The 219,669-nt window shown below is 39.9% G+C and overlaps 1 protein-coding gene across 1 annotated transcript; it reads right to left on the bottom strand.

Moving 5' to 3' along the window:
- Positions 1 to 869: 869 nt before the first annotated feature.
- WDFY2 (WD repeat and FYVE domain containing 2) lies at positions 870 to 183,148 on the bottom strand. The gene is made up of 12 exons (XM_014732071.3): positions 182,239 to 183,148; positions 107,083 to 107,150; positions 94,833 to 94,906; positions 63,449 to 63,503; positions 51,055 to 51,205; positions 43,664 to 43,776; positions 26,233 to 26,359; positions 15,145 to 15,250; positions 11,343 to 11,444; positions 10,349 to 10,479; positions 8,358 to 8,466; positions 870 to 7,278 (listed from the first exon to the last, which is right to left on the bottom strand). Exons 1-12 carry the CDS (start codon positions 182,373 to 182,375, stop codon positions 7,249 to 7,251), a joined length of 1,203 nt encoding a protein of 400 aa, XP_014587557.1. The 5' UTR covers positions 182,376 to 183,148; the 3' UTR covers positions 870 to 7,248.
- Positions 183,149 to 219,669: the final 36,521 nt, after the last annotated feature.

Below are 219,669 nucleotides of genomic sequence, written 5' to 3' on the forward strand. Positions count from 1 at the left end.
TGGCTTCAATAATGCACCTGGCATTCTAGCGCTACGTTTTAAAAAAACTTCTAAATTACACCATTTTACCTCCTAGTGACTCCAGGGAAAGTTGTAATGAAATCAATGAACAGATTTAGAATATATCTTCATGCATTCTTGGTGTTCAAGGTGAAATAGACATAACTCGTCCCCCATAGTGAAGGAAAACCCGGGTGGGCACAGCTCGGCCAGTCACACGTTTGGTTCCTCAGATCCAGGCTCTCAGCCAAGGAGCCCCAAGGAAGGGGTTTTTCTGGGTGTGCCTGCCTGGAAGGTCAGCGAGCACTGGCTCCATCTGATGGCGTCTCTCCTTCCCTGAAGGAGGAAAGCAGGGGCCTCTGGAGTGCTAGGTGTGGGTGAGGCTGGCACACGTGGGCTATGAGGGAGGGGCCCCACCAGAGATAGGGGCCTCGACGTGAAGGGTGACCCACTACGCCACTCACTGGCTGTTCCACATTGTGCAGGCTATTGATTTCTCCCTGCCTGTTTTCTTATCCACAAAATGGGCCTCATGGGTGTTTAGAGAGGCTTTTCCTGGCTGTATTTGCCCTGAAGTCCTCTTTCTCCTCGCTTGGAAAGTTTACTAATCACAGTTAAAGCAGACTTCTGTGAAAGATCAAGAAAATAAAAAGGACCACAGGGCCAGAGCCCACTTGCTGCACTTTGAGTGTGTGATGAACGGTGGCTCACCTTTGTCTCCAGAGTGTAGCTTTCCTTGGGGTCTAGACAGCCAGGTGCAGGAGTGGCCCAGAGACTCCCCTCCCCTCCCAGTTAACCCCAAAGCAGGGCTGTTGGGGTGTATGTGGTTACATGTTACAGCTCAACAACAACAATGATGGGACCACAGGTGCAGGAAGGTTTCCACAGAGATTTATTTTAAACCATGGAGGCAGCTTTGCATTGAGAGTCTTACACTGGTAATGGCTACATACGGTTTCGGTTAGAGGGAAGCTCAGTGGGAAAGTGAGCAGAGTTTAAAAACATTCACAACATTCAGCAGCATTTGAGGGTAGAACTGGATACAGACATTTTAACATTGTAAGAAATTCTTGCTCAATCCCACCTAGTCACATTCAGGAAGTCAATATCCAGACTGCTCGGTCTGGTTGTGGACCGCAGTGGCAGAGAGCATGGCACTGCCGGGAGGATCCAGCTAGAACCACATCTGAGAAGTCTGTTCCAGCTTCGGGCTTATTACATTCTCAGCCTGACCCCTTGGGGAATCTCATTTCAAAAAGAAAGAAAAAGATATTGATAAAGTAACATGCCCGCTGCAGCCAGGCTCCGATGTGGCTGCCGACGGATGGCGTGCAGCATGGAAGAGTCCATGTCCCTGGTTATGGATAAGGTGGTAGGCAGGCACGAACGTGGGGCTAGCACCTTCCCTGTTGTCCAGTTAATAACAGTTTTTGTACTTTTCATATAAGATTTTCTTTTGAAAATGACAGTACATTGAAAAAAAGTTATTTAAAAAGCAAGGCAAATGGCGTAAAACACAAATATACAAGAGTACAATGGTTACCAGTGACACAAGTGTTTTGGTCCCTACTTCAAATGGGCATATGCTACTGATATAAGGCTGACATCCATTTAAATGGGGAAAAAAGTGTATATAAGTGAAATACTTTTTTCAAACCATTTTCCCTTTTTGTGTTATAGTTCACTCTCTCATATTTCTCAGAGAACCAAGGAAAAAAAAAAGGAGGAAAGAATCATAAATATCAAGGTCAGATTCTATATCTAACGTTTAAACCATCCTGCAGTTCTCTGACACTTTCTCTCCCAAGAAAGTCAGATACATGTTTTGACTCACAAAGGTGAACATTTTGAGGTATCTATTTTTAAAGAGATGGTACCATGATTAACTTCCACGTTCACCATCTTTTTCAAACCTACTAGGCTTTAGATGGAAAAATACAGAAAGAAACTTACTAGATATGACAGAAGACAAAGGCATTGCGACATGCTCTCATGTATCCCAGGAAGTCAGCCACATGTGGGTCGCTCGCTGGTAATGGTTTAGGCCAGTCCAATAATAAACAACATTCATGGAATCACAGGATCACAGGATCGGAAGGGATCTTAAGAACAATCATCGAAGTCAACCCTTATTCAAGCTGTCACCTCCTTCCCACATCTCTGACGAGGGGCTTTCTGCTGTGTGTTCAAACACTGCCTGGTATGGGAAACACAGAGGAGGAATCCCACTCCAATTTCGGACAGATCTAATTTTTAGACACTGCTTTCATGTGTTAGGCCTCTTGGTGGAAATGATAACGTTTAAAGGCAAAAATACAAACTAAAAACCCAGAGGGTTGGTATGTATATAGTTCTTGGTTATAAAGTTGAGCTAAAGTTTAAAAATAAACATGGATGTTCCTCAATTAAGTTATGGATATATGATACTTGAATAGTGAAAGACAAAGGCAAATGGATGGAATAGCAAGAACCAGAAAGCCCAAGCCCTGAGGGGGGATGGTGGGATGTCCCTGCCTTGGCAGAGCCAGGTCTCTGAGGCAGTGGCTGCCGGAGCCTTTTTACTGACACCGAATGGAGAAAAATGTTTCCACCTACTAGGCGAGTGCCACTGTGATGAGGATTTATCACATTTACCACTTGGTACTGAAATGACCCATTACTTGAAAGGACGATTTAAGGCCGAGAGAGAAATGGAGGGCAGCAGCTGCCTGCTTATGTACCAAAAGGCTGCTGCTGCTTATTAGTGTAAGGCCACAGTTGTCCAGAACAATCTTCCCCTGCCACAGGTCAAGGCCTTAAGCCTGGCTCACCTGTGTAATTGTGGAATTATTATGTAAGTTCTTCCAGGCCAAGTGTGTGCATGCAGTGATCGCTAGCTCTACCTCATGGCCTCGAGTGAGGGGCTATGCACCCAGAAAGTTTTAAAGTTAGTTACCATGGGTCATTTTAAGATAACAATTCCAGGTACTTCCAAAGAAAAAGAAACTGATACTAGCCTCAGCTGTAGGTAAACATGACTCTCAAACTAATGAGCCTCTGAGTGGACCTGTCACGGCAGACCGTGTGCTGCCGCCCTCTCCGTGGTCATGAGCATCCGAGCGTCACAGTGACAAGAGCTCAGGCTCCAGGACTGCAGCTGAGTGCTTGATATTCTCTGGCAACTCCAGACCACTTGTGGTCCCTGAGCACCAGGCTGATGCTAGATCTTGGGCCTTTATTTATGCTGTTTCTGCAGCCTGGAAAATCACGCCCTTACTTGACTCACTCCAATGCAGCTCAGAAGTCCTTGCCTCTATGAAACCCCTCTGGCCCCACCCATGCGGGACCGCACGCATACCTCCATCACTGAATTTACCACGTGATACTGAAATGATCTCTGCATGCCCTCTGCCCATACCAGGGAAGGGACCTCGTCATCCCAGGGCCTAGTTCAAAGCCTGGTAGATGGTGGGCACTCAACAAATGGTTGAACTGGACTAGAATCTCAAGGATCAACTAGGAAACTCAGTGTTCAAAATGGACTTAATTTCTGTGTTTTTCAGTCAGGTTGCTGGATATCCACTTCCACATCAGGAAAAATTTAAGTTAACATTATTTTAAAGGAGAGAAAAAGAAGAATGTTTTGACAAAATTCTTGCTTGACTTTAAAATATAAATCTTGGTGGACAAGGTCACTTACATACAATTAAACTACTACGACAAAGCAAAACCAAAGGAATCTCATTTGATGAATACTTATGTCCAGTAACTTTGATACATAGTTTAGAGCTTTCCCTTTGCTTAGAAGTCAAAATTCAGGTTTAAAAATTGATTTTTAAGCAAAAATAAATTATACTTTTAAAAAGTGAATCTCAAAACATGAGAAGGTGATGTTCCTAAGAAGGGCAAATGCTGCAGGCGCAGAGACTCACTCCAGGCCAGCCTTCACACAACAGGGTAGGGTGCATTCAGTGCCCCTGGATTTCCACTTAAATGTTGCCACTGGGATGGTCTCTGGGGAAGACCACAAGAACGAGTTAATGCTGAGGAAGACCTGCAATAATTGACTCATTGCATAGTATCCACACACTCCTAACTACAGGGCTGCGGCCAAAAGAAGTGTCAAATTCGCTTATGATAAGAGGAGCAGACCTGGTTCCTGAGAGCTCCCTGTCTCAAGGCAGTGCAAGTCTCTCCTCCCACTCATGCCATTGCCAGCTAATGTTCAAAAACAACTGTTCCTTGAAAATTCTTCTTTTAGATTCTCTTGTTTACACCTCAGCTATATCTAACTGCCTGGCATGACTAAAGTGTTTTGTGCTTGGAACATCCTACATCTCTGAAGATCCCTTCCAGTTTTGTGATTTTATGATTCTTTGAACAATTCAAACAATCAAATGAGAAATACATCATGGTTGATTGACCTCATATAAAAAGACACACGATTCCAAGTATTTTATCTAAAACCACTTTTGCTACTGTGGAGACACATCCAGGCAGTTTAAAGTTGCAGCAATATCATTTCTTTGGAGAAACTGAGAGCATGCGATTGGTCTTATCCTACCAAATAAAGGACAACCACGTGTGCGGTCTGTGCAGTCTTGCCGCTTTCCCAATGTAGCCACGTTAGGCATCACTTGCCAGAGCTGCTGTATGTTGAAGTAATAGAGCAAAATTTATGTAAAGTGCAATTCCAACATCAGCACATATCTCTCTCTGAGTCAGAAAAATGGTGGAGATACTCAATGTAAAACTCAAGAATTCACAGTATTATAAACACACAGTTGGCTTGCTTAGCGCTTCTCTCCAAATTCAAGCACTCCCACAGATGAGGAGAAAGATAAGGGCAGCGTGATGGATACCTTGACACATCTGTGGTTTTTTGATCATGACTCTCATCACCAATGAGGTGTCAAGTGGTTTCAACCTCTAAGTGGCTCTGTGGCCTGGGGAGCTATGGTGGGAGGGAGATGGCTGGAGAGAAGTGCAGGGTCCCAGACCAGAGCAATCACGGTGTAGACAGGTGATCCAGTGGGGACAATCAGTTTCCCCAATGGGGTCTGAGCTCACCTAGACCCAACCCAGACCCACGTCAGGCGGCTGGGCACCTCATCTACTGCCTCCCTGACACTGTGTTTCCCTGTCTGTGTACAGGCTGTGCGCCAAAGTTCAGGAAGGGAAAACAGAGCGATTCATTTCTATTACTCATTTCCAACACATAGCTCTCTACTATGTACAACTCAGTAAGTGGCTCCAGGTTCTAGTAGTAAACTGCAAAATAGATATATGAGTATTTTAATTCCCTTTTTAAAGCTCTCTCACAGAGCAATCATGCAGAACAGACTTAGATTAGTTTTAATAGCTTCGACTGATGGCAAGCAAGGGCAGTGCGGAAGGGGCGGGGAAGGGACACGTGGTAATTGCTTCTGTGTGTGTGTGCATGCACACACGCAACCTTAGAGTACGGTCACAGGGGCTGATCTGGTCTGATCTCTCAGGGGATGGCTGTCATGTACCTTGGCAGCAGGGGGCACACCTGCTGGTCCTGCTTCCCAAAGCTGCAGCAGCAGAAGCATCTCTGGGAAGCCCCATCCCCAGGAGGCAGACTTGGTCGGCGTTAGGGGTGCTAACCAAGTATGGTGGGTAGTACTTCTCCCAGTTAGAAAGAAAAATAATTAATCATCACGAGGGGAAAAAACTGCTTTCCAGGAAAAGAGAAAAAAAATAGGGAGGATTTCAAATACTACCACAAAAAACTGTCAAATAAGACACTGAGGAGGTAGGGCTTGGAGAAAGAAGGGCAAGTAATTGGCCTGTTTATCTGCAAGGCTTTATTTAACCTGGAGATCCCCAAGAGACTCAGTGATCCCCCAGTGCTCCCAACAGGTGAGGGTTGAATGAGCTGGGACATGTAAAGTGCTTAGGATGGGGCAGGCACGCAGCACATGCCTGCTGCTAATTTAAGCTCTATTTTTACAGGTGAAAATAAGATTTTTTTAAAAGGACTTCAATATCCCGAGTTGAGTCATTTACACACAAGAATATTCCGCTTTATCAAGTTTGACTGAATTCCCTTAAAATTCAGGTTCCTCAGGTTCATTTTCTAAAGCCCTTTTTTTACATTCCCAACAGGAACGCAGCATGAGCTGTAGGATTCAGTACCTTTTATGTCTCAGATCACACAGCTTAGTATGAAAGTGTGCAAAGTGTTCTGATAAAATACATTAAGATAAAAATCTTTAAATATCTAGTTTTTAAAGGGGAAGAAAATACAGATGGCGAGGAGTAGAGCAGGATACAATCTCGCAGTAAGGAACATGTTCAAGTTCAGAGGTGACACCACATGGAAAAACACATCCTGAAGACATTTCTTTTGGAAGGACACAGAGTTTTGGTGTTTCGTTTTGTTTTGTTTTAATATTCTGAGCGAGGGAGAGATGTGTCAATAAAATTAAAACATAAAAGACTCAGAAGGCTCCAAGTGAATTAGAAATGATCCAGGCACTGACAGCTGAAGCTCTGAGTTATAATAATCTACTCCTGTGATGACAATGGTTGGCAGCAGCTCTCACGACATTTTTTTAACATGCGAAAAAGAAAACTGAGGCAGAAACACAAGGTCATTTCTGCTCAATGAGAGCATGAATGAGTTAGACATTACGAATGGAGCATTCTTCAGGTGATTCAGGAAGTCAGTTGGTAAATCTATGGTTTTCCACATCTCTCAACTGAAGAGGATTTCTATGAAAGCACTGCGAAAGAAACACTGCGAATAAACAGTGTAAATACATACACTCTGGTTAGCAGCAGAGGAACGTGGGGGTAGACACATAGAGAAGAAAAAGATGCTGACCACATAATATGCGCCGAAGTGAAGAGAACATGGAAACTACTTTATAATGACCCCAAATACCCCGAACATTTCTCCCACACGCAAAGCAACAACTAAAATGAAGTGTTGAAAAATATAAAAATTAAACACCCCACACAGAGCTTTCAGTATACTCAAAACAATGTAGCACAGCCAGACTGTATAAACCATTTGTTAAAAAAATATCTTCTTTGATATTGTATGAACAAGTTGAAAGAGTCCCCTCGCCAGTGTTCACTCACTAGCTCACCACCGTGTGTGCAGGAAATACACCGACTCTGCCCGGTTCTAGTTTCTCTCTTACTTCTCACACGTCTGCTTTACAGCTCCAGTAAGGATTGGGATTAGAACAACCGTTTCTTGAGTAAATACTCTCTTTCTGATGCCTGAGAGCGTCATCAAGACACCACTGGGGTCATATCCCACAACTGTGAACAGAAAAAGAGGATAAATGATGAACTGAAATGAAACTGTGTTGAGGATAAACAATCCTTAGAATTAAATTCAAGTGAACTCTTTAACGTAGCAGGCAACTAAATACTGAGATGATTTCTAAATCTATGAAATAGAATTTTCCCATCAAAACGTTCAAGATAAATGTCAAAAACACGAAACGGCAGCTGGGAATTTAATCCAGCAAATGGAGAATAAAGGCAGATTATATTCCTTTAAGAGGAAGGGAACTAACAAATATTAGGCACGAAATGGGCCCCAGTGATGTGCTGTGTCCTTTCCATATCTCATTTAGTCTTCCAAGCAGTTCCACAAGATGTCTCATTCTCAGAAGCAAAGGAACTGACGTTCCCAGAGTTCACTTTAAACTTGCTCAAAGTCACAGAGGCCTGGTAGCTTCCAAAGGGGGTTATTTTAACCACCTCATCCCGCTGCTGCCTCCCCCAATGGACCAGCACAGGCCTGGGAAGTAGAGCTCAGCGTGCTGGGTGAGCCTGTGCCTCCGTCTTTCTCAGGAATGACGCAGGTGTGGCCCCTTCTGTCCCGGGCCTCTGCTGTGGCACTGAATCCATGTGGCCTACCACAGTCCTAGCAGAGGCCCAGAAGGAACGCTTCTGGATTAATTGATCTCACTGGGAAAAGATCTTGTTTATGACTTGCTGGCTTATTCCAGTTCTGCTTTTCATTCAGTGCTCAGCTCAAATCCCATCTCCTTCATGAAGCCATCTCCAGCAGCACCATCTCCCGCTCCTGAACGCTTAAAGTAATTCTTGTCTGTACTGCTCTTTTGGCTGCTGAATATGTGATGTATTATTAACTGTCTTTTTAAGAGTACATCCCCCCCAGCAGACTAGCCATTCCTTGCAGGCCAAGAGCCATGTCTTATTCTGGCGTGTACAGCCAGTGTCTGGCATGGGGCCTCGCATGTTATGGGTTCTCAAAAATGCTCACTGCTAAGGGTAACCTTTTGAGCAGCCCTCACATTGCCTTGGTGCTCCTGTATATTTACATAGGGCCAAAGATGGAAAGCTTCTACAATAGGATGGCCTCCTACCTTAATAACCTTGTCAGTTCCAGAAGTCAGTAACCATCCTCTGGTTGCATCAAAATGCACATGCACAATGTTATGCTTACTGTCATGGAAGGTAGCTGTGGGCGCACGTCTGGAAGGAATAAAGAAAGATGCCAAGAGTGAAAAGTCGTGACAGATAAATGAAGGAGACCTAGGGTGACATTACGCTCTAAGTTTTACCCAAATGGCTAAAACTGTTCACTGTTAGAAATGCTCCTCAGAGCTACCTTTACGCCCTGGTGACCTGTTCTGATTTTTAAAAAAATGTAAAAGCATTCTTATATTCTCAAAAATGGGAAGGAGATGATGAAATTTCCAAAAGTCCTTCTAGAGAATTTGCTGCTATGATAGACTCTGTGAAAATCTCTACCTCTGCTTTTGACAAATCTTGAAAAAAAAAAAAAAATCCACAGTGCTTTCGCCACGTTTAATCTCAGAAGGACTTGCCAGTAAAATGGTTTCCCTTTCCCTATTTAACTAGAAAAGAAAAATAGCATGCTTGTTAAAATGTCTAAGGCACTACCATTCTAATCGAAGGGCGAGCCCTTCTTTTTCCTCTTCTCACTGGTATAACTGCAGGCTTAGTTTTTCTGTGTATTCTAACACTTTAACAAGCAAAACAACATATAAACAAACATTGTTATTTGTTTTGTATTTTTTAACCTACGCATTTTTTTAGTAAGAAGACTTGTCGACTGCCTAGGTGCTCTAGAGACAATGCAAATACTTCCGCGGAGAAGAGGCAGGGATGTGGGAAGGGGACAGCTGTTCTCTAATCATGTTTCAAGGGTTCCCACTCCTCTGCAGTGCACTCTGAAGCCAGTTGTTTTCCTCTTTTTATCTCTAGTTAAATCTTAAGAGGAGATCTTTGTATACTACAAATGATCACTTTAAAATCTTTAGAATTAAAGATTTGGGTTTAAAGTTTGCAGTCGCTTAAACTCCCTGGGTCTGTGTCTTTATAAAATGACGAATTAAACTAGACTATCCCCAAAGTCTCCTGCAGCTCTCTAATTTAATGAAAAGAACGCTCTTACTAATTTCACCACGTATAATGAGTGGAAAATAATCAATGAACATAAATGCTTCCTTATGAAGGGCATCCTAACTTTTTTTGATATGGATAAATAAAAACGAAAAAACACATAAATTAGGGTTATCTGTAAGAGAATGCTTTGGTTTATTTTCCAAGAATTTCTTTTAAATGCTGACTGCCTCTGGTGCATTTTAAATGTTTCTATTTACATTCAGCTTTTAAGACAACCACCTGGTACTTAAAATGATTTTACTGTATACAAGGTGCGGGGGGTAGGCTGGGGAGGGAGGAACGGGCAGAGAAGTCTCCTGTGAGAGCCTGCTGTAATTCACTGAAAGGGAAACTAGTTGCAGAGCATTCTGTTCACACCTGGGGCAGTTTTCAAAGAGGAGACATTAAACAAACAACACAGATTTGTCCCACCCCTGCAAGCACACTGAGGCGCAGTAACCTAAGGTCCTGGGTTACTGGGCAAGACCGACCAGCAAGACTGAGTAGCTGGGCAACTGGTAGTATTTGCCTCTCAGGTAAAGTGGCTTAGCTCTTCCTGGAAAATGAAACCCGTGGAGCCCATGGGCTTGTTCAGCTTCTACTAAGATACCAGCTTGGGCCAGAAGTGAACCCTGGTTCCTGCACTCTTGGGCAACTCAAGGAAATGAGCAGACAGAAGGGTATGCTCGAAGAACATCCATTTGCAATACACACGCCCCTGGGATTGAGAAGAGCACAGATGAATTCTTTGCGCATCCTTCCTCTTCTCCTGTCTCACAAGAGAACAATCTCTTGGTGGAAAGGAGGGCCTTGCCCACTTGCCATGGTCTGTATTCTAAGCCAGCAGGCACCAGGACACTCTTAGTCATGGCTGCAGTGCTAGGTGCAGCTCTCAGATCACATCCTCTCCTTAACCCTGACAATTCTGCAGACTGCTGGAACTTACTCTTCATCTGTGATGGCCTCGTGGCAGCTGTCGCAGACTCTCACTTCAAACTCAAAGCCCATCAGAGGGATGGAGGAGCGCTTGGAGCTGCACTTGCCGCACACAGCCTTCCCGCACTTGCGGCAATGGTGCTGCAGGGAGAGGAAACAGACACTTGCTGCCGCTTCTGCAACTCTGCCTCTCCAGGTAGGCTCAGCTGTGATCAACAGCATTCAGGCGAGGATGCTAAACAAGCGTGCCCCAGAAAATGAAGGAACACACCAGGTGTGCTCTCTTTTGGGCTCTTTATTCAGAATGAGGGCTGCTGGGAAACACATCTCACTGTACCACCCACCCCCCACTGCCTGCCTTTTCCCCTTCTTGGACCTTTCCAATTATCATCAGTATGAACTCTAGAGGAACCACCCAGGGGTCAGGTTATCTTAAGCCACGTGTACTGAAGAAGTGCCATCTCCAGAGATTATGCTGTTGGATGAACATGGACGAAACCTGATTCAATCCATTGTCTACACTTTGGTCACACTCAAGCTAAGTGACTAACATTTGATTTCCTTGAGGAGGATCAAATCCAACCATGGAATCAGACTGAAAATGCTCTATTATAAGTAGATCTAAATAACTAAAACTAAGATGAAAAGAGGGAAAGTGAAATTACTAAGAAGAAATAAATACCACTTCTATAATTTCATGGTTTGGTATCAGTATGAGCTAAGCATGACCCCTCTAATTTTAAGGTGTATTTCCACAGCTGCCACTGGAATTCTAATATCATATCCCTTAACTTCTTACTGGGAACAAGTCACTACAAAACTGAATCCAGTACAAATGAGCTACAGTAGATAAAGAGAACAAGTTAATGTACAGTCACAAAGTGACTCCATGATAATAATTTATCGCACCACAACTCCCGCCCAGGGGTGCGCCTTCTTCTAAGATCATTAGGAGAAGTTATTTCCACACTGTTTCATTTTGATGAAACAGCCATACCACCTACCTGTCTTAGGCCAATTTTCTTACTGTCCCACATTTGCTTGAAGTTCCAGAAGAACGGCTGATCACACTTTTGGCAGGAATCACTGTCCAACCATTCAGGGGTCTTGTCAAACAAAGCACACAACAGGTCACAGTGAGAAGCAGTGAGGACAATGGAGCCACCGACACGGATGAAACTTACAGAATCAGGATGCGTTTTTTAAAAACGGAGGTGTGATTTCTCAATCATTTAAAAAATATTTACTGAATGCCTGTCATGCGTCAGGCCCTGGGGATGTAGCTGTGAATAAAAAGAACTTCTACCTTTATGGAGCTTACAATTTATTAGGGAAGACTAAACATGAAATATTACGAGTAATGATTATTTCAATAAGTAGAAGTGCAAAGGCCTGAGAAGGATAAGCACACAGCACCATGACAATGGTGTGACCTAGGCTGGGGTCCAGGGGTGTCCGGGGCATCCAGGGACAGCTGGGGCCATATCACACAGTCTTGCCAGCAATGTTGAGGATTCAGGACTTCATCTCGTATTCTCTGATTGTATGGAATTATATTCGCTCTGGTCTTGTACAATTATATATAACTGCAGACCACACATACACACAGCTACCCGTGTCAGAGGGATGCAACCTGACCACAGCGGGCACTCAGGGAAGCACTTGTCCACTGTCCACTCCTGGCAGGCCCAGCAGAGCTTGAGGCTCTGCTCCTTGCCTCATGGGTCACACAATATTCTGGCTTTGTTCATGATTTCCCAGCCCTATCATGAGTATTCTAAACTGGGTCAAACAGGTTTAAAAGATGTGTTAACCATAAAGTACTCTTTAGCAAATCTTCACAGATTATGCATATAGTGGCCCTACATTTGCTTCTAGAGTTCCACGTTCAACTCTGTAAATTCACCATCTGTGCAGAGAACTGATCTCTTTCCACATATCATCGAACCCAAGGAACCTAAAAAAATATACCCAGGGTTTCCCAAAAGTGAATTCCAATCTGACTCATAGGACACATTGTAAAAGAGGCCTGAGATCAAACAAGTCAGAGAAATGCGGTAAATGAGAGCCTGCCCCCTCTCTGAGATTCAGAGCCGACAGCGGCACAGTCAAGGCTCGGGAAGGCCTTTTTCTATTGAGGTAATCCTTTCGGGGAATGCCTGTTACGGAGCGGATCTGGGGATTTAGCCTGTTCTCCCACCTTCGAGGAGAAATGAACCTAAAGCTACACATTGTCTCAAAAAGACCCCCATAACAGTGACATTTTAGAGTTCTGATTCTTGGTCTACTTATTTTATTAAAACTAAAGAAAAGAAATAAGCCTTCATTTGCTTTGTTTTATGCCCTAATCACTTTAAAGACAGATTTAATAAAATAACACAAAGTTTTTAGCTAAGACAACTTTTGTCATTTTTCAGAACATTTATAATGCAGGAAAATCAGCAAGATTTACAAAAAACTTTCACACTCACACACACAGAAACATCACTACATCTTTTACAAGGCAGCATGCAGGTTTAGGACATATATCAAATGTATCATAGTGGGTGCCTATGAAGAGGAAATTGGGAGTAAGGATCAGGAATGGGGAAAAAATACATCAGCATGTGTGGTATGATTCCATTTTTTGTCAAAAAAATCTTACACATGTGTATATGCAGAGAAAATATACGGAGGATCTTTGCCAACATGTTAAGGGTGATATTTCTGGGAGGTGGTATTATGAGTAATTGACATGTTTTCTATTTGTTAACAAGCATTTTGTAACTTTTCTACAAAGAATATGTATTATATATACTTTAAAAACATGATAAGTTTGAAAGAATGGATTTTATTAACTGTACAAACACGTTTAACACGTTTACGGGATGTCAATCCCATCTTCGTTCAGACACTTGAGGTTCTCATCACCTGCCCCGCGCCCTCGGCTGCCAGCCAAGTGCTTCTGTCTGCTGCTGCTGCTCATGAGCACTAACCCTCTGCCTGCGACCTCTCGTGTCCACCTCGTCTTTACTCCTGGTGTTTCTTGTCCTGCTCAGAGCACGTCCAGGCCCCATCAATCTTTGAGCACTATGTCCTTCTACAAAACCTTCGCTGAGAACGTTAGCCGACAATGATAACACTCCTTCCTAAATGCCCAGAACTAATGCTCTTTCCTACACCAACTGTAACAGTTTTCTGAAGTTTTCTGTCACATGTCTTTTCTTCCAGAAAGTCTGCCAGCCTTCATGGCAGGGACTGCTTCATTACACGTCCCAGACCTCCTGAGGTGAGCACTGCATGGCACGTGCCATAACCAGAGTGGAGCTCCACAGATACCTCTCAGGGGTATATGTTTATAAAATATGACTGGCAAAAAATGGATGGAACCTCCTCCACTGCTCACTGAGAGCTCTGATTCACTCAAAAAGAAGATTTAAAATAGTCAATAAGTACCGAAACCCCATATATCTGCACGTCAAAAGGCATAATTTTTAAGCAAGACGGCACAAAGGACTGTCCACCAACCGCCTGGTTTTGTCTTCGGAAACCACATCTTTATCCTTCTTCGGGTCTCTGTCCATCAAGGGTGGAGGGAGCACGCAGTGATGGAAAAGAGCCCAGCAGTTCGCTCTCCCCTGGTCTGGTCAGTTAGGCCTGGGCAAAAGCCAAGACAGACCAGGTGTGGCGTCCCTCATCCAAAGCAGGCTACCATGCAGAATCACCAGTGACCCGGGGAGCCTGGCTAGCAAGGCTAGTACATATTGTACTGATTTCCCTGCCTTCACACTGATGGGGCCAAGTGGTACTTTCAAAAGCAATATTCTACAATTCCCCACTTCCTAACAGTAATGATCGTTTTAATTAGTTACTAATAGAACTCCTGTGGATTTATGGTTTGAGCAAATCAAGCTTTAATCTTCTTAAGCATTTAATTACTGGCATTTGAAAGGCATTACATTGTGGGTAATGCAACTACTCTCTTGAAATGAGATTGGGTGAGGGCATGGAAAGAAGTTGGGAAATTGCTTTTGTCTTTTTAAAGTGTTGCTGTTCTATCTAATTTTTGCATCCTGCAAGGAAATAAATTAGAAGAATATACACTGTCAAAGGGAAAGTTTATCCAGTATAATTCTAGGGAGATGAGAAAATAGTTAACTTCAAAGTACTTGTCAAAGGGGATGATTCAGTAAACGCATCAGTTAAATGCTCAAAGGCGAAAAGGAAAACTCATAAAAAAAGAATATTATGATAAAACTTAAATATATGCCTAAAAATGACAAAGTATATATTTATATCTGGAGAACTGTTAAGGACATGACTGATAAAGAAGCACAATAATAATTATTTCTAATATTTCTATTAATACCAAACTAAAGATTCTTACTTCATCAAATACCATTTCTCGTAGACAAGCCACCATTTCCCTCAATAACATAAAGCACACGAGTTTTCTGTTTTCGTGGGCACTTTATCCCGAAGGCTAATTGCCTGAAAATAGATGGTTCCTTTTTCTCACCTGAACTTTTGCTGTGAATTGTGTAACAGATTTTAAGCCTACATAGCTTAGTCTCAGTTGAAATTCTTATGAAATCTCCATTACATGAATGTTACATGCCAATTTGTGAGGGGTAAAAAAAAAATGAGAGCTCCTTTTATAGTAGAATTTTTTTTCTCCAACAAACATGTCTTATTTCATGGTTTAATCATAAAAGAAATGAGAAATGAGCAGAAGGGATGGCTGAGCGGTTTTTCAGCATAGCCAGAGCTGCAGAGCCCAGCCCAGTGGCCGTGGAGGGCGAGGCACCAGCCTGCTGTGACCCCTACCTCCTGCCTCTCCACGTCCATGTTCCAGACGACAATCCCACCATCACCACCACAGGAGATGAGCTGCCGTGTGTGCTGTGCATAGGAGAGGGCCTGGACTTTGTCACTGCAAAAGGAAGCAAGAGTTAGTGACAGTTCAGGAGAGCAAGCGAAAGCCCTGAGGGCAGGAAGCCCAGCAGTCAGTCAACACACACACTCACCCTTGCGCTCCAAGTGCAGATCTCAGAAAACGGATGGAACTGTCAACATGCTAACCCTTGGGAGAGGACTCAAGATTTAAAATAAGCCAAAATGCTCATCGAAGATGCTGAGGCCACAGGGAGAGGCAGTGTTTGTTCATTACCAACACTTAAGGAAAAAAGCTGAGTGTTGAACTGGTTGTAATATCTTACTGGTTCCTTCCTTAACTGATTAATTAAATGAAGTCTGTGCCACATCTTCATGTTGTAATTGTTCAAGGGTCATGATTCTACCTTTTAAAAAAAGTATCCTTTAGGAGTTTTGGAGGTCATCCATCGAGATGCCCAATGGATTTACCTGACAGAGCCAGGTAAACTGTGCTGCCTGAGGTGTGAACCATATCATGGCGGCTTAGGCACAGGCATGCCATTTCTTGGCTTCCCAGGGTGAATCCAAAGCAACAACAGACTTGAGTTTTACTGACTCTCCATTTCTCTAGTTTTAATAATCTTTCTCTACTGATTGTGTTTTACTTTTCTTTCCAGTTCATGCGTGGCTGCTAAGTTAGTCCCTCTTGGTGGCAGCCATGATGGAGGATTCAGGTTTACAGTCTGACAATTTGGTGATCACTTACAAGATTAGTGAGATCTACTCTCCACTAAGTAAGAGGGAACAGGGAATCTGGTTTCTTGGTCGTTTGTGTTTGAATATTTTTCTAATTTGAGCTCAAATCAATTAAGCATTCTGTGCCCAATGGGAAGGAGAATAGCTCTTTGAAATCTGGACTGGTGGTTTTTGTGTTTACTTTTGACCTGTGGCTGAAGTTGTAAAAGTGAAGCTATGAAGCTCCATGTGCCTGTGTCTACCTCTTAGATATGGAATGCTTTCCTATTTCCAGAAGTATCAATAAAAAGAACTGCTTCTGTTTGACTTGTAAAGATAAAGTGCTTATATAAATTAAATATTCCTAAAATTCACAGAAACTAAGGAAATTGAACCTCTAAAACTTTAAACTTACTAAACTTAAAAATAAAAATTATTTTACACAAAATGCTATCTAACTCAGTAACATCTTAAGAATCCAAGTTCACAAAATTAAGGTAACTCTTTGGCAAATGAGACTAGTATGATATGTTTTAAAACACAGCTGTCTTTCTGATTTGTCAGTGTTATGTGTAATGCAAGCGTATGTTTTATTTTATGTGGGTCGATTTCTCCTAAATTTATATAGGATTACTGGTCAATAAGCTAATATATATATATATATTTTTTTCCTGAGGAAGACTGGCCCTAAGCCAACATCCATGCCCATCTTCCTCTACTCTATATGCGGGATGCCTACCACAGCATGGGGTGCCATTCAGTGCCATGTCCACACCCGGATTCGAACCAGCGAACCCCGGGCCGCTGAAGCAGAACATGCGCACTTAACTGCTGCGCCACGAGGCCAGCCCCAATAAGCTAATATTATGCCTATATAATGTTTAATATTATGAAAAATATAAATTTATGTTCCAATAAATTGAATAATTGTTCTGATAAACTTTATATAAACAGCAATTATGTTTTGTAGCAAATAAACTTAAAGATTATTCCTAAGATCTTTAGGTAACTTAAAACAGACTAATATTAAGTTGTGCTAATCGACAGATAATCATTGGATATCTAGATAATTCCTAAGTTAAAATACTGAAACTTTGATTACAAAGAATAGCATTAAGTGTATATATGTTTGCTTCCTATTTTTATATGCTACAGAGAGGCTATACCTTAGTGTCTTGTCAATGAACGGCTTCATTTTTGCCACTTCAAGGAGATACAGAAGTGATGTATGTTGCAGTACAAATTTGTGTTATATGTGTTCATGAGCTTTGCAGTCTGCTCAAATGTTTGTATGTGACAATTCTGAATTATCCACATCCTCCCTCCCAATTTTCTCTATGAAATATAAGCTAGTTACTTTGGTTAACTATTATAATTAAAATGAGTGGTTGAGACTATGCCAGGTGCAATAATGAAAAAGAAATACAACAAGAAATAAAGCAGTGGTTCTCAAACTTTATGGTCTCAGGACCACTTTACACTCTTAAAACTTATTGGAGGACACCAAAGAGCTTTGGTTTAAATGAGTGATAATCATCAATATTTGTCATATTTGAAATCAAAACTGAGAAATTTTAAAAGTACTGATTCATTTGAAAATAGCAATGATGGATCCATTCCATTTTAACATAAATAACATATTTTGTGAAAAATAACTCTTTCCCAAAATGAAAAATCTTGATGACAAAAATAGCATTGTTTAACATTTTTGCAAGTCTTTCTAATGTCTGGCTTAACAGCAGAGAGCCAGATACTCATCTCTCTCTGCATTTGTTATGTTATCACTCATCATGCAGCCTCTGGAAAACTCCATTGTAGACTTTTGAGAGAAAAGGCAATTCTCCAGTAAAGTACAAATTTGTTCCAAAATATGAGAGAGAAAAATGAAGGCCAAAACTTGGGAAGTGAATTTTATTTGCTTTGGTTTATAATATTCAAATCTGGAAAAAAAATGCATTAAAATTCTGGCATAGTTCCCTCAATTTTGATGGTTTGTTTCCTTGGTTTACTGATTAATGCCTTTGACTACAATGCAAAGGATATTCTTTACCTTCTATGGAATCTGCCTAACTAGCAGAGATTCTGTATCTCACCAGAATTTTCAGAGCTTTATGTTGACTTGATTATTTAAGGAAAAAAATAAAAGGACCAGGGCCCTCACATGTGAAAAGAGCTAAATTCCTGAAAATTGTGTTACTTGCTTTATTTATTTTCAAATGTGTGTTATTCTTACTTTGATTATATAGATAAGCAAGTATTATTTTTGGACCACCTGTACTCTTACCTTAATCAAGTACCTAAAACTACTCTAACAACTCTTTGGTTTTGCCTTCCCAAACTATACCCAGTATTTTGAAGAAATAAAAATGTTAGGGTACTTTTTACACCTAAAACTATCATTGAGATTTCCTAGAGGGGTCCTGGAAAATCATAAAGATTTGTTTCTTTGCCTTACAAAAAGAGAGATGCTAGAAATAAATGCATTTGTTTGATGTGTTACTATGTTGAGTTGCATGTGAAGAGTTGTCAGATCAGAAGAGATGCTCAGTAAAATGTGACTAATCTAAGTATTCTGAAATTGTCTATTTCATGGGAAGACCATGGAGATTTACCAATGCTCTCATTGTCTATAATACGTTTTTCCCTTCAGGGGAAATACTGATCAAAACTCTTAGGAAATAGTTATGTAGGGTAGCCCAATAGAGAACTGTATTGTCTTCCATTCTGATATTGTCAGAATAAAAAATTAACCACTAAGTCTCTATAATCTACACACAACTTTTGTATTATTCTGATGTTTGCCTGAAGGCTCTGCTATAAAAGGTACAGGCCAGAAAGGACGCTCTCAGAGTTTTGTGGAAAAGGACTGTTGTACCAGGTATTTTAAAATATTGATATTTCAAAGAATAGACTCTTAGGCAAAGGCTACTGAGTTGACAGTACTTAGATAATTGTTAAGCTGTTAGTGGATGGAGTCAGAATTTCCTGGGATTTCTTTTTTTGGTCTGGATGTAGACGGCTTCATGAATGCAGACTGCTAAACCAAGAACCAGCAGAACAAGAATTAATTACATAGAACTCAATGAACTGAAGAGGAAAGTTTTATTGTGGCTATTTGCTTGGCTGATGTTGTTCTAATGTTCTACTTTCTGGATAGATGAGGATGCCTTGCCTCTTTACTTTTTTTTTTTTTTTTTTGCTGAGGAAGATTCACCCTGAGCTCACATCCATGCCAATCTTCCTCTATTTTTTAGTATGTGGGCTGCCAGCACAGCATGGCCTCTAATGGTGATGTAGGTCCAAGCCAGGGAATCAAACCTGGACTGCTGAAGCAGAGTACACTGAACTTAACCACTAGGCCACCAGGGCTGGCCCTCTCTGACTTTTTAACCTATCTCTAACCTACAGTTTAGTAAACTCTGCTTTCATAGGCTAAATTGAAACATTTAAAAATTATATCCTATTCTCACTGATGCCCCAGAATTCACAAACTATTACTGAATCCCCTTAATTTTCAGGGCAATATAGTTATTTCACAGGTTCAGTTGGAATCTATCCACGGGATATAATTAGGCAAGCAAGCCCTTACCTGGAGTGTCGTATCAGAGAATGATGCTCACTGAAACAGATATGACTAGCGACTTTAAGAACTTACGGAGCCAATGCCTACAAAGCCCTCCCAGGAAAACTGACCTGGTACCTGGTTTACAGGGTCCTGGCCTTACAGGTGGTAAGGAAGCTACTAGACCAGGAACCTAACAAATGTTGGAAACCTTGAGGAATTCAAAAAGGTTATAAACACTATAGGTGAACTAAGGAGCAGAGTTTCTTAGGCTTGGTTTCCTAGCCTTGGGATAGCAAATAATAGAGGCTTTGAAAAGTCCAATCCAAGATTCCTTACAAAAACCTGCAGGCGGAAGTTAATTTTGTGGGCTTAATAGTTGTTTATACTGTATGGCTCTCTATTTGCAAAGCAAACCAAGAAAGTCTATATGGTTAATCAACACTCTTACCACACCAATGTAAATAATTAGGCCAAATCTTATGAGACCAGCCCTCTTTTGTGATGAAGAATAATCTTTGAGATTATTATAATTACAGGAGAGGAGGGGGAAAGAACTGTCAGGCAGAGTGTGAAAGACTGTGAAATGGCCAAAAAGAAATGACTGGGTGTCTTTTCAATGGAATATCAGGTGTTATTTAGCATACCCTTCTGAGTTATCTGATTCTATAGCAGTCTGTGTTTTTGGTATCTTTAACTGAGCTAGTTTATAACTATGTAAATTATAAACTGATATTATTGCAAATGAATTTTGTCCAGTGAAGATGCAACTAACCCCCATCCACGCCCCTCCCATGGAAGAAGCAAGCTGTGAATCTGCTCAGCATTCTCCATTGCCTATGCATGTCTCCTCTTTGAATTTTCCTTTGAACTGGTTATAACATCTTACTAGTTTCTAGTATTAATTAATCATTAACTAGTATTAATTAATGACTAATATAAAATCTTTGGCATGTATCCATTTATAAAAAGAGTCAATTGTTTGCTATCTCTCCTGGTTGTTATTTCATACATTTTAAAGTATGGCGTGCCGCCATTCTGATATTCAAAAGCAAGAAGGAAAATCATCTAGTTGAACAGACCCTGTGATTTGAACTACATTTCATTTGTTAAGGCATCTTGATACATATCAGTGATCTTGTAAAACCAAAATAAGCTAGAGAAGGAACTGCTTTGCCACTCATAGCTGGCAGCAACATTCAGCAACAAATACGTAATTTATGGGATTCCAGTACTGTTCACATTCCAACGCAGAAGAGTGGGACACAGTGACGAATGCTGGATTCCAAGCTTTGTAATAAAGCTGCTCAGGGACTTCCTGATTTAAAGATTCAAAATATGACCACCTTGCAGTTAAAAGCTGAGTGAGGGAACATCCCCAGGTTCAGAGACTAAGGGTTATAAAGAATAAAAGATACCTTCTCCTTACATTCATGTTTCATCTGACATCACTGTAGCATTTATACTAGAAAGCATTTCAAAACTGGTTATTATTTCATGGATCAGTGCTCCGTGCACTGCACTGCAAATGCTCTTACAAGTGCACAAAAACCTCACTTTTTACAGCCACAAGGATCTGCCATCCACAAAGACTACACTTAGTGGGACGGCCTTATTTCCTCTCTCACCAACCCTAGGGGCAACATGTCTAATCAGGCCCAGCTACATAATTTGGGAGGCTCAACGCAAAACGAAAATACAAGCCCCCTTGTTGAAAATTTATTAGGAATTACACGATGGTGACAGCAGAGAATTAAACCAAGCATGAGGCCCTCCTAAGCATAGGGCCTTGAGCAACTGCACAGGAAACATGCCCAGGAAGCTGGTCCTGGGCCTGAGGCTTCTTAAGGAGAAAGGGTAGAGAAGCCTTTATCCTCTTCATAGAAACAGATTTTCAGATATAGGCTAACATCTTCCCAGATGTCAACGTAGGCCCTCTTCCATCTCCTAAGAGTAGGAGGGACTTAAATGTATAGTATCTTTCATTTCTTTGATGAAAAGTCCTGGGTTACCTGGTATAAATCTGATTAGTTATGCATCTGCTACCAGATATCTCGCTCTCTTATATTCAGAACTCCCATATTCATAAGTTTTCCAAACCTCCAAGGACCAGAGAAGGTTCATAAGCAATCCACACGTGTGAGGTCTCTTGGATAACTGATACCCAGGGTCACCACACACCAAAGGGACCTGAGAGGGATCTGCTTCCCCAGGGATCTGTGGACCGCAGCCAGCCTGAACCCAAACTCAGGGACCTCTGTCCGGGAGCACTGGTGTGAGATCAGCAACATTTTGCTGTTCAGAGACTAGGGTGGAAGTTCAGATTAGCCACCAGCTCTCACTTGCAATTTCCTGAAAACACTATATTTAGTGTTTTCATGTGTTCTGTTTTGAGTAACATCCTGATCCTGACAACCATGAGAATCTCTTTACCTCCTAAGATCCAAATCAAGAGTCACTCCCCCACTGAGCCTCTCACTTTCTAGTAAAACTGGCCAACTGTCCCACCTTTATGTCCTAAGTGCCTAACACAAAGTCTGGTATGTAGCTGGAGCTCACTAAACATTTGTTGGATGTATTATGAATAAAAGGAGGAGGTGTATGTGGCAATATTTCCATAGTAAATGCTACAATCAAGGAGAAACAGTAATCATATCCAAGAGCTTGATTTTTGAATTATTATAATTTTCATTAACAGGAATAATTTTAACAACTGCCACTTACTGGCCCTTACTCTTGTGTTGATTATTTTACATGCATTATATCATTTATGTTTTTTGATAACCTTTGAGGGTTTTTCTTTCCAACATTACCCTTATTTTAGAGATAAGGAAACTGAGATCAGAGAGATGAAGTACCTAGCCTAAGCCTATGTAGCCATTAGCAGAAGGGCTGGCTCAAACACAGCTTGGCCTGACTCAGAGGCCAGCACTTAATGACACACTACACAGGCCCTCTGTCTTTAACAAGATGAGGACTCTAATTTCTTATACTGTGTTCTATTATGTGTTTAGCTAAATTAAAAATAGAAAAGACATCTCTTCTCTATCCTGATAATTCTCCAGTGCTACAGTGAGAAATGCTCCTAACTCTCAGATTCGGAAGGAGAGAAAGCTTTCATACATATTGATCTTTGCCCTCCCTCTTCAAAACCCAGAAGAAGCTGAATGCAAGAATTCTACTTCTTTCATAACTTTACATGCAATTTACTTGATATAAGAGGGAAGAGCACAAATTCTTCCAGTGTATATTTATTTATGAATAGCCTATTTCTTTACCAAAAGGCTTTGAGGATGCTTATAACAAAAATCTTACACATGGAAGAGTAGGGAGAGAGAAACCAAGCCCTGGGATTGTGGAAAGAAGCAGCAAATACACAGGCCACATGTGCCCAGGGCCTGGCTGTGCCACAGCCTCATGCAACATGCGGATCCCAGTCTTGGTGGAGTGTCCCATCACAAGGGACCACACAGCCCTTTACCTGTGCTTTAAATTATGTTACTATTAAATTAAGTTGCTAAAAAGTCTTAGAAGCCTAAGAAAACACTGCTAGAAAGAAAAATTACGGTCAAAAAGTTGGTCGTGGAATGATAGATATTATCAGAGAATAAAAAAGGACCTAAAAAGCCCAAGTACCATTATTAGATTTGCCAAGGTGGGTATGGGACAATAAATATCCAGGTCTACGCTTCTGTAATATCCATCCAACTGGTAACTAATACTTGAAAAAACATAACTGGCCCTGAAACTGGAATCTTTTCTTTGCCTTTCCTTCCACAGAGCTAACATATAATCATGGTTCCACTTGCTGCAGGGAATAAAAACACCAAAATGCTTCCAACGCAGATAATATTGTATAGAAGTATACTTTCTTAGCTTTTTTCCCTTGGACTTGGAAACATTTTGCTGTCATCCATCACTTACTGTAGTGCTAAAGCTCTCTTTGTTTTGATGGGAGTTTTATACACCAAATCAAACTAGTTGCAAAAATGTCGTATTTCTGCTGCTGAAGGATGGTATGAAGCAGCAGAACCTGGGACAGAAGACACATGGAGTTGTCCCTCTACACTATGGTTGGACATTTCCACAAGAGGGGAAGGCAGTCTCCCCATCCTGAGGGGTGGGGATCTCTGTCCAGTCTGCTCTCTCCAGTTCCCAAGCTCACCAATTCGGTCCTTGATTTGGAACTCTGATACCATCAGTCACCCTGGGGGAAGGTGGGAAAACGAGGAATTGTTCAGCGCAAGGGGCAGCCTTGGACCCCAAGTAGAAACTCCTTGGCCTCTAAAGATGAAAAGAGACAGAAAACACCATGGGGCACCTGGGGGGAGGGGGATACCATATGTTACTCAATGTTCATTTTCATATCCCCAGTGCCTGGCACAGCTCTGGACATGAGGAAGGTTCTGAATAGCTTTCCTAGTTCAAACGGACCTAAGGTTTGGGAGACCTAAGCTCCCAGCTGGGGTCTTTGAGGATGGTAGCCTAGTACGCTCATCTAAGAAATGATATCTGGCTTCTCTCTTTAACAGGGTTATCATAAGACTAAACTGAGGTGTCTGCGTGTTTTGAAGGCTCTTTGACAAAGTATTAGGTGCTATTCAAATACAGGGATCACTGAACACCAATCCAGGGTCAATCTTCAGGGCAAAGGAATGGCTGCTTTGACAATGGGCTGATGACTTCTCCTCTCTGGCCGGGTGCCCTTGCCCTTTCCTTCCCACACCTTCTTTGTGAATCCCTTCTCCTACTTTCAGCAGCTCCAGTGGCTTTCCTGTCCTCAACTTAGGCATTCAAACCCGCTCTAACAGACTGACAGCAACTGATGCTGAGGAAGTTTATTTCTCCTAGCTCTGTGACACCCGGGGCAACCCCTCTCACGCTAAGACCTGGGGACAAGGAGCTTTTTAGAGAGTTCATTTTATTACTAAGCTTGAATTAAATAAAATACCTTCTGCCATTATTCCTGTTCACAGCCAGTTCTGACTGGGGGCTCCTGATCTCACCGCCTGCCTGTCCTAAGTTCTAAGGGTGTGATCCCTTCGGGATGGACTCCAAGTCTGGTCTATTCCATTTTCTAAAAGGTCAAGTCTGTATTTCTTAGAAACTGGAAGACCTTTCATTTTTCTGGGACTGAGAGACTGTATCTCAACTTTGTAGCTTTTCCTTTCTTACCAAACTATAGGTGCAAGTTCCCTAGAACAACATTCTGCATGAGAGCACTTAGCACACAGTGATGCTGGTGTTAAGCACTGTTACACTTCACCACCCTGTGGACGGGCCATGCAAGGCTGCTTGCAGCCTTTATTAACCACTGTGTAAGAATAAAGCTAATTATGAGCTAATCTGAATGAGTCCAATAAATATTACTGATCTTCATTCAAAACCTGCGTTTTATTTCTCTGAGAGTCCAAAGCAGCAGGAATTACCTGGCAGATTAGATAATTGAGTGTTATTAAAGAAGACTGTTTTTGGCTTCTCTTTCTCTTCACTTACATAGATGATGTCAACTCCTTCTACAAGATCTCGATGTGTGTCCATGTCATGGAGATAAATATAAGAGAACGACCCCTCTAATGTGCTGATGACAAGGTCCAAGTGACCCACAAGCCAGGTGTAGCCCCAGACAACTGATCTGTTCTCTAACGTGGGAAAGAAGGGCTGACCAGCTACTTCTCTAAAACTAAACTCTAACATTAAAATAATTATTTTTGCATGGGCTGTCTAAAATTGAATTCACTGATATCCAATAATCCCAAACTGTAGATTTAACTGGGGAGGCTATTTTAAAACTAGTGTTTCCACGCAGATTTACAGGCAGAGCTAATGTTGCTTAAAACCAGTCAGTTCATGGGAGCAGGACTGACATTTGTTCATGGCTGTCTAGAGTCATTCTTAATAGCATTTTGAAAACTTTACAAGTTTAAACAATTCAGAACAGCTTGAGTGTTCTAAAGAGATCTAAAATTCCTTCCTACAACATGATTAGGCCTTGCCCCCAGGGACTGTGGGCAGCACATGCGGAACAAGTTGGAGTGTGGTCTGAGGGTCACCAGCAGAGAGCCGCCTGGGAGGCTGGTTACGACACAGACGCCCGAAGCTCCAGACAGCGACCAGATCTCAGAAGACAGGGCCCAGAAAGCTACTTTTTAACAAACTCCTTGGTGATTCTTTGTGTACCGCAAAGTTTGAGAACAGCTCCAAGGAAACACAAAGCTCTCCCTGCTCTTCCTCCCAGGCCCCTGAAACTGTCCCTGAAGGAAGAAGAGCCTGATATGAATCCAGGCGAGAACTCAATAAATATTTGGTGAAGTACAAAATGTACTGTGTAAGGAAGGATATGATTTCTCTCTTTCCTCTAGCTGCCAGGAATCTTAGAGCCACATTGGAACTCAATTAAGAAATTCTGTGGGCCTTCCTATTTTTAAGCTCATTTTTCCCTCATTCTCAAATTTTGACTCTTATATTCTTTCCGGTTCTAATTTTTACCTTTTCTTTATTTGCTGCCATTATTTTATTTTACGGTTTTTTGTAAGCACTCTCAGATCCTCTGTGGAATAAGATGGAGTATAAATAAATAAACAGATGTACAGATGTAAATCAAAGTGGCTATTATTTGCGTTCCTGCCATGTTCCTTCCCACGCTGAGATCCTGCCATGGAGACTGGCCCGCACTCCTTTGTTCTAGCTTTCGGCTGGGAATCTTTTCTCAGTGTTCTTTATAAAAGCACCAGCAGTCTTACTTGTGTCCTTGGAGCTCGATGGCTGTTCCTTTTCTCCCACCGATGTCCCACATGATTACAGAGTGATCTGAGCTGCCCGAGAACAACACTCGCTGGACGGGGTCCCAACAGAGAGCAGTCACCCCACCTGAGAGAACAGAGCCAGCTGGACATTAGTCACAAAGTAATAGTATTATTCACCAATAAAATGTGAAAGCAAAGGAGTTAGGATCTAGCGCAGTTCCTGGCATACAATACATTTTTGTTGAAAGAACAAACAACTAAGTCTCAAAAGAGAAAAAAATTGGCTCCAAGAATGAAGTCCCACCCTTTAAGCATTATTTTCTCCCAAATTTAATGTACTATACAATGAATTACTGTAAAGACCAAAGGGAAATGAAGATGGCAATTAATTGACCTTCAAACAACGGGCATAATTCTAAGAAGAATGGAAAATATTGCACTGTTTGGAAATATTAACCATATTTTCTTAACTGCTGTCTACTTCCCACCCCAACAATAAGAGATAAGAAGTAAATGGGGTTTAAAAATCTCAATTAGCTTTTTTATTCTTGAACACAGATATAAATAGACTATAATATCAGAACTTAAAATTTATTTTCTCTCTTTGGGAATATAAGTTTACAGATTCTGGGCAAATTACCTACATCCTTGAGTGTCAGTTTCCTCAACTATAAAATGGGGAGGATGGTAATACGACTGTGACTACTACAGTGATAACATCAACCCAGCCATTACCTACTTCACAGGATTACGGTGAGAATTAGATCGGATCAATTACGTAGGACCCTCTGTAGACTGTGGTGTGCAGTACAGATGTTGGTTATTAGCATTACTCTAGCGGTGTGGCTATAAAATATGATGACAGATTTTCTTCTCTGGCAGTCCTCTTATAAATCAAACTCCTTGTGCACTGAGAAAAATAACAACTTTTTCCATATAAATTGAATGCAAAGCCTACAAATACTTAAGAATGTGAGAAAGACTAACTTTTTACCTTATTAAAAAATATTGTATTCTGAAAAGAACATAAAATAGCTTATTTCTTGGAATCTGACATTTTTCCTATTCAGATTATCAGTTTGTTCTAATGAAGTACTGCACTTTAAAAGCTTTTAGGAAAGTTTCTCTCATATAATTGTCTCAGAAGACCAAAAGGGAAAAAAAAACCCTCACTATTCTGAATTATGCTTAATGGCTTCTTCTCATACCTGCACAACATTCTGCTTGAATATATTCCTGTCCATGTAAGAATACACATCACCTCCCCCAGGGCACATGCAGTAACCACCCAGTGCAGCTCCCATCTCCTCTTCCCTCACCACTTGCCGCCCCTCAACCCCATCCATAACAGCTTCAAGCACAGAGCCAGCAGCAAACAGGGTCTAGTGTTGTCTGTTGAATGAATGAAGGAGCAGATGAATGAAAACACAAAAGTCTTTGTTTTCATCCACAAATCTTGTTATTCGGAAATGTTCTGCTATGTTTACTTAGCTTTTCAAAGCTGAATATTTTCTCCTTCTGTATAACTCATTTTCTTTCCCTGCTATTAAACTCCATATACCTTTTTTTTTAAAGCTTCTTTCAGAATTTTAGAATGTAATACTTCAGCATATACATTCCATCCTGCAAAATGTTTATTTCCACACAGTACCCAAATGGCTGACTTTGTTCAATATCTGTGGCAGTTAGCTAATTGTTCACCTAAATTCATATGCCCCCTTCCATATATACAGTGCTCCCTGGAAAGCTGCTGTCCTGCAGGGACCACATTTACTGGGCCCTCCTGAATCTAGGGGGCATGGGACCAGTCCTCAGCCATGGAACCCAGAAAGTATGAGGAAGTAACATGCATTGCCTGTAGGCCAGGCAGTTAAGATATCCCTTTTCCACTGTCTCTTTACACTTCCTCCTAGAGGACTCTGAAACCTCATGGCATGAGAAATTCTAGAAGGAGCCCGGGTCCCTGAATCACCAGAAAAGACCTGTAAATCAGGAACACTGGCATTGGATTGTTACATGAGTGAGAAATAAACTTCAGCAGCATTAAGCCACTGAAATACTGAAAATTATTTGTTAAGAGTAGTTAGCATTACCTATTACAATGCCATATGTTTACTGGAATATTATAATAAGCCTGGCCCAAGAGAAAGATGAGAATCGGCAAAAGCTTCATAAATGTCAGAGAAATGAAAAGAAGTTACTGGTTTAGACTGTAAATATTGATGCCTAATATTTAAACAGAATTGGAGAGAACCCTGGTCAGAAAATTGTTGCATTAGCCTCCAAAGCAATCCATTATAAACTCTGAATTGATTTTTTCTCCAAAATATATCTAGAATCTAAGCACTTTTCACCACCTCTACTGCTACCACCCTTGTATGAGCCACTGTCAAAATTCTTGCCTGGAAAATTAAAAAGTCTGACACATGTTTTGTTATAAAGGCTATGGGGGAAGAAGGCATTCTCATACATTGCTGATGAAAATGCAAACTAGTAAAACGTGGAAAGCCATATCCAACAAAACTACATATGCGCTTAGCTTTTAATCCAGCAATCTCACTTCTGGGAATTTGTCTCAAAGATACTGTCTCCACACCCACAGAAATACACATGCACAAGGCTGTTCATTCCAGCATTGTCTGAAATTCCAAAATATTGGGAACAACCTAAATGCTTGTATGAGAGAGTAGGTGAATAAACTATGGTACATTCACTGAGTACTACGCTGCTATGAAGAATGAACAAGAACTCTTGGATAGATATGAAGTGATTTACAGGATATACTGTAAAGTGAAAAAGGCAAAATGCAAAAGAATATCTACATTATGCTACCTCTCAGCTAAGGAAAAAGGGTCGATGAGTAACGAATGAGATTTGTTAACTAAAAGCAGGTGTGTGGGAGCAGCTGGGAAATGGAAATAGAGAGGGATGAAAGAGATTAACACTTTTCTGAGTACATTTTTTTGTTTGATTCTGAGTTTGGGAACCATGTTAATGTTTCACATATTCAAAAACAAGTGAATAATTAAAATCAACCAGGAGTGTGGGGTAGTGATGGACCCCAAATGGAATATAAACAGAAACAAGTGAACCTAGCTGTATTATAAATGAATGATACAACCACACTGAAGGGGAGCAGGAGGAGAACTGACAAAAGTAGCTTTGGAAAATGGTAGTTCAATTGTATAGTTTAAGGCTAAATATAAAAAGACTTGTACACAAATATGGTACTCTAGTTAGTAGGTTTGTACTTCACAGGGATACAGGTTATACAGGTTAGCAAGTCTGACACTATTCTAATGTGTATTTAGGATTGAGCAACTAAGAAATGTACTGAGGATAATAAAGGCTGAGATTCTCACTATTATAATAGGAGTTACAAATAAGGAGGGAAGTTTAGAATAAACTCTCCGGGGTTAGATCTGAATTTGAAATATCAGTATGGAGTCAGGTGTGTGTACAAGCACACACATCCAAGATATAGAAATAGTTATAGATGTGTGAATACACATATATATATTTTCTAGCTCTGTCTAGTGAGAGGGCCAAGAAGCAATGACACCCCATTAATAATAAGCACACATAGCACCCAGATTTTGCCTTCTAATTACTATTCTGTAATAAAAGGAATAAGGGTTATTTGGATAGTTGAATCTAGGGCTGAGGCAAGGAGTATACAAAATAAGCCAGGAACATCATATGGTACCATAAAGTACGACTTGCTCAAAAGATGATGGGGACATGTGAAAAGGAGACAGGAAGCAATGCGAAGGGGTTCCCAACAGCCAAACTGGGGACAATTTGAGCAACAAGATAAATAAATGGTAGTAACAAATTCTCACACAGAAATAAATAAAAACTTTTGGATCCAAATCAATACAATCAACTGAATAAATACATGGGGGAGAAGTGAAAGTTTTTCCTTATGGTACAATTCCAACCAAACAGTGTGGAAGTTATTACGGTAATAAAAAACCCACAAATTTGGCAAACACTATAATCATAACTGTTTCTGGTAAGAATCATGAATAAAATTACTGGGCAGAAATATGATGAAAAACAGAATATTTACACAGTTTCAAAGTATTTCCTCATAAAATACTTATGAATTACAAAGGGTGATTAAGTGGAGAAACCTGGCAGACAGTACCCTAACCAAATGATTAAAGTTAACATCTCCAGGGCAGAACAAATCAACATCATGCATCTGATATGATGCACTGACAAGGACACAACGTCATTTTTGTGGTATTCTTATCAAAAATGCATAACTTGAATTTAACCATGAGGAAACATCAGACAAACTCAAATGGAAGGACATTCTACAAAGGAGGGACATTCTGGCTAGTACTCAAAAATGCCAAGGTCATGAATGACAAAAAAAGACTGAGGAACTATTCTAGGTTAAAGGAAACTAAGGAGATATTATAACCAAATGAATGTGTGGTCCTGGGTTGAATTCTGAATCAGAAAAAGGTTATTAGCAGGATAACTGGAAAAAATGTGAGTAAGGTCTGTAGAATAGTATTGTATCAATGTTAATTTCCTGATTTTGACATTTGTACTGTAGTTTTCAAAGATGTTAACATTTGGGGAATATGGATGAAGGATGTATAGGACTCTGCACTATTTTATAACTTCTTTAATGTCTGAAATTATTTCAACGTGAAAGTGAAAAAAAAGAAAGCCTAAGACTATTATAAGAGCCTTCTACAAGGTTTCCTGGGCTCCACTCCTGTTCTGTTAGCTGTTCTCCGGCTAGCAACCAAAGCAATCATCGAAAAACCCAAAGCAGATTATGACACCCTTTGCTCAAATCACTCCTATGGTTTGCCATCCCATTCAGAGGAAAACCCGAAGTCCTCTCTATGGCCTTTCAAGGCCCTTCCTGATCTCACTCCTGCCCCTATCGTGGGGCTTCCCTTCCTCCCCTTCTCTACCTTACTTGCTCCCCTCATTCCCTCACTTCACACAGGTCCCTGCTCAAATGCAACCTCCTTACAGAGACCTTCCTTGTCTGCTCTTATCACTCTAGTCCTTATTTTGTTTTATTTTTCTTCAGAGCATAACAATCTATCACATACTTATTTACTGTCTGCTGCCCCAACAGAATACAAGCTGTGGCAGGGCCAGGGTTTTGGCTTGTTCACCATAGTCTCCCCAGGACCTAGAATTCTGCCTGGCTTACAGTAGGAACTCTAAGCACAGACAAATGAGCAAATGACTGCAAGGAGTAAGCACACGAATCAATGTCCTGTGCCTTGTTCTTAGCACACAGAACAGGCACGTGACATCTCTTTTCCTGGCTGACCCGTGGGAACAGCCTTCATCTATTTTGCTACTAACACCTTTTAGGTTAGAGAATGCTCATCTCAAGGAGAAGCTCTGGAGATGGTCTTGTTTGACTGGTTAAGCCACTAGGATTAGAGGGATAGAAAAGAGAAAGATGACAAATGGGATTTCCCCTATTTAACATCTGTTTGCGTCCCCCTAAAACTCCTATGTTGAAACCTAATCCCCAATATTTGGAGGTGACGAGGTCACAAGGGCAGAGCCTTCAGGAATGGGATTAGTGCCCTTACGAAAGAGACCCCAGAGAGCTCCCTCACCCCCTTCTGCTATGTGATGTTATAATGAGAAGGTAACCATTTAGAAACGAGGAAGTGGCCCTCACCAGACACTGAGTCTGCCAGCACCTTGATCTTGGACTTCCCAGCCTCCAGAACCATAATAAATAAATATGTGTCATTTATAAGCCACCCAATCTATGATATTCTGTAATGGCAGCCCAAACAGACTATGACAACATATAAAATGGGTAGCTCAGGTTCTTTAAAGCATCTTGTCAGATTTAAATTATGGTGGGCAATGGTAAAAAAAATGGCTAGAAAGGCTTATTTAACTTAATTAAAGACTTAATTGCAAGAGCTGTTCATCCTGTCAGAACAAACATGGAAATACTTAAATAGAGCTTATTACATGCCAAGTGATAAATACCTTTCAATTTCCCTCAATACACACCCACATCTATAAACACTGCACCATGAGAAGGAGGCCCTTTGCCTTCTTTGTTGGTGACTAAGGGATAAGGATAGTTTACGGTAAAGAAACTGGAGGTTTAGATATGGTATTATAAGTGCACTGGCTCTGGAACCAGATTCTAGGCTTAAATTCCAGCTCTATCCTTATTAGGTATGTGGCCTTGGGTAAGTTATTTAACGTCTTTGTGCTTCAGAAGTCTCATCTGTAAAACAGGGATGATAATAGTTTTGTTGGGATTAAATGAGTTAATATATGTGAGCACATAAAATGGTGCCTAGCACCTGGGAAGCTCTCAATAAATGTGAGCTATGATTACACTGCAGGAGACCTCATCTATACCATCTCCGAGACAGCGCTTATTGTTGAGTTAGCTTTAAGGCAGTGATCAGCTTGTTCCCATGTTATCCCACAATCATGAGGTCAATTAAAGTTTTAGAAACAAGACCCATCTCTAGTTTTTCCACATCACATCAGGCTATAAGGGGCCAGAACTGGGAAGGAAAGTTCTTGGTAATATAGAGTTAGGAAGAGAAAACCAGGTTAATGCAAGTCAAGGTATACTCATCAGACCCTCCCAAGGCTCAGAGTGTTAACATGCTCTATTAACAGTGGAAAAGATGGAAGGAAAAGCAGCAAGACAGGAAATAAGATGGACTGGGGAAGGAAACAAATAACTTTGGGGTCTCATCCTAGCTCTATGTAAATATCCTAACAATGGGTCCTATTGGAGGTTGGCTTATAAATTGTAAACTAAAGAATTCATTTCAAGTCAGTTCAACAAGCACGTATTAGGCTCTGTGGATACAATCAAATGAAATTAGACGCTATGCCAACACAAATGTACAATGGTAAGACAATGGGATTAGTTTTGAGAACAAGAAGGGCATGCACATTGTATTTGGTGGAGTCATTCTCTCATGGGACCTGTGGTTACTCTCTCTGCCTAGAGTGCCCATTCTACCTTTTATCACCAAAGTAACTTTTCTCCCTCTTCAAGGTGCAGCTTAGGTGTCTCCTGCAAGAAGCCTTCTCCCAACACCCCCAATCCAGGTGAGGTTCCCACCTCTGTGTACATCTCTGTTGTCACACTCACCATTTTGTCGAACTTTGTTGGATTATAAATCCATCTCTACAGTAGGCTTTGGGTTCAGTATCTCTGTATTCAAGCACAGTGCACAGTGCTTGATACACAGGAGGCACTCAATAAATATTTACTCAACTGGCCTGTTGAATTTGAAGGCAGAGAAGAATGGGCAGACAACAAACAAGAGCAATAAACCATCACTACAGAGGCACTGGGTGAGCCTCGAGGGTGGGGCCGGCAGGAAGGCAGCGCGCTGAGAGACATGGAGGAGCAGAGAGGTGGGGAGAAGAGGTGGAGGTGGAGAGAAGAGCCGCTGACTGAACAGCCTCTTCCTTCCGACGCGACTGTTCCTGAATCTCTCAGCAGACAGCCTCCTGATGAACAGTCCTTTCTACTAGAGGCTTTTGGCAGCAGGAGAAGGCAGCTACCATCAGTGAGCCTGCCTTCCACAGCAGTGTGACACACACCTCACACTCAGTCCACATGCATACCATCCTCCTTGCCCTCCTAACTAGGTCGGACAATGAGAGCCAGGGTCTATGATTGTGGGTTTCCAGGGTTTATGATATCTTAAATGACAAAAATCATTTCTTCTATTTTTTTGACTTCACTTCAGCTTACTGCATCTTTCTGCTCCCCACAATGTTTCATTATATGCTTCTTCCTGTTTTTGACCTCGACAATATGACAGACAGAATAATTTTTAACAAATGAATTCATTCTTAAAAATAAAGGTTTTTATCATTATAGAATTTAACTATACTATTATATACTCTCATAGATGTAATTTTTAATGGCTGTATAATGTCTCAACACATGGAGGTACCTTAACTTATTTCACTTATTATTAGATTTTTCTCAACTTTAACTATTATAAATTTTGCTAAGATGAACATTTTTATATATAAAACTTTGTTCACATTTCTGATTATTTAGTTAGAAGGGATTCCCAAACATGGAACCAGATCAAACAGTATAAACATTTTTAGAAATTTAACATACATTACAAAAGGCTTAGTGAAATAATTTTCTGGAGAGCTTTACAACATTTCTTGCAAAAGCTAAAGACTGTGGACTGTTGCAAAGTCAGGGTTGGAAACTGCTGGGTATGTCTTTACCAGTGTGATTCGGTACCTCAGTACGAGTGTTCCCTTATACCCTGCCAGGTGAAGGTTTATAGGCTAAATGTGGCTAAAGGAGGGCCACCAAAGTAAATCCTCAGATCACGAAGATTCTTGGATAAAATATTTGACCTTTCGTTACTGCATTTTGCTCTAGGTTAAAGTGATGAGTGTTTTTGTAAAGCTAAATGTCCTCCATCTCTAGGCTACACCTTCCTCCTGAGATCCACAAACGGATCTCCAGCTGTCTCCTTGCCACCTCCCCAAGGACGTCTCTTGGTCACGTTCAGTTGAAAGCACCATGATATTCTCTCCCAAACCTGCTCCACCTCCAAGCCAAGTTCCTGGCTTCAGTAAACGGCATCATCATCCACCCAAATGCTCCAGACAGAAACCTGGGAGCCACTCTTACCCCAATGGCCAAATGCTGCTGACTCCTAATCTCCTACAGAGATCCTGAATCTTTCTTCTTCTCTCCATGCCCACTGCTATCTCCTCAGTCCAAACAAGTGTCACCTTTTCTAGGGACTCCAGCAGTAGTCTTCCTTCTATATGGTCTCCTCACATCCATTCTTGTTCCCACTCAATCCACCACCCACAGCTGCCACAGTGATTTGTTAAAATGGAAACCACGTTAGTACACTGCTTAAACTTCATCACTGGTTTCCCAGTGCCTGAGAACAACATCCGAAGTTCTTAACACTGCCTCGAAGGTCAACCTGTATTCCTCACCCCTGGCTCTCCACACGGGCCATTTGACTTCATTCTGTTACTCACACTTTCCTGCTCCAGGCTTCATACCTGCTTCATACATGCAGTGCCTGGAATGTTCTCATCACCTGGGTAACTCCCCTTTCTCCTTAGGGTATATTTACACACCACTTCCTTGGAAGCCTCTCCTTAACTCTCCGGAAAAGGAGAGGCCCACTTGTACCGGCTCCCAATGCAGCCTACGCGTGCTGGGGCTTCACAGCACTCGCTACACTCATAACATTTTGATTAATTATCTGAAATTCCTGGCTTAATGCTAATATTTCATGACTGGAAGATGCAGAGGTCAGGCATTATGCTTGTTTTATTCACCTATGTAACCCAGCACTCATCATATGGAGAGCTAATGACTTGACCGACTCAACGAAAATCCGCATCTACCGGATGTGAAAGCCTCCACTGTAAACAAAAATTGTTTTCAATTTAATGATTTGAACCTTCATATTTGCACTGAACTATGCCTGTCCTTGTTTTAGTTATTTTTATTATCGTTATATTGTTACTTTCAATAATTCTCCTAACGGTTAATGAACAAATCTGTTTTTAATTTTTCATTAAGTAGTATGCTTTGGCAGATTTACATCCAAGCCCTCCTGTTCCCAAGATGTTTATACTAACCAAAAAATTCTTACAAGTAAAAAAAAAACCAAACAAAACAATTTTATTGACACTATGAATTTCCAATGGTCAAAATCTGATTTTTTTTCCTTTTGTTCAGGTCAGTGTATTACTTTTTGGTAGAAATACATTGTAATTTCTGCAGAAATAACCAAGAAATAAAACCAGCAGAGGGAGCAGAAGAACATAAAACTAGTTTCGTAAGTCCCCATGGATTAGTAAACGTTAGGTTTTTGGCCTCTGGGTACGACTATTAGGCCAATCCCAGAACTAACCCACATCTCCTAACACCTTCTGTACCGTAACAGGGAGTGACGGGTGAGCGGCTACAACTTCACACACATACCGAAGACTTGTCAGCTTCCAAGTTTAGATCTGGACTGATGAGATCCCCAAGATCACTCTGTAATGGATCTGGGTTCATCTTAAGTTCTTTGTTTGAGGCATAGCGGAGTGAGGAGATTAAACTAATCCTTAAAAAACCCCCTTCTCTTTTTGAATAGTATTAATGTTAGATAGTCCTTAGCTTTTATCTTACTTACAAGTTAGCAAGCAAACCTGCCATAGTTCCACGGATGCTGGTAGAAGGTATGAGACTCCTTGGTCAGAGACGAATGATAGTTTATCATTTACAGGAGTAACAGCAGCAAGAATGTTAGCATTTTATGCTGGTTCCTCAAGTCTCAATTTCCACAGGAAAACATGAAGAGAGCCAAAAGGAGCCCTGCATGGTGTGCAGAAGAACCCTAAACTTAGGGAACTCGAATCTCTCAAAATAGGCAGTAGGCATGCCTGCCCTTTGCTCCTAAGCAGACACATCCCTTTGAAAAGGGCATTCAGTGCCTCAATATGAAAAAAGTACAGAAATGTGAGAGAAAAGTCTCCCCACACAGAAACCCTTCAATTCTGTACTAACTTGCCTTCTGGCAAGTCTACCTATGAATACGTCACTCCACTGGTCACTCTGATTCACCTGGGTGACGCAGGCTGGGATCAAATCTATTCAATCTGTCTCATATGTCATTTAATTAAGGCTACTACCTACAAGACTGCAAGCACGAGTTTAAGCCGGCCTACAGTACTGACCTTATCCATGACCCCCAAGGTCCTGGACCTAACCAGCTGAACAAATACAGCATCAGGGTCTACTTAGAAATCCAGTGGTTTTCCCCTTACATTTCCCCTCAGCCATTCCATGAGGCAGACAAATGTCACCCAGCTGGTGGCACACACAAATAGGACAGTCCCTCCTAAAACGAGGACTAGACTCAATTATTTGATCTGAACTGGGACTCCTAAGGTTTACCATCCATCTGGGAAGCCACACTGAAGGCACTGTCAACTTGTTGCCCCCCAACTGGTGAACATCTCACTTGAGTGGCCCAACAATTATAAACATTTTCTTTCCAGGGGCACTGTGAGAACCCTTGGTATTATACTTCTTGTACGAAGGCCAGGCATTAACTTGCTTCCCTCCCCAAAACCACAATAACTTGCACCTCAGGAGTGGTCATAAGAGGCTTTTGAGTATTTAAGGAAACACTACCAGTAGATCGTGCAGCCCTCAGATATGTGTGGAGATCTCCACAAAAGGAGCTACCTTGCTAATTCAGTGTAGCTTCCCAGAAAGAAGTGATCAGTGACACCACTTTAACCCTGGAAGATACTCCAGTCAGCCTCAACTCACTGGCCAGCGTGTGTTATGGATGACAGAATTGCCCTAGACTTCCTTCTTTGGCGGAGGAGGAATCTGTGCATTCTTTGTGTATCCATCTGTACCTGGATCAACGCCACAATATACAATAAGGACAAAGAAGGCATCTAGAACAGAATGCTTGAGTCATACATAGGTCAAGTTCTACACTTGATCACCTTCTTTTCTTGCTCTTCATTGCTACTAAATTGGAAAATGCTAACTCACTGCTATGAGTTGGCAGGAATGGCTACAAGAGTTTGAAGGCTCTTGCAGATGGTTTTGGATATTCAGATCATATGTGGAACCAGAAAGACTTCTCATTAAAGTCTGCTTCAGGAATTCATTAGACACTAAGTTGACCAGCCCATTCCATGTAAAAGCAAGAAAATTGAAGATTGCCACTTGTGAGACATAGGCAAAAAGATTTCCAGTCTACTCTGTGGTTGTATTCAGCCACATAAAAGTATTTCTCTAGGGGCTGGCCCCGTGGCCGAGTGGTTAAGTTCGCGCGCTCCGCTGCAGGCAGCCCAGTGTTTCGTTAGTTCGAATCCTGGGCGCGGACATGGCATTGCTCATCGGACCACGCTGAGGCAGCGTCCCACATGCCACAACTAGAAGAACCCGCAACGAAGAATACACAACTATGTACCGGGGGGCTTTGGGGAGAAAAAGGAAAAAAATAAAATCTTTAAAAAAAAAAAAAAAAAAAAGTATTTCTCTAAATTCAGTTGTAACTTGTGGATGTAGTTTTTAACTACAGTCATTTTTTTCCTCTATGAATAAAATAAAAACATTAAGATTTGGAAGAATTTCAAACTTGCAGTGGGGCTGGCCCGATGGTGTAGTGGTTAAGTTCATGCACTCTACTTTGGCAGCCCGTGGCCGGTGGTTTGGATCCTGGGCATGGACCTACACACTGCTTATCAAGCCAGGCTGCGGCAGGCATCCCACATATAAAATAGAGGAAGATGGGCACGGATGTTGGCTCAGGGCCAATCTCCCTCAGGAAAAAGGAGGATTGGTGGCAGATGTTAGCTCAGGGCTAATCTTCCTCAAAAAAAAAAAAAAAAAAAAAAAGTCAAACTTGCAGTGATGTATCCATTTCATCACAATTCAGTCATCCTAAAAAATTATTTCGGTATCTCAAATTTGATGTTGATGTTTGGAACTGGAGATATTTTAATTGATATTTTTAACCTATTCAATCAAGATAATGACTATACTGCTAAGTTGCTTAAAATAATAGAAAGAATCTTTACTGGCATTATCAGTAAAAGTGCTGTGTAATGTATCATATACTGATAAAGCCAGTAATGAACATTTTCTACTATTTAAAGTAAAAATAATGCCAGTAAAGAAATTAAGTTCCTTCCCAAAAGAAAAAAATGGCATGCTTCTGGTTGGAAAGGCAGTCTTACACTCCCCATGCCTTTCCTCACGCAGCACTCACCGCTTGCAACTTGATCATATTCATACTATTTCTTTCAACACTAAGAATATTAGTAGGCTCATTATTGAGTTCCAATTCATTAGTGCTATCTCTTTATCCAGGTAGCAATAACTCTCCCTATTGCACATAACTAGTCGTCTGTCAGTACTGAGTCCAGCAAACTCCGTGTCCAGATTCTGTGCTCCAAAGATAGCAAGCGTATCTCCTCCATATGTGCAGAGTACGTAGGCTGATATGTAATGGGCACCAGAGACATCAGTACACAATCACGCAGGTTAAGTGTACAGACTAAACTTGCCTGCTTAGGTTCAGACCCCAGCTGTGCCACCTAGTAAACTGTATGATCTCGGGCATGTCACTTGACCTCTCTGTCCCTCAGTTTCCTCATCTGTAAATATGAGGACTAAATGAGTTAATATGTAATGCACTTAGAACAGCACTTGGCACATAGTAGGAAGCACTATTTCGGTGTTTGATAAACCAATTAAATGAGTAATTTTGTCCCACTGTTAAGTGAAGCATCTGCTATCCTGTATCATAGCAATTACTCCTCTTCACTGTATGTTTTTGACACCGTGATTTTTAACATTACTTAGTAAAGAAATTTGGCTTTCTCTAAGAACAAAAATAAATAAATAAATAAATAAATTAAAAACCCCCTTCTCCAGAATTGTGTCCGGCTGAGTTTGGGACATCCCAGGGTCCAGAATGGGCCTACCGCATAGGAAGAGCTCAACGGTATGTTCGAATCACTGTGGGATCTCTCAGACATCCCTGCTCTGGCTTTAAGTGACTGAGCTGTGCTGTAGCCACAGCGACCACGGGTAGATACTACTGCCTACGAACAACAAGTTAAATATCTCATCTGCTACATTTACCTTCACGTTAGTTAGCGGCCTTCCTGGGCCACGTCCTGTCTTCCTCAAAGATATTTCATGATGAAATCATATGAAAATGCTTTAACTTCTCTGAGAAAGATAAGATACAATGCCAAGGTGACATTTTATGTTAGAACTAACCCAGAAGATGTGAAACCCTTGGGCCACATCTGGCTCACCACACAGTGGTAAGAAGCAGCTATTTACCCCTGTTCTGACCTGGAGGCAGCAACACAGAACTCAGAGCACTCCCATCAGCCACCATATGGTGCAAGCCTGACCAGGAGAGCCAAAACGTCAGGCTGAAAGCCACATCTGCCTACGCTGAATCTGGGAACTATCCAGGTCGTCACTAGGCCTGTGAGCTCACTGCCTAAATTTTACCTTGGGTCCATCCATTCCTCACTTTCCCATTACCACTGCTGCATTTCGAGGGACAGTTTCCTAGTTACATTCTCTACTCTACTGCCAGAACAATCTTCAAATCCAATCAGGTTAACTTCTTTGCTTAAAAACTCTTTGATGATTTCTCACTAACATCAAGATAATGCTCTCAGGGATTTGAACTAACTCTTTCTTCCTTTCTGGCTGCCCCCCACCTCATACTCAGTGTTGCAGTCAAAGAGAATTACTAAGAGTTCCCAAGAGAGCCCTGTGCTTGCAAATCACCATGCCTTGGACTATGCTGGTTTTCTCTGCCTGGATGGCTCTCTTCACTTCGCTCTCATGAACTCGACACTAACTCATCCCCAAAGATCTTAGGTCATGCCACATCTTCCCCAAGGAAGCCTTCCCTGACTAACTCCCACTCCTGTTCAAGATAGGCGCCCATTCTGTGTTCTTGGAAGTGCCTGGTGTCTGCTTCCCCCGCTGCCTTTGCCACCGTGCACTATAATTACCGTTTAGCTTCTGTTTCTCTCACTGGGCTGTGAGGAATTTGAGGACAATGACTGTGCCTTTTATTTCTGTGACTGGGAGTAGTGGCTGAGATCAAGCAGACTGAGCAAAGAGCGTAAAGAGAAGAGGGTCCAGGAAGAACCCAGAAAGGCCACAAAGGAGAAGAGAAAGAGCAGTCAGAGACACAGAAGAAAACTGGGAGAGAATGTGTCACAGAAGCTAAAGGAGGGCAGTTACAAGCAGGAAGGAATGACCACAATGTAAAATGCTGCTGAAAGGTTAAGTAGGACATGGTTTAAAACATGTCCACTGGATTTAGCAACCAGCAGGCCACTGGCCATCCGGGGAGTGGAGTGACAAGCCAAATTGCAGGAGGCTGGAAAGCAAATGGGAGGTAAAGAATTTGAAGCAGCTGGGGAAATGATATTCCTTTAAGATTTCCTTTATCATATTGTTGTTTGCTACAACATGAAGATTATGCTAAGTGAAATAAGCCAATCACAAGACAAGAAATACTATCTGATTCCACTCATATGAAGTCCCTAGAGTAGTCAAATTCATAGAGACAAAAAGCAGAATGCTGGCTGCCAGGAGCTGGGGAAGGGAGGAGTGGGGTGTTAGAGTTAAATGGGTATAGAGCTTCAGTTTTGCAAGATGAAAAATGTTCTGCAGATGGATGGTGGTGACAGTTGCACAACAATGTGAATGTATTTAACGCCACTGAACTGCACACTTAAAAATGATTAAAATGGTAAATTCTAGATTATGTACATTTTACCACAATTTAAAAAAAAAGAAAAAAGAAACATTGTTGTTAAGGAAATAAGATGGAGGGGCCAGCCCCGTGGCCAAGTGGTTAAGTTCAGAGGCTCCGCTCAGTGGCCGAGGGTTTTGCGAGTTCGGATCCTGGGCGCGGACATGGCACCACTCATCAGGCCACTCTGAGGCGTCATCCCACATGCCACAACTAGAAGGACCCACAACTAAAATATGGTCTTTGGGGGTAAAAAAGGAAAAATAAAATCTTGAAGGAAAAAAAGAGAATAAGATGGAAATTGCTACAACAGGACACGGGAGTGAGAGAGTTTCTGTTTGTTTTTTAACAGAGAGAAAAGAAACTCAGGCATGTTAAAAAATTGAGAAGAGTGAGTTAGTCAAAAGAGAGAAAAAGGGAATAACTTTTGGTGTGGAGACCTTGAGGAGAATTAGCCTGGGGCCAGAGGACAGGAGACTCCTACCTAGGCAGGAGGGCAAGAAATAAGGAGGGGGGTAGAGGAAAAGTCTGTTGGGAAGGGAATATAGGGTGGGCAAGAAATAAAATCTTTTTAAAGGCTTCTATCTGAGGACTCCTGTTTTTCTTTGAAGGAAGAGGCTGGGGAGGGGAGGGCTTGGAGAGGGCAGTGAAGGTCTGAGGAAGCTGACGAGGGGAACGGGAGGAGGAGTGCACCGAGGACTCGCAGAGGAGTCCGCGGAGGTATTTTGAGTCTGGACTGGAATGGGTTTGCAATGGTAATGATAATCTAAGTCTCGGGTGTGGCTTGGGGCAGACCCAGGGGGCGCGTGCACAAGGGTGTGGAGAGTCTGAATCACAGACAAGTCTCACCAAGAGGAAGGACAAGGGAGCCCTGAACTGAGAACGCTGGGCAGCAGGTGGCTGAAGTGACGCACTGCTGGGAAGGAAGGGAAGATAGGGCAGAGACACTGGGGAATGAGGGATCAAGGATCACACTCCTCAACAAGGGCAAGAGCAGGTGGAGTTGGAGTAAGGGTTGAGGGAAGTGAAAGACTAGGAGAGTGAAGTCAGCAGTGTAACACAGAAGTTTAAGATTCCTGGGCAGTTCTGGGTCCCTGCCAGGCCAGGCTTGGCCAGGGTATAGGTGGCTAAAAAGAAAAATTCCATCAGGAAAGACCTGGGTCCTATCCACAGGAGATGCTTCTATGTGCTCTCTCCCAAAGGCACAGATCATTAAGATGATCTTTTATGAACCTTTTCCCCTGGATTCAATTTTCTCTTTACTGCATTCCTTTTTTTCCCTTTAGGAAACCCCTTATGATCTAGGTACTATCCCATTTTACATCCTCATTCACCTACTTTTGTTCTTATATGATGTCTAAACTTAATATTAACTTAGTTCTATACAAAATCATGGGTTGGTAATCTGCAGAAGACACAAAAGCCCATTAAGATCCATATAAATGCAGTGACTTATTTTCCAGGGTCAACATCACATATTAAAAATACCAGCAAAAAATTAGTGATCATCATCTATTCAAATCTTTCAAAAGCTAAGTGTGGATATTTATATTATCTTGCTTAAATGACCCTGAGCAGACCAGTAACATAAAGGGGTCCTCCGGTTTAAACTGAAAAGAGGCCAAAAGGAAGGAAAGTTAAAGAGGAACTTGGGACTTTCATGTAGCCTCGCTACCCATGGTGAACTCAGTTTTCATTTCCTTTGTGTTGAAAGTCGAAGTCTGTCTTGCCCACCATCTTCTTGCTCCAAAGATGGCAAGGACAGACTAGGCAGCTGTCCCTTTGGCCTTCCGGGGTTTGTGCACTTGCCACATAGTCTCAAACAATGTCTCATTGACATGTGCCAACACTGGCTTTCTCCAGTGCCACATGACAAAGAACCAAATCACCAACATTTTCAAATAGATTCGTTCCCCTTTTGCTTGGATTGACGTAGAAAATTTTTGACATTATATCTTACTGAACCGTTCTGAAATCAGTTAAGTGTAACATGCATCTTTGCACAAGCCCAGAGAGTACTTTGCCACTTTCACAACATGTCATCCGAACATCAGAACATGCAGCAGGTGATGTTTCACTGGGAGAGCAGCACATGGAGACTCTGCTTTCAGTCCCACCTGTATGTCCTCTGAATGTTGTGACCAGGCTGCAGTTTTCTTGCTCCAGTTTGAGGATGGTTACTTGGCCTGAGTGGTCACCAATAAACACATGCCGGGTTTCAACATCAAATCTATCATGTAGGCATTAAGGATTGTTTCTCAAAATTGAGTGGATTTACAGAAAAAAAAATAATAAAGAGATAATAAATGTAACAAGAAATGTACGGATCCCATAAGAGGAAAACTTGGATACAATGCTGAAAGATACAAAAGTGGACATAACCAAATGAAAGATACAGTATTAGTGGATAGTAAGACAACATGATAAAGATGTCAATTCTCACAACATGAATTTATAAATTTAACACAATCCCTACAAAAATATCTACATATTTTTTTCCTAGAGCTAGATACATTAATTCTAAAGTTCATAATAGAAAAATAAATAAGCAAGAAGAACCAAGAATACTCTGAAAATAATAATAATATGGTAAGTGATAGGAGGAGGTTAGCTTACCAGATAGTAAAACATGTTATAAAGTCTCTGCAACTAAAAGTGTGATATTGGCAGATAAGTAGACAAATGGAACAATGGAACAGAATAGAAAGTCTAGAAATACACCTAAAAGCATACAGAAATTTAGCACATGTCTGCTAAAGGTGGCTCTTCAAATGAGCAAGGAAAAGATGGATTAAAAAAAAAAGATGTTGGCATAAACTGGATACTCATGTGGAAAAATAAAATAGGATCTGTATTTCATATTATATTCCAGGATAAATTCCAAATGAATTAGGGATCTAAATGTAAAAAAGGAAAAATGTAAGTTTTAGATGGGAAAGTTCCTCTGTAACTTGGAGTAGAAAAATTTATTACTCAAAATCACGAACAACAAATACCATAAACATAGCCAAAAGACAAACTGGAAAAAATATTTGCAACTTAAGTCACAAATGGCCCAAATCCCTGATATAAAAAGAGCAATCAGGAAGAAAAAGACCACAGACCTAACAGAAAAAGGGGTAAAATATATGAACGGATAGTTCAAAAAGAAATGAAAATGGTGCTGTGCAAAAAAGAACTAACCTAGCAGGCCTGACTGCTGTCCTTTGAAAGGCTGCTGACAAGGCTGGTGTGGCATCTGGGAACCTGGATTTCAAGAGAGTTCCCAGGGTTAATAGACAAGAGTGGCTCACTGTCCTTTAACTGTACAAACAATATGGTTTATGCCAAACACGTGTTTTCCTTCTGCGAGTATGGAATTTTGGTACATGCCAGGAAGCGGCTGCCTACGTGACCAGTCTCCAGTAAAAACCCAAGGCCCTGAGTCTCTAGCGAGCTTCCCTGGTTGATAATGACCAGCAATCCTACTCCTAGAGATCAATCTCAGAGATACACTGGCAAAATTACAAAATGACACATGCCTGAGGCTATTCACTCTATTATTTTAATAGCCAAAGTTTGAAAACAACCCAAAGTCCATCAAAAGGGGACTTACTGAATTAAGGATGATACATTCCTGCAACAGAATATTATGCAGCTGGGGAAAAACAATGGAGATCTCAATACCTTAGCAAACTGAGTGGAGTAATTTCCAGGATACATTATTAAGTGAGAAAAAAAGCCACGGTATATAAGAGTTTACATGCTACACTATCTTTGTGTAAGAAAGGGAAGGGGAATATAAATATAAGTGTGTGTGTGCTTATATTTACAAAAGGAAGCACCGGAAGGATAAATCAAGATCTAACCAAGTGGCCGCCTAGGGAGAAGGGAGAAATGAGCCGAGGGCACAGGGACGATCATGAGCCTTCTCTCTTGTTATATAGTTTCCATTTTGGAATCTTGTAACTATTTTACATATTAAAAATATTCATAAAATTAGAAGGAAAAATCTCCCAAATTGACAACCAAGTAAAACGAATGAACCTAACTATCAAATTGGTGATATAACCACACAGTTAATAGAATTATTTCAAGTGACTTTAAAAAACATTATTTTGGCTGTACATCCTTGGTAGAACATATTCTAAGGACAAAGAAAACTATAGAGAAATCTAAAATCTCATTCAACGGTCTTGTTATTAAAATATTGCTATTATTATTTTGAAACAACTTCAATATACCATAGGCTAAAGCAAATAAGGAATTACATCAATGTTTGAAATAAGAACCAAGATTTTCGGTCCAAGATAAAAGAAATCAAACACAAAAATGAAGTTAAAACCCCATAATGTTAAATTTGAATTAGAAATATGTGAACTAATGATTTATTTTCTTTTGAAAAATACACATAGCTATCTCTGAATACTATTCCTCACTAAAGAAATGGCTGATTTCAGCTGCAAGATGAGCTTAAGACATATGACAAAAAGAAAGTAGCACTCAAAGGCTAGTGGATTGTATTAAAAAGATATAGAAGCCAACGTGATGAGGCTCTTAAGGCCAAAGATGGGACAATATGAGCATCAAAAAAAAGTGACAATTTGGGGCCGGCCCCATTGCCGAATGGTTAAGTTTGTGTGCTCCGCTTCGGCGGCCCAGGGTTTCACCGGTTTGAATCCAGGGCGTGGACATGGCACCCCTCATCAAGCCATGCTGAGGCGGCATCCCACATGCCACAACTAGAAGAAACCACAACTAAAAAAATACATTACTACGTACTGGGGGACTTTGGGGAGAAAAAGAAAAATAAAATCTTTAAAAAAAAGAAGTGACAACTATTGAAATATACTGAATATTTTATTAAAAAAACAAACAAACCCTAAGAGTTTATAATAATGCTCAAAAACAAAAAAAGATCCCTATAGGAGGTAACCAGGGCACTAAATCTCTACTCTGAAAATGAACAACTAAAGAGAAATAATTAAGAATTTATGTTGCTTTTCCTATACTAATGGTATTTCAGGGTAACCAAGAGCCCTAGTTAACGATGGGAAGTTTTACTTTATAGAAGAATTCCAACTAATACATGTGGAAAAAACGATAGGATTACAAAATCACCATTTTGCAACCCTAATGAAAGAACTGGTTCAGGCAAAGACCAGTAATGCATGAAACCATTAAATGAAAGGCTGATGGGGAGGGCTGCACTGCAGGGACCTGGCTGTCACCATCTGAACCACCAGTCAACCTCTTGAACCAATAGAAGGGCGCCAACACGCCACTACGAGCTTCCTGCTGTGAGGCACCAGGAACCACACAGCACAGCTACCAAGCGTTCTTACCAAAAATTGAATCTGAACTGAATCAAGATTTTAGAGGCAACTTTCAGTTTACAGAAGAATTTGGGAGAAGGGTAGGGAGAAAAACATTTTAAACAACATCATGAGAAAGCAGAGATCACTTAAGACCGTGGGGCTGTCTACAGGAGAACTGACTCAGTGCCTCCAACCAGCCACAGCGGCATAAAAAACAGTAAAGCGGGTCTTGGCTCTAGATTGAGAGATTTAGGAGATATGACAAGCACATCCGATGTGAGGACTTCGTCTGGACCCCACTTCAAACAAACCTACTGCAAAAAGCCATTTTTGACACAGTAAGTGAACCTGAAAATAGACTGATTATTCAACAATATCAAGGAGTGACGATAAATTTTTAAGAGTAATAATAGCATTGTGATTATTTTTAAAAGGCCCATCATTTTTAGAGTTGCACAATGAACTATGTAAAAATGAAATGACAAGTCTAAAATTTGCTTTAAAATATGTCAGCAAAAAGAGAGAGAAAGCAAAAAGGGATAGAAGAATCGACAGTGGAGCTGAGTAATGGGTATATGAGTGTGCACTACACTCTTTTCTTCAACTGGTGCCGATTTTGAAAATTTTCAGAATAAAACATTAAAAAAAACAAGCGAAGGAGAACAAGGCATAACAAATTTTTCCAGTCTGAAGAACAAGAGAGAAAAGTTATACTCTCCTAACAAGTTATCAGATACATGTAAAACGATATTAAGATTTATACGGAATAAGTTTACCTTAAATTTATCTTGATTAATTATACGAACACAGACCAAAAAACAGACTCAATCTAATACCTACAGTCTTTACAACTGCAGGTAAATAACAGCAGTCAGTAAAAAATATATGAATGTAACAAAGGCTATTTGGAAGACGGCTGAAATAAAATTATAGTACACCCTCAAAGTCAGAGTGATTGGCATTAGGCATATGAGGAAATAGGACAATCAAGATAACCTTAATAGCTTTTCAGTATTCTTTCCCTGAACAGGAATAGATCTAAGAAACTACTTGGTGGAAAGATATTCCACTATATAGGGTGACATCTTGGAAATATCTCCAACATGAATAAAATCTTAATATGAAGACTACCTGAATTATTTTTGTGAAAGCATGAAAAAAGTGATCAAAACATGGTCAAACGAAAAGACTAAAAGGTGAGGCTAGATAAAGTATTCACAAACTTAAAGACTAGCAAGTGAAGTGGGGAAGGAAAATAGTTCTATTTCCTAACATCAACCTGCCACGGGACCTTCGGGAGACACCTCCATTCTGCTGGGTCTAGTTGTGCAGAGCGCTAGCTGAAAGATCAGAACGCCCAAGTTCTAATCCTCATTCTGCCAGGTCAGTCAGGTGACCTCGAGAAAGGCCCTTAAGCTTTCCGAGCCTCTCTGAACCTTGGTTTCTACATTATGCAAATTAAGAATTAGGTCTTTTTGTTTTTACTGCACATTATTATTTGGATACTGAACGAAGTAACATTATGTGGAAGCAGCGTGTAAACTCTCAGGAAGTGCAAATGTCAGAAAATCTCTCTCCTCTCCTCTTCTCTCTCCTCTCTTCCTGATTGTTACTTAGTATTATAGTTCCCCACTTAATATTTGAAGTTTCAGATCTTTAGCCAAAGCAATCAAAGATTTTGAGGTTATTCAGAAACTGATAGTTCAATTTGTGAACTGGTCACAGTCGCTTTGCCCTCCTTTGCTTCTCTACTTAATTTTGGTTATTTTCATTGCGGATTTACTTCTCTGCTAAGAGGCCTGAAAGAAGAGAAAAAAGGCGGAATTCAATCTGGCTTATTCTATCACTTGTTGGCTTGGGTGAATGACTTGGCGGTGGAGACAGGAGAGAATCAGTTCATCTGTAGAAGTCTCTTATCTTTGTACGTCACCAGTGTCCACTATGAAGAGAGATAGGGGTAATGATATTATTCTGGACATTTTATATTTTTCAACAGCTCTTCCTCCTTCCCTTATCACTACAAAAAAAATCCCTATAAGTATGGAAGGTGGCAGAAAGAAGAGAAGGAGAGAGGTGAGGGTGGAGGGTTCCCATGAAAAAACCTGTTTAAAACCTGGATGTTAATGTGAACCCTAACACTGTATGGGTTGCCTGTTAACAATCTGTGCACCAGGCAGCTCTGAGAAAAAAACCTCCAGCCTTGGTAAAGCCATACGGTTCTCGGTTGAGAACCTCTGGCAAAAGCAGTGCTGTCATGCCACCCGTGTGCAGCACTGGAAAAATGCCAGGGATACATATGCTCCCACAAGGGCTGGCACTGTGGCTCCAAAATTGGAGCTAGAGAGGCAGAGCTGGTGGAGGTGAGGGAATCTTCTGGAAGGGCCTGTCCCTGTATTATTGCAGCTATGCTCCACCTTAATAGCAAGGTTGGACTGGATGGTCATTTACACTGGGGAATGAAGCCAAACGCTTCACACACACACAAAATCTTCTGATTTCCAATCACGAGATTTTTTTTTTTGCTTGGTAAGCCACACGGTGTGGCCAAAGGAAACAGGTTAAAAACTAGGATGACTTTCAGAGATGCCTGAGGAGAGGAGTCAAAGACTACCACAGCCAGGAAAAGTTTAACTCTGTGTAGATGTTTTTTGTTTTTCATTTTCAGATAGTTTAAAAAGTAAACTTCTTAAGGGCAAGATCTGCATCTTTTCTATACTCCTAGGCTTGGCTAGGGATATAGAAGCCAGCATAGTCTGCACAACTATTTTGGTCTCATTAGTTCTGTTCTCAAAGGGGTAATGCGATATAATGGGAAAAAACAGCTGTCTAAGGCAGAAGACCTGGATTCTGGTGGTGCTTTTCCTACATACCAGCTGGGTGGCAGCAGTTAAGGGCCACGACCTTTTCTGGGCTTCAGCTGGCTCATCTGTAAAATGAGGAGTTGGACTGGATGATCTCCAAGGGCTTTCTAATCTTAATATTATAAGAAATCATTACTCTATTGACAAGAGAGCTCATGTATTTCAATTCAAGCATTATGCACGTCTGAACTGGCTTTTAGAAAGTAGACTTTGGAGTTTCTTTTATTAACAGGTGGTAGCACCCTCTCCAAGATAAGCTGATCTTGCTTTCCATTTCTTATCGCCCTTGCTTCTGGTCTTCCTGGTAACTTGCCACTTTTACAACCTTCCACGACGGCCATTCTTAGTTTCTTCATCTTGCCCTTCCAGTGAGGAAAATAAGAGTGAATTAGCCTGTACACACACAAAATTACAGTGCCTGCCACACGTCCATAAGGAAAGAGCAAAGCACTTTGTCAAACTGTCGAGAATCACTGAAGAGGATTTTATAAATATGAGACAAAAATTTGAAAGCAAGTCGTAAAACAATTTCTTCCTGCTTTTGCTGACAAGTGATCTGTTTCCACCTATATCCTCATTTGTCAGAAGGTGGAGAGAGATTCTATGATTTTTAAACTAAAATCCCAGGGCCCTTTACTCGTCAGAACAGTAGCACCATCCACACGGGCTTCACACTTGTCAAGCCTGTGCTTGCTGGAGCCCGGTGGGCCAGATGTGAGGCAAACTCAGCATTAGAGGGCATTCACATGGAGCACATGGGCCCTGGAGACTTGGGAGACAAGAACTAATATCAATCTACGTATCCTAGAAGTCTTGTGCCTGGAACAAAGGCTGTAGCATTACCGTGTAGACATCACCCAACCTACTCTGGTTCTGGCATGGTAGCCTTTCAATAAATATGTTTAAAATGAACGGGAATTCTGTGGTTCTTCTGCCAGGCACCAATATTAAGGTTCACAACCTTAATGTCTATGTAGAAATTACTTCTGTACAAAAAGAAAAGATTGTATTTTGGTGATAGGTTTATCTCCATGTTCCATAATTCTTCCTGACAGCTGAGGCTCACAAATCTGGGCTGTGTCCTGTCTAGATGTCAGACTTCGTGTCACAGGAGACCCCTAACCTGCGCAGCAGGGTCTCTTATTTTAGGTAAAATTACCTCACTTTACTCCACCTACACAAGGACTCATGATGACTTGAAGGTTAAGGAAGTCTATGAGCATCTTAATCAGCAGGGTAACTCAGCAAATAAAACGAAAAACTTTCAAGTTGCACATACCCAAAATTTTCATGAAAGAAAGAAGTCAACAGCTAGGTTCCCACCAAGGGATTTTGTCCAGCAAAGGATACTGCAGGCCTGAGGCCACAGCACTGGTGCGATAACCTCCCAGGCGATGCCCACTCTCAGAGCAGTGCCAGGCAAACTGCTTGTCCTGTCCCGTGCTCAGCACCCACTCCAGCTCCAGCACAAACAGGATCATCGTCACTCTGCTCTGATGCGCTAAAAAGTAAGAGACAAGAAGACAACCGATAAAGCATGCTAAAGGAGGAAAAGCACGACCTGCAGAGATGCATTACTCACTTCTCCCCACTCCAGAGTCAGGTGAATGGTAATGACAACCACTACAAACACAGGCTAAAACAGTGGTTCTCATCGGGGGTAGAGGTTTGCCACTGCAGAGTGGCATGTCTGAGTTTCTATGTGATTTTTTGAAAAACCTATCCATTTCCTCCCACTGCTCTCTTTCTTTCCCACCTGCACCAATCCAAAGATTTCTATCACAGAGAGCTCCCATTACTGAAGGGCCTGCCTCTCTCAGACATGTTAGAGCTGCTAGAGAATGCCAGATTTAGTGTGACCACAAAACACATTAGGAACAATGTTCTTCTTCTTTTTTTTTTTTGGTGAGGAAGATTGCCCCTGAGCTAAAATCTGTTGCCAGTCTTCCTCTTTTTGCTTGAGGAAGTTGGTCCCTGAGGTAACATCTGTGCCAATCTTCCTCTATTTTTATATGTGGAATGCAGCCACAGCATGGCTTGATGAGTGGTGTGTAGGTCCACATCCGGGCTCCAAACCCATGAACCTTGGGCCACTGAACTGGAGTGCGTGAACTTAATGACACACCACTGCCAGCCCCAGGAACAATGTACTTATAATAAAGTCACGGGGTCAGATTACGTGAGCTTAAAAAAAAAGTAAACAGCATTCCTGTTCTCTTTTTGATGAAATTTGACTTATAAACCCACAACAAAGTTCTATAAGAAACTGAATGTTAGGAAAGGAGGGCAGAAATATCTCCAAGTGCCATATAAAAGAATGAAACATCCTTTATGTCAAAGTATACACGTATATCATAATGAGAGCAAATTTCCCAGGGTTGCTCATATCCAAAGGCAACACCATAACAGAACTATTGCATCACACAATTTCAGAGTTAGAAGAAACAATTCATGTCATCTATCCCATCTCTCTATTTTACATATAGGCAAGCTGAGGCACAATGAAGTTGAGTAGTTTGGCTAAGGTCTCATGGCTTCTCAATTACCACAAAAAATCAACAAAATATTTGCTTTCTTCTTACGTAATTCTGGGGGGTGAGGTAGAGGGGGTCTGTGGCCACTGAATAGAGCTGACTGGAATAAACGAAGATTGATATCCTGGAACCAGAATATCACCGGGCCCTGTGCCCAGGAGCTGGCAATCTGGTGGGCAAGAGTAGACGTATCACGAGTATCTCGAGGTGATAGAGAAGACATCAGTTTCCCATCTTGATCATGAAAACAGGGTTAGACAGTATGGAGGGATCTTTGCAGCTCTACCGGCAAAAGCAACACTGTCTGCCAATTTCTGAGTGTCTAACAAGTGCCAGGTACTTAAATACATTCTCTCACTCAGTCATTGTAATGACCCTGTAAGGTGGGTGGTTTCCTCATTTTACAGACACAACCCAGCCTTGGCAAGATGGCCCTTTTATTTTTATTTTATTTTTTGCTGAGGAAGACAAGCCCTGAGCTAACATCTGTGCCAATCTTCCTCCACTTTATATGTGGGTTGCCACCACAGCACGGCTGATGAGCGGCAGAGGTCCATGCCTGGAATCTGAACCTGTGAACCCTGAACTTGCAAACCCAACCTGCCAAAGTGGAGTACACTGAACGTAACCACCACACCACCAGCTGGCCCCAGGATGGCCCTTTTAGATTGTCTACCAAACAATACAGTCAGAACCACAGTGAACACCCACATGACAGTCATTTCACCAAATGACTAGGGTTTAAAATCTGGTATTTGAAGCACAGAGAATCTAAAGGGATATAGAAGGGGTATAATACTATGTCTTCTCTACAGTAAATACCTGCCTTTCAGAGTATCAGCCACTATTCAAGATCAAAACATTGTCTTTACAAGGCTATCATTACCCTGATATCAAAGCGAGACAAAGACAGCACAAAAAAAGAAAACTACAGGCCAATATCCCTGATGAACAAAGACCCAAAAATCCTCAAGAAAATATTAGCAAACTCAATTCAACAGTACATTAAAAGGATCATACACCATGACCAAGTGGGATTTATTTCAGGGAAGCAAGGATGGTTCAATATCCACAAATCAATGTGAGACACAACATTAACAAAATGAAGGATAAAAATCATATGAACATCTATATACATACAGAAAAAGCATCTGACAAAATTCAGCATCCATTTATGATAAAAACTCTGTACAAATTGGGTATAGAGGGAATGTACCTCGATGTAATAAAGGCCATAGATGAGAAACTCACAGCTAATATCATACTCAATGATGAAAAGTTGAAAGTTTTTCCTCTAAGATCAGGAAGAAGACAAGGATGCCCACTCTTGTCACTCTTATTCAACATAGTATTGGAAAGTCCTAGCCACAGCAATTAGGCAAGAAAAAGAAATAAAAGGCATTCAAATCAGAAAGAAGTAAAACTGTCACTGTTTGCAGATGATATGATACTATATATAGAAACTCTAAAGACTCCATTAAAAAAACTTTTAGAATAAATGAATTCAGTAAAGTTGCAGAATACAAAATTAATATACAAAAATCTGTTGTGTTTCTATACGCAAATAACAAACTATCAGAAAGAAATTAAGAAAACAATCCGATTTACAATTGCATCAAAAAGAACAAAATACCTAGGAATAAATTTAACCAAGGAGGTGAAGGATCTGTACATTGAAAACTATAAGACACTGGTGAAAGAAATTGAAGAAGACACAAACAAATGAAAAGATATTCTGCGCTCATGGATTGGAAGAATTAATGTTCCTAAAATGTCCATACTACCTAAAGCAATCTACAGATTCAGTGCAATCCCTATCAACATTCCAATGGCAGTTTCCAAAGAACTAGAACAAATAATTGTAAAATCTATGTGGAACCACAAAAGAACCCAAATAGCCAAACAATCTTGAGAAAGAAGAACAAAGCTGGAGGCATCATTCTCCCTGATTTCAAACTATAGTACAAAGCTACAGTAATCAAAACAGTATGGTAGTGGCATAAAAAACAGACACATAGATCAACAGAACAGAAACAGAACAGAAAAGAGAGCCCAGAAATAAACCCATCATATATCGTCAGTTAATTTATGACAAAGGAGCCAAGAATATACAATGAGGAAAGGACAGCCTCTTCAATAAATAGTTTTGGAAAAACTGGACAGCCATATGCAAAAGAATGAAACTAGACCACTATCTTATACTATACACAAAAATTAACTCAAACTAGGTTAAAGATTTCAATGTAACACCTGAAACCATAAAATTCTTAGAATAAAACATAGGCAGTAAACTCCTAGCCATTGGTCTTAGTGATGTTTTTTTTGGATCTGACTCCAAAGGCATGGGAAACAAAAGCAAAAATACACAAACAGAACTACATGAAACTAAAAAGCTGCTGCACAGCAAAGGAAACCATCAACAAAACAAGAAGGCAACCTATGGAATGGGAAAAGATATTTGCAAATCATATATCTGATAAGCAGTTAATATCCAAAATATATAAAGAACTCACACAACTCAACAACAAAAAAATGAACAACCTGATTAAAAAATGGGCAGAGGCCCATCAACTGATGAATGGATAAAGAAGATGTAGTATATATATGCAATAGAATACTACTCAGCCATAAAAAAGACAAAAATCATCCCATTTGCAACAACAGGGAGGGACCTTGAAGGTATCATGTTAAGTGAAATAAGCCCAACAGAGAAAGACAAACACCATATGATTTCACTCATACATGGAATATAAACAAACACATGGACAAAGAGAACACATTAGTGGTTATCAGAGAGGAAGGGGGTTGGGAGGGTGGGCATAAGGGGTAAAAGGGCACATATATATGATGATGGACAAATAATAATGTACAATTGAAATTTCACAATGTTGTAAACCATTATGACCTCAATAAAAAAAAATGGGCAGAGGATACGGACATTTTTCCAAAGACGACATACAGATGGCCAAGAGGCATATGAAAAGATGTGCAACATCACTGATTATCAGGGAAATGCAAACCAAAATCACAACGAGATACCATCTCACACTGGTTAGAATGGCTATTATCAAAAAGACAAGAAAGAACAAGTGTTGGAGAGGATGTAGAGAAAAGGAACCCTTGTACCCTTTTGGTGGGAATGTAAATTGGTGCAGCAACTATGGAAAACAGTATGGAGACTTTTCAAGAAATTAAAAATAGAACTACCATACAATCCAGCTTTTCCACTTCAGTGTGTCTCTCTGAAGAATATGAAAACACTTATTCAAAAAGATATACGCACCCCTACGTTCAGTGCAGTATTATTTACAACAGCCAAGATATAGAAATAACCCGTGTCCATCAATGGATGAATGGATAAAGAAACTGTGGTGTATATATACAATGGAATACTACTCAGCCATAAAAAAGGAAATCTTGCCATTTGCAACAACATGGATAGACCTTGAGTGCATCACACTAAGTGAAATAAGTCAGACAGAGAAAGACAAATACCATATGATTTCACTTATATGTGTAATCTAAAAAGCAAAATGAAGAAACAAGCAAAACAAAACAAAAACAAACTATAAATACAGAGAACAGATTGGTGGTTACCAGATGGAAAGGGATTGCAGGGTGGGCAAAATGGGTGAAGGAGCTCAACTGTATGGTGATGGGTGGTAAGTAGACTCATGGTGATGATCACTTTGTAGTGTATACAAATACCGAATTACAATGTTGTATGCCTGAAACTTACACAATGTTAAATATCAATTTTACTTCAATAAAAAAACAAAAACAAACCAAAAGATGTGACTTCTTGGAGAAATTCCTGAAGATCTTGTTATGTCTGTGTCATTAAATGTTCAATTCAAGTTCTACCAATGATGGAATAAAAACGGACTCTCTAATGGATCCAAGTGTACACAAGTCTATTTCAGGCAGAAAGTGGCTCCCAGCACTTTGCCCCTTTTTCTCATGAGGGGCCTTTGACCTTCTTTCTGTCACTTTCCCAGTTCAAGGAGATGACAGTATTCCAGAAGATAAGGGGGTTTAGCTTTCTGAGCTGCCATCATGTGCCAGAGGAGGAGACAGAGCTCACTTGCTCAAAGCTACATCATTGAGTGACGAAGCTCCAATTAAAACCCTAGCCTCTCTGCTCAGGTTGGTTCTCTTTCTCCCTGAGAAACTGCCTATGATTACTGAGAAAACAGCCAAACAAAACCAATCCTGCAGACGCAAAGCACATACTCTTTCTAAGGTGACAGAATTCTTTTATTCAAAAAGAAACCTTTTAAAGATACATCCATATCACTAAGCTTTAGAAACCTTGGCTTGACGTCTGGCTATACTTCTTGGATAGGAGTGGTGAGAAAGGTCATTCTTGCCTTGATCTTGATCTTAGGGGGAAAGCATCTAGTTTGTCACCATTAAGTGTGATGTTTGCAACAGGTTTTTTGTAGACGTTTCTATATCAACTTGAAGAAGTTCCCCTCTATTCATAGTTTGCTGAGAGTTTTTGTCATGCATGGTTGTCAGATTTTATCAAATGCTTTTTCTGCATCTAGTGATATAATCATACGATTTTTCTTCTTCAGCCTTTTGATATGACGGATTATACAGATTTTCCAATGTTGAACCAGCTTTGCATATCTAGAATAAATCCCACTTGGTCATGGTGCATAATTCTTTTTATACATTGTTGGATTTGCTAGTATTTTTTGAGGATTTTTACATCTAAGTTCACGAGAGATATTGGTCTGTAGTTTTCCTTTTATGTAATGTCTCTGTCCAGTTTTGGAATCACTGATTGATTTTTTAAAAATGTTTTCTGAGATAAAATTCACCATTTAAACCATTTTAGAGTGTATAATTTGGTGGTTTTTAGTATATTCACAACATTGTGCAATTATTATGGAAAATGTTCTATTTCCAGAACATCTCCATCACCCCAAAAAGAAACCCATAGCCCCAATTCCCCCCTTCCCTGTCCCTGGGCAACCACTAATTTACGTTGTCTTTATGGAGTCTCCTATTTTTTTTTTTTTTGAGGAAGATTAGCCCTGAGCTCACATCTGCTGCCAATCCTCCTCTTTTTGCTGAGGAAGACTGGCCCTGAGCTAACATCCATGCCCATCTTCCTCTACTTTATACGTGGGATGCCTACCACAGTATGGCATGCCAAGCGGTGCTATGTCTGCACCCGGGAACCAAACCGGCGAACCCCGGGCTGCAAAAGTGCCCCGGAATGTACGCACTTCACCACTGCACCACCGGGCCAGCCCCTGGAGTCTCCTATTCTTGACAATTCACATAAATGTAAGCACACAATGTGTGGTCTTTTGTGTCTCGTTTCTTTCACTTAGCATGTTTCTGGGTTTATCCATGTTGTAACGCGTATCAGTACTTCATTTCTTTTTTATGGCCAAGTAACATTTTGTTTATCCATTCATCCTTCCAGGGACATTTAGGCTGCTTCCACGTTTTGGTTATTGTGAATAATGCTGCTATGCACATGGGTATACAAATAATCTGTTTGAGTCCCTGCTTTCATTTCTTTTAGGTATAAACCTGGGATAAATCTCACGGGTTGTGATGTATTATCCTTTTTATATATTGCTGAATTTGACTTGCTTAAATTTTGTTTAGGTTTTTGCATCTATTTTCATGGGGGATGTTGGCCTATAGACTTCTTTTCTTGTCCTGTCTTTGTCTAGTTTTAGTATTAGGTAAAGGCTGACTTTGAAAATGAGGGGAAAGTCACCTCTTCAATTTCTGAAAGAGTCTGTGTAGAGTTTGTATTGTTTCTTCCTTAAATGTTTGGTAAAATTAATGAGTAAAGCCATCTGGGACTGGAGTATTCTTTGTGGAAAGGTTTTAATTATAAAGTCAATTTCTTTCACAGATATAGGGCTACTAGGGTTATCTATTTCTTCTTGAGTGGGCTTTCACAGTTTGTATCTTTCAAAGATTTGTTCATTTACACTGTCAAATCTATTAGTATAAAATTGTTCAAAATATTTCTTATTATCCTTAAATAGCCCTAAGAACCTATAATAATATCCCCTCTCTCATTCCCGATATTGGTAATATGTATCTTCTTTTTTTTTCTTTTCTGATAAGTCTGGCTAGAGGTTTATCACTTTTATTATCTTCTCCAAAAAAAAAACCCCCAAAACTCAGATTTTGGTGTCATTCTCTATTTTCTCTTTTCTATTTCATGAACTTCTGCTATGATCTCGCTTCTCTTCTGCTTAGCATAGCTTTCACTTGTTCTTCTCTTTCTGGTTTCTTGACATAGAAGCTAAAATCACTGATTTGAGACCATTCTTCTCTTCTAACATAGGTGTTAAGTGCTATAAATTTCCTGTTAAGTACTGCTTTAGCAGCATCCCATAAATTCTGATACATTGTGTTTTCATTTTCATTCAGTTCAAAATACTAATTTCTCTTTTGATTTCTTCTTTGACCATTGATTATTCAGATGTAGGTTATTTACCTTCCTAACGTTTGGGGATTTTCCAGAGAGCTTTCTATTATTGATTGTTGTACACTGCATGACCTGAATTCTTCCAAATTTACTGAGACTTGTTTTATGGCCCAGAATATGGTCTACCTTGATAATGTTCTCTGTGCATTTGAAAAGAATGTATATTCTGCTTTAGTTGAAAGGAGTGTTCTACAGATGTCAATTAGAGCAAGCTGGCTCTGTACTGTTCAAGTCTTTTATACCTTATTGATTTTCGGTTTACTTATTCTATCCATTATTGATTGATCAATTATTAGAGAGGAGTATTAAAATTTCTGACTATAATTGTGGATGTGTCTATTTTTCCTCCTAAAGTTTCATCAGGTCTTGCTTCATGTATTTCAAAGCTATCTTTATTAAGTGCGTAAACATTTAGGATTTTTATCCCCTCCTGAAGGACTGACCCCTTTATCATTATGAAATGATCTTCTTTATCCCTGGTAATATTCTTTGCTCTGAAATCTACTTTGACTAATATTAACACAGCCACTCCAGCTATCTTTTGACTAGTGTTTGCATGGCCTATCTTCTTTGATCCTTTTATTTTTAACCTATTTATGCCTTTATATTTAAAGAGCACTTCTTACATGTAGTTTATATCTGGGTCTCCCTTTTTCACTCAATCTGATGGTCTCTGCCTTTTTTTTTTTTGAGGAAGATCAGCGCTGAGCTAACATCTGCTGCCAATCCTGCTCTTTTTGCTGAGGAAGACTGGCCCTGAGCTAACATCTGTGCCCATCTTCCTCTACTTTATATGTGGGTCGCCTGCCACAGCGTGGCTTGATGAGCGGTGCCATGTCCACACTCGGGATCCGAACCGGCAGACCCTGGGCTGCCGAAGCAGAATGTGTGAACTTAACCATCAAGCCACCGGGCGGGCCCCTGGTCTCTGCCTTTTAATTGGCTTTAGATCATATACATTTAATGTAATTAGTGATAACTTGTTAGGCTTAAATCTCTCATCTTGCTATTTGTTTTCTATTTTCCTGTGTGTTCTTTTTCCCTTTCCCTCTTACTATTTCAGAGGGGCAGGGTTAATTCAGAACGATTTTATGATTCCATTATATCTCCTTGCTTGGCTTACTAGTTGTAACTTTTTGATTTGTTATTTTAATGAGTGCTTTAGGGCTAGGAGTATACATCTTCAACTTACAGTCTTCCTTCCAGTAAAATTACACCACTCATGTACAGCATGAGAACCTTATAATACTTCCATTTCTCCCCACCTCCTGGCCTTTGTGCTATTGTTGTCATACATTTTACTTTTAAGTATGTTATGGACCTCAAGCTACTTTGTTATTACTTTTAATTAAATAGCCAATTATTTTCTAAAGAGATTTAAATAATAAGAAAAAAAATCTTATACTAACCATGTCTGGTTTTCTTCATTCTTTTGTGTGGATCTCTATTTTCCTTTGGCATCATTTTCCGCCTTCCTGAAAGACTTCCTTTAACATTTCTTTTAGAGCAGGTCTATGGGTGATAAGTTATTTCAGTTTTTATATATCTGAAAAAATTTTTATTTCACCTCCAATTTTGAAAAGTATTTTCTCTGGGTATTGAATTCTATGTTAGCTGTTTTTTCCTTTCAGTACATTAAAGATATTCCACTGACATCAAATCCATCTACCATTTCACCAATTTATTCTGTGTCTAACAATCTACCCAATGATTTTTTATTTCAATGACTATTTTTCATATATAAAAGTTCTGTCTGATTCTTTAAAAAATCTATTTTTTTTAATACACTTTTTATTTCCCCCGGTTTCTACACTTTCTTTGATTTCTTTAACCACTTAAAACATGGTATGGTCTCTTTCAGATTGTTGTTCATTATTTAAGATTTTTGGCCTTCTAACCCTCCAGTTTGTGGTATCTGATAACATTTACTCATAGTGGATTGACTCTTTTTCACTTGTGTAATTTTATTTTTATTATTATGAATTCATCTTAAGCAAGGGTTGTTTTTGCTCTGGCACCTTTGTGCTATTTCTCTTGTGAAAAAGAGCTTTTGCATTTATTTCTAGCTAGTACCCTAGGGATATCATTGGCCAAGGATCAATGTTTATGTTAAATTCTTAAGGTGAAACGACAGACCTGGTGGCCTCGTGGTTAAGTTCAGCACGCCCTGCTTTGGCGGCCTGGGTTTGCTTCCCAGGTGCAGACCTACATGACTTGTCTGTCAGTGGCCATGCTGTGGTAGTGGCTCACATACAAAAAGAGGAAGACTGGCAATAGATGTTAGCTCAAGGTGAATCTTCCTCAGCAAAAGAAAAAAGGAAAGAAAGAAAGAAAAAGAAAATTCTTAAGTTGAAGATTCCACCATCACATTCTTGGTTTAAATTTGTAGTCCAAATCTAAGAGTTTTAGGTTGGGATTTTCATTTATTTGGGAGACTTTCTCCTCTATCCATATTTGAGATCAGGAATAAATTTCCCTGTAGTCTTCTGGGCCAATGAATGGAGAGTTTGGGTCCTTTCTTTTTCATAGGATTATGGATTTTAGTTTTACACAGAAATCTCAGTTGCAATTTCCCATCTCACTCAGCCCTCATCTTCTGTCCCCAGTTGAATGTTCATACAAAAGCTTCTAGCTATTAGTGGTTCTACTTATCTCCCCAGGACAGCAGCAATGTCGGGTTATATGCATGTAACTTACTTTTAGTTTTCGTTTTCTCTTTGCTTCTGGCACGTGGAATTCTTCCTTTGTTTCTCTCATGAGCTTGACATTGCCCCCAAGTACATAGTCATATATTCTAGTTGTGTCTCTGGTTGTGCTGTGTGGGACACTGCCTCGGCATGGAGATACAGCCTCATAACAACTCAAGTGAGAACTGTGGAGCGGTTTGAGCTGACTGCCCCATATAAGCCACCAGTATAAAGTGGTTGCCAGAAAGTTCACCCTTTATAGTAGAAGGATAGTGCCCAGGAGAAGAAGGAAATAGGATTTTGTACTTACCACATTACATGTGTCCATTATTTATCTACTGTGTAACAAATCACCCCAAAACTTAGTGGCTTAAAACAGTAAACATTTATTATCTGAGAATTTCTGCTGGTCAGAGACCTTGGTACAGCTTAGCTTGGTGCCTCTGTTGAAAGGCGTCCCACAGAATGAAATCAAGGTGTGGGACGAGGCTACGGTCCCATCTGAAAGCTTGACGGAGGGAGGATCTGCTTCCCAGCTCCCTCACTTTGCTGCTCACTGGATTCAGTTCCTCACCGGCTGTTTAACTGAGGGCCTCAGTTCCTTACTGGCTGTTAACACTGCCTCCTTCAGTTCCTCACCACGTGGGCTTCTCCACAAGGCAGCTCACAATATTGCAGCTGGCTTCCGGCAGAACAAGCAAGAGAGCAGGAGAGGGCAAGCAAGATGGAAGCCCTAGTCTCTTTGTAACCTAATCTTAGAAGTGATATCCATCACTTGCCATATTTTAGATCCAGTCTACACGCAAGGGACGGGGCGTGAACACCCAGGAGGTGAGGATGATCAGGAGCCATCTTAGAGGCTGCCTACCACAACGTGTCACATTTTTAAATGGCCTCACAGGTACAATATGATATCCCAAGATCTGTGACTAAGACAATTAAAAAAATTTTTTTAAAGAACAAAAACTCAGGTCATGTAAAGAAGGATATCAATGCTTAGGCTAGAAAAGAAAAGGGATAAAAGGAGAAAACGAAGGAACAGCAGTGGGAACTTTAATGGCTGTTTTAAAATCACTGAAAAGCTGTCACGTGTAAGAGAGATTGTACTTAGTTTCTGTAGCTCCAGGATACTAAGCAAGACCAATAGAAAAGCATTCTAGTACTTATCACACAACATTTTAATGGCCTGTTTGTATCCTCCACATGATTATAAACTGCTTATAAGCAGATACTATACACGTCTTGTTCACTATTTTAATCTTCAGTTATTGGAACACATCAGGTACTCAATAAATACTTGATAAGTGATATGTGAAAAAAAATTAAAGAACAAATCCATAAGGAAATGAATTTTGGCTCAAAATCTAGAAATAAAGAACTTAATGCTTAGAATTTTCTAAAATCAGGATGAGCTGCTATGTCTGTGGAGACATCAGAGGAAAGGCTGGATGATCATGCAGGACAAATGAGGTCAAGCGATTTGGATGGAATGACATCTAAGTGTTACAAGGTCCACCTGTAATGTTCTGAGCCCGTGACACTGTTGGTCTAGATAAAGAAATTCTTACGGAAAATTGCTCCTGGTCTACACTATGGGAATAGCCTACGGTACACCGCCCATGTTGAAGACACAATAAAACCATAATTCCTTCCCTTTGACAATTTGAACACTCTGAGCCATTTAAAACATTTAACCAAAAGTGAAACGAGCCCCACAGAAAGCAGCTCGCTCCTAACACTGGCCCCACTATCCGTCCCTGCTGCACTGTTCGGAGGCAGTGTGGTGCAGTAGGAAGACAAAGGACAAAGGCTGTGGGTTCTGGAGTCACACTGGCCTGGTCTGGCTCTGCACTTTACCAGCTACAGGACCACAGGCAAGTCACCCAATCTCCTTGGGCCTCAGCTTCTTAATTCTAAAATTGGGATAATAGTCACCTCACAGGATTGCTCTGTTTTATTCCCCCTGACTATTGTAAAGTCCTCTCTTTGACAGTGGAAGCCATCAAGAAACATTTCAGTCTAGGTAAACGAAACAGTGCTCTCATTCCTACCTTGATAGTTTTTCACAGGAGTCATCTTGTTATAATCTTCTGATAAAATAAACTCCTGCAAAATAATAGAAAAATATTAAGCAAAAAGAAATTCTTTAGGTGAATAATTATGTTTTGGTAAAACCAGACAGTATAAAGCAAACATCACCACAGCATTACATTTGACATGAGTATTTTGCCAATCAACTCAGCATATTTGTACTCCTTTAAAAGTAACAATCATAATTATGATCCCATGCAATTATAATTTTTACCCTATAACTCTGAAGTTGATTTTTTGAGTATGCATAAGAAGAAACCTAGATCAAGTTCAGACCAAGGGTCAATTCCGAAGATAAACCCAATTCAAATTACTTTTCTCTCAATGGTGCCACAGCTGAAAATCTGCAAGGTTTTGACCAGTGAGCAAAGGGATAGCAATCTTCTACTACAGAAATAAATGAGATACTTTAAAGGTTCTGTTTCTAATATCTGTAACTTATTTCCCCTTACGATGAGCTTCTCAAGACTGCATCTTACTCATCCCTGTAATCCTGCGGCACCTGGCACAGTGTCTTGGCATAGTCGGTAATCAATAAATACGATCAAACAGATATGTGAAAGGCATCTTCCAATCTGATGAGATTAGTTTGGATGTCAGATTTACTATAAAGTATCAGTTTCTATACAACACATTGTGTATACTCTTTGTGAGGACATAAAAGGTGAGTGTGTGGGTGTGTGTTGTGCATACTCCACCTAAGCATCTATGTATACAATGACCTTCACGTAGAAGCCAAGCGAGTCTTTATCAGCCTTAGCCAGGTTTTGAGTTTGGTAGCTTCTTTCAAATGGAAAATATCCATACAGTCTTTAAAAGTAAGCTGTCAAACATAACGAAAGCTGCAAAGCATAATAAATTGATGCCATCATCTGAACTAAAAACAGAACAGTGAACCTTTTCAAAACATTTGGAGGCTTCCAGAATTTTTCCTTGATGACTTAAAGAAAGGTAGGTGGGAGGACAGACGTATAAACTCCTTACTTGCTATCCAGGCATTTACTGAGTGAGTTCGCATAGACTGTGTAATTTTTTAGAATATAATTATTTCATTGTTTCTGTGATAGACGCCACAAAGGTAAAAGTATGAGGTGATGTGAGAGAATACGCAAGGCAAGAAAGTTCCTTTGAGTATTCACTTTTCTACCCCATCCCTCCTTAAGAAGCTTGTCTACAAATGGATTTTCTTCACCATGAGTTTCTCAGTAAAAACATTATTTAACTTGCCACTTTTTAAATTCATATCCTCATTCCTTCAAGGAGTGGCACTATATCCACTTCACATTTCTGAAGAGTTAGACTCACTATTGTTGAAAGCAGACAAATTTTTAAAGAAGTAAAGTCATTTTCCCAGAAAGAGCTCACAGTGTGGGTAAGGAGGCCGCGCACGCATCTAAGCAACGATTCACTACCACCCCCAATCCCAGGCAGGAGGAGCTCGGCACTAAGCCCCACAGCTTACCCGAAATTTCCTAACATGCACGCAAAATAAATTTATGAAAGATGATTGTTATTCAGGCAAATGTTCACTGAGTTCATACAGTTCATACGTTACTTTGCATATATTGAAATGGTTCTCTAGCTTGGGCAAAAGGTTCCTGGATTCCTTTTGGAAACAGGCAGGGTATAAAATGAAACAACTTGCTGCGACCTGCACTTAGAATCAACATATACACATACAATAGAACTACCAGTTTACTGCATTGGTAAACTTAATTTTTGTTCATTTGTTTTTCTTATGAGAATAAAAACATAATCATGGAGAAAATTTGGGAGGTTTTGTTAGCATTTTTTTCATTATTATTTTTTTGACCAGAGAAACAATATGCTATTCTAAGAAATGTAAGACAAACATTACAAAGTCCCTTGTGATGCTGCTTCTCAGAAGTAACCATTACGGAAAGTACTATTGGAATCATATATATAATAAAACAATGCTATATAACAATACTTCTTTCCTGTTAACAAATCGTTCATCTCATTCCACATGAGTACATGCTCTGTAATGACTGGATAAGATGTTCTTCTATTGATGGGTGTTCATATTGCTTCCAGTTCTCCTTATTAAAAAATATTTCATCAAACGTATCCTATCTTTTTATATCTCTAAGAATATTTCAAAGAAATAAAGTTCTAGAAGTAGAATTGTTGGACCAGAGGATATAACCATTTAAAACTTGATAGATATTGCTGAATTGACTTTTTAAAAAGTTCTGCCTATTAAAACTCACAAACATACAATGTAAACGTTTGGCTGCAGCTTAGATTATTTCGTTAGGATTGACCAATCAAAGCTCAGAAAAAACTAGATCAAAGATGTACACATTTTAAATTATTTTATCCATCTTTCTATCCTCCCTTCTTTACATTCAAATGTCCACATTATCTGTCATCCTAACTGTTTTTTTTTAATACTTTATTTTTAGAGCATTTTTAAATTCACAGCAAAACTGAGAGGAAAGTACAGAGATTTCTCATATAACCCCCGCCCCTACACACACATAGCCTTCCCTATTATGAACAGCCCACACCAGAGTGTACAACTGTCACAAGTGATGCACAACTGTAACAATGTCGATTACACTGACACATCATTATCACCCAAAGTCCACGGTTCACCCTAAGGTTCACTCTTGCTGGTGTAAGTTCTGTGGATTTTGACAAATGTAGAACATGTACCCACCATCACAGTACCATACAGAGTATTTTCACTGCCCTAAAACTCCTCTGTGCTCTGTCTATTCACCTTTCTCCCCCTGCCTAACCCCCGGCACCACTGACCTTTTCACTGTCTCCAAAGTTTTTCCAGATTGTCCTATAGTTAGCACCATACAGCATGCAGCCTTTTCAAATTGGCTTCTTTTACGTAGTAACATGCATTTAAGTTTCCTCCACGTCTTTTCATAGCTTGATAGCTCATTTCTTTTTTATGCTGAATAATAATATCTCATTGACTGAATGTACCACAGTTTATTTATCCATTCATGTACAAAAGGACATTTTGGTTGCTTCAAAGTTTTGGCAATTATCAATAAAGGCACTATAAACATCCGTGTGCAGATTTTTGTGTGGACATAAGTTTTCATCACTTTTGGGTAAATACCAAGGATTGCTGGGTCGTATGGTAAGAGTATGTTTAGTTTTATAAGAACTGCCAAACTGTTTGCCAAATTGGCTGTACCATTATGCATGCCCACTAGTAACGTAGGAGAGGTCCCCCTGCTCCACAACCTTGCCAGCATTTGGTGTTGTGTTCTGGATTTTGGCCATTCTAATAGGTGTGTAGTGGTATCTCATTGTTTTAATTTGCATTTCCATGATGACTTATGACATGCAGCATCTTTTCATATGCTTATTTGCCATGTGTAGATCTTCTTTGGTGGGGCGCCTGTTAAGGTCTTTGGCCCACTTTTAATCAGACTGGCTTTCTCTTATTGTTGAGTTTTAAGAGCTCATTGTACATTTTGGACAACAGTTCTTTTATCAGGTTTATCTTCTGCAAAAATATTTTCTCCCAGTCCGTGGCTTGTCTTTTTATTCCCTTGACAATATCTTTTGCAAAGCAGAAATTTTTAATTTTAATGAAGCAGAATTTATCAATTCTTGCTGTCTTTTTTGGTATTGTGTCCAAAAAGTCATCACCAAACCCAAGGTAATCTACATTTTCTCCTAAGTTATCTTCTAAGAGTTTTACAGTTTTGTGTTTTACATTTAGGTCTGTGATCCAGTCTGAGTTAATTTTTGTGGAGGGTGTAGGGTCTATGTCTAGATTTATTTTTTACATGTCGATATCCAGTTGTTCCAGCACCATTTGCTGAAAAGCCCATCTTTTTCCATTGTATTGCCTTTGCTCCTCTGTCAAAGATCAGCTGACTATATTTATGGGGGTCTATTTCGGGGCTCTTTATTCTGTTCTATTCTCTATTTGTCTGTTCTTTCACCCGTACCACACTATCTTGATTACTGTAGCTTTTCAGTAAGTCTCGAACTTGGGTAGTGTCAATCCTCTGATTGTTCTTCAATATTGTGTTGGCTATTCTGGGTCTTTTGCCTCTCTATATAAACTTGAGAATCAGTTCGTCAATATCTACAAAATAACTTGCTCAGCTGTTGATTGGGACTGCACTGAATCTAGAGATCAAGTTGGGAAAACTGACATCTTGACAATATTGAGTCTTCCTGTCCATAAACATGAAATATCTCTTCCTTTATTTAGTTCTTTTTTTATTTCATTCAGTGGAGTTTTGCAGTTTTCTCACACAGATCTTATACATATTTTGTTAGATTTATACCGAAGTATTTCATTTTAGGGAGTTTTGATGTAAATGGTAGTGTGTTTTTAATTTTAAATTCCACTTGTTCATTGTTGGTATAAAGGAAATGATTGACTTTTGTATACTAACTTCATATCCTGCAACCTTGATATAACTGCTTATTAGTTTCAGGAGTTTCTTTTGTCAATTCTTACAGATTCTTCTACATAGATGATCATATCATCTACAAACAGTTTTATTTTATCTCCTTTTCTTGATGTATTGCATTAACTAGTACCTCTAGTACAATGTTGAAAAGGAATGATGAGGGAGTTATCCTTGCCCTGGACCTGATTTCAGTGAGAAAACTGCTGGTTTCTCACCACACCAAACTGTTTTTAATGTTCACTGTAACAGATCAAACAATTCAGCATGTATAAGAAAAAAGTTAGTAATTTTCTCTACCCTCTACCTCACTCCTTTGAGGAAACCAGTGTTAATAGTCTGCTATATCCTTCCACAACTGTTTTTCCTCTGCCCTTATATAATAAAACATATATGCATATATAGAGGGTTTTTTTGTGTGTTGTTGCACAAAAATAGGATCACACTATAGACATTACTCTACAACTTGCTGTTTTCATTTATAATATATCAGAACTATCTTTCCACGGTAAAACACGTGGTTCTACTCTATTCTTTCTGATGGTTGTATAATGCTCCAAAACATAGATATCCCATATTTTACCCAAGTACTCCCCCATTAAATGGACATTCTGCCTGTCTCCTATTTTTTACTATTACAACAATATGGCAAGAAACGTCTTTGCATGTATAAAAATATGAACTAAAGCATATACTGAAAAGACTGCTGGCTCAAAGATTATGTACATTTAATATTTTAATAAACTCTGCTGATCACTTTGCAGAAGTATGCAGCCTTTCAATTCCCCACTGTCTGGGCCTCATCCACCAGCATACTTCCCCAAATGTCATCAGCACTGGATATTACTCATCTTTTCAATTTTTGCTAAATTGCTGTGCAAAAAAATTATAACTCACTATAATTTAATATGCATTACCCTGACCGCTTATGAGGTAGAGCACTTTTTATATGTTTATTTGCCATATTCATTTCTTGTTCCATGAACTTCCTCTTTAAATCCTGCTGAAGCTTTGTTTTCTAAAAAGTAGATCCTGAGGCAAAATTTAAGTGCTACTGCTTTCTTTGGAGGTACAGTATCAGCAGTATGAGTGAGGGAAAAGCAGAGAAAGATGCGTAGTGCATCACCAAGCTGATCTATGTTTTATGAAGCCCAGCTAGTTCTCCTACAGGATTTAAACATCAGGCTTTGGAAGAATCCGTTGGAGGAAGGAAAGGAAAGAGAATTCATCTGCCAGCTCTCTCCTCCCTTGCTTTGAATTTTGATCATAACTCCATGGGAACTTAGCTTCCCCCTCCTTTTTTGTTTTGTTTTTTTTTTTGAGGAAGATTAGCCCTGAGCTAACTACTGCCAGTCCTCCTCTTTTTTGCTGAGGAAGCCTGGCCCTCAGCTAACATCGTGCCCATCTTCCTCTACTTCATACATGGGACGCCTACCACAGCATGGTGTGCCAAGCAGTGCCATGTCCGCACCCGGCATCCGAACCGGCGAACCCGGGGCCGCTGAGAAGCAGAACGTGTGAACTTAACCGCTGCGCCACTGGGCCAGCCCCACTCTCCCCCTCCCCACACCCCCCCCCCCCCCCCCGGCCTTGTTTAGCTGCCACTGAGGAAGTCAGATCTTAGAACTGGCAAGTGCTGTACTTCAATACAACTCAGGAAGCTGCTGAGAAACCAGTGAGCTATCTTCATTAGTTTTGGTTTAAAGATAGCAAAGCACAGTGGTTAAGAGTTAAGAGCTCAGGCACTGGAGCCAAATTGTCTGGTTTAAATCCCAGCTAGAACACATACTAGTTAATTGATCGTGAATAAGTTGCTCACGATCTCTGTGCTTCGGTTTCCTTCTCCATGATAGTACAGCCTCATAAGACTGCAGTGAGGATTTGGTTAATATTTGTAAAGCACGTAAAGCAGTGCCTGGCACATACTAAGTACTATCTGAGAGTTAAGTCAAAGAAATGCTACCTTTGTAAAATAAATTAAGGACATTTCCTTTTCTTAAAATAAAATCTTCTGGAATATACTGAACAATTCTCAGTGAAGAATTAGAATTTGGCTATAAAATCGTGACTGCCTGGTCCTTTTTAAATAGGAGCTCTTTAACAACTTTTCTAATTTCTCTGACAGTTATTTATCTACATAAGCTTTCTACCTCTCCTTGAGTGAAATTTATTAATTTATCTCTTGTTACAAAGTCATCCATTTCCTTTAAATTTTCAAATATATTACCATGGAACTGACAGAATATTGTCCTCTGACTCTTCAACTCTCTTTCATATACAGGCAGTTCTGCTATAACACTTATTCTGAAAATGTGAATTTGTTTCAACACGATTGGTATATTAGGGAAGAATTTGAGCATAACTCAAATTTCATGTCTACTTATGCATGATTTTGTCCTCCAGAAACACGAGGCGAACACAGAAAACTGAACCCAGCTGAACCCAGCTGTGTAGGAATACATAAAACACAGACAGATCTCAAACAGCTACCAGCTCCCTCACTGCACAACTCCTTGAGAGCCTATCTACATCAGGTGTTAGAACTTGGCCTTCTGATTTCAGATGCCCTCCTCCAACCACTTCAAAATAACTCACATGCTGCAACCCTTCTGAGGTCCACTTCCACAAGCAAACTTGATGTCTTTTTCAAGGTAAAGTGCCGTATTCATTGTAATGTTTATGTATTTCCTAACCATTTCACATGTGTGAATGGTCCTATCTTTCTTTATTATGTATCACTGACGCAGTTGTTTTTTGGGTTTTTTTTTTTTTACAAAGTTATTGAGTATTGTGTCCCTAACCCCATTAACCCATAAGCCCTACGGCTTTTATTGTGCAATTCTGCATAGTGCAGTGATTTTAAAAAACATGCACGTTGTGTTAAAGCAACTGAGTGGCTATATACATAATGTGGTTTTATGTGTTTTCTTATGCTTAATATTATATGCTTCTTATTTCTATCTTTTTCCCTTAATGCGACAGACATGCCAGGAATATATCTATTTCATCAGTACCTTCTAAAGCCCAGCTTTTGGTTTTATTTACTGTCCTTTTATTTTCTCTATTTCTAATTTCAGGATTTATATTTTTAATTCTCTCTTCTAACCTGCTTTCGGTTTATTTTATCACTTTTTTATAACTTAAGTTGAATGTGTAGGTTCACATGTATAAGTCTATATTTTAAAGTAACAATATTTTAAAGTAAAATTCTCTAAATACAGATTTGACTATTCCATAGGTTTTGATACAAAGTGGTTCTCCTTCAAAACAATTTCTACATTATTTTGTGTTATGGAAATATACTACTTATTACTGACTTCCTCTTTAAATTAGGAATTACTTAGAAAAAAATCTTAATGTACAAGCAGTTATATTTATGGCTATCTATTTTGTTGCTAATTTCTACTTTTAATGGCTTATATTCAGAAAACATAATATTTTTACTTTTTAGAATTTTAGTAAGATTTTCTTCATGGTCAAGATATAAATGATTTTGGAAATATTCTATAGATATGAGAAAAATTGTATTTTATCCAAAGTTCTAGATCTATTTGTATATCTGTTCAATGATAATTGATAACAGTTTTCAAATATTTTATATTTTTACTTATTTTTTTGTATACTTGAATTTTAAATTCAGAAATAAATGTACTAAAGAAATGTGCTTTATTTATTTATTTATTTATCTTAAGGAAGACTGGCCCTGAGTTAACATCCGTGCCCAGCTTCCTCTACTTTATATGTGGGACGCCTGCCACAGCATGGCTTGATAAGTGGTGCGTAGGTCTGCACCCAGCATCCGAACCAGCGAACCCCAAGCCACTGAAGTGGAGTGTACAAACTTAACCACTGCGCTGCCAGGCCAGCTCCCCACTATGCTTTATTTTTAATGTTCATTATTCTGATAATAAAAGTAATATGCTTACTGTAGATTAATAAAACTATGGAACAACACCAAAAAGAAAATTTAAATTGTCTATAAGTCTACCAAATAGTGATAACCACTGACAATATTTTGATTTTGCTTTCAATCTTTTCCCTTGCATACATAAAAACACATTAAATTGGAACAGTAGTACTACTAAAGCTGTTTTGTAGGTCTTCTTTTTAACTTAATATTATCATATGAGCATTTCCTATGTCATTAAATATTCTTTGAAAACATAAGTTTAATGGCTACATAATATTCCATTGGAAGGCTATATAAGATTTTATCTAATTAGTTCCTGACCATTACATTTCTAAAACACTAATGTTTTTATTGTTATAAAAGTAATGAGAATTATTTATCAATAATCTTTGTCTATCTTTATGATTATTTTCTCTGGATGGTTTTCCAGAAATGAAATTATCGATATAAAAGTACAAATACTTCTAAGGTTCTAGTTACATATTACCTACATTTTTTCTAAATAGTTTGTGCCAATTTATTTCCCCTCTATCAGTGCATAAGAAAGCCTGTTTTATTCAATTCTAGCCAACAGATATGTTCTAAAATCAATATTACTTAGGCAAAAATAGAAGGAAAAAATTTTTTTAACACTCTGAAATGTTTATTAGCCCTTAGTATCTCCTCTTCTGTGACTTTTTTGCTATATGAAGGATTTTTGTGTTTTTATCTATCTGCTATGCTTGTCATAGATTGAGGACATTATCCTTTCTCTGTTATATTTTAAAGTAACTATCTGCTGTTTTCATTTAAATTGTATTTAAGTAGCTTCTTTTATACCAAAAGTAGCTTTTTTATACCCAAAACAAGAAGTTTTGAATTTTACGTAGTCATATATTATATTTTCCTTTGTGATTTACATTGACGGTTACACATTCTTCCTGATAGAGACTGTTTATAAACGTCCACTCAATTGACTTGTAGCTTTTTCTTTTCCTCTTTTAAGGCTTTATTTTGTACATTTAAAACTCCTGGAATTTATTTTGGTATAAGACATGAGGTGAGGATTAAAATCGATCTTTTTCTCAAAAGCAAACCGACTGCTTTAGGACCATTTATTTAATGATGTTTCCCATCCACGACTGCTTTGTGATGTCTTCTTTACCGCATTTCATGTCTGACATATAATTGGGTGTGTTTGTGAGTTATCCAATTCTGCTCTATTGATCTGCTATTCTATTCTTCTGTCAAATAAAATGATTTAATTACTGCACATACAAAATATATGTTAACATAGAGGCTATGCATCTCCTAATATCTCTTCTTCAAAAAAATGTGGCTAGATCATTATAATAATCTTTTTGTAACAAGACAATAACATTAAGAATTTTGATTGGAATTGAACTAAACCTCTAAATTCAGGAAGAACTGACATTTAAGTCTTTTTTTATGTATATTAATAAATTTTTATAATTTTCTTTAAGTTTAACATATTTCTTTTTGAAATTATTTTTAGATTTTTGTTTTTGTTAATGTCTGTAAATAGGATGGGTTTTCCATTCCTTGGTAAACTGAGTAAAAAAGACAGATTTATAGGTCTACTTTTGGACTAAAACTGAAAAATAGTGATATCACAGCTCCTGGGACACACTGTGGACCCACTAAAAACCCTGATTTGTGGCAGTTATAGTGAGATGATCAATACTGGATAGGGTACTTGGTTACATGGGATATTTAATACAATCTTAACTCCAAAGTAGAATAAAGCACTATTCTATCCCGAAGCTTTAGAAGGAAAGGAAGAGGGCATGTTTCAGATCAAATTAAGGGAAGAGAAAAAAATCGCAAGACTGGTTAAGCTCCAATGTTAATGGCTATTATAAATAGCTACTGCTTTGGGCTGGGGGTAAAGTAAAGAATAAAAATGGAGTAATGCTATTAAGCTTCTTCATACATTTGTCAGCACTTTTTCTACACTTCCTTGTCTCTTTGAATTCCTGTGAACACCAGGTCCTGCAGAATGAGTCAACCAGATGGTAATATTACTTTATTTGGAGAACACTGTACTGAAAAAAAAAGTTGCCATTATGCTATGTCATTAAAGAATTTAAGACAAGGCCCATGCTTGTGTATACACATGCCATTCTCAAAGCTCTTGTGGCATGTTTCACAAGAACATTAATTATTTCTATTCATTTATAAAAATATGTATGTCAAGTAGATATCATGGCTCTTGTTTAGTAATAGAGGTCCCCTTACCTGGGTCAAGTTGTTTCTCAGCTTTTTTCAGTCTAAGTAAGAGGTCAACAGACAGTACTTTCTGTTTTCACTCATATGAAAGGTATGGCTTTGTTTTCTGGTTACCCTTAGACTCCCACACAACACAAGTTCCCAGGGATGTCCTGGATTCTTCTGTGAAATGCAGGAAGTCATGGAACAGCAGGCTAGGATCCACAGTGCTATGCTGTAGCTTCTGGTTCCATCCAGGGAACCAGGCATGACAGGAGCACAGTAGGCCCTGGTGCTCGAAGAAATAAAAGTATCCACACCCCCGCAAAGTCACCCAAATTTCGTGTGCATGCCAAAGCAGTCCCCACCCGGGGCAAGTACGTTTCCTGAGCAGTCTGCTTTCTTTCTTTTGTCTTTCTCTGTCTCTCTCTCTTTCTTTCTGTCTCTCTCTTTCTTTTTTCAAAGTAACGTTCAATCACTGCAAAATATAAGAACTTTTAAGCAATCAACAATCATTTAATTAGAAAGCAATGAGCTTGGCTCCTTTGCTATTCCCAAGGCCACCCTGACTCTCCACTGAATTTACGGTAAAGGAATGCTACACAGTTCTAAGCATGGCCCACCTGCTCACCTATTAGGGTTCAATAAAATACATCCTCAAGAATTCCAATAATACAACCATGGTACCTTAGTTATAAAAATACATATATATCAATCTTTGGTTTCTTGCTTTATTTGAAAGTTTGCCAACAATCTCTTATTTCTCAAAACATAGCACTACTTTAAGGAATAGAAATATAGTCTAAAATTAGATTATTAGCTACTGATTCTTTGTCATCTTTGTTGCATCATCAGAGCATATAACTTGATTTAATACTTGATAAATCTAATTTTTATGATGAAAACTGAATTACAGTCTCTGTACAGGTTTTCCTCTCCTCTCAGAAAAAATACTCTCCAATCAACCAGCAAAGTCATACAAAAAATAAACAGGAACTCTTAATTCAGCCCAAATGTGATAAAGAATGAAGGAAGGAATGATGTCATCTGCTTAACTACCCAGCAAGTGTCACAAAGTGTACAGCTTTGGGGTACTTTTGTGTGCGTGCCTATGCAAAGCCATTACCGAAGAGAGGAGATATACCCATAAACAGTTCCATGAACACAGAGGTACTACATTTCTGGCTGGGAACCAGAGGTGTCTTCTCTCTGCATCTGCCTCCAGAAAAGAAAAATCCATCTAAAGCCAAAATCTTGCAGGGAGAGCAGATATTGGTAAATTTCTCATTTTACATTTCCCTATAAAATCCATTTCTGCATCTGCTTTAGAAATGTTCTGGATATAGTCAAATATATTACTTAATGTCTCAATTATTAATTTACATGAGGGTGATTTTTTTTGTTGTGATAAAAAATACGTAACATTAAATTTACCATCTTAGTCATTTTTAGTGTAGAGTTCAGTAGTGTTAAATACATTCACAATATTGTACAACACATCTCTTGAAACGTTTTCATCTTGCAAAACTGAAACACTTTATCCATTAAACACTAACTCCCAGCCCCACCTGCCAGGCCTTGGCAACCACTTTTCCACTTTTTGTTTCTAAGGTTTTGCCTGCTTTAGTACTTCATATAAGTGGAATCATACACTATTTTTCCTTTTATAACTAGCTTATTTCACTTAAATATCTTCGAGGTTCATTCATGTAGTATGTGACAGGATTTCTTTCTTTTTTAAGGCTGCATAATATTCCACTGTATGCATACACCACATTTTCTTTATCCAGTCATCAGTCACTAGACATTTGGATTGCTTTCACCTCTTTGCTATGATGAATAATGCTGCAATGATTACATGGGTGTGCAAATGTCTCTTACAGATGCGGCTCTGAATTCTTTTGGGTATATACCCAGAAGAAGGATTGCTGGATCATAAGTTAATTCTATTTTTAATTTTTTGAGGAACCTCCACACATCAGAGGGTGATTGATTTTAAATTCAGAGTTACAACAGTATTACTACCTCTAAAATTGCCTTCTTTTTTATTATAGTTTCAAGATGAACAGTGTCTCCTTTTTGCCTTGGCTATGAGGAAGTTCAGAATCAAATTCACGTCTTAATCATGTGTTAGTCCTTATAATCTGCATACTTGTGTTATTCTAGGTTTTAATCAGGCTCTTTTGGTGGCCAGGAACTCAAGCCACTACAGAAGACAGTATTTACTGTAAAAAGACAGAGGTCATAATGGGAAAGCTACTGGCCAATAATGATGCACTTGCCACCCTCTGTCTCTCTCTTACGGGCTCTTGGCCTCTCTCCTGGTAACTGTTTTTTCCTCCAAGTGCAATTGATCATCCTTTCTCAGCCAACTGGTCTCTTCTGACAACTCAGCTTCTGTGCCTTCATAACTGGAGCTTACATGTGGCCTTCACAGCTCCTCCACCTTTCTCTATAACATGACCTTTCAGCTTCACTTTCCACCCACTGGCTTGTTCTCTTAGTTCTCTTGTTCTCTTTGAACATCCAGGTTCAAATTCAAGGCAGGAATCTGACCAGTGCTACACATCTTTTCTCACTAGGACCCTAGCCAGTCCACACAAGGCCCCTAGAATGGGGTCATGAGATATAAAACATGGCCACCTCCATCTTTTCATCAGGGCCTGCAGAGGACAGTTCTTTCACCACAGAAGGGGTAAAGCATAAGCAGACACCATGTATTATATACCCATGGAATTCTCATCTGGTGTCTTCTACCAATACGTCCTGCTCTCTCTTTGGACTTGCTTTCAATATGTGCTCTTATTTTTCCTTTCTACACAAGGTCAAAAACACTCATATCCCATAAGGATGACAGTAAGAAAGATTCTCAAAGATTCTTGTGTTCTTACTTATGGCTGTCTCCATGCTTTAGCAATCAGTGAGCTGGAATTTGCACCTCTTAGCTCTCTTTCTGTTTAAATGAGCCTTTCTTTTGGTCCAGCCCTGTGGCCTACTGGTGAAGTTTGGTGCACTCTGCTTTGGCAGCCCAGGTTCAGTTCCCAGGTGCAGACCTACACCACTTATCAGCAGTCATGCTGTGGCAGCGACCCACATACAAAATAGAGGAAGACTGGCATGGATGCTAGCTCAGGGCAAATCTTCCTCAAGCATAAAGACGACCGGCAACAGATGTTAGCTCAGGGCAAATCTTCCTCAGCAAAATTAAAAAGCCATCCTCAAACTTTTTGGTCTCTGGTTCCTTTTACTCTTAAAGATTACTGAGGACCCCAAAGAGCTTTTATTTATGTCGGTTGTATCTATTGATATTCAGCATATTAGAAATTAAAACTGAGAAAATTTTTAAATGTTAAGTCATTAAAATAACAATAACGTGTTACACGTTACTATAAACAACATTCTTTGTGGAAAAAATCTATATATTATAAAACAAAAAGTTAAATAGGAAGAGTGGCATTGTTTTCCATTTTGTAAACCTTATTAATGTCTAGCTTAACAGAAGACAGCTGGATCTTCCTATCTGCTCCTGCATCCAGTCTGTACACCTGTTAGCAAACGAGAGTAAAAAGGGCAACTGACATCTTAGTATCATTAGGAAAACAGGTTTGACCTCAAGGACCACAGTTTGAGAACTATGCCCCCATTACCTTTCATGGCAAGTGAAAGAGATTGCATATCTTAAACAACATCAACACACAATAAAAATTCTGCTGTAATATTAAACAGCAAGTTACATGAGAGATCAGTTTACATAAAGACTAGTTGCTAATACTTATTTTTTAAACAGAAGACCTAAAAACTTTTGACAAAATTATTCTGAACAGAAAAGCTGCCTGCTGGAACTGAAAATAGCATTCTTAGAGCTGATGTCACGATGTTGAGACTGATAGTCAAGGCCGGCAACTACTATTCCTACTTATGACAGCAGCTGGTGAAAGAAGTTTGGATCTTTGGTTGTTAAGTTTCAGATTTCCCAGAATTTTAGAGTTTGTAAGAGGTCTTAGAGATTGCCTAGCACAAAGACTCATTCTTTAGAGAGAGAAACTGAAGTCTAGATATACTAAGGGACTTGTCCAAGGTCACAGACTTACTTGGTTGCACAGCCCAGGCCTAAAACTTGGGTCTGTCTCGATTTTTTATCTACTGATCTTTTGATTCACACAAACCTCAAAGAGCCTCTTCAAAAGGATATTGAAACCAGTGAATGTCTCACTGAATTTCTTTGAACAAAGGAAAATATTACAGTGCAAACTCTGAAATCACTCTGCTCTTAGAGAATCCAGATGACAGTACATTACAACCAACATGAAAGAAAGATGAGCACAACAAACCACCACTAATGCCTCTCTTATTATCTCTGTTACCCAAGTCTGACAGCTGGAAGCAGAACCAACAGGTATAGAAACCGATCAATCAGACAGATGCTGGCTGTAGACAGCAGCAACTGATGTATACTAGCTGATCCAACCTTGCCCTGTGAGTTATCTTTGCCAACTACCCTTTGTCTCCACTCAATTTCTTCTACACATTGAGTCATCAGATCCTTACCATCCTTCTTGAACCCACCTCCCTTCCAATGCATTCCCAACTAAACTACATTTGTCCTTGACAGTGGCCTGCACACCCCCACAACCTAGCCTTTATACTAGGCTCTTCTTTCCCAGCAAACTGTTCCCTTTCCCCAATCTTCATCACTTTTCAAACCTATCCTTCAGGCAAGGTTGAATGGTCTGCATTCATATGATCACCCAGGCAGAACGGATCTTCCCTTGGCTGAAATTCAAGAAACTCTATAGCTCTTTTATGCTATTGATCACAATGTGCATTGAATTAGAGCTACCTTTGATGAGATTATTTTATCTTTCCTTATAGATTTTAAATTGAAAGGACTGGGGTTTTTGTTTTCTTAATAGGTATGTCTCCCATATGTCCAGCATTTTCCCCAATATACCATATATGAGAAGTAATCCATAAATATTTATAAACAAAGGAATGATCATATCTTCTTTTTTTTTTTGTAAATATCAAGTGAAGGGGCCAGCCCAGTGGCATAGTGGTTAAGTTCGTGTGCTCTGCTTCAGTGGCCCAGGTTTTGTAGGTTCAGATCCTGGGGCGCGGACCTATCACCACTTGTCAAGCCATGTTATGGCAGTATCCCACATAAAATAGAGGAAGATTGGCACAGATGTTAGCTCTGAACCAATCTTCTTCATACACACAAAAAATATCAAGTTAAGATTTTAATTTTAATTAAACACTCCTGTCTTAGGGCCTTCGAGCCCCGAGATTAAACAGGTCTATCTGTGCCTGTTTTAAACACTCTTTTCCCAGATTATCAGCATGATTCACTACTCCAAGTTTTAAGTCCTTTGCTCAAATGACACCTTCACAATGAGGCCTAACATGTCCCTCCTTTTAAAACCTGCAATCTGAGGGCTGGCCCCATGGCCAAGTGGTTAAGTTCACGCACTCTGCTTCGGCAGCCCAGGATTTCACCGGCTCAGATCGTGAGTGTGGACCCAGCACCGCTCATCAAGCCATGTTGAGGTGGCGTCCCACATGCCACAACTAGAAGGATCCACAACTAAAATATACAACTATGTAACTGGGGGGCTTTGGAGAGAAGAAGTAAAAAAAGAAGATTATTAAAAAAACTGCAATCTGTCTCTTCTACCCCACCCTTACATGCCCAATCCTCCTTACTCTGCTCTGTCCTTCCCATGGCATCCATTACTTTCTAACTTAGATAAGTGGTTATACTTCTTGTTTACCGAATGTGACATACACAAGGAGAGGGCATTTTTGGGAGGAGATGAGGGTTCACTGATGTATCTCAAGCACCTAGAACACTGACTGGCACATAGCGGCTGCTTGACATATTTGTTAAAAGAATTCAATAAAATAATTAAAATCTTATTTTAAGTAATATATTACTTTACATATAGTAGCTCTCTATTAATATACTTTTGACATATGTGAAAAAAATACATAATATGCTATGCAAACATCAAGTACTATATTTTTTCAGGATGGCTGCAGTAAATAAGTATGACATTAGTTTGTGTTTTCATTTAGAGGAAACATCAGAAAAGGATTAAACAAGTTGTTCATCAATAGTAGGCTTGGAAGTAGGAACTAGGTTTCTCAACTTGGGGGTTCAATGCTACCCACAAGTTTGAATGAAAATATGTACAATTATCATAAATTTAAATAATAAAAGAAAACAGGAAGAGAGCCTAATTGCTAAGCTATTACTTTTTGTAATCAATGCCAAAAAACAGCATATACTTTTGACTCAAATTTCAGGACTAATCAATGTTTTACTTCCTGGGTCAATAGGGAAACACAATAACTTGCCGCCTTTTTTCTTTTCTTTTTTGTTTTTTTTTTGAGGAAGATTAGCCCTGAGCTAACATCTGCTGCCAATTCTCCTCTTTTGCTGAGGAAGACTGGCCCTGAGCTAACATCCATGCCCATCTTCCCGTACTTTATATGTGGGATGCCTGCCACAGCATGGCTTGATAAGCAGGGCGTAGGTCTGTACCCGGGATCCAAACCAGTGAACCCTAGACTGCCAAAGTGGAACATGGTCCACTTGCTGCTCACAGGAAACAAACTGGTTTAAAAATTAGGAGTTTTTAAAAATTATCTTTGAACTTGAGGTGGCAAATAATCACATAAAAATAATACTCTTTAATTTCAGATAAAATTAACCTTATCAAAAAGTAAATTTCAGTTCACCTTCTTGAAATGAACAGAATCTCTGCTATAAAAATAATAATTACCATTTATTGAGGCTTTTATATAAATTACCTCATGTAGTCCTCACAACAATCCCACAAGGCACATATTAGCCCCAATCTGCAATGGGGAAACTGAGGTTATGTGAAGTGGACCACCTTGTCCCCGATGCAACCCACCTAAAAGACGGCAGAGCCGGAACTCACACGCATTCCTCTCTGCTCACACCTCACCCAGCAGGACGTCTGCCCCTGCTATAGGAAGGCAAAATGTGTTGACAAGGATTCCGCCACAAACTGAGTAAGCTCTACCCGAGGGAGGGCGGGGAGAGAATAAAACAATGGCTTCCTCCATATCAGAGAGTCGGTGGGGAACAGGGGCTTCTATAAGAACGACTGAAATACAAGAATAATAAGTGAAAGGAGAAAGAACTTCTGGATAGAAACACAGAGGAAACTGGTTTGGTTTTTATTCATCTGAAAACTATTACTGAGGTTCCAATTTGTACACGGCTTTCTACTGGGTACTGGAAATGGCAATGTATATAATGTTTCCTGCCTTCAAGCTGCTCAGGCTAATGGAGGTCAAGAAAACAAGGAAATTAGCACTTACTAGATGTCTCCTATTTACCAGACACTTTCAGGAACTACATATGTGTTATCTTATTTAATGCACAATTATATAAATGAAACATACATATAAACTAATAATAATCACATAAATACTAAGGTAGAAATTTAAACTAAGTGCTGTGGCAACCCTTAAGAAAAGCCTTTTAACCCCGCCCTGGAGTAGGGCAGGCTTCTCCTAAGAACGGGTTTGGGCCTTCAGGCTAATTCTTAAAGGGAGGAGGTGAATTCCTCAGAAGGAAGGAAGCAGAAGGTCACCAAGGGGTAATGTCTCTTTTTAGCAAGAGGACTCCATGTACATGGGCATGGATGTGTAAACCAAACAAGTGTGATATTTGGGTAGCAGAACTATGATAAATGAGAGGCTGACAAGGTGGGTAAGAATTAAGGAATTTGTATTTTATCCTTCTGGAAGTTGTTGAGAGTCTATACACAGAGGAGTGGCCTAATTACACTCCAATTTTGGATGTCTGGTGGCAGAGTAGCTGGAGGAAACTAGCGACAACAAACAGCAGGACCAGTCTGGAGCTTACTGCAAGAGTCCAAGGAAAAGCTGCAAAGGACAGAAATTTTAAAAGTGCTAGTGGGAATAGACAAAAAGAAAGTCTGGAGACAGTTCTGAGGTAAGTAAGAGGCCAGGACACCGACTACTGTGAGGTTTGAGGGAAAACGTGGATCTCCAATAACTCCTATTTCTGGTTGGTGCTACTCAGTGATGCCATATACTGAAGGAATAAGGAGAAAGCACATCTTGGAGAAAAGAGAATTATTTCTATTTAGAATATACTAAATTGGAGATGTCTCGGAGACTCCCAGGTAGGAATGCCAAGTAAGCAGCTGGAGTCTGAGTTCAGGCTCTCAACACCGAATGGGCTAGAATCTTGAGCACTGTGGGTGTAGAACAATTAAGCTGCAGAGCATGTCACCAAGAAAGAGTATGCAGCACATGGCAGAACCTTGGGGAGCTTCGACATCTATGGGTCTGCCAGGGAAGGAAGATCAGTAGGAAAATTTGGAGAGAACTCGGGGTTTACTAAATGCAAAACACCGCATCAAATACCCAACCATGACACCACGCAACCCACTGGAAGCATTTCCAGCTCCTTTTTCTCCTATCCATGACAGAAAAGCTCTGGGCCGAGGAAACTGCCCTATTGCTTGACTTCTCTCCAATTCAGGAAACCAGTTGGACCTGCGTGATTGGTGCTGATGGAAAAGCTGTGCTGTTCTATGTGCCAACACGGTTAGCAGTCTTTTTGCAACGTGTAACCTGCTTCAGTGAGCTTAAGGTCCAATACTGATAGTTTTCTTCCTAAGCTAAATGAGTACATATTTATAAAAATGCAACACTCACTGGTAACTGAGACAAGAGTTATTCCCCCATCTAATGAGGCAAAATGAGATGAGTGGCTTGTGGAGCCTGCATTCAAGTAGTTCTGAGGGAGCAGTAAATAAAGAGGGAGGGGCGCTCACTTTGGCAACAGAAACTCCTTTGGGTTACCACCACCCTGAGTCACTGCGGCATCCAACTGCAGTAAAACAGAGAAACAAAAGCCCAGCACTGAACTCCAGCACTGGACCCCAGGGACCAGGGCACACTTAATGGCACTCCCCTCTGCTAAGATAAGCTTCAAGCCAGCAAGGGGGGCAGCTTGTTTTCAAGACTGTCTCAGATCACAGAGTAGGTGTACTAACACCAGATGATGGCAATCCCGCGACACAGGAGCTATAAAAGAAACACTGCTCCCTTCACACAATTTGACTCTAGTGAGTTCTCAAGCTTTACAACAAAAGAATAAATGTCAGATGGCTCTTTGGGGGGTATGTTTCATGACTTTGCTGTGGTCAAGGTACTCTGGCAGAAATGCCTTCAAAGGCAATTGACATGGAAATGCCAGGTCAGTTTCTTTGGGCTCTGAACCTCACAATCTAAATGACAGTGACATGAGAACTGTAGCTTGCCTCTATAGTTTGTATAAAAGATTAACTCAAAGTAAATCTTAGCAAAATATTTGTGCACACAGAAAAGTATTATTCTCACAAATTTAGATGGATATGGTTAAGAAAAGACTTGTTATACCAGATTGATTCCTAGTGTTGAAAAAAATTTGTGGGACCACAGCCAGCCAATGGACACTGGTCTATAAAATCCAGATTCCTAAGTGAATTGAAAGTGATACAGTCCATGATAGCTGGTAACCTTCCTCCCAAACTCTCAAGTCCACTAGAATAAGAATGTCTTTTGTGATGAGAAATTGGCTACATCTTCTCCAATCATCCACTCAGAGCATCTTCAATAACCTGCACAACTTTCTGAGCTCAACCTTTGCTTGAGGGTGATGAAGATTAAAATGGTAACAACTTGGATAAGAAACTCTTCTGCAGAAAAAATAGTATTTGACTGTCCATGTTTTGCAAATCACTGATGAATTACTGTGATGAGGCAGCAAAGATCAAAGACAAGACCAGAAATAAGCTGAGTCATCCTAAGGAGTAAGCCACCACTAAGATATTTCCTCCTCTCAGAACTGGCCAACTAAATCCACACAACCAAGATTTTAACCAAGGCTTCCTGATTACCACCAAAGGAAGACGCTGCTGCTGCTGTTAATGACCATGAAGTTGACAGGAGCACCTGACACATACAGGTACTGTTTTACATGCAGAGCTTTACATGTATTATGTCAGATAATCCTCACAACAACCCTATAAAATGGATACAATTATCATCCCCATTTTACTGGTAAGGAAACTGAGACACAGAGAGTAAAACAACTTGCCCAGGGTGACACAACTTGGGGTAGAGCTGTGATTTGACTTAGGCAGATTCCAGAGCCTGTGTCTTAACCTCTGTATACTGTCAACTTGATAGACTATATTAATTCATTCACTCACTTATTAATTCATTCTATAAATATTTACAGAGCACTTAAAATTCATGGGCACTATACTGGATGTCAGGGATGTAACATGTAACAGAGTCAGAGAGACAGTCACTGCCTTGTGGAGCATATGCTAAATATATGCATTAATCAAATAATCACACAAATGAGTATAAAACGGCAACTATGACAAATGTACAGAGGAGGGGCACTCAGTGCTAGGAACACATAAACCAGGACATGAACTGTGGGAAGATCAGGGAAGACTTCTCCAAGGAAATGAAAATTAAACTGAGATCTGAAGGATAAGAGTTAAGTAGGTGAAGAGAGGAAGGCAGCACATTTAAGGCAGAGGGCAGAGGCTCTGTGAAGGGAAGAACATGGCGAACATACGGACTGAAAGTGGGCCGCTAAGGCCGAAACACCGAGAGGAAGGGCACTGTGCAAAGCACGACTGTGGAGGGCATGGTCACACAAGCCAAGTGAAGAATTTTGGCCTGCGTCCTAAGAGTAAGGGGAAGCCACTGGAGAGGTCTGGCAGGGGATATGATAAGTCAAAATGTGTATTTGGAAAATATCCTTCTAGCTCCAAAATGGAAAAAAACACTGGAGGAGGCAGAATGGATATGGGAATACCAGTGAGGGGGTCAACTGAGGGGTTCAAGGAGGAGATAATGGAGTAGGGTAATGGGGGGGGTGATGATGATGATGAAGAGGGCTGGAAGCTTAGAGGTATTTAGAAGGTAAAAATCAGCAAGTGATGGACTGGATAGTCGAGGGAAGAGGAGAGAAGATGACTCCTAAGAGCCCTGGCTCGTGCCACAGGGTGGACAGTAGTTACCGTCACTAAAATAGGGAACACTGGGAAAGACCAGGTGTGTGGAGACAAACACGAGTCTGATTTTGAACCTGGTGAATTTGAGGGTCCTCTGAGATATTCAATAGGAAATATTAAGAAGGAAGTTGGAATCTCAGAGGAAAGGTCTGGATAGAGAGAAAACGTTGAGAGTTACCACCGTGTGGGTGAAAATGAAGCCATGACATGGGTGAGACTGCCCAGAGAGAGAAGAAGTGAGGGCTTAGGGGCAAATGTTGAGAAACTCCAATGCTGAACCAAAGCTGGTTAGAGGACATCCTATGATGGAAACAGGCAAAATAGCCAGAGAAGAGGAGAAAAACCAGGGGAGTACTGTGTCGTAGATATACATAAAGAGAATATTTCAGGAAGAAACAGCAGAGCTAAATGCTGCAGGGAGATCAAACATGATGAGGACTTAAGAATGTCAGCTGGACAGATCACATGGAGACCTTCTGTAACCACAGCCAGAGCTGTTTGGATAGACACACGGGACTGGAAGGCAGACTGTGGTGGCTTGAGTAGAGGGGGGAAGTAAGGAAATGTAGAAAGTGATTACAGACGACTCTTTTGATCAGCTTCATTATAAGGCAAAAAAAGAGATAGAACATTAGGTGAACAGGAAAGAGAGTTGTGATGTTTTAGTCTTTGTAATAACAAGAAACTTGAGTATGTTTAAAAGCCAGTGAGAAGAATCCAGCGGGGAAGAAGAGATTGTTAAAGGAAAAGTAACTTGGAACATAACACACTCACCAATTCCTAGCCATTGCTATGCTTTCTGAAGCATAGATACGCGGCTTGATGTGGCCAAGATAAGATGACCACCTTCTGAAATAGTAACACAATGTCCCTATAAGGTCATCTTTTGTGGCAGGTCACTCCTATGGATAGTGCATAAATGACTTCAATCCACCATACACTCTACTGGATCTCCTCAGAACCCAATTTAAAATACAGGGCAGGGGCCAGCCCCATGGCCGAGTGGTTAAGTTCGCACGCTCCACTCTGGCGGCCCAGGGTTTCACCAATTTGGATCCTGAGCACGGCCTGCTCATCAGGCCATGCTGAGGTGGCATCCCACATAGTACAACCAGAGGCACTCACAACTAGAATATACAACTATGTACTGGGGGGTTTTGGGAAGAAGAAGAAGAAACAAAAACAACAAAAATACAGGGCGAACTGGGTGCTCCTATGGGTATTCATGCTACAGAACTGGTCTAAAACTCGGTCTAAAACAGGGCCTTCAAAAATTCCTAATTGCAATGGAAATGACACAAAATAATCTTGGCTCAAAGAATGCTCTTGGCATGTGCATTCACTACTACTTGACCAAGTTTTTAGATAACATGCAGGTACTGAAAAAAAAGAAAACAAGGCTACATGTACAATGACATAACTGAAGGAGACAGGCTTGTCCATGAGAAGTTCTAAGAAGGTCTGTGAGGCACACAAATATTGAAGATACAATAACTCCCACAACAACAAGTGTTTTCCTTGACAAAACCACTTTAGTGAATTATACTATATGAATAAACAGTAAGCAACTGGCATGTCAGCACCCTAGGACTGCATGAATGCATGTATGAATATATATTTCTTATATTTAAGTTCACTGTAACTTACTAGCATAAGCTCAGAAGAGAATGACTACCTAACTAGTCTATAAAAAGAACTCCTCACACTAGAAAGTCCAGTGCCACACAATGATAAAATGACTCAGAAATGGTGGTCTTTTGTGGTAGAAACCATGGTAGAATGAGAGAATCATGAGCTAGAGTAAATAATAGTGAGGTTATGTAACAGTTTAAAAAGAGGCCCTATAGATGCCAGGTCCGCATTTCTCTGAACACAGGACCTCCCAAAACTTTCTTCAAATCCATTCTGTTGACCTCATGATTAGGGTATTATTCACATATGGTATGATTAGGATATTACTCACATATGGCATCACATATGGAAAGCAGGAAAATTCCAGAAGCAACATCAAATTTTCTATAAGAACAAAATTTGGAGTGCTTCCTGATGACTGACAAGTGGGAGTCTGCTGCAGGACTGCTGTCTCTGAGCTGAAAACGGTGAAGGTCTTCAAAAGACTTTCCCTCCAGCAGGAATGGTCTGACCGTACAATCAACTTGGATACAGCTGAGGTGCTTTATTCCTAGGTTATTTGTCATCACTGTAGAATGGGAACTCACCATTTGGGTTCGGTCCCTGTGGGCTCATTATAACTCACGGTAATAAACAACTCATCCAAAACACCTTGTTACATGAAATCTTTTCAGCAATGGCTAGACGCATGGAATAACACAAGCTTCCAATTCATTAGTGACCATCCTAGGGCAATACCTTGCAACTGGGCTGCTCTAGTTGTGTGAAGAAATTGATCTCATATAAGAAGAAAATTTGTCCATGGGCCAGGGAAGACCTAGCTCGGCCACCTCTATCTTGACATGTGAACCACCCAACATATCACTTAATTTAGGGGAGGGTGGCATTAGATGTATAAGAATTAAAGTCCCTTTCAATTCTAATCTTTTCTTATCTCCTCCAAGGGGATTCAATCATCCTCTTTTAATACCTTTGGATAACTCTTCCTGAAGGTACCATATTGCACATTCACAAAATTGTTTCCTAGTCTTAGTCCCAGGTGTATTAAGTTGAATAGTGTCTTCCCAAACTTCATATCCACCTGGAACCTCAAAATGTGATCTTATTTGGAACTAGGGTCTTTGCAGAGGGTAATTAGTTAAAATGAGATTATACTGGATTAGGGTGAGTCCTTAATCCAATGACTGGCGTCTTTATTTAAGAAGGTCATATGAAGATACAGAGACAGAGAGGAAGGTGATGTGAAGATGGAGGCAGGGATTGGAGTGACACATCTACAAGCCAAGGAATGCCAAGGATTTCCAGCCACCATCAGAAGCTAGAAAAAGGCTAAGAAGGATTCTGCCCTAGAGCCTCGAGAAAGAGGAGCCATGCCAAAACCCTGATTTCGGACTTAAACCCCCAAGAACTGTGAGCGAGAGCATGGCCCAGCAGACACCTTGATTTCAGTCTCATAGCTCCCCAAACTGTTAGGACAAATTCTCTTGTTTTAAGGCACCCAGCTCATAGTACTTTGTTATAGCAGCCCTAGGAAAGTAATATACCAGGTATTGATACATTGCAACTGGTAATGAGTCATCTTGCTCTCAAGGCAATATACAAGGACTGTTACAAACACTACAATATCTTGGACCCTCTAAGTATGATAAAACACTTGGAGTTCACAATCTTGTTTATAGTTGATAAAAACAGCTCTGATGATTCTTGGATTTCCTTCTAGTGGATGCTAAGTATTATATTTTCAAAGAGGTAATTTCACCTTTTATTTGAAAAAGTAACATCTTCTCTTAGAGAAACTACATTCCTCTCCCTTGAAACTATAGACCTTCTGGAAGGGGGACATTCTTTCCTTCCCTGTTACAGTAAGAACTCTGCCTGAGTGATTACCATGACCTGTGATACAGATTCCCCATCTGTGAGATTCTGCCAAGACACACACCATTGCGAAATCTACCACATGAAGCAATTTCTGAACATACCATCTAAGGAATACTGCTGGTGAAACAGATGAAAACAGTGATGCTCTTGTAAACTTGTTAGTTTAATTGCAAAATATGAATCTCTAAATAATGATAAATGATGTGAGAAGGCATATTCCTTCAATAATTCCAAAAGTTCCTCAGACTAGAAGTCCTAGCTAAAAAGGGACAATGAAAGGCTTATTAACAACATATTTTAGGGTCCTGAAAACTGTCAGGAATACATTATAGTTCTACTTAAGTTTCTTAGTTGCTTGCTTAATGAATCTCTGTTTATGAATTTCAGGAAGCAGAGCATGGACATCAAATTCTTCTATATGCCCAAACCAGCCATTTAAACAAAGGATTCACTCATGTTGTATCAACTGTGGAGAGCAATTTACCCTGCCAGCTAAGTGCCCAACTTTGGTTTTAGCATCCTGATAATATGAATTGAAATGCCTTCTTTCCTTCATTAAGCAGACATTTTACAAAGTGTCTACAGTGGTCTAGAAACTCTGTTAGGTCACAGACTGAAGCAGACATGATCTCTGTCCTCCAGTATTTCACAGCCTAGTGAAGGAGACAGACCCATAACAAATGAGGCAACATGCTCAGGAGTACTCTAGAAGCACAGGGATAACTGTCTATCAGAAGAGGCAACAGGCAGGGAATGGAAAACCTTTCACAGGAATTCTTTACAGACTCAGGAGTAGCTCCTGGATAGCAGCATGGGGTGAAGAGAAAGCCTGGGCTTCAAGGCACACAGAGTTCCCATCTCCACTGAGAGCTGCTTCTGGCTAAATAAGCTGGAAAAGGCATGTGAACTCTCCAAGCCTTAGTCTTCTTGTCTGAGAAATGTGAGTAATACCACCTACATCATAAGATTACTGTGAAGCTGGAGTGAGGCGATGTATGGAAAGCAGTGCTTGGTACATAGTAGATGCTCAATAAATGTTTAGTTCTCTTTCCTCTTTCAATCCCTTGGATAACTTACGGGAACTAACAGTAATATATGCTGTAAGAATATAATAACCACAGGAACTACCAAAACAACAGCAACAAATCCATACATGATCAATACCATTTATTTTTGTAGAATAATCATGATCCTGACTGCTAACCATTATATACATCAGTCTTTTCCTCTTATCCCAAACTTCCCACAACACATATATGAAAATAATCTTCAGAGAACAGAGATTTTATAATTTTGTGGCCTTGGTCAAAATCTTCAATGACTATGTATTTATCTTCGCAAGATCATCTTGATTATGACTATACTATAGCCATTATTCAGTAGAGTTGGTGAAAATTAGTTTAATGGAAATTCTTTAATTTCTGTGTTGACATTTCCTCACCAGTCAATTACCCTCTTTGAGTATCTTAGAAAGTCTTCCTGTGGTGTGGAGGGGAGATCTTCCCGGTTAGGGATCCAGCTCTTTTACATAATGCTAACTACTCATCCTCCGTCAGGTCCTTCAAAATCAAATCCCACCTTTTATACTTCATACCCCAATAATCCACTTCTCAAACTGGTTCATTTCTCTCCAAACATTTCTAGTCCTTTCTTACTTCTGTATTTCTTTTTTTTTTCCTATGCCATTCATTTTGCCTGAAATAGCTTACCTTCTTATCTTTAGCTAATCAAACCCTAGCCCATCTTCTAAATCCAGCCCATATCCAGTCTCCATGGAGCTGACCAGACCAATCTCTGCCACTTTCCTCTGACCTCACTGCCGTGCCAGTATCACAATCCTTGGTGTCCTGCTCCTTTTGCTGTTATTTTTTTTTTACTTTGTGTTACTTATTTCATAACTTCATTTTTCATTTTTCCCCAAATGAATGATAAGCTCTTTGAAACCAGGAGCCACATGTTAGAACTGAGCATAATCTTTTGCACGTAGTTGATATTTAAATATTTGTTGGTTGTCTAGAATACATGAGGCACCATGATAGAAAATTTTAAATTCCTACTTAAGCATGAATAGCAGTTAGCACAATCTGACTGACTTCTTTAAATATTAAAACCGAACACACTTCTGAAAACTTGAATGAATTAAACTATTGGCACAACTTTTTCCCCTGTAGAAGGCTAACGCCATTGTGAAAAACATTTTGAATAGCAACAGAATTACACAAATAAATTATCTCAGAATTTAAGCAGGTACTTATTACAACCAGCTATATTAAATAATAATAGTTTGTACTTTAGTCAACAACTTATTTAAGAAATTATTCAGTAAGTCTCTAATTTGTACAAGGAACCACACTAAGATCTGCTGGGAGAGGAGATGAAAAAAAAGACTGGCCAAGTCCTAAACACTCAACTCTTTAATGGAGGAGACACACTGAAAAACTTTACAAAACAAAAGTAGTCAATACAATACAGCTAACCTACTGAGTACTGTGTGTGATTTATTTCAATTGGCAGGGCTCAAGAACCATCTGCTTAAAAAAAAGGTGTGTGTGAGGAGACAGAGAACATTGGAAAGAGGCTCGAAAGATATTTGGGACTTTGTAGACCAAGATGGTAGAAGGGGGTTCTGAGGTATAAGACGAGAAAGAACAAAAGGTATAGACATGAAAATATACCTTCATCCCATTTTAGCTCCTCTCAGTAGATGATCTAACTTGCTACTTCATGTGAAAAATAAAACGCCATTCCTCTCTTACATCTTAAAACTCTTGTCTTTCCCTCTATCTCAAAAGTTTCCCCATTCTTGAACCCACATACACTCCTGGTAGGAATGCAAACTGGTGCAGCCACTAGGGAAAACAATATGGAGATTCCTCAAAAGACTAAAATAGAACTACCATATGACCCAACTATCCCACTACTGGGTATCTACCCAAACAACTTGAAATCAACAATCCAAAGTAATATATGCACCCCTAGGTTCATTGTAGCACTATTCACAAGAGCCAAGACATGAAAACAATCCAAGTGCCCATCAACTGATGAATGGATAAAGAAGATGTGGTGTATATATATATACACACACACACACACACACAATGGAATACTACTCAGCCATAAAAAAAGATAAAAATCATCCCATTTGCAACAACATGGATGGACCTGGAGGGAATTATGCTAAGTGAAATAAACCAGACTGAGAAAGACAAACACCAGACGATTTCTCTCATATGTGGAATATAAACAAACACATGGACAAAGAAAACAGTTCAGTGGTTACCCAGGGAAGCGGGCTGAGGGGTGGGCACAGGGGGTGAAGGGGAGCACTTACGTGGTGACAGACAAGAAATAATGTACAACTGAAATTGCACAATGATGTAAACTATTATGAACTCAAATAAAAAAAAAGTTTCCCCATTTTTCCCATAGCTAAATTCTCCAAATTGTTCTCAGCCCTCTTGCCGCTTGTCTACTATTACATCTTGTTTCAGTGCTCACCCTTTCTTTCCTTCCCTTAGGCCAAATTGTTGAAAGAATGGTCTATATTTGTTATCTCTGCTTCATCTCTAATTCACTACTCAGTTACATAAGGGTAACTGCCTCTTAAATCTTTTTTATTCAGTAAAATAAAGTAAAATAAGGATATACTTTCTGATTTCATCCTTTCTTTGTTTTAAATAAGTTAACACGTATTTCTTTTTAAAATTTATTTGCTATATTCAGGGAACAGAGAATGTATAGTCTCTGAATAGGATTTCTCACGTCCAGAAAGTAAACTATTAAACAGCTGAGACTTTAAAGTATTCTCAGTAAAGAGCCTGCTATTGTAGTGATCGATGAGAATTCTGAACCTTAAACATGCTGTTCTCCCAATGCATCTTCCCTAACTCAGAGCTCTTTATAATTCTTCAGATAAGAATAGGTAGGGGACACAATTCGTTTTCTTCAGCAACAAAAAAAGAGGAACTTTTAAGGAAATTATTTCATACAAGCCAGGTCCTTAATCTTTTTTAGAAGATCAAGGTAAGGTAAGGTTTGACATCTCCACACTGTAATGACACACGTAGAGAAGTATCTCAGTCCAGCCCCTGATTTATGTTCTGGTTCTCTGGCAGTTTCATTTACTAGAGAAATAACGGCTAAGATAGTTTCTCCTCTTATATACAATAAATAGCCAAAACTCTTCACAACTTACTTTGCTCACCTTTCTTGTCTTCAAAGTCAAATTTATCAGCATCTATTAACCACCTACGTTGATTTCAGAAATGCAAAGAATCACCCATATTTTATATACATATAAGTCTGTCCATGAACAGGGAGTATTATACATACTTTTCCATGAACTATTGGGTAATATATGGATCTCAGCTCATCTTTTCAGATTTCCTTTGTAACGAAGACTTCAGTTCACTGAACAATCCAATTATTTCCCTTTATTTTTCAAAAATAAATTTATCCCCCCCCACACACCCCTTTCTTAAAACAGCTTTCCTTAAAGTAGACAAAGATCTATATCATAAACCTCTCTTTCGTCCTCCTAAGGAAAAGAGTTTACAGACTTAGCGAATGCATTGGATATTATAGAAACTCCATAAATATTTGTCAACAGGCTGATTTATACCGTCATGCGCCATATAACAATGATTCGGTCAATGACCACATATACAACAGTAGTCCCATAAGATTGGTACCATGTAGCATAGGCGTGTAGTAGGCTATACCATCTAGATTTGTGTAAGTACTCCATGATGTTCACACAATGATGAAATCATCTAACAATGCATTTCTCAGAATGTATCCACATCATTAAGCGATGTATGACTATATTTAACAATACTGTTAAAATTTCCATAAAGGTCACCAAATGTTTTGATTAAAGATCAAATGGAAAATTTCAGGCCCACTTCTAACATTTGCAGGGGTTAGGTGAAGACTACAAATGGAGACCCACATTCCACATGTCTAAATATTTAAAAGTTATATATCAAGTTAAACTATTAAATAAAATAGGGTCTCTTTCTCCAGTCTTGACAAATATACCTTCAACCACCTGGAGGAACAGGTATCAACTTAGAATGCTTAGACTCCTTGAAGTTCCACACCATAGTGTGGTGACATGGGAGGGCCAGCCCATACCCTTCTCATCCTATTCGCCCGTTGATGATTGACACCTTGAGAGGCCTTGTGCACCTCAAACCACTGCACCCTAGCCACCCCTCAGGCCTAAGGGTACACTGACAGGTTTTATCCTCCTCAAGACAGACTCAGGGAAAAGGCCCATGCAGGCCACGGAAGCAGGCTCTAAGCTGTTTGGGGGCAGGAAATTCCAGAGCATGGAAGTGGGCAAAGCGAGGGCTTAGGCGAGGCCCACCCGTTGACCCTCAGATCCTTCATCCTGTGGAGAAGTATGGCCAGAGCAGAGTTCTCTAATTCACAGCTCCCAAAACAGGGTCTCTCTTGCCTGGGACAAAGGCAATACCGGAGAATTTACCAAAATGGAGAATTTGCCAGATCAGTCTTGTTACTAGTTAGTATACCAGTTGAAAATAAATATGTAAAAAGATCATTAAGTAAGTAGTAAAAGCTGAAATTCCAATCTCTAATCACTTCAGTTCCCTCAAGATCTATAATCAAAGGGTCTAATATTTATCTGGATCTACCCTACAGACTAAATCTAGATTCTGTGCTCTCTTTAAAATTCATACACATTTACAGAATTCTATTCATACCAGAGGGAGTTAAGAAGACAACGAGGAGGAGAAGAGAGAGGGGAAGGGGGAGAACACCGAGTATCAAAGACAAGATGAGACATGCAGGTCTAAACGAAGACATTTCCCTTGTGTCTGTCACTTGTGTGGGGAAGCATATGACATCATGATTAGCCATCTGATCAAAGCTGCTAGACTCACAGCTTGCTCTCACTAATGCACAGAATCATGCAGTTCACTCATTGACCTCATAATGCCCCTATTCTAGCCACTGGGTTACCTGGTAAGTCAAGCTGAATCTTGTCAGCATTTAAGTTGAGACTTATGACAGCTCTCCCTACACCTCACCATAATTTGCTGGACTGCAGTTTCCACTTTACTAGCAAGGAAATCAATTTGTTAATTTGAAAAAAACTAATAAATAATTCTTATCACAATACATATACACATACTCCACAGGAAGGGAAGTATTTCAACTGGAAATCTTATTTATGTGTACTTACTGAGATTGTACCATTGTCTAGACCTATGGACAGTCTTCTTGTTTCCGGGTTAAAAGACATGCATGAACATGGAGCTGAAAGAAATGAACATGTTGATGAAATTAACAAAACGATGATTCTCATCGATTCAGGAGTGACTAACTAAAAGTGTGTGACTATTTTTTTCCCACTATTTCCTGCAAAACAGTGCATTTAACTCCCACTCACCAAAAAATAAAAACAGTAATTTTATAACCAACCCCTAGTTCTTCAGTTATCCTTTTAATGAATATAACAAATAAGATATTCTCAAACTGGACAAGTTCCAACAGACTTGGTCTCAGCTGTTCTGTCAATATCAAGCCTAAATTTGCCTGACTAATTAACAATATTTTGTGCTGTGTAATCCCTTCATCACCAATCTCTTCCACTCAAACTCCATCTTTAGTAGAAATGATCTATCCTTTCCGAACTAGGGAAACAAAAGATCTTACTACCCCTCCTCCCTTCCCACATACACATACACACACTAGTATAGAAATCTGTTTTTTGATTCAGAATTGATTTCGGGCATGTAGACTGTGAGAAGTCTTGTATTCTCAGCATTCAAGAGATATGCTGGAGGTTGTTGAATGAAAAAAGACTGAGGATTTGTCTCAATCTGAAGAGAACCAACTTGACACAGGGCCAGGCTCTACTGGAAAGAAATCATCAGGTGAGTCAGTTCACCCAGTCCTGGATGGGGCCTCCCTGTCTGCAAGAACCTGAGCCTGAGTTCACCTGTGACTGAGTAAATTTAGCATGCTTGGAAGCCACCTGTGGCCAAGAAGTGCTTGCTAAACAGTCACCTTCCGGGTCCCTGCCTTCTCTATGATTGCTTGTAAGAATAGGGGCCTTTTGACAATTTACCCTATGCTGAAATAGTCTTTCTACAGAGGCCAACACAATTTTTAAATTTCTGCCCCAGCTTCACAGTAGCCCTGTGGATCATGAACTACCCACCATCATAATCACAATCAGTATCAAGTATTTTTATTCTTACGTTTCAGTTATGATTAGATGTCTTACCCAAGGTCACACAGGAAAAAAAAGTTGGAGAAGGTTCAAAGACATAATTCAAATACAGTCCTATTTTCAAACAACCAACTTAGATTATCTTTAAACTATCAAAGAACTTGAAGTTCTACAAACAGAATCATTGCATAAACACATCATTTAGTAACATTTTTTCATTTTCTATAAAAGGGCCCTGAACAACAACAAAAAAAGACCTTCTGAACTGCATGAAGTATTTCCTTTTTTCTAACATTCAATCATGATATGATCAGAAAATGGACTCATACGAAAAACAATTTTCCCCCAAAACTTCCACCAGTATGCCAGAATATCTTCTCTTGGTTTGGCCACAAAATTAAGCTAGATTGCCATAAGTACACTGATGAAAAAAGCAGTCAAATGACATCTAATGCACTGCCCTAAGAAAGTCAGTCTTACTCACCCTTGGTCTACACTATGTTGACACAATTTCTACACAGATGCTAAGATGCCAGGTCTCATAATCCCTTAACATGTGTGCAGAATTAAAATCTAATGATTTCATGGAAAATTATCATGTGAGCTGAAAAAAGCAAAAGAAAAAATACATTGTGATTACAACCACATAAAGTAGATACACACATAAAAATATATATGGAAAAACTAAACAGTTCTTGTGTTCAACTAACAAGATTATTTCTATAACACTGTCTTTACTCTTATTATTTTGCTATTCTTGTTAAAAAGTTTAAATAGCTAATGATTTAAGATAAAAGTCTGAGCATATGAAAACTCGAGTGCAGCGCAAAAGGCTAGAGACTAGTCAAGAATACCCTTATCACTTAGCTGCCTCCTGACCATATTAAAAGTATTTTCTGTGTGATTCCCTCCAAACTTCATATCTGGTTATGTAATAGTTAGAAAATCCACTGATCTTTGAATGTGATTTAAAAGACGTTTTTTACAATATTGCACAGGTTACCCTTCAATCTACATTGCTATTTCTTTTCTTTTTTTTTCTTTTTAGGAAGATTAGCCTTGAGCTAACATCTGCTGCCAATTCTTTTTTTTTTTTTTTTTTGCTGAGGAAGACTGGCCCTGAGCTAACATCTGTGCCCATCTTCCTCTACTTTATATGTGGGACGCCTGCCACAGCATGGCTTGACAAGTGGTGCCATGTGCATACCCAGGATCCGAACCGGCAAACCCCGGGCTACCAAAGCAGAACGTGCAAACTTAACCACTGCGCCACCAGGCTGGTCCCACATGGCTATTTCTTTATTCCTCACTTTTTCTCGCATTTACTAAATTTCCTATTATTCTTTCAATGAAAACTTAGAATGCTTACTATGTTCCAGGCATGTGATACAATGATATATAAAGTATTACAGCTGCCATTAATGAATTTATAGATTGTGACACCAACTATATATAGGAACTATAACACTTGTCCCCAGTGTCACCTCCTTATTTCATATCACTTTATGTTGATAGTAAGAATCACCACCAGAATTCAAAAGGAAAAGACCTTTCCTACAAAGGACCAGAAATTCTCTTGTTCTAGAACCACTATGGTTGAACCTAAGATGGTTCTAGACAGCGGAATGCCAGAGCTAGAGAGCATAATTAGCTCTTCAAAGAGGCATTATGGTAAAACCCTAAGCAAACCAGGAGGAGGGGGAAGACTTCTAGTAGGTGAGCCTTATGATGTTCCTCAAACCTGTTCCCAACTGTGACTCTCATAGGAATAGGCCCTGGGTTGGTTACCCATAGACCCTGCGGGGCCAAGGAGGCAGGGAGTGAATTGAAAAGAATATTAATGACCATCTTTGTTGTTACAGTAAATGTCTTTCCTTTTGAGGTTCGGGGGAAGTAGACAGATTGACACAGAGATTCTTCTAACCTTAACTCACCAGAAATTAACAAAAAAGCAACCTCTGAAAGCATAGTGCCATGGCCCATACAAAATGGGCTTCTATCCATGCAAGGAAATATCAAAGTGGCAAAACTGTTGGGGAAGGATAATAAGACAGTAAGTTAATAGTAATTCTGGCCAAATGGTAAAAGGAATCCTTTGGCAGGAAGAATAAAGGAGGAAACAAACAAAACATGATTTAAGAGAAATATGTGTAGCTGGGTTGCAAAAACGTGATGTTTCACAAGTAAGAATTCAGCTTTAAATGCTGTAAAACTAATAATTCACAAGTCAATAAAGAAATATTGGTCTCTCTGACAGCTGAAAGTTCAGGTTAGAGATGAAGCGGTTGAGAGACCATTCTATTCTTCCACCTTAAAACTACCTTCTCGAAAGGCTGCGTGAAGTGGCTGACCAGAACTATAAAATTACAACACAGCTCCCCTCGACTGGCTTCCTCTATCAAAACTGCATCCCTGATCTCTAGATGATATAAATACAGCAAGATACAAAACCTAAAGATATATTTATTCCCTTCACCTTTAACTCTTTCCCATGAGAAAGGATAACCACACCAAGTAAGCTTTGTGGGGTGAGCCCCGACTTGCCAAGGCCTCCCACATTATTACATTATACATAGTTTGCTTGAGACGGCTCCTACACAAACCCAATAAATGAAATTCAAGACCTTGTAAATGGTCTTGTTGATGTTATATCCTAGCTTTCTATTTTTTCTTCCCAACATTTTCATTAAAACCTGAAAAAAACCTGACCACAGTTTCTCAATAAAATAGTAAAAAAGTTCATTTTCCATACTATCTGATTAAAATTTTCCATCTCCCTTTTCTGTCTCAGACTCATGACAGTCAAAAGAAGTATATTTGGCAAAATTTTAGGAAGCAAGATAATGAAAGGCACAACTCAGAAAAGAAATTTGTGCTGGTCTATGGGTAATGGGAAATAATATTCTCTTACGTTAGTATCAGGACTTTAGACCTTGATGGCCTGTCAAAATTTTATTTTTAAAATTAAACACTTTCATACCACTGAGGTTTTGGTTTTTGTTTTAAATGAAATCTTTGTAGTTTCAGGCAAGCACTCACCTTAAAGTTTAGGAAAAACTAAAATAAAGAGAAGCCCCAGTCTGAGTGATTATATTAATGGCCATATAATTTGAAGGGGGAAAAGTTCAAGAGAGATGAGCCCCAAACAAAGGAACTCAAGAGACCAACCTCAACAGAGTCAATAATTAAGTGGATTAGAAGGAAACTGGCTACTTGTATTTCTAACACTTTTATCCCATAGGTATTCTTAAAAAAAATATTGCTCTTGCTTTTTAAAAAAATGTAGATGAGAGGAGGCATTCTCAAAATACTTCTATTTTGGGGAAAGTTTCCTTGTTTCTATTATCTACATCTATAACTCTTTCATTTTATGACTAGTTTATTTTCTGTTCTTTGCTGAATGGTTAAACTTTGCTCAAATAAACACCAGTTTCACTGAAGGTTAAGCTGTGGATTTCAATCACACTGACTGCTTTACAATGATAAAGGCATTATTTGGCAGGAGACACTAATCTTCATAAGATGTTCTGGTGGGAACTTTAAAACTAAATAAACAATGGTATTTCCATGAACCAAACTCCAGGTGTTAAAGGCATCCTGGTGAAGTTAAACGTAGGACCCCATGAAGAGGGCCTTGAACAGAGCCTTCAAGGAGCACTCCACCACCACAAGGCAAAGATTTAATTCATTTACTTCATGGACACTATTTTATTCAGCCCTATTTGTCACAAGATAATATTTATTAGGTTTACAATCTTTAACCCATGCTTTACTTTATTAAGAACACTTATATTTAGGACTTTAATTGCCTAACATTAAAAAGCATTTTTCATTTATTTAATGCATTCTACTAATCATTTTTTTTTTACTTCATCAACAAAACTACAATGAATTAGGAGTGGTCATTTTTGCTCCCAGACAACCTTTAAGTTACAACTACAAGTTTAACTAAGTATAATACATTTTAAAATACCCTGTCATATGAAAATCAAACAAGAGTATGCTAAGCAAATGCTGTAATTACTCAGATTAATTAGTATCTGTTATCTTTAGTTTAGATCATCTGTTTTCCTTCATTTCTGTTAAAAATCAGAAGTTTCTTTGGTACCTTTTCTTACTAGTAAATACAGAAGCAAAAGATCAGATTACGTTACTATTTTTGAAAATGTAAAGAATAAAAACAATGAGTTGTTTTTACAATGGTTCCATAGTATAATCAATACCAAAAAGAAGCCAACAAAGGAGCAACACACTTCACAACTAGCAACAAGGAGTTATTTGAAATAAGGTATAAATTAAAACAGTAAGATAAGCATTTCCCACTTATACACATATCCCCCAGGCTGCCAAGAAATTTTCTCAACTGAGTTAAACATGTCTAAAGTCACCAAAACAATCACTGCCTTATGAAAACAGAACTGCCAAATTCATTATTTTTAAACATCTATCTATCACTAATCTATTCACATGAATTTTCCCCTGAACTCCAATAAACCCAGGAGAAGAGGTGAGAGCCACGAACCAGCTCCATACACAGTCCTAAACTACTGAAAGGTCTCCTTTGACCTCAACAATGGGAAAATTAACACTTGCAATCACATACAAAATAACTCATTTCCATCCCACATATAAAGCATATGAACATATCAATCATTTTAATTTTCTAAATCCTCAATATCAAGTTATCTGTTGCGGTAAGATGACAGTCCCCAAAAATGAAAACAAGGAAACCAATCCAGCCACAACCTCAGAAACTAGCCAATCTTTCCTACTCCCTATGAGTTAAGACCAGCAATGACAGCATATATTGCTAAACACCAAGAACCTGAGAGTATTTTACAAATACTTACTTAATGTACCTCATAACAAAAACATTTCTGCAAATTTTTTTTTTTTTAAGAGTGTGGATGCTGAAGTTCTGGTTCTTATTCTGTTTTGTTTTAAAGATTTTATTTTTCCTTTTTCTCTCAAAGCCCTCCGGGTACATAGTTGTGTATTTTTAGCTGTGGGTCCTTCTAGCTGTGACATGTGGGACGCCGCCTCAGCATGGCTTGACGAGGAGTGCCATGTCTGCGCCCAGGATTCGAACCAGCGAAACCCTGGGCCACCGAAGCAGAGCGCGGGAACTTAACCACTCGGCCATGGGGCTGGGCCCCATTTCTGCAAATTTGAGGTCAAAGAAAATGAAGAGTTTATCTGTCAGGCTTCAGAGCAGGGAAAACGTAAAGGACTTGCCCGAAGAGACTCAGCAAATTGGCAGCAAAAATGAAAACTGAATTCCAGTTTCCCACCCAGGCACAGGTTCTAACCTATAATTTTGAGAACTCCAATCTTAAACAATGCATATTTTTGGGTGAATTTAAGGTAAAGAGTACAATTATGTTCAAATTTCATCGCTCTATTTGTCTTAACTAAGAGACTTCATTTAATGCATTCTCTACCTCATTTCACAAAGAATTTGAAATGGCTTAAAAAGCAGATACAATAAAACTGAACAATAGAAATAAGCAAAAAGTCATGACTAAGGAAAATATACATAAGAACAGAAAGAAAATGAGAATAAAGATCTGCTGGGAAATGTCATAGGTACCATATTTCATATTATCCATAAGGACAAAGTCCTAGGTCTTTAGAGCTATTCTCCCAACCTTTTTCACTTCAAGATAAATACAGAAAATTAGATTTGAACAGTCACTAGAGTAAACGGAAGAGATTGCTAGGGCCCAGATGACTGGGTCCCCGACCAGGTAAGGGGATCAGTTCCCAGGGCCTGTAATCCATTTGGATCATGTTAGTATGCTGTAGCACAAAGGTTGGGAAGTTCTGCCTTAGAGAAAGCCAAGGGTTTCTAGCCCTCAGATCTAAAAACTATTCCCCCTTAGTGCTTCTTCCAAGGGGCACTGAGCATTATGGTAGACAATTACTTCAAAGCCAGCCATAAGGCATTTCCTATATGTACACATCAGTATGAGCTGAGAGCACAACGACCGAAGGCATTTCTGCAGAGGGCTAACACAAAGCGGGAAAACTCAGAATACAGATGAATAACTGGACCGCACATCCTTCATGCTGCCCTCCATAAATAGCCTTTCTCTCAACCAGGCTTTTGATAAAAACTGGGAAGCAGACAGTCTAAAATTATGTTTTTCATTGAGAACTAGAGTTGCTATACTTTAAAAGTTAGCAAAGCAAATAGTAAAGTGGCCACACGTGTGAAAACTGAGGCACCCAATCACAACTTCAGACTGGGCAAATGCCATCCCACAAGGCCAAGGCAGAGAGCTGGAAATAGGACAAAACAGGTCATTTTATTACTATGTTAGGTGCACCTTTTACTTGTAATTATCTCTAAAAAACTGTCTCCTGTTTTGCTTTAAGGACAAATTCATAAACACTTAGAGCCAAAGTAAACTCCACCTGCCTGTCTTGGCAACAAGAGAACCCACAGAGGTTTTCCAATTGTCCAACACACCCTCAGTCCTGAGGCTCCGGCCCTCTTAGCCTCGGATTCACTACATCTTTGGCAGCCATGTTGTTTTACCTATTCTCCATACTCACAGAGAAAAGTTGGCAATAAAGGCCTAGACACGATACCCAATACTTTAATAGAGTAAGAAAAATCTCAAACACCTGCCACCCTGGCTCCTGCTTGAGCTCTCTGCTCCATTCCTTTGTCTGATCCCAGGAATGGCAAACCTAGTTGGTAAAGTAAATCTAAAATAACTCAACCATGAAAATAGGAATGCCTGTGCTTTTCATGTTTTTTTTTTTCTCTGTAATGTAATGCAAATGTGGTGGTTGAAATAGTATCAGTTAGAAGCCTGGAACAAATAATCACATTTATGGCTACAACTGAAACCTCAACTCTGTACTCTCAGAAAGGCCCCTCTCTGGTTTCCAAGCTCAGGCAGGTCCCAGTTGCAGAGGTTGTAACTTGATCTTGTCACAGGCAATAAGCAGCCACTACGTGAGATAGGTCAAGAGGGAATTAAGTTTTTAAAAGAATATTTGATAAGAAAATGCTCTTATTTCTCACTCATCCATAAAAACCAGCTTAATAGGGAACTAAAAAACAAGTTACCAGCCACCGCAAATTTTCTATAGACAGCAGGGGTTTTAAATGGACCTTCCTCTGGGAGCCTCTGTGACCATGTTCCCATTACGCCTATTTCTCATGTTCTAACACTCCCCATGCATCATGGGTGGTACTTATTTTAGGTCTGTCTTCCTCACCAGGCTGTACACAACATGAAGACAGAAATCACCTCCCGTATTTAACCAGTATATCCTTAGTACATTGCACAGTGTTTGATACAGAAGAAATATTTAAAATTTGTTGAGTTGTTGAAGGAAATTAAAGAAAACAGGATGAATATTTCTTTCTGCTTTTCCTCTTTACTTGCCCTCACTTTTCCCAGACTATTTTCAGCTCAACACCACAGTGGCACCAATAGGGACGTGGCTCAGTTCTTTCTCTTTAAAGATACAGAGATCCAGGAGAAACTGAACAGAGAGGAATCAGGAGGTGTACACTCCGGGCTAGGCTGAGTTAGACACTTGCAGCCATCAGTAACAGAAACCCACCGGAGTGAACTTCCGCACCGATGGGCATATCCAGTAAGGGGGGTATCTCTTGAACTCAAAGGCAGGAGCAGAGCCAGGCTTCTGGGTGTCAGAAGGAAGAGGAGGAAAATGTTCAGGAATCATTTGCTCAGACTTCTCTCCCTCTGGAGCCAAGTGGTCCTTCCTCCCTGATTCACACTTCTTTTAAGCAGATCTGCTTTCACTGTTGCTTTACGCACTCAAATGCCTTCCAGCTGTAGGGTTTACATGTTCCCAATTCAAGGGACCAGCTGAGCATTTCCTACTCCAAATTCTACATTCCTGGGAAAATCAGATTGGCTCAGAGGCAAACAGCCTTAACCAGGCAAGTCTGGTTTCTCCGGGCTCCCTCCTAGAGGGGAAGTGGGAGCTTTCTCAGAAAAGACAGGGTATAAGGACACCCCCCAAAGCAGCGGCTGTGTTTCTGATCATGATGTGTCAGCTTCTCATCTCTCTCTTGTCTGCCACTCCCCCAAGCTCGCACAGCCTTATCACACTGTTCCTTTCAGGCTCACTCCCAGCCTTCAAACTTAGCCTTCACTATTCATTCTTTCTCATCTAATGCCTCCCACTCACTTAACCTCCACTAAACTTTAAATTCTTTTCAATGTTACAGAAAATTACTATCCTACCCAGAACATGACAATTACTATATTAAAAAGTATTTAATGGACAAAATAAACAAGCCATATATTACATGTATATTTTCTTTGCTTTTTCTAGATTTGGAATACTACTTATTATACACCACTATAAACACACAATACGGTCATATCTGCCTTGTGGTGTCCATATTATAGCCTCCAGATATACTGTACCTTTTCACTTATTTTGTAACTAAAACCACATAACAGTTATTTAAGGATAACACCAAGTAAACTCTTAACAAAACACCTTTCAATAGAAAGTACTGCAAAACAGCTCCTCGGAAACTCAAATCTATTTCAGGTTATCTAACCGACCGAAAATGTAGCTTATTTCCTCATGCAATAAGACTCTGCTGTTCTCAAGTTAAACAAAACTTAAATTCTTGCTCAGAGAGCAGTCGCCATATCATTTGAATGCATGATTCCTAAGACCATAAAAGCCAATTTCTGACCAAATATGAAGAACATAGCCTTTTGTTTTTTACCTCTCCATGGTGGTGGCGCAATCCAACAATGAAAGATTATGGAAATCATCTTGACTTATGCGCCTTGTTCATCTGCAAATTCTGGCACCCAGCTCAACGGCCTATACATAATAGGTGCACAGTAAACGTTTCATTGACCCGAATGTGTACTTATATCCATGTATTTACAAATCAACACTATATATGCATGAGGCTTTACATGTGTTCATACAAGCACGAGTAAATAGATCAGCATGTTGCCTATAATGCCACAAGACAATTTTTTCAAACTTTAAAGTACATTCAAATCACCTAGGGATCTTACTAAAATGCAGATTCTGATTCAGTAGATCTGGGGTAGAACCCAATATTTGCATTTCTACTAAGTTCTTGGGTGTCTCTGATGCTGCTGGTCCACAGAAGACATTTTAATAGCAAAGTAATTTCGTTTTTACTCCTTTTAGTAGAAGGCCATCGGCAAAGTATGCAAATAATTAGAGGGTCCTCCTTCTCAAAGCTGTGTTCAGTCATTAAGAAAATGGATGATAAGGTTCTCAGGGAAGCTCATGTTTATTATTGGATTCAAGTCTTCAGTAAGTATATATTTATTGAGCACCAAAGTCAGGTGCAGGAGCTATGGCAGACTTTAGTCATTCTTGCCTACAGTTTAATAAACAATGAAAATGCAACTAGAGGCTTTTCTGTATTCTCAGTGATATTCAAATAAAAAGAACATTAGAGAAGACACCAAAATGTATATGCGGAAGGAGAGGAGTAAACAATTGCTTAGGACCCTGTGTCTTCATGAGGTTCCCATTAATGTTCATCTCAAGAAGATTCCTTGCCCACTATCCTCAAGCCCTCATCATTCTGCCCAGGTCTGCCTCTCCTCCATCTTCACAGTTATGGGAGTGACAGGTCTCTGGGGTCAACTTTAACTTGCTGGACTACAGACTTTCCCCACATCTTCCAGCTAGATATTGCATCAGGTTTGATGAAAAAGCAAGACCATAGGTAAGACTAGTTATACCACTTAAAAATCAGGAAAAACATCAATCAGAGAATTCCCTTCTCTTTCCATTTACCTAAGCCCTCATCATTGCCACAGCTTAAAAAGAAAGTTCACTGAGGGCCCTTGCTGTATAATGGTGTCTACTGGAGACACAATAAGTAAGGGGAGAGTAAGTACTCAGAATTACAAGAAGTTCCTTCTTCCTTAACATAAGGGAGAATACTTGGTTCAGCTTCGGGGTTATCTATTTACCACAAAATTCTAAAGACATGCAAAACTCAAAGATAATTTGAAAATCACAGAAAACCATTACATCCTTAATAATTCATTTGTTCATAAACAGGCAAAATTGCTGTTTAAGTTATAACAGTATTCTTTTGCCAGAGGCATAAACCTTATCAGAGCCACAATGTGCATGAATTTCTCTGAGCTATTCACTGCGGCAATATTTCTCAAACTGGGAAACTTGTATCAGGGAAGAGGTGCGCGCTGCAGCAAGCCAGGGGACCTGAGCCCAAACAACAAACCTGAGGGATTTTTCTAGGGTGTCAATTTTAATTAAGATTTGAAGGAAGGAGAGTAAGGGAAATGTTTAATAATATAACTTATAATGAATTTAAATAATTATTTTATACTTAAGTAAACATGGAATAGGATGCCCAAACTTCATTAATTTTAAAGATAAAAGAGCAGACTAAAAAGAAATTTCCTATTTTCGGGAGCCAGCTCTTCTCCTCCTGCAGGAGAACTTTTGCCAGTATAAGAGTCTAAAAATCAGTCATAACATTTTTTAAAAACTATATTTCAAAGATTCGCTACTTATCAGTGCAAGGATGTATTTCTCACATAAAATCTTAGGGAAATGAGATTGACTTCTTTTTTTTTTTTTTTTGAGGAAGATTGTCCCTGAGCTAACATCTGTGCTAGTCTTCCTCTATCTTGTATGTGGGACCCTGCTACAGCATGGCTTGATGAGCAGTGTGTAGGTCCATGCCCAGGATCTGAACCTGTGAACTCCAGGCCACTGAAGCAGAGCATGCAAACTTAACCACTACACCACCAGGCTGGCCCCAGGATTGACTTCTAATTAGAAAGTTTCAATCCTAAGCAAATCCTTTTGAGAATTGAATGTTCAATGCTGAATGTCTTGAATTTGAATAAATAACAATAATGCAAGAACAAATTTACTTCACAAATGTAATCAACGGACAAAATTTTGAGTTGTTTAAGGAAGTACTTGACAAAAAAGTTAAAAAAAAACAAGAGAGAGAGAGATGGCTGTAATCAGAGAGCTTATGTCCTTCTTCCATTAATCTTATTCAGAAATTATGAATATATAGTCAATTTCAGACCAATTTTCTTATTTTACATACTGAGAGCTAAAATGATTTAATATGGCACTTTCCATTAGAATGGTAATCCTAACCCTCAGGCATCGCTACTCAAGAAGAAGACACAGAGAAGGCAATCTTGGAAAGAAGGGGAGTTGGAGTCCATGTCTGATTTTTAAAGACAGAGATCCAGATACTTACAAGGCATTGCATGGTATATGCTTGGCCAATATTGTCCACTGTCTCTCTTTAACCATACACGAACTGTCCTGCAACAGAAAGAAAGGTGTGTGTTAAATCATAGTAATTTTAGTCATGGGAAAATGTTAATAGAAAGAAACCAAACCTCCTAATGATATATGTATTTAGTTTATATATAACATATCTTAATCATATACTATATATATCTCAACTATATATATACTATATATATTCATGCATATCACTTATGTTCTCTAAAGATCCTATGTTCCTTAAATTTAAGGTTTGTATACATTTAGAATTACTATGAGTTTTTAAATATTATCCTCATTATGTCTATATACATGGTGGAACAGAGATAATATTTGAAAATTATAATTTTTGTTGTTATTTTGCCTTTCCAAGTACACGACTTTGCCCTAGTCTGCTAGAAGCATTCATCTGCCTGGGGAGTTATTTGGTTTTCCTAGTAAAGGAAGTGTGAAGAGATAAAATGAAGCAATATGCAGCATCTGACATGCACAGAAGGATTACATACTAAGTCCATCGTTTTACAGGCTAGGCCATTGTCTTGAGAGAGCGTTTTCACAAACGTGGTCTGGCAATGGTAAGCTCTGAGACTCAGATTTCCTGAGCTAGAGGGTTGGCCATGGGGCCCACCATGGAACAGGTAACCCTGCAGTAAAGGTTATAAGTGAAGTTCTAGGCCAGACAGAGACATGGCAGATACCCAGGAGAGCTCAGAGAAGAGGAGCCAAAGAGAGAATAAACTAGTCCAGGAGCACCACCAAGTTCTTATCAACCAGAAAGGCCCCACTATGAGTTACACGAGCCATGACATCATCTGCACATGCCAGCAAGGAAAACACAACCAGGAGGTTACAGGACATGGCCCCAGAGACCAGAGAAGTAGTAGACATCAAACCAAGGGGAATGAGCAGTTCTCCACTGCTAAGAGATCACATATGCCACATCTCTCACGCCACATGCCCAAACCATCCCAGGATAAAAAGCAGACAAAGAGTGAGCATTTTTATCTCAAAGAGAGTTCGACACTACCTAAACAGACTATTTAACTCACCATACTAGACTAAGTTTTAAATTGTATTAAATTTTTTCCCTGAGCTACTCAGTGGGTCTCCCACATGGAGTAGTAGGAAAACGACTAAATTAACTACAGACAAAATAAAGAAATGCCATTTTTCTCTGCACAGCCACAAGATAGAATGTACTGATACACAGTGACACCACCACATATACAGGCAAAATTCCATCTTTTTGGTCAACTATCCTAATTTGTGAGATGGACAGGCATAATGGTAAATAATTCGTAAGAAGTAATTTGATACAGGTCCTATTTATACACACATCAGCCTTCACCTAAACAAATTCTTTTACAATATATGCCTAAACAAATTCTTTTACAATAGTATAATACTTTAATATGGAGATTATTATCTCAACAAGAATAAATAAGGAGTGATATCACAGAAAACGGCAGAGTAGAGCAGGAATCAGTCCCTATACCAAATCAATTACTGAGCTGGCAAGAACTGTTAGAACCACTATTTCAGAACTCTAAAGTCTAGCTGGACACTTGCAGCATCCACGGGAATGCTTAGATGAAGAAAGAAGCTGGTATATGTCAGTAAATTTCACACTTTGCTGGCAGCTACCACTATGCATGCCTCATCCTCGTAGCAGGCAGCTATAGGGACAGTGGCCCATGTTCATGGAGTAGCTTGCTGGTACAATGGTGAGAACCTCATCCTCCAAAATTTGGGGATGTGTGTTTTGATTTGCTTGGCAGTTCACTGAGAGACTAGCAAAAAGACTGGCCATTGTTTCAATCCCCTAGGGCTGAAGGGATTCCATGGAAATATCTGTCAAAAGAATTTAAAGAGACAAAAGACCTTTTTTTCCTTTATTAAATTCAGACATTAAAAGAAATCACTGATTGGGGCGAGCCCAGTTGCACAGTAGTTAAGTTCACACGTTCCGCTTTGGGGGCCCGGGGTTTGGCAGTTCGGATCCCAGGTGCAGACCTATGTACTGCTTATCAAGCCATGCTGCGGCAGGTGTCCCATATATAATGTAGAGGAAGATGGGCATGGATGTTAGCTCAGGGCCAATCTTCCTCAGCAAAAAGAGGAAGATCAGTGGCAGATGTTAGCTCAGGGCTCATCTTCCTCAAAAAAAAACCCAAAACAAAACAAAAACAAGTCACTGGTGATCTCAAGAGATAACAGAACAGAGACTTCAGTGATCACATACAACAAGGAATAGAGCCTTTACAAAAATAGTTTGGAAAAGTCACTAAACAGGCAACTGCAGAATTCAACAAGTAACAGCAGCAGCCACTGGAGAGGAGAGAGAATGATTTTCAGGGTGACTGCATTATAATATTTAGAATATCCAGATTTCAACAAAAACTTAGAAAGTATGCAAAGAAACAGGAAATGGCCCATTCATAGGAAAAAAAGAAAATGCCAGAAACTGCCAATGAAGAAGTCCAAATACAATTTGCCTTACTAAACAAAGGCTTTAAATTAACTGTCTAAATATGCTCCAAGAGGGGGCTGGTCCAGTGGCATAGTGGTTAAGTTTGCATGCTCTGCTTCAGTGGCCTGGGGTTTAAAGGTTGGGATGCTGGGAATGGACCTAGCACTGCTTGTCAAGCCATGCTGTGGCAGCATCCCACATAACACAAAGGAAGATTGGCACAGATGTTAGCTCAGTGACAAGCTTCCCTCAGCAAAAAGAGGAAGATTGGCAACATGTGTTAGCTCAGGGCCAACCTTCCTCACAAAAAAGATAAATAAATAAAAGCTAAGTAAATAAATAACTAAATATGTTCTAAGAGCTGAAGGGAAACACAGACAACGAACTAAAGGAAATGAGGACAAGGATGTATGTACAGGTAGGGAATATGAATAAAGAGACAAAAATGATAAAAGGGAATCAAATAGAAATTCTACAGCTGAAAAGTACAACTGCCGAAATAAAAAATTCATTAGAGAGCTTCCATAGCAGATTAGAGAAGACAGAAGAATCAGCAAACTTCAAGACAGGACAACTGAAATTACCCAGTCTGAGGAGAAGAAAGAAAAAAGAATGAAGAAAAATAAACAGAGCCTAAGGAATCTATGGGACACCATTAAATGTACCAACATATATATTATGAGAAAGAGAAGACACAGAGAAAGAGGCAGAAAAATATTCGAAGAAAAATGGCTGAAAACTTTCCAAATTTGATGACAGGTATAAATCTATACATCCAAGAAACTCAATGAACTCCAAGAAGGATGAACTCAAAGAGATCCTCAAGAAACACATAATAATCAAACCATTGAAAGCCAAACAGAAAATCCTGAACGCAGCAAATTTTTCATCAGAAGCCTTGGAGGCTAGAAGGCAGTGAGATGATAATGTGCTAAAAGAAAAACACTGTCAACGAAGAATTCTATATCTGGTTAAACTATTCACCAAAACTTCCATATCTGGCTGAACTATTCTTCAAAAGTGAAGGAGAAATTAAGACATTTCTAGATAAACAAAAGCTAAGGAACTTTATTACTAGCAAATCTTCTCCAAAAGAAATGCTAAAAAGAATTGTTCAGGCAGAAACAAAAGGACAGTACTTGAAGCCATACAAAAAAATTAAGATCATTGTAAAGGAACTACATAGGTAAATATAAAAGCTAGTATTACTGTATATTTTGTCTGTAATGTCTCTTTTGCTTCCTATATGAATTAAAAGACATGCATAAATCAAGAATTTTAAGCCTATGTTAATACGCACACAATGTGTAAGGGTGTGATTTATGACAATAACAACAAAAGGGCCGGGACAGAGGTAAATAGGAACAGAGTTAATGTATGCTATTGAAACTAAGTTGGTATCAAGTCAAACTAGATTGCTACAAATTTAGGATGTTAAAAATCCCCTTGGTAAGCACTAAGAAAATAAAAATTATACAGCAAAGAAAAGAATCAAAATAGTACACAAAAAAATCAAACATAGAAGGAGTTAGTGGGGGAGTTGAGGAACAAAAAGGATATGACATACAAAAAAAAAAAAGCAAAATGGTCCTTCCTTACTTATAAGGAAGTCCTTCCTTATCAGTAATTACTTTAAAGGTAATTCAATTACATTTAATCTATTTACATTTAAAGTAATTTACATTACATTACTTTAAATGTAAATAGATTAAACTCACAAATTAAAAGACAGGTAGTGGCAGAATGGATTAAAAAAACATGTTTCAAATTTATGCTACTTAAAAGAGACGCTCTTTAGACCCTCAAACACACATAGGTTGAAAGTGAAAGGATGGAAAAAAGATATTCCAAGAAATAGTAACCAAAAGAGAGCTGGGGTAGCTATAGCAGTAACAGACAAAATTGATTTTTAAGTCAAAAGTTTTGCAAGAGACAAAGAAGGACATTATGTATTGACAAAAGGGCCAGTTCATCAAGAAGATATAACAATTATAAATATATATGCATCAAATAACAGATCCCCACAAGACATATCAAGTAAACACTGACAGAGTTGAATGGAGAAAAGTTCTACAATAATAGTTGGAGACTTCAATCACTATCTTCAATAATAGATAGAACATCTATACAGAAGATCAAAAAGAAAACAGAGGACTTGAACACTATATACTAGCTAGACCTAAGAGATATCTAGAGAACACTCTAGTCAACAGCAGAATACACTTTCTTCTGAAGTGCACATGGAACATTCTCAAGATAGATCATATGTTAGGCCATAAAACAATTCTCAACATATTTTAATAGATTGAAATCATACAAAGTATCTTCTCCAACCACAATGAAATGAAACTAAAACCAGTAACAGAAGAAAAACTGGAAAAATCACAAGTATGTGGAAATTAAACAACATAACCTTACAACCAATGGGTCAAAGAAGAAATCACTAGGAAAATAAGAAAATACTTTGAGATGAGTGAAAATAAAAATACAACATACCAAAGTTTATGAGGGGCAGTGAAAGCAGTTCTCAGAGGAAAATCTACAGCTGTAAATACTTACATTAAAACAGAATAAAAATCAACATCTTAACTTTACAGTTTATGGAACCGGGAAAAGATGAGCACACTAAACCCAAAGCCAGTGGAAGGAAGGAAATAATAAAGATTTGAAGAGAGAAAAACAAAATAGAGAATAGAAAACCAATAGAATCAGTGAAACCAAAAGTTGGTTCTGTGGAAAAAATCACCAAGATTAACAAACCTTTAGCTAAACTGATTACAAAAAACAAAGAGAAGATGAAATAATTAAAATCAGAAATGAAAGTGGAAACATTATTACCTATCTTAAAGAAACTGAAAGGATTATAAGAGAATACTATGAACAACTGTATGCCAGCAAATTTGATAATCTAGATTAAATGGAACAATCTTCAGAAACATACAATCTATCAAGGCTGACTCAAAAAGAAATAGATAATCTCAACAGACTTACAACAAGTAAAGAGATTGAATCAGTAATCAAAGACCTCCTCAAAAATAATAGTACAGGGCCAGGAGGCTTCACTGAATTCCATTAAACATTTAAAGAAGAAAGAACAGGGGCTGGCCCTGTGGCGCTGTGGTTGAGTTTGGTGCATTCCACTTCAGTGGTCCAGGTTCATAGGTTCAGATCCCAGGCTTGGACCTAAATCACTCATCAGCCACACTGTGGCAGGGACCCACATACAAAGTAAAGGAAGACTAGCACAGATGTTAGCGCAGGGCTAATCTTTCTCAGAAAAAAAAAAAAAAAAGAATGAGCAACAATCTAATTTAACCTTTCAAAAAACAGAAAAGGGACTATTTCCTAACATATTTTTGAGGCTAGCATATCTGACACCAAAGTCAGACAACGATACCACAAGACAATTATAGACCCATACCCCTTATGAATATAGATGAAAAAAATCCTCAAGAAAATTCTAGCAAACCAAATCCAACAGCACACTAAAAGGATTACACACCATGACCAAGTGGAATTTGTCACAGGAATGCAAGGGTGCTTCAACATAAGAAAATCAATCAATGTAATACAACACATCAATAGAATGAAGGGGAAAAAAGACATGATTATCTCAATAAACACAGAAAAACATTTGACAAAATTCAATAACCTTTCATGATAAACAGCACTCAGCAAACTAGGAATAGAGGGAAATTTTCTTAACCAGATAAAAGATATTCTTAAAAAACTCACAGTTAACATTATACTCAATGGTAAAAGACTGAAGCTTTACTCCTAAAATCAAGTACAAGACAGGATGCTCACTTTCACACTGCTACTCAACATTACTGGAAGTCCTCGACAGAGTAATTAGGCAAATAGAAGAAATAAAGGGCATCCAACTTGGAAAAGAAGTAAAATGATCTCTATTTGCAGATAACATGATTCTAAACATAGAAAATCCCAAAGAATCCACAAAAACACTACTACACCTAACATTCAAATCAAGCAAAATCTCAAGGGACAAGACCAACATACAAAAATCAGTTGTGTAGAAACACAACTATGATACACCAGCTATGAACAATGTGAAAAGGAAAGTAAGAAAACAACTCCATATATAATAGTATCCAAAAGAATAAAACATATAGGAATAAATTCAACCAAGGGAAGTGAGAGACTTATACACTGACAACTACAAAATATTGGGAAAGAAATTAAAGAAGACACAAATAAATGGAAAGACATCACACGTTCATCAATTGGAAGACAACATCAAGACGACAACACTCCTGAACGCGAACCACAGATTCAATGTAATCTCTATCAAAATTCCAATGGCCTGTGGGCTGGCCCCGTGGCCGAGTGGTTAAGTTTGCGCGCTCTGCTGCAGGCGGCCCAGTGTTTCGTTGGTTCGGATCCTGGGTGCGGACATGGCACTGCTCATCAAACCACGCTGAGGCAGCGTCCCACATGCCACAACTAGAAGGACCCACAACGAAGAATATACAACTATGTACTGGGGTCTTTGGGGAGAAAAAGAAAAAAGAATAAAAATCTTTAAAAAAAAAAAAATCCAATGGCCTTCGTTGCAGAAATGGAAATATCAATCTTCAAATTCAGATGGAATTGCAAAGGGCCCCAAATAGCCACAAACAATATGGAAAAGAAAAACAAAGCTGGAAGACTCCCACTTTCTTATTTCAAAACGTACTACAAAGCTACAGTAATCCCAACAGTATAGTACCAGCATAATGACAAACATGAGGATCAATAAAGGAGAGTTGGGAGTCCAGGGACAGGTCCAAACATTTATGGCCAATAAATTTTTGACAAGGGTGCCAGGACACTTCAATGGGAAAAGAATAGTATCTTTAATAAATGGTGCTGGGACAACTGGATAATTACATACAGAGGAATAAACCTGGACCCCAACCTCACTTCATATACAAAAATTAACTCAGAATGAATCAATGACCTAATTATTACAGCTAAAATGATAAAACTAGTGGAGGAGAATATAAGGGTAAATCTTCACAACCTCGATTCAGCAATGACTTCTTGGCTTTGACACCGAAGCACAAGCACAAAAGAAAAAATAAACTGGACTCCAAGAAAACTAAAAATTTTTGAGGGGCCAGCCCAGTGGTGCAGCAGTTAAGTTCGCATGTTCTGCTTTGGCAGCCCAGGGTTCGCTGGTTCAGATCCCAGGTGCAGACCTACGCACTGCTTGTCAAGCCATATTGTAGTAGGTGTCCCACATATAAAGTAGAGAAAGATGGGCATGGATGTTAGCTCAGGGCCAGTCTTCCTCAGCAAAAAAGAGGAGGATTGGAGGCAGATGTTTGCTCAGGGCTAATCTTCCTCAAAAAAAAAAAACCTAAAAACTTTTGTGCAACAAGGAACATCATCAAGAGAGTGAGAGGACAAGCTACAGAATGGGAGAAAATGTTTGCAAATTATATCCAATGGGGTTTTAGTGCCCACACCACATAAGGAACTCTTGCAACTCAACACATAAGGACAACCCTCCTAAAGGGTGGGCAGACTTGAGTGGACATTTCTCCAAAGATAAACAAATGGCCAACAAGCACATGAAAAGATGTTCAGCGTCACTGATCCATAAGGAAATGCAAATCAAAACCACAAAGAGATACCATTTCAAACTCACTAGGAAGGATATAATAACAATTTTTTTAAAAAGGAAACTAACATGTTACAGAGGCTGTAGAGAAATAGGACACCTTGTATGTTGCTGGTAGGAATGTAAAAGGTGCAGCCTCTATTGAAAATAGTTTGGTAGTTCCTCAAACAGTTAAACAGAATACTATAGGACCCACCAATTTCACCCCTAGGTATATATCCAAAAGAACTGAAAACCAGTATTCAAACAGATACGTGTTCATGTATGTTCGTAGCAGCACAATTCACAATAGCCAAAAGGTGGAAACAATCCAAATGTCTATCAGCAGACGAATGGATAAACAAATTGTGGTATTATATGCATAATGGAATATTATTCAGCCATCAAAAGGAACAAAGTACTGATGGGTAATAGAATGCTCTTCTGGAATGATGAGAAGGTTTTGAAACTAGAGAGAGGTGGTGGTTGCATAACACTGAGAATGCACTAAATGCCACTGAATTGTACACTTCAAAGTGGCTAATTGTATGTTATGTGAATTTCACCACAATAAAAATAAAAAAAGAAGAATTAATACAAACTTTGCCTGGAGATGAGGCAATCATCTGTGATGATGAGATAACAAGCCTGAGGACAAAAGCTGACATACTTAGGACCGCAGAGATGAAGGTCAGAAAGAGCCTGGAGCCTCAATAAAACAGAACCACCAACCCTTTAGATGAACTTCAGACTTGTTTGTGAGATGTTTACTTCCTTTTTACCTTAAGCTACTGTTAGATGGATTTTGTTACCAGGATCTGAATACATGTTAACTGATAGAGAAGATACAGAAAGGAATGTCTGTGCTTAGGTTTTGGGTTTGTCGAACAGCATGGATGATGTTGTCATCCACTGGCGACAGGAACACTGGAAAAGGACCAGATGTGGGATGAGTATCATGGGATCAGTTCTGAACGTCTGAGTCGGAGGTGTCTTTGACTTAGCAAAGAGTTCCTAATTAGTGAAAAATGAGAATTATAACAGAACCTATTGCACGAAGCTGTTGTGAGGATTAAATGTAAGCTTCTTGACACAGTGCTTAGCACATCAGCAAGCACTCAGTAATTGCCAACAATTATTATTATTGTCACCATCATCACTATTATTTAAAAACACATTTATCAACCGTAGCTTGGGAGGGTTCAAGATCCTAAACCTTACCTGCTTTGCCAAAACACTGAACAATGTAATCCTTGATATAAGGGACTTCACACTCCATCTTACTAAGGTGTCCTGTCAATGACTTATCCATTCCTTTCTGCATTTCTTTAACATGTACTGAACATCTGCCAGGTGCCACGCATTGTGCAGGAGCTCCGTGTGGACAGAACAAGTAAATATACCACTAAAATAGTGAGTGAAACCGGCTGCGAGCTATTTTATATCTATGTAGGGTGTAGGAAAGGTATCTAATCCATGTAGAGAAGGGCGACAGGTTCGGGAAATGCTGATTCTAGAGAGACGGCATTACCAATTACTTTATTTCATTCACAGCATTGGACACAATCTGTTACTTGATCTACCTACTTGTGAGTGTATTTATTATGATTCTACCACTAGAAAATAAGATTCACGAGGATAAAAAAAATTCTTTTCTTGCTCCTTACTGTCTACCCAGAGCCTGGTGGAATGCATGGCACATGGCAAATAGATGATAAAGATCTGTTAGACGAATGAAAGTACGTGTTAGTCCTATGTGGCAGAGACTGCTAGTTGCCTACACTAGATTCATTCTCCTCTTCTTCCTTAGCAGCAGTTATACTGACCTGAGAGGGATGGGCAGAGCACAAAGGCCAATAAATAGAAGACAACAGACCTCGAGGTAGACAAGATGCTTGGCAGAGTTCATTGGCTATGGACTACCACAATAAGGGAACAAAAAGAAGTCTACTGGGCTTTTTGTTGCCGTTGTTTTCGGTGAGGAAGATTGACCTGAGCTAACATTTATGCCAATCTTCCTCTATTTTGTATGTGGGACGCTGCCACAGCCACAGCATGGTTTGATGAGCAATGCGTGTGTCTGTGCCCAGGATCCAAACCTGCAAACCCCAGGGCACTGAAGCAGAGCACACGAATTTAACCACTACACCACTGGGCCAGGCCCTCTACTGGGCTTTTGAGGGGACTATTTTGCCAACAAAATTCCAAACGTGGCCACCCAACAATTCATCAAGGTAGGTATGATCATTAACGTCACGTTACAGATGAGGGCTCTGAGGCACAGACAGGCTCTGCAGCCACAATTTGAACCCAGACTGTCTAACTTCAGAGGTTTCTCTCTCAACCACTACACTGTGCAGAACTGCTTCCCTAATACAGGAGGGAGAGGAAGGTGGGAATACACAGTGGGCTTCATTGTGGACATACTGAGTCTAAAATAACTGTAAATCAACAGAATGGCGATTACATGTGGACTAGCTTCTTATGAGGGTGAGAGCTAAAGCTGGCACCTGAGCTCTGCGCACACAGCTTGTTACACTTCTGAATGTCAGCCAAATCAATGCTTGTGGTCTTCCAGATGCATAAATTATAAAGTGAAATATATTTAAGTGATAGTGTCTCTAAAAATCCCAGAGAAAAAGGCACACACCAATACAGCTAGTATAAGTTTGTTTTAGGACTTTCTATTTTTTTAAGTAGCTACATAGTTAAAAGGGTGGCAGGATAATATTAGTTTTAATTTTAATAGTAACAAACATTTCTACAGAAATAACAGCCCCCGGGACACTCTGCCTATAAATTTAATCCTTACAATAGGCCTACGAAATAGAAATCATCCTCCAGAGATAAAATCTAAGGAAGGCACAGAGAGCTTAAGCGATTTCCCTGAACTAATGTGTGGATGCAGTTATTTTAAATTCTCTTCACTAAACATGCTGCCTTCGTTACACAAACATGTATTAAGAGCAAACGATGAATTTTACAATTTAAAAATAAAATTATATAAGAATAATTGTTCCCTTATCTTCAGAGGTATAACAGCAGTTTAAAAAAGAAAAAAGGTACTGCATCCTAGAGGTCAAAAGTACACTTGGATGGCTAGGATTTCCCTAGATAAACATAAATTCCACTATACAAAGTGTATAAGTAAGTATTAATTGTTGTGCAAATTATATTTAAAAAGTAACCAAAAAAGTTTTTAATAGTAAATGAAAACCTTTTTCCTTGAAAAAAAATCTAAGGAAAAAACCAGCTGTGATTAAGTCATAGTTAAGCCAGCAGAGGTCAGTGTATTGGAGAAGAAAAATGCATGACCCTGCTGAAAGACCGGGCAACTGCATCCCCCCAACAGCCCTGTGAGCGCAGCAAGTCACAGGGCCCTCCCCCTACCCAGTGCAGGGCAACGTCCACCTCTCTGGGTCCTGTTTTCTTCTCTCCCTGCCTCTTCCTCTCCCCCAGGCTCTCAGCCCTACGCAGAAACTGACACTGGGAGAGTTGGGAGAGTTGGGAGAGAGAAGCAATGCTCATCTCAAAAATAGAAAGGCAAGCTACCCCTGGTGGGCCTCAGTCAGTTCAGCTGCTGGGCTATTTTGAAAACAGCATAATGTTATTCTATGTTAGACACACTGACCACATTTCCACAGGTAAAAATTACTTTTAACGACTGGTCTTAAATATTATTATTTAAACCTAAAAAAGTTTTTCCTTTGTTTGTTAAGGTTAAAAGAGATGTTACATAAATGGTAGCATTTATCAAAACTCCACTATGATCAGAGCTGGTGTGCTCCTCAACTGAGCTCTAAATACAACCAGAGAAGGAACCATACTTTACCATACTTGGCATCTACCCCAGGGCCAAGCCCCACCCCAGGTCCAAACGTGGTGCTCATTGTTTGTGATAGACCAAAAGGATCAGTCAAAATCCCCTCTGACAGCCACCACCCCCGACCTGTCCACCGTCATGAAGTTTTCTCCTTCCACCTGCACAGAGGGCCTGCGCAGAATGCAGCAGAGCAGCTGGGCTGACACTGAGAAATCTGTACACTGTGCTGGGTGAGACGACGGGAAGGAACCATAAATCCTTAATTTCATAGTCCAGTGTCTACTAATACTCTAAAGACATAAGAAAAGGAAGGGCATTCCCATCCTGACTCCCATCTCACTTAAACTCCCTCCAAAGAACCAAACCAGCGCCTGGCTCAGCTACAACCTTAATTAGGATGAGTGTGACCTCTTTTCAGGCAGCCCTCAGCCCAGTAGCCAATACCACACACAGGGGTCTGGACTCAAATGTTCAGTCAAGCAAGGGAGTCAAATGCTCCCTTTATGAGATCCCCCAAATGTTAGTTTGATTGACTGTCATGTTTGGAACTGTGCTGATACACATAAGCTGGCAGTAGAGTTTCGTTAAACACAGTTGGTGAACTCTGTGTGTGCGTGCGCAGGCGCGTGTCTGTGTGTGTATGCGTATATACATATATATATGGCCAAGCACCACACCAGGTCCACCCCCCCCCCCCCAGTCCTATCCAGGAAAAATATACTCTCTGTTCTATATTCTAGGAATCTCTAGTCTGCTTATACTGGTGGGGACAATGAACTACAGGGACTAGAACAACTTGGATTTTCCAAGACCATTAAAATCTAGTCCCATTGCCCTACAAGTGCACATGTACATGCAATCATTGACTTATTGATCATTAATTCATTCGACAAACATTTATTAAACACCAATTAGGTACTAGTATGTGAAAAGCACGAAGACAAACAAGTGCCACCTCTGTTCTCAGAAGCTCACCACGCACTGTGGGAGACAGATCAGAGAGCACTGCAAATTAGCAGGTAAGAGCTAAGGTAGAAAGAAAACTATGCTGTTATAGGAGCACATGGGGGCATCTAACTCTGACGATGGAGCCCGGGACAGGTGATGCTAGAGAGAGCTCCCCAGAGACAATGGCGTCTGAAATGCAGGCTGAAGAGGCACTTCCCAGGGGAAATGGAGAGAGGGAACAGAAGAGGGAGAGGGAGTGGGGGCCTGTTCCTGGCAGGGGCAGGAGCACATGAGAACAGGGAGGCAAGAGCAGGCAGGGGAGGTGGCAAGGTGGGAGTAATGAGGAACAAGCCTGGACAAAGAGCAGGCAGGAGGCCACGAGGCACTTTGTACGCCTTGCTAAAGACTCTGGATTCTACTTTGACTACAATCGGGAGCCGGTGGAGGATAAGCAGCCAGTCACAAAATCATAATTTTTTGTTTGTTTGAGGGAAGCCTGGTTTCACTGAAGGAGTAAGTTTGAAGGATATGGGCAATAAAGCAGGCAAAAAAGATGAGGCCCTAGAAGAGAGAAGAGGACAGATTTTAGAGCATTGAGGAAGTAGAAGCATCCAGACTTGGGGGCTGACTGGATGTGGGGTGCTGTGTGAATGGTGGTGCCATTTGTGGATGGCAATGCTGACTCCATCTTGAACTTGCTGAATTTGGGGACGATCCAGTTAGGGCTGTTGAGGAGTGAACTGCCTGCCTACTTGGAGTCCAGAGACAAGACTAGAGCTGAAAATTAAGATTTCAGAGTCACCAGCACATAGGAGTAGCTCAGTTATTGGTGAATAAGAAGAAAAGAGGGCCAAAAACAAACCTTTGAATAACACTAACAGTTAAGGAGTGTAGAACAAAAAAGATCTGTGAAGATCTTAGTGTGGACCGCCAAGAAAGTTTAGAAGAAGCATCATTTATTTCTCAAACACAGCATATGTCCTAATTTTGATCCAGAAAATAAGGTCAGTATAAACATACCTAAGAGCTGAACCAAATTCACAGTGAAAACGTGCCCACAATAAAAAACTATCTATATAGGTCACTTTTCTAAGAGAAGAGGGAAGATTGGGGGTGGTGACAAACAGTATACCACAGGTTGCTAAGCTACTGAATAAAATAAGATGGGGCGTCTACCCATGCTGAAATCCAGGCTTCTAAAATGTGCCCTAGAATGATGCAACCTTCATTAGTTACCATAGCAATGAGCTTCATTTCCCAGGGGACAATTGTTATTTTTGCCACCACTGAAGTAACTTGGGGGGGAGGGTAGTGAATCTTACTGTGTTTTGAAGACCCTGAATTTTCAGAGAATACTCTTCTAATAGATCCCGCATTACAACCTCAATACAAACAGAAGGCAGCCCCTAGCGATCCGCAAACTAATAGAAAAACTTTGAGCAATGGGATGTCAGTCGTCTTCTTGTAGTTTTCACAGTGACTTGTTTAGAGGGGAAAAAATGCCTATAATGCAGAAAATGTTGCAGAAATTCTTGGAAAACATACCTGAAAGATTTTTTTTTAAAAAGGCTTCTTTCTTTATGATTATTTGTAATAAAAACAAACTGTCAGATTCTCATTATATGCACTCAGATCACATGTAGTAAATAAACTAAACCCAATCTTCTACAGAACACTGTGTATCTCTGTATTGAGGGTTTTTCCACAGATAGACAGAGGCTGCTGTGTGGAGTGAATTAAAGCAGCCAGGGGTTTAAGATCCAGGGGGCTCAAGCTGGGCGCTGTCCAGCTTCTAGACCACTCTGCCAAGGAGCTCAGATCCAAGCATTAACCATCCCGCTACATCAGACCTAAACAACTTTGCTGAATCACAGACACTTGAATTTCTCTTCCTCCTAGCTGCAGCAACCTAGCAATCAGCGGCTAGCTGGAGAAGAGGTGTGGCTGTTTTATACTTCAACACCTGAGCTTTTAATGGCATTCCTGCTTCAAAAACAACAAGAACCACTCTGGTCATTTGCAGTCATGTGCTTCAGTGAGGTGTGCTCATTACAGCCCTTGGTAAGCCCCTTGGCATTCTAACCAGCAGGGTCATTTCTCACAAATGAAAGGCTGTGAAAGTCTTTATCATTTAAAATTTTTAAAATCACAATCAAGAGGCAATATCTTCATTCTTTTTTAAATCTATAAAATGAAGTCTCAAAATAAGGTTAAATGGACATGTATGTCAGGTGAGAAATTACAAACACACACAAACATATGGAATTGAGGTCTTTCTCAGTCAGTAGTAAGAGCCTTGAGAGAAAGACGTCCCCACAAGGCCTTAATTCTGAGAAGTTTGATTACTAATAAGCACTATTCCGTGTCTGCAAATAGTTTCCTTGCATTCTAGACTTGTTTTGTATATTTTGTCTTCTTTATGATTTAATTCTTAGAAGCTTTTTAAGCACAGCTTCCTGTCCTGACACAGCTGTGGGTTTTAAAGTTCCCAGACTCCCTCCCTCTCACCAGTGTTTCCCACATATCTGCTCTCCCATATTAGCGTAACTCCCTTAAAAGCCTTCGGGACTCCCCAGGCAAAATTAAGATCCAGGGTCACATTGTATCTTGCACATGTTAGGACAGTCACATTAGCACCAATGCTAGTTAGCAAGTCCATCTCCCCCTCAGATGATGAATTCCTTGAGGACTTTTAAAATTTGTATCTTTGAATATCTTTGTCTTTGATTTAATACCTACAATACTTTTATTTTGAATACATACAGTACGTAGCATAGAGGAGGTGACTGAAAAAGGTCATATAAATACAGGAAACAAAGAAAAATGGGGGCCAGCCTCATGGCCAAGTGGTTAAGTTTACACACTCTGCTTCAGCAGCCCAGGGTTTCATGGGTTCGGATCCTGGGAACAGACCTAGCACTGCTCATCAAGCCATGCTGAGGTGGCGTCCCACACAGCAGAGCGAGAAGGGCCTACAACTAGAATGTACTGGGGGGCTTTGAGGAGAAGAAGAAAAAAAAGAAGAGTGGCAACAGATGTTAGCTCAAGTGCCAAACTTTAAAAAAAAGAAAGAAAGAAAGAAAGAAAAAAGAACAAGAAATGAAAGAGAAAAGAGGAGAAAAATGAACACATTCCTGGTGCAATGGTGAAATGGTAACCCATAGGGAAGCACTGGGAATGCACCAGAAGATCAGAGAGGCTGGATAGGTTCCTGGTTACTAGTATCAGCAATGCCATCGGCTCTTCAGCCAGAGTGCCTCACAGGGAAGAGAAATGTGAGTACAAGGCTTGAACTGTCAGGCTGAGCAATTCAACAATATGAGTGTTCATCAATATCACCCATTAGGAGGACTATGGATGGAACCATTAGAGCAACAGCATAGATTTAAATATAGTTCTCGTCTCTGTCCACAGTGGGAAGGCACGGTCTGTGTCATCCTACTCACCACTATATTCCTACAGCCTGCTACAGTGGCAAACATGATAAATGCTCAACAGGAACTTAATGAAATAGTAAACTGAAAGAGCAGTGATTCAGAGGATGCCCCTGGCTGCCACTGTTTTGAATCTGTAGATAAATGAACTGCTCTCTTCCAGCGTAGCCACATGTAACAAAATGGCCAAGAATTTTAAACCTTAAAAACACAGCAGAGCTGGGAGAAGGAGAGAATGGGGAGTTATTGTTTAGTGGGTATAGAGTTTCCGTTTGGGAAATGGATGGTGGTAATGGTGCAGAACATTGAGAATAGATTTAATGCCACTGAATTGTACACTTAAAATGGTAAAAAAGGGGCCAGGCTGGTGGCATAGCAGTTAAGTTCATGTGCTCCACTTTGGCAGCCCAGGGTTCATTGGTTCGGATCCTGGGCAGGGACCTACGCATGGCTTATCAAGCCATGCTGTGGCAGGCATCCCACTTATTAAATAGAGGAAGATGGGCAAAGATGTTACCTCAGGGTCAATCTTCCTCAGCAAAAAGAGGAGGATTGGCGGCAGATATTAGCTCAGGGCTAATTTTCCTTAAAAAAGGAAAAACGGTAAATTTTCTATTATGCCTATTTTACCAAAATAAAATAAAACTTTAAAAAAAAGAAACAGCAGAATGACTATCTCTCTAAAACTGTAATCTTCATAGAGTTGCCAAAGATGCCACAATTAGAAGATAGCTGTGGACAGACTGGTCCTGGAGCAGGTCAGGAAAGAGCATCCTCGCTGAGAATGTGTACAAGGAATTCATCTGCCCACTCCAGCAGGTAGGGGAGCAGAGTACCCATCCAGCATTCAAATCCAACTTGAACTTAAAGAGTTTGTAGGAATTAGACTTGATATCCTATGAAAACAGGAACAAAAGAGAGTTTCTGAACCATGTGTAAGTGGGTAAGGTTACATAATGAAAGGGGATATTTTCAAAAGACTACTGTGGCAGTAGTAAGCAACTTGGATTACACAGGAGAAAAATGAAAGGCTGCAAGACTAGTTGAGAGCCTACCATAGTGATCAACATGTTAGAATACAGCAGTAGCAGGAGAAAAAGGAGGAAGAATCAAACCCTAGACACATTTCTAAGAAGGAATCAAGTGAAGGAGAAGAAGCCAAAGGTGGCTAGCTTTCCAGTCTGCAGAGCCATACTGATGATGAAGGCAGACTGTGGCAGATGTCACTAGCCCGTATTTTAAAACAAGAAAAGGCTTCACCAAGTCAAATCACTTTTCCAAGAAAAAAGAGAAACTGGAAAATCTCATTGATTTCCAGCAGTGTGACAGAATAGACACTCTGAAAGACTTTCTGGATTAAAACAATCAAAATGCTAAGAAAACTTAGTAGAATTTGCTTTTCTTTTTATTGTTATTTTAAAACAGTGCCAACTTGTTTGAAAGTGAGTAATATGCAGATCCACAAAACTCTAGGCAATAAAGGAGTTTTAAACAGGCTTTTTTTTTTTTGAGGAAGATAGCCCTGAGATAACTACTGCCAATCCTCCTCTTTTTGCTGAGGAAGACTGGCCCTGAACTGACATCCATGCCCATCTTCCTCTACTTTATACATGGGACGCCTATCACAGCATGGCTTTTGTCAAGTGGCGCCGTGTCTGCACCCGGGATCCGAATCGGCGAACCCCGGGCTGCTGAGAAGCAGAATGTGCTTACTTTAACCACTGCACCACCAGGCCGCCCCAACAGTTTTTAACCTTAGGAGTTTATGTTGGACCTTGGAGATAAGTATCTACTTTAATGCCATATGAGGCATGGGATATAGGAGAAAAGGCCTAGGGCCTGACCAACATGGGGAGTCTAATAAGAGACCCTATTTAAGCTGAGATTCCAAAGGCTACACCCTTAGTGCAAGAGTTTATAAGAAATAAATCCCCCCATGCAGAAATGGGACAGCAAGGAAACTTGTCTGGAAAAAAGGAAACAAAAGTAAAAAATCAAGCTGTTCTCCACAAGCTCACCCTCATAAAAGATTCAGTACAAATTTAATCTACTTGTGCCATCTGAAAAACCTCAAGTGGAGAATTTAATTTTAAGTGGTCCTAGATTTACAATGTCCTCAGGCAACCAGTAAAAGCAAAAGCAAACCCCGTCTTACAGAGAAGCTCAACTTCAAGACCTTAAAAAATTCCCCCAGGGGCCGGCCTGGTGGTATAGCAGTTAAGTTCGCACGTTCTCCTTCTCGGCAGCCCGGGCTTCGCCGATTCGGATCCCGGGTGCAGACATGGCACCACTTGACAAAAGCCATGTTGTGGTAGGCGTCCCATGTATAAAGTAGAGGAAGATGGGCATGGATGTCAGCTCAGGGCCAGTCTTCCTCAGCAAAAAGAGGAGGATTGGCAGTAGTTAGCTCATGGCTAATCTTCCTCAAAAAAAAAAAAAAAATTTCCCCAGATGAAGTTCTAAGGAAAATTAGTGGATCACAATAAAAACAAAAAAGACAAGCCTCACAAGGAAACTAGGTATCAGAGAGAGAACCAGCAAAAATAAAAGCACAAAAAGAGACTAACCAAGACTTCAGATACTAAAATCATCAGAAATAGAATATAAAATCACTACATTTAACGTAGTTCAACAATAAAAGAGAAGGTGTAAAAACAAACACAGAGTAGGCAAATTGGAAAAAGAACCAAATAGAACATCCAAAATGAAAAATATGATATTATTGAAATTAAAATTTTAATGGACAAATAGAACAGATTAGACACAACTGAAGAGAGGGTTTATAAACTAGAAGATAAATCAAAAACAATCTATAATACAGTCCTCACAAAGACAAAGATATGGAAAATATTAAAAGTTGGAAAACATGAAAGACAGAGTGAAAAAGATTAGAAGGAGAAGGTCTAAGATATGTGTAATTGTTAAGAATAATAGAGAGAATGGGGAAAAAGGCAATAGTTGACAGACAATGGCTCACTCTTAAGAAATTTTGAAAGATGCCAATTCTAAGATAAAGACAGTAACAGGAAATTAGCCCAGATCAGATCAAAAGTTACCATTTTCTCACCTAGGTGAACTGTTCATACTATGACAGTGACTGTAACTCAGCTACACTCCTATTTTCCTGATATCCTAGAAGCTCACACAAAGAAAATATTCTCTAGGAATGCACGTGGGCCTTGTTAGAGATAATAGGAATCTAGGCATGCATCGTTAGATCATAACCACTTTTCTTTGCTGTTCATGTTCTCATAAGAAATATGCCATATACATTTTTCAATACCACCTCTTATATTTCAATGATTACTAGAAAGGTTCCACGAATAAGATGGACACAAGTTAGGCCAGCCCTAGTTGTCTAGTGGTTAAGATTCAGTGCTCTCACTGCCTCAGCCTGGGTTCATATCCTGGTCAGGGAACCACACCATTCGTCTGTTGGTTTCACACTACGGCAGCTGCATGTTGCTGTGATACTGAAAGCTATGCCATCAATATTCAGACAAGATCAGGCACATTCAGGGTGGTATGGGCATAAACCCATCAATATTTCAAATACCAGCAGGGTCACCCATGGTGGACAGGTTTCAGTAGAGCTTCCAGACTAAGACAGACTAGGAAGAAGGACCTGGCCACCCACTGCTGAAAAAATTGGCCGTGAAAACTCTGTGAATAGCACTGGGGCATCACCTGATATAGTACCAGAAGGTGAGAGGACGGCACAAAAAGACCAGGCAGGGTTCCGCTCTGCCGTACACAAGGTCACTAAGAGTTGGAAACGACTCAACGTCACTAACAACTAAGTTAGGCAGAACATGATTTTGGGAAATAACTCCCACTAATGAAATTAAATAGAGTAGGGCAGAAAATATAAAGTCCATCCATTTTGCCTGCCCTCCTCTAATTCTCTTTATCCTTTACAAAACACCCTAAGGTTAGTAAAGCAAAGATATAATCATTCCCAGTGGATGTGTGACGGTGTGAGATATCCAGAGGAATTAAATGATTTGATGAAAGTTACAGAGGAAGATGGTGGGAAAAGTCACATCAAAACCCTATTGTCTAAAATACAGTGTGTGAACCTTGTTTGGATACTGCTCTGAAGAAATGAACCATAAAAAACTATATGCTCAAATTAGGGAAATTTGAACATGTTAAACAATATTAAGAAATTATTGTTAATATAGTTCTACATCATAATAGCATTATGGAATGTAGAACAAGTTATCATTTATGGGATTAACAGATGAAATGAAATAGTAATCTAAAATTCATTTAAAGTGAATCCCAGCACACCTACCCCACAAAGGATGGAGTGAGGAGATATGTGAAACAAGATTGGCAAAAGGTTGATCACTGAAACCAGGTAATGGGTCCATCATTATTTTCATGTGTTGTATATGCTTGCAATTGTCCATGATAAATTGTTTTTAAAAATCTTGCAGTCTTAACTCACACCAACAACTATATATAACTCTATGTAAAAGAAAGGCATAGCCTCCTTCGGGAGTACAGAGAGATTATGAACAGAGAAATAGTAATGGATATTAATGCAAGTAGTATTAAACACTTTTGTCATCCACTTGGCAATGTGAATTGGTTTAATATCCTTTGTTGGTATTGTGAAAGATGACATGAGTGGAGTCATATTAAAATAGACCCAGAGCAGCCATTTCAGAGGAACTGCCTTGCATGTCTTGTTTTCTTTATCTCCCAAACTAGACCAAACTGCCAACATTACAAGAAGTCAGTAACGACAAGAAAATCCTAGTTGTAAGGACTAATAAAACTGAACTTTGCTCAAGACCAAATTGCTAACCAATCAATGAAGTACAAGTCTACCCTTTTGCCTGATGACCGAATCAAGCCTATCTGTGACGTATAAACCTAGCCTTACCTAGCTTACCATTGGAAGCACCAATGAACTCTTCTTTAATACAACTTACCTCATCTTCCTTTTTCCCATAGAAACCCTGAGAACTTCTCCTGTAACTGGGATACTTTTTGGCTTTCTACCTGAATCTGTGCTCCCTGAATTGCAATTTTTTGATCACAAATAAACACTTTGCTGCTTAAACTGGTTTCTGTTTTTACAGGGAAAAAAATATTAATAAATAGTTCACAGAAGAAGCACCCTTTATTTCTAGAGAATAGATAATTTCTGGGTCTCTAAAATGAATGAACAACCTTTAAAAAATTATGCTTAAAAGGTGTAAAGAGTTGAGCCAAATTATCTAAGATACACACCCAAAAGAAAGTGGTACAAATTACCAGAATAATCCTTCTAGAAAATTTCTTAAAGTTCTCATGTTAAATATTCTCGATACACAAATTACAGTAGCATATGGCAATGAAAAAGACGACAAATAGCGTATGCGCTGACCTGAAGTTAGCAGAGTGGATGAAAATGTCTATTTTCTGCAGTGCTTAAATGTATTTCATTAGGAGACTGAATTCTCCTCACTACTGGGAAACACTACACGGGATAAAAGAATTCAGATTCCACATTAAATAATCTACATTATTTCGAATATCCATCCATCTGCTCTCCTTTATGACAAAGAGACAAGTATTGAGCTTTTAGATGGAATCATAAAAACCCTTATAATCCAGCCTATTTTACAAAGGAACTAAGACTAATCATATTTCTCACAAATTTTAAATGCATCTGACATGCTTTGTAGTAGTACAAAGAGAGATAAAACAGGAAAATCAAAAAGACAATGATACTACATCTTTACTCTGCCAAGTCAAATAAACATAAAACAGCAGCTATTGCCGCTACAATTTTGTTTGATATAAAGTGATGATTTAGCATGAGCAGTTGAAAAATCTCATGTTATCTTGAAAAATCACAGTATACAGATATCCTCTCCTCCTATAATCAACCTTTCTTCCTGCCTGTTTGAGATACATAATGTATATTCATGAATGTTAATAAATCCCATAAATCAAAATCACACTAACTTTCCTTCCATATTGAACCTTCCTAGTAAGCTTCCATAGAATTTCCTTGATATATCAAAGTACATGGTGTAAAAAAGTGCAGATGAACCTACAATAGCAGAATCTCTTTATATGTTGGTTGAAGAAAAGTCTATTACTAGAAATAATTCATTATATCTTGACTTTCCTTGGAAAATGCTTTATTTAAACCATGCCAACAGAAAAACTTACATGTAAACTCAAATGCACGGAGAAGCCAGAGAAACAGAAATTTCTGTCCGTCAATCAATCTTCATTTATGTTTTTATGGGAGAAGTCAGGTAAAAGTAACAGCTGAAACTAAATTATTTTCTAAAATTCTTTTCAAGAATTCATTAACTTGCAAAAAGATTCTGAAATTCATAAGAATCTCGAGCTGAGGCTGACATACGAGATAGCCCCTCCACCAGAAGCCATTCTGTAAAGCAAGTATGATATATCAATTACTGCTCTACATAATATGCAGCAGTATTGAGCTAATCCCTGCAAAAATAAAAGTCCAAGAAGCTTCAGCAGGACCCAATATTTTTACTAGCCAGCATTCTCCCAAGGAGTTATACATGTAATAAAATGAATGAAATCAGCATTTTCTGACTCACACAGCTCTTCATGAATGGGTACTTAAGTGTGAAGATGGATTAACTCTCTGATCTCATTTTAATGAGTTTCTCTTTGTCTTTGAGGGACTACACTGCACAGATGCTCAATCACTCTACAGTCATTTAAATCAATCCATTTAAGAGTTCTGAGAACTGCGCCAACTTGCACTTATTTGGGCAGACTAAATGCACCAAAATTTAAGGTTGGAGAATAATTTAAATAATGTTAAGTTACCTCTTGCATCCAATAGGTTGCTAACCCCTGTCAATCGTATCTCCCTAATGTAACTAAAATCATTCTCTCTGCTGTCTACACTGCTTTAGTCACACTCTCATTGATACCCACAAAGCCTCCTAGCTGGTCTCCTGCCTCCCATTTCACCCTTCTCTGATCCCTTCACCCAGTCACTGAAGTCATCTTTCTCAAATGCAAATCCAATTATGTCACAACCTTTAAAGATATGGGGATCAAGCCCAACCCCACGATCTACCAGGTCCACCAGGATCTGACCCCGTCTGCTTCTCTGGCCCCACCCATCCTAGCTGCCCAATATTCTACCAAACTACTTAGTTCTCTAACTCAGTAATGGCCAAACTTTTGGTTGGATTTCACAGGTGAGGAAAACTCAAAAACAAAACCTAAGTGGGTGAGCGGTTAGTTAAACATAGGGTTGTCAGCTTTTTATTTTACCAAGAAAAAAAATTTTCTAACAAAAACAAAATCTACAATTTGCTAGCACTTTCATTTTACAGAAAGTTAAGGAGGATATGATCTTAGAATTATAAAACAAATAAATTTGATTTTAGATATAAAAAGCTCATTATATTGTCCTTTTTTTTACTTCACTGCACATTGGTGAAAACTCTTGCATGAACTTGTTCAATGAAACCACTGCCCTCACTCATACCTTTATGCATGTGCACGTGCTGACCCTCTGCTGAAGCATCTGTTTCTCTCCCACCTCCCTTTTCACCTGCATAACTAGTACTCATCCTTCAACATTCACCTTGTAGGGTGTGATATTGTGATTTATAATAAGAAATACATATTTGGTTGTCAACCAGGGTCCTGGCACAGAGCTCCCAAAACCCTTGTAATTTGCTAGTGTTGAGTGTGATAAAGATTCTTTTGTTATGTTAATGAGGTGACTTTTGGAAAGGACCTGAGGGTGAGGGCTGGTTTTCAGGAGAACCAGCCATGTGATCAGGGGATTGGAAATTTCAGTCCTACCCCCTGATTTCCAGTGAGGAGAGTGGGGCTTGAGGTTGAATCGATTGCCTACACTTGATGTCTTAGTCAATCGTGACCAAAGAATGAAGCCTCCATAAAAATAAAAAAAGGACAGTTTGTCGGCCCTATTTTTGGAGAGTGCCCACACTGGGGAACCAGAACACTTCCAAGTGCCACCATGCTGCCCCAAGCTCCATGAGGGCAGAAGCTCCTTTTTTTTGGCACCTTGCCCTATGTATCTCTTCATCTGGTTGTTGATTTGTACCCTTTAATATCCTTTGTAATATATTAGTAATTGACTAAGTAAAATGTTTGAGTTCTGTGAGCCATTATAGCAAATCAGTCAGTCAGAAGAAGAGGTAACAACCTGGGCTTGAGGCTGGTGTCTGAAGTGGAAGGCGGTCTTATGGGACTGAGCTCTTTACCTATAGAATCTGATTCTATCTCCAGGTAGACAGTATCAGGACGGAGTTGAATTCTCAGACACCCTGCTGGTGTCTGAGAACTGCCTGTTGGTCTGGGGAAGTCTCCACACACCAACGTTGGAATTGAGTCCAGGAACCCCTTTATATAGGAAGTCGTTTTCAAATTTTAATGTGTGTAAGAATAACCTAGGGATTTTGTAAAATGCAGATTCTGGTCACAAAGATTTTTGTCCTATGTTTCTTCCAGAAGCTTTATCATTTTAGGTTTTACCTTTAAGTCTAGGATGCATTTTGTATTCATTTTTGTATATGTATGAGGCAGAGATTGAAATTCACTTTTTTTATATGTGGATATACAACTGTTCCAGAACCATTTGTTGAAAAGACCATCCTTTCTCCACCGAATTGCCTTTGCTCCTGTGTCAAAATCAACTGACCATGTAGATATGTGCATCTCTTTCTGGATTCTCTATTCTGATGCATTGATCTACTCGTCTAGGCCAAGGTATCTCACACATATCTTGAAGGCTCATGATCCAAAGACAAAAAGCATTCGGTGAACCTGAGAAAGAACCTGGAATGTCCTGGACTTCCTTGATGTTTGTCTGTGTTTTCTTCCTCCTGCTATGTTATATCCACTATCGTTACTAAAGCCTTAGGTAAGTATACTTTGCGAAGTCTTGCAAATCCCTTCAATTCACTGACCCTGGGTAACTGCTGCAATGATTTTGCTTTCTGTGATTAAAAAGACAGAACACAAAGCCAAAGAGCTGGCTGTTTTCCATCCTCCCAAAATAGGCAAGATCAATTCCCTCTCTGCCCTCTGCTAGGATTGGCACTTCCCAGATTATAGTGATCATGGCCTACAGATCTGTTTTGATAATAACCAGTTAACCATGGCCAAGATAACTAAAATAATTGTAAAGTGGGGAATTTTTTAGTCTAAAGCATGTTTACAAATCAGAGTACTGAGTTCAAGTGTGCACGCATGAATGTGAGCTACAGAAGATGGCTGAAGCTAAGTGACACATCGACCTGAAAATGAGTAAAACCCAGCAAAGCCAAAATATTTAAAGAAATATCACCAACTGTCCAACAGACAATTGTCAGGCTTCCTGTATATAAAAGAAGACAAAGGTGGGCATCCAGCACACTGTAAAAAAAGCGAAACTTTTTTACATTGTAAGAAGAGTGAAACTTCTGGTGGGCATATCTGCCATTAAGAGAGTTAAGCCAGATCAAAGTGTACGCAGGCGCTTCCACAATATGAGAAGGGAGTTACATGTTGGCACCGCCCAGCTTTGGGGATACCAGAAGAGACATGGAGAGTGGTGGTATGGTTAGAGTAAAGCTTCCACCTCTCCTTCTATTAGTTGAGAAAGTTAAATAATAGTAGTAGAAGGAATAATAACAACTGTTGAGGACTGAATGTTTGTGTCCCCTCAAAATTCAGACATTGAAATCCTAACCCTCAATGTGATGGTATTAGGAGGTAGGGCCTTTGGGAGGTAATTAGGTCATGGAGGTGGAGCTCTCATGAATGGGATTAGCGCCCTTATAAAAAGAAACACCAGAGAGATGATCTCTCTCTCCACCATGTGGAGATACAACAAGAAGACTGCCATGTGTAAACCAGGAAGAGGGCTCTCACCAAGAACCAGACAATGCTGGCATCTTGATGTCAGACTCCCAGCCTCCAGAACTATGAGAAAACCACCCAGTCTATGGTAATTTGTTACAGCAACCCAAACTAAGACAACAACATACTGAGCATTTGTTACATAAGACATATTGTCTTTTACTTGCTTTCCTTCATTTAATCCTCATAAAAGTTCTAGGCAGGAGATTCTGATTTCATTTCCATTATAGAAATGAGGAAGTACAGTGTACAGACCCTAACCTGCCTGGCCCTGGTCCTCAAGCCAGTGAGAGGAAGAACCAGGAATTAGCCCCCGGCAGTCTGACTCTGGTGGTTTAGAGGTTAAGATTCGGGCTCTCTCTGCTGCCGCCCAGGTTCATTTCCCCTTCAGGGAACCACCCATCTGCCGGTTGTCATATTGTGGCAGCTGCATGTTGCTGTGATGCTGAAAGCTATGCTACCAGGCATTTCAAATACCAGCAGGGTGACCCATGGTGGACAGGCTTCAGCAGAGCTTCCAGACTAAGACAGACTAGGAAGAAGGGCCTAGCCACCCACTTCTGAAAAAATTGGCCATGAAAACCCTATGAATAGCAGCAGAGCATTGTATAGAGCACTAGAAGGTGAGAAGATGGTGCAAAAGGACCAGGCAGGGTTCCACTCTCCTGTACACAGGGTTGCTAGGAGTCATAATTGACTAGACAGCACTAACGACAAGGTCTGACGCTGAAGGCTGTCTTAACTTACCACCATACAATTTCTGAAGTTGCTGACTGCTCAGAGAGAGAAATAAATCAGACCATGGGGACAGAGGGTAAAATGGAGGAAGCCCGGTAAAGTTTTCACTATTTAGATAACAGAAGACAGGAACCAAAGAAAACAGCTTCCAGGCATTTAGAGCACCTTGCCCAATGCATTAGTCAGGTCTGGATTTGATCACTTCTAATATGCCTAGCGGTAAGGAGACAAAAAACATGCTGCTCTGTGAAATTCTCTCAGTTACACAAAGCTGCTGTGCTTCTCAGGCTGGCGTGGAAAATGATCAACTCTTCTTATGCCATTTAAAAGGATTAGGGCTTCCTTAGAGGGCAACTATATGTATTCCTCTACAGTCTCCAACTCTGAGCTTTGTTAGTGTGGATGAAATCCACTTAATCCAACCATAACAGGTCCAAGTGCTTTGATCAGTACACAGATGTTCTAGCAAAAAAGTCCTCCTTGCTCTACTAAGGTTATTTCCTGGTACTGAATATGTGAGAAAAATTAGCCTTTTCCACTCTTAAGGCACTATTAGATATTAGAAATTTATAAAAGTTTAATGGACCTTAGTCTGAATATTCATGGCATTTTAAAAATCTTTGTTTGCTAAAAGGCCGAAGTATTACTTTTCCTTCATTTTGAAAACATGTACTGATTACTTATCACAAACCAGGCCTAGTACTAGAAACACAGAGAGAGTAAAAATGGGGTCCCAGCCCTCACAGAGCCCACAAAGTCAGGTTTTCATCCATTCTTTCTCAAAAACACACCTTCAGGGCTTTGCAAGACTACACTATTAGTTCTGGACATTGTTATTTATAGAATTAAAGCCATGTCTCTGCTTGGAAATAAAGGAGAAAGAAGATCCTGGAGGAGGAGAATCTTACAGTTTTTTGGTCTCCAGTTTCAGAAGCAGGACTCAAAAATTAAAAAGTCTATGTTACATAAGGCAAGAGATTTTAAGACGTAATAATAATAACTAACATTTAGTGAGCACTTACAGTGAGCCAAGTTCAGTTTTAACCACTTTATGAGAATTATTTGATTTAATCTTTACATGGGTCCTACAGACTGGCACTATCACAATGTCCATTTTTAAGATGATGAAACTGAGGTACAGAAATTAAAGGAGCTAGAATTCAAAACCAGGCAGCCTGTCTCCAAACCGCAAGCTCTTAACAACTATTCCTGCCACTGAAGAAAGATTCAAATATCATAGCACTGTACCAGATTAAACAGACTGACCAGTGGAAAGAACTAAAAGCCCAGAAACAGACTCAAGTATATACACTAATTAGCATCCTAAAAAGTTATTACAAATAATGAGTGAAAAATGAATTATACAATAAAAGGTGCTGCCCTAATTATTTAATTATTTTGTTCCAAAAAAGTGAACCCTTATCTCACACCAGTTATTAAAATAAATTTCATTGGTTTACAGAATTATATGTGAGTATCTGGAACCAAAAGGATGCATATGACTCTCTTTCCTCATCACTTCTTGCTAAAATGACCCAACTAATTCGATAGGGAAAATTCTTCACCGCCAACTGGCCACTTAACAAGAGCCCTATCCACAAACCTGAACCCTTAAGGAGAGTCACAAGAGATGGTTTAGGAAAGAGCACAGTGAGTGAAGAGCCTAATTCACAGCCAGTCCCTGGAACATCAACAATAAAACTGCTGCCGTTAATCACTTATTGACAGCAGACACCCTACTAAGTGCCCTAAGCCATTAACAAATTTCAGTATTATTATATAGACAAGTAATCTGGTGCTCAGAGGGTTAAACAAGATGCCCAATGTTAAACAGTAACAAAGCTAGGATTGGAAGAGAATGGCTATCGGACTCAAGCTTGAACTCTCACTCCACTACACAGAGGGGCCAGGTCCACCACGATTCTCTCTTCAGAGCAAGCAGCCAGTTCCTGGACTAGAGCAGAGGCTGGAAGCAAGACAGTGCTGGACAAAGCCATGCTGCAGCTTCTGCCTGCATGCCAGGCCAGGCAGCTATTCACGGGCAAGGGAACCTACTCTAGTAGGCTCAGAGCTGCCAAGGCAACACAAAAGGAAGACTGTTCTGTGACAAAGGGGAACTCTGCCCTGCAGCTGTCTCCCACTGCTACAGCTCCAGCCCTACCCCACACAAACTACTGGAACTCTAAGCTGCTGATGAGAAATTACAATAAATCTAACTTTCCCCCTATTTTTGCCCGTAATACAAAGAACTGAACAACGACCTACACCATCTCTGACAAAGCATATTTCAGCTACCAATATTGAACAAACTAGACCGCACTTGGCAGATGAGCAAACAGAAGAAAAGTCTCAGATATTTTAAGAGAAGTGGAATAATCTAAATAATTGGGGTAACTGCAAGAAACAAGACACGTTTACAAATTTTAAAATTTACATTCCCAGTGAGCTTCAAAAGAACAGGGAATCACTAATAGAAATGGTACTACAATGAAAGGTGAGAAAGCAGCAACAGGAAATAGTATTTTAAGGTGAAAAGTAAAACTGGTGGCCTAAAGAGTAGAGGCAGTGAAATGCAGACCGGCTACTGAAGAAAACCAAGTTGTGCCCAAGAAGATCTGCTCAACAAAATCTCCCAGAGCTCACGGGAAAATAATGAAAAACTGGAAATTATCAGTGAAAAAGATAACACCTGAATAACAGATCCAGAAGATCAAATATGTGTAGTAGGAATTTTGGAGAGAGAAAATGAAACAAGGGAGAAATAATATTAAGTTAAGGAGAAGTAATAATTACGTAAATAATGGGGGAGGGGGGACTTAAAAATGAGTCTTTCAAACTGAAATTATTTACTCAGAGCTTGGCAGAATTAATCATGAAAGATTCACACATCCCAGAACTCCTGAATGTCGGGGGGCAAGGGGGGAGATATCCAACAGACATCTGAACCTCCACTGAGATTTAAAAAAAAGAATATGAATAAGATGATGTCAGGCTTCTCATCTGCCATACTAACTGCTAAAAGACAATGGGAGTAAGATTTATGGGACTCTGAAGGGAAAAGACTGTGGCCTAAGAATCCTAAATTTAGCTAAACTATCAATGCTGTAATTATTATAAGGCAGAAGAAATACGTTAATAAACATAGAAGGACTCAAAAATATACTTTCCACATATCCTTTCTGGAAAAAAATTCTTAAGAAAGGGAGGATAAACAATCAATTGAAAAAACAAATCAGAATAAAGAACTCAAGAAAGTAGAAGATATATAGAAGCATAAAAGAAATAGCAGTGAGCAATAAAGCTAATAAAACTAGAGTGACCTAAATTATGTATGCTAATAGTATTGAAATCATGATACAAATATTCAGCAAAGATGCCTAAAGGAGCTAAATGTAAAAAAAAATAGTATGAACAAACATTCCTAATTATTTCAACAAAATTTAGGTGGTAAGAAGAAGAAAGAAAGAATGTGCTGAAGCACTCATATACTCATATAGGTTAGGGACCTCCACAGACACTGTTTCAATAATAAATAAGTTCCAATTTTAAATGTACCCACCATTAGAACAAAAATTAGACATATACCTCCCAAGTCACAAAGAACTGTTTTCCTTCTTTAAAAGAAAGGAAAACTTGATAAATAAAACAAGACAAAACTCAGAAAAAGGTAAACAATGAAAGCATAATAACTTGAAAACCTAATACAAGATGCCAAGAGTAAGAGCAAAGATTCAGTGAACACGAACGGGTTAAGCAACGTAACAAAGGAGGAACACAAACTGGGTGAAAAGAGCCAGAGGCCACTCACTTCCCGGGTTCTTAAATGAGGCCTTGTGTGCAAAGGGGCCAGGCATAAAGTAGCTGCTCAAAAAAGTGTATGTAAAGAAAGAAATAGTATTTGCAGGCACCATGGTGAACCAAACATTCACAAAGAAGCAAAAACAAGGAGGAAACTTTACCTGCTTAAAACACCGGAAAAAATTCATTGAAATAGAAAAAAATTTTTTAAGTCTCATCATGAACGGGCAAGAAAACAAAAGAAACCCTCGGAGGTCAAAAACTTAATAAAATGTATAATCTCTGACCCAGAAATTCCACTTGTAGAAATTTATTCTACAGTCACATGCAATAAAAGTTGGAAATCATACATGGGAAGAATTAATAAATTCAAGACAGTTTTCTCAGTTTAGGATAATTTGGGCTGCAAATAAAAGAATACCCAACTAAAGTGACTCAAACAAAAAGGGTCTAATTTAAACAAAAGGACTAGAAGGCAGGCACTTCCAAGTTGATTCAGTAACTCAAATACATAGACGGCCAAGGTTCTACATTCCTGCCCTATTACCTTCAGTGTGCTACGGCCATCATATTAGGCAAACACAAGGTTTATAAGATTGTACATATAAAATGATCTTAAATACTAAAATGAGAGAAGAGTTAAAGCAAATCTGTTAACCTTTGGTTGCTCTAAGATGCTGGGATCATGGGTGGTTTCTTACCTTCTGCTTCACGTATTTTTTGTACTTTCCTATCTTTTATAAGAATGTAATACGTGTATAAACTTAAAATAGAAGATGTATATATATATAAAAGACAAGTGCTACTGAAGAAAGGGGCTCAACTACCCCTTGGCCATAATGACACAGGTGCTTTCTTCTTGTTTTCCAATTAGAATTCTTACAAATTGACTTGTTACGTGTGAGTTTTCTAATTCTCCACCACATGCACAGTAGTTTTGTATAAAAAGTAAGCTCACGATGTTAATGATTATCATCTATGTAGAGTATAAAACTTGTATAGAACTAAACAGTTCCCTTTCACATGTCTTTATTTCATTATTACTGACTACTACAACCCTTACAAAAAGAAAAATAGATGAATAGAGCATTTTGCAGTGAGGAACTTGAAGCTTTAATTACTCAAGAGTCTTTCCCAAAATCACATTAAATTGGGAAACTTGAATAGAATTTATCCTGTGGGGGACTGGAATTGGCCACCCCAAGATACATCTCTTTGGCATGAGGATTATTTTGGGCCGGTTACTTTTAAAAACTGCAGACAGGAAAGAAACTCTGAAAAGTAGAATTTACTTACCCTTTGTTAGGACACATTTACATTGTAAAGGAAATCTCAATCTGTAAAGGTGTCTCCCTCTCCATACCAGGAAGGGGGGGATGACCCTATCTCTAGAAACTCTTATCAATGTGGAAGGCAAGGACTCAAGTCTGTGTAATAACCTGACTCTTGTTTACTGTACTTTGTGTGGTAATTGCCCATGATAGACTCCTCCCACCCCCAACATCCTCCTTTGTCTTTAGCTGAAGATGGTATTTAAGGTGGTGGCTTCAGCCATTTTGGCGAGTTGCTCAGCTTGCCTGAGCCTCTCCCATGTATACATGTTATAAAGTTTTGTTTAATTTCCTCCTGTTATTCTGTCTCATGTGAATTTAACTCCTGCTCCAGCCAGAAGAACCCAGAGCAGGTAGAGGAAATGCCTTCCTCCCCTACAATCCCCAAAGCATTCTCTTTTCATGTACCATATTTCATAAAGATAACAGTAAAACAAATTCCTGGTTATATTGCATCAATTTCCAAGGGGCTCAAATTCTTTTAGATACTTAGTACCAGTAACCGTCAGTGCTCCTAAATCTACTGCAAAGTGAATGTTTAGCGACCAAAGCTGGCTAGAAGAAACCTACACTATACATTTGGTGTGCTTTAGTGACTGCCTTCTGTTAATCTTCCCCATGTTATGAGGCAGTCAGAACAGTTTGAGGGGCTTCCCACATGTAGAGTATCACTTATCCACTAATTTCAGAGGCATTTTCCAAAAATGTCTTTCCTATAGCTTAAAACTAAAAATTTGGGTCTCAGAATTTCCATTTTAAAACTGAAGGACACCTGAGAAATAATTTAGTCAAACTCCTCACTTCATATACAAGGAAATGTCAATGCACAGTTTAAAACCATCAAACAGATCACAGTTAGAAATGTTCCACAGAGCACACAAAGATGTCTTGGGAAAAGGTCTGAACCCTGCAAGAATTTATCCTGTTGCTCAATCTTTAGTTTATGATCCTATTTTTAAAATGCTGGTCAATCAGTTTCTAAGGCCCTTTTTAGATATTACAAATCCTCAAGTAAGAAAATTCCATCCAGTTAAACATGACGTGCAGAGTAAACCAGCTGAGTGGCATCTGTGGTACATCAAGTGCCCTATTAGGTCATCCTGTCCCCTCTTCTCCATCCATAAGGACTAAAAATTAAGCTCCGCCTTTTTGGTCATTGTTGTCTTCAATAACGTGACGTGAGACACTGAAGAGAGGAATCTGTCAACACCAAATTGTAAACAAAAAATTCACCAAAATAAAAATTACTGTTAGGTTCGTTTCATTTTGTTTTAGGCTCTGCCAACACTGTTCACAAAAATTATGAAATGTAATAAACTTAATTATACAAAATTAAACAAACTATAAACATCTACGATGTTAATCATCGATCAAAATTAATGGTTCGAGCCATTGGTGGAGAAAGACGAAGGAGCTATTTAAAAAGCCTCGCACGGAAGATGCTTCCTGTATTTTTGTGTATGTTGCCTGGCATGACCCGTACAACACCTCTCACAAGTAGATATTAAAAAACCCTATTGTACAGAGAAGGAAACTGAGGCTTGAAGAGGTTGTCTAACTTGATTGAGCCTCACAGATAATAGGAAGGAAAGCTGGAATCTGAGCCAGACCAGTCTCACTCCAAACCCTGTCTTTCCTCTACGTGCACATGCTGCCCCAAGTACTTACGAAGAATGAGAAAAGATCCAGGTCTCACTGTTGACGAATTTATGTTCTAAAGACAAACTTGGGCCTCACTGCCTCCCTTATTAAAGAGTTGGAGATTCCAAGTGAAATTTTAAAATATTCTTTCCCCTTCAACATCTGTCCTTGCTCAGATCTTCACTGCCAGGCCATGCATGGCTGCCAGGGGCTCTGGACCACCCGACTATGACTGAAGAATTTACTAAAAATTCTTAGCCAGACTTATTCATAAATACATGAATAATGTATGACAATATTTAAAAAAATCAAACAGAAGTAAATCACTGGAGTGCTAAGTATTAAATGTTATACCAGGTGAAAATTCCCTCCGTTGATACCAGTTTCCTTTTCGCAGTCCTGGCTGCATCTCGGCCCTGCCCTGTCAGCATTCTGCCCTCAGTCAGGGCTGGCTGCACTCTGAGCTGGTTACTCTTGGCTGAATTCCACATGATTTCAGTTGGCCTCAGTATTATTTTTTGCTTAGCTCTCAAGTCCAGAGATATTTATTCTATAAATGACTGCCATTTTTGTACTGAACTTCTGAAACCCTCCAAATTGAGGAATATTTTAATTGACTCATTAAGAAAAGGTACCAAATTTTAGTGGTGGTTGCTATGGGATGAAACAATTTTGCTTTGTATATTATAAGTATTTATCTGTTTCTTTAAAGGATTATTACTTTTAAGATAAACAGATACATTTTTCCTCTTTATTACATAACTGGGCCTAAAGGATAGCTACATTCTTTCCAGAAATACAAGTCTTGCACTCCAAATACTTAGACAAACAAATTCTATACACATGCATGCTTAATAGAGGAGAAAACCATCATACCAATACTAGGAAGGTGTGTGGCTAAAGTGCCATTTAGTCATAATGTACTTAACTAGAAACAGCTAAGTTTGAATTATGAAAGTATATACCCAGATCCCTACCACTCAGTACCTCTACCACCATCATCCTGTTCAAAGCCACCAGCACCTCTCCCGCTGCGATGCCCTCCTAACTGGTCCTCCAGCTTCTGTCCTCACTCACTCCTACCCTGCACCTGGTTGACTCTCTCACAAGAGTCACTGATACTATTAAAACAAGTTAAATCTTGTCATTCCTCTAATCAAAATCCTGCCTTGGCTCCCCATTTTACCAGAGTAAAAGGCAACATCATCACAATGGTCTACAATGAAATATTTCATCGTGACAATCCCCCTGACCTCGTCTCCTAGGACTCTCCTCCCAGCCACACTGGCTTCCCTGATGAACACCAGGGCCATTCCTGCCACAGGGGCTTTGTATCAGCTGTTCCCTCCGCCAAGAAGACTTGTGCCCAGATAGCGCCATGGCTAACCCCCTCACCCTTCCAGACTGGATTCAAGTGTTGCCTTCTCAGTGAGGACCATGTTGGCCATTTCCTTTTAAAAATTGGAAACATCCCTTCCCCCATCCCATACTTGCATTCCCAGTCTTTTTACCCTGCTCTGTGTTTTTTCCCCACAGTGCTTATCACCTTCTAACACACTCTTTACTTACCCGCTATAATTATTGTTTATTTCTCCACACAGGAATATAAGCTCCACAATGGCAGAGATCTTTGTTTTGTTTGCTAATATTATCCCCTGCCTAGAATAGTGCCTGATACAGAGTCAGGAACTCAACTAATATTTGTTGAGCACATGCTAAATTAGAGTAAAATAAGCAGAGTTTAGGTGGCCTAATGCAGTCACATCAAGATCCCAACACACAAGATTCTTGCCACTCCCAGCGATGACTGGAACCAGAACAAGCAAATCAGGAGTCACGAAAGTCCAAGAGCGAGGGCTCACACCACAGTTCTTGGGAACAAAACTATAAATAATCAGGCAAGGCCTGAGACATGGGGTTAGAGTATCTGGGATGAAATCAGAACTCCTGCTTTTAGCAAATTCATTGTATCAGACTCGAGCAGTAACCTGTCCATAATCACCCCAAGAAAAGCGTGTGCCTGGAGAAGCCTCTGATTAAATGAATCCATTCTACCATATATCGGTTTCTCCCAACCTGATCTTTTCTCTAATCTTTCATCTTTTAGCACATTGTCTCAAAATAGGGTTCAATCAGTTCAAAGACAGCTCTTGAAAGGAATAGTAGGCAACAGGGGGAGCACATTTAATTACGTCTCTTTATTCTGCCCTTTTATTTTAAAACCTGGGGGGCAGGGGGAGAGGCAGTGAAGAAATTACTTCCAGAGATTAAAAAAGGACCCATACCTTTAAAAAGAGCTGTCTATAGTAACTGCCAGCTGTGGAAAGACAGAAACAACCACAAGACTAGCAGGGCAGGAACCAGAGAATATCCAGAATTTCTAGAGGGAATGAGAAAAAGTTAGAAATAAGGTAGGTTCCAAATGTTCACAGGATGTGCATTCTAACATGTGGTGTGCTGGAAAGATGAGTGGTATTCACTGATGAGAGTATGATGAGGTCTGTAAGGTTAAACCACAAACATCTGTTGAGAGGCTACTGCGTAAAAAACACACGCAAAATAACATCTACAACCAAGGAAATTCACAGGAGACTACTGAAAAATGGGTGAAGAGACTAAAAAAAATACTTAATTCCCAGGCAGTATTCCAAGAGCTTGAATTAGCTCACTGAATCCTCGTAAAAAGCCCTATGAATCAGGTGCTGTAGCGATCCCCATTTTAGAGAGGAGAGTAAGGTGCAGTGTTCTCTCACCCCCCTGTCATTCTCCCCTGCCTCCTCCAGGCTCCCTCTCATCCTTCTGCTATAGCTCTTCCTTAGGTTGTCCATTCATCTGGTTTGCCTAGGACTGCCCTGATTTATATCTGTTCTCTGGGCCTAAATATTAACAGCACCTACCTTCACTTTTCTTTTAATTGTCATAAAAAACACATAACATAAAATTACCACCTTAACCATTTTTAAGTGCACAGTTCAACCTACTTTACTTTTAAAAAGTGTCCCGGTTTGGACTAGAAATTATATGATCACCCTTCTCCACTTAAACTTCCCTACTGTAACTGTTTACTTACCAGCCACCTTGACCCAAGTGTGAGCTTCCGGAGCACAGAACTTGGTGTGCTGTGTTTTCATGCTCACACCCCAGCACAGTGCCAGGCATACTGTTAGTAAATGTTTAATAAGTGAACAAATGAATGAATGTTACCCTAAAGTCCCTACTGGTTAACGTTCATTTTACAGAGGAAGGCTGCCCCCTACCAGGTTCAGAATTTGAAACTTGTAAAACACTCCAGCTGTAGCCGAAACCAGCTAGAGGAAGAGCCAGCGGTCTCGACAACGCTATAAACGCGTGCTGCTGCACAAGTAAGAACAGTCATTTACCCAGCAGTGGGCCGCCAGAGGAGACGGCGGCCGCAAGAAAATGTGCGTGGGCTTATAAATATTTGGACAGATTCACAAGACTGGAATAAAGGACAATAATAAAAACAAAAAAACTACCTAAAGAAGCAGGGACTCAAAACACAGTGAGGAATGTCAAGTGCTCCACTTAAACATTCTTTTAAAATTCGAGTATTATCTTTTGGGATGCAAATACTACAAAGCTCCCCACTGTGGGCCTAGGGCCTCCTGGAGTGAATTACAACACAAATGTGCTTTAGGTTAATCCTGTACATTTGTGAAAAGGGAAATAAGAACGACCTCCAATTTCAGTGTAATTTTAAAAACCTAAAATGCAATGTTTAATATGAAGCTAAACAACCCATCTTTCTCTCCCTCCCTCTCCTCCCCCTCCTCTCTCACACACTTACATACACACCTTTAAGCTTCTCCATCAAGTTAAATTGAGCAAAAAGATAAAACAAAATTAAGAAAAAAAGATCAAAGGAAATGTGGTTTTTAGCTGACTTAGAAAATCTCACTGCATTACTAACTGAAACAGTTTCATCATCATCATATTAATATAGAAGTTCTCTTTTTTTTCTCCTTCCACTCAAGTCTTTGAGTCACTAGTACCACGTGGCCTCCTCAGAGCCAATCTAATCTCTGTATTTTTCCTGATGGCAACAGCCATTTGTGCTTGTGGGAACCCAAAACCACCAATCTGGCCAGCCATCACATTGCGTGCGTACTTTAAAACTTTCACTCAGGGTTGAGGTAGCTGCCACTTTATTATTTGCAACTCTTTAAGATATGAAGTCCATAAGAATCTTCAATTCAAAGTAGTCTTAATTGCTCTAAGGTCTGCTGTTTTCCAGGTAAACAAGGTCCCTTTAATTCTTCCAGATTTAATGAAGAGAGTATTTTTGAAGCATTAACGTACTTGTACTAAACATGACCACCCCCTAGTCTGTCAATGTATCTGTTTGCCTAGGCAAGGCTTCTGTTACTGCAGAAATATGAGAAGAGGGAAGGGATGAGAGGAGAGAGACATGATTTTGCAGCAGGAATCCCAGGCTTTATCTCGAGAAAATGTTTTTTCCTAAATCCCTTTAACATCAGTAAACAGTGAGGCCAACAGGACTTGATCATCGAGTTTTATATGGAAGGGAAGTTTTAATCTGACAGAATGAGGAAAGGGGGAAGCCCAGGAGAAAGCAGGAAAAGAAGAAAAGAGGGGAGCTGGAGTCAGGAGAGAAAGTGGGTGAGGTAAGTGTGTTCCAACCTCCCCTCTTGGAAGGTGTACTCACATGGTGAAAGTAATACCAAGGGTAGGACGGTCTCTGCCATGCTTCCCTTTAGGATTCTGGAAAAGACTGTTTCGTAAGCTACACCACACCAACCCAGGCCCACGCCAGTCATATCAATATAAACTCTGCTACAGCAAAGTCAGACAGAATAATGGCTGGAATTTATCTCTTACCTCTGTGGTCCTGATTTTTGTTTTGTTTCCACAAGACCCAGAAATCCTGCCTGGACAGGGGTAGGATGGAAGCGAGCAGATGCAGATGGGTGGGGCGGGTTGAGAGGCGCAAGAGTGCCTGATAAGGGTTGAAGTGACACCACTACAAAGACTGCAGGGGACCAGACCACTAGGCCAAGAGTTGGATGAAAGATATGACAGAGACCCAGAGGGGAAGCATATCCCCAAGGGCCAAAGTGAAGTGGAGCCCACCAGGAACACCACCAAGCATGACTGAGCATGACAAGCAAAACGAGACTTCTACCAGCAAGAGTTTTCAGCAGCGGACTCCAGGGAGGTATGTCATCCACCAGTGATCTCCAGTCCAGGAAACAGGCCAGAGCAGCTGCTTCCTGGCAGAGCCAAAAGGGGGTCACCAGGTGGCTCTGTGGATCCCATCCACTCCCCTACCCCCACCCCCATCTCACCCAGATGCCATCTTAGTGAGGGAGAGGAAATATAAGAATCAGAGCACTTTACCTGCTTACAAATGAGCATTTACCTAAAAACTGTTTAAATTGTTGCATCAGATTAATTTTACTGGCTTGAACCATATTTTAGCCATGCCTCCTTCCCATTTCCAGCCCGTGAAGGGGCTTGTAAGGAAGATCAACCCAGATTATTAGGAAATAAGGAATCATTCTCTCTGCCTGTGTGTTCCATAAATAACCATTGTTTCTTCTCAGCCTTATTTTGATCACCCACAATATGAGGTAGAATGAAGAAATTAGCCCCCAATCCTATTTGAAGGACCTCCGTTCCATTATTTAATTTTGGAAGGGTCAGGGGGAGAACCTCTACTAAACCCTTCTGGAGTTCTTTATCTGTCTGCCTTTGGAGGTGGAAGAAGTAGGTCTTGTGAAGAATGAGAGAACAGATAAAGTTGAGAGAGAAAGGAAAGTCAAAGGAAGTGGGGCACCATTTGCTTTTTCCTACTTTGAGCTCTGCAACTCACCATTAGGATACAATTTTAGAGAGGCAAAAGGCATCACGTACTTTGTTTCCTTCTCTAGCTTGTCTCTAGGTGGACAAGCTCCAGCAGTCTTGTGACTGCTGCCTGATGAAAGGTATGTGGCACTGCTTACTCCCTCTTCCACCCGCCCTCTTCCAGTATTCACAATGGAGGCAGGCAGGGAGGAGGCACTTTGAGCCTTGATTGTTCTGCTCTGGCAAGCCTCCCATTTTCTAGTACTGTGATGTTCTGTGTTCAGGGAAATTCCAGCAACATTCTATGAGAATATGGGTTAATCAGTCACAGGCTGATGCTATATATACTAACAGCGAGGGTACGGGGTATGTCATGAGTGACAGGAACAGGCAGGTTAACTTTATACAAGGTAGACAGGCTGCATATACTGTATCACGGGAAACCTTTCAAACATCCATTGATCATTTCAAGATCCATTAATTATCTGTAAATCATAAAGTTCTCCAGATTATGGACCAGGTGGTACATCTGACTGAGTCCGCTCATTCATCCACTCATCCATCCACTTACACAGGCATTCACTAACTTTATCAATACACATGATGGGACATCACTGTGGATACATAGTAGAACGAGATGCAGTCCTTGCCCTTAAGAAGCTCAGAAACTAGTAGTAGACACAGACTAGGAAAGCACCATACTGTCAATTCTTAGTTTATTATCAACGTCACTGGTACTAGTGTCCAGAGACAGGCCATCTGTTAGCTTAAGGCAAAGTTCTACTGAGGTAATATGCATAACAACATATTGCTGGCACACAGTGCTCAAAAAAATGTTAATTATCTTTCGTATCCTCTCTTTACTGATACTCTTAAGGAAGTGCTGCCAGAATACAGCAAAAAAAATCCAGGTGGCCTAAGGATAGTAAGACAAAATTCTGTTGAATTTGTAGAGGGCTTGTCGCTTATACTTAAGAGGCATCCCAGATTTTGGCATTAAAGTGTATTTCTACATCAGCTAAGGTATGACTGCTTCTCTTCACAGGAGTTCAGTTCTAAAGTCAGTCCAAGGCTGCTGAATAAAGGCAGTGAAATTAACAATAAATAGAAACACATGGGCAGCTTCATCTTTTATAATCAAGCTTTTTCAAGTATTACAAAGACTTAAAAGCTTTTCCTACTTAACAGCTAGAGATGTAAGAAAAATAAAACCAATAAATCAAACAAGTTAGCATGGAAAATTCAAGGCCTAGAAAGAGCCCATATCTCAAATAAATCAGGCTATGGACACATTTCTTGAAGTTCAACTCATCACTTTATTAAAGTGGCAGGAAAGATTTTTCTCCCTTCTCCCAGATCCTAGGAGAAAGGTTTGTCTGTCTTGTAGATGTTCCATGCCAAAGAATCTAAGAAACTGAAACGTCTGCTCACTTATGAGAAAACAGGATGGAACCTGTGGTCACGAACTAAGTCCTTGAGAGAAGTAAAGATAAAAGGACTGAGCGGATTATAAGGAAAGGGAAGAAAGATTAGAGAGGAGGAAATCCACGATGCTCAGAAGAGAACACTTCGTACTGAATGATGGACATCACAATAGTAGAGAACTCTGCACTTGGACTTCATGTGTCAGGCGGATGGTGTAAAAAGATGTCCTTTCTGTTAATGGAATGTTCCTTCCCACTCAGCCAAACCCAACAAGCATAGCTAAAGAGTCACTGCTATAAAATGCATCTCTGATAGCCACCATAAATAGGAATTTATTATTAAATAGATTAAAACCTCACTAACTTGAAGTTTTGTAAAAATACACCAAAAGCCCCACAGAAATTTCCTTTATAATAACACTTTCTTCACAGAATGAACAATTTTGCAGGGGGAGGAAATTTTCAAAATATTTAAGAAAAGTTTTCACAAAATCTTTTTCAAAAGTACCTATCTACAAACAAATCTTTTTTCATGTATCATATTTTTATTGAAGAATCATTTGTGTTTTTAATACAATAGATAAAACTGGCCTTTCAGAGGTACAGTGTTATTACAAACGAAAAATGGACTTCCAAACATGTCAAACTCACGGCAGAGTAAAATGTTATTTATTCAGTCTGATTCAGCTAGTCCATAAAACACTGTGAAGTGAGACACCAGAGAAGCTCTATTTTGAGTCCCTATTAGGTAATTACATATCAACACGCTAAACAGCACATTTCAAGGTCAAAGCTAAATCTGTGGTTATGTTTAAGAGGGTAAGGCACAGAGAGTCTATCGACTGAAGATGGTCATTACAAGGACAGACTCTGGAGCCACACTGCCTGGGTTCAAATCCTGGTTTGCCACTTATTAGTCATTCCTACGTCTCTTGAGCAATTTAGATAGGATTCCTATGTCTCAGTTTCCACATTAGAATATAGGATTTATAATAATCATACCTACTTTGCAAGGTGGTTATGAAGATTTAAAAAGAATAAATTTCCAGCACCTAGCACATGAAGCTATGGAATGTAGTCAACACACAATAAGTATTAGTTCTATAAATATAAAAAGCTGATGTAATTAGAGTAGTACAATAGCAGAAAGTTAACAATCTGTACTTTTAATGGGAGATGAAGAAGGATAAACATCACGGGCTCTGTTCTAAGAAAGATTTGGATTCAAATCCTAAGACTCACATATACCAGTGTGTACCTTGAGAAAGTTACTTAACCTCTCTGTGTTGCATTTTCCTCTCGAGTAAATGCAGACAATCAAACCTAACTCAGTGTTGCTGAAGAGTCGATGATACAATGATGTTAAAGCCCTATACAAAGCTTGACCCATAAGAACTGTTCAAAGATGTTAAGTTAATATCCCTTCTCCTTTGAAATAAATATAAAAGTAGAAGATATATATTTGTTGACCTGCTTTATGGAAATTTATTGAGGTGGTGACTCATGAGGTAGTTGCTTCCATTATTTAAATGCTCTAAGAGGGACCTGTATGCCATGACACAATCAAAGTCCATCACTCATCTATTGCCGGGGAGACAGCATTTCCACTCACACGCAGATTAACTGTACAAGTCAAAGACAACGCTATTTACATAAAAGTCACCGTAGCTTTTGTATAAGTCATGGAACAGTGGGCATGACATTCACTCTCCCTCAGACAATTTCAGAAAAAGTGCTGAGGACACCATCTCCACTTCTTGAAAGTTCATGACCTCAGACCAGACATTTGACTGATAACATGTTAAGATATCAGGCTGAAATTCTTGTTTTTTTCTGTTTTTTTTTAAATTGAGGTATAATTGACATACATTATATTAGTTTCAGGTGTACAACATAATGATTCAATATTTGTATATTTGCAAAAAAATCACCACAATGAGTCTAGTTAACATCAATCAGTATATATAGTTACAGGATTTTTTTTCTTATGATGAGAACAAGTCTTTTTATCGTTCATAAGTTTGATACAATGACATGGACTCAACAAATGCCCGTTGATCCAATAAATATGCAAATAATTTCTTACATACTTCTTAAGAAATTCATCTAGCTTAGTGTAAATTAATGTATCTATAAAAATGAACACTGGGGCTGGCCCCGCGGCTGAGTGGTTAAGTTCGCGCGCTCCGCTGCAGGCAGCCCAGTGTTTCGTTGGTTAGAATCCTGTGCGTGGACATGGCACTGCTCATCAAACCACGCTGAGGCAGCGTCCCACATGCCACAACTAGAAGGACTCACAACAAAGAATACACAACTATGTACCGGGGGGCTTTGGGGAGAAAAACAAAAAAGTAAAATCTTTAAAAAAAAAAAATGAACACACTTATACTATGTGCCTATCAATGTTCTAGAAGCTCATTTCACAGTACCCTTTTCAAGTGCTTGGATAGCCATTAGGGTGTTCACAAATATTCTGATTCTCTCCCCTCCTGGCAAATGGTAGGATGGAAATTCCCAGCTCCTTAAATTTAGGCATGACCATGGGACTTGCTTTGACTGATGAACTATAACTGGAAGTGATGTGTGTCACTTCTGGGAAGAAGTCTTTAAAAGCTAGTGCAGGATCTGCCAAGCCCCTTCTCCATCATGGTAAGTGGCAACGCTCAAGTCAGTGGAGCCTCTGTTAGGCCACCAGCTCTGTTAGCAGAGTCCATAGACAACTCTCAATAGTCATGAATCATGACAGAGAAATAAAGTTTTGTGGTGTAAGCCCCTGAGATTTGGAGATTGTCTATCATTGCAATATCATGTACCCTGACTCATACAACAGAGTTGAAAGAAAAATAGCATTTCTTTTCCAGTATTCTATTATTTAGATTCTTCATTAATCCAGATTGTTTTCTCCCTACCACATCATTTGCTCCCCCACCACTCCCAGAAAACAAGTCATAAAAATCACTATCAGCATTTTAGCACTTTTATAGAATCAAAAATTGACATATTCCTTTAATTTTAAAGGGTTCTGTTTTTGAAAAAACTCTTACTGGTTAAAAACAAAGACAGGTAATTCATCCTTGCAAAACACACACACACACACAAACACAAGTAATGCAGCCTTGCAAAAAAGCCAAATAATACCTACTCATAAAAAGAAAAATCATCAGATCTCTTACCCGATTCTTTTAGATGCACACACAGATTCTTTTTGTAAGAGAGAGAGGTATCACAAAAACAATATACATGTTACTTTGCAATTTGCCCACTTAATAGTCCATAGACAGCATTCCAGTTAATAACTGCATTGGATGGCCATAATTAATTTATTTAACAATGGCCCCCCGACGGACATTTTGGCTTGTTCCACATTTTTATTTAATTGCATGCTACAGTAAACATCCTTGTAAAATCATGCTAATATTTCTGTAAAATTTATCCCAAGAAGAGGGTCTGCTGAGTCGAAAGGTATGTACATTTTACATTTTGACAAGTACTGTCTGTCAAACTTCCCTCCAAAATGATGGTATCAACCTAACAGGACTGCCAATAGTATACAAAACTGCCTTTTCTCCCTAGATCCTTATAAAACTCGATAGCATCAATTTTTAAAACTGTCAAGCTGGGAATCAAAAAAAGAAAAGGTATTTCAGTGTTTCTTTTAATTTGTATTGCTTTAATTATTTTGTTCCAACTTTTTTTTGACCATTTGTATATTTTTTTCAGAGAAATGCCCGCCTGTCATATTTTCTGTTTTTTAATAGGGTTGGGTTTTTTTATCACTTATTTGTAGAGGCTTTTATCTATTATGAATATTAAGACTTTTTAATCTATGTTGCAAATATTTTCTTCAAGCCTTCATTTATGAATGCTGGTTTCCACACACAGATTTTTTTTAATTAATATGAATAAATTTGCCAAAATTTCCCACTATAACATCTGGGTTTCAAGATATAGTCCTTTAAATTAATTCAAGCTTAACAGACGTACTGTGAGAACATTTCCACAAAGAATACAATTATTGTTGCTTTTTTAGCTCTTTAAACCCACCCTGAATGTCCCTTATTCTTTCATATAAATCTGTATATGATCTATCTCTCTGAGTGCTAAGGCTTAAAATAAGATAATGCCCCACAAGGCAACCAGCACAACATCCAGTACACAGTACGTTTTCAATAAATGTTCACTTATTTTATACCTCCTGAATCCCATTAGTTTAGAAACAACAGACACATAATTCTTTTCAAAATATTTTCCATCAAAATTCCAATTGTGTTCAGGGTGACAACATGTCCCGCCAAAACTACTACATTTCCCAGCCTTGTGTACAGCTAGGGTGGCATTATGACACAGTTCTGGTTAACGAGATATAAGTCGAAGTCGCTGAACTGAGCTTCCAGGAAGCTCTTAGAAACAGAACAGCCGCAGCTGGCATCTGCCTTTTGCCATCTGCCCTCCTCCTTCTTCCTGCCTGGAAGGCAGATGCAATGCTGACTGAAGAGCAGCCATCTTGAGACATCGAAGTGACAAGGTCACTAAGGATGGCTGGATGGAGAGGCAGAAGCAGTTTGGGTCTTCGATGGATTTGACCAGCCCTGGAATGCCCACCTCTTGACTTCTTACTAAAAGAGGAAAACAACCCCTTTATTTGTTAGAGACATTATTAATGAACCAGGCTTTCTGTTAATTGCAGCAGAATGTAATATCTAAACTACATGTCATGGTTCACTCAAGATCTTCACGCAGATTTTAAAACACTTTCCATTTCCATGGCTTCAGATGGTCTCTTAAAGAAAAGCTGCTGGTTTGAAGGGCGAGTTCTTCACTCACAGACAAATTTAATTTAAAAAGGAGAACTCAAATCATTAAGCACTTCAAACAGAAATCCAAAAGTACCCTTAAGGAGAAGTCATTAATCAGCAACATATGGTGTCACCAGCAACATATGGTAATACCTGCGCTAATCCTGGTGTTAAATTATGCTTATCAGGACACGACATGCTCATTTTGTGAAACAGAATTTTAGAGACAAAAGATTTTTCAATGGAAAAAAAAATCACAGTATTGGAGGGATTCTTGGTAATTACACAAGACTGACTTTTTTCCCCCCAGCAGGGAAAGATTCACCCTGAGCTAACATCTGTTGCCAATCTTCCTCTTTTTTTTTTTTCTCTCCAAAGCCCCAGTGCATGGTTGTAAATCCTAGTTGTAAGCCATTCTAGTTCTTCTATGTGAGCTGCCACCACAGCTTGGCAACTGACAGACAAACGGTGTGGTTCCATGACCAGGAAAGAAACCTGGGCCGCCAAAGTGGTGAGAGAGCCAAACTTCAACCACTAGACCATGAGGGCTGGCTCCAAGACTGAATTTTTATTTTTGTCTTTAGTCAGTTTCCAAGAATTTGGACTTACTTGTAGTCTTAAGTGAAATTAAGAATTAAGAAAATACAGTCGGCCCTCTATATCCTCAGGGAATTGGTTCCAGGACCACTCAGGGATACCAAAATCCATTATGCTCAAGTTCCTTATATGAAATGGATATAACCTATGAACATCCTCCCACACTCTTTAAATCATCCCTAGATTACTTATAATACCTAACACAGTGTAAATGCTACATAAATAGCTATTATATTGTATTGTTTAGGCAATAATAACAAGCGCAAAAAGTCTGTACATGTCCAGTACAGATGCAACCATCATAGGCCTTTAGATCAGGGCTGGTTGGATCCGTGAATGTGGAACCTGTGGATACAAAGGGTAAACTATACTCTAGAAGGTGCCCAGTGAAAGCCTCACTACTGTCCAAGATCATAGTCTTCAAAGAATTTCACTAGATTAGGGAGGAAAAGAAGCTGAGGGAGCTAATTAACCACTCTGCTACTAGAACAGTCTCAAAATGTTGGTCCTATTTTAGTCCTCTCACTTCAGTTAGCCAGCCCTCCAACCCTGAAGAAGGAGCAAAAGGGCGGAGGGAAGAACAGATTCTGCCCCACAAAGGTCCTCTCCGACACGGCAGCCACTTCAGTTTGGGAGAACAGGAGGCAGGAGACGCACGCTGTACTTTCCAGAAGACTGGAGACTATCTTAGTCATCTCTGCAGGTTCCTCTTATCAGCCACCACCGCTTCTACCAAAAATAATTTGCTTTTAAAATGCCTAACCCTCCCCCATCAAAGTGTCTTTCACATGGAATTAAATATTTTTTAATTGAATTCTTCAACTATGAATAACTCCTCTACTCAGACTGAACACTGTCCTGATTTGCCTCTGCAATAAGAAGGAATGCACCACATGCTGCTGATCACAGTCTCTTTACCCTCTACCTCCAAGGGGGAAAGGAAGACGAGAGAAGAATGGGACGGAATGCAGAGAAGAAAGTCAACAAAGAATGGCAGTGCAAAGAACATCCCGTACATCGTCAAGCATAAACTTCATATTAACTTTTCAGAAGTCTACTCAGAAGCTTCTGAAGTCAAACATACAGCCCCTACTCCCATTCACTCCAACAGTATGGTCAGTCATTATTTTAATTCCTTTTAAATGAACCATATCACTTTTCAGAATTTAACACAACTTTTGAAACATATATCCACAAACTTAGGTAGAGTTTAACAAACTTTTTGAAATGTCTATTCACAAAATAGCTTTAAAAAATTACTTTAGTTGTAAAAAGAACTTCTTTTCAAGTTGCATTTGTAAAAGTTCTAATTTATGTCAGCCAAGTTAAGAAAAGTAGGTAACAATATCAGTGAGAATTTCAAAGCAGTATCTGTCACAGGTAATCGACCATCAATTAGGAACTGTCCCTAACGCATTTCAAAACACAAATACCTAAATTTGGTAATCCAGTTCCCTCCCAAGCAGGGAGGCAGGGCTGTTTATAGAGAAGTTACACGGTGGAACAGGAAGACCACTAGACAAGGAGCCAGAACATGTTTTAATTTTCCTGGCTTGAATACTGAAGTCACTGCCTACTGATGATCATTCCATTTAAAGCTCTGAGAGTCTCAGTTTCCTTGCCGGTAAAATGGCAATTATGATACCAGTATCCGTGAGGATACTCTCAATTGAAATAAGGAAAATTTACTCTCTGGTAACAAGAAGTCAAGCAGTAGGGCAGTCCCAGGGTTGGTTAATTTGGTAGCTGGTTCTTTCCATCTTTCTCTCCCACTACATGCTGCATGGCGATTCATGTCCAGGCTACCTCTGCTTACAGTCACAAGACTGCCATAGCAGCTCCAGGTGGTCACACCCAGTCATGACAACAGCAGCAGAAAAAGAGAGGTCGTTCCTTCCTTGTGTGTCCCTTTCCAAAAAGGGAGGGGACTTTTCCTGGACCTCTCTCCTCCTCCCTCCCAGCAGACTTCCCCCCTCCTCTCACTGGCCAGAACTGGGTCGCATGTCTATCCCTAAACCAATCCCTGGCAAAGGGAATGAACTGCTGTAACAGGCTTAGAGTCCTAAGTCATGTGGGGTGGGGGGGACACCTGAACAAACCTGGGGACAGCCAGCAATAAAGAATGAAGCAGACAACTGGGCAGATAATCAACAGTGTTGGGAGCCCCTTACTCCACAGTGCCGTGGTGAGGATCAAAGGATGAAACACGAAAAAACTGGAAAATAGAAAATGCTCTATATTTTATATTTTATATATAATATAAAATGCTACATATTTAAGGGGTTATTATTCATTCAAGGAGAATGTTGTGTACTGAGGACACACAGTTCCCCTAAATCTCACTGATGAAACAGACTCATTGAAAAAAAGGATATTCTTTAAAAAAAAAATCACAAAACAGCAAACTATAATGACTACCATTCGATTCATAATAATAAAATGTGAGGTTCTGAACTACAGTGAATATATGCATTTTTCAAATATAAGCAAACTGGCAATAAGAAGCACCAGCAATAGGTTTTTACAGCCAATGTATACTTCCATTCTATATTCAACAATATTTTCTGAGCACACTACTATGTACCAGGCACTCTTCTAAGCACTGGGGATACCACAGTGAACAAGACAAAAATACCTGTCTTGTTGGTGCTTAACTGAGTAACTACACTTAACTGTGTAACTACTCCTGAAGATATATTTTTTTTTAAGGCTGGCACCTGAGCTAACATCTGTCGCCAATCTATTTTTTTCTTCTTCTTCTCCCCAGTACATAGTTATATATTCTAGTTGTGAGTGCTTCTAGCTGTGGCATGTGGGACACCACCTCAGCATGACGTGATGAGCGGCGCTATGTCTGCACCCAGGATCTGAACCCGCAAAACCCCAGGCCACCAGAGTGGAGCACGAACTCAACCACTCGGCCACGGGGTCGGCCCCTGATGAAAAGCATTCTTAATCACCAACATACGTTGAACTCAAATGATTAGAACACGTGTAATTTTAAATTAATTACAATAACTTTGGTTTTTGTTTACTTCTCCTACTTTCCCATACCACCCAAAAATAAAATCAGGAATCTAGAAAAAAAATTTGACAGTCGCTCACCAATGGAACAAAGGAGGAGTTAATCAGATTCCCCTTTGTTGCTTTTCCCCCCCCAATTCTCGATGAATGCCAAAAAGCAGAGCAACATTTCAGCTATCATTTCTGAAAATGATATTTGCAAAGGGCAGAGCTAAAATAGCATCAATATCTACAGTCTAAAAACAATGAAATACACAAAGCCAGAGAATCCTAAGAACCTACAACGGATGTTTTTCACGATTGTTGTCCATTAATAGTAGACTCGATATACTTTTTTCCGGGAATCTTACAAGTAAATGCTACATTCACAGCAATCCTTACCAAACAAGATAAATAACATCATTGGATGCAAAGAGGCCTTGGTTGCCTTACTTTTCATGAATGCAAAAATAGTTACACGATACCAAGGAGCCACAAATTAGAAATGGAAATGAAATTTAAGTACTTACACAAGTATTCATCACCTGGGTTCTAGTTAAAACGATTTTCTCTAGTAATTTCATACAATAAATACATACAACTTACTCACATTTGAGGGAAAAAAAGGCTATTTCCTAAACAAATCAGTGTTCAGCAGGGCTTTTTAAAGATTCACTGTACTTAACTCCCTTACAGAGATTCACTCAAGGCCATACCAACTTCTCTCTTTTCATTCAAAAAGATACATGATTTCCTATATCTTTTTTCTAAGTAGAGGACAGTGTGAAAGCATCACTTTGTGTTAACAAAACCACTCCCCTTGCTCCCATTAGCGTGTGCAACACACAAAGTGACAACCAAATGACAAACTCTTACCACTCTTCCCTTAAACTTTCAGTTTTAACTTTTTTCTTACTTTCAGTTGTTTGAGATGAGTGATATTATTTATCTATACATTTCCACCTCCATGACTTCACCATCCCAACCACAGAGCTGAGCCAAGCCTTTCTTTTGGTAGGAATTCGTATTTGCCAGTTTGAGTCCTACCTTCTGGGCTTGAGCATAAGTCAGAAAAAAAGACAAGAATTGTATGTGCCTACGATTCAATTCCATATGTGAACTAATCAGCACTGATCAGAAAGCACTCCTTTGGGGAGTTCACAAAACAGAACAGACGAAGAACTAACCTGCAGGGCTTGCTCTAAATCAAGTCTCCTAGGAACTTCCCTTAGAATGAACTTAGCTTTTAAAAATGAAGATCAGGTTGCCTAATGCACCATAAAATGGATGCATATATTTGACATCTCAGCAGATTGAAGCAATCTCTCCGAATGAATTCTCAAGGTAACAGCCTGTTGTCTTTTCAAATTCTATTTTTTTCTTTCAATCACTTTTATGGTGTTCTTTCTAAAATATTCTCCTGTGTTCTTAAACGTAGATTAATTTTTTAATGCCTTAAACACAGATGTCCCAGAAGCTACAGTCTTACACAGAGGGTTGCTTGTTCTAACACTAAATGTCCCAAACCTCTCACTTTGTTTTTAGTTCTTACATCCACTTTGTGTAATTTTTCCAAGGTCAACTATCAATTCTTCTTTTTTTTCTTTTTGTGAGGAGGACTGTCCCTCAGCTAACATCTGTTGCCAATCTTCTTTTTTTTTAACTTACGGAATATTGTCCTTAAGCTAACATCTACACCAAATCTTCCTCTATTTCATATGTGGGACACGGCCACAGCATGGCTTGATGAGCGATGTGTAGGTCTGTGCACAGGATCCAAAACTGCAAACCCTGGGCTGCCAAACCAGAGCGTGCGAACCCAACCACTGCGTCACTGGGCCAGCCCCCAACTGTCAATTCTTAATCATACTATTATGAATACTCTACTTAGCTCTTTTCATAATCCTAATATTTCGAGGGCCAGATGACCAAGTTTGTTAGAGATCTACCCAGAGCAAACAGTAGTAAATAAAAGTCAGAGTACTGTTTACTTCCCAGGGGTTGTAATCAGGAAAGGGCACAGGAGGTCCTTCTGAGGGGCCAGAAATGTTCCATTTCTTGTCATAGGTGTTTTCTTTTCAGTAGTGCACTTAACTATACATTTATGGTTTGTGTGCTTTTCATAACTTTTTTAAAAAGTTAAAATAACATATTATAGGCAAAGAGTTAAATGGGAAGATACAATTTTCCTCACTCTCTTACCAGCATGTGCGTGCGCGCACACACACACACACATGCACACACACACAGAACAACATTCATTCACGTAGTAATTCAACTGCTTGCAATTATATTTGTAGATGATAGCCAATAATATTTGTAGAAGAGATTTCATTTGTAATAGAAGAAGAGAAAGAAAAACAGAAGAAAAAAATGGAAACAACCTAAATGTTCCCTAATAGGGGAATGGTAAAATAAATTATGGTACTAAATAAGGGAGATCACTTTATTCTGATATGAAAATATGTCCAGGAATATATTTAATTAAACAAGCAAGTTGCAGAATGAAATATGCATGTTTGATACCTTATTTGTACAAAAATGAGAGTATCAATGTGACTATTTCCGAAGAAATGCATAAGAAACTCTTAACTGTGGTATTCTATAGTACAGGGGAATAGTCAAGGAGGAAAATAGGAAATTTTACTTTCTATCCTTTGACTCTATTTGAATTCCTAGCCAATAACCATCTATTTCTTTAAAAGTAAAAAATTAAATAAACAAATATATTAGTTTCCATTTGTTGTTGTAACAAATTACTACAACCTTAATAGCTTAAAACAACACAAATGTATTCTCTCTCAGCTCTGGAGGTCAGAAGTCTAAAATGAGTCTTAATTAAGGGCTAAGATCAAGATGTCAGCAGAACTGGTTCCTTCTGGAGGCCCCAGGGAAGAATCTGTTCCTTGCCTCTTCCAGTCTCCAGAGGCTGCTGGCGGTCCTTGACTTGGGGCACATCACGCCAATCTCTGCTTTCACCTTCACACTGCCTTCTCCCCGACTCCAGTCCTCCTGCCTCCCTCTTTTAAAGACCCTTGCGATTACCCTGGGCCCATCCCAAAAATCCAGGATAATTTCCCCATCTCAAGATCCTTAACTTAATGACATCTGCAGAGTCCTTTTTACCATGTAAGGTAACATATTCACAGGATTTGGGGATGCAAATGGGGATATCTTTGGGGGGCCACTTTTCAGCCTCCCACAACAAGGATAGGCCAAACTGTTCTTGCAGGATGCCTCTAGGGTCTGAGATGTGGGAGGAGGGGAGTAGGGAAGCACTTTCACTCACTTTTCTATATTAATTTAAATTCGTACATGGAATATGTGTTCTTTAATTAAAAACCCAAAACATACGCCATATTTCATGAACTCTAAGATACCATCAATCATAAGATACATTATTCTATGTATGACTGAGAAAGAAAACACACTGATTAAACTATGATATGCATTTTAATATCATGGTAGATTGTTTGCAAATATCCCTCAGAAAGGGATTTTGCCCACAGAAACCCCTCCCATCCCAGTATGTCCGCCCCTCTGCAATGTGACTTGACTGTTCCTCTCATCAAAAGGCAGAGTCTATTTCTCCACTCCTTGACTCTGGGCTTGGCCTTGTAACTTGCTCTGGCTAATGGTACATTAGCAAAAGGGACTCAAACAGAAGCCAGAAAAGTGCTTGCACACTGGGGCTAGCCCTCTCTCTTGCTGCTCTCTTTCTGCCATGTGAACAAGTCTAGGGAGGTCAGGCAGCTGCTCCAGCCAACTTACTGAATCTTGTGCAAATAACAACTGTTGTTTGAAGCCACTTAATCCTGACGTCAGAAAAATTTAAAGGTGAAAAAAAGTGGATCTTCAAATCAATGAAATGTGGTATTTCATTAAGTACATTTCAGTATAAAGCAGTATACAAGTAGGTGTCTAAAGGGAGCATCCAAGGAGGAAAGTATACAAATTTTAGTGAACAGAGTTTTTATGCCACATTTTGGCTGCTGAATGTTACTTTTGCTCATTTTCTGGTTTTCAGTTATGCTTCATAAAGCTGAAGTCGTTGAATAAGTGATCACTGACAGTGCAGGGATTCTCCTTTCTGCCACAGTATCAGAGCAAGATAAATTATCCTGTCCATTCAACGGGAAAAAACGGACAACCTCTAGAACTAAATGGTGAAAAAATATTACTTTGTCATTCAGCTAGGTACTGTGAATCGTAAATTAGGAGTGACAATGCTGGCAAATATCTCTTAATTTTATTGTACAAAGTCTATGATTTTATTAAAAAATTGAAAATACAGTGGTATAGTGTAAGTTCTAGTATTATTACATTTGCAATTTTTTAACCAAAATTATTCCAAATACAGAAGAAGTTCTAGTTATCTCTTACTACAATACTGCATTTACAGGCACGTTGTTACCTTCTTGTTCAGATCACACTGATATAAATCAGATCTATTTTGTTAACAAAAGGTCAAACAGCTCCATTGTGAAAGGTGAATTTCCTACACTGTTGCTTTAAAATCCAGTTTCTGGATTATTGTAATAGCTACCATTTACAGTGCTTGTTTCCCAAATAACTAGTTATAATAATACCTGATCTGGGTACAGAGATGAAGGTAAATAAGAGCTTTACCCCTTGGCAATTTCTTCTCCACATATACAAACAATTACATAAATTTTTGGATTATTAATTTAACACACGGTTATTAAGTGCTTATAATGTGCCTGACATCATACCTGGGACGAGAGACACAAAGTCCGCACCATAAAACAAAGCTCCTGAACTTCTGAATTGAAGATATCGACTGAATTCATTCCTTTTCTAATGTCTAAAAATCCTATCGTGTGCCAGGAGCTTCACATACAACTCCTGCTATCCTTTAATCCTCACAAACATCACAGCACATTTTAAAAATGACTTTAAGCTCTCCGAGAGAAGTCACACAGCTAGTAAGCAAGAGGAGCTGGGACCGAATCCAGGTAGGTCTGCATCTAGTTTTCTTTACTACCCAACACTGCCTTGTGCTGTCTCTGCTTTGTGTTTTTTGATTTAAAGTGAGAAGACAACTGTTTCAATTTATGCTGGAATAAAATAGAAGAACAAACTCATAGAGAAAGAAGGAAAAAAGTCATCTTCGAAGCAACCCATCATGATAAAATGGTGGGAAGGCCCACTTCCTGGGTCTCTGTAAGGCATGTGACCACTCCAATGAGAACATTTAAAAGCGCTCCTGTATCTTAATATGCTCTCTCTGGTGCACCCAACACCCCCAGCATCCTCCTCAATGGTCCAGTGTGGACTTAGCATCCATGAATTCAACTATTCTAAACTTAATTAAATGTGTTTCTCTATAGGCTCTTTTCTAATGAGTTCCACAAGTAATGACTGTGTACACAAAAGCAAAATTGTTTTCATTTACACCAAAATTTTCTTCTTTACATTCTAAATTTCCGACAGGGTGCCTTTTAGTTTTAATAATATATATTTGGTAAAAATTCTCCATGTTTGTACAATCCACATCCACCATGATCCTCTATTATTTGATATTGAACTTTCACCTTTCAAGGATGGATTCTTTTTTTTTTCTTTCTGCTTTTTCTCCCCAAATCCCCCCAGTACATAGTTGTATATTTTAGTTGTGGGTCCTTCTAGTTATGGCACACGGGATGCCGCCTCAACGTGGCCTGACGAGCAGTGCCATGTCCATGCCCAGGATCCAAACCAGCGAAACCCCAGGCTGCTGAAACGGAGCGCACAAACTTAACCACTCGGCCATGGGGCCGGCCCCCAAGGACGGACTCTTAATAACAACAACTAACACCTACTGAATGTTTACTATATATTAGGCTCCTTACTAAATCTTTGTATGAACTACATCCCTTAATCCTCACAATCTTTTGAGATATATTCTATCACTATGCCTATTTTGCGCATAAGGAAACAAAGGTCCGGGTAATTAAGAGCTTCTGTGCTAACTGCTCGATATTACAGAGCTGTAAGTGGTGATGTTGAACCCAGATCTGACTCCAATGCCCATGCTCTCAATCTAATGTGCTATCCTTATGTAGACATTGGCCAAAGCACTTATATACATTAATCATTAGACGTCCCAGGCCTATATCCATGAACTTGAGAAACCACAGGTCCCCAGATTTAAGGACTTAGATTATAGCATTCAGGCCAAGCTGGAATCTGTTCCAAGCAGCAAAGACAGTCACCAATACTAGCAGAAGGGGTAGAGTTGGGGGCAAAAAAAAAAAAGTTACAATCAGTTTTACAGGGTACAAAATTCAAATGGAACCCACTGGAGACAAAGCTATTCCCAACTTAAACAGTGGTCCAACAAGTATAGTGTAGTTCCCCTAGGCAAAGGCCTTGTGTGAGACCATACGAGTTATTTATCTCCCCAATATCCACATTTGTTAAAGTGCTGAAAACGAATGAATAAATGAATAAATCAATGCCCATCCTCCCTTGTAGCCAGGTGGTCTTGTGACAGATTTTAGGTTTATGACCACAGGTGAAGCTGAAAGTCAAAGAGCCATCTTCAACCATGGGGCAACCACAGGGATGACAGCCACACGCCAGAGATGGCAGAACAGAAAGAGATAAAGACTACCTACCTCCAGAAGTTTTGTTATGCGAGAAAAATAAGCCTACACTTGGTTAGGCCTAACTGATAAGTGCTCCCATGCAGCCTACAAGGCCGTCCTCATTCACAGACCCTGTTGTCCATCAGCAAACGCACAGCCCTTCCTGATATCAAAGAAGTATCTACAATTTTGTTATAGCAACACTTAGAGCAGATAAAAAAGGGCATCACAAGGGTGTAAAAGAGATACTTAATTTGTATCATCATTTGTTGACTTGCTAGCTTTACCTCTGAAAAACCAAGTTCAGCCTGCTGTAATTTCCATGGAGGCTCCATACTGGTCCTTCGACACCTTCCTCAACAGATCTCAAAGAGGTGGTGCGGCGCAGGGAAGCCGCATGGAAGGGCTGTGGAGTCCGATGACACAGGGTGCACAGGCTTCCCGCTCGGCCTCTTCCTGGCTGCATCTGGTCCCTGATCTTTCAAATGAGAGTAAAATACTAGCTTCATAAAATCATCTTGAGGATTAAATAAGAAAAGACACGTAAAGCATAACGCAGTGCCTAGCACATGGTGTGTACTCAGTAAATGTTAGTTATTATTAATTACTATTAATATCCTTGAGGCTTTTCAGCCTCCTCCCTGAAACAGGATACATGCTGTGTCCATGTGTGCTTAATAGCCTAGTTTGTGCCATTTTTTGAATTTCAGTTTGTTAAGTGTATAGTGAAATATATATAAGTTCATCCATCAGGAAAAAATCTTTTATTTCGTGATGTGTTTTGATTTGGAGTTTAGAAAATATGGTTACCATATGGGGTTTATTCATTAGTGCTGAAATTTGTCATATGACACTGGCTTTTGCTCAGCATACACTCATAGTGAAACACCTACCCATTCCTCATCTTATATTCCCTACCAGAAAATAGCAGTCAACAAGTCAAATCAGCAAATGAAGCACGAGGAGAAAATGGCTACCTGAACATGCCAAGTGCTATATGAACAGATTTCAAGGAAAACAGGGCAATGAAAGTCATGAGAAAAGCAGGAGTCAGTGTTCGTTATTCTGCTGCTACCAGAGCAATAACCAACAACACACCAAGCTACAAGGGCATGGGCGCATCTCATGCCCACACCACCCCAGCAGTGGGCACACGCTGGATTCTTGGCCTTACAACTCTTTTCTAAAACTTGCCCCTCCCCTCCCCATCCACAGGCTGCAGCAGTGATTGCCATATTCCTCAACATGACCCCACTTCTGGCCACAATCCCAGAGTGGACACCTGACCCTTGCTGGACTAATAAATCCCTTCCCAAGGAATTCTGGAACTGGGACTGGGAGCCTGACATCCGTCTCTCCCTGCTTATCTAGACTATAACACGTAAAATTCAGGAGCATCTGGCAGCCATGTTCTGCTACATGGACTAAGTAAGAAACACAGGAAGCCAGTGTGAGCAAGAGAAACGAATGAAACAGACACAGAGAAACCCATGAGCAGCAGGGAGAGGGAACCTCCTGGTTCTCCACATGCTCCAGTCTTTAGTTCTATTCCTAAGGCCCAAATGCTTCTCTGTCCTTGGATTCCGCAAAATACTTAAGCCTCCCGCCAGGAAACGCCAGCGCTGGATTCTGTTCACAATACCAAAAGAACCTGAGAGACCCCACCATTATACATTATTAGAAGACAACTGGCTTACAGAGTGACCCCCTCCCTCACTGTGAACTAACACACAACACAAACCTGTATTGCTTCAATTTTGCCTACTATGTTCTACGTCCTGAGCCTTGAGGCCTTGAGAAACACAGTGATGAGGACCCCAGGGCATAAGATAAACAAAACATTTCAGGGGCCAACCCTATGGGCAAGTGGTTAAGTTCATGCACTCTGCTTCATGGGCCCAGGATTTCGCAGGTTCGGATCGTGGGCGCAGACCTAGCACCGCTCATCTGGCCGTGCTCAGGCCACGTCCCTCATAGCACCACCAGAAGGGCCTACAACTAGAATATACAACTATGTACTGGGGGCCTTTGGGAAGAAGAAGAAAAAAAAAAAGAGGATGATTGGCAACAGATGTTAGCTCAGGGCCAATCTTTAAAAAAAGAAATTCAGAGCACGTGAAGAGGTGTTTTAACAAATAAATGAAGAGCGCGCTGAGGGAATGCAGCTGTCAAGATCAGGAAGAGGAGGAGGAGGCCAATTGCACGCCCAGCTAATCCCCAGAGCAGTTTTACAAGTGAAACTGTAAAATGCTGCTGAAGCAGCAATGCCCAGAGATCCATGTCAGGGCACATATGAGAGCACGTGCAAATCCTATCAGCTTACCTTTCACAAAATCTTAAAACCCACAAGTGGCAGGGAGCTTAACTTTTTTGAGTATTGTCTCTCGAATTTTACATATGCAGGTACAATCACCTTAAAAACAAAATTAAGGGGCTGGCCCAGTGGCGCAGCAGTTAAGTGTGCACGTTACGCACACACGTTACGCTTCGGCAGCCGGGGGTTCGCCGGTTCAGATCCTGGGTGCGGACATGGCAGTGCTTGGCAAGCCATGCTGTGGTAGGCATCCCACATATAAAGTAGAGGAAGATGGGCACGGATGTTAGCTCAGGGCCAGTCTTCCTCAGCAAAAAGAGGAGGATTGGCGGCAGATGTTAGCTCAGGGCTAATCTTCCTCAAAAAAAAACAAAAACCTTGTTTCTTTTGTACTATGATTATTTAATTTTCTAATTGTGGTACTCTCCTGGCTAAATTACATTTCCAATAACTAAATGCTTCACCATTTTGATCCATTCTCTCTGCAAATCCATCCACATCACTAGCTTTAACCTCACTTTTCCACATATATAGGCATGTACTACTAAGCAACAACGACACAGGTAGATCAAGTTTTTAAGTAAAAGTTTTGGAAAAGTAGAAGTAAGCACTGAAAATAATGACTACAACAGCATCCCCCAAATAACAAAGGTGATATTTGTGCAGTGTAAAAACTGTCCATTGCTTCAGGTTTTCAAGTTCAAGTTCAGTCCTTTAGGCTCAAGAATAGAATTTCTCAGTAATTATTTAGTGATAAGACATCGAAAAGGGCTTAGTCCAAAACACAAAAAATGTCATTTACAAAGACGCTTACAAAAGGGCGATCCTGGTTCCAATGGACCACTGGAAGCTACTCAGATCAGAGTAATCTCAAGAAATTAACCTTGGGCCAGCCCGGTGGCGCAGCGGTTAAGTTTGCATGTTCCGCTTCTCAGTGGCCAGGGGTTTGCCGGTTCGGATCCTGGGTGCAAACGTGGCACCACTTGGCAAAAGCCATGCTGTGGTAGGTGTCCCACGTATAAAGTAGAGGAAGATGGGCATGGATCTTAGCTCAGGGCCAGTCTTCCTCAGCAAAAAAAAAGAGGAGGATTGGCAGTAGTTAGCTCAGGGCTAATCTTCCTCAACAAAAAAAAGAAAAGAAAAGAAATTAACCTTTTGTTCACTTATCAACAAATTGACAACTTAGAGTGTATAGTTCTTCTGGGTTCAATATTGATACTGATCTATAACCCCCAATGTATACAACTCTTAAAGATTCATGCAATAATTATAAATTATTAAAGAGTAAGGTAGTATAACAAGGTCACAGCAGACAAGATTGACATACAAAAGTCAACTGTTTCCCTATACACCTTCAATGACCAAGTGGAATTTGAGATTAAAAACACAATACCATTTATATCAGCACTCCCAAAAATGAAATACTAAGGTATAAATCTAGCAAAACATGTACTAGATGTACATGAGGAAAACTATAAAATTCTGATGAATGAAATCAAAGAACTATTAAAGAGATAGTCCATGTTCATGGATAAGAAGACTCAATATTATCAAGATGTCAGTTCTGTCCAACTTGATGTACAGAATCAATGCAATCCAAATCAAAATCCTAGCAAGTTATTTTATAAAGACTAAAAAACTTATTGTAAAGTTTATAAGAAGAGGCAAAAGACCCAGAATAGTCAACACAGTATTGAAAGAGAAGAATAAAGTTGGAGAACTGACATTACCTGACTTCAAGCTTCAAGCTTACTACAAAGCTATAATCCCCAAGAGAGTGTGGTATGGGTGAAAGAACAGACAAAGAGATCAACAGAACAGAATAGAGAGCCCAGAAATAGACCCCATAAATATAGTCATGGGGCTATCCCACTGGTGTAGTGGTTAAGTTCACCACTCCACTTCGGCAGCCTGGCGTTCGCAGGTTCAGATCCCAGCTGTGGACCTAGTACTGTTTGTCAGGCCATGCTGCAGGGGCATCCCACACAAAATAGATGAAGACTCACATAGATGTTAGCTCAGCGACAATCTTCCTCACAAAAATAAATAAATAAAGTCACTTGATCTTTGACAAAGGACCAAAGGCCATGCAATGGAACAAAGACAGTCTCTTCAACAAATGGGGCTGGAACAACTGCATATCCACATCCAAAAATATGAATCTAGACACAGACCTTATGCTCTTCTCAAAAATTAACTCAAAATGGATTACAGACCTAAACGTAAAACCCAAAAGTATAAAACTCTGTTCCATCAATCCCAGCCTCTTGACGGTAGTGCTCTGTTAGGAATGCCTGCGGCCATGCTCAGGCACACATCACTTGTAATGAGCTCTGCAGACGTTTCCCCCACCACAGCCCCTATTTATGGTTGGCTCTTGTGGTTCTTATTATGATCTCAGGACGCATTTCAGCAAGAAACAATTGGGGAACTTTGAGGAATAAGAATCACTACTCACTGGTCCTGGAGGGTACACAGCACACCCAGGGGTCTCACAGCAAGGTCACAGGGGAGGCGGTGAGTGCACACATGTGGATCTATGGTCCTGCCTTTATTAGAGTCGAGGGTGAGGTATCTAGGGTTTCATGGATTCAGTCTTCATTAGCTAATTTAAAGCATAAGAGTGCGAATTAGGATGTAGGAAAGGAGAAGTGGGGTCACTCAAAGTTACCCAGGGCTTTCTGAAAGAGGAACTTTCATGGACCAGGTGGCCTAGTTCCTTATCTAGTTGTCTTGCTAGCAGCTATGTCATACAGCTGGCAATCTGTTTATTCAGGACAGATGTCTTTTTAAATGGATGCTTCAACAATTAAAAGCTTAACGGCAGGCACTTACACTACAAATTCCTAGAAGATAACATAGCAAATCTAGATGACCTTGGGTACAGGGATGCCTTTTTAGATACGACACCAAAGACACAATCCATGAAAGAAATAATTGATAAGTTGGACTTCTTTAAAATTAAAACCTTCTGCTCTGTAAAAGACAGTATCAGGAGAATGAGAAGACAAGCCACACACTGGGAGAAAATATTTGCAAAAGACACATCTGATAAAGCACTATTATCCAAAATACTACATCCAAAATCTGATAAAGGACTATATATCCAAAATTCCAAAATAACAAAACAATCCAATTTAAAAACAGGTCAAAAATCTTAACAGACACCTCACCAAAGAAGATCTACAGATGGCAAATAAGCATACGAAAAAATACTGTACTTCATGTCATCAGGGAAACTCAAATAAAAATAACAAGGAGACAGCACCACACGCCTATTAGAATGGCCAAAATCCACAACACTAACAACATAAAATGCTGGGGAGGATGTGGAGCAAGAGGAACTCTCATACATTGCTGGTGGGAGTGCAAAATGGTACAGTCGCTTTGGAAGACAGTTTGGCAGTTTCTTGTAAAAATAAACAGGCTCTTGCCATACAATCCAGCAGTCGTCCTCGTTGGTGTTTACCCAAAGGAACTGAAAACTTATGTCCACACAAAAACTTGAACACGGATGTTTACAGCAGTTTTATTCATAACTGCCAAAACTTGGAAGCAATCAAGATATCTTTCAGTTACTGAATGAATAAACAAACTAGGGTACATTCAGACAAATGAATATTATTCAGCACTAAAAAGAAATGAGCCGTCAAGACGTGAAAAGACATGGAGAAACCTTAAAAGCATGTTACTAAGTGAAAGAAGCCAATCTGAAAAGGCTACATACTAATTTCAACTATGTGACATTCTGGAAAGAGCAAAACTATGGAGACAATAAAAATATCAGTGGTTGTTGGGGAGGGATGCAAGGAATTGGCAGAGCACAGAGGATTTTTAAGGCAGTGAAAAAACTCTGTATGATATCATAATGACGGATATGCCACTATACATTTGTCAAAACCCACAGAATGTACAACATCAAGAGTGAAGGCTAAAGTAAAATATGGACTTGGGGTGATCATGATGTGTCAGTGTAAGTTTATCCTTGGTTAAAAACGTACAACTCTGGTGAGTGATGTTGATAACAGGGGGAGGCAATGCAAGTGTGGGGGCCAGGAGTATGTGGGAAATCCATGCACCTCCCTCTCAATTCCGTTGTAAATCTGAAACTGCTTTAAAAAGAAGTAAAGTCTCAAGGCCAGCCCGGTGACACAGTGGTTAAGTTCGTGTGCTCCACTTTGGCTGCCCAGGGTTCGCAAGTTTGGATCCTGGGCACGGACCTACACACCACTCATCAAGCCATGCTGTAGCAGCATCCCACATGAAAAATAAAGGAAGACTGGCAGAGATGTTAGCTCAGGGACAATCTTCCTCATCGGGGGATAAAAAAAACTGAAGTCTTAAATTTAAAAGAAAAGTGAAGTAGGATATTTTTCAAAAGAAAAACGGTGGGGGGGGGGGGCGATGGGGGAACCACACCTTGAGAAATACGACAACCCACAGCCATATATGTACCTACGAATAACCTAGACATCCCTCAGAAGCCTCAAGACTCCTCGCCTGGGCCCCTTCCTCTTCCTATATACGACCATGAACCTTTTCTACCACTAAGTGAACTTTCCTTTCTCAGCCTTTGCCCTACCCTACACCCAGATAAAGCCCAAAGACCTATATCGTGCATATCTCATACACAGAAAGTTCCCAAATGGAAGCTCAGCAAGAAAAATAAGTCAGAGAAATCACAACACAACCAAATTCCAAACCTATTTAACCCAACCAAAGACCATACTAATTTAGCTAACTATTCAGATTAAGCTCAACTAACCTCTCTAATTTAACTTTACCTTCTGGAGAAAAATTATTCATTCTTCCAAATTGTTTAACAATCTAAGCTTTGAAATGTAAAGGGAATTTTTTAAGCCATTCAAATATGAATTCAAAAATATTCCAAAAATCAGAATATAATGAAATCAGTGAGCCATTCTGAACAGCCCTTCTCCTCCTATAAAATATCAGACAGCTAGTGTTTCCCAAGTCCCAGAAGTGCCAAGGAACACTAAAACAGATGACTGCAATTCTAACAGCACATTAAGCTTCTTTTCTACTGGGAATGATTGACTCCAGAAAAATATTAATCCAGATCTACAGAGTAAAACGCAACAATGTAATTTTAAGTTTTTCTAAAATTAGAATTTAAAGATTACATTCATCTACTTTTAAAATGAAGATAAAGAAACACAACTCTGGGGCTGGCCCTGTGGCTAAGTGGTTGGGTTCGCGAGCTCCACTTCAGCCGCCCAGGGTTTCGGAGGTTCGGATCTTGGACGCGGACAGGCACCGCTCGTTAGGCCACGCTGAGGCAGGGTCCCACAGGCCACAACTAGAAGGATTCACAACTCAAAGTTATGCAACTGTGTACGGGGGGCTTTGGGGAGAAAAAGGAAAAATAAAATCTTTAAAAAAAAAAAAAGAAACACAACTCTCTAAATTCAAAGAAACACATACTCATGCTTTGTATTTATGGCCAGTTAAATGATAACAATTCAACATTTGTATAGGACCTTATGGTATCCTAAGTATTTTCACATATATAATTAAAAACTATGAAAAACCAATTAGAGATGAGGATCGAAGAGGGGTAGTGACTTTCCAAAGGTCAAAGAATTAGTGTCATGATGCTTGAACACTCTTTCCAGAAGCACAGGCATATAAGGAGGGAGTGGGGAGAAAACTAAAGGAGACAGGAAAAGAGATGGATTGATTCAAAGACAAAGAAGAGACAAAGAAGAGTTAGAGAATTGAGATAGGGGCTGGCCCCGTGGCCGAGTGGTTAAGTTCGTGCGCTCCACTGCAGGCGGCCCAGTGTTTCGTTGGTTCGAATCCTGGGCACGGACATGGCACTGCTCATCAAACCACGCTGAGGCAGCGTCCCACATGCCACAGCTAGAAGGACCCACAACAAAGAATATACAACTATGTACCGGGGGGCTTTGGGGAGAAAAAGGAAAAAAATAAAATCTTTAAAAAAATAAAAAAAAAAAAGAATTGAGATAGTTAATGAAGAATTAAAGAATTGGATAAACAGTTTGGAGGAAAGGGGCAAAAACCCTAACATTCCTGAAGTAATGGCAAGGTGCCAACACTTTACAAAATTTCATTATTTAACCGTCAGAATAACCCCATGAGGTAGGCATTCTCCGAACTCCAGTTTTAGACCTGAGAAGGTTTAGAAGTGATTAAGATCACATAGCTGGGAGGTGCAGAGCTAACAGTCAAAACCCAGCCTTCCATGACTTGCGTCCCTGGCCCCAAATGCTGTTACAATGCCTCCAGAAAGAGGGTGTGAAGGGGTAAAGGCCGTGCCTAACTTACCAATACCCAACTTTATTGATACATTTACTGTGTACAATATCAGGATCTCTCATAAAAAGTGTCTTAACTTTTAATGTATGTGCTTCCTCCCTCCACCTCCACCTAATTTTTTAGAAATACAGTCAGTCCTCAGTATCCGCAGGTTCAGCATTCGAGGATTCAACCAACCAGAGATGGAAAGGCCTATGATGGTTGCCTCTGTCCTGAACATGTATACTTTTTTTCTTGTCATTATTCCCTAAACAATACAGTATAATAACTATTTATACAGCATTTACATTGTATTAGGTATTATAAGTAATCTAGAGATGATTTAAAATATAGGGAGGATGTACACAGATTACAAGCAAATACTATGCCATTTTCTATAAGGGACATGAGCATCTGCAGATTTTGGTATCTGCGGGGGTCCTGGAACCAATCCCTCCAGATACGAAGGGATGATTGTGTGGGCTTTCTGGATATCTTTTGATTTCTTCTCCTTCTTCTTCTTCCAAATACCAAAAAAGCTCCAGCTACTGACTCCACAAAAGGGGATGTGCCTTTCAGATTCAGAGGAAGACAGGAAAGCTCTCTGGGTCTCCTGTGCTATTTTCCCACCAGGAGGCAGCAGGGATGGCGTGGGCTTCACCTCTCATGGCCTCACTCAGATGACCTTAGCTCAAAGCGAGCAGAGCAAGGGGCCTGCGGGAGGGGAATTCGAGGCTTGGCAAGGCTACACCTTCCCATTTGTGAAGAGAAGCCAGCAATCTAGACTTTAATGTGAAATCCAGATTTTTAAACCTTGGCTACTAATTCAAGCTTCTTAAAACATTGTGTAAGGACAAAATCTGCCCAAGGGTGGACTTCAGCCCAGGTGTCCAGTTGAGGGCAGCTTAGTTAGAATTTCATCCAAACCTCAATGTATTCCCCATGGAAGACAGAGAATATATAGCCCTTGCCCTCCAGGAGGCCAGTGGGGACAATGGACACACCATTTTAGGACAAGACAGCAAATGGAGAGAAAGAAAAGCCTGCAAAGGAGAAACACAGCACCCACCAGCCACACACCTCTCCTGACCACTGGCTTTCAGAAGCAAGTTTGGGGAGCAGCAGTAAAAAGATGAGAGAGTAAGCCCACCCTTAAATATCTAGAAAAGAGATCAAGGGGCCCAGAACTATATGAAAGCAAACAAACAAAAATTCCATAGTCCCACCTTTGTGTATCCAAAGTGATTCTTAAAATAGTCAAGACTTAATGGAACCATAGCAACATAAAAAGCTAGCTTACTTAAAGGCATGGTGGTATGATAAAACACAAAATAACTTTTACTGAACACCATCTATGCACCATGTACAATGCCAGGTGCCGCAGGAATATTATCTCATGTAAATCTCCCTCTCAACAACCCTAAGAGGAATCATGATTCCCAATTTGCAAATATGGAAACTGATACTCTGAAATCCTAAAGTTTCAGAAAGAGCCAACTACCTAGAGCCAAATGATTCCCTTCCCATTAACTCGCTGACCTGGCCAGAGAGATTCGGGCTATCACTGTAGACACATAATGGCACGCAGTCAAGAAGAACTCATTAGCTACAATAATTAAAAGTGTAGAACTGGTATTAAAAGAAGCTGAGATCCTCAAAATACAACAGAGCTCATAGAAAGGTCCTGTTGATTATGAGAATTTAATTTTGTGATAAAGACAGTTTCACAAATAAATACAAAAGAAAGCATAAGGACCATTCAGTAAATGATGTTAAAATAATCCATAGCAAATTTTAGAAAAATCATTACATTCTTCAATTTACATCATCCCATGAAACATATTCCAAATAAATCAAAGTTATTTTTCCACCAATAACTAGGATAAAAAAAATGAATAGTCAATGAATCTCTGGGGAAAGAATTATTTTAAAAAATTAGGAATGATGGAAGAAATTTCAATTACAAAAAAGGATAGATGGTTAAATTAAAAATTAAATGCGTTCGATGTAAAAAGTAAAAAGGCAAACAATGGCGTATAAGACATATATCTGGATATAGAACAGACAGAGGGTGAATATCTTTACTATATCTATAGAACATACGTGCAAGAAATTGTTCAGAAGAACCAGGAGATTTCAACGGAGAAACGGACAAAGGACAGGAACAGACAATTCACAAAAGGAAAAAAGTAAACAAACAGAAAAATATTCGACATCCCAAATATACAAATTAAACATCAATGAAGTGCCACTATTTATCAAGTAAACTGTGAAGAAGAACTTTAAAATAATAATAACCAAGGCTGGTCAGATATGACAAAACTAATATTCTCATTTGTCACTGTAAATATTATAAAGTGGCACAAATCTTTTGGAAAGCAATAGGGCAATTTCCTTGTTACAATTTTTCCTAAAGAAATAATCAAAAAATCTCGGAGAAAAAAATACCTATATGTACAACGTTTATCATAACATTTATAAAACTGAAAATAACGTAAATAGCCAACAACAAGCAATGGATAAATTACGATGTACCCACTAGATTACCACTACCTTGAGAGCAGGATGTCTTGTTCATGATGGGAGATGCAGGGCCAAGTTCATACAGTACAAGCATTAGATAAACATGAGTGAATACTGAAGGAAAGGAAAAATATACTTAAAATGATAGTTAAAGACTAGGTAGCTGGTGGCACAATTTTAAACAGAGGCAAGAATATAAAAGTGCATGATTACAGTCATATTTTTGAAAGCTGCATTAGAAAAACTGCTAAAAGGAAATATATAAGACACTAACAGTCACTGTACTAAGAGGTTTATGAACAATTATTCTTTATTATGGTTATATTATCTTTATTTAAAATGTAAACATACTCCAGAGGGATTACTATTATGATTACTTAAAATATAAGTTGATCTTGAGAAACTGAAAAGATAAAAAATTTAATAACTAATGGAAAATGCATAAAATCCCCAAATAGTTCCACGGTATAGGTAAATCTGCCCAGCTAAAATGAAAAACACAGTCATACAGAGAGGTTAGCAACTGATATTCATAATTTAGATGAGACACGTCATTTCTGAGTCCTACCTCAGTAATTAATGAACACATCACAGGAAGTCAAAACGCAGCCACTCAAACAGCTGCTCAATTTACTGCACTCCTGTTCTTTTCTGAACTCTCTCTCTGCCTCTGGGCTGAAAGCACTTAGAATTATTATCTTCTGACTTAGAAGCTCCTGGTGAGACAAGGTCAATGCTATGATCACACTGGGAATTCAGAAGGGCAGGGCCACCAAGGATAGGCTGGGGTTGGGCGAAGATCCCTGAGTTGAACTGCATTTCCATCCTCTAAAAAAACAAAACTACAGAGAGAGAAAGAGGGTACAAAATTTCAACAGCTTCTCTAAGGCACTGTAATCTAAACTGTTGTTCTCAACCCATTATGGGTCATGAAATCAACTGAATGAGTCACAGCCAGGATTTTATAAAGGCTACTAATAGAACAGAAAATATATCAGCATGCATATCATATTAAAAGGACATCATTTTATGAAATTTCTGTTTCAGAATGTGTGTATGTGTCAGAGTATTTAAGTCTTGGGTAACAATGCTAAATATATTTCCTACTGATTTGTGGTCAAAAAAGTCTCAAAAGCATTACTCTGGACAACCTAGGCACTGACTTGGGGGCCAGTGAACTACCCAGAACTAAACTGTTCAGTATTTGAAACTAAAGGATTCATCTCAACATAGGAATGTAGTGAATCCAGTTCATCAAAGCATTAGGCACCAATACAAAACAAACACCTCTTCAATATTTCATCCAGGAACAAATAACCGCCGCCATCCAAGAGCTGGGAAGGCATCGTTTTACAGTTCCCTCACAAAGCACAGGCCATTTTTTATCCTCTGCACACTTTTCTCCACTTGAGGTTTTAAGATGCAGGCACATTATGGCGCCAGAGTCACAGCTAGGAAATCCTACACCCTCCTTTGCCAGATGGAGAAACTGAGGCTTAGACTGATGAAATACCCTAGGAAATGCCCAAGGTCAGTGCAGGGTAGAGCTGAGATCACACTCTGAGTCCCAGTTCTTTTCCAAGAACCCTTAAAGGCACATCAGAGCACAAGCAGCTCTCCCTGCCAAGAGACAAGCTGCTGACTTTTTTTCTTTTTTGGTCTCATCTGCTAGCTTCATACACCTCTGAATTAATTTTTACTAATGACTAAACGAAGCGATTGGATGAGGAGGCCCCTGCCCTTCAAAAAGAAGAGAGTTAATGAGACTGCTCACCGAAGTTGCACAACAAAGTTATTTTTTCTGCGTTAGGGAATTTCTAGGCTAATTGTGGCACTCTCCTTGGGAGACCTACTCATATCAAAATAAACGAGTGTTACCTCCTTTTGAATTCCTTCTATTCTGACACTGTAGGTGAAAAGAAAAGCTTGGCTTGGTGGCCATTTTCTTTGCAGATAAGTATATACTGTATATAACTTGGTTTAGTGTTACAGATATCAATAGATCACTATGAAATAGTCTTAAATCACAATTTACCTAGTGATTTCTAAATGCCACTAAGTGTTTGAATTTCCCCAAAACTGTTATTTTTTAATGACATCAAGATGGTTCTCAACAACAACAGAAAATGTGTCCCTCTCAAAGTGAAAACAGAGCCAGAGAAAGATGCTATGCAAGTAAAAAGTAGTTTTTCTGTTTTTAAGGTTTTCATTTTGTTTCCTTGGAAAAGATCAGCTCTCTGAGGTCTCTTCCAGCAACTAACATCCTATGATTTTCACCTATTTTTCTTTTTCAAAGTAAGTTTAGTAATGCTTGAGGTATAAGAAAGCCGGGTCAGGATTTCACAATCTGAGAATCACTCATTTTAGGAATGTCAGAACTGCCACTCTAACCTTTCCCATCGTCTTGCAATATCCAGATGAATGAAGCCTGGTGAAGGTCTTTGAGGTCCTGGACAGAGTCTGGTTTAACTGATAAATTATGTGAGAGACTCAGAACCCTCAGAAGCTTCGGGGTCAGGAAGCTAAGCCTCCTCTAGCGAGCCTCCTTCAACAAGCTTTCCCATAGTGATCTTTTCTTAAAAAGCCAATCTGTATTCTGACCTTTAGAGGCACAGAGGCAGCCTGTTTCCAGACAGATTTGCTGGCATGAAGACAGCCTCATGATCTGAAGTCAGTGTAAAGGTCTAATTTTCAACAACCATATGGGGCAAATTCCCATGTTGGGACCTTGAAACCAGCAATTATGACAGCCAAGTGATGAGTCTCAAGTGCATAGTTGAAAGTTTATTAATTTTATGCCATTAAATAGAGACTTACACTCAAAAACTATTTTAGATGGGTTCTAATTTTGTCGATTTTAGAGATCTCACACCATCACTCTAAGTCCTCAACTTTCAGAACTATGCTTATGGTGGGAAAAACTTTGATTTGCATTTAAAAAAAACTTTTTTTTTTGAAGCAAGTCTTACAAAATGCATGGTACATGAAACTCCACCAGGAGCTCAACTGAACTGAGCTAAGGTCTGAGTATTAGTGAAACTAATGGTTTCAACCAGAGAACTAAGACAGTGCAATTTCACAATGAAAACAATCAATGGTAAATGAATCAATAGTATAGGGATTTATAAAATGAAATGAAATTTTAAGATATCTTTTCAAGAAATAGGCAAGTAGTCATGGCCACTTAGAATGAAAGTTGTTCAGAGCTGGGGAAAAAAGGCCTTCTAGACAAAAAAATCCAACCCCTCTCTTGTCCCAGCCCCTTCCTACCCTCCTCCCTTGTTGTAATGCTACCAAGGCCTAAAGCAAGCCATTAAACTTCTTGCAGGCTCAACTCAAAAATCTTCACTCTTGGAAACTCACGGGCCAGCCCGGTGGCACAGCGGTTAAGTTCACACGTTCCACTTCTCGGTGGCCCGGGGTTCACCAGTTCAGATCCCAGGTGCGGACAGGGCACCACTTGGCATGCTATGCTGTGGTAGGCGTCCACATATAAAGTAGAGGAAGATGGGCATGGATGTTAGCTCAGGGCCAGTCTTCCTCAGCAAAAAGAGGAGGACTGGCAGTAGTTAGCTCAGGGCTAATCTTACCTCCCCGCCCCCCAAAAAAAGGGAAACTTACAACTTCCTTAGGGCCATTCCATCAGCCATTGTTTAATTCATTTAAAGAACATATACTGCATATCTCCTTTGTGCTAGGCCTTGGGGATCAGATCTCCTTATACTGGGATAAAAATATGACTCCCTTTTACCCCTTGCAGGGACTGTCTGCCCTCAAGGCTTAGAGAACACAGCTAACTATGTTGCATAAATTGGTCCAATAAAGTCAGAATATAAGGCGGTGGTTCCCCACAGTCCCCTCCCCATTACCCTCATTCCCTACAGTCCCCTCCACACGGCCTCCTCCCCAACATCCCACCACCACACCCTCAAGTCTTCTTATCCAGAAAAGAATTCAAAATTCTTGTACCCAGAGTTTTGAGAATTTTTGCTATCATAGTTACTCTTCTGGAGAGACTAATTTTGCACATTCCTCAAAGTGTAATAGTCAGAGCCAAGTTCTGAATTCAAGCAAACTGGCTCCTCAGTCTACACTCTTAACCAGTCCATTCTAGTGCTTCTCAATGAATGCGAGTTTTCTCTTCCCCCCTACCTAGAAAGCCCTTTCCCCTACCTTAGCTTTTCCACATGAACTCTTACTCATCCTGAAAACCCATCTGGAGGAGAGCTCCTTGGTCTTTTCTCTAAAGACCACAAGCAGAGGAAATTCTTCGGCAACCCCAGAGGATGCTGTTTGTACCTGCTTTCAGCACATCTCTTTATATTGAGATAAAAATGTGATCCCCTTTTACCCATTGGACAGGTATAGACTCCTGGTGAAAGAATAATTTCCTGTGATTGTCTAATAGTAACTGCCTAGAGTTACTGAAACACTCTGTATGAATGCAGAGATTGTTGACTTGTGTTAAGATACGCATATAAAGAACTTTCAAAGACAAAGGTCTGGATGGGGCGAGGTCCCATATGGACAGAGGTCCCTCCTGGCCATTAACACTTGGAGAAGAGGCTACCACAAGACAAGGGAACTCCTGGTAAGTGGCAGACTAATCATCCGTCTTAACCAAAATAGAGACAAGATGTCTGAGAGGAAGCTTCTACGCAAAGAACGTTAGAATGGTATTCAATCAGAAAAGACAGTCCCAAAGAAGCCAGGAAACAAAGAACCCAAAGCACCAAAGTTGGGCGTGTCCTTTGGAGACAGAAACCAGCTATAACTAAAGCAAAAACAGACTCAGATAAGGCCAGGGAGTTCTGAGAACAAGCTCTGTATTATGACAGCACCTGAAATCTAGACTCATAAGTCAGATTGTTTTCATATGTCTTATATTCCCTTCTATTTCCTCCTTTGGTATCCAGTAAAGTTCCAGCCTGTCTTAACCGAGATAAGATGAACTGAGGGTGAAGGTTTTTATCCACTCTTGGGCCTGAAGATCAGAATATTAGCAGCCCAGTACAGACAGCAGACGTAGGGTGAAAACAGTCCTCCAAGTGAAAGTGTCCTCTGGAGTTAAGGGACACGAGGGCAGAGGAAGCCAGATACACTTCCCCAACTGAAAACTCTCTTTCCTATACAAAATCTTAGAGGTTGTGGTTTTGTTTTATCATCTTCTAAAATTTCCCCCCACTAAAGTGTGAGCATTTTGAAGGACCTTGTCATTTTCACCAATGCTCTGCGCACGTGTGCTTGGAACACAATAGGAACTCAAATGTTGGTTGACGGAATGAAACAATGCATGGACCTTCAGAGTTCTAAGGCTCCATAAAGGCCATCAAGTCCAATCCTTTTCCCACTTGTATACATTTGTCCACATAGGGCTTTCATAGGTTGTCATAAAATTCATTCAACAAATATCAATTAAATGTCTACAATAGTTGAGATCCTGTGCTTTCAGGAATAACAACAAAAACAGATCAGTTGCTGATATAACAAATGTTTATTGAGAGCCTACTGTGTGCCAGGCACTATGTAAGGCCCCAAGGATACTACAATGAATAAGATGCACACAGCACCTTAGGGAACTCATGGAGAAGAAGATAAATGGACAACTATCTATAACACTGTTTAAAATAGAAAATGGTAAGTGTTTTCAAACATGTGGACAAAGGTCATCCAGTGTCAGAGGTCAAAAAGGGAAACCAGGATTACAAAAGAACTTACAGGACAGTGCTATTCAGGAACAGGACATTATTTTGTGGTTTAACCTTATAGTTCAAGAATGAAGACCACTAGTTTCCAGTTAAAGCAGTAATGGAAATGGCTTTGTAGGTTTTGATGAAAATCAGTATTCTATTTTCATATCTTTAGCATTATGTCAAGTGACAATGACACTGGATTTTGAAAAACAAGAATACAGATCAGTTCTCTTTTCATGAAAACCATAATCGAAACTGAGCTCTAAATAAGAGTTTTTTTCACATGTAAGTATATGACCCAAAGAAACACAGACTTGTCGACTTGAGTTATAATAAACTATAAAGAATAATCCTAGAATTATGGCTGGGCCTTATTTATTTAACAGTAACTCCATAATAAAATAATTTCTATTACATACTTACCTTGTGAACTAGGAAAGTTAAAATTAAGCTTAATGTATACATAAATATTGCATTTCTTTTGTCCTATAATCAAATGAAATTTGTCTTTCAGTTTCTTTCATATGTGCTACTTCAGAGTCAGCAAATACTTTGAAATGCACCTCACTAAAGCTGTTTCAAGATAAACACACTGAAATCGGAATCAGAAGACTCAAGAGCTCGAGCTGGCTCCACTACCAGCTACGTGAGTTTGGGCAGGTAAATTCTCTGGCCTAAACTGTCTCATTCGCAAAATGATGCTGTTAGAGCAAATAACCTCTAAGACCCCTTTGAACTCTTAAAAAAAAAACTATGAAAACCTACCCCTACTCCCAAAACATCAACCAAAGCAAAAGTTTCAAAACTAATATTAAAGGAGCTTAGGTTTAACTAATTTCCTCCTTCTCTTACTTGATTCAACAAACTTACAAATTTCCTACAGCAGTTAGGTTGAGCAGCCTCATCTCCAGCAGTTATAGACTGGGAAGGTGATGTCTATCAATCAGTTCCTTTAAACACAATTCTGTGACAAAGAATTTCTAGGTCCAGAGGCAATCTCTTTAAAAGAATTTTGTCTCTATCGAAAAATTAAACACTCATAAGGCTTCTCTGTGAATTTCAAAAGGTATCTACATACATGTATTCCATTCCAGCCATGAATTTCTTCTGTTCGTTGCAGACTGCTTGCCAGGGTGTATGTTTACAATGTTTTCATTTGGATCTGCTTAGGAAATGAATCGAGCACCATTTGGCCATTTGTATGGAGTACGATGTAAACAAGAATATGTGATGAATACACTCAGCCTAGTTATACTGAAGAACCTATGATATTAATAGATGTATCAGGCAAATTTTTTGAGGCCACACTGTATGCAAAGTCCTGAAATGGCTATCAAGATAGTAATGAATATTTTGTTGCTTTACCTCCGCCTGCAATTTTACAAATCACTCAGAAAAAATATTCTCTACCTCAGCATCATTTGAACTTACATTAAGAAAACCTAACTACTGTTTTAAGGTTAACAGTTAAAGCCCTTTGTCATATACGTCTATAGTGCTACATTTTTGAGAATGCTAGTTGATATTACCAAAGCAACAATTCCAGATCTAAACCATAACTACTATATTCAAACAGCACCGCTCTGGAAATTAGCTTCGTCAGCCTAACTTCTGCATATTAAAGGACATTAAGTTCAAGCGACAAGGCTACTGTCTGAAAAACAAGGGAGAATATTAATGGCAGAAGAACTGGCTCCACTTCTGCAAATTAAGCAAAAAGAAAGGAAGCATGCAAAGGGAAGGAACTCAGGAGCTATTTGCAGCAGCGATCCCTTGCAAGTTCTAGGGGCTTGCTTCCCCTTGAGCTCTAAGAGATAAGGAAAAGGAGGGCAAAGGAAGGAAGGCACCTCTCCCGGGCAGAAGACCAAAGTTACTCTTTCCACAACTTGCAATAATTCACTGAATTCACTGTAAGATATCCGAGAAATCTAGACTCTGGGAATGTCTGGGAGAAGGGAGCGGCATTTGCTTTCTCAGTTCGAAGCCCTAACAACTGTACTAGAGTACTCAAAATCCCTTAGTTATTCTCGCAGAGGCAGCTCAGAGCATCCTCCTCACGCACACACCTGCAGGGCCGGGCGGCACCTCCTTCGTCCCCTCCCGCCCTCAGGCCTGGACCAAGGTCCAGTGGCCGGCGTACCGTTAGTCCAAGAGCCACCCTGGCCTCGGCAGGAGTCGCCCGGCCCCGGGCGAGGCCAGAGTGCACGCCGCTGTCCGGGCTCCTCTTCCCAGAGCCACGCAGCGGCCGCGGCACGCAGCTGGACACCGGCACCACTAGGATGCGCATAATAATAAAAACTTGGGGGAGCATTTCTACACTTGCGCCGACGTGGAGGCACAGCCCCTGACACGGGTGCGGGGACCGCCGGCCCGTCCCGCCCCTCCTCGCGGCCGAGGGGCAGCGGTCCGTACCTGTCCTCTGAGACGCTGATGACGCCCTCCTCCTTGGGCACGATCACGGCCATATTCACCACCTCCTGGGACCCTTCGACCCGCTGCAGCAGGATAGGCTTGCGGGTCAGCGGCTTGGGCTGGATCTCCGCCGCCATCGGAGGAGGGGGCGCGCCAGGGGCGCCGCCGCCAATCGCGCCGCGGGGCCGGGCTGAGGAGACCGCTCGGGCACAGGCTCAGGCTGAGACAAGGACTCTGGTTGGCCGGAGCGGCACGCCGGGAACCCGCGATCATAGCCTGGCCGCCGCTCCCGGGAACGACCCCGCGCTCCCGGCTTCGGGTACCGAAACCGCCACAACCGGGGCTGCAACCCGGCGCCACCACCAGAGGAGGGGGCGGAGAGCCGGGGGGCGGGGCCGGCCGAGGGCGGGGCCTGCCGCAGGGGGTGGCCGCTGGTCGGCGCGAGGGCGGCTGCACTTCCGGAAGGGTGGTTGAGGAGGAGGGGAAATCTGAGGCAGGAGGCGGGGCGCTGGCGGCCCAATGCGCGTGCGTTAGCCCCCTAGCCCATTTCCGCCCCGCCCCTCCGCAATTCCCAAAGTCTTGCAGTACCACCCCTGGGACGCATGCGCCTTCCGTTCTCTGCGGTCTCCTATCCTCACCGACTTCCACACCCAGCCTTTAGTCCCCACTCTCTTTAGCTCCCGTGAACGCGCGTGCCCACACCCCTGGGAACGCGCTTGCCAGAGGCCCCGCCCCCTCCAAAATCCCTGAGAAGCTGGCGGAGAGTGGGAGGGGAAAAGCGCAGCAGGGCGAGGCCGGAAAGAGAAGAAACCTGCGTGAAGCAGCAGAACTACTTGGGACGTGACTGGGCATGCGCACGTTTTACCTGTCGCGAGAGGCCTGAACAATGAAGAGCGGCGGGAGGTGGCTTACTGCTCCCAACATGCACCAGGCCCAGGCCACGGAGTGACGCCCCGTGGGCTCCTGGGAGTTGTAGTTTCCGGGAGACTCCTCTGCGTTGTCCTGGAATGACCTATCGCCCACATCTCTGCGCTTCTGGCGTGGCAAACGCCGCGGCTTCCCGGTCCTGGCTGAGTCGCGGCCCGGACTGGCCTCTAAGGCAGGCAGCTGAGCGGCAGCCCCCAGCTTAGCAAGCGGTCGCTACCCCCTTGGTTCAGGCTGCTGCCCATAAGAGTGGAGCGCTGGGGACCGGGAAGGAGGAGGATCTCTCTATACAAGCATCCATGAAATAGATTAGAGATCATCTGTAGTGTCAACCTCCTCGTGTTCTTAGATGGTTTAGTTACTAGGCCAGGTTACTTTAGCTCCAGGTTGCAGCTATAGCCCCCGCAGACTTGAACCCAGACCTCCCTGCTCCTGGTCCTGACTTTTTTCTGTTTCCCAGCAATCCAGGCTTTCTAGCTTGCTCCAGAGACAATGGAGAGAGTTATTGTGACTACTGAACGAATGTTAGGTGCCTAGCACAGGCCTGGCATGTGGGATCCTTCATTGTGTGATAACCCCGCTAAGACCTCCCATAGTTAACAGACTAGCTGAGGAGTGGTCATGATCTATGTGGTGACTGGGCCGCCAAAGGTTCTGGAGATCAGAAAAATAATATGCCAGAGCTGGGCAAAGAATGAGATAGGCCTTGTGGAAATGCGTTTCTTTTTTTTCTTTTTTTAAGATTGGTACCTGAGCTAACAACTGTTGCCATCTTTTTTTTTTCTTCTCCTCACAGTCCCCCAGTACAGAGTTGTATATTCTAGTTATGAGTGTCTTTGGTTGTGCTATGTGGAACACCACCACAGCATGGCCTGACCAGTGGTGCCATGTCTGCGCCCAGGATCCAAACCAGCCAAACCCAGGGCCACCAAAGCAGAGCATGCAAAGTTAACCACTCGGCCAGGAGCAGCCAGGAAATGTATTTCTAAGGCACGTTTTTGGGAGTCAAGGCAGTATGCTGCTAAGGGCCTGCCTCAAAGCACAGGGCAACTCCTTACTGCCTCCCGTCTTTGCAGAAATTCTGTAAGATCCTCGAAAGGGCAGTTGAGGTATTTTCTAGCTTTGGGATCTAGAACAAGGCATTCCCGTTCTCTCAGGTTCCCCAGCTATTAAGCGGAGGATAATAACATCTACCTTGGGTGGTGGTTGTGAGGCTTGCAAAGAACATATTTTAAGTGGCTTCATGCACAATAGGTTCTTTAAGGTTTGGGGGATTAAGATGTGGACATATTTGGAGGCCATTATTCAGCCTACCACAATGGTTTTAAATGCCATCTATATGCTCCTGACCAATACTGTTATCTCTACCCATGGCCTCATTCCTGAACTCCAGACTCATATATCTAATGCTACTCCACTTTGTCACTTTACTGTTTTACAGGTATTCCAAACATTCCCAAACAGTATCTTTAAATCTACTGCATCATTTATCCAATTGTTCAAAATTAAGTTCCTAGGAATCGTCCTTGATTCTTTTCCTCACAACTCATATCCAAATGATTAGTAAATCCTATCAGCTCCATGTCCAAAGTGTATCTTGAATTTTCCCACTTATATCATCTCTACCCCAGTCTCAGTTACCGTGATATCTGACCTCTCCTACCACAGTATCCTTACTGCTTTCCCTGCTTCTTCTCTTGAACCCTTCTCCCCAAAACCCATACAATCCATTTGTATCTCAGTAGCCAGATGATTTTGTTTTAAAATATAAACCAGATATAGCCTCTGCTTAAAACTCATCAGTGGCTTATCATTGCATTTGGCATAAAATGCCTCTCCAACATCACCTCTCCTCCTGCTCAGTACGCCCTGGCTTGGAAATTCTCTAGAAACACCACCCACCTTCCTGCTGGTGGCCTTTGCACCAGCTGTGTTCACTACCTGGCTACTTTCTTCTCACTATTCAGGCTTCAGCACCAATGTTAGCTCCTTAAAAAGTCTTACTCTCCCACCTCTAAAGTACTCCACTTCATAACACTCACTGTCATATCACCCTGTTTTATTTTGTTCACAGTACTTACTTCTGCCCCAAATAATCTTGTATGTTTCTTATTTATTTCTTAGTCTCCCTCTTCTAGAAGAGAAACACTCTGCGAGAAAGGATGTTGTCTCTCTGTTCATCATTGTATTCCTAGCCCCTAGAATAGTACCTGGCACATTAGGAAGCATGCTGTTAGTATTTATTAAATGAATGAATAGGGAAAAAAAAAGGGGGGGCCAGCCTGGTGGCGCAGAGGTTAAGTGCGAACGTTCCGCTTTGGCGGCCTGGGGTTCACTGGTTCGGATCCCAGGTGCGCACATGGCACCGCTTAGCATGCCATGCTGTGGTAGGTGTCCCACATATAAAGTGGAGGAAGATGGACATGGATGTTAGCTCTGGGCCAGTCTTCCTCAGCAAAAAAGAGGAGGATTGGCAGCAGTTAGCTCAGAGCTAATCTTCCTCAAAAAAAAAAAAAAAAAAAAGAGGCAGGTCTGGATTTGTTTAACTCCATTCCATTAGAACATAGTGGAGAGACTGGAATCTGGACCCTACCCTACTTCGTAGAATGAGGTGATCCTTGAGAGAATACACACAACAGGCAGATGATAATGCCAGCATGGTAAAGGCAACAGGTGAGTAATTGGTATCCAAGGGAAAGGCCTAGCATGCAATTTCAGAAGTCGTACAACTGTCAGAAACCCAGGGTGAGAACTCCTGCTACTCTAGGGAAATTTAAGCCTGCTCATCCCCACTCGTCCAGCCACAAGAAAGGTTACTCTGATGGGGATGACGGACAGAAAGGAGGAGACTGCGAGAAAAATGAGTCTCAAACTCCTTTGTTCATATACACCTTAAAAAAATTTGAAGAATTTCAGTATAAGTTTAAATATTTCAGAGTCTGAGTTCTAGCATCTTGTAAATATTTGCATTTATTGTAAATATTTTTATACTTGAGGATCTTTTATTGATGCCCCTATAATACTATCTGAAACAAAAAATATATAAATTAGAATTATTTAATTTGTTTAATATGCTAAGGCCATAAAGCTCTAATTTTGGGGGGGTTTTTTGAGGAAGATTAGCCGTGAGCTAACTACTGCCAATCCTCCTCTTTTTGCTGAGGAAGACTGGCCCTGAGTTAACATCCATGACCATCTTTCTCTGCTTTCTATGTGGGACGCCTACCACAGCATGGCTTTTTGCCAAGCCGTGCCGTGTCCGCACCCGGGATCCGAACTGGTGAACCCCGGGCCACTGAGAAGCAGAATGTGCGCACTTAACCGCTGCGCCACTGGGCCAGCCCTAAAGCTCTAATTTTTAAAAGTTTCTTCTACATTAACTGATCATTATGATTATTAGTACACAATAGGTCAAGACAACATAAATATATTAGAAATTTTTATGAAAATCATTAAACATAAAAAGTAAATTTTTGACTAAAAGTCTTTAATGCAAATTTCTATTTGAGATGAACAAGACTAGGTTTTTATATCCTCCTGTATCTAAGGATAATTAATAACTTATTGCTAGAATTAAGTAGGATTCAGGATCAATTCTATTCACACGTTTTGTAAATATAAGGGCTGAGAAACCTCATTTACATAAATAGATGGAAATGGAAGGAATTTTGTTAAATCAGTGCCACTCAATTCTTTGAACTCTTCCTGAGTTACATGTCAAAAATCACATAATTGGGCAAAAATTTTTGCAAATCATATATCTGATAAGGGACTTGTATCTAGAATACATAAAGAACTCTTACAACTCAGTAATAAAAAGAGAACCCACTTTTTTAAATTGGCAAAGAACCTGAATAGACACTTCTCTGAAGAAGATATGCAAATGGCCAATAAGCACGTGAAAAAATGCTCAACATTGTTTAGCCATCAAGGAAACATAAATCAAAACCGCAATGAGAGACCACCTCACAGCTACTAGAATGGCTATAATAAAAAAGACAGAAAATAGCAAATGTTGGCAAAGATGTGGAGAAGTTGGGATCCCCTCATACACTGCTAGTGGGAATGCAAAATGGCGCAGCCCCCTAGAAAACAGTCTGGCATTTCCTCAAAAGGTTAAACATAGACTTGCCATATGACCCAACAATTCCACTCCTAGGAATATATTCAAGAGAAAGGAAACCTTAGGTCTACACAAAAATTTGTACATAACTATCCATAGCAGTATTTTCATAACAGCTAAAAAGTGAAAATGATCCAAATGTCCATCAATTGATAAATGGATGAAATGTGGTATATCCATACAATGGGATATTCAGCAATAAAAAGAAATGAAATACTGATACGTGCTGCAACACGGATGAACTTTGAAAACATTATGCTAAATGAAAAAGTCAGTCTTGAAGTTTCATATGTTGTAAGATTTCATTTATATGCAATGTCTAGAATAGGCAAACAGAAAGCGGCTTAGTGGTAGCCAGTAGAATGAGGGGAGGGAGGAGTAAGGGGGGCTGAGGGTGCAGCTAAGGAATGCACAGCGTGTCATTTCGAGATGATGAAAATGCTCTAAAATGGATTACCATGGTGGTTGCAAGATTTTGTGAATATAGTAAAAGTCATTGAATCGTACACTTTAAAATGGTGAATTTTATGCTATGTGAATTGTAGTTGTCTATTGCCTAAAATTATTTTTGATGACTCAGTGACAAATTGTGTCTCCATCGAGTCTTCTGAAAGCAAAGTATTGGAAAACACGTGACTTGTGAAAGAATTTTTTACATATTTATTAATTTTTCTCAATTTCTATGAAGTATTCAAAAACATATTATATGACTATTACTTTTATCTGTTACTTTTTCACTGAAAGGCACATTGTTTAATCCCATATACTAAAAAGAAATTGGAAAATTTAGAATGTTTTAAATTCAGTATACCTTTGCCAATTTAATTTTTTGATAAGATGCTTTTATTTTATCACATGCTTACGTATATTTTTCTCCAAATCTTAGAGCTGCAGATTTTTATGGAAAAGGTCCACCCTATAGCCTAATGATCAAAGTCCTATTGTTAAACCTATCAGGCAAATCAGACTTACTTTCTGTTAGAAAAATTCTACTTAATTTTTCCATTAAAATAAACAAATTTTTTGTTTTTGTTTTTAGGAAGATTAGCCCTGAGCTAACTCCTGCCAATCTTCCTCTTTTTGCTGAGGAAGACCGGCCCTGAGCTAACATCCTTGCCTATCTTCCTCTATTTTATATGTGGGATGCCTACCACAGCATGGCTTGCCAAGCGGTGCCATGTCCACACCCGGGATCCGAACCAGCGAACCCAGGGCTGTCGAATCAGAATGCGCGAACTTAGCCGCTGCACCACCAGGCCGGCCCCTAAAATAAACAAATATTAATATGCATTTTTAGGAATATTGTTAAAATATACTGGGATGCATCTTGTAAGAGGATTATTAGGTGTAGTCAAGTTCCATGATGTGGATCTAATATAATTAATTGATCAATTTTTAATAACTTATGAAAACAAATAGTAAACCAATGTGCTTTTCTTATTAGTTAGTGTAATGTAATGTGTGGCTTGAGTTATAAATTTTGTTGAAGGAAGAAAAGTGATAAAAGACATGATATGATTATTCTTTCATTAATTGTGTGTGTGTATGTTGAACTCTGGTGTTGAACTTTTGAGAATAATTAAATAAGAATCAAATATAAAAATCATAAATGACTCCATTAGTTTGGTTAAAATCATAATCAAAGTTTCTTATGTATTTAATGAAAGTGAAAGATGCATACTCCTTAAAAGTAATTGGCCTGGGACTAGTATATAATTTAATTTTTGTTAATAAGTAGTAGAAATATTAATCATTTTATAAAATAAAATAAGATGGTGTTGATCATAAATGAAATAAATACTTCATATGATCTGATAATACATTCTAAACTACTTTATTGAATGACAGCAGTGAATCTGAAAAAATAAGTTTAACAAGGGTTTCTTTTCCAAAGTGATTTGAAAACTTGGTAGTATTGAAAAATACTCCAATTGCATGGAAAATAATCAGCATCACTAATTTTGTATACTTTGGTTTCTCTAAAGTCTTTTTCTTTTTAGTTGATGACTCATGCTAGGGAAGAGTATTGAGAAGAGCTGAAAAGAACTGCTATGTTTCAAATACATGAGAAAAAGGTGTTTGGGGGTTGCTGTTTTTCTTCCTGCAGATCTCTTAGCTTTGTTCTCACAGTCCTTTCCTTTCAGAACGATGCATTCCTGGACAATAGACGAGATGGAAGAGACGAAGTCATTAAACAAAAAAATGCCATTCCTTCCACCACCCTTCTCTACCTTATAGTAGAATTCAGAACCTCTCAAGAGGAGCCAAAATATCCTCGTTTCTTCTCCCTTACCAGAAATACTGATAGGATAAGGAATGCCAGAAAGATCTGTGGGTTGTCACCTTATTAATCATTAAAGTTTTCCCTAAATCAATATATTGTAGTATCTTCTTGTTGTTGTTTTTCCTTTGTCCCAGTAAGATTTGGGGTGGCTAAGGAGAGGAAACGGAAGAACATCTGATAAAAATGAAGGCACATCCCCAGGCAAATGGATTTTAGGGAAAATTACCTACAAGAGTAGAGGACCTGGAAATGGATGTCCTTAAAATGATGCGTGTCCATGGACCACCGGGAAGTTTTCAGAGCGGGGAGCTCAGAGAGCTGCACTTTGGACACCACTGATCCAGAAAACGAAGCAAGCCTGCTGCTCTAGCAGGACGTGGAGCTTTTAGGAAGGGGAGGATTAAAGGAAAGGAATGATGCTTCAAGGCAACTTCTTTTGGATTGACTCCTCACTCGTGGAAGGCTAATTAGGGACTAGGGTGAGACCAGGGAAAAGAAGGCTCAGAGCAAAGTCTAAAGCCCTTACTTGTAGTAAACAGCATGGATTTTTCTGGCTCATGCTCAGCAACCTAGCCCAGCGGTGGCAGGCTGGGCAAGTATGAAATAGTAAGAAATATATATATTGGTCTCTGGCCCTGGTTCCTGGCACAGAGCTCCTAAAAAATTGTAAATTCCTAAGTGATAAGAGCACTGGGAGCATCTTTTATTCTGTTGAGGTGGCTCTGGGGGGCTTCACAGATGAGGGCTGGTTGCCAGAAGGACCAAGTCATGATGAGAAGCTTGGAATTTTCAGCTCTCCTCCCTCACTTCTCTAGAGGGGAGAGGGGCTGTAATGGAGTTAATAATGGATCATGCCTATGTGAGGAAGCCTCTGTAAGACCCCAATAGCAGGGGGTTCAGAGAGCTTCCAGGTTGGCGAGCACATCCACACTGGGAGGGTGATGCACCTCAACTGCACAGGAACAGAAGCTCCTGCCCTTTATCTTTCCAGACCTCACCCTACATCTCTCTTCATCTGGCTGTTCATCTGGCTCTTTTATCACATCCTTTAATAAACTGGCAAACATAAGGAAGTGTTTCCCTAAGTTCTGTGAGCTGCTCTAGCAAATTAATCAAACCCGAGGCGGGGGTCATGGGAACCTCTGATTTGTAGCGAAGTTGTACAGAAGTTGTGGGCCACCTGAGGACCTACTACTTGTGATTGGCATCTGAAGTGGAGTAGGAGCAGTTTCGTGGGACTGAGCCCTTAACAGGTGGGATCTAACACTATCTCCAGATATATAGTGTCAGAATTGGGTTAGATTGTAGGACACCGAGCTGGTGTCAGAGAATTGCTCAGTGCGGGGGAAACCCCCACACATCTGGTGTCAGAAGTGAGTGTGGTGGGGCTGACCCCGTGGCTGAGTGGTTAAGTTCGCTCGCTCCGCTGTAGGCGGCCCAGTGTTTCGTTGGTTCGAATCCTGGGCGCGGACATGGCACTGCTCATCAAACCACGCTGAGGCAGCGTCCCACATGCCACAACTAGAAGGACCCACAATGAAGAAAATACAACCATGTACCAGGGGGCTTTGGGGAGAAAAAGGAAAAAATAAATAAATAAAATCTTTGAAAAAAAAAAAAAAGAAGTGAGTGTGGTGGTAGAGCGAGAGTAAAGGAGAAACACAGGAGGAGGGCTGGGTTTTTCTAATAGAGCAGGGATCCGGGGATCCTGGCTTCATCAGATGAAATGCACACATAGGGAGAAGAATCTAGAACACGAGTCTGAGATCCAGAGACGCAGTCAGTCAGCAACAGGGACATTTGATGGGCAGCTGTGCACCAACCTCCAGGCTCCGGTTCAAGAGCAGGGGCTTCAAATCGGCGGTAGCAACTTAGGAAAGCTATGCAGGGCCCGGGTCTGGAGGACTGGTGTTCTGATCAGAAGGCCTAGACAGTGTCTTAGATGTCAGAACTAGGAAACAGAGTTGGCGTTGAGCCACTTACCAAAGTGTCCTTTAGCAAATCACTTTATCTATTGGCGCCCCCTTTCTCCATCTGTAATGTGGATAATTACAGCACCAATCTTACAGAGTTGTAAAACATGAATAAGATCATTCATTTGAAAGAACAGACCAGTGGCCGGCAAGTAGCTCCCCTCAAGGAAGGGGGGAAAGCCGAGAAGGAGTTGGAAGGGCACTATAGTGAAGACAGAGAGAAGAAAAGGGGTGGAGATTATAACTGGGTCTCAAAACAAAGGAAAATCCAGCTATTAAGAACTTTGTCACAAGTCAGGGCCAGACCATCTTGCAGCAGAAGTCCTAACTTCAAAGGGCACAAACCTGAGAACAGAGAGTTAAAGGTAGCTTTCACCTTCATCTGAAGTCACTTGTTTAGAATTTGTTGTTTTGAACTCTGAATTTTCCTGTTGACTCAGATACGCATTGGTGGGTCCCAGGCACACTCACAAAATGCCTACGGTATAAAACTAATGGTCTCTTGGCATGGGCCTACCATGATGAGCAATGCTTTTCCAGAAGAATATCTTTTACATTACATCCAGGACCATCGGATGAACATCCCTCCATTCGTCTTCGTCCTCCTTTCCCCATTCCCTTCCTGGCAGCAGGCACGAGGACGCCTTCTGCAACAAGGGTTTGTGGTTCTGAAGCCTGGCTGCGCATCTGAATGCCTTGGGAATTTTTTGAAAATATGGATTCCTGGATTCTTTCCCTGAACAACTGAATTTGCTTTCCTGGGAGTTTGGCCTGAGAATCTGAATTTTTATAAAGCATTTTAGGTTTCTAACTCAGGTAGCCCTCGGTGTCTGATCTAATCTGGGAACTGCAGACCTGAGAATCCTAAGAAAGGTGCAGGAAAAGTGATCAGCGATACAGGGGACTGGGCCCCAACCGTGGGCACATCTCTCACTTCCTTTTCTTTCCTGGTGTGAGGGATGAGCCAGCCACCTTGCTCTTCCACTGACAACATCTAGTGTTTCTGATCAGACCGGTGTCTTTTTTTTGTGGCCCATTGAGTAACAGAACACAACCTGTGGCTTTTCCCCTACTCACCTGTGCCTGGAGCATGCACAAGGCTTTTCCTTTAATCTTCCTCTCCAGTCCTTCCCATTCCTTTCTAGCCCCTGCAACCTTGGGCTAACAATAGATTTTCATGTACACAAAGGGCTGAAGTAAGGTTCACCCATATATCTTTATCAATACCTCTATTTTAAATAGATTTTTTTTTTTAGAGCAGTTGTAGTTCACAGCAAAATTGAGTAGAAACTACAGACAGTTCCCATATATCCCGTCCCCAAGCATGCACAGCCTCGCCCACTATCAACACGTCCCACCAGAGTCATATGTTTGTTACAATAAATGAACAAGTATTGACACACCATTATCACCCAGAGTCCATAGTTTACGCTAGTGTTCACTCTTGGTGGGAATGCAAAATGGTACAGTCATTAATGGTGTACATTTTGTGGGTCTGGACAAAGGCACACTACATATCCACCATAAGAATATCATATAGAATGGTTTCACTGCCCTAAAAATCCCCTGTGCTTGCCTGTTTATCCCTCCCTCCCCTCTAGCCCCTGGCAACCACTGATCTTTTTCTTGTCTCCAGAGTTTGGCCTTTTCCAGAATGTCATATAGTTGGAATCATACAGTATGTAGCCTTCTCAGATTGGCTTCTTTCACTTAATATTATGCTTCTAAGATTCCTCCATGTCTTTTCATGGCTTAATAGCTCATTTCTTTTTAGTGCTGAATATTATCCCATTGTCTGGATGTACCATAGTTTGTTTATCCATTCACCTACTGAGAGACATCTTGGTTACTTCCAAGTTTTGACAACTGTAAATAAGGCTGCTGTAAACATCCGTGTTCAGTTTTTTGTGTGGACATAAGTTTTCAGATCATTTGGGTAAATACCAAGGAGCCTGATTGCTGGATTTATGGTAAGACTATGTTTATTTTTGTAAGAAATTGCCAAACTGCCTTCCAAAGTGACTGTACCATTTTGCATTCCCACCAGCAATGCATGGGAGTTAGGTTGATCTACATTTCAGAGGAAAACCAACTCTTCTAGAATTTTCTGCAGAGGAGGAGGGCAAGGTAGGATGAAGTGGGACTAGGAACCAGCCTTAGGAAAATGGCCACAGGGTGAAATAGTGAAAGAAAAGAGAGAAGGCGGAAGAGAGTTTATGTTTCTGTTCCTTCCTTGCTTTCTCTTGCTAATAACTTTCATGTTACCACAGACCCACGCATACACTAGCCCTGAGCTGGGCTGAAGTGAGTGGCAGGAACGTGACTGATGAGGTCTGCTCCTTAGAAGACCAACAGTAGAGGAACCCAAAGTGCAATTGGTCAAGAGGCAGGAGGTCTGCTATTCCTAGAACATGATGGTTCTCAAAAAGCATTTGTTGACTGAAAGCATACATGAAAACATAAACTCCTTCTCAGTTTGTCATTCAAGGGTCTTAAGTCTATTAGAGTCCTTGGTTTAGTTCAAGGAAATTCAGACTAACTCAATTCCGTAGACACTACCTTCATGCATTCCCTTTTCTGGCAAATATTTGTTCAGTGCCTGCCATGTGCTAGGGAGTAAGCTAGATGCTGGGTATGCTTAACTCTCTGGTGAAGTCAAGGGCAGAGCTCGCTTTGGCTCTTATCTTGATTTTATCATTAGAAGGCCTCTGGCTCTAGGGCACAATGAGCAAGTAGAAAAGAGTTGGTGTGACAAGATTCTGGTTTAGAAATAAAGGTCAGGACTATGCTTAGGTTCTGGTGCACAGTTATGTGGTCAGTTCTGCTGTAAATCTCCTGCATCAAATAACATTTAATAGAATGCATGAAGAAATTAAATGAGACCTGTGGGGAATGAATATTGCCCATATGAAATAGTGAAATGTGGTGGGGGGTGTGAAATATATAGCCATTTAGGCAAAATGATTCTTTACTTGGAAGGAATCAGTCTCTAACTCTAATATCTAACTACAGTTCTTTACTAAGGAATGGACATTGTGTGGCAACTTTGAGGGATAACACGTTTTTGTACATGTGCCTGCTTTTGGTTCCACTTTCCACCTAAAATTATACACATGAGGAGGATGAATTATTCTGTTAACGAAGAATGAGATCATTTTATCTCAAGGACCTTGACTGAAGGTCAGTGGTTAATGATCAAAATTTTAGTGTTGTCACTGGAGTCCTGGCAGAATGGCACTTGCAACTCTTCAGATATATCTGATGAGGCTTTCAAAAACTTTTCACAAGCTTCAAGGATCAACACAGCACAGCCATCTTACCTATGAACCAGCTGTAGTAGTATATGCTTAGACTTCATTGACGTGGTTTTAGGAAAAGCACTATCCTCAGAATCTATACTGTAAATCCTTTTCAAGCAGAGACCCAGCTTTCCTTTCCTGTTCTACTGTCCCTAGTATCAATCACAGTGCAAGGCATGAAGAGAGAGCTCACTAATGACAAGTAGAAAGATTAATTGAATCTGCGTATCTTTGGAAAACAGTTTGCAATGAAATGGAGCAGAGAAAAGTCAAACACCCATATTTCTCCTACCAATAGAATTTACTTGGCTGTTAATACTAGAGGCCAAAGAGAGCAGGTCAAATGTTTGTTATCAAAGATTCTTCCTCTTGAGTCAAATTGGTTAAGATCAGGTTAATTTCCCTCAAGAGCAACAGATCCCATGGGAAAGGGCTTTTGTGCCAATTGAGTCAACATTATTCTTTTTCTTCAACTGCCGTTCTAGCTCTAGGGGAATAAAGAGAAAACAAAACAAAACAAAAAACCTCAAGCAATGAGAGAAAAAAAAAAAAGACTGCATTGACAAATGAAAAGAGTTCAGAGGGAGTACAGAACACACTGGAAGTCCTAAAGAAAAACAGAAGGTAGCCAAAATATTGATAACCCAAGGAGCGTAATTCAAATTTTGATCTCTTATATTAAACCCCTGTGGGCTTCTAAAACATACATCTTTACTTCTAGGGTATAAAATCCTAAAGAATTGATATCCTATATCATATGTTCACAGATTAAGTGTATTTTAAAAAATCTGATTCTCTTTTGAGGTGGGTGCAAAAAAGGAGCTGGAACCCACCCCATACCCCCACAACGGAATGATGAACGAAGTAGAAATGTATTGTAGTTTCCTCACTGGTCTTGCTGCCCCCAGCCTTGCTCCCCACAAGCCATCCTTCTCATTCCCGCTAGACTAATCTTTCTAAAACTTATATCAGATCATGTTATTCCCTAATATGGCCTAAACTCTTCAAGAGCTTTCAATGTCTCTAGAACTGAAACATCTACCCCATGCCTACCTCTATGATCCATATCCCACCTTCTACCCCCTCAAACCTCAAATCCAGTGACATTGCATCAGATAGGATGATTCTAGTTGCAAGTAACAAAAAATTCTACTTTATCTTTTAAACAACGAAGAGAATACCAGCATCTGCTTAATCTCTGGTCAGAGTTTGGTCTGGTCATTGGCTCCTTTTCTCTGCAATTCCCTTAGCACTATGTGACATCTTTATCTTCTGGTTGGCTCCCCTTGAGGTAACAAAAAGGAAACCAGCAGTTCTCGGGTTTACACACTTCCTCGTCCATGTGAGTGCATCTCTTCTCCCAACCATCAAACCAAAGTCTTGGGCTTCTTTCTGGTTGGACATCCCCAGCCCTGGACTAATATCCCTCAGGAATGCCATGGCTGATTTGCCTAGGCCTGGAGGACATGCCTTTCTGGAGACCAACCATGTCAAGGGAATGGATTATGCTGACAGGCTAAGGCCAATCAAGACCCATCCCTGGAGCTGGGAGTGAGGTCACTTATGCTCAACACATGGCTGGGAAATTTGCAGGGAAGGAAAGAATGGATGCTGAATAAGCATCTTCAGAATCCAAACTGCTTACAGTTCTCTAAGCCTTTCATCCCATGGTATACCCCTCTGCCCTCTTCCTGGAATGTTCTTCCCCACGTCATCTGTCTGACAAACTCCTACTCTTCCATCAACCCCAGCTCAAGCATTTCATCCTCTGTAAGGCCTTTTGGGATCTTCACCCCAAACAGAGTAGATTACTCTCTTCTGCGTGCCATTCTTATACCCAGTACAGACTTAATTTATTGCCTCATCCCATTACTCATCAATTATTTGTTTAATAGATTTGTCTCCCCAGACAGGTTAACTCCTTGAGGACAGAAATCCTATTTTTCTTTTTTTACCCTTAACACTTGACAACTATGAAATGACCAGAGCATATATGAGGATCCTTTAAATAATTCTGAGTTTTGTTAATTCTTTTGGGGATATTGATCATCAAGTTTTATGCTCTATATATAGGTGTGGCCTCCTCTGATGTCATAAACTCAAGAAAGAGACAGATCCTCAAAAGAAGCAGCTGGAGACTGGAGCACAGGAAGATGGGAGGTGAAATGCCTACGTCGCTTTAGTCCTTGGCCTTTTTGGTCTGGATTTAGAAGGATCTAGAGGTATTTGAGAGTTGGGTCATTATTAATTGCTGATGATGCTTTCTGACATATGAAAGCAATTCAGGAACCAAGCAAGAGGCTTTCCTATAAGAACCTTGACCTACTAACCTAGCCAGCCAGATTACCCAATTGCATGCTATGCTCCATGTTTGTGTTACCTTTATTACCGCAAATTGGAAAGGGAGGAGCATGCTCAAAATACTCTTCCTCTTGCCTCACAGCTCTGAGCAAAAAATACCACTTTTTACTTTTCCTGGACTCACAGTATGTGAGGTGGAGTAAAGAATTAAACATTTCCAAAAAATGAAATAAAATTATCATTATCAGTAACATTTTACACACTTACTCTCATTAGGGCATAGGATGTATGGCAGAGAAACATAGGAAGCAATGGAGAAATTTCAGGGAAGCTAATAATGAATTAATAAGAGAAGTGCTCTGCAAATAGCATAGATGATAGTAATGCAAATATCCTGGAGGGCCCTGGGATTCAAAGAGGAGAAGACGTTCACTGTGTTAGATGCTAGTATCTATCATCAGAGTTACAAAAACAGCAGAAGACAGGCTCTATGACCTTGTGAAGTCACATATAAATGTAATAGCTAGAGACTATTAGCGAGTCTAAGATAGCGTAGTGTGAATTATACATCCGTGATGGACTGTAGCAGCATTATTCAACTGGTTGCAGAGGGAGTGATCAGTACGGAATGATATTAGTCAGGAAAGGCTCTTGAAGGATGAGTCACAGGTTTTTGAACAAGAGGCTGACGTGATGTAGATGGTACTCAAAAAATATGATCTTAGCAACTGTGTAGAGAATAAACTGAGATAGGGGAGTACAAAGCAGGGAGACCAGGTAGGAGGCAGTAACGCAGATGAGGTGATGGGAGCCCGGACTGGTGTGTGGGCTGTGAAATAGAGCTGGGATGGTTTAGAGAAGGCAATGCAGAGGATTGCATAACAGCGTGGGCTTTGCACACAAACTGATTTGGGCTTCAATCCTGGCCCTACCACTTACTAGCTGTGTTACTTGGGTAACTAATCTACCTGCTCTAAGTCTATTCCCTCCTGTACAAAACGCACCAGTGGGCATTTGTCCTTTCTGCTGTCCGATATCTGAACTTCCTTCCTAATTTGAGTGAATCCCAATCTAAGTGGGAAGTCACAAAGGGGAAGCTGTTCCTCCGCCAGCTGCTGGCAGCTAGGGCATAGGCATGTGCTCTGAGCAGGGCCAGTTGATGTTCACCTGCCTCTCTGTACAGGAGGGTATTGATGCAAAGGCACTGTGGTCAGTTTGAGACTCTTGAGGCCTCTTTGGTGAGATTAGAATCCAGAGGCATGGTGGGGCATGTCCTGGGAAATTGGAATTGAGGTAGGATCCCAACTTTGTGGTCTGCTTCTTCTCTTGGCTCTCCCCTGAACCCAGTTCTCCAGCTTCCTATGGATTCTATGAGTTGCCTGATCTTTTCCCATAAATTTTTTTCTGCTTAAGTTACCTGCTGTTTGCTACCAAGAATCCTGACTAGGACATGACCTCACATTCAGTTTTGAGGATTGAAGAAGATGGTGTATATAAAGCCCTTAGCCCAGCACCTGCCACAGGTAAATGCTTACTAAATGGCTGATCTAAGAAAAAACAGAGAAAGCATTTGTGACAGAATAATCACGGACTTTGATAACAAATTAGATGTGGAAGAAGAATAAAAGGAAAGAGTAGGGAAGGTAATGCTAAGTTTACAAACCTGCCTTCCACCTCCTTCTTCTGCACCTAACAAGAATATGGAAGTCAACAGAAGGATGACCTGCTTAAAAGCGGGTGAGATGGTAGCAACAAAGTACTTAATTCTCAGCATGTCAACTGAGAACATGGTATTTACTGACACGACAAAGTCTAAACTCGTTAGCCTGGCACATGAGGCACTTCACAACCCTGTCCGAACCTGCCTTTCCAGCCCCAGTGCTTGCCACTCCCTGAGAAGCACCTGACGCAGTAGTCAGATCAAGCTGCTTGGTGTTCCACGAAGATACCATGGTATTCTGAGCTTCGTTGCCTTTGTATCCCGTATTCTCTTTGCCCGGAATGTCCTCACCCTCCCTCAACTCAGCTCATTTAAGACTTGGGTAACATATTTTCTCCTCAACGAAGCCCTTCTTAACTTCTTCCAGGCAGTTACTAACTCCTTCCTCTGGGCTCCCACAGAATTCTGTTCATGCCTCTCTGATAGAACATATCACTTTTATTCTAATATCCTCTTTATGACTCTCTCCTTCATTGTCCTGTGTGGTCCTAGACCAGAAAATATGGTTTGGTCAACCTCATATCGCCATTGCCTGACATCATCTGGCATGTAGACAGTTCTTCACAGGCTCCTTGTTCAATACCCAGAACATGTTTTCATGTATTTGGTTAGAGATAAAACAATATGACTATAATAAGATAACAAACCTGATTCAACAATCCACACACAAAAGTCAGTCTCGTTCATTGTTTGTTTATGTATTAACTAATGATTAGTGTCTTTTTAGCTTCCTAGCTCCCAAGGGCAGACTTCTGTTTTAACTCACTTTGTGCCAACAGGGTTTTGCACCAGTAGATGCGATAAAGGAATTGGAATCCTTTTTGAGGTGCTGCTTTGTTGTGAACAAAGCAATGTTCCTAGTATGCTGAAGAAGACGTGGTTGGAGACCCTGACTACAAGGGGCCAAGCCAGTGGCCTTGGTTAGGTTTTCCTGTAGACACCTTCTAGCTCCAACCTCCATGATTCAACCAACTCACCTTTTCCAAATAGGAGCTCCTAATGAAAATAAATATTTCCTTTTGCATTTCCCCCAAGTTAGGCTTAAGCACAAGTTTCCAGAGGAACATAGCTACGAGGCCAAAATATAGTTTTATCTTCCATTGCCCTCAGAAATTATTCTTCTTCATTTCATTAGAAAAAATTTTAGGAATTTTACTTTTAATTCATTTTTGAATAGATAATACATTCCTGTGATCCAAAATTCAGAAGTATACAGTGTACCCTAGCCTTGCAGTTTCTCTTCCCATGGGCAACAAGAGCTATTACTTTCCAACACATTCTTCTAGAGATATTTGCATATGAGAAAATATTTTTTTATCTTCTACTGACTTCTACACAAAATTTTAATTAGTACAGTTCTGCATCTCGCTTTTTTTCACTAAATAATATATCTTGTAGATCTTTTCCTATCAATATGTATCAGTACATAGCTTTTTTCCTGCCTGCATGGTTTTCCATTGCATAGGTCAACTGTAATCTATTAAGCCAGTCCGCTATTAATGGACCTTCTGGGTTTTTTCCAATCCTTTTTATTTTATAAACATTTCAGCAGCGCTTTTAAACCTCCCTTCAAACTGCCTACACAGTCTCTGCCTTCTTCAGTCTCAAAAAATGCTGCCTGTCTTAACTCAAAGAGAAAACAGAAGCCACTAGATAGATTCCATCAATTTCCTGCCTCCCATCAACCTTGTACTTCAGACTCCTTCAAAACCAAACAGCAGATAGTTCTCAGGATGTGTGTGTTCTCTCTTGTCTCTGTACCATCCTATATGCTTTTTCCATTCCCAACATCCTTGTTTTGCCTAGGAAACCTCTATTAACCTTTCAAATCCAAGTTTGGATATCGAGCCAGAGGGAGTGAATCAGTTGCTGCTGTGTAGTATGTCTGTACCTTGTTCCTCCCCTACCGTTGTACTTACTATGGCAGTTTGAAATTTTTTTTACAAGTTTATGTTTCTGTAAGTCTGTGAGCACCTTGAGAGCTAATTCATATCAGAATGCCCAGCACTTAGCATAGAGAGTCTGGTAATAGAAGCTACTCAGTAAATATTTGTTGAATAAATGAATAAATAACACGGAAGATATGTAAGCATACTCTGTATTGACAAGCATTTGCAAATTAGTAGAACAAGTCTTCAACTTTGCATAGTATAGCAAAAACAGCATTGCAGCAGAAATCAAGTGAACCAGTTCTGGTCCATGGAAGCAGAAAAGTTTTCCTGAATGTTGACTGCTATATCCTCAGTACCTGGAAGAATGGCTGACTCTTTATTGGTGCTGAGAAAGAATGAGGCTTTGTGTTGTGTTTGTATTTGAATCTGCTAAAGACATCCTTTATTTCAAATAGTCTGCAAGGAGAAAGTTAGAACCAGAGGGTCTGTAGCTTTGGGACTAACAAGAGAACATACCCAATACTCAGTCATGGTAACTTATCGTAGGGCCACTGGATTTCTTAAGAGTTTAAGTTGAACAAATTCACCCAAATGACTTTTATAGGTGTTATCTTACAGATTAAATTAACACATTTCCCACAGCCACAGGTTTTTGAAAGCTTAGTGGTAATCGCATGCGTAATCTGGGAAATGAAACAAAACCTGATACAGAATCTGGCGGAGGTGGGGCTCTTTGCTCCTCCATTGTGAACACTGAAGAGAGCAACTGTGTGACAATCCATAGGAGGACCCCTAAGGATCTAAACTGAAATAGACCTTGACCCCACCTGGCCTGTCTCCTAACAGCACTCTTATTCATTGCCCTCCTGTGGTCACCAGAATGCAAATATTCTCCTGCCCTCTCTTCCTTGTCTTACTGAACAGCAGTATCCTATACAGTAATGTTGATTGTCCATTAGTTTATGAAAATAAGATTCTTTCATCTTAATACTTCTGATCAAACACGATGGTGACCCACAGATTGTTTTAAGACCAAGACTGAATCAAAGTTGTTTTTTTTAAAGATTTTATTTTTCCTTTTTCTCCCCAAAGCACCCCTGTACATAGTTGTGTATTTTTAGTTGTGGATCCTTCTAGTTGTGGCATGTGGGACACCCCCTCAGCATGGCCTGATTGATGAGGGGTGCCATGTCCGTGCCCAGGATTTGAACCAGCAAAACCCTGGGCTGCCGAAGCAGAGTGCACAAACTTAACCACTCGGCCAAAGTTTTATATTTATAATTTTTATTTCCACAGTGTTCAATAAATATTTGTTGACTGAATGTTTTGCCATTAATTAGCTCTATGACCTTGGGCAAACTTTGTTTAACTTTTCTAGGCTTCATTATCTTCATCTAGGCAATCGAGTTTGATTGTCGTATTTTTCAAATTATTTTTAATAGTTGAAACCCTTTCTTCAAAGTCTTAGGCAGAACACAACATACAGAACAGGAAAATGTGGGGCTACTCTGGATAAAATAGGTTTGGAGGCCCTAAGACCCCTGGCTTCTCCTCCTCCTTCCCCACCCTCATTTCTGTTCTGCGCCACTCTGCTGAGCCCCAGTGCTCTGTGAGGTGCCATCTAAAAAACTAGTGGACTAGATGATCATATATATGACATAGACTCCCAGACTTGTAAGGAAACTTACTGCTGATTGGGACCAGAGATTCTCAACCTGCAGCCTCTTAATTCTTAGGGATTAAACAAGGTAAGCCACCCAGGCAAATTAAAATATGCATTTTCCTTGGTTTGGTTGGTATTACATCAACTCAGCCTATGTCAATTGATTATTTAATGCTAAGCAGAATTGGAAACTATATATACCTTTGCTAAATTAACAATGAACATGAACGTGTTAACAATGAATATGATAACGTAAATTACTAACAAATAATTTTTAGTACACAAAATTTCTCAACATTTTATGAAAATGCGGGGGTTATAAAAGGAATCCCTGGGGAGTGAAAAGATTGAGAATCATGAATTATTCCATTTTTTTCCTTTTCACACAAATCAAACAAGGCAGGGGAAGGTTAAATGGCTCGCTTAAGCACTCACAGCCTACTTGGGGTGGGAGAGTCAGTAACACAACACAGAACTTGAAATTTCCAGCCCAGTGCTCTTTCCCAACCGTGCTGAGCTTCTATACAAGGTTAGGCTTTTACCTTTGTGTGTCTAGGATCCACGGTCACACAGCTCAGAAAGATAGAACATCCTCATTATCTCAGCATGCATTATCTGAATCCCTCAAATTTGAAGTTGTGTAGGAAAGCAAGAGTCATCAGGACCTAGAAATGTTTACTTATCAAATGACTGCTTATAAAACCCACTCAAATATCCACCTCCATTAAACATTACCATCAATTCTTCCCTTCTATGATCAGCTTCTTTGTCAGGTCTCTAGCTGATGACTGGATTTTTATACATATTTGACAATCCATAGTGTACGAATGCAATGCAAATCAACTGCAAAGTGAAACTGCACATCTTGCAAAAGATATAGAATTTAATGAGACGGATGAAAGAAGGCCAATGTGCGTAGTCCATAGTGAAAGAGAGGGAAAGACGTGGGTGATATTGAAGAGGTAGGCAAAGGCCAGATTAGGGAGGGCCTTCTGGGTCTCAGTGGTTTTCATTCTGGTTGAGATGGGGAATTTTTGGAGGCCGTTAAGCAGGGGAAGTGACAATCAGATTTACCTCTAAAATTTTCTTTTGAAACTTACAAATACACTAAAATACATGATATAGCAATTGTATTTCTGTGATTTTATCACAGATGCATCTCCACATATACGAAATGACACATGTACAAGGTTATTCATTGTTGCATTATTTGTAAGAGCAAAAAACAGACCCAAATGTGATGTTCAGCAAAAGGGGCCTGGTTCAATAAACGATGGTATGACATGGAGCTGCAAAAGCGAATAAGGAAGATCTTGATGTACTGATATGGAAAGAGCTTTAGGACGTATTGGTGAGTGAAAAAAAGCAAGATGTAGAATAGTATGGAACAGTGTATATGGTAGGCTACCTTTTGTGTAATAAGGCGGGAGATGTATTTGTATATGCTTGCATTGACTTTAAAAACCCTAGAATAAAAAAAAACCAATGGAAGTGATTATCACCAGAGGGTTGGGGTGAGGAATGCAGGAGTCTGTGCAAGACTTCTCTGGGCATATCTTTTTTATAGCATGTTAAATTTTGAATCATGTAAATGTAATACCTAAGAAAAAGAAACACATTTAAAAATCCCTCTTGGTTGCTCTGTGGAGAGTGGCTGCAGAGACGTGAATGCAGAAGCTGGGAGACCATCTAGGAAGCTACTGAAATAGTTCAGGCAAAGGCCAGTGGTGCCTGGCACTGGAAGGTAGCAGTGGAGGTGGTGAGAAGTGGTTGGTTTGGGGGTGTAGAGCCAAGGCACTTGCTGATATATTGGGTGTAGTGTGTGAGAGAAGGGAAAAAAAATGAAATCAAGGACAATTCCTAGACATTTGGCTTGAGCAGATGGAGGAGAGAAGATGGGGTAGAGGTAGGGGGGTGGGGAGGCAGAGAAAATCGAGAATCAACAGTTCTATTTTGGACATGTTAAGACCATGTCCAAATGGAGAGGTCCACAACTGGAGAGAAACATCTGGAAGGATAATGACAGCACAGATTTTTCCAAAGACGAAGTCAACGCCCCATGAGTTCAAATTAAAGGATTGAAAGACCCTGGTAAAATTAATAAAACCCTCAAACAAGTGTCCATCTTCGTTTTCATGCTGCACACATGGAATATAAAGGGAAGATTGTCATTTGTGCTACTACAAAATTTTGTTGGAAAAAGATTATGTTAAAAAAATTCCAGCCAATCACTTGATTTATTCTTAGTTCTAAAAGTAAGCATGTAGTTATCATGATAGCCTACATTTCATCAAACAGAAAGTAAAATAAATATAGCTTCACAATTTTTATTTCATTTTTCAAGATAAAGTTCAAACCTAAGCTTTTTCATTATTTACTATGAAATGTGAGCTGACTACTCTTAGTGGCCTTTTCAAAATCCTGAACCAAGTGCAAAACAACAGAACCTTGCAGTGGCAGAAACACAGGGAAACAAATATAATTTAAACTTTTTCTCTTAGACACTGAGTTCACATCTTTATTAGCAGAATAACTTACTACTTAACCTGGATAGATAATGAGGCAGGAGGTGGAGAGTAACAATATTTCCTACTTTACCACTCTACAAGTTAAATAAATATTTTTTGGTAAAAATAAAGAACTGCTTTCTTAAGAATTCTACCTTCAACTATTAAGTTGTCTCTTGTGCATTCACCCTGAGTAGGACAGGCTTTGGAGATGTGTCAATGCTAATATAAGTCAGGATGTTACTGGTTGTTGTGTTTGCTGCAATGCCCAACGTCTTAGAAAGTTTGGGCTGCCAAAACAAATGACCATAGATTGGGTGGCTTAAACAGCAAACATTTCTTTTTCATGGTTCTGGAGGCTGGAAGTCTGAGATCAGGGCACCAGCATGGTCGGATGCTGGTGAGACCCTTCCTCCTGGTTATGGCCTCACATGGCCTTTCCTTGGTGTGTGGATACACAGCTCTCGTGTGCCTCTTCCTTTTGTTATAAGAGCACTAATACCATCATGGGGGCTCCACCCTCATGACCTAATCTAACCATAACTACCCTCCAAATGTCCCACCTCCAAGTGCCATCTCATTGGGGATTAGAGTTTCAAGAGATGAATTTGGGGGCGACACAAATATTTAGTCCATAGCACCCAGCCCAGATGCCCCTTCAAGCTGGAGACCCACATATCCACAGGTGCCTGGAGTGTTGGCTGCTAACAGCTTACAACGAAGTCCTCCTGAGGACTTGCCTGAAAGAAGGAGCCTCCTCCAATGTTAGGTCCACTCTCCAGGGGGCAAGAGGGGTAGGCACAACAGAGCGAGAGCACAAGGATCCAGCCCTCTTGCCTCAATACGAGACAATCTGGATGAGGCATTCCACATCCTGAGCTCCCCATGAGGTCAGCTGAGCCCAAACGTCTGCCTCTGTCCTGCTCCCCTCACTCCCTTACAGGTGTGGCTCCCCAAAAGACCTCCTGCACACAAATCTCTGTCTCAGAGTCTATTTCCTGGGGGACCTAACCTAAGACACTAGTAGACCTCATTAATAGCATATTCAAATAATAAATAACCAAATCATGCAGATTTCTTTATATTTTGTGTAGGTTAGGGCATAGTGTAAAAAGCCAACATAGTGGATAATGCCGAAAGTATAAAACACACCGTTGGACAATCCCAGGGTTTGTTTCATGCACTTTGCACATATTGTACACACACTTGTGGAAGAGAAAAACTTGCCTTAGGTCAGTTTGGCGCCACATGTTTTTGTCTATCACAGAGAGTAGTATCTCTGCTCATTCTAATTCATCTCTGATTGCATTACAATAAGAGAGAACCAAGTTTTGATCCCATTATGCTGGAATTTATTTTTGTTTCTTAAAGAAGTATAACAACAGGAAGTCCAATTTCAGTCCAAGTATTCTTGAAAGAAATGAAGACTAAGTAATAAAATGAAATAGCCAGTTCGGCAGCACTCCTTCAGAATTCCCCAGCAGGGGTGATGGGGCTGCATCTAAAAACACAGGCCTTTGATGCTGAGTTGATTTATCATACATAGAACAATTCTCAGACCAGAGATTCCTTCTGCTAATTGCTTTCCATCATCATGATTTATTTAGCCTTCATTTTTCAAGATCCTTTATGACCATTAGTAAGATTTTTAAAATAGCCCCATGCAGGCAGGATTTCACAGAGAATATGCAGGCTCTCCTCTCCCCTTTCGTCACTTGTTAGGCATAGTTCAGCATTTGGTAAAATCCAGAGGGTCTTTTTCATAGCACCAACCTAGCCTAACTTATGTCCAGAGAGTTAGTCACAAAGAGAATCTAAATCTTTCTTCAGGATTCTCTTTTATTTTATTTTATTTATTTTGAGGAAGATTAGCCCTGAACTAACATCTGCCGCCAATCCTCTTCTTTTTGCTGAGGAAGACTGGTCCTGAGCAAACATCTGTGCCCATCTTCCTCTACTTTATATGTGGGACGCCTGCCACAGCATGGCTTGCCAGGCGGTGCCATATCCGTACCCAGGAGCGAAACCAGCGAACTCTGAGCAGCCAAAGTGGAACGTGAGAACTTAAGCACTGCACCACCAGGCTGGCCTCTCTTTTATTTTTTAATAGTTATTTCTCCATTTATTCCCTTTTCAATTTTTGAATTTTGTAATTCTTTGTTAAAAATCATTTTATTACAGAATTATAGAAAATGGAAATGGGATAAATAAAAAGAAAAATTATCCATAATACTTCTACCAGACTAAACACCGGTGGCTTATTTACTTCCAGACTTTTGCCAAAACAGTGTATATAGCACTAATAATTTTTGCATATATTTTATACTATGTTGTATATATTCTTTCATAAATTTTTATAATAATTTTGGCACATTTCCTGCCTCTCCCCAAATCCTTTGGGACACCGTTAAATTTATATGTGAATTTAGGCAGAATTTACTTTTTTACAGTATTAAAATATTCGGAAACATAGTTTATCTGTCCGTTTATTTAGGTCTTGGATTATGAGCCTTGGTCAGGATTTGTGATTCCTCACAAAGACCTAGCACGTTTCCTATTAAGTTCATTTACAATACTGCTATTGCTAAACAGGATATTTTTTCATTATACTTTTATTGAGCCTACTGACTTGTTTTTAAATGATAGCTTTATTGACATATAATTCACATACTATAAAATTCATCCTTTTAACGTGTACATTTCAGTGGTTTTTAGTATGTTCACAAGGATGTGCAAATATCACTACCATCTACTTTAGAACATTTTTATCACTCCCCAAAAAGAAATCCAAACAGTCACTCCCCACATCTCCTTCCCCTGACGCTCTGTCTCTCTTATTTAGCTGTTTCTGATCTGTATTCTGTATAATAAAACTGCAATCATAAGTGCAGCCTTCCTGAGTTCTATGAGTCACTCCAGTGAATTACTGAACCTAAGAGGGCCATGAAAACCCCTGAATTTATAGCTAGTTGGTCAGAAGTGTGGGAGCCCGAGACCTCCAAAGTGTAGTTGATGTCTGAAGCAAGGGCAGTCTTGAGGGGTCCTGACCTTTACCTTGTGGGGTCTGTGCTAACTCTGGGTATTTAGTGCAAGGATTAATTTGCATCACAGCCAAAAGGGGTTGAAACGCAACAGGCTTCTTTTCATGTGCTTTATGACTATTTGTATATCTTCTTTGGAGAAAAGTCTCTTCAAGTCCCTTGCCCATTTTTTAATTGGGCTGTTCATCTTTTTATTATTGAGTTCTAAGTGTTCTTCACATATTCTGAATATCAGATATACCAGATAAATCAGATATATAATTGGCAAATATTTTCCCTCATTCTGTGTGTTGTCTTTTCACTTTCTAGATGCTGTCCTTTGAAGCACAAACGTTTTTCATTTTGATGAGTCCCATTTATCTAACTTTTAACTTGTCCTTTGGGATCCAATCTAAGAAACCATTGCCTAACTCAAGGTCACAAAAACTTACTACATTTTCTTCTAGGAGTTTTGTAGTTTGGGCTTTTATTTTTAGGTCCATGATCCCTTTTCAGTTAATTTTTGTGTATGGTGTGAGGTAGGGATCCAGTTTCATTCTTTTGCATGCGGATATCCAGTTCTCCCAGTACCTAGTCTCTTGACTTTTGAACGTTTTGTAACTAGCCACCTAACACTAGCTCTAATAGATTTAATGGATTCCTCTATGTTTTTCAAGTAGATAACATCATGTAAAAATGATAATTTTGACTTCTCCTTGACAATATTTGTACTTATTATTTTGTCCTCCCAGATGTTAAAAAAAATAGTGGTGATCACATCATCTTTGTATTTTTCTACACATTAATGGGAATGTTTCTAGAGTTTTGCCACCACTAAGTACGATACTTTGTCCTTATTCAGTAATAAATGCCTTTCGGTATCTGCTACTATATGTATATTTTGCTGCTACTCATATAAGCTGAGGAAACACAGCATTGCCATAAAATCTCTTTAAAATTATGTTTTAAGAATATATTATTATAATTTCTACTTGACTATAGCATAATATTTATTGGGGGCCCCTTTAACAATAATTTTTGAGGAACATTTTCTTAAAATAATATTTATCCAGAACAGTTTATTCTATTTTTTAAAAAAGTTTTCTTCATAGATGAAAACAAGATGCTTTTGACCCTATGTAAGAGAGAATTAATTTCGTTTAATCTGAACTAGTTTTACTTCAATTAAGTCAATTAATGAATAGATAATTCATAAACACTGTACAAATTTCAAAAGGTAGAAAATAGTGTATACAGTGGAATAAAATCTCATTTTCACCTCTGTTCCCTAGGCACCATGTTCTTCTCCCTACAAACAACTACTGTATACTATTAGCAGGATTTTTTTTTTAAATAAAAGAAATATAGACCTATACAATATATAGAGACACACATTTATAAAATATATGCAACATTTACAAAATATATCAAATGTTTACATAAGAAAAACAATGAACAAAGCAGTCCTAAGGAGTTAGATGGGAGGCAAAGACCTGATAAAGAGTCTGTTCACAGAAAGAAAGAGAAGCAGCTGAGAAAACTGGTATGTTTCCAATATTGTCAGTTACCAGTTTATTTAAACTCCAGGTTCGTTTTCTCACCAAGCTACGGCAAGAGATAAATCTAGAATCCATGCCACATTAACTGCATTAAATATGAACGTCCCCCACCTCAGCTTCCCTGCCTCAGATGGCAAATAAGATAGAACCACTCACTCCCGAGAGGCAAGAGATCAAGAGTGCAAAACAACAAATCAAATTTCTGTACCAAAATATACTAAGGGGCTTCAGTGAGACAGGAGAAGCCTAGATAAATCAAAATCATGGCACAAAAGTAACTTAAAAACCTTTCTCCCAAATAAATTTGTATATGTTGTAAACATCTCTGAACAACCAGTTGGAACCGTGGTGAGTAAAGGGCGAGCTGCCTATTTGGCTCAGGCGGGCACCCGTAGTAGAGTCACTGTAGTCCAGCCTCAGGATCCGCAAGGCTCTGGGCAGTGAAGGGGGATGGGGGAGAAAAAGTGGGAGCTAGGAGGTGGAGGGATGGAAAGCAATAGAGGAGGGGCAGGGAGTGATTCAAGCAGACCAAACTCACAAAAGGCTGATTTATAAACAGAAATGCTGTTTGTTCATTAACCAGCACAAGGGAATTAGAAGGGTGTTTTATTCACGCTGCAGAAAATCCTAATGTGGCGTCCCATTCCGCAATAGCGTGTACTTACTGCTGCTGCTCAGGAGACCCGGGCCAGTGAATACAGCCTTCTGTCCATGGACAGTGTTGGGCAAACCCTGCTATAGATTATCCTTTGGTCTCTCTTTTTTTTGTCTTTTCATTCCAGTCCCTCTGTTAACACGTCGTTCCTTCAGATCGACAGGAATAAAACGGAGTGCACCAGAGTTACTTCACAGCATCACTCTCCAGCTGAAGTTTTCTGAGGCCTTCCCTTTCTCCCCAGTCTCTTAGCGTGGGCCTTCCGGTGGATGGCAGGGGTTAATAGTAATATAATATGGCAGTCACCTGCACAGGTTCTGAGCCCCGTGGCCTTGGTTCTAATCCAGGCCTGGCCATTTGCCAGTTATGTGACCTCCGGTGGTTATTTAACTTCTCTCCTCCTGTGAAAGTGGGAATGATAACTCTCCCCCTTCAGTAGGTCACTGTGAAGACTAAATGAGCTAATTCGTGTTGAACACTCAGCACTGTGCCTAGTACATGTGGAACACTCTGGAAACGTTAGCCCTTAGTATTAGGGCAGCTCTTGTCTACTTCTGTTGATTTGTACTTGTTTCTGCTCACAGAGACTACGCTATTTTTAACTCTTTGCCCAAATTAAGGAAAGGGAAAGAAGTCAAATGAGAGATGAATTTGACCTGATGGTGAAAATTCTGAAATGTATTCAATGTTTCAAAGAAATGCAATTGTATTGCTTTCAGATTTGAATAGATTAGAGCTCCAAATAACATGGAGAGTAAGGAAATAAATAAAGTGAAATTTTAAAAGGCAGAATGATTAAAAAAGAGAGGACTTAATGTGAAAATGCAATGTGCAGTCAGCAAGTATTTCTGGAGTGCCCAGTATGTACCAGCTAGTCTTGCTGCTTCAGTCCTTGCTTGTCTTAAATCTGTTTGCAACACAGCAGCCAAATAATGTTTTAAAGACTTAAGTCAGATCATGCCACTTAAGTGTTCACCATCTTCCAGTGGCTCCCCACCTCATTCCAAGTAAAAGCCAAAGTCTTCACAGTGCCCTCCAATGCTTTACATAATCTGCTCACCCCTCCTTGCAGACTTCTATGACTTCATCTCTTAACACCCTCTCACCTTCTCGCTCTGCACAGGCCACACTGGACTCTTTGTTGTCCCTGAACTGTGCCAAGTACTCCTGCCTCAGGGCCTTTGCACTTGTGGTTCCCTCTGCCTGGAGTTCTCATCTTCAAGTCTCCTTTCTGACCTTATTCAAATGCCACCTTCCGTGACCCTTCTATTTAAAACGGTAACTTCTTAGGGCTGGCCCCGTGGCCCAGTGGTTAAGTTCACACGCTCCGCTGCTGGCGGCCCAGTGTTTCGTTGGTTCAAATCCTGGCGCAGACATGGCACTGCTCATCAAACCACGCTGAGGCAGCGTCCCACAGTCCACAACTACAAGGACCCACAACGAAGAATATACAACTGTGTACCGGTGGGCTTTAGGGAGAAAAAGGAAAAAAAAAAATCTAAAAACAAAACAAAACCCTGTAACTTCTTTTCCACCCCAACCAGTCTCTAGTCTCCTTCCCTGCTCTGTTTTCTCTAAGCATTTCTCTATGTGTTTATTGATTGATTTTGTTTATAATCTATCTCACCCACCCTCCCTGCAATATAAGCTTCACAAGACAGGAGTTTTTGTGTGTTTTGTTTATTGCTGCATCTCTAGTTCATAGTGATGGCTCTTTTCGTTGAATGGATGAATGCATTTATGAATGGGGCTAGGTGCTTTCACGTTTGTCATCTCATGTACATCTTTTGGTAAAGGTCTGATTTTCATGATAATATGTCACTAAATGGTAACCATTATCATAATTCCCTATTTTTATATTCGACAATTGTTGCTTCCTGAAAATTAAAAATGGACTGAAAGTATCTTTGAGTTCTTGAAATTGGACTTTAAAAAATGCTGTTTCTTTTACCGTGTGCATGTCCTTTCAAGGCATCTTACATAAGATTGAGATTCAGAGGAAGAAGTTTTTAACTTCTTACTCAATATGAATGACATACATTGCTTCTGAATTAAATTATGAATTTTCACGTAAATTTAAGTTGGCCTTTTCTAATTTTAGCATTAATTCTCCAACCCTTAAAAAATGATTTTCATATTTGTCCAAATGGTGCCTGACAGCAGCAGCGTGGGTCTGCATGTCCCTGCCTCTGCTTAGTTGAAGATAAGGGCTGCCTACTGAATTTCTGGTTTCCATTACAGCTGATGACATGAAAGAAATGCTTGTAAGAACAAATGTTTGGTTCCAGGCTGTAGCCTAATTTAATAGTGTACTTGAGAAAGAAAAGTTGATGATTCATTCCAAAACCCCTGGGGAGGGAGGGGTGATTGTAAACAATTTGGAAAGGGGCGAGAGAGACTAATATGAAACCATTTCAGCGACCTTAAACAACAACCAAAAAAGTCTTGTCTAAACTTGATTGAGTGCTGGGTTTTTTCCAGAATGACTTTAGCTGAGGAATGACTGTTAGATTCAAAATCCTTTCCCCTCTGCTCTGATTTGGGGAGTGGGAGGTTGTAACCATATTCATTTTTTTATAATTTCAGATAATATGAAGTATTTGGATGAAAGATTACCCTGAGGTTTTCATAACTGTGGTTTTTCTCAAATCATTACATGTGATGGTAATGTTTTTATGGGCCAGAACCCCAGGCAAATTTTTATGGGAGAAGGAAGAGAATTTTTATAAAAAATAGAAACTAAGATTTAAAACGCATCAGCCATCTAAGTAGGTGGAATAGACAGCTGCCATGGGCAAAACCCAAAAACCCCTCCCACTGCTTGCTTGTTGATGCCTGAAACTTTGAAAATCAGGAGTTCATTTTCTTGGATTATGACTTCATCTATGAAAATACTAACAGCCCTACTCAGAGTTAGACTCTGTGGGCCATTTTTCCTCTGATGGTAATAGCCTCACTGGCTGTAGGTCTAACAGGGTTTCCCAACTAGGTGGGCAGAAAGTAAGTGGATGCTGGCTCTTTGGAGATGAGGCTGTGCATGTGATGGGCGAGGCAGTGGGAGACACCTTTGGGGGAGCACATCAAAGATCACCACAGGGAAGGGAATTTGAAAACCTTTCCCTCTATGGGAACCATTTTTACCTATTCTTACTAAAGTCTTCCTTTCCTGCATACTGGAGGAACAGAAGGTTTACATGGTGACGAGGTCCACAGAAAGCCCACATACTTGAGTCTCAGGTAACCATAACCCACAGTCGGGTTATCATAGCAGTTAATCCCTCAACGTTAGCCAAAACCACCTGCTTACTTTGATTAATATCTGTTGTTTTTCCATAACAACCAGAGACATTCAAATGGCTTTATCATTTTAAAAGATATTCTGATTTCATAGAAAAGATAATCTGTAAAGTACTTCTGAAGTGGGGGAATTAATTTTTCTCCCCCAGAGTTTAATAAAGGAGTTAAATTGATGCTGTTGTAAAAATGACTCCAGGCTGGCAGTCGTCCGTCAGGCTCTCAGACCAGTGTTACTGGCTACATGGTTGCCCCTGAGTAACATAACAGAGAGATTTTATTTTCATTTCTCATCATTTAATTTAGTTATTTCCTTTTATGTAACTTTCAAAACATTTTAGTACCTGGAAGGGTAAAAAGGAGATTTTATAAAGTTTGGCTTATTATGCCCTTTAAAAAGGGTGCTTTGCAGTGAAGGACATGTGTTTGCTTCTTACAGCTATGGCACAGCTGTTCACAAAAAGTCTTGTAAAGATTACCAGGTTTTTTCATCATCACTAATTTCTTTACCATATATGGCACACAGATTATGTAGCAGACGCTGGGCTGGGCACTAAGGCCACAGAGCTGAGATCCACCGTCCTGACCCCAGGTTGCTCAGTCTAGTCTGTGCAAGGAGACAGACAAATTACCATCTGCTAAGAGTGTGATAGAGGTTTGCATAGGGGGTGTGGAAGGTTCCGCACCCACACCGGGACCTCAGGAAAGCTTTCCTGTGGGGATGTGCTGTCTGAGTTGGTAGTTCTAAGGATGTGAATAATGGTAGGGATTAACTAGGTGAACAAATGGCAAGAGAGCGTTCCAGGAACAGGGAACAGCACATGGAAGGAAAGAGTGGAGAGAGAGCACTCTCTTCCGGTCTGTCTTCACCTCTCTAGGAAAGGGCCTGATTCTTACTCATCACTGGATCTCTGGTATCTGTCAGGCAGGTCATAAAGTATTCATAAATATTTATTTAACTTAAGTGAACTGAACTACAAATATTTACTGCTGTTTTCCAGATGCTGGCAATAGGGTAGTGGCCAAAACAAAAGTTCCTGTTCTTGTGGTGCTCACGTTCCAGGGAGGCATTAGTGTGAGCCGACATTTACCAAGTGCTTCCTACCTGCCAGGCCCTGTCCAAGAGCTTTATGCATTCACTCTTTCCGTTTTAACAACCAGCCTGTAAGGAGGTGTTATAATATTATCCTAATGTTACTGTTGAGGGCACAGTGGAGTCAAGAAACCTGTTCAAGCTTACCCAGGTTGCAGGTGGTGGAGCTGGAATTCAAAGCTGGAAAGTCTTGGCTTCCAGAGTCAGTCGTAACCTCTATAGTTGGCCATTCAAGAATTTTAAAATACTTTCTCAGTCTTAATTTTGGAAAATGAAATAAAAAGAAACTCTAATTATTCATTCACCCTGCATCTCTTTTCTCTATATTGACGTGAGACTTAATTATTTGGCATAAACATGTAAGAATAATGGCCATTTTGAAAAGCAAGTGTAGGGTTAGGTCCGGCCCCATGGCCGAGTGGTTAAGTTGGCATGCTCCGTTTCAGCGGCCCAGGGTTTTGTTGGTTTGGATTCTGGGCGCAGACCTAGCACGGCTCCTCAAACCGTGCTGAGGTGGCATCCCACATAACACAACCAGGAGGCCCTACAACTAGGAACACAACTAGGTACTAGGGGATTTTGAGGAGAAGAAAAAAAGGTTAGGGTTAAAATTAAAGATAATATGGTCTTTTAAAAATTAAATAGGCGAGGGGCTGGCTCCGTGGCTGAGTGGTTAAGTTCGTGCGCTCCGCTGCGTCGGCCCAGGGTTCGGATCCTGGGCGCGAACACGGCACTGTGCGTCAGGCCACATTGAGGTGGCGTCCCACATCCCACAACTAGGAGAACCTGCAACTAAGATATACAGCTGTGTACGGGGGGGAGTTTGGGGAGATAAAAGCAGAAAAAAAAAAAAAAAGATTGGCAACAGTTGTTAGCCCAGGTGCCAATCTTTAAAAAAAAAAAACAAATTAAATAGGCGATAATAGTGGCGTCAGATGTCAAAGTGCGTTATAAAACTATACTCATTAAAGATACAGGCATGGTAACTATAGAGTTAATAATGCTGTGTTGTATATGTGAAAGTTGCTAGGAAAGTAGATCTTAAAAGCTCTCATTACAAGAAAAAAATTTGTAACTATGTGTGGTGATGGATGTTAGCTAGACTTATTGTGGTGACCATTTTGCAATGTATACAAATATAGAATCATTATGTTGCACATCTAAAATTAATATAATGTTGTATGTCAATAATACCCTAATTTTTAAAAAAGAAGGAAAAAATATATATAGCACAAGCATGGATTTATGTCCTTCTGCTTCCATTTTCCTCTTTTCCATAGACCCAAAATTGGGGGGAACAATGAAAAAGAATTTCCACTTAGATACAAAGAATCAAAAACAAATCAATACAAAATCTGCTGTTGCCGCCTTCACTTAGTATTTCCCAGGCATTCCAGATATAAAACCAGCTGCTCTCATATTGGATCTCAGAGAATTAAGAGGGAATTGGATACTGTCTTAAGTGCTGACAAACTGATTCCTTTTTTTTGTATAGAAAACCTTTAAAATTTTGTATAAATGAAATAAACATATTTTTTATTGTTTGATTTGAGCATTGAATTTCATAGGTATTTAGTGCGTATTTCACCAAAGTGGCAACTGAGAACTATGAAAGACTAAGATCTTGAACGCCATCTTAACTTGCCTGGTTCTGAGAAAGAGGAGGTTCACATGCCTCTACCAAACTTGTCCTGATATTTTTAAATTATAAATTTAATATAAAAATTATAGATTAAAAATAGATTAATTAAAATAAATTTACATATTTTTAGTACCCTGTGGCCATATTCCTCTCACTTAAGGACTCTAAGCTGAGGATTGCTATGCTATTTAGAAAGTTCCCTTAATAAGGAAAGGTGGCAGCTGGCAGCCTTATGAAGGACAGATTGGAAAGAGACAAAGATGGAGTCAGGGAGACCAGTCCATTTTGGAGATGATGGAGCAGTAGCTGAGGGTCTGAGGAGAAAGAGACAGATTCAAGAGATTTAAAAAATAGACATGATAGGATTTTACTAATTGAGAGTAGAAGTTAAAAGGGGAAGATTTGAATAAGAAGCTAGGGATGATACTCAGATTTCTAGCTTGTGTGGTTGGGTGGATCATGGTATCATCCAAGACAAGAGCCCAGGAGGAGCAGGTATGGGAGGAAGAGGAAGACTTTGAATTAGGACATGTGGAATTTGATATGTCTGTGTGATTATCAAGCGGAAATGTCCATAAGGAAGTTACTGTCCTAGGACTCAAAGAGCTCTGGGATGTCTGGGCTCTCCTGGCAGATATCTTAGGGAATCATCAGATCATAGGTGGAAGTTGGAGCAATGGATTGCATGGACTCACCAAGGGAAAGTGTAAATGAACTAGAGAGGAAGGGTAAAGATAGAGCCTGTCGGGGCTGGCACCGTGATCTAGTGGTTAAGTTCAGCATGCTCTGCTTTGGTGGCCTGGTTCAGCTGCCAAGTGTGGACCTACACGACTTGTTGGCAGCCATGCTGTGGCAGTGACCCACGTACAAAGCAGAAGAAGAATGGCATAGATGTCAGCTCAGGGCAAATCTTCCTCAAGCGAAAAAACCAAACCAAAACAAAACAAAAGCTAGAGCCCTAGAGAACATAAGAATTTCAAAAGGGTTTGAAAGAGAAGACTAAGAAGAAATCATCAAAGGTAGGTGGGGAGCCAGGAGAAAGTGATGTCACAGGTGCCAAGGAAGAAGAGGGGACTTAAGAAGGAGGTATGGTCAGTGGTTAATGACACAGAGACATCATGTACATCAAAGTCTAAGAATTCCATATTGGATTGGGTAATATGGATGTCACCTTTGCCTTCAGCCTTCACTGTTTGAGTGGAGATGGAAGCCAGAATGAAGTGGGTAAAGTAGTGAATGGGAGGGTAGTAAAGAAGCAGTGATGGTTTCGTAGACTGATCTTTGAAGAAGGTTGTCTGTGAAGGGAAAGAGGGAATGTTTGTGTAGAAGATAGAAGGCATGTTTTCTCCTAAAAGAGGAAAAGCTTGAGCATGATAATAGGCTAAGGAAAGAAAGCCATAGAGGGGGAGGGATAGAGGATACAGCATAGAATGGATAAATGAAAAGACTAAAGCATCAAAGGAAATAAGAAAGGTTGGTATCCAAAGTAGCTTCAATCAAGTGGTGGAACACCCTCTCAAGTGAGATGGCAGGAGGGGAGGTGCAGTGGATAAAGTCTATAGTTGGGTAGAGGGAGGGCAAGAGATTGAGGGAATTTCCATCTGATGACGATTTGTAGGGAGGGGTCATGAGGAGAGTGGTAAAAGTTTGGAAGCACCATTTAGAAATTTAGGGTGGAGGTGGCTATTTAAAGACACAAAGGATGACTGCACAGCGTTGTGAAGGATCTCTCTGTGGTTGGAGGTCATAAATTTACGGTTGTGCTAATCTGCATTGGATGTGCTGATTGCTTGGTTACAGGGGCAAGGAAGATGGGGCTGGAGTTATGACTGGATTGACCCAGGCACTGAAGCCATAAGGCTTTAAAGGCTCTAGATGAGGGAGACAATTGTCTAAGGTCCTACAGCTAACAGGAATAGAGGTAGATTTGAATATAAATTTGACTCACTTGATACTCTTAGCTGCACTATGAGGCTAGGGTGCTGAGTAGGTCAACTATATTGACAGGGAAACTGCCTAGGTCAATGACAGGCCTTGAAATGAAGACAAAGCCTAAGATCCAGATGCCAAAGTTCTTGATGGATGTTTTATGGTTAAACACTTAATAAATATCTACTGTTCTACTGTTGAGTTAGGCTTTCAACCATCAAATATCACCTTTTATTCGATGATGTTAGACATCCTTTTAAACTATTATTTTTATTTTGCAAATTAAAACATATCTATAGAGAAGCTAGTAGGACTCATAATTAAAAAATTGAATGTAATGCAAATTAAAACAACAGTGAGATACCACTATATACCTATTAGAACAGCCACAATCCAAACACTGATGACACCAAATGCTGGCAAAAATGTGGAGCAACAGAAACTCTTATACATTGCTGGTGGGAATGCAAAATGGTACAATTACTTTGAAAGACAGTTTGGCAGTTTCTTACAAAAATTGGCATACTCTTACCATACAATCCGGTAATCCAGCTCCTTGGTATTTTACCCAAAGGAGTTGAAAATTTATTTCCACACAAAAACCTGAACATGGATGTTTATAGCAGCTTGATTTGTAATTGCCAAGACTTGGAAGCAACCAAGATGTTTTTAGTAGGTGAATGGATAAATAAACTGTGGTACATCTAGACAATAGACTATTATTCAGTGCTAAAAAGAAATGAGCTATCAAACCAGGAAAAGACATGGAGGAATCCTAAGTGTGTATTAGTAAGTGAAAGAAGCCAATCTTAGAAAGTTACATTCTGTATGATTCCAATTATGTGACGTTTTGGAAAAGGCAAAACTATGGAGACAGTGAAATGATCATTTGTTGCCAAGGGCTGGGGGAGGGGGAGGGGAAAGGATGAACAGACAGAGCACAGAGGATTTTTTGGCCAGTGAAAAACTTGGTATGATATTATAACGATGGATATATGTCGTTATACATTTGTCCAAACCCATGGAACGTACAGCACCAAGAAGGGGAACCCTAATGTAAACTATGGACTTTGGATGATTATAATGTGTTGATGTAGGTTCATCAGTTGTAAGAAATGTACCCCTCTGGTGGGGGATGTTGATGTTGGAGGAGGCTATGCATGTGTGGGGAGAGACGGCATATAGGAAATCTCTGTACTTTCCTCAAAATTTTGCTGTGAACCTAAAACTCCTTTAAAAAAATAAAATCTTCTAAAAAATTAAATATGTCTTCTACCATCTTGAAAACTAATTTTGTTCTCTTTGCGAACAAATTTAACATTGGATAGGATTGAGAGTAAGGGTGGTGGAAAATGAGTAAAGCAGGTGGTAAAGTGTGAATGAGGGGACTTCTTGGGGTGGGAGATAAACTTGGGGAAATATGCAGAGATTGATGTAAGTTTTCAAGTGTTTCTTTACTTTCTTTTCATGTAGCAGTTTTATTCAAGGGATAATATGGTAGAAAAACTTCTTCTCCAAATATCTCCTCCAAAATCTTTTGATAAAAGTCTGCA

This window comes from Equus caballus, chromosome 17, assembly GCF_041296265.1.
Source record: "Equus caballus isolate H_3958 breed thoroughbred chromosome 17, TB-T2T, whole genome shotgun sequence".
NCBI classification, from domain to species: domain Eukaryota; kingdom Metazoa; phylum Chordata; class Mammalia; order Perissodactyla; family Equidae; genus Equus; species Equus caballus.

What these genes read in the sequence shown, in the direction of transcription:
- WDFY2 (XM_014732071.3), bottom strand. Translation starts at nt 182,375, where the DNA reads ATGGCGGCGGAGATCCAGCCCAAGCCGCTGACCCGCAAGCCTATCCTG. An exon ending in CATATACCATGCAATGCCTT is followed by an intron (nt 94,907 to 107,082) that starts GTAAGTATCTGG and finishes CATTTCTTTCAG; the next exon opens with CTCCATGTTCATGCATGTCT. An exon ending in TCCTGTGAAAAACTATCAAG is followed by an intron (nt 51,206 to 63,448) that starts GTAGGAATGAGA and finishes CTTACTTTTTAG; the next exon opens with CGCATCAGAGCAGAGTGACG.